This window comes from Pectinophora gossypiella, chromosome 8 (genome assembly GCF_024362695.1).
Source record: "Pectinophora gossypiella chromosome 8, ilPecGoss1.1, whole genome shotgun sequence".
Classification (NCBI taxonomy): domain Eukaryota; kingdom Metazoa; phylum Arthropoda; class Insecta; order Lepidoptera; family Gelechiidae; genus Pectinophora; species Pectinophora gossypiella.
The window spans coordinates 2,707,038-2,995,395 of NC_065411.1; the positions used below are offsets into that span (position 1 = coordinate 2,707,038).

A 288,358-nucleotide genomic window follows, 5' to 3' on the forward strand; every position below is an offset into this window, starting at 1 on the left:
TAATTATTTTCTGTCCCATACCTATTGTGTTTTAAGCTGCAATTAACCCAATGGAGATCATCGGATTTCGGCCCAGAAGTCAAAGTGCCGGCCAAAAAATAATTTTGCTATATTCCGTTAGATCTTATCCGTCTAAGCATTTATTATTACGTCAAAATAATGGTCAAAGAAGTTTGGCGCCATAGTAATAATTGTTCTAACCGTCCTTTGTAATACGCCTGTATCACTCTTTTCGCCAAGGGACATATTCTTTTTTTTACAAAATGTATGAAAAATCGAGATTTTTAAAATCCAATTAAAGCCAAACTATTGGTCATACACGTTCGGTGTCATAGTAAAAAATGTTCAAAGCAATCTACTCGAAAGGTTTGTCACATTTTTTTCTCTGGCCGGCACTTTCAAATTTGGGCCGGCCAAAGTATGGAAAGCCGATGATCTCCTTAATAAGTCATTCAGTCAGTCATTATCGTAAGGCATGTATGGAATGGACCGAACGTAACCTAAAACTACTTTCAAAGAACAACGTTTAACGTTTTTTTTTTATTATTATTATCAATCAAACATTTATTTACACCATAAACAAAACAGTTACTTTTTACAAGTATTTTACAAAAACAAATCTTACAGCTGAAATAATAATTTTACTAATAATAATAATAGGGAAAAACACAGCACAATAAAAATAATAATAAAGGAAACAATATACTTACAAAATATATTCAAACAATCCTCCTCACAGTTGACCCCTGTACAAAAGTAAACTAGTTTGATATTTTTCTTTGATGTCAAGAGTTCGACGTTGACGGCTCTTCCACGAACTAGCTGTACTGAACAGCTGATATACTTTATACTTGTAGCACCCTAGCTCCATCGCTGGGTTGGCAGACGAAGAAAGTTGGATTCCCCTTGTATTGTGCCAGAATTCTTCTCTTCAAGTTTTCTACCTCGTCTTTCTTCACCTGTGAAGCAACAATTTAATAGCAAGACAATTTTTTAAGATTCACGCACATTACATTTTTTTTTTTGACTAGTCTTATTGTAGATTTGCCGCAGATGGCATTAACTACTTGGCCGCACAAATAGGGAGCGCTAAAGGCTCTCACCCGGTACAACGTTACAGACAACAGGCCTGAGGATGCCCAGTTGGGCGCGAACATCGGCTCAGAGCGTCGTCTGAGAGAAAGTACACGCACATTACACATACTACATTAGATTTATTAATGCCGGTCATCCCGTGACTACGCACTGCAACCATAGAATAAAAACAGAACGGACACCCTCCGCCTCTCACTAATGTCTATGTAAGTAAGTATATCGGCTATAGAAGTCCCAACCTTAAACGTGTTAATCTCCAGGCAAGTAGTTAGCGCACCAACACAAACACACACAAACTATACATGGAATAAAATCTCATATTTCATACATACATGCCTCACCTATTCAGGATGTTAGTGACATCGTAACGAAAACTTTGAAGGATGATTCAGGCCAAGATTCTGAGTTGATATCAAGTGGATTTTTTTGTCGCAAAAGTATAGAATTGAAAATAATTTACAAAAAATATAACACAAAAAATGCATGAATTTTGCGACGGAAAATTCCACTTAATATTGACACAGAATCATGTTCGGAATCACCCCCTCAGTATTCGTTACAACGTCACTAACACTCTGTATATTTGGGAAGAGCGAAGTTTTCCTGACACTTTGTTGCTTTAAAGAAAACTCCAGTAAACATTTGTAAAAAACTAATTATGAACAAACATTTTTGTATTTGTATATGCAGAAAATCTCTAATAAGTCGTTTCAAAAAATGAAAGAAGCAGAAGCTGTTTTGCTTACCAAAGCAACGACACAGCCCCCAAAACCGCCGCCAGTCATCCTAGCCCCATATACTCCTGGTGCGCCTCGCAGGATGTCCACCAGCTGGTCCAGCTCTGGGCATGATATCTCCATTAGATGGCTAGAGGACTCGTGGGACTCGTACAGCAACTTGCCCACCTGTGGGGAGAAGATAAGAGCTTAAATTGACAACCTCAACACACATACACAGACACAAGATCACGTCGGGGTAGACAGACCATGGAATTTCGCTTACTACGATTATTTGAAACCTCATAACTAATTTAAGGGTCACGCTCTTGTCGGTGTAGCATTCTCCATTCTTGTCTATCTAAGACCAATTCCTTCACTTCTTTATAAGACACGACGTTCGCCTTCTCTTTAAACTGTTCCATGTAAGCACTTCTTGGTCTTCCCCTTCCTCTCTTTCCTTACAGCTTCCCTTCTATGATGTTTTTAATAAATTCGTCGTGTCTTATTAAGTGTCCAATCATCTTGCCTCTTCTGTCCACAATAACTCTCAATATTTGCCTTTTTTCCCTTACTCTTACTAGCATCCTCATTAGTAACTCTTTCAGTCGAACTTATTCTTTCCATCCTCCTCCAACACCACATTTCAAAAGCGTCGAGTCTCTCTCTGTCTTTCTGAGTCAGCGTCCACGTTTCACACCCTACCTATTATCGACTATTTACAAAACGTAACAACGAAAATTTTCTATAGGATTTGTTTAGAATACTTGATGTGACGTCATAAACAAATCAAATAGAAAAATTAGAAAGATTTGATCATATTTACACTAGCTACCTATTTTTTTTATATCAGCGTCCGCCACGAAACAAAATTGTTGAAATCCAAAGTCGTTTTCCCGTACACCCAACTTATAACCAGCTAAATAGTAAGAATAATACCATTCGTTTTAAGTATATGTACCAGACATATTATTCTGTCACTTGCATATTCGCAGGTACAAAATAAATTATTCCCAATCACTAAAACTAAAATAAAAATAACTTTTGGTTTTTTGTTTTTTCTTGTAAGTAACTGGGGGGTTAAAATGGCTACATCGAAGCAATTCATGTAAGAAAGCAATGTTGCAATTTGCGCTTATAAAACTAAGTGCGCAATGTAAACAAATGTCAAATAGCAATATTGCTTTCTTAGATGAATTGCTTCGATATGGCCATTTTTAACCCACCAGGACGCATAATGAACCACCTTAAAGTGTAAATGCGAAAAACTGTGCCCACTATCATAACATAAAGCTCAATTCTTATTGAAAAGTAGAATTCAGATTTTGCACCACGACTATTCTACAAATCAATCACTTACTACTGCTTCAGAGAAACGGAGCCCAAATATACGATCTAATACGATCTTGACGACCCGATTACCCGATCTTGACGACCCGATTACCCTAGTCACATAGAGGCGACAATCAGCTCGCGACAACAAACACTTCAGGACCCCGACATCAACCACCATGGTCGACGATTTCCCTCGTTCAATGCTTATCACTATCGGCCTAATATAATATTTCTTTCTTAAATGAATTGCTTCAATGTGGCCATTTTAACCCCCCTGTTCTGTGTTTATTTGTTTTTTCATTCAAATATTTCAATAATCATAAGCACCTACGTGACCACACATATTGTTTACTTTTATAATGTTGTCGGGTACTTATTGTTATTTAGATGTTTATCGAATACTGTATTAGGCAGCCGAATTACAATGGTATTACATTTTTACTTATTCTGTTATATTTTTAATGTGTAGTCTATTTTTAGTGCCTTATGCTAAAGTTTTTCTCTGTAGCTATACGTACTTTTCCTTGTCTACACAGATTTAAAAGCTGCAGTAATAGGCGGATAATACGTTCGATAAATAATATTTTATTTAATAATTGACGATTAAAATTGTAACTACATATGAATAATTATAGCTACTGAATAGGTAATTATATTTTGAATACTGAATAGTGTTTCGACATACGCAAATCTCTCGGGCATACTAACTATGTATATTATAAGTTGCGCCTTTGTCTAACTATCTTCTTGTTATCAAGTTGCAATTAGGTTTGTCCTGGGTACAGTAAACTATTAAATTAATAAATTGATTCATCATTTATAGTCCCTCAGGCCTAATTGAAGTTTCTGTTCTTCTTAGGGTTGTGAGATCAATAACCGGTTTTATCGACCTTGGTGTTATGGTTCTTATAGTAGGATTTTAAAATTTCACGAAACGAATGTATACCTGAAGAAAGAGGTCTATGATTTTTTTTGTCTATGGCAATATTCTTGACTTTCACTTTTTTTCCGGTTAACGATTATAATTGTGAATGTGACAAAAAATAATGAACTGTGTGGAACTGATTTGCCAAGCTTTTAATTCAGTCCCACATTATTGAGCCACTAAACGCACCTGTTTGTCATGTAACGAATACTAATTTACATCAGTAAGTAATAACCGGGACCTACGGCTTAACGTGCCTTCCGACGCACCGATCATCTTACTTTCGGACAATTAGGTAATCAGCCTGTAATGTCCTAACCAAACCAGGGATCGCAAAGTGATTTTTGTGATATGTCCCCACCGAAACTTGAACCTGGGACCTAACGCTCAAACCACTGGACCACACAAGCCGTACACAACAGATTGTACTTACTTTATGTAGATCTTTTTGCGGTAGTAGCAGCGCCACCTCCTCAGTCCTCTGGATTTCTCTGATCACGTGTTCAGCTCGCATCACCACCAGCTTGTCGCACTTCTGATTTCTCAGCTCTGTACAAAAGAAGATTTCATATAAATATTAACAGTATAACACAACTTAAGCTTACGAATTTCGAATTTGTTTTCGAATTCATATTTGGATCATAAATGACTATCACGTGCTCAGCGGTGAAGGAAAACATCGTGAGGAAACCCACATTCCCGAGAAATGCATTTCGGTGTATGTGACCTAACCTGTATTGGGCTGGTTTTCCCTTCGCGGATTAGAAGGTTAGACAGGCAGTCGCTTCTGTAAAAAAACGGTCCTGTTAAATCATCAGGTTAGGTTAGCGGACCCTGTGAAAAACGAAATAACGCTAGGGAGATAACGATGCCAATGAGTCAAGTAATAAGTACCCACACCTCACCGAGCTTTCTGTTGGAGCAACGTGATAGATGGTGAGCCGTATTGCCGTCTAAAATATTTTTTTCATAATTTATGTATACTGATGCATCGATATACGGCGCATATTCTGTTCTTTGCTAAAACTGTTTACATTTATAATTGTATGTGGAAGTTTGTAATGGCCTTCCAATTTATATACTTAAGTTTTATTAATACTATTAAGACGCTGTAAATTTCCCAAATAAATAAAATAAAAAAAAATAAAAAATAAAAATGGTCGAGCCAAAACTACAGAACACTTAAGAGAAATTAATTTATCTTATCGGAGCAAATCAGGTAGGTACCTTGGAGGAAAGTAAGTGTTTATTTAACACTAGCTTTTGCCCGCGACTTCGTCCGCGTGGCGTGTTATATAAGAGAGAGATCTTTGTGTGTGTGGGAGTGCATACTTATGCAGTTTAGATTTTTTCATACAATTTTTTTCCCAATAACTCCCATTTTTCAAAATACAGCCAAAAATAAACTTTATATTTACTAAGGTATGCATGCATGCTAGATTGAATTGATTTTTTTTTAATTGATTGTTCATTGAGTTTTAATTTTAATACACACTTCCTCTCTTCCCTTCAACGTTGCTGTGCCCTACAGGGTCCATGTTTTAGTTCCTATGCCTATGTAACACCCCATTGTACTACATGGAATGCAATAAATAATTTAATTGAATTGAATTGAAAACATCTATCTTACGCGGTTTCGATTTTTTCATACAAATGTTTTTTTCCCGCTAACTCCCGTTTCCGTGGGAATTTTGCAATATCCTGTTGCAACTAAGCTTTAAGTTAACTAAGGTACCTGCATGCCAAATTTCAAGCGTCTAACTTAAGCGGTTTAGATTTTTCATACAAAAGGATTTTCCCGCTAATTTCCGTTCCCGTGGGAATTCCGGGAATTCCTTTCTTAGTGCACCTCTACGGTACCTAAGCTGTGTCCCTTCCAAATTTCAAATGCCTACGTTTAGCCGTTCAGGCTATGCGTTGATATGTCAGTCACTGAGTCAGTCAGTTTCTCCTTTTATTTAGATTTGATTTTTTCATACAAATGTTTTTTTCCCGCTAACTACCGTTCCCGTGGGAATTTAGTAATATTCTGTTGCAACTAAGCTTTAAGTTTATTAAAGTACCTGCATGCCAAATTTCACACGTCTAACTTGAGTGGTTTAGATTTTTCATACAAAAGGATTTTCCCGCTAATTCCCGTTCCCGTGGGAATTTCGGGAATTCCTTTCTTAGTGCACCTCTACGGTACCTAAGGTACCTGCATGCCAAATTTCAAACGTCTAACTTGAGTGGTTTAGATTTTTCATACAAAAGGATTTTCCCGCTAATTCCCGTTCCCGTGGGAATTTCGGAAAGTACTTTCTTAGTACACCTCTACGGTATCTAAGGTACCTGCATGACAAATTTCAAACATCTAACTTGAATGGTTTAAATTTTTCATACATAAGGATTTTCCCGCTAATTCCCGTTCCCGTGAGAATTTTGGGAATTCCTTTCTTAGTGCACCTCTACGGTACCTATGGTACCTGCATGCCAAATTTCAAACGTCTAACTTGAGTGGTTTAGATTTTTCATACAAAAGGATTTTCCCGCTAATTCCCGTTCCCGTGGGAATTTCGGGAATTCCTTTCTTAGTACACCTCTACGGTATTTAAGGTACCTGCTTGACAAATTTCAAACATCTAACTTGAATGGTTTAGATTTTTCATACAAAAGGATTTTCCCGCTAATTCCCGTTCTCGTGGGAATTTCGGGAATTCCTTTCTTAATGCACCTCTACGGTACCAAAGGTACCTGCATGACAAATTTCAAACGTCTTACTTGAGTGGTTTAGATTTTTCATACAAAAGGATTTTCCCGCTAATTCCCATTTTCGTGGGAATTTCGGGAATTCCTTTCTTAGTGCACCTCTACGGTACCTAAGGTATCTGCATGCCAAATTTCAAACGTCTAACTTGAGTGGTTTAGATTTTTCATACAAAAGGATTTTCCCGCTAATTCCCGTTCCCGTAGGAATTTCGGGAATTCCTTTCTTAGTGCACCTCTACGGTATCTAAGGTACCTGCATGCCAAATTTCAAACGTCTAACTTGAGTGGTTTAGATTTTTCATACAAAAGGATTTCCCTTCACTACTCTGCTCCTATTGATTGTAGCGTGATGAAAAGTATACTATAACCTGTCCAGGAGTGTGAAGAATAATTGTACCAAGTTTCATTAAAATCCGTCCAGTAGTTTTTGTTTCTATAAGGAACATACAGACAGACAGACAGACAGACAGACAGACAAAAATTTTACTGATTGCATTTTTGGCATCAGTATCGACCACTTATCACCCCCTGATAGTTATTTTGAAAAAATATTTAATGTACAGAATTGACCTCTCTACAGATTTATTATAAGTATAGATTACAGGTAATTCGAATTCTTTTTGACGTGAATTATTGGAATTGTAGCGTTGACAGCGACTTTCCGAACGGCGACCCGCGCTACGGCGACTCTCTTTACGGCGAGTGGCCTTATTTTCCCTTTACGTCGAGCGAGTTTTGACGTTATTGTACAGTTATGGTAAAAACTGTTTTGCTGTTTTCTTATACTTTTCAGTTCGTTGTTTTTATATAAGTAGTAGTATTAGACCTATTCTTTTTATTTATGATTTGGTTTAAATAGACAAATACTTACAATTAATTTTCCTCTTATTATTTTCCTAGCTACTTACCTTTTAAGAAACATAATAATTATAGGAAACTCCATTTTGATATAACAATATATTTTTATAAACATTGTTTTAAAAAGACCTATACCTTCTTTATATTGTGAAATAATACAATAGTTCTACGGTAGAACTGATCAGTTAGAACTACAGGGAATAAAGGACATAACATAGCATCACGTCTGTATCCTCGAAGGGGTAGAATATTGAAAAAAAAAATTAAGTACATTTATCATGTAAATACAGGCTGGCGCAAACATAGGCCTCGTTAAGTTAAATTCTGCTTTAAAAATCTTGCAATGGATATTTCGAAGGATGAAACTTCCTGCGTAGCCTCTGTGTGGGGATGAGCCCACCCTACCTCTAGGACGCCGTCGGCAGGGCATTGAGAAAGGGTTGGTCCCAGGGCATAGGTGTTAGTTGCCGAACTCAGAGAATAAAAGGGATCTTAATAGAGTGCAAAAAAATAGAGAGTAGCAAAGCAAAGGGGATGGAATTAAAAATTTCACTTTTAAAAAATGTATATTAACATTACTTCTTCTTATACAGCAAAGAGTTTAGCATGTCTAGGTTATTTCATGATAACACAAATTTAGGAATAATCCTGTTATTACAATCAAGCAAAGCTTAGTCAAACCACTTAAACGCTAAAGTTTCACCCAAAAAGTGATATATTAAGTGCCTGGACGGCAGGTCTTAGGCAAAATCATGAAGCAAACCGCTGGATAGCAGGTTCTATACGAAAAGCATGATGTAGATGTAGAAGACAATTACTCCGAGTGTAAGCACAACATTATCTTAATGGGGAACTCCCCAGGTAGCCCTTGAAGATAGACATCCAAGTTGGACTTTGAACCCTGCAACAAAACGACATATTACAGGTCTGCCTACCCCGTTAAGACGCGGAAACATAGGTAAACCACATTACGTGTGACGGTATAACAGCATAATCGATAGTCAATGTACTAAGCCAATGATTTTTAGGTGGTTTTACAGTTATTATTATTCTGAGGGTTTTACACTGAAAGAAAGATAGTGAGATTAAGCCACATGTGGAACTTATTTTAGCCAAAGTTCAGAGATAATAATCACAAAAAAACTCACCAAAAGATTTTAACATCATTTCAACATCATTGACGTGGCACACCACTTTAAAAATAAGGCATGCAAAGGGAGCTTAACCCATACAGCCTAGTCTTTGGTCATCTTAATCTTTTTTAAGTTGCCATCGTCATTCGATAAATGTTAATTTGACACAACTTTTTCCAAGCGCGGAGGCACACACTCGCATGCGATTACCGGGTGAGAGCCTTCAGCGCTCCCCATTTGTCCGGCCAAGTAGTTAATGCCATCTGCGGCAAATCTACAATAAGTCACGTCAAAAAAAAAAACTCGCATGCGATTCAGCCTTGTCGGAAGTCTAAAAACAGGTGTTACAAGAATACCAAACATAACTATTATGTTTAAGTAGGTACCATGATTATAATCATTAAACCCGTTGCCTGAATAATATAATATGAATTTTGATTTAGATAAGTAATACCTAATAAGTACCTAAAATATTTGTCCCTGGCTCCAAACGCGTGGAGAGTGTTTTCTATAGGTAGTACTATTTTATTAGTTATTGCTGTGCTGTAACGTAACACACAATCAAACTCACATTCGAATTTATTCTGTTCTATTTATTAGTTAGGATCAAATAAAATTTAACAATTTTAATAAATTATCATAGCATGTAATCTTCTTTCAATCTAATTTACAGTTTTTGGTATGTATGTTTTGACTGTTTAGTATATTATAAGTAATAAAATTACAAATAATAAATAATGTTCCTGTCATGTCAAGCATTTGTCATGTCTATTGTTATTTTTATAGAATAAATTTCAATTTCATTGTAAAAATTCAATAAAAGTATCAAAAAATTGTGAAACAAGGATGAAACAAAGTACTCCTATTGTGTGGTTATCAGTGTTTGGAATTATTCGTTGATAAATTGTGCCAAATAATCAAGAAAAAGAATGGTCGATACTGGACTGGTCGAGTTACCTATATGCTAAGGTTGGACGAAATTCATTGAACGTTACTCTCTGATGTGAAAGTCACCAGATTTTCAAAAAGTTGGAAGACAACGAATGCATCCGTTTACCAATTTCAGAGTTGAAGGAAAGGTTTGTCAATAAGGTAATTCGGCTATACTTACCTTTGCTATTAAAATATATGTAAATACCTAGGTATCCACTTTATTTATTTTTACATAAAAATACTCGAATAATCGAAATAATCGAATCATTGCTGCTTATCATCGTTATGTATCATAAAGAGTGTCACTCTTCCCTGGGAACAGAAGTTGCTATTGATCTGTTAAAAGCCACCAAGATTGCTCATGATCCAACTGAGTGCGAACTTACTTGTATGCTGAGGTGATGAGGTGAAAAGTCTTAGTCTGGGATAAGAATTTAGGCAATGCCTGAGAGTAACCACGTGGGCGCAGGATGATGTTGAAGCGATAGCAGGCCGGAGTGGACCTATAGCAGCAAGCGCCTAACAAGTACGGTAAAGCTACGGCTGCTTGAAAGTACATCAGGTGGGATTCATCTATTTTTACGTTTATAAGTAATTGACGAGGTGATGCTCTCCCAGCGAACCCGCTGCAGAGTTCATAGGTTCTTCGAGTACTAGAGAGATAATGAGAATACGCCACACAGTGTACGAGAAGAACACGAAAGGACGTCGAAGCTTATGTGTGTGCGCCTGTTCTAGAATTATTAAAAATATAAACGTTATATATATAAATAAGAGTCTATTGATGACAATGTGTTTTATTAATTTAAACCTCTCCACATCGGTTCTTAAAAGTTATCACATCATCATCCATCATTGCTGCTACTAAAACTATCATTTATATATTAATTGATAAACTTAATTATATCCTATACCTAACAGCATAAAGTTCTAGCTACGCAATAAGGCCGCTTTTGTAACAACTATTACTCTGAGATTGTTTAAATAATGTGTTTCTTCAGTATCCAATAAGCACTTTGTATTGTATTGATGACAGACTTAAATGAGGTTGGGCCGGACATGCTTGTCGCATGCACGCTGAGCGGTACGCACGGATCGTCACGCGTTGTGTCTTATGATGGCGCAACGACATGGACGCTTGCCGGAGGGACTGGCTGGAATGCGCTCAGGATCGCGATGATGGGAAGAGGAAGAGGAGGCCTTTGCTCAGCAGTCGGATCTTGTAGGCTAGATTAGACAAGATTGTATTGATAATTGAGAGTAGGTGCCAGTAACCAGCCATCCGAAAAGATATAAGTATATATTAAAAAAAATATCGAGATAAGATGTAAGTATATATACCTAGTAGCTTTGTATCACATATTTAATCCCATAAGATTACTGCATTTATAAAACAGGCTGGAAGGTTTTCAATATTATGAAACAAAAATGAACCAAAAATGCAATTATTTCAGTGGAAAAAAAATATTGTATGTAGCGTGATTAAAATTGTGTTTTGAACTGTACATGTAAATGACAGATGTGATGTCAAGCAGTCGCCGTTCCGGGAATCGCTGTCCACGCTACAATTCAATTATTGTAGATTTGCCGCAAATGGCATTAACTACTAGGACGGACAAATTGGCTAAGGACTCTCACCCGATGCAAAATTTAAGACAACAGGCCTGAGGGTGCCCAGTTGGGCGCGAACCTCGGCTCTGAGCGTCGTCTGAGAGGCTAATATTGAAAAGAATTAATCGACCAAAGAGGATTTTGAAAATTTGAAAAGACCTAACCCAAGCCAAGTAGATCTTACTCTAGACAATAACCTAGGGTTGGACAAAGTAGAGACCGTTTTTGCTCAAATGGCTATTTAATGATGCGTATCCAAGGATATCTATTTGTGTCGCCAACTCCTCGGACGGTTCAGACCTTCGAAAGAAACTAACACTTTTTTGTAAAGTACCTACTATCTAGGTACATTAAGTACATAATTCATGTAGAAATATAAAAGTTAGGTTACAATACATAACAGACTTAGAACGCAGCTTAGCAACGCAACTTAGATAAAGCACGTCTTATGTTTTACGAAAATGGTACCTACTCACAATAATTGTGTTTTTTTCTCAATCAATCAATAATACTTTATTGCACGACGACATATAAAAAGGACATAAACATATCAATAAAAACATAAGCACAATAGGCGGCCTTATTGCTAAACAGCACTTTTTGCCAGGTAACCTTAGGGTGAAAAAAGTTTATGCATTGGAGCATTGTTTTTGTATACCGGGTGAGAGCCTTCAGCGCTCCCCATTGGTCCGGCCAAGTAGTTAATGCCATCTGCAGCAAATCTATAATAAATCACGTCAAAAAAGGAGTTTTTTTTTTGTAATTAGCAATTTTCGTAGTTTTCTTCGACAACATTTGCATTTTGTGTATTTACTTCTGTTTTTTTTTTTCCAAAAAAGTGATTATCTAAATATCCGGCAATATTATATCAATGTCCGCGTACCTAACCTAAAAATTGGCAGGTCCACTTTTTCACAGAAGCGACTGCCGTCTGACCTGCTAACCTACGAAGAAGTTTTCCCTTATAGGTTAGGTCCCAGCCCAATACAGTTTACGTCACATACCTCCGAAACACGTTTCTCGAGAATATGGATTTCCTTGCGATGTACATATACACATATAATCCAAATATGAATTTTAAAATTATTGGTTTAGGCCCATGCTGGAATCCAATATGGGACCTCAAAATGAGAAACAATAATAGAAATAAATACATCTTATAAAAAATAAAAAAAATGTTTATTTTCAGACAACTTAAGTCCATAGAGTGTTAGTAACAATACCCTTAAAACTATGTTAGCAATTATCATTATACTAGGTAGGCAAGAATTATACCTATAAAACAAACAAACATAAATCTATAAATCTTGATGAGCTCGATGACGCAGCGGTAAACGCGCTCGGTCTGCGATTGTTGAAGTTAAGCAACTTCGTAAAGGCCGGTCATAGGATGGGTGACCACAAAAAAAAATTCATCTCCAGCTCCTCCGTGCTTCGGAAGGCACGTTAAGCCGTTGGTCCCGGCTGCATTAGCAATCGTTAATAACCACCAAACCGCACTGGGCCCGCGTGCTGGTTGAAGGCCCGATCTCCCTATCCATCCATAGGGAAGGCCCGTGCCCCAGCAGTGGGGACGTTAATGGGCTGGTGATGATGACATCTTATAAAAGTAAGCCTGCTCTCTATTATAATCGGGCTAATTGCGTCTTTTTATCTTATTGTTTTTATTTATAAAAATAGATACGCCCTCCTACAAGTATTAGATCCAATTTTCAGATAAGGATTAGTTATTAACTTTGCAAATGATTCCTCTGTCTAGCCTCGCCGACGCTTTGTCTGATCCATCATAATCTCTATTTAAAATAAGTAATAAATAATACATTTATTGCCGAAAAGAATTTGTTAGAAATCAGAATTTATTGATATTTTAAACAACAAATTATGTAAGGTACTTACAAGTTTCGTAGACGCCTTCAATGCACGAAACGGTATCTCCCTACCCTCGTATGACTTTATATATTATTGGATTATGTTATTACGGCCTCCGTGGTGCAGTGGTTTGAGCGTTGGGCTCATGATCCGGAGATCCCAGGTTCAATTCCCGGTGGGGACACATCACAAAAATCACTTCGTGATCCCTAGTTTGGATAGGACATTATAGGCTGATCACCTGATTGTCCGAAAGTAAGATGATTCGTGCTTCAGAAGGCACGTTAAGCCGTTGGTCCCGTTACCACTTACTTTGGCGGCGCAATAGTAACCCTGACACCAGGGTTGATGGGTTTGATGATTAATGAAATGATGAAAGGCGATGACGATGAATGATGAAACCTAAGCCCCCACACGCGGAACAGACTTCTACTCCGAACCCCAAACGAATTAACGCAAAAGTCCGCATTAACTTTCGAGTTATGAAGCGGCTTGTTGGCACGAAGGGAACATAGATAGGTACACTTTGTTTATTGAATATTCCAATATAATAACACTGTCGCGAATGTTTTCCGACTAACTTACTGCGATCATTAACCACAAAACATCACTTCGTATTGATTATTTAGGTTATTCAATGAAGAAAGCAAGTGGAATTATATTGCTACCTATGTTGCTTCTCTTTATTTTGATCAGAATAATAATGGGTAGAAGATGTATTGTGCCTGGGTGTTATAAAAATGATCATCATTTATACCCAAAGCACCCCGGGTGAGAGCCTTCAGCGCTCCCCATTTGTCCGGCCAAGTAGTTAATAACCGGCAAAGCCATCTGCGGCAAATCTACAATAAGTCAAGTCAAAAAAAAAAAAAAAAAAAAAAAAAAAAAAAAAAAAATACCCAAAGCATAGATAAAAGATGCATATGTCTGTTATCCACGAAATTAGGTGTGATGCTCTGTCGTGGACCCCCACTTCCAATTGAGTTGAAAACGATATAGTTTAATGTACGTATCTACTACGTACATAGTATCCGTGAAAAGATTTTATATATGCGTGCTAGTAATAAAGAAAACGACGAATTTAAGCGGCCCCGCTGCAGAACATAAGCACTCCCCAGCGAAGCCACTCAGTATACACACTTCTACATGTTTTCTTTCCCTATTTTTAAGGTTTTCTACGTTTCCCTAAAATATTTTTTTTTGGGAAACGTAGCCTAAAAAGTCCCTCGTTATACGTCAATAAACTATATCTAAAAAAAATCTATTCAAAATTGACTTCTGACAATTATTTTTTGATAAGAAATCTACGGAACATTAAAATTAAGCGTGTTTGACAGTGCCGCTGTGTAGTGTAGTGATATAACTTATACCTACTTTGTATAAGGTACAAACTGATTATCCGAAAGAAAAATGATCTGTGCTTCGGAAGGCACGTTAAGCCGTTGGTCCCGGTTACTACTTACTTTGGCGGCGCAATAGTAACCCTGATTACCCTGTGTGTGCTAATAAAATAAATATTATATTTAATTGAGCTAGCTCTTAATCTTTTTTTTATTGTCTGTAACTTTGCATGTGCAGAGTGTAGCTTGTAAGTTGTCCATAATAAATAAATAAATAATAAAAAAAAAACACTGTAATCTTTTATACTTAATAACAAATATATGATCAGTCTTAAACTAGCATTCACTGGTTTCACTCATCTCCTCGATCAGTCCGATAGTACATGGCTAGAAAAAAATAGTTGAGCTCTATGTTTGAGTTGAACTACATCGTGTGCAGAAAATCTAATTGCAACCCTACACGTACAGGTACACGTAATGACGTGGAGAACACGTGTTTGAGTTTACAACTCGTGCGTGTCATGAACCACTACTTATATAAGTACTTAGTATAAGGTAAGTAAGTAGATTTTTATTAAGTTTTTTTTAATCTTGTTATTAAGTTTTACACGTGTGGTATTCTAAACAGCTGTATTATATAATTTTGTACCTAATTAATATTTAGTAAGATATTATAATATTATTACAATAAGGCACCTAGTGTCGCCTCTTTTATATTGCCGTGCCCTTGCAGGGCGTCACATGTACCTTGTTACTGTCTCTCTCTATTTAAGAGCTGCGCTCTTGTCGGTGGAGTAATCGCCATTCCTCTCTTCTTCCCGCCAAAACCTTCAGCTCCCGATACGACACGACCTGCACCTTCTCTTTTATTTGTTTCATAAATGTTATCCTAGGTCTACCCCATCCTCTCTTCCCTAAAATTTTTCCTTCTATAATGTTTGTTATAAACCCTTTTTACTATGTTCCACCTTAATTTATGTTTGTGACGTGCAATAAATGAATAAGGAAGTCTGCCCGGTGTATAATCGGGCTTACCTCCAGAACATCCAGAAGACCAAATGGATTGGAATGCGGTTTTAAAACTAAGATTTAAATTCAAATATATTTATTCAGTAACATAGTTACACTTTGAACCGTCTTTTTTTTAGACGTGACTTATTGTAAATTTGCCGCAGATGGCATTAACTACTTGGCCGGACAAATGGGGAGCGCTGAGGGCTCTCACCCGGTACAAAATTTTAGATAACAGGCCTGAGGGTGCCCAGTTGGGCGCGAACCTCGATGCAGAGCGTCGTCTGAGAGGAAGAATATTTTAAAGAATTAATCGACCCTGGTGGGTCGATAGCGATAAGCGCTGAATGAGGGAAACTTTATATCGTATTTTTTTTATATATCGAACGTCTAAAACTACTGCAGATAGGGTAGCTGCATAGCTGGCGAGGAGTGTGTGTATATACTGTACACTACCTACCCCATCGCGGATACAGGCGTGATGCTATGTGTTATGTTAAGATAGGGTAAAAATTAACGAGGGCCGATATGCGATTCCCAGACAGCGACATGTTAAAACTCAGTAAAACTTACACCAATTACGTACCTTTATTTGTTATGAACACTATGTCCGATATAAATTATATATTTCCACTCAATGCTATTAAAAACTGAACACTGTCTTTCAAGATACAGGTCCTCTAGTTTGAGAGACAGGGTTACCCTCTGCTTTTAAATAGCCAATATCAAAATTATATATTATGAACTGTCAATGTGGTTGAGGAGCTCGGGGGCGCAGCGGTAAACGCGCTCGGTCTGCGATTGTTGTTGAAGTTAAGCAACTTTCGCAAAGGCCGGTCATAGGATGGGTGACCACAAAAAAAAAAGTTTTCATCTCGAGCTCCTCCGTGCTTCGGAAGGCACGTTAAGCCGTTGGTCCCGGCTGCATTAGCAGTCGTTAATAACCATCAATCCGCACTGGGCCCGCGTGATGGTTTAAGGCCCGCTCTCCCTATCCATCCATAGGGAAGGCCCGTGCCCCAGCAGTGGGGACGTTAATGGGCTGATGATGATGAACTGTCAATGTAATTTGTCAATAATATGTAAATTGTTGTGTGTGGTAATAAAATAAATATTATATTTTTTTTTTATTTTGATTAAGCCATTGAAGAATGGAAACACTTTTTTGACGAAAAATGTTATAATTCCGTACTTTCCGTGCGGCCTCGCTATGCACGCTAAAGCCATTGGTCCCGGCTCCTATTTGTTGAAAAAGTACATAGTTGCTACATAGGCCTTTGGGTACAACCCTGACACAAGAATTCCCTATTAGACTGTAATTTTTTTTTTTTATTTAGTTTTGCATCATACCGCGCTGCAATGCATAAACTTCTTTCTGTTGCAGAAATTGCTGTTTAACAATAAGGCCGCCTATTGTGCTTATGTTATTCGTCTGTACATGTCCTGTGTTTATGATTTTGTGCAATAAAAAAATATTGATGTATTGAATGATTGAAGAGTTGATTAGGCACAAGCACAACGTACATGAAATAAAAAACTTCATCCTACCTTCCAAGTCAGTCAACTTGGCCCCTCTAAGCGAGGTCAAGCCCAGCCTGTCGGCAGCCTCCTGGCACTGCGCACGTCGCTGCGGATACTCGCTGCCAGTTAGCTGGTGCTTGACGTTGGAGTTCGTCACCAGGATCACAGCATCGCCAAGATCTACTGGGATCTGACGGGATTCTAATGATCTGAAACAAAAAATGAGTTTATATCACCTACCCTCCACCAAAATTATCATCATCTCCTAGCACTGTCCCATTTTTCACAGGGTCCGCTTACCTAACCTGAAGATTTGGCAGGACCGATTTTTCACAGAAGCGACTGCCTGTCTTACCTTTAACCCGCAAATGAAAAACCAGCCCAATATAGGTGTTAGGTCACATACCTCCGAAAATGCATTTCTCGGGATGTTTTCCTTTACCGCTGAGCAGGTGATATTCATTTATGATCCAAACATGAATTCGAAAACAAATTCGACATACATTGGTTTAGGCCTGTGCTGGGATTCGAACCTGCAACCCCAAAATGAGAAGCAAGCGTTCTACCATCTGGGCTACCGCGACTCCCTCCCTTCACCAAAATAGCAATAAGAAAGCAGGTGTGATTGCTTGGCACTCCCGTGTCCCGCAAATTGTTGCTGGCAGGAACACCGTGTGGTTTTAGAGAGTATACCGGGGGTCTCAACCCGGGGAGTCCCGCATAACCACGTCGTGCCCCTGGGCGGCGGGGTATGCGTAACGCATTTCCCAACGATAAAAATTTGGGGGGTGGGGACTGACAGGGGATTGTGGTGGGGAAGAACATAACATAACAAAATATTATTATGATTAGCCAGTCCATCATGTTAATAGCTTAAGTCCCCATAAGATACATGTCCCTGTTAGGACTCAAATACCTTATCATCATCAGCCCATTAACGTCCCCACTGCTGGGGCACGGGCCTTCCCTATGGATGGATAGGGAGATCGGGCCTTAAACCATCACGCAGGCCCAGTGCAGATTGATGGACCAACGGTTTAACGTGCCTACCGAAGCACGGAGGAGCTCAAGATGAAAACTTTTTTATTGTGGTCACCCATCCTATGACCGGCCTTTTGCGAGGGTTGCTTAACTTCAACAATCGCAGATCGAACGCGTTTACCGCTGCGCCACCGAGCTCCTCAAATACGTTATATGATACGCAAAATAACTGCTAAAATATCCCGAACTCGTACATACAGAATACGAAGGACTATCGGCCCACTAGGGTCGATTAATTAACGACGTCCTGAGCCGAGGTTCGCACCCAACTAGCCAACCTCAGCCCTGTTCTTAAAGTACCGGGTGAGTGCCCACAAAACAGCGTGTGTCATCATTCTTAATGTTAATTGTTCTCAAACGTTTAAATTATGCAAACTTGGAAATCTCCGTCACGCACGATTTCATTTGCCGTATATCTTTCGGCGTAAGCTTTTGGCAATTCCTAAGTAAATACCCGGTTACTTGGCAGGAACGTTAGGGTGTGGACTAAGAAGGCACCTGGAATTCTTTACGTCGTCTGAATATTTATTTAGTTGAGTGTACTGAACTATCTTTTAAAAATCCTTCGGCCTCAAAACAGTAAATAACAGTGACTTATACGGACCAGATATACTATTCGATTGCGACGTGTGTTATTGTTTTTTTACTAGCCTGAATTGTCCCTCTGCGTAAAGGCCTTCAAGGCAAAAGGTTTGTTACTGTAATATCAAAAAAAATCCGTATCCGCCCTGTTCGGAGAACGCATGACTTATACCGTAGTGACCCTCGGTCTCTAAACCCAGTTTGAATTCATGTTTGGATAAATAATTGATATAAAGTAGTTTCCACGATCTGTGCCTAGTTAATGGCGATAGGCTCGACCCCTTTCTTGGGACTTAAACCGCACCCCGGACACTTCATACAAACAACCTCGTTTTTGCACAGACATCACACAATGACGGTATCGTACACGCGCATCTGTGTGTGACGTCTGACGCCATACGATTCAAGTCTCAACTGTGTTCGAGGGGCAGTGAGGGGCGGATAGTTGCCGTTCTATGCGTAGTATTATTCCTTATTCTATGCTTAAACATAGCTGACGAGGAGTGGGTGTACTTTACACTTCTACCTACTCCTTCGGGGATACAGGCTGTTGAAGTTTTGCCGAATACAAACTAAAATAATTAAGGCATCAGAATTTGCCAATAATACTTCGTATAGAAGGGACACTCCCCGCCCTGCGCCAATTTACCAGTCAATAGACTGTTTCTGACGTTTTGTTATGATTTCGTCAAACTGTCATGGCGCAACAAAGGACCTCACCGTGTGACGAGCGTACACTATAAAATTCGAAAATATAGTAAATTATGACGCGGTGAAAAAGAAATGATCAAGTGACAACAGTGGTGCCACTCTTAAAAAAAATAAAAAAAATAAAAATTGTTACCTGTAAGCGCACTTTACTTCTAAAGGAATCACGCCATTATGACTTTGCCAGGAGCAAAGAATAAGGCATCGGCCGACCACAGATAATGTCATTTGCCATTACCAATGAGTACGCACCTTTATAGCTAAGCGGAACACAAAACTTATGGCTCGCTTCAGATAAGAGCCTTAAAGCAAACATAAACTCAACACCCGGCACAAGGTCGGGTTAAGGGGAATATGATTTAGCACATTTCGTAATTATCACGCGCAAAATGACAAAATAAATTTCCGCTTCAACAATTTGAAATAGAACATTCACAACGTCTAAAATTGCCATTTATCATTTGATAAAGTCCGGCGTAATTACGCATTCTGTGACGAGCCAATAAGGCGATTCGTGCACAACACCGTGAACCGTCGCGGTTGCCGGTAAAGCGGTTTGTAAGTCGCATTCACTTGTATGTAATCCGTTGATTCCAAGTACCAGACTACTCTAGGCGTTCAGTCGGCCAATCAGCACGCGACAACAAACGCTTCAGGACCTTGATACCGACTTCGCCGGCGTGATCGACGACCGGCCCTTCGCGCGGAAAACGCGCGGTTCCCACGGTGTATGGCATACATAGACTTACTACTACCGTAGATTAAACATCAGCGCTCAAAAAGTGACGTCGACAGTACTTTACCTCAGTGCGCGATTAGGCGCCGAACTGGCAACACGGGGAAGTGCGTAATAAAAACTTGCTAAAATAAAAGCTCAAAGCGAAAAAGGAAGGATGGAATATCATATTTCTAATAAGTAATAACATTGTGCATGTTATCATAGTATAAACATTTTAATTTTCGCAGTTTAATTCACCAAAATTATTATTTTAGTTTAAAATACACTAATACAAGTACTCCAGGTCAATCCGAATCGCAGTATAACCCGACCGCGTTACGAAGCACCACGCGCTAATATACGTAATAAGACGATACGTACTTTCTTAATTCCACACTATTATATTGAATGTATATACCGCTGCGAATGTATAGCTAAACAAGCGCCAAGTTTTCGCCGCATTTTTGTCTCAAGCGCTGTATCTACGGTAGTGGTAAATCAATGATGGCATACGACGAATCGCCTAAGCTGGCGATCAGTAGTTGAAAGAAAGTAGTTAATTTTAAAAAGAATTAATAATCCGAGCGAATTAAATAGGCATCTCGCTCTTATGCAATCCGTTTGACGTGTGCTGTCAGCTTAATTCTGTCGGGTTATTGGCCAATATACAATTTTAGAAGGATTTTGGAAACTTCCGCCTAAAATTGACATGTGTTCCGTAAATATGCCTGACGATTACCCGTCCCTTTCCTTCTCGGCGGATAAGAAAAACACAGGTAAGTATAACTTAAAATAAAGTTAGTGTAAAGTGTACTGGAATCAGTACTATTATTTCTGTTCCGGGTTGGAAGTGATAAGGTGTAAAATTATTTAGGGTGCTTATCATCACGAAGTGTCGTAAGTATAGCCCGACCAAGGCTGTGTCGTCTACAGCGTTGCTAAGCGTATCGTAAAAAGGCAACCAAGGGGTTAAAGTACTGCAAGGACTCAAGGGCAAATAGAATGCCTCCTTTGTAACAAGTATTAGGGTATAAACCCGGTAAATTCGGGTATTTCTCATAGATAGAAGACAATGGTGCTAATTTCAGTAATCAGCTCGCGACACAAAACACTTCAGGACCTGCGTGGTCGACGACTTCCCTCAATCAGCGCTTATCGCTATCGACCCTCTAGGGTCGATTAATTCTTTCAAATATTTTTCCTTTCAGACGACGCCCTGAGCCGAGGTACGAGCTCAACTGAGCACCCTCAGGCCTGTTGTCTTAAACGTTGTATCGGGTGAGAGCCTTCAGCGCTCCCCATTTGTCCGGCCAAGTAGTTAATGCCATCTGCGGCAAATCGACAATAAGTCATGTCAAAAAAAAAGTCATTTCTGTACATTTGTTATCCGCCGAAAAGGAAAGGTGTTGTACAGTTCAGTAATTTGGTCGCCTAATAGTGGTTCCCAGACAGTTATTCCAAAGTACCCCAGTTAGACTACGTATGACTAATTTTAAGTATGATTACTTATTTGGTTATTTTCACTGACATAATTGGTTCGACCATTATACACGGCGATACGGCTCACCAACTACCACGTTGTTCTAACAGAAAGCTCTATGAAGCGTGGGTGTTCAGTTCATCTCATTCTTCTGAATAGCGCAATTGAGAATAGTCCTGACCTTATGTTTTTGTGATTATTTGGTTAAATCCCAATTATCTGCATTATCAGATTTAATTTCTGAATACAACACCCACGCAAAATCAGTAGCCATGATGAGATTAAGGTCTGAAAACAGCCGAACATCTAAAATGGATTATGATATTACATTATTCATAATTTATCAGAATAAATGTCAGCGTGGAAACGAACCTATTATTCATAAATGTTGATTCTGTTTACATACATAAACTCACGCCTATTTCCCACCAAGGTAAGCAGAGAATTCCATATTCCATTTGCTTCGATCCTGACACACTTCTCTTGCTTCCTCCACATTCATCAATCGTTTCATACATGCACGCCGGTTCAGAGTAGATGGTACAATACAATACAATACAAATACACTTTATTGCACCAAAATTAAAATAAATAATTACAAAAAGACTCTTAACTAAGTAAATGGCAAATGGCGGCCTTATCGCTTAAAGCGATTTCTTCCAGACAACCATAAGGTGAGGAAAAATGTACTAAAAAAAATCGTAAGATTGCGGGTACAAACTATAAGTACAACTTACCAATAAATACATGCAAATAAATCGTACTGAACCTTTTCTAAAGACATCTCCAATTTGGTCAATGTACGTCCTTCTAGGTCTTCCTCTGCCAGCCCTACCACCGACCAGTGGCAGCCCTAGCAAAATATTTAGTTGGTGCGAGACAACTCAAAGTGGCTCCCCTCAGCCCCTTAAAATACAACTCATGTAACGTACATGACTCATGTAACGATTATACGTACTTACATCAGTAAGTAGTAACCGGGACCAACGTGCCTTCCGAAGCACGGCTTATTTTATTTTCGGACATTCATCTCATTTGCGGTGATCAGCTTGCAATGTCCTAACTAAACTAGGGCGGACAAAGTGATTTTTGTGATATGTACCCATCGGCACTCGAACCCGAGACATCCGGATCGTGAGCCCAACGCTCAACCACTGGGCCACCGAGGCCATAGTACAATAATGCAATTATTATATTAGTTATAGTTACGCCATTAGAAATTTTCCACGAGAACACTAACAAAGAACAGAGAAAATTCCATAAAGTATATTTAGATGCTGTTTCTACCTCCCTTATCGACCATACGACCTCTAGACTCCTAATAAGAGACGAACGCATCATGTCAACATCGGACTAGTAGACCAAACATAAGATGCAACGGGACAACATTCGACAAATGGTGACCACAACGTGGCGTGGCCAATCGACGTGTTCTGGATATTAATTAGCCAATCAGAACAACGTTCATTATTTCCTTTCTTCCTTACTTACCCCTCTATAACCAGTTTTCTCATGTTAGGTTACGGGGGGGCAGAATTAATTATTATATATTTATTTCTCCAAAAGAATACAATTCACTTAACTAGAGATAGAGTGATTCAAGAGGAAGGTTTATACGTATAATAACATCCATTAAAAAGTGGTGAAATACTGTTATTTTTGAGGTTTTTAATGTGATGTAAATAATTTCATTTTCCTCAGCACTGCACCCGAACGAAGCCGGGGCGAGTCGCTAGTATATAATATAAATATAATATGCTAGGCGTCTATTTAGTTCTATCGTCGATGAACTACACAAACAATTTGACATCTTCAACATCACACCTTTCTTTACGTTTTTAATTAAATTATTAGATACTTACTTACCCTTCAAACAATTCCTTTTAAATTCAACCTTACCTATTTTATTTCAATGTGAAATTATAATTGTTCTGTATTTTTACAGTAGTTATGTAATTAAATAGATGCTTTTGTACATTGTTTTAAGTTTACGCGGTTATTATCATAATTAATAACGGGTTCTTACCGCGTTTAAAATAAGGATATGAGACTCCCGATATTTCGACACTGTTGCAAATGCCATGATGAGTGCGGTGCCACAGTGAGTGCGGTTTGTCGTAGTGAGTTTGGTTCGAGTTCAGATGGTTCTTAACATCCCGATATTAAATACATAAACAAGCGGCAAAGAAAGAGGGTAGACAGATATGTCTGCCCGTAGAAAATTATGGATCTATCTACTCCACTCCAATCACATCAGTCATCCCATGATCATGGCACTTGCAACAGTGTCGAAATATCGGGAGTCTCATATCTCTATTTTAAACGCGGTAAGAACCCGTTATTATGTGTTTTAATGATGCTTTTGTGTCTTCTCTTACATTACTTAATTTTGAAGACAACGTATTTTATAAGTACTCGTACTTACGAGCAAAATCCTTTAGATAATAATAATAGTGTCACCACACACCCCCGCCCCCTCCCCTCTTAAGATAAGGGATCAAGCTACAGGGGCTGCAAAAGACCGCGAGGAGTGGAAACCTGTTATTCGAGCCCTACACTCCAACAGGGGATAAATGGGTCTCTACGTGTTAGCTTCGGCCTCACGCGTGCCCTCAAAAAGTCTCGTTCTTTTTTTGAAAATGGAGCAGAAAATACGGCATTATTGGTTAGCAAAAATTTTGTTCCGCCATCGACTCGCAAAGAAGAAGATTGTCATGCAAATATGCGAGAAGAAAAAGTGTACGAAAATAAATTACTTTTTTTTCGTACCATCTCTAAGTACTCTAATTATCACATGTTAGGCTGCTCTCAGCGCTATTTGTCCGTCCAAGTAGTCAATGCCATTTGCGACATAACTACAATAAATAAAGTTGAAAAGGTGTTCATCATCAATTTAAGAGCCACGCTCTTGTCGGTGTAGCATTTTCCATTCCAGTCTATCAAAGGCCAATTCGTTGACTTCCCTATAAGACACGATGTGAACCTTTTCTTTAATCTGTTCCATGCAAGCTCTTCTTGGTCTTCCCCTTCCTCTCTTTCCTTCTAGCTTTCCTTCTATGTTTTTAAAAGGTATTACCTGCAGTCAATGAGCAGGGCGTGGTGTCTGCGAGCCATGGTGGCGATGTACTGGTCCATAATGCCGCACGGCATCCCGGGGAACTCGTGCTCAGCCTTCTGACACAGTCTCGCCTTCTGCACGGGGCTGGGGACAATAATGGCATTGTTATCCTTCTTTTCTCGTGTGGGCTGTGAAGTGGATTACCAACGTCATCAACCCTGGTGTCAAGGTTACTATTGAGCCGCCAAAGGCCCCTGACATGACTCATGTAACGACTACTTACTTACATCAGTAAGTAGTAACCGGGACCAACGGATCATCTTACTTACTTTCGGACAATCTGGTGATCAGCCTGTAATGTCCTAACCAAACTAGGGATCACAAAGTATTTTTTGTGATATTTCCCCACTGGGATTCGAAACCAGGGCCTCCGGATCGTGAGCCCAACGCTCAACCACTAGACCACGGAGGCCGTTGAAAGCAGTGGGGCTACGTTACGTTATCGGCCTAGAAGTAAATATACGCAACTTATTTATAATTATGGACTTACCTTCCCTAGTATATCTCCTATATGTTTGTATTAAAAAAAAGTTTATTTCAGGATATGCCGATAAAAGTGTTAATTACATACAGAGACGAGTTGTAACGTTATGTATGTTTATGTAAAACAGGGCACGGAAACCGACCCGATGACACGTGTTCTAAGCTTACCGCAACACATGCCAAGGGTTGTGTCCACAGATTATAGAAACAAGGAAGATATGCCGTCGGCACAAAATTACTCGTGTCATTACACGAGTCCGCATTTCGCCAAACTCACGTCGGCGTGTGACGCGGCCGTCAAGACATTTTGGCTAGACCGCTACATCGATTTATCAGCCATTCTTTGCGTAGTAGGTACCTGACTCAAGCGCTAGTTGTACTTATTAAAGAAGCAATGAATTACGTAGAAACTTTCATAATACAATCGTTGCTTCTTATATCGTATGATCGTTTTGAATGTACTTACGCATTTTATTGATTACCAAAATTGCCCTTCTGGGGTCAACCACAGGTTAAGCGACGGATAAAAGGATTAGGGGCAAATTATCGCTCGGCATTTATTGAGATAAATATTCAACACAGGTAGACCGAAATTTTACGTGTTCAGTCGGAAGAACGATTGACTCTCACTGTGAAGTCGCATGTTTATGTTCAAAAAACTGCTTTACAGCATAGGCTGTAAAGGGATGATTTTTAGAATTCATGTTTGAATCATAATCCTATTATCACGTGCTATAACGGGAGGCTGGACGGCCTTCGTGGTCCAGTGGTTGAGCGTTGTCCTCACGATCCGGAGGTCCCGGGTTCGAATCCCGGTGGGGACAAATCACAAAAATCACTTTGTGATCCCTAGTTGGGTTAGGACATTACAGGCTGATCACCTGATTGTCCAAAAGTAAGATGATCCATGCTTTGGAAGGCACGTTAAGCCGTTGGTCCCGGTTACTATTTACTGATGTAAGTTAGTAGGTAGTCGTTACATGAGCCATGTCAGGGGTCTATGGCGGCTCAGTAATAAACCTGACATCAGGGTTGATGGGGTTGGTAATCCACCTCACAACCTACACGATAGAAGAAGAAGATCACGTGCTCAGTGGTGAAAGAAAACATTGTGAGGAAATCCATTCCCGAGAAATGCGTTCCAGAAGTATAATGACCTAACCAAGTGGTTTTCTGTGGTGGATGAGTGGGTCTATGAGTAAGAATATTTATAGATTCCTAGGTCTATAGGTAAGAATCTAAAAAAAGAAAATATTTTTTACGATGCAAAACAAACCATTTACTTTCCTACCAAAATATCGGCGCACTAAGAAAGGTCTAGATATACCACATAGTATAAACTTGCTGTAACAAGACTAACAAAAATGTGCCTAATAAATAAATAAAAATAAAAATAAAATAAAACAAAAAATAAACTATAATCCTTAATTAATACCTTTAACAAAGAAACGGTTCTAATCGTTTGTTCGAAAAAAATCATAACCCTCAAATTTTTATTGTTTAAAAATAACAACACTACGATGGAAAAAGTTTTGATTACCTACGTTTAAATAAATGAGTGCATTTTATAAAACGCTGATTAGTTTTCCTTTATTAATTAGAAAAAGAAACTAAACTTTTTAATAATAAATGAAGAATGACTTTAATTAAAGTTGTAAAACCAAATATAAAATTAAATAATAATATTTTTTATATATTTTTTGTTTATATTTTTATGTATATTTTTATATATTAATATTAAGAATATATTAGTTGTATGTATGAATGTCTTTTAATGACTTTTATATATACATAGGCCTAAGATTTTTGCGGTTGTAAAAAAATAAAATAAAGATTTAAACATCATCTCCATTCTTTTTATGGATTCAGAACGTTAAATGGAATTCAATAAATATTTCCTGTATTACCTTCCTTTCTAAACGTACTTAAGTATAATATATATTATTATTATGTTTTATTCTCTTGACAATTCCCTTTTCCGGCCTCTCTTAGGGCTTGCGGTAATAATGTCTTATTCATCAAGCAGATTTCACATTGGTATAGATTTAATACGCTATAATACGAAAACATGAGAGCTTACACAGGATTTATTTAAATTATTCATATTTGAAATTAGTATGATTGATTAGTCAGAATTCCGAGAATTGGTTCGAATAAAAATTCAAAATACGTTATACATACGACTTTCGTATATCTGTCGAGTCTAATACAATAAAGCAAATTTAATCTCCTTAATCACCTTTTTGTAAAAAAATGTTGTACATATATAGGCTAGTTTCCACCTAGTCTTTTTTACTAAACGTCAAAACACGAAATGTCTATGGAATTTGTATGAAAAAGCACACTGTGACGTCATAGAAGAACGTGATAAAATGTCGGACTTATTATTACATTTTTCTTGAAAAAAATTCATAAATAAGTAAGTTAATAAATAGAAAAAAAAAATGTTTTTCATTAGTTTTAGATCTGTCTTTATTTAGTAATCAAAATTTCATTATTAATCTTGAACCTAATACAAGACCCTATTTAAAACCGAGGTAAGCAGACACTATGGACTTCCTTCTACATGGACTTCTTTCTAAATATATTTTTTCTCTTCAACATTAATAAATCGTTCCAGACACTAAGTAGGACCTCGTTTTGAGGTAGATAATTCTCAATTCGATCAAAGTTAGGTATGTCTTTCTAGATAGATAGATAAAATACATTATTGAGCACAATGGACACAAAATACAGAGATAAGGACAACATATACAGAAAAGCACAACAGGTGGCCTTATTGCTCATGCAGCAATTTCTTCCAGGCAACCTTTGGGTACAGGAACATTTTGCTTTTTTTCTAGGCTTTAAAACACAACAAAACTTTTTCGAGATGGTAGAGAGGCTCGAACTCAAGTTTGAATAATGAATACTTCATATCACGTGGTTTCCAGGATTAGTGCCCGGTAAATAACAAAAGGCTGGCTCTCAACGGTACGAAACCCTTAGAGTGCTACTCGCACTCGGTTTTTTGGTTTGTAAAAAAAGCAGACTTACTCCACTTTAGTGCCGGTGAGAGCCTCCAGGAAGGTGAAGGTGGCGACCTCGATGGAGGCGCTGCTGGACAGCCCAGCGCCCATTGGCACGTCCGACACCACCACGGCGTCGAAGCCTGTCACCACACCTGACAACAAAATAAACGTTTCTACGTTTCACTCAAACTTTCAATAAAGATAATTGGAAATGAATCCGTGATAGCCCTGTTTGGAGTACAGTACAGTCAGTATGCTTGCCTCTTTCATAAAAAAATAAATAAACCGTAAGTAAACTATTGTAACATCAAAAAGTTGACTTGCTAACTGTACCAAATGCGAGCATGCCGTATTGTGTTTTTCGCTCTCCTCTCATCCGTCACTGAACAAATTCAAATTCAAATTCAAAAATATCTTTATTCAATAGGTAACATAGTTACACTTTGAAACGTCAATTTTACATAACGAACGTCTCATCCGCCTAAAACTACTGCAGCTTCTCACAACCTGTATAGCCGGGAAAAAGAAGCTGCAAGAAAAACCTCGGCACAGGGCCCTAGACGTTCTTTAAAAAAAAACATAAAATATTGGTATACAATTGAGTAATTTTGCTGCCTAATATCAGTGATGGTAACTCGATAATACATGGTCGACGGTACATAGTCAATGGTACAGTCATGAGCAATATAATGTACCCACTTTAGGACTCTGTCGCACTAACATATTTGACATTTAGTGAGACTTACAGCTCAATTTGTCAAAAAAGTTAATGTGACATGGTACCAAAGTGTATACAACTATACATATTAATGCTCGTGACCGTCGTAGTGTCACAGGTTCCCGAATCCCAGCATGAATCCCGGCTCGGGCTATAAAACACTGAATTCGACTTTATGTCTTTTGTGTTTATGTGTTTAAATGCAACATGGTTCAGATAGATAGATAGATAATTGATATCACGTGGTTTCTAAGATTTGTGCCCAGTTAATGGCAAGAAGTTCGCCCGTACCTGTACGTACTTATACGGGATGTAAGTGACATCGCAACGAATAGTAAAGTATAGAATTGCCATTAATTACAAAAAAAAAATTAATACTACTTTTATGTATGATGTATTTTATTTATTTCAATACTTGTTTTGTATGTGTGTGTGTGATGCGGTGGGTAGCGGTTCGAAATGAAAGGCCCAAGTGCAGATTAAATACTGAATTTATTTGAATAAATGCACCCTATTTATAATGGGTTGTATGACTAACATTTTAATGATAAATTTATATTGGGTTACAATGTTATGTTAAGGATCAAGTTTAAGGTATCTTATAACTAATCTCATTATCCGTAAATGGTCATAGAATATGGTCATATAATATTTCTTTCCTCTTGTTACGATCAAAACAAACCTTATATGGTATACACGTGTACCGTCTCTTCTTTCTTTGTTTTTCTTATATATCTACCTACTCCTACACCACAGTGTGTATAGTCTATTATTTATTATTATAGTTTTCTTAGATTATGGTTAGGTATATTTTTAGTATACATATATGAATTATATTATATTGAGTATTTATTAATATAGTATGTACGTATAGTATTAAGTATTTATTATGTTTACTGTAGTTTTACTTTTAGGTATTTTTTTTGTTGCACCATCCCGCATCCAAGTTTGTAAATGTTTATTTCCTTTTGGTGGTTGCCTGGAAGAAATTGCTCTAGAGCAATAAGGCCGCCCAAATTGTACTGTATTCATGTGTTAATGTCTGATTGTTTAAATATAGTTCTGTGCAATAAAGTATATTTGATTTGATTTGATTTGATTAATTAAAAAAATCCACTTGATATCAATTCACAATCATGAGCTGAATCATCCCCCTCAGTATTCGTTACGATATCACTAACAACCTCTAGAAAAAATAAATAAATTAAGTAAGAAAAAGTTACCAACATACCAGGGAAATTAGCTACGACTCCTTTGACGTAGTTGGCCCAGGCCGGCTCGCCTGGTGTCAAGGGCGCCGAGGAAGGTGCAGGGAACGAAGCCTTCAACTCCTGGCCACTGGCGAGGATTGACAGCACGTTGCAAGTTGAGCTGCTGTTGGGACCTCCCACTACTACCGTCAGGAATGGCAACGCCTGAGAACAAAGGATAAAGCATAAACAGCCTAATTATTATTATTATTATTTGTATGTCAATTGTATACCAATATTTTATGTTTATTTTTATATTTTTAAAGAACGTCTAGGGCCCTGTGCCGAGGTTTTTCTTGCAGCTTCTTTTCCCCGGCTATACAGGTTGTGAGAAGCTGCAGTAGTTTTAGGAGGATGAGACGTTCGTTATGTAAAAATTGACGATTCAAAGTGTAACTATGTTACCTACTGAATAAAGATATTTTTGAATTTGAATTTGAATTTGTCGTTTCCATATCTCGGGCCTACGGAGTCCCGGACTTTTGGAAGGCGTGCGTGGGGCCGAAGCCAACATTATTATTATTATTAGCCTGTATCATCCCACTGCTGGCCTCCCCCATGTCTTTCCAAGTATCCCGGCTCTGTCGAGCTCTATCCAGTCTTTTCGATAACCGCCTAATTAAGTTAGTTCATTAATTAACATAGTTCAGGCATCACAAACAACTCTTAAGTCTATTTTTTATATATTTATAGAGGCCTATGGCGGCTGAACAAACACCAGGATTAATAAGGTCGATCATTGTTATAACAATAAGCTACTTATTAAATTAATAAAGGATCTTACTTTTTAATCTGAGTTTGAAACGATTATCTTTCAGGCCATCATTAAAAATAATCGTTCATCAGCGTAATATTAAAGTGGGACAATTTTACAACCACTTCCCTAATGTATTTCAGAGAATAAAATAAAAAAAATGTTCGAGAATGTTCACCGCTACATAATATTTTTTTTTCCTTTTGCCCATTTGAGGGTCAGGCTCAGATCGTAAGACCATGCTGCCTAGTCTTCAATACAAACGCCAGATGACAATACCGACCAGTATATATTTTTTTAATTGTAACCTTGTGCAAGTTTTGAGTGTTATGTTTTTTTTTATATTGTTCCTGTTGTAACGAAGCATTTCGGACCAACGAGCCTTGTAGCGACATCTTGTGGTTTCTGGCGATATATCGTTGTTTTATATTTTACCCGCAGGAAATCACAGATGGCGCTGCAGGGTTATCGATGGGCCCGAACATTTTAATAATTTTCTTTTGTTCTAAATTATTATATTAAAATTATCTGCAACATTTATTTTTGATATATTATAATTATATTGTTTAAATTTTGGGATCAAACAAGTCGATCGATTGTTGTCGTTGATTCGGCGAATTTATGGTTTGGTAGATTTTTTCTAGTTTGGCAACTTTGTTCGTGGTTCTTGTGTCAGACTGACAGCTGGCTGAGCTGAGAGACAGGTTATGGAAAGTGGGGACGTCGCGAGAGCGCCGGAGACTCCACTGCCGTAACTATAATGTGGGCAAATTAAAAGCCACGATTTATCGGCGACATCAAGAGCCGATGTCTCAATTTAAATAAACAACTTAACCGAGATGGTGAGTCCTCGCAATTCTTCGTGCATATTTTTGCACCAACTTTGTGATAACCTCGAGGTCCTTGTTTTCAGCAACATCACTGAAATCCCATCGCCTAAGGTCCAGTGGGTGGGATTAGGTTTCATCCGAGCGATGCCCAACTATCCCGGATGAACCTGTAAGTTATTTTCTTTGTTTTACACTCGTGAGTTGCCTTGCCACGCTGTCAGCTGAACCACATGCTAATCATTGCCATTCCTTGTTGCAGATGGGGTTTTTCTTTAAGTTTTTAACGTTTTAAAGTTTTAACGTTTTTGCAAGTTTTTTTAACGTCTAACGTTTTGCTAGTTTAATGTAAGAAGAAGTTTATGATTGGATCAGATGATTTCAACAATGTTTTGTGAATGAAGATTCCTACTGTTTTCTTCTGCGTTTGCAAGTTATTTCAAGCTTCTTTACGGCGGAGCTTGCCTTGGTTGTTTGCACGTCGAAGCTTTTCTTTGTGCGGCGCGCATGTGGATGTGCCGCGCCTCTCCTTTTGTCAACACTCCGGATAAGGCCCGGTGAAGGACTGCGAGGTTGACCGGTGGACGTGCAGCCCGCCAGCTGCGTAACAGTTGGCCCGCTGCGCCGCCATCGTCCAGCACGCCCTGGCCTGAGCCGGCCTCAACGCATCCCCTGTACGGTATACCGGGACGCCTCAGGTAGGCCTGATAGTCAGAGGTCCTCGAGTAAGTGAGGTGCCTACAGGTGTACGGACAGTGTTTTTAAACATAGTGATATCCCATGGTTGTTACGGAGTGACAATTAACCTGACGGACCAAAGCGCGACCTGTCTCCCTCCATAGGGTGTTCACCTACCTATGGTTGTACTTGTTAATTAAATGTTATAAGAATATACATTGTACGGATTCAAAGGGAGTTTTCTTTGTCTCATGCTCACCGGTCTATAACATCTAGCTGTGCCCTTCAGGTAAACACCACTTTATAAATTTTCTGAAACATATCAGTATTATCATAACACCATTTCCTATTACACCTACCTTTTATATAGGTAAGCAAAAATCATCTGTTTCACTGTGTCAGGCGTCCTTTTATAACATCTTATTTATTTCTTTAAAATACCTGTGGAAGACTATGCTAGCCCATCGCTCATATATCATATTCCACCAAAATTCTAATTCTAAATTCAAAAATATCTTTAACAATAAACATTCCAAACATACACAGTTAACATAGTTACACTTTGAATCGTAAATGTCTACATAACGAACTTCGCATTGGCTTACTGCAGCTTCTCACAACCCGTATAGCCGAGGAAAAAAAACTGCAAAAAATACCTTCGTGCCTAGACGGTCGTAAAAAATAACAAAATGTTATACAATTCAGTCCATATGCTATTTATTATTCATTCGCTGTATTGACTACGCCGTAGCAGCTTCGGTAATCGTAGCAAGAACATGCGTAACGGTAGCTTTTAACTAAATACACGCGAAATTATGAATATAAGGGAGACTATTCAAGATTAAATGGTTCAATGATTTTTCTGATTTTTATATTTTAATTATAAATTACAAAGATTTTATGTTAAAAAAACTCAAATCGTCGTTAAGCAATGCAGAAGATAAGTTTGTCATAGGTCAATAAGAAAAGTTTCATTTTGTATAATCATGAACATTCCACTGCTGGGCACAGACCTGCCCTCAATCAACCGGAGGGGATGCTGCTTCAGACAATCAGGTGATTCAAGCCTGGAAAGTAATATACCTCTAGTGCGTATAATCACCATCTTCTTCTATCGTGTGGGTTGTAAGGTGGATTACCAACCTCATCAACCCTGGTGTCAGGGTTACTATTAAGCCGCCAAAGGCCCCTGATATGACTCATGTAACGACTACTTACTTACATCAGTAAGTCATCAGGAAGCCCGGATCGTCTTACTTTCGGACAATCAGGTGATCAGCCTGTAATGTCCTAACCAAACTAGCCCAGGAATTCGAACCCAGGACCTCCGGATCGTGAGACCAACGCTCAACTACTGGACCAGCGCCGTTACCACCATTAATTAATTAATAACCACCACCACTATTAATTAAGTTTGTCAATTAAGAATTCGGTCCCGGCTACCATTTACCTAAGTAAGTATGTAGTCGTTACACGAGCTTAGGGGCCTATGGCGGCTCAGTAGTCACCCTCACGTGGTTGATGATGTCGGTCATTGAACTTACAACTCACTCGAGAGAAGAAATAAAACAATGACCCCAATTAAATAGAAAGCCAGGAAGAAAAGAGAGATCTACTGATACCTTGTACGAGTCTACCGACTAGCTTATTCGGGACAATGACTATTTAACCTAATTTCTAATTGCAGAGAATCATTTTTGTTTTAACAAGTAATCGCAGCTTAACACATTAATATCCTGACCCACTTTAAATCCGAAAGAAACATAATTTAAGGTATCTTTACACAGAGGCGGCTTGTAGCTACTGTGATAATGTGTCCTTTTTAGTATAAACTCTTTATTGGACTTACATATTATTAAAATGAGGGATTTTCCAAACTATTCACCAAAAATAATATAAATGGCGTTGTACAGCTTTCACGTGGTAATATTGGCTATTTTCTCATTACTCGGGTACATAATTATTCAAAAATACAATGTGATGGCAGAAGCATACATAAAAATGATTGTGCTTGATAGTTGAACCACGTTAAGAATTATGTTGCTACCTATATTGCTTCTCTTTATACCCATACGTTAATATACTTATATACATCATATACTATACATCATCATTAACACCCAAAAACAAAGATAAAAGGTGCATATGTCTGTTATCCATGAAATTACAATGCTAAAAGAAGAAAAATCTTTACAGCGCCATCTATATTGTTTTTGAGGAACGTATCCTGGTAAGACCCTCATTAAGAATGACAAAAAAGATATATACAAAAGGTGGGCTTATCTCTAAAAGAGATCTCTTCTTCTTTTTGGTTGGCAGGTGCGTTATGCTTAAAGTTAGTTTAGTTTTTTAAGTAAGTAGATGTCTTATGACAGAAAGTGCCTACGTCATCGTGCGCTCACGACATGGGTTTCCAGCGGTGACGTGAAGTTCCTGTATTTTTTTCCATTTTGGAAATGTTCCTAGCAGTGAAAACTTATGTGAGTATATAGAGCTTTGTTTGTGAAGACCAGAAAGAAAGAACAATTTGAATTTCACAACGGGAACAGGAAAATGACACGTCACTTTTTTTTGACGTGACTTATTGTAGATTTGGCGCAGATGGCATTAACTACTTGGCTGGACAAATGGGTAGCGCTGAAGGCTCTCACCCGGTACAACGTTTAAGACAACAGGCCTGAGGGTGCCCAGATGGGCGCGAACCTCTGCTCAGGGCGTCGTCTGAGAGGAAAAATATTTGAAAGAATTAATCGACCCTAGTGGGTCGATAGCGATAAGCGCTGAATGAGAGAAATCGTCGACCACGCCGGCGGGGTCGGTATCGGGGTCCTGAAGTGTTTGGTGTCGCGAGCTGATTGGCTGCCTCTATGGCTAGAGTAATCGAGTCGTCGGGATCGTATATTACGTCCTTCGGACGCCGATACTTTTCAGTACCGTCCCTAAGCGGAATGTATTTGGAAGCCACAACTACCTATTATATATACCTTCTATAGGGATTTGGGTGGTGCAAAGCAGAATCGAAAAAACGTTTTGAAGCTAATTTGAACCATTGGGCAATGGCTGGCAAAAGACACGTCACTATTTTCTACATACGTACTTATTTCAAAAGTGTTCCTCTTTTAACCCAGATTTTGTTTTATATCTTCTTTGCGAGTCGATGGCGATCGATATTAACTTTTTGCTGACCAATAATTGGCCACGCTTACGGCATTGTCAGTCGCTTCGTAAAGGTCTTTAATAATGCAGATGTTAGAGCACTTAGGACAGCACAAAAGGTGAGTCATAGTTTGTGGTGATACTCAGCGGTATTTGTGTTTTATATTAAGAAGAAAATATTATAAACGCGATGAGATTTCTCTGCCGGTTTGTTATTTCTAATTTCGATACTTACTGTAAAAAGCTTTACGTTGAATTAACTTTTAGAATATCCCGCCTGCCAGGCAGGATGATCCCAAATAAGTTACTTTAATACAAGGCTCTTTAACAAATTGACATAATATAAACGTATATTTTTTTATTAAAAAAAACTGGTGATTCTCTCTTGTTATTTTTTTTGGCGCCAATTGTGAAAAACTAATATTTATAGCGAAATTCACGACAAAAACCATTCAGCTTCTATTTTGCACTTATGCCTTATGTATATCTAGTCTTAATATTTTTTACGAGCTCATTCGCTAAACTGAAAGTAATATAATCTTTCAAGAAGGTCGCATTAAAAGTTAATTTTTAATCTCTCAGAGTGACATTAATCTTCATTTCGAATTATTGAATTTGTTTACAATAGGACTTTGGCGACCATATTTGATTAGACAACGTTACGACCTCTGTGGTGTAAAACTACTATTTGACTACCACACCAGATGTCCCGGGTTCAATTCCCGATCAGAATAAAAAGAAACAAACCTTATGGCTGGAAGAGTTATACTCATACAAACATAAGTACATACACTCACGCCCGTTATCCACAATGGAGAGGGCAGAGACACGAGTAAGAAGAAAAAACTGCTGCAACGAAAGAGATTTCTACGACATGTAAGTTGAAACTGTAATCTAATAAAAGAATCAGAATAATTTATAGAAACGTAACAGGCTAGTCTCCAACTAGTCAAATCAGTTACTTTTTACTAAAAGCCAAAACGCAAAATTACTATGGAATTTGTATGAAATAGCACAGTATGAGGTCATAGAAAAATATTACAAAAAATGTGAAAAAATGTCGAACTTATTATTGCGTTTTTCTTGATTAAAATTCAATAATAAGTTATTAAATAGAAAATTCCACTTGATATTAACTCAGAATACTGAGCTAAATCAGCCCCCTCAGTATTCGTTACGATGTCACTTACACCCCTTACCAGTACTACAGGTAGCCATACAAGTAGGTATGGGTGTTAGTGCCACCGTAACGAATACTGAGGGGCATGATTCAGACCATGATTCTGAGTTGATATTAAGTGGAATTTCCTGTTAGAAAATTTATGATTTTTTTTATGTTTTTTTTTTTAATTATTTTCCGTTCCATACTTTTGCGACGGAAAAATCCACTTGATATCAACTCAGAATCATGGCCTGAATCATCCCACAAAGTTTTCGTTACGATGTCACTAACACCCTGTATAACTATTATAGTATAATAAGCAGAGCAGTGTGATGGAGAATTCTCTGTAAGTACATTAATTATTTCTGATAATACGAGAACAAGCGTAAAATACATAAGAAATATATTTTATTTTTGCCCCTGCCTTAAATAAACAAGGCGTTCGCACGCTATGTCAACTCTACACAAACTGGAATCAAAGCACTAATAAATTATGGAATTCGCAACTCGTATATACTACTTCCCTAAAAGCAGCTGATGACCTTGGGAGGGTCAATGTCCTTTGCTTTGTTAAGTCTATAGACTTCCTAAACACCATCAATTGTAATTAGTTTTCAATACCATTACAATTACGCAAGGAAATGTATAACGGTCAATGCCAACGACACTTCCTAATGGAATTTTAATTGAATTCTGTGATTTTGCCAATGAAAATTATATCATAAATATCGCTTCGAAAATTCACGATAAATATATATACAATTGGAGCTCGGTGGCGCAGCGGTAAACGCGCTCGGTCAGCGATTGTTGAAGTTAAGCAAATTTCGCAAAGGCCGGCCATAGGATGGGTGACCAAAAAAAAAGTTTTCTTCTCGAGCTCCTCCGTACTTCGGAAGGCACGTTAAGCCGTTGGTCCCGGCTGCATTAGCAGTCGTTAATATCCGCCAATCCGCATTGGGCCCGTGTGGTGGTTTAAGGCCCGATCTCCCTATCCATCCATAGGGAAGGCCCGTGCCCCATTGTGAGAGCCTTCAGCGCTCCCCATTTGCCCGGCCAAGTAGTTAATGCCATGTGCGGCAAATCTACAAAAAAGAAAAAGCCCGTGTCCCAGCAGTGGGGACGTTAATGGGCTAGTGATGATGGTGATAATGATGTATATACAATTAAAAAAATATATTAAATTACATTATTAAATTATTTTATTATTATTATTTTATATATAATTCCTTTGTATACTGGCACGTCATCTTCTCTGGGAAAATTATGAAATCTAATTAATATTCCAATAAATTTGATTTTCGCTTGAAGTAAAATTCGGTTATAAATTAGTTAGCTTCAATAATCGTGTTTGTTCAGAATACCCATTATCACTAACTCTTTGTTTCTAAAACATACAGCGATAATAATGGAAAAAAAACAAAGATATCCATGACTTTTCCGACTGGAAATTCCACTTGATGAAATTCAACTCAGAATCATGGTCTGAATCTCCCCCCAAAGTTTTCGTTAAGATACAGGTATTTATAAAGATTATCATTGACACCGTAACGAAAATTTTGGAGGATGATTTAGACTATTATTCTGAGATGATATCAAGTGGAATTTCCAGTCGAAAAATTCATGTTTTGTTTTGTTTTGTAATTAATTTCACATCCACACTTTTATGACGGAATATTCCACTTGATATCTACTCAAAATCAGGGTCTGACTCATCCCTCAAACTTTTCGTTATGGCACCTAACACCTTGTATATTATTTATTTATGATGGCCTGTGTCTAGTAGTGGGACGTATATAGGCTGTTTATGTTATGTTAAGATGTATGTAAAGCGCACCCCTGATGACGGGCAGCAGCGGTATCGGTACTGGCTGGAGGCCGAGGAAATGGATTCAAGACATCACCGATTGAGAAATTGGTCGGTGTACTGCGGAACGGAAGGCGATTGGGGCAACCACCGTTCTACACGCCCTATTTATGGAGTAATGGCGATTACTACACCGACAAGAGCGCAGAATAAAGAAAGATGATGTATGTATGTCACAGACCAGCGGCAAGACGTATCCCTCGCAGTAGTCGACGTGGTCGCCGATAAAGTTGACGCGGCCGGGCGCTGCGCCCGCGGCTGTCGCGCCGCGGTTGTACGTCGCTACGAACTTGTCGCGCGCCGCTTGTAACAGCACATCTGCACCTTTTGCTACAGCTTCTTTTGCCATCTGAAAAAAAAATAGGATATTATTATAATATTCATAATTAAGACGAATCGACCAACCCTATAAGATTCCCACGTGTAACGTATATGGGCGTACTTGCTCGATTACTTTTTTTTTGACGTGACTTATTGTAGATTTGCCGCAGATAGCATTAACTACTTGGCCGGACAAATGTGGAGCGCTGAAGGCTATCACCCGCTCGATTACTTGTTTTAAGCGTTAAGTATAATTTTTATTAAGAAATATGAGTAAATAAAATAGATTTAGTACCTATGGAAAAAACTTGTTTTCTGGTACCGTAATTACTCTGCGAGTTCCTAGAATTGCTAGTCTCATATGGACAACATAATACCGTGATACAAAGCCGCATCTTGCCATCGTGATTCACTCAGATAAACACACCCTGAGCCGAGTTTCTCACCCATCTAAACACTCTCAGACATGTTATTTTAAAACGATTATCGAGTGAGAACCTGCGATACCCCTTATTATCCGGCTTGTTAGTTACTGAATAACCATTTGATTGAATAATTCTACAATTAGTACGTTATAATAACTCATTTAACAAGCACAGTACTCGTATTGACAATGAATACCGTTGTTTTGTAATGCCAACAACACGCGTGATACGTACCTACCTGTAGGTACTTTTGTAAACGATTTCCACACATCTGTAAGAAGTAAATCCGCCACTGCCACCAATCAGGATTGAAAAAATCCTTTCCAAACACTAGACAAAATTTTCCTAAGCTTTCTTTATAAGTAAGGAAACGTTTTATTTTTTTTCTTCTTTATTTTGTAAAAAAATAAGTATGAAACAATGTATACAGATCCTTCAGCGCATAAAAAGGTTAGAAATAGATTCGTAAGGAAAATACCGAATACAATACTGACAATGGAACCTTTCAGTTTTTTACGCTTTCATTGAACAAAAAATATAAAGTAAATACTTTAAAAAGTAATTTAATGTAAGAGATCTAATAATATTTATACTTGAAGCAATCTATTAGAGCGTGTAAGTCGGCTAACTCATTCTTAATTATTAGTCAGTTTACTATTAGTTACCTAACATCACTCGTATATTATGAGAAATAATGTAAATAAATACATAAATGCGTAACATTATGGAAATATTATAATAATAAAAAAAATATATAATGTTTTCACATTGAAATTAAAACATATTCGTTTGTATTAACAAAACATTGTACTTTCACTTCAATATTTAATGTCATTAGGTTACAATTGCTTTTGTATCGTGGTGGTTTAGAAATATCACAGAAAATTCTTACCACACCCCGTAGTGTCCGGACAATACATACAAAAAAAACCTCGTTTTACACAAACACTACACATTGACGTTATCGTACACGAGTATCTGTGTGTGTAACGTCATTGAAGACTAAAGTAAGATTGGCGGGGGTGAGGCAAACCTAGCTCTGCCGCTGGTGGGGAGCGGGGAGTCGCTGTACTATAGTAAGGTTGCCGTACGTACGGCAACTCTCTCTCGGCTTAGTATTTATCCTTATTCTATGTTTATAATTAAAAATAGGTCAAAGATAAATCATAAAATATTAATCAAGAAATAGAAGCCTCAGTCTGCCAGTCAGACTGAGATGACCAAGAAGACTTAAGTATTTTCTAATTTAATTAGGAATTAAGGTAACAATTAGTACGACATTTGACTCACAGGTTACAAGCCCGTACACTGATTTTTCTTTTCGTCCTTAACCATAGGTCACCTACCCAAGGAGAAACCATGTCTGACTTTACTTAATATTTTTATTTTGCTAAGTGCCTTAATTTTCTTATAAAAAACTAATTAATCCCTAAGCGACTATTAACTCGAGATAGATTTTCGTAAACACCCTTTGAGGTCTAGACCGTTGGCTCAAGCACTCGATAAAATTCGTACCGCGCGCGACACGATTGCTGTGTCGCGGCGGTAGGAAGTCTTAAGAAGGAATACTTATGATAAGTAATCTTAGTATTGTGACGTAACATTGAAGACAAATGCTTTAACAATTTAAAAAGTTATCCACATTGTTTGAATGAACTTCATACAACTTGAGTTTCTTCAAGTTTGAATACTGTATTTCTTCCAAAATTCTTCCAGAGCTTCAGTCTGGGTTTCGATCAAAACGTAGTACCACGACAGCCCTCCTTGATGTAGTCGATAACCTGTTGCATCACCTGGACTCAGGAAAAAGTTCGATCTTGGTACTCCTCGATTTTTCGAGGGCGTTTGATTCAATTAACACGTCGTTATTGATATCGAAACTGGCTTACTATGGTTTCGAGTCCACATCACTCAGGTGGTTTAGCAGCTATTTAGACGAACGTTATCAAAAAGTTGTGGTACGAAAGCCCGATGGTAACTCGTTAACGTCTGTCTCTCAAATCGTTAAACGTGGAGTTCCGCAGGGATCTATTTTGGACCCGTTACTCTTTATTATTTATAGTTCTGACATTACAGATTGTATTAAAAATAGTAAATACCACATTTACGCGGATGATCTACAAGTTTACATCCCGGTTGGAAGTGATAACGTTGATGGAGCCATTGAATCTCTTAATCAGGATCTGGACAGAATATTTAGTTGGAGCCAAAAAAACTGCCTGGTTTTAAATGCCACCAAGTCCAAATTTATGATTATAGGAACAAAGCAACAAACTAGTATTATAGAAGCTGCAAAGCCTAATGTATCAATAAAGGGTACATCTCTTGATCACGTATCCGAGGCACGCAATCTCGGTTTAAATTTCGATTCACAGTTGAGATTTCATAGTCATGTGGTCGAAGTGGCACGAAATTGTTTTTATAGGCTAAAAGTTTTGTACCAAATCAGACCATTTGTCAACACGGATATAAGAATTATGCTCTGTGAAACACTGATTTTGTCAAAGTTGAACTTCGGTTTCACTGTATACGGGCCTTGTTTATATGGAAAATCTGAAAAAATCATTCAGCGTGTTCAGAATGCCTGTGCACGTTTTTGTTTTCCGATTCCTCCTCGTACTCATATAACGCCTTTTCTCAACAATTCTAATTTGCTAAATATGCATCATCGTTTAAGTTTATATTTTGCTTGTCAACTGCACGATATTATTAAGTTTCAAGAACCTCAATACCTCTTTAAAAAACTCTTGTGGCGCAAATCTGCGAGGTCTTGCTCAATAGTGATGCATCTGCCGCGACATAGGACTGCCGCTTTTCGTGGAGGCTTCAGTTACCGATCTAATAAATGTTGGAACGATATTCCACCGCCCCTTCGGAAGCTTACTTCCAAAATTACTTTTAAGGTGAAATATAAGGAATATCTTCTTAATATTCAGAAAAACGTCGGTAACTGAACTTTATACTTATTTCATAATTATGTTATACACATCTACTTGTCATATATTGTTAATGAATCTCTCTCGTTATCTGTTTATCTGTGGCTTTTATTTTACACATCTGTTTATTTGTCGTATCTATTATGTATACTTTAACCCCTTGGCATACTATCTACCTTTGACTAATACTTTCATATTTTTCGTAATCCCTTAATTCATATATTTTCTTCATAATTATATTTGCTTATTTTCTTATTTATTGTAAGTAAATCCCGACACTTTTTGTTGGCACGATAGTTCAAAGTATTTATAAGCGTAACTTAGGTACTGGCAGAATATCAGTGTTGCTAAGAGTGGTATTTCTACTATTCTTCGCAACAACATGCTGAGTCAGTCCCTTTTCCCTGGCAGTGTATTTTTGATTTGTATACTTATCTTTATCTTCTCTACTATTGTACTGCACTGTTTTGGGAATAAAGTTATTCTATTCTATTCTATTCTAATAGGCATCTTCTGGGTAAGCTTGTTACAGACTTTCTTAACCTCTTAGTGCTAAAGCCTCTACTTCAATTAAAATTAAAAAAAAACACTTAGTGCACTTGCAGATCAGCGTCGACGTCTTCACACCATCCTCGTTGGTCTGTAAGCGCCCTTAGGAGGAAGGATAGAGTCAAGACCAACCCATTCGAGTTTAGGTTGGGTTTAGGGTTAGGAATGGAAATATTGGAATAAATCAATCAATAATACTTTATTGCACAACGACATATACAAAGGACATAAACATACGAATAAAAACATAAGCACAATAAAATTTATTTATTGCTAGCCTTATTGCTAAACAGCAATAAAAAATATAATACGTATATATTCATCATCAGCCCATTAATGTCCCCACTGCTGGGGCACGGGCCTTCCCTGTGGATGTATAAGGAGATCGGGCCTTAAACCACCACGCGGGCCCAGTGCGGATTAACGACTGCTAATGCAGCCGGGACCAACGGCTTAACGTGCCTTCCGAAGCACGGAGGAGCTCGAGATGAAAACTTTTTTTTTGTGGTCACCCATCCTATGACCTGCCTTTGCGGAAGTTGCTTAACTTCAACAATCGCAGACCGAGCGCGTTTACCGCTGCGCCACCGAGCTCCTTATCATATGAATAGTCAGAAGAATAGTCATTGCGGTCCTGTGGTTCACTTGCTTACTTGTCAAACGGGGAGCACCGGTTCGAACCTCGGTAACGGACTTGCACCAATGAGTTATTAATGTATTTTAAGTACAGTTTTCACTAACACAGTTCGCTCGACCATTATAGACGGCAATACGGCTCACAACAGCCTCCGTGGTCTAACAGCCTCCGTGGTCTAGTGGTTAGAGCGTTAGGCTTCGATCTGGAGGTCCGGGTTCGATTACCGATGGGGACATTGTCGAAATCACTTTGTGAGACTGTCCTTTGTTTGGTAAGGACTTTTCAGGCTTGAATCACCTGATTGTCCGAAAAAGTAAGATGATTCCGTGCTTCGGAGGGCACGTTAAGCCGTTGGTCCCGGCTATTAGCCGTAAAAACACCCCCACCAACCCGCATTGGAGCAGTGTGGTGGAGTATGCTCCATACTCCCTCCGGTTGATTGAGGGGAGGCTTGTGCCCAGCAGTGGAATGTATACGTATAGACTGTTTATGTATGTATGTATGTAGGGCTCACCATATCACATTGGTCTAACAGAAAGCTCGGTGAGGTGCGGGTACACAGTTCATCTTGCGTTGGACGTCCTCTGACTACCTCAATTGGTATATACCTCTAGTCGTGACCTTATGTTTATCCTCCATTTATTTTAAGTTGTTAATTTAGTAAATTCAATGAAGGTAAAGCCCGAACGTGACTACGCATTTCTCTTTGCTATTAATGACACTTATTATGTATTTGCGACGTAGTAATACTCAATATTATGTAATACCTCTAAATAACCTCTAAAAGTCATTGCTCGTTAGCCAGGATCATAGAATAAGGAATCTTCTTCTATCGTGTAGGTTGTGAGGTGGAGTACCAACCCCAACCTCATCAACCCTAGTGTCAGGGTTACTATTGAGCCGCCAAAGGCCCCTGACATGGCTCATGTAACAACTTCTTACTTACATCAGCAAGTAGTAACCGGGACCAACGACATAACATGGCTTCCGAAGCACGGATCATCTTACTTTCGGACAATCAGGTGACCAGCCTGTAATGTCCTAACCAAACTAGGGATCACAGTCAGCTAGTGATATTTCCCCACCAGGATTCGAACCCGGGACCTCCGGATCGTGAGCCTAACGCTCAACCACAGGACCACGGTGGCCGTTAGCATGGGGGTCGTAAGCTTATGTTATGTGTGTTAAGTTCTCCATCGATCCGGACTAGTGGAAATTTTGGGGGTCATGATGACGATCGTTGACTAGTTGTTTACGCGGGTGGAATATTGATGCTCAGTCACGATTCGTACCGAATCGTGCCAAATCCAAGATAATCCCGATACAAAGACTCTGATGAGGTAAGTGGGGCGCGTCCCAGTGGCAGCGGTTACCGTACAAGTTAAAGGATTTTCCCATTGCGTTTCGTTCCTTTCGACCGCCATCGCAACTACGTTTTACAACCAATTGCAAAGGAAGAGTTTTGCTCTTTTGTTGGCACCTAGTTTTGAATGAAGAATGTTTTTATTTATTTATTTCAAATTTGGAAACAAACAGCCTAAATAACAATTTTTAAAATGCAAATAGTTTGTACATTAGCCAACTCCACTTACAACTAATACATGCATCACTGAGAAGTAGACAATTAATACACAACCAGTTGCCAACTAAGAATATTATTAACAGCATAGTTGCTACAAAATATTTTTCATTCTTAATACGCAACTACTTGAATACTTCATTTACCGCTAATAAGGCCAATTAGACGATGCCTACTCTATTTCGCAAAAACAAAACTTGGCAAAAATTTTTGCTATATTTACATAAGTATAGATAAATTATAAAATAATTAGGAATTTGTTTAATATCATTATTTAATTAATTTTTAACCATGAAGAGGTTTCGTTACATAATAAAGAGAGATCATACGATTGAAGACGTAATTTACGGCAATTGTCTGTACGGTCACGAGTACTAATATGTATACACTTTGAAACCATGTAACATTAACTTTTTTGACAAATTAAACCGTAAGTCTCATTAAATGTAAAATATAATAGTGCGACAGGGTTCTAAAGTGGGTACATGATATTGCTCATGACTGTACGGAATGGGACTTTTCACAGTTTTCAAAGTAGGAACCTAAAATTTGGTACATTTATTGGTACATTAGGAAAGGAGAACCGTGTCATCCTGAATTTAACGCGAAGGAAGCCGCGGCAAAATCTCGTACAATCTCATTATAATAAACTCACGCGAATTTCACATCGGGGTAAGCAGAGGCTATGGACTTTAATTTGCTTCGATTCTGACATACTTCTCATGTTTATTTTATAATATTATTTCAATTTGACAGTTCTATAAAACTAACGCTATCTCTCATGAACTAAGGAAAGACGAAACTAATTTTAGAGCTAAAATACCTTACGTACACATAGAAATATAACTAACATAGATTAAGGATACGTACTAACGAATTATGAATTCTGTATCTTGAAATAAATAAATGATTAAAAACAACTAGTCAACGATCGTCATCATGACCCCCAAAATCACTAATTTAAGAGCCACGCTCTTTTTTAGGGAAAAATAGGACAGTGGTTTCCCTCTTGCCTTCCGCCCCGCAGTACTCTGTCTGACGCAAGTGGGATGGCGCCCAGAGTAGTCTATTACAAAACCATACTAGGACTCCTGTCCTCCGCCTCTGAACAGTACTGACAGTTACTGCTGCCCTTTGTCAGGTTCCAGGTTACAGTCCCTATGACGCGCCCCTTCCGTCCTGCATTGCCGTACCAAATAAATAAATTAAAAAATATTTAAGGTTTCTGCGCAGTTACAAATTCAATAAACTGGTGAACGCAGCTAAAGGGATAGAGAAACAAGTAATAATATTTTCTCTTCCGACTGTAAACCAATCATGTCTAACTTCTAACAAGGTTAGGTTTAAGCCGGGGAGTTTAGAAGATATAGTGGAAATTCGATTGCGTTGGTCTAACAGAAAGCTCGGTGAGGTGTGGGTACTTAGTTCATCTTGCGATGGATGTAGCTCTGACTACTAATAAGGGAAGTCCAGGCTACGTTCCCCAAAAAAAATAGATGGCGCTGTACAGCGTTACGTTCGTTTAACCTTCTAATTTCAAAGATAACAGACATATTCATCTTTTATCTTTTTTTTGGGTATAAATGATGGCTTTGTCTTCACTTATCACTATGTAACATATACGTATAAATGCTGTATTATGATTTATGACTGTCTGTTGTCCAAAATAAAATAAAAACAAACAGGCACACATCTTCGACCCATTATTCTTCTTCTCCTATCGTGTGGGTTGTGAGGTGGATTACCAACCCCATCAACCCTGGTGTCAGGGTTATTATTGATCCGTCAAAGGATCTATTATTATTCTGATCAAAATAAAGAGAAGCAATATAGGTAGCAACATAATTCTATACCAAATCTAATCCAAATATCAAGTGACAATTATTTTTATAGATGTCTCTGTCATTATATTATATTTTTGAATAATTATGTAACCGTGTAATGAGAAAATAGGTAATTATCACGTTAAATCTGTACAATTGGAGATGTCCTTAGAGAATGTTTAGTACGATCTACTCTGAACCGGCGCGTGTGAAGCGATTGATGAATGTGGAGGAAGCAAGAGAAGTGTGTAAGGATCGAAGCAAATGGAATTCTATAGTCTCTGCTTACCCCTTTGGGAAATATAGTAAGTAAGTATATGTACATATGGTGGCGCGATGTCCGTACTTCACTCAATACTCAGGTCTCACAGAATACCAGCGTCGCGGCTCACGCCGCGGCATAAGCTGAGTGAGGACCTTTTATACGGGACACCATCCACTACACATGGGTAAGCCGACATGACGTCACATTTTAATTTAGGTATAAGTTTCTGTGTTCGTTTTCCATGTTTCTATATAGAAAATATTTCGTGTGTGCGTTGACTTCTGATGTGATGTCATTATAATGTATATATGTCACCGTAAAATTGTAAATAACGTTCTCGTGTAACTATCTCGTGAGATTGGTAACTGTCGAAAGATTATGAATCATAACATATTGCATACAATTTAACGCATTATTTTTCGGTAGATTATAATTTATCGAACTGAAACCGTCAAATTGTGAAACGAAACGCACCTCGCGCGCTGATTGGTTGAACGGCATGTGCTTCGCGCCGCCATGTTTGTTTCTTAATTCGTTTGTTGTCGACTGTAACGGTCTACTGTAAGGCCGACCAATCAGAGACAGCCTTCGGACAGTTAACAATTTGACAATTGTAAGATTGTGATTTAACAGTTTCACTTCGATAGATTATGATCTGACGAATAATAATACGTTAAATTGTAAGCAGTATGTTACGGTTCACAATTTTTCGACAGTTCACAATCTCGCGAGATAAATTATAATCTAACGTTATTTACAATTTTACGGTGATATATGTGATCCGTGTCTGTGGTGTCCTAAATAATAAATGTTTCTTTCTTTCTCTTTCTTTCTTAAATAGGCGTGAGTTTATGTATGTATGTATCTAAATATGTATAACGCCGTCTGTATTGTTCTTGGGGAACGTACTCTGGAAAATCCCCCATTGGGATACAGTCGTGAGCTTGTACATACATACATAAACTGCCTATATACGTCCCACTGCTGGGCACAGGCCTCCCCTCAATCAACCGGAGGGGGTATGGAGCATACTCCACCACGCTGCTCCACTGCGGGTTGGTAAAGGTGTTTTTACGGCTAATAGCCGGGACCAACGGCTTAACGTGCCCTCCGAAGCACGGAATCATCTTACTTTTTCGGACATTCAGGTGATTCAAGCCTGAAAAGTCCTTACCAAACAAAGGACAGTCTCACAAAGTGATTTCGACTACGTCCCCATCGGGAATCGAACCCGGACCTCCAGATCGTGAGCCTAACGCTCTAACCACTAGACCACGGAGGCTGTTGTAAGCTTGTAATGTGTGTTATGTTATGACATTGTGCAGTACCTATTGCACTTATAGTGTTTTATTAAAATAGCACCACGCCTGTATCTTCAAAGAGGTAGGCAGAGGTGTATAGTATAAACACCCACTCCTCACCAGCTATGATTAAAGCCCATGTAATTGGAGGCGAGCCTATTGCCATATAGTGTATAATGTACATGTGTATGTAGTGTAGTGTATAGTATGTGTGTGTGTGTGTGTGTATGTGTAGTGTCTGTGTGTGGGTATTTAATTTGACTATGTTATATATTTTATTAACATTGTAACTATATTTAAAATTAATCCATGAAAATAAATAAACTTAAAGCACTATAAAGGGTGTTAGTGACATCGTAACGAAAACTTTGAGGGATGATTCAGACCATGATTCTGAGTCGATATCAAGTGGATTTTTCCGTCGCAAAAATCATGTATTTTTTAGTTTTTTTAAATTATTTTCAATTCTATACTTTTGCGATGGAAAATTCCACTTGATATCAACTAAGAATCATGGTCTGAATCATCCCTCAAAGTTTTCGTTACGATGTCACTAACACCCTGTATAGTGTGTAATAATTATAAATATATTATCAACAAATAAGATAGATAATAAGATAAGATAAGCTGACGAGGAGTGACTGTGTATACTATTGTATACTTCTGCCTACCCCTTTTAGGGATATAAGCGTAATGCTATATTTTATATATAGAGACACATACACATATATATTACCTAGTGTAGTATATATATACTAGGTAATTTTCTTTAAGCGCGAAAGTGCGATTTATCTTAATCCCAACTTTGGAAAAGTTGAGAACAATCAGCGAACGTAATCGCTTGCAATCACTTGGTAGACTTTAATAAAATGTGTAGAATAATTTTAAACGTAATTCAATTTAAGTTAAAATCTTCATCATCTCCCTAGCGTTTTCTCGATTTTGTGGAGTCCGCTTACCACTAAGTATTAGGTATTTAAGTTTATTGAATAGCGATGGAAAGTTACTACCACGGAGTTCTTAAAGATATTTTTTAAAGATAATATAATATATTATTTATCTAACACTAAAATCTTGCATATAAACTAATCGAAATCCTAATTATTGAATTAGAATTTTCTATCATAGAGATTATATTTTAATGATAATTATATCATGAATATGTCATTAATATCAAAAAGTTTCATTTAGGTTGGCATTATAGATTTCTCTAATGATTACTTTTGTAATGGTTAATGTCTAGATTCTATATGTGCCCAAATTTTCTGACTTCTATGTAGATTCTCTTCCGAATTTCTCCATGTTTTTTAATGATTCCTATCTTTTTATTTTCTCCCAGCCTGTCATTGAAGCAACACGTTTTTATAAGTACGTGATATTTATATAATGTCTTTTATGAGGACTTTACGAATCTCAATATGGTAACCCTACTAGCAATTCGCAGAAAGTCTAATAAAGTAATACTTAGGTTATTTTATTTATTTAGTTTAGGAAAGTTTATTTGTTGTATTTAAAAGGAAAAAATCTCAAACGATCTCAGTTAGCACCCATGAGAGTGGGCTTTCTAATTACAAACACGTCCTCTCTATATTTAGAACTACAACTGCAAATTGCTCCCCCCTTTCTATTAAGTAGCGTCCTCAGATGTTCTCTTTAAGGACTAGGAGATATGCGTTTGAAGTGTGGGTGTTTGTGTGTGCTATCGAATTGCCAATGTGGCGCCCAACATAGGGTAGATACTCTACGTGGGTGAAGTCCAAATTCAATAGACTAGTTTCCAACTAGACAAATCAGTCCTTATTTAGTTATCAGAATTTCATCATTTTATCTTTGACCAAGGAAACTTCCCAATTCAAGATAATCCACCGAGGATTCCAAATGTCAGAACTTCAAAAGTAGAACTTGGAATAATTTGAATGCCTACAATATTTGAATCTTATTTTTAAGAGCCACGCTCTTGTCGGTGTAGCATTCTTCATTCTCGTCGATCAAACGCCAATTGTTTGACTTCCTCATAAGACAAGAAAAAAACAAAAAAAATCCAATAATGCAGTGCTCCAATGCATTAACTTCTTTCACCCTAAGGTTGCCTGGCAGAAATTGCTATTTAGCAATAAGGCCGCCTATTGTACTTGTGTTTTTATTCGTATGTTTATGTCCTTTGTATATGTCGTTGTGCAATAAAGTATTATTGATTGATTGTTTTGATTGACAAGACGTTCACCTTCTCTTTAATTTGTTCCTTCTAACCTCTCCATGATCTTTCCCTTCCCCTCTTTCCTTCTAGCTTCCCTTTTTTGTTTTTTTTTTTTTAATAAATTTGTCGTGTCTTTTTAAGTGTGTTTGTGTTATTATTTTAATCTGAGTTATTTACTTCGGAAAGGAACTCTCACTTCTTAAAGTACTCAGAACTTATTGCTGTCGAGTTTCAAAACTCCTTGGCAATATAAATTCCGAACTGTACTAAATCAATAACATAAAAAAACAATCGTAAATTCGGGGTCCATTGTGTATATTTTTAAATATTCATGAATTGGTTTTGTCAAAGCATTTGTAGAATAGGTTCTTTATCTGAATTTCTTATAGCGTTGACCGCGACTCCTCGAACGACGATTCCCGCTATGGCGAGTCTCTTTACGGCGAGTGGCTTGAAGTCGCGCGATTTTTTTTTTGTATAGTACAGTCATGGTAAAAACTGTTTGGAAATCAGCTTTTCAACAATTCTGAAATATCTTAGATGTTTTTGTTTCGGTACCTACATAGAATCGTGCGCACGTGTATCAAAAGATTGATGAATAAGGAAGAATTCCATGTCCAGTAGATATAAGTTATGTAGATACGTTTTCACTTCACTTTCACATCTCGAATAAAGTCTTTAATAAACAATTTAATATTTTATAATGTAAAGGCGAGAGATAACCGGTTAAGTAGCAATGGAGAAGGTGCAAGGTATACTTTACCGATATACCTTTTCAAATTTTAATGAAAAATTGGCATGAACGATAAAAAAAAATAAGAAAAGGACAATATTTACTTACATTTAGAAATGGAATTAAAAGTCAATTTTGGTTTTAATTCACATGTTTAACTGCACACTAACCAGGAACCATACACGGTACAAAAAGTAACATTATTATTATTTAAAAATAATATAAACATCTATTGTTATAGATCTTTTTTATCACATGTTTTTTTAAATGCTACTTGTGAACGCACTATAAATTGTAATTATTCTTTTTTTATTTAATAATAAAATTTACTCAGTTTTAAATATACATAGCTACACTTTGCACGTAATGCACACCTTTTTGTTTTGTTATTTATTTTATAGTTTTTTTCACGACTTTTTTCTTTTTTTTTTTTTAATTATGAAATGGAGGAGGTGTGTTGGCATTACAATGGCCGCCACTACTGAAGTAATGTTAACAAGTTTATTGCCTGATACGAAACACTGATAAGGGTAACTCGTAAACTAACACACTTACCTACTTAATACAGGTTAGAATTTAGATGAATGTCTATGTTCATTTAGTATAGATATTTTATCTTAAGTGCAGATTACTTTCGAAAGTCTGCTACAATGGGAATTTTATCATAAGTTATTATATAGTTTAACACGTTGAACGCCAGACTAAAATTCATGGTCTAGCCAGTGAGTTGCGGGACAGATGTCAAATGGTAGTCACTGGTGTTTGGCATCTTGGAAAATAATGAGTAAGTAAATCGCGTTTTCCTTAAGCGGCCTATTATTTTTTAGTTATATCCAGATAATATCCACAAAAAACAAAAAAAAATATTTTTTTGGCGTGGCCCCAGGGGCAAGACCGTCGCCGGGCATATGGTATCCGTCGTGGCGTTCAACGTGTTAAGCCTATTTAGGTAACACAAAGGGTTATTGATTACGCCTTCTTATCATCTCCAATGTACATCGATAACTGTTTATTCTCTGTTTGAATAACATAACATAAGCCCACGACTATATCCCAACTGGTGTAGTCAGACACATCCATTACAAGATGAAGTAGGTACCCACGCCTCACCGAGCTTTCTGTTAGTTCAACGTGAAAGGTTTTCTGTTCAGCGTCGTCACTCCACCATTGAGTGTCCGAAACCTGGAGCAAATGACAATCAACGGAGAAGACCTAAAGCATGTACACAAGAGAGTTTTAGGACTGTTTTCGCGAGTAAGCAGTATAAATGTATCAGTTCATATTTATACAACAAATTAGACCAAGAAATTCAAATATCATCTTTAAATAAATTCGAACTAAAAAGAAAACTAAAAGCATTTCTTGAGAGATTAGATTACGACGAAACGGAAATACTGTTACATAGAGGCGAGTAGTAGCCTTTGATTTACTTCATTGTATACTAAATCTACACGTCATTAAAACTGGCACTAACTAACACGCAACACAAGCAGTCTCATATACAAACCAATTTTTATATAGTATAGTAATTCGCAGGCAGTGGCTGTCTTGTCGCTGACAGACTTCCGAACCCAAGACTATGTCGTAGGGCTGCCCCAAGCGCATGTACACATTCCTACTCACACACACGCACACACACACACACACACACACACACACACACACACACACACACACACACACACGCAAACCCACACACTTACACATACACACAACACACTCAAACACACACATATATATTCACATATCTCACACAGGCATAAATTCTTTTGTTAATTTTAATTTTCTCTTTCATTTATTCAAATTGCTAATCTTGTAGGCAATTGCTCTTAGTTACAACAGAATCCTTGTAATGGTTGTATATTGTTATAATTACTCGGACGGATGAACACTGACTCCCATAATACAGATTCACTCTAGTTTGGGAGTTCAGAGGTCATTGTCTCGTGTAAAATTGAAACAGCCACACATTGTAAAATTTATTTTTTAGCTACCTGTGTATTAGGCTATTTGAAATAAATAAATATTATTATTATTATTAAAGGTGGCCGTATCGCCGTCTATAATGCTCGAGCCAACTGCGTTCGTGAAAACTGCACCGAGATTCGAACCGACGCTCCTCTATTGAGCAACAAGCCGGAGAACCACAGGGCCACAGTGACAACAAGTTCACAAGTATGTTTGTTCACACTTGAATAACAGAATTTTCTTTATACCTACAAGGGAAATGTAAACTGAAAGTAAGTTAGTCTAAGCAATATTAGTACCCAATATTCTAGATTGATGGCGCCGGAGTCGGCTTATTGACGGTACATAGATCGAAATGTACTCACATCGACCTATTTACGTGTTCGTTGACGGAATTCACGGAGTTATTAAATTCTTTAGTTAATCAGAAATCAGAATCATTTATTCAACGTAATTATCATGGATAAACTTGTTGAAGGTCAATGTAAAATTTTTGAATTTACGTCATTTCGCAAGGTGTTATTATGGCTGAGGAGAAGAAATGACAAGAAACTCCAACAGCAACACATCTTTTAAAAACCAATGAGGATATACATTACAAATTATTTAATAACTAGAGGAACACATTCAATACCAGACATTTTTATCATTTAGGTAGTCATTAATCTTATAATAAGCTTTTTTACATAAAGTAAGCTTCACATGAGCTTTAAATTTATTTTCTGACAAATTTAAAATATTATCTGGTATTTTATTGTAAAAATGTATACATAACCGCAAAAAAGATGAATTTAATTTACTTAATCTAGAATTTTGAACAACTGTGGTTAGGTTAGGTTAGTTTGGAATTGGGACTGCCTGTAATGTCTATGTAATTTGTGTTAATAAATAAATAAATAATTTCGCATGGATAGGAGGACAATTGTAAATTACAATGACAATTTGAAGTACATTGTGGAGTGTGTGATCACAAATATTTTGCAGTTTCGTATTAGCCACGTAATGAACAACAAATTGTCATTAATTTACAATTGTAAGTTTTATGAAACAAGCCCCCGGTGGTGTAATGATTAACATGGTCGTCTCGGTTTGGCAAGAGCTGCCGGTTCAAGTCCCGTCCGAGTCAGATTTTTTTTCTCTCTATGTAGGTAATAATATATGATGTTATAATATTGTCATTCTATAAATAAATTTCTGCGTAATAAAGTGTAATTCTGTTCTCTAAAACAAAAATAGAACCTAGCATGTCACAATAATTACGGTAGGATATTAAGCGTTTATTACACCTAATTAAAACACATAATAACGGGTTCTTACCGCGTTTAAATGGGGATATGAGACTCCCGATATTTCGACACTGTTGCAAGTGCCATGATCACGGGATGACACCCGCGCGGTAAGAACCCGTTATTATGTGTTTTAATTATGATAATAACCGCGTAAACTTAAAACAATGTTTATTACACCTCCTAATTAAGTGAGAAATTTGAGAGAAAACAGACAACTTTAATAGCAAGTACTTAGCTAAATATAAACAGCTTGATTGGGTGCTATATTAATTACTTGTTTGTTTGCTGGCTCAGGATAAAAAAATATTACATAGAATCCGTCTAGGTACACTGGCAATGTCCTAAAAAATTGCCTAAAAAGGGCCCCAGTCCGTACACACATTTTGTTCTTACCGTGTGCTGCCTTGCCTCGTGCGAGCGAGTGAGACAGATAATGAAGGCGCTCTTTACTCTTTAACGGCTTAATAGGCCTAAGTAACCTATAGATGTAAGGCCAGTTTAAAACCATTAAACCAATCCGTTAAAAAAGGAAAAAAACCGTTTAAAACCGAAATCAACCATTTCAGATTTTAAAAATTACAATTGATTATTTTATACCTCTTAAAACTCTTAAAATATATTATTTTCTCGAAAAATCTTTATACATATACATAGTAGTAAAAAACACATTTGTCTTCAATTACTTATTTTAAATTTCGCGCAAAAACGATTGGTTACGTGACATTTTGCACTTTACATTTCACGGGACGTCACATTTCAGCAAACAAGGAAACTGTCAAGCAGTATAACGTTAGCCCTACTGACAGATGTTTATTGTTTATTTTATGAAATGTGACGTCACAAGAAACTCAATCATGACCGAGACTTGACTAGTTGTAAACTAGCCTATTTTCACTAACACAATTGGCTCGAACATCGTAGGTTTAACTTTTATATTTTGGAGGCCTGGGAGACACTGTGTCCAGATTACGACCGTCCTTCTAACCCTGCCAGCCAGCAAGCTTGGGACGAAACCGTATCCAAGCATTTCTCATCCGGGCTCATTGAGGAGGCCGTGGGTGCGGATGAAGCCAGGTTGCGCGCTGCTGCCAGTCCGGAGTCAGGACTCTGGCTGAGTGCTTTACCCTCTCCACATATGGGCACTCTGCTAGATAATGACTCCATACGGATCGCAGCGGCGCTGCGGCTGGGGTGCAACATATGCGAGCCTCATCGATGTGTTTGTGGCAGCATGGTCGAGGCGAATGGACACCATGGCTTGGCATGCAATAAATGCGCAGGTAGAATGTCTCGTCACCAGACAATCAATGCCATATTAAAACGAGCCGTGGCGTCAGCGGGTGTGCCGTGCGTTCTGGAGCCGCCAGGTTTGTCCCGTTCTGACGGTAAGCGGCCGGACGGTCTCACGTTGATTCCGTGGAAAAAAGGGCGATGTCTTGTGTGGGACGCCACATGCGTTAGCACGTATGCGGCTTCTCATATAAGAGGAACCAAACGTGCTGCTGGCTCAGCAGCCGAGGCAGCGGCCGGTCTCAAGCACGGTAAGTACGCCAACCTGGAATCGACGTATGACTTTGTGCCGTTTGCCGTCGAAACGGCGGGGACTTGGGGTTCTGAAGCGAAGCGCTTTATCATAGAGGTGGGTAAGCGGCTAAGGGAGCAGGGGGGCGACTCCCGGTCCGGGCATTACTTAGCGCAGCATATTTCTCTCGCCATCCAACGGGGCAACGCTGCGAGCGTGATGGGCACATTCGGTCGAGAGGTGATAAAAGGGAGCATTTTTAATTGAGCTTTTTAATTTAGTTTTAGTAGTATAGTTTTAATCCTTATTTTTGCGTTTATTACCTATTCTTATTTTTTGTAAACTTGTTTATTACTGTTTTTTATTATTGTTTCTATTATGAGTAAATAAAATTTTAAAAAAATATATTTTATATTTATATTTACTTAAATTTATTTTAGCAATTCAAAATAGGCAATGTATTTATTTTTCCAATGTGTGGGTAGCATTTTTTACCTGAATAAAGAAATATTATTATTATAACATGAAATATTTTACAGTACAAAATACTGTAGATTTTTCGTTTTGCGTTGAGAGTTCTAAGAGAAGAATTGTGAAAATACGATTGATTGAAGTGTGTATGACTAGGTACCCAATTCAGGGTTAGATCGCTCGAGCACATCTGTCTGGGTCACTTGATGGCACAAACTGGGTCGGTTACGTCATATGAGAACTCCCACAGCCATATCGTATTTTTTTTTTCTTTTTTTTTTTTGACGTGACTTATTGTTGATTTGCCGCAGATGGCATTAAATACTTAAATATTATAGGTAAGTATGAAATTTGCATTTTCTAGATACTTAGTGCGTCTCTGGAAACTGTATTCTAAATTCATAATTATTATATTTAATTTTATTCATTGACTGCCCAAAAACACATTTTTTTCTTAGAATCTTGTCTGGCTTGGCTATTAGGTACCTATATAAAGTAGATTCAATTTTCATTTCTGCTAATTTTAATTTCACTATTTCGGTTATTATGAGACATTCGACATTTCTAAGAAAATTCGTTACCATACTCTCTTTATTTTGATCAGAATAATAATAGGTCGAATTAATCATAATAGGAGGATATCCGAATTATCATAGGAAATTACTTTTTACACCCAGGCACAATTCTATCTTCCACCCAATATTATTCTGATCAATATAAAAATGATAAAAGATGCATATACGTCTGTTATCCATGAAATTAGAAGGGAAAGGGTAAGGTGTATAGCGCCATACATACATACATAAACTCACGCCCGTAATGGGGTGGGCAGAGCCACAAGCAATCAAAGACAACTTGCAACCACTGTTGATATGATGTCGTAAGCTGGATATGATGAACCATATGGTGATAAAGGATCAGCCTATCGCCCATAACATTAGTCCATCATGTTAGAGGACACAATCCCTCTGTCGGTTTTTACGACATGCCCGGGAAGACAAGCAGCTGAACGTGTTCTAACTAACTAACTAAACTGCCTATATACGTCCCACTGCTGGGCACAGGCCTCCCCTCAATCAACCGGAGGGGGTATGGAGTATACTCCATCACGCTGCTCCACTGCGGGTTGGTGGAGGTGGTTTTACGGCTAATAGCCGGGACCAACGGCTTAACGTACCTTCCGAAGCACGGAATCATCTTACTTTTTCGGACAATCAGGTGATTCAAGCCTGAAAAGTCCTTACCAAATAAAGGACAGTCTCAGAAAGTGATTTCGACAATGTCCCCATCGGGAATCGAACCCGGACCTCCAGATCTTGAGCCTAACGCTCTAACCACTAGACAATAGAGGCATAGAACGTGTTCTATGTTTTTTATTTGTACAGCGCCATCTATATTGTTTTTGAGGAACTTAAACTGGAAAGTCCCTCATTTTTTTATGTATTTTTTGCATTGAGAGTAGATAACATGTACTTATTTACTCCCTTTAATCTTATTTATGTCGGGATAAAGGTTTATCCCTTGACTGCCAGAGAGCATCGAGATAAGAATCGCGATCAGATTACATACATAAGTTTATGATTTATCCTTACTCCGATTTACACCCAAACGTAATCCACACTAATAGATCCACACGAAATACCTATCTAAAATATGATAAATGCGAAAGTAACTCTGTCTGTCTGTCTGTTACCTTTAACCCGTAAGCAAGTTAGATCAAATTTGGTACGGAGACACTTCGTTGGATACTTGGAGAAAAACGTTTGCCAGTTTTTATCCCACATTCCCGAGAAATGCATTTTTCGATGGTGAATGACCTAACCTGTATTGAGCTGGTTTTCCCTTCGCGAGTTGGAAGGTCAGACAGGTAGTCGCTTCTGTAAAACACCGGACCTGTCAAATCTTCACGTTAGGTGAGCGTACCCTGTGAAAAACAGGATAATGCTAGGGAGATGATGAGTTTTTATACCGGAAATCATCTCCTAAGGCGAGCTAGCTTCTAGCCTTCGGAAAGATAATTATTGTGTTAATTATCAAATGAAAGGGCTTAATTTGTACATTTCAAATATGTACATATTACTAGCCTTTACTTGCAGGTGTTCTTGTATTTACTCGATAAATAAAATTCAAAATTCAGAAATATCTTTATTCAGTAGGTGACATAGTTACACTTTGAATCGTCAATTTTTACATAACGAACGTCTCATCCGCCTAAAACTACTGCAGCTTCTCACAACCTGTATAGCCGGGGAAAAGAAGCTGCAAGAAAAACCTCGGCACAGGGCCCTAGACGTACTTTAAAAAAATAAAATAAACATAAAATACGTTAAATTGATAATGGTCAGACATGTTCCGGATACGTTTTATCTCCAAAGCTTGCATAAAACACGTGTTGGGAGCACGTTATCTTAAGAAATAAGACCCCAAAATAATGTACTCAAACAAAAAATCAATTTTAAAAACTAAAACCAGGCTACGGAAAATTGCGCTCTAAAAGGTACGAAACAAGAAATTATGTATACTTATTTCTCTGAAATTCTTCCGACTAGTGATGTTTAAAAGTGGTCGTATGCCAATGTGTCCTAAGATTTTGCTTACCATGGCATAAGACCACGGCTATATCTATTTCAGAGAAAATATTCTATTTTCTTGTTTCAAAGTTTTTTAGTTTTATTTTTTAAACTTGCTATTTTCATTGAAATCGATCCAGCTGTTATGCCATGAAAAGGTAACAGACAGCCACCTTCTTTCCATATTGATAACTAATTCGTATTTTCTATTACATGATTGGTGATTTTATAAAAGGATCAGCTGCAAGGAATCTTAATTGGCTAATTAAAATATTTTATTACTGCTCAGCAACAACAAATACTTCAGGATCCCGAAACCGGCGTGGTCGGCGATCTTACTAATTCGGCGATTACCGCTATCGACCCTCTATGGTCGATTAATAAATTCTTTCAAATATGATCCCCTCAGTCGACGCTCTGAGCCGACGTTCGCGCCCAACTGCACCCTCAGGCCTGTTGTCTTAATTTTTTACCGGGTGAGAGCTCTCAGTTGATGCCATCTGCGGCAAATTTGCAATGCGTAAGTCACGTCAAAAAAAATATCCATTGCAAGGTTTTGTCAACAAAAATCATATCCGAATATGATTTTTTTCTAAACGGCGGCGCTTACGAGGTTTTCTCTATAAGGCGACGAAATAAATATGTGGAAGTACCCTACCTTTAAACACAATTCCTTCTCGACCGATGCACTTCACAACACAATTCACACTTCGAAGTAATTAATAGAATTACTACAATAGAACTGTAGTTTTACTAACTTGTTCTCTGTTACAGAGCGATGGACCGTTCACTTACTTGTCAGAATGAAATAACAACCGTTCATTCGTTTCAATTATTACTGTATGTGCATTAGGGCATGCACACACGTACGATGTGATTGACGATTCGAAGAACATACCTCACCTTACCATTCATATCAGGGCCTGGGCAGATCCATAGTCTCCAAAAGACAAACCTAAATTGCATTGATTGATTGAATGATAATTAAAATAAATAAAAAAGCCTATATACAGGTTAGTGACATCTTAACGAAAAATTTGAGGAATGATTCTAGACCGTGATTCCGAGATGATATCAAGTGAAATTTTCCGTCACAAAATTAATGTTTTTTTTTTGTATTTTTAAATTATTTTCAATTCTATACGTTTGCGATTGACATATAGGTAGCCATACAAGTAGGTATGAGTGTTAGTGACACCGTAACGAATACTGAGGGGGATGATTCAAACCATGATTCTGAGTTGATATCGAGTGGAATTTCCTCTCGGAAAATTCATGAAGATTTTTGTGCTTTTTTCCATACTTTTGCAGTTCCATACTTTTCTTTAAATTCCATTTGATATCAATTGAGAATCATGGTTTGAATCATCCCTCAAAGTTACGATGTCACTAACACTAAAACAAACACAAACACACACTAAACACTTTATATATCCCACAGGCCTCTTCTCAATCAAGGGATATGGGTAGGTAACCAAGCTGATACAGTGCGACGAAATCTCAGTCAATTTCTACGGGGCAGATCAAAAGCAGCTGTCCCTGTGATGCTGTCACGTTCGAATTTTATGTGTGTAGATAGTATTTGCTGCGGCTATCACTGAGCCCCGCGTTTCTTATCGCGTAGCGCGCGATAGCGTAATCCATACACCGAGTCCCAATATAATAGAAAAAAAATAAGCTCACGACTATATCCCAATTGGGGTAGTTAGAGGTACACCCATCGCAAGATAAACGTACTATTCTCAACGAGTTTTCGGTTAGACCAATGTGATAGGTGAACCGTATCGCCGCCTATAATGGTCGAGCCAACTGTGTTAGCGGAAACTGCACGTACGATAAATTAATACTCATTGATGCAAGTCCCGATACCGGGGTTAGATCCGGCGCCCCTCGTTTGAGAAGCAAGCCGGACCAAACCAAACCACAGGACCACACACACAGTGACCTATCCACGAGACCACAGTGTCCTAATGCAGTAGAGGATATATATTGTTTTTTTTTACAAGTGAGTACCTACATTATATTCTTCACAGTATACAATCGCCCTAACCGTGTCGGTGTTATCAGTCTGTGTTTATTGCCCCTCTGATCTCCGATACTCTATCTCTAACAGCACCATAAAACATACGACAGCTGTATAGACTGTATTTATTAGATAATTAATGTATTTTTTAGTCTTTATTATATGGTCAATGTTCAGGAAAATACAAGATAGAATAGGTATTGTATTGTTCTCTGTAGATGTAGGAAATACTTAGATATTTGTTTACTTTATTCCAATTATTTGAATGAAGGAAGGTACCTACGTTATAAATTTTCCCGATTTACACTGAATAAACCAAAGTAAGTAGATTAAAGTACTTACTCCAATCACGCGCGACCTCCATCACGTGAAGGATGTCTTAAAGTCAAGTCGAAGTACAGTCTATAAGGGCTAAAACTGTAAACAAACACATAAAGAGTAGTTTTGTATGTGTTATCAAACATATTTTAATATTTATAAAACAGTACCGACCCAGAAACACACACACATACACACACAGGGGATCATGGAAATAAAAAACAGCGGTCTCATAAAAAAAAATGTGTTTTCAAAATTAATTGTTGTTCACTACTCAATCAATCTTTAGAATTAAACAAACACAGAAACATCTTAGAATAAATTAAAATAATAATCAGTAAAAGTTAGAGCCCATCAGCGTAGATTTGACATTTATCTCAACATCCCTTGGGTGACTGTTATCCAAAGTTACAAATTCCGCTTATCATAGCGCCTGGCTATATTTCCGTAGCAACAAAGTTAAAACACAAATTAGGCCAGACGTTAGTTACTTCATGCATGACGGCTCGACGACTCGACGACAGACGTTGGCATAAGCGTATATAGTATTATGGTTTATTCTGTGGTCATAAGGGCCCCAGGCTAGCACTTTGTAGGCGCCCCTCGATTTTATGATTACCACCAGACGGGTACAGATGATTTTTCCTTTTTCTTCTCTTCTTTTTCTATCGATGTCGCGCAACATTGCAATTTTAGAGAGTACAAATAGGGAGTATTATAGTATGTAGGAGTGATCAAGTGGAAAGGGCGCATAAATAAAATACAGAAATTTTTCGTTTACTAGGTTTTATACGAGCATGCGCCCCTAGGCGCAGGTTACCAAATAGTAACTACTTACCCCTAGGCACGTGTCAAGATAATCCGTTACTGGGCTGTCTACTTCCTTAACCACATTCAAAATTAAAGGTCCCAGATTTAATTCCAGGTCGGATCAAATTACAAATACTTTTCCAAATTGATTCCGGTCTAGTATTTCCGTCGCTAATCCGTATAAAAGGGGTCTTATTAGTTTAAATCAATTTGCAACATTAATCAATTACATCATTTCAAGTTGTAGTACAATATTATGTAAAAATAACCATAGAATTCTTAACTTTTACCGGCCCTCCCACCTACGTGGGCCATGCCTGTAGTTATTTTTAAACCCTCGATATGAGAACCTTACGTAATTAATGACTGGTTGATTAATGGCTTTATTTTATTTATATTACTGGGTATTAATGGTTTTATTTTTGAGCTCACGATTCGTAGGTCCTAGGTTCGATTCTCGGTGGGGACATATCACAAAAATTACTTTATGGTTCCTAGTTTGGTTAGGACATTACAGGCTGATCACCTGATTGTCCGAAAGTAAGATGATCCGTCCTGCGGAAAGCACGCTAAGCCGTTGGTCCCGGTTACTACTAACTGATGTTAGTAAGTAGTCGTTATATGAGCCATGTCAGGGGCCTTGGGCGGCTCAATAGTAACCCTGACACCAGATAGAAGAACATACATACATACATACATAAACTCACGCTTATTTCCCACCGGGGTAAGCAGAGACTATAGAATTCCATTTGCTTCGATCCTGACACACTTCCACCAGATAGAAGAAGAATGGCCTTATCCTAGGGACACATATCGTTAAAACTAAAACAATCTAGAGCTTTTTTGTTAGTATGTAGTACCTACTTAAATATCTTAAAATGAATACACGTGCAGCCATTTGCAAAGACGCCACCATCATTTTGTCAAGACTGTGGGCAATGATGATAAAGATAAATTCTGTCAGGGTTAGCAGCGCAAGCGGTTTAGCGTTGAGGTTGCAGAGAAATAAAAAATCACCACATCACATTCCACTGTTGGGCAAAGGCCTCCCCCTCTTCTTTCGTACCCTCCCTGTATCGGGCATCGTTCCGCCACAAATACAATACAATACACAACAAATACACAAATACACACACAAATACAATATATACAAATACAATAGTTATAATATAGAAGAGAAAATTAGTATACACGTTAGTCAATGGAAAAATAGTAAGTGAAAATAGAACATGCCACTGTCATACACAGCAATTTAAATAAATAAAACAGCCAGCAAGAAACCTTGCTTTTGATATAAACCTCAATAAATTCTGTTATGACGAATAGAAGTATGAAGGCATAGTGATAGGTACTGATAGGTCAATGACTTCAATCCAACCATTGTTTCGTATTTATGATGATACAATACGAGTAGGTACAAGTTGTCTTCGGCTATAAAAGGTAGTTTATTCTAAGGCTGCACGCTGCATCTGAAATAAACAATAACAGGACAACGACAATATGGAACCCTGCTTTGTTATACAATAACCCAGTTTAAAGGGGTGACCCAGATGTCTGTTGTCTACCTAGAAACACATTTCTCACCTCGGCAGCTGAAAGCTCACATAATATTTTAAATTAACTTAGGGGATTCTCACACGATGCGGATTTTGTAGCAACGCACCGCGCGACTTCGCTACATGTTCATAGTCACCATGAAGCAGTCAATAATAAACGTAAATCATGTTAATTACCTAAACAGCCAACCAAAACTACCAAAAAGTTTTCTTCGTTTCAAATAATAACATCATCAAAACGTAATTTGGAATAACAAACTCCAGTCCAGACGAATTAACTCCGCGAGAAGTGTACGGTTCATTACAAGCATCGCTTTTTATTAAGCATGCACCATTGCGCTGTATTCAGTATCGGATTTACTCTCTAAGCATTTTCTAAGGGCAACAAGTCCTATGAGCACGAAGTCCATAACCCCTTTCTGATATCTACCTTTACCCCCTTTCTGACTAGGCAAAATGAAATTCTACCATCCTCCATACCGAGTGCAAACAAAATGAAATTATTTAAATGCGATATGAAAAAAAAACGAAACCTTTTATAAAATACTTCCATACAAAAACTCACGCCGATAATTCCTAAATGAGTACGTAAAGCCACAAATGAGTACTAAACAGGATACAATTTGCTCCCACTTTTCATATAACCTTATATGGATACGACGTAGATAAAATCAATCACCCATAAATGTTGGAATATCCACCACGTTCAAATGCACGCAATCCTTCAATCTGTGTTTACAGTATGCCAATAACGACATACTTACTGCTGAAAAAACGCAATATCCATACATACATTATTTATATTTATATAAGTATATATATACGCTGGAAGAAATGTCTTTGTTTAGAGATAAGCTTGCCTGTACTATCTGTTTTCTTTGTATGTTTCTTGTGTCCGTTTTATTGTGTACAAATAAATAAATAATAATAATATCTACAAAAAAACTTAGGACACTCAAAACTTAATCCGCCACTGGTTATAACTAAGTATTAAATACACATACGGCGGTAATAACCTTAAAACTAACCATAGTATAAGTAACCATAGACGAGGTTGTTTCGGATTGGAATGAACTCTTGCCAGCCCAAATGGAAAAGTGTATATAAAAGGATAAAATTATGAGATACCTAACGTACATGCTCATATTTTTTTTTCGGTGCTACTAACCTTTTTGAATAGAAACCTAAGGCAATAACCGATTTAGTCATGCTTTCAATATAATAGGTACTTAGGACTTAACATCATTAATATAGTTTATTAGTATGTATTACCTACATCATCATCATCATGTCGTCCAAGCCGTATCCGGCGACGGCGACTCCTAAATAATTAGCTACAATTAAGTAGTCGGATGCTTTTTAAATTATAGCTTTCAGTTTCAGCTAGTAGCTATATTATGTCATGGCCAGCTCTTAGAATTGATCATTTCATACTTAACATGTCGTAGGTACCTATGTACCTACATGCCTAATATATAAAGAGATTGATGAATACATTTTTTAGTATCTTTTAGTATATTTTTTGGTACATACTTAGATAAGATTTTTCTACAGCAAATATAAATCACGAGTTTATTTGCAAAATCGCGTCAATAAGTAAATATTTTTTATTTATTTAGGGAGGAACGTTTCTATAAACATTGCGTTTCGAGGACAGGGTGGAGTAGGTACCTACATAATTTTGATTTCTTTATTGAATTTAGGTGAAGTTTTCTAAGAGCAAAGTAAGGTCAAAGTAGGTAGATACCTACTTACTTTATTTATCAGTGAAGTCGAGAACAAACGATAACGTATCCTAAATAATTTGATTTCATTTCTATCTTGCAATCTTCTTCGATGATATTAATTTTATTTCTCAAACCTTACATAATCGTCATTGCTAAAATTCCACAAGTTTGGTTTCGTTTGTAAGTAGGTACCTAATTATTTGTAATTCACGTAATTCAGTTTTCCCGCCCACGGTCAACTTTTTAAAACGTTTCATTTCACGTACCCATTAAAAATAATACATATACGTTTCATTACACCCAAAATATAAAATGACGTACCGTGTTTTTTATACATCATCACAACGTTATCAAATATTGAAAGTAACACCATGGTATAAGAAAACAAATACTTGGTCCTTGTAAGAAAACCAGGGCAGGGGGGTTAAAAGGTCACATCGAAACAATTCATCTAAAAGAGCAAAATTGCCATTTGGCATTTTTTTGCATTGCGCACTTAATTTTATATATGAATATACGATATTGCTTTTCTATATGAATTGCTTCGATGTGGCCTTTTTAACCCCCGCTCTACTTTACACTTCTACCAACGCTTGAAACAAATTAAAAAATAGCATTTTCAATCAGCTTGTCAAAAATTCTGTAACTTTTCATTATTTTGTTATTTCTCAGTACCTAAATAGACTATAAATATTAAAATCTTTGTTTATTCAATGGCGTTTACGACTAAAGACGTGATCCTCTCGGCGGATCATCCGAAATCTTTGCTGCTGCAGAAGCATTCCGATTATTTAGCTAGCTATGGTCTGAACAAAGATGACTATGAATATTGTATGACTGAATATCTTCGAATGTCTGGGATTTATTGGAGTTTGACCGCTATGGAACTCATGGGGCAGTCTTCAAGGTAAGCTGTCCATTATGTTATTCATACCCCATATAATATTTTCTCAAAAAACATTAGTTGACTAACCTAATGTTACTTTGAAATCATAAGTGTGATGAAATTTTTGTATGTATGTTTACCCAGGATGCCGAAAGAAGATATCATAGAATTCATCAAGTCATGTCAGGACAGTGAGAGTGGAGGCATATCTGCCAGTATTGGTCACGATCCTCACATGTTGTATACCTTGAGCGCTGTACAGGTTTGTACATTAATAATAATTATCATTATCAATTCACTAAATGATGGCAATTTATTTAGTAAATGTATGAACTTTATTAAAATGTCTTTTTTTTGGTAGGTATTGGCCATGTATGACAGACTAGATGCGATAGATGTGGATGGTGTAGTCAGATTTGTAGCTTCAATGCAACAAGAAGACGGCAGCTTTTTTGGTAAACAATCAACTAGTTCATGTTTGATTGGTTTATATTATTCCTTTATTATCTCCAAAAATGACACATGCATACATAGGAACTCAAAGACATAAAGAAAGAAATCTGTTGTCTGTAAGTTCAGTCTAACCTCGAGCATCACTGAATTAATTTGCATGCAGTTACTTTATTATTATGCTCTACATTTCTCGAAGAAGATTAAGAGTGATAACTCAACCCAAGGGAAGCAGATAAGAGAGCAGTTGGATCAGTTATTTATAAAAAAAGTATTTTCTTTTATAATTATTTATATTTTCATATTTTTTGGGTATGGCTACACATAATTGTTTTTATGTATAAAAAGTCTATTATAATTATGTTTCTTTCTCTACTACCTTATTAGCTCACAGCTAGCCTTAGGCACTGCTTAACCCTATTTCAAACTTAAAATAAAAAATACTTCTCTATTCATTCAGGTGATAAATGGGGTGAAGTGGACACAAGGTTTTCATTCTGCGCTGTAAACTGTCTCTCATTGCTCCAGAGACTTGATGCAATCAATGTCAACAAGGCTGTTGATTTTGTACTCAGTTGTATGAATTTTGATGGCGGCTTTGGATCCAAACCTGGCTCGGAAAGTCATGCTGGTAAGGATAAATAGTCTAAACTTTACAAATAATTTATTTATAGTCACAGCTGTTCAAACCCGATATAAAAATAAATAAAAAATAAGTTATTAAGGTGTTCATTCTAATTTGAAATAGAAATACAACACTTTGGCACTGGCAAATATGGTTGTAAGATTAGGCAAACCAATGTCATAAGCTAAAAGAAAAGATTTTGAAAATGAATTGCATTACAAATAGTATTTGTGGAGTGTTGTACTTTATTGGCGTTTTCTTATTTTCCCTAGGTTTAATATACTGCTGTGTGGGAACCTTGTCAATATGTAAGCGACTGGACGCGTTACACGCCGACGAATTGGCGTGGTGGCTGTGTGAGCGGCAGTTGCCTAGCGGTGGGCTCAACGGCCGCCCTGAGAAACTACCTGACTTGTGTTACTCTTGGTAAGTCTCAAATAAGATGCACCATTGTCTAAGCAGCATTGGCAGTTGCTGAAATCGCCAACTGTGACAGATAGGCGAACACAGTCGCACCCTTAGGTCACCACACGCTGCCCCGCGTTTCCCCGTTCATGGAGAAGCGGCGTGTTAAGTGCTTAATGTAATGTAATGTATACGTTATGTAACTACATAGCGGTTCTTGGCGCGTCACCCGGCGTGCTCTGCGCCGCTTGTCGCCGTGTGTATCCCTGAACGCGGCCTAAGCGGTCCTTCCTTATTAATAATACTTTAGTATAGTAATAATGATCCCACTGCAATGGGTAAAACCTCCCTTGGAAAGCAAAGCCTCATTTACTAAATATGTATTATGTATGCGAACTATGCGATGTCAAATTAATACATAGGGTTGCCATGATTTGTTTCTTCATCACTTTAAGATATTTTTATTCATCTCTTATTTTAGTGAATAATTATGAAAAATAATTAAAGTATTACTGACAAAATGATTTTGAAATGTTATGAATTATATAAAAACAAAGCTACTAATTATTTTTTTCTTTCCAGGTGGGTGATGTCATCACTGTCTATACTGAACAGGATACACTGGGTAGATAAGAAGAGTCTAGAACAATTCATCTTAGCATGTCAAGATGCTGAAACTGGAGGCTTTAGTGACAGGCCTGGGGACATGCCCGATCCATTCCACACACTCTTCGGTCTAGCAGGCTTATCGCTCTTAGGAAATACTAGCATTAAACCAGTCAATCCTATCTACTGTATGCCACAAGAAACAATAGACAGACTAAAGTTAGAACCACAAATCCTTCACATATAATTTAAGAAAAAATGTGATTTTTCAATCTATGTTTTTATTGAAAACACTACAATATATTTATTTCAATCATGTGCTTGTTTCAATACTAAATGTTATCTGGGTTGTTCTTCTTTTTTATCGACAATGATCTGTCCTTCGTTCTGCTTCTGATAAGTTATGTTTTAGAATTTTATTTCATGTTTTGATTGTCCAAAACTATAGTTATCTTATTATACTCAAAATACAAGCAAAATACTAATCGATTCCTCAATTAGTTATTAACGTAGCTTGATCGTTTTTCACAAAATTATGTGACAGAGTGGTAAATTGAAATGCTGTCTCCGATGAAAAGGGCCACTCTGTCACAATATTTTTTGAAATGCGCCTGCAAAGAAAAGTATGTTACCAAGATAAAGAGAACCACTAAATAGTCCTCTACAGACACATCTTTATATGATGTTTTAAAATATTTATTGCCGTTATAATTTTAAAGATGTTAAATCCGATAAATCGAGAAAATGTCTTTTTATTGTCGATAAAAAAGAAGAACGACCCATCTACTTTATTTAGTTAAATAAATAAAAAAAAAGGACCTGTTGCTAAATAACCCTTCATTTGCAGTTGAATCGGGTAAATAATGAAAAAATATTCAGGAAATGGCAACACTAATTTCTAGCTGTCAACAAAATGTAAACAAAACAAATACTAGGTCGTGAAGTGTATTTCTTCACTTCACCAAAATATAATAAAAATCAATTCATAACGTTAACACACTATTAAAAGGATTATGTCGCCTTTATTTATGTTCCAATTTGTACTGTACAGTTTTTGTATTCAGTTATTTACATTGTTTACCTATGTAGTTTACTACAGCGACTTTCTTTCTGTTCAATTTCGTGATGAATTGCTGCCTGAGTACGATTATATTATTGGTAAGTATATTTTTAGATTAATTTAAGTGTAAAGACAATAAATTGTCGAGTTATAGAAAAAAAAATAACCAAGCAGAAAATAACCTAACCTAAATTTTACTTTACCAAGTATTTTAAAAATCATCAGTGTTTATTTTTAATATAAAAAAACAATTGCACTGCTTATTTTTCATTTTGTTTATTCTTCCTAGTATTTGTAGTCAGTCAGCCAGTCATATTAAGGTTCAAAAAGTTTTTCTATGTTCTCTATTTATATTGAAATATTGTTTTTATTTTTTCTTGCAGTTGGATCAGGCACCGCGGGCTCCGTGATAGCCCACAGATTGGCTACAGAAACCAACTATTCCTTTATAGTGCTTGAAGCAGGCAGTAGAAGTCACTTTCTACTCGACATCCCAATAGTGGGCCCTGCTATACACAGGTCTCTTTTTGATTGGCTCTATGAGACTGTACCACAGGATAATGCTTGCTTTGCTATGGAGAATAAGGTTAGCATTTTAAAATTATTTTAAGTACATTAAACTAGAAAGACCTTTCTTTTAAGTTTGGTATGTTATTTCTGAGTTGAATAACAAAATATCTTAGTATTGAAACTGCATACTTAAATAAAAGTACATAGTAATACAAAGTACATTTAGATTTTAGACACATGTGTGCAAAATTTTCCTACTAACTTAGGAAATCACCTGTAATTAACATGAAGTGTCAGGGTGGACTTAATTCTAAATTGTCTCATGTTAGTTTAACGTTTATTTTAAATTATATAACAAATTACATACTTACCAAGAAACATAAACAAACACTAAAATAAATATACAAAAATTAATACTTGCTTTAATTACCTTTGCAGCAATGCCGGCTTCCTCAAGGCAAGATCTTAGGAGGTTCCTCAAAACTGAACAACATGATACACTTTCGAGGTAACACATCACATTATGTCCAATGGTTCCACGGCAAACACACAGAAGTATACATCACAGAACAATTTGACTTCTTAGAGAATAACTTGTTACACCTAGATAGTCTTCAACATGAAAGTGATATTGCCAACGCTATATTAAATGCAAGTAAAGAAATAGGTTTTAATCAGTTAAAGAAGTCTAGTATAGGGTTTTCCAAAAGCAAATTGTCCCAAAAAGATGGTAAAAGATGGTCAATGTCTGACAATTTAGTTGTGTCTGAACATATAGCAACTAATGCTTTAGTAAAAAAAGTAATAATTAAAGACAAACAAGCGTGTGGAGTAGAGTTGCTCCTAGGTAATAATAATAAAAAGATTGTAGCTAAGAAAGGAGTCATCTTGTCCGCAGGTGCTTTTAATAGTCCATCAATTTTACAACGATCTGGTATAGGGCCTTCAAAACTGTTACAATCTCTAAGTATTCCTGTTGTCAAAGATTTGCCTGTAGGTGAAAATTTACAGGACCATATTGGAACCGGTTTAGATTTGGTTTTGCTGCACAAATTCCCGAAAATAGGGGCCCATGATGTTGTAAATCCTGTTAACAGCATCCAATACTTTTTACAAGGCAAAGGTCCTCTAACTACTCCAGGATGTGAAGTCGTAGGTTTTGTTTCCACTAAAAACGAGTCAATGCCTGATTTACAATTCATGGTTCTACCAACAGGCATATCTTCCGACAGAGGAAGTCGTCTTAGAAAAAGTTTAGGAATAATTGACAGTGTATGGAATGAATATTTTGTAAAGATATTTGATAAGTACACTGCGTCCATTGTGCCTATAATACTGCATCCGAAGAGCAAAGGGACAGTTTTTATAAGTAACAAAGACCCGAAAATAGCACCTATTATAGATCCCAAATACTTAAATAAGAAAGAAGACAGAAAGATTCTTATAGAAGGCCTAAAAATGGTCAGGAAATTAGTCGAAACGAAGTCAATGAAAAACATTGAAGCATACATGAATCCTCTTCCATTCCCTGGCTGTGTAGAACACAAAATTTTCTCAGATGATTATTGGGAATGTTACATTAAACATTTGACTTTATCCAGCTACCATCCAGTGGGAACATGCTCTATGGGGTTGCCAGGTAATGCAGTGGTGGACACGAATTTTAAAGTTTTCGGGATAACCAATTTGTATGTAGCGGACGCATCAGTGTTGCCAACTTTACCTAGTGGAAATATCAACGCTGCGGTTGCCATGATGGCTAGCGTATTTTTTGATGAGAATATTAAAACTAGATATGTAGGTGTTTGCCTTAAAAATGATAACTTTAATGAATACTTGTTTAATTTATGTGTTAAAGGTATTAGTGAGTTATGATTAAAGAAATTGAGAGAAAGAGGGTGTCATCTGTGATATTTGAGGCCACAAAATGAAAGGGACAATATTTTTCTAACACTTTATTGAAAGTACATAGTAAGGACACTTCTAAACATGAAATATTTATTGCATGTAGATAGGATATTTTGAGCCTTATGTTTAAAACAACCATTCCATGTTATGACTACAAAAGTTGTAATATTATTGTGATCTTTTAAAGCTCTATTTGAGCTAATACAGATTGATTACTTGAAATATAGATACAAATTAGCAAATGGTATTATTAACTTTATGTAAATAATATGGTAAACACAACATTCCTTGAAATTGGTTTCCTGAATGCCAAAAACCAGTGGAACACAGGGTGTTAAAAACCACATCAAAGCAACACATCTACTACAGCAATATTTGCTATTTGACATTTCTGGACATTGCGCACTTACTTTCATATGCGCAAAGGTCAAATTGCAATATTGTATTTTTTAGATGAATTGCTTCGATGTGGCCTACATAACGTACATCCGAACAGACGTCTGTTCTTAATATGTCCTGGAGCAGGACCGATAGCTAACGCTTATCTAACAAACTTATTTTGTAGGTACAGTCATGAGCAATATAATGTACCCACTTGAGGACTCTGTCGCACTAACATATTTGACATTTAGTGAGACCTACAGTTCAATTTGTCAAAAAAGTTAATGTGACATGGTACCAAAGTGTATACATATTAATGCTCGTGACCGTACCTCCTTACATGATAATAAATATCTCACATCCTCTCCGCTCCGCTTTTGCGCTAGTTCCATTTTTCGTTCCGCTGTACGTATTTTCAATAAAGCTAAGCGGAGCAGAGAGAAGCTTGATTATTTTTTCATGAAGTCTTAATTATGTCTGCTCATTTCGTTTCCGCTCCACTCCTCTTTACCTATCTGGAAACGTCTCTCATATCGTATGGTAAAAGTAGGTATTTCAATTGTTATTGTTACGTTTAAAAAACACTAAGTGCGTTTTCACACTACATCCGATTCCGAGAATGACGGATAGTAGGAAATTACTATGAGATATCGGATGGATGTAGGGCGCAAGCTACCATACAAATAGATCCCTAGTTCTACGATCACTTCGGATACGTCATTTGACGGACTCGGAACGGATAAGAATCGGAGTAGTGTGAAAACGCACTTAGCTCTTATAAAATGTAAGTACCTACATTTGGGTTGTTACATGCCTACTTATACAGGTGTTAATGACATCATAACGAATACTGAGGGGGATGATTCAGACCATGATTCTGAGTTGATATCAAGTGGATTTTCCTGTCGGAAAATTCATGAAAATTTTAGTGTTTTTTTTAATTGTTTAGTCTCATAGTTTTGCGACGGAAAATTCTACTTGATATCAACTTAGAATCATAGTATGAACAATCCCTCAAAGTTTTCTTTACGATGTCACTAACACCCTATATGTTGTTAAATAATTCCTATAGTAGTAAAAATACTTTACGGTACTAGTACTTATTGAAATCATAATTATTAGGTATGTAATAATTGGTGCCATAGAAAACCTTTCTTGTTATTTATTACAAGTTACAGATATTTCCTATTGTTATAGAAAACTGCTAAAAATAAAATGTAGTATTGTTTTAAATGTTTCGTTTCACGTATCTAATAGTTTCCTAACACTAACATAAAAACATTAAAATGACTAGACGCTAAACGTACAAAGATAAACAAACGTAAAATACGATTCACACTAGCTAACTCTGCATTATTAGGTAAGTACATGTGCAATGGAGCCTTAATAATTACCCAGGAGCATTAATAATATATTTATGCATACACTTTAATACCACATCACATTATTTTTTTACAAATTAAACTGTAATTCTCATTAAATGACAAATATGTTAATGCGACAAGGTTCTGAAGTGGGCGGTACATAATATTCCTCATGACTCATGACTACACATTATAAGTGATTAATAATATTGATCAAGAAATGTGGTGGTTGTGTGCCTAGCTGTCGTGTGAAATTTTTGACTTTGGTATCTCCTTAAGCTTGGTGCACACAGAGCCGCAAAAGCGGGATGACCCGAGCGCCAGGTTTTGTATGAAATCGCAAACAAAACCCGACACCCAGGTCAGGTTTTCACGCTTACCGGTTCTGTGTGGAGAAAGCATTACTGATTGAAATTGAAACATTATTTAATTTTATTACAACGGTCACGAGTATTAATATGTACACTTTGAAACCATGCCACATTAACGTTTTTGGCAAATTAAACCGTAAGTCTTATTAAATGTCAAATATGATAGTGCGACAAGGTTCTAAAGTGGGTACAAGATATTGCTCATGACTGTACATACATAAACTCACGAACTCTTCAGGTCTAGATAAGCGGACCCTGTGAAAAAACAGGCTAATACTAAAAAAAAAAAATTGTAAAAATGTTTATTTTTTCATAAGAAATACAGAAAATATGGGTACAATAAAAACCCCACAAAACCTCGGTTTGTGTAGGGAGATGATGATACATAAACTCACGCCTATTTCCCACTGGAGCAGACACGGGGAAAGCAGACTATGAGAATTCCATTTGCTTCGACCCTGACATATTTATTAATTTGTGCTTAAATACACTCGGTCATATACCTACTTGAACTCAATGATAGCGTGTGTATTAAGTCAACTAACTATGTGTGCTCCTATAACATACATACATACATAAACTCACGCCCGTAATCCCTAATGGGGTGGGCAGAGCCACAAGTAATCAAAGACAACTTGCAGCCACTGTTGATACGAAGTCCAAAGATGGATATGATGAACCTTATGGTGATAAGGGATCAGCCTATCGCCCATAACATTAGTCCATCATGTTAGAGGACACAATCCCTCTGTCGGTTTTTACGACATGCCCGGGAAGAGAAGCAGCTGAACGTGTTCTATGTTTTTTATATGCTCCCAGAACAGCATAGAAGCAATAGGAGAATGCTCCTATAAAGCACGTATTAATCAATGTAGACATCGATTGTTCAAACTGGAAGTGTGGAAATCCACTTATTTGACGCTGAAAGGAAAAATGCCATTGAACCAGGTGTTAAGGTTCAAGGTTCTACTTTCGCTTAAGAAGTAACTTAGATATTTTATTTTACTTCGTTAGGTACAATATTACTCAAAATATTTGTTCGATAATTCACGAACTTGCTTTCTAACGAAATAAGGGTTTAAGGCGAGAATGTATGTGTGTATGTACCACATGTATATAACACGTGTATGTATGTATCACGTAGTATATATATATCATGTGTAGGTATGTATCACTTGTGTGTATGTATTACTTGTGGATACGTATCACGTATGTATACATATATCACGTGTACGTATATTATATATCACTTGTGTGTGTGTATCGTGTAAGTATGTATCACGTAGTATATATCACGTGTAAGTATGTATCACGTATGTATATATCACGTGTAGGTACATTATATATCACTCGTGTGATACATACTTACACGAGATACATCTCGTGTAAGTATACATATATCACTTGTGTGTATGTGTCACGTATATATGTATCACTTGTATGAATCGCGTTTTACGACGTAAGACACTCATGGACGGAAGAGATACATCTATTCATCACTAATAGGTATTAGGTACAATTAATACTAATTTTACATGTTCACCAATTCTCTACATTATATCGAAAATTGTGCAATATGAAAAATATATTTATGACAATATTTGTATACATTTAAATATAGTTTTAAACAATCTAGCACTAATTATATGATACTTAATAAATGGGATACTTAATAAATAAAGTATACGCCGTCAAACAACTCTATTTTTAGTTTCGGTGTGAAAAGTAACCGAGGGCAAACTAGTCTCGTTTTTACAAAATTGCAAGTCATATGGTGAATTAGAGGAAATGCCCTTTATAAATAACATGACATAAGCTCACGACTATATCCCAATTGGGGTAGTCAGAGGTACATCCATCTCAAGATGAACTACCCACGCCTCGCCGAGGTTTCTTTACACCAACGTGACAGGTGGTGAGCCATATCGCTTTATAAATAGTTATTTAAAAATAAGAAATATTCGTCCAAAAAGTACGAGACGCCTTCAGCAGCATTCAGAGAATGTATGTACCCAATCGGCTAAAATCGATGTAAGAAATGCAAACTGTATAAGTTGTTCCAAATGTCCACAAATCTTGTCATTATCCTTATGACAATAAGACTAAAATTTTCAATAAATATTAATAATAAATACAATAATTTTGTGCTGAGCAATGCTTACCCAAACGCAGTAACTGCATTCAATAATACTGGACGGAGTGTCTGATAACCCTTTGGTAAATACTTAAAATATTGCCACACAACACATTAAATACATTCTACTAAGTAATTAACATAGTACATTGTACATTTTAATACTGAGCGGTAAAGGTTCATCACGTTCATTTTTACATTTTATTTTTATTAATAACTTACTTAAATTGATTTTGATTTAAACATCGCTTTTAAACTTTCGAAAAGTTTTTAATTTTTTACCCGAGTGCAAGGACAGGGTTATTTAGTGAGCCGTTTTTGAGCAAAAGAAATTACGTAATTGAGACAATAAGTAGGCTTTAAAAGTGTTTTACACAATTCTCATTTTTTTATGTAAATAAATAAGTATTTCAACTACAAAATATCTGTGCAATCTATCTACATTGATTATGTCTTCCAAACATAATTAATTGGACGAAGTTCACAATATTAACAACTTAAAACTCTACAGTATAAAATCTATTCTTTCGCGTAAGCCTTCTGACTAGACTAAAACTCCCCTACTGACCATAATCCCATTGATTCATTATACAAAAATCCCTCCTCTTTCTCAGGACTAATTCCTACTAGAAAAGTAGCTCAGGCCCTTTTATTCAGCTAAAAACTATCGGGTTTTCTATTTCGACGAATATCTACAAAAATATTTTTTCAAAATCTTTCTAAATTCCAAACTCTTCAAATTACCAATCGTGTAACTAAACGCTTACATACAGAGCCGGAAATACGGGACAACAAGGTCAGGATTTTACGTACCGGGATTTTAGGTATAAATCCGCAGCAGCGGACTTGCAGTTTTGGCCAGCCTTAGGCCCCAAACCATGCAACAAGAAGGTATGAGCTGTCTCATTTACTATATTGACAACTTTTATCGTCATCATCACTAATTTAAGAGCCACGCCCTTGGCGCTGTAGCATTCTCCATGCCACTTTTTTAGGGAAACGTAGGGCAGTGGTTTCCCTCTTGCCTTCCGCCCCGGAGTACTATGTCAGACGCGAGTGGGATGGCGCCCAGAGTAGTCTATTTCAAAGCCGTACTAGGACTCCTGTCCTCCGCACCACTTAACTTTTATCGTAATCGAATCAAATCGTTATTATGATCCCGTGTTTCGGTGTTACTTGTCCCGCTTTCCAGGTTCTGTGTACGATAAGAACAATACATTTTTTAAAGCATCGAACCGAAACGCACCGCGCCCGAACGCATGTTATAATTGCCGATACGAATCCGAGCGGCCGAGATAGAGAAGGGTGATAAAATGTTCCTTGAAATTAATTTACAAAGAAACCCTTTTCGTATTATTGCTAATACATATAATATTAAGCATCATGCCTGTATCCTCGAAGCTAGGCAGAGGTGTATAGCATACTACCTATACATTACTCTCGTCGCCAGCTCTATTGCCATTAACCGGGCACTACAAGAAAACCACGTGATATCAATTATCTATGATCCAAACATGAATTCGAACTCATAAATTCGAATTTTGGGATTCGAACCCGATGAATTTTTCGAATACAATTAAGTCACGCGTTGTCAGAACAGGGCAATGACGGTTTCCTGCAGAGCTAACATTGCCCACGTGATAAAATTATCGACCAAAAAATTTTGTTCTATTTGAATGTTTCAATAGTTTGCTTTCTTCCCTAACATGCGTGTCACGTGATTTTGTTCATATTTTGACAGAAGGACATGACTTATTTGGGTATATTAGCACCAATCGACAATTATATCGTCAGAATCGATAAAATGACTGTGACAAAATTTTATCACGATGCGCATTTAGCTCTACTGGTGTATATTTACATTACGTCCTTTACTTAGTCCTAAATGCTAAGGATCGATTACACGCCTCATGGCCCGCATAATGGCAACTACACAAGTCCTATAAAGATCCAACACGAAAAAATCTTACTTGAAACATGAGTCCAGATAGTTGTCCAGCATATCCAGTTGCAGGTCGTCCCAGTCAGTAGGATTCAGCAGGAGATTCGACAGGTCATCCTCCACTATCAGCGGTGGAGGGACTACTGGTTCCACGATCACATTTGCCCCGATATTAGTATCCAATCCCATATCATTAAGGTTGAATTCTGGTAGGTGAAGCGTCACGGCTTGCTCCATATCCGTGTTGTCCATTATTATATTTTGAGGTATGTTTGCTACTGCGATTTTTTCTTCAGATAGTTTTACTTCTACCGGCTTGGCTCCACTCTTCTTCTTCTTATGAGGGCGGTTGGATATGCGCTTATTGCCTTCCAGGTGTGCCAAATCAAGCTTCCAGAAACCTCCCTTCCCTGGTTCATGTTTCGAACGAGCCACTTTGACGAATACCTTGTTCAGAGACAGATTGTGGCGTATGGAGTTCTGTAAGAGACGTTTAGTTAAAAAAAAGTATTCGAATGCACTGCACACGTTGCAAGATTCAAAATTTAATTTGAAAATGTTAAACAGCTGTTAACTTATCTCTTATGTACTACTTAATCGTCGTAAGTTAGTATTTATATGTTCTTCTATCGTGTGGGTTATGAGGTGAATTAATGTGCCTTCCGAAGCACGGATCATCTTACTTCTAGAACAATCAGGTGATCAGCCTGTAATGTCCTAGCCATACTAGGGATCACAAAGTGGTTTTTTTTTTGGGATATGTCCCCACCGGGATTCAAGTATTTGTAGTAATAAATTAAAATTAAAAATGGCTACAACTTGTTTCCACTGTTTCTGAATCTGTCTGCTTCTATAGGGCTATGCCTAAAAGGCATGACGTGTGATTGTCTTTTTTTAAATAAAACCCTGACTACAAAATAATAATTCATATATATTTTTTTATCAATACATCTTAAATAATTCACTTCACAAAACAAGTTTATCTACCTTATCAGTTTACAGAGTTTACCCTTATTAAAACACATAATAACGGGTTCTTACCGCGTTTAAAGCAGGGATATGAGACTCCCGATATTTCGACACTGTTGCAAGTGCCATGATCACTACTAAAATTATGGATGATCTACCTACTCCACTCGAATCTCATCAGTCATCCCGTGATCATGGCACTTGCAACTGTGTCGAAATATCAGGAGTTTCATATCCCTGCTTTAAACGCGGTAAGAACCTGTTTTTATGTGTTTTAATTATGATAATAACCGCGTAAAATTAACACCCCAAGGTGTCATACTGTCTATTATGAACCGTCAATGTCCCATGGTCTCGGTCCTTGAACGGATTAAAACATTGTTTACCCTATTTTTAGTCACTCGTATCCGAACTAAAACGCAATTAAGCCGCAACTAAACCACTCGAGTGTCCGAATCCCACCGCGACACTCCCCATCCCGTAGGCACTTCAGTAATCTATTTAATAATTCCAATTTAGTCCTAATCTTATCACTGCAGATTTACCGTTTATTAGATCAGAGGGTAACTACCTACCTACTACCGAATGTTATCAACTCGCACGCTATGTGTGACTCACATATTTAACTATCATACAATAGCTAGGTAGCTATGTGAAAAAGTATTATTATGTATTCGAACTAGCTCATTGTCAGCATTGAAAATCGATATTAAGTATTAGAATTGGGTAGTAATCCTGGGACGATAAATTATGATTAGATTACTAATTAAAGACAGATCTAAAGGTGACTAAAAAAGAAAAATGTAATAATAAATGCGTCATTTTGCCACGTTTTTCTATGACGTCACAGGTTGCTTTTCATACAAATTTCATAGTAATTTCGTGTTTTAACGTTAAGTAAAAAGTAAATGATTTGACTAGTTGGAAACTACCCAATTGCATATCTAAATTTATTTATAAGTTATTACGCCTTTAAAGCGAAAAGGACTCAAAGATTAATTTTAGTTAGTTTCCGTTTATACCAAATGACAAAATGTGACAAAGTCTATTTTCAATTTTCACTATACTCACGCAATAACCTTTAAAATATCCGTTATCGTTTTCACTGATCAAATTCGACAAGTATTTAAGCACACAGAAAAAAAAACACTAGTAAAATAATAATAGAACATGAGAAGCTCACCTGCCACGTCGGATCGGCGTTCCTGTAGTACTTGAAGTTGTCACGAATCCACGAGTAAATGGCCGACAACGTCATCTTGTCGTTGTTATACCTCATCGCCATGCAGATGAGCGTACTGTACGAGTACGGAGGCTTCTTCTCACTGTCCCTCTGATACTCCTCCTTATTCTCCATAAAGTCCTTCTGGCATTTCGAGATAGTCTGATTAAACTTCTGCAGTCTTGTATTGGCTGGCGGAGACTTCACAGGAGGGTTCGGAGACATTGGCAAGATAGGAAACTGGGGTACTGACATTATATTCGTAATATTCTGCAGCCATGTTAGATTCGTCAAGTCCGTCTCTGGCTCTTCGTCGACCGCCATCTTCTCGGGCTTGTGTTTCGCACGAATCTTCTTTTCCTCCGCTTTCGATTTTGATGCTTCAGATCCATTAGAATCTTGAGTGTGAACCTCTTGTTCGTAAACATACTCGATCTCGACTGTGTGCGAGGATTCGGGAACGGCGTGGTCTACGGCGAAATAGGTACAGTGCTCCGCTTCGCCGTAGAAGTTGATGGAGGTATCCAGCATCTCGCCGGACGCAGGAGACAGACCCGATGTTATGTGCATGGCGAACTACATCTGGAATGACAAAGAAATCTGATGAGTCATTCGTGAATCAGCGCAGTTTCACCACTTCCGCGATATTTTGGTTTAAACCCGCCGTTTGTTCAAAGTAGGTTGTTATTAACTGTTTTGAGTTCGAATGGGATACGAAAGGACCGATTTCTTGAAAGGGGAGTGTGAAATTTACCTGAGAGAGTATGGGATGCGGTGGTCAAGATTCAAGATGCCGGACGGCGATCGATCGTGTGGGGCGCGCGGGCGGGCTGACGTCGCGGCGGTCAGTGCCGCCCCGCGCGCCGCTGGCGGGCGGTGGTGGCGGCGTGGTGGTGGTGGCGTCGGTGGCGTGGTGACGTGGGTGGTGGTGGCGTGGTGCGTAGGTCCGCGCAGAACGGCGGCGCGCTCGCTTATGGGCATAAACGAGCGGCAGGTGCGCGAACCCCAAACCCCATTGTTCACCATTCACCAAACAGGTGTGTGTCGATCGATATTTTTCCGCCCGCAGGCGGCCCGCATGCTAGATAGCTTCGGACAATTAGTCACGGATATCTTTGCAGCTCTTATCGTCACGGCTGTTGGAGTTGAAGACGTCTGACGGTGCGGGTACTTCCGTCTGATGCGTAATGGTGGTTTCCGCAAACGTACCTACCACGGGAATGACTAGACGAATTTGTGAAGGTTGTACTTCGATTGAAACTGACCTGGCTATCCTTGAGCATACCTAAGTGAGTACTACACTATCCAACATTATATATTACTTATAATAAGGACTTATATATCTATCTACATTTGCTCGGCTAGGGCCTTGAATCCAGTGCAAACACGATGACAGACACGAGGCTCTCAATTTACCGGTAGTGTTTCTCCACTGTCATTGGCAAGTGTTTTCACAAGCGCCCCTGTTTACTCCGTCAGGGTAAGACAACATTTCAAGGTGATGTCGCGGTTTCCCTTCGATTAATGAAAATGTTTAATCGCGGATGAAAGGTTTTCCATGGGTGCAAAGGCGCCGGAAAGTAAACGGTGGGAAAAGTTTATATTAAAGCATTGCGTTTGAAGAAACAGTAACCTTATGGCTTATGAGTCTTTTGCACGGTGACATTATTCTTTTTTATATTCTTCCGAAGGTAGGTAGGTACCTACACATAGGAATACTGTTTAGGTATGAAATCATTGCTAAAGAATGCTCTTAAATTACTTCACTAAGTTGTTCGACTGGGCAAATAACCCCGAGAATTGGCTTTTGGTTTTAAGTGAATTTAGAACGACTTCATCAACCCTTATTTCTTAATAATATATTTTTAATAGAGATCATAACTTGACTGATTAAGTTTGGATACGTAATACGTAATGTTAGAAAGGAAACCTCTGTCGGTTTTTACGACATTCTCGGTAAGAAAAGCGGCTGAACGCTTTACATAGTTAAGTAAGTACTTATTATTTATTCACTCCTAGTCCAACGTGGAAGGAATTTCACTCTCACTTATAACTCGACTAGCGGCAATATACCATGCCTTCCAAAGCACAGCACGACGCTACTTTAAACAATACAAATGACTGCGCAGTTAAAAAGCCCATCATCAAGACAGGAGAACAATGGAAGAGACAAATCACCATGGGTATATTGGAAGCTTAACCAGTAAATTAATGATGGAAAGGTCATTCACCCGGGGTGGAAGGTCTTTGACCGTCTTAACCCGGTAAGTTCTTCGTTTATACCGAAATTTGACACATTTTGTGTCATAAAGATTATGTTATTGTTATTATAGTAAGTTAAGTAGATTATTTTTGTACAGTTCATTTTATAGGAATGGCTGGTTTTTTAATAATGTAAAAAATCGCGGGTTCAAAGTTAGTGTACCTACCTAGGTAAGTATGAAAGAAATCTCAACAATAAAGTAGGCATATTCTAATTAAATACCTACGTAACATCACTAAAAGGAATTTAGCCTACTTCGAATAGGTAGATAGGTAGGTACTCTAAAACATTTAATACTTGAATCTTCAAAAGTAGCTGCATTACGTTACTTACAACATCAATAACCAAATTACAAGCAACTTACATTCTCAGAATATCGAAAGCATATCGTGACGTCATTCAACCCTTCATTCGAGTTTCGACTCAAACGATTGCTCGCTATGTTTTATTTTTTATAGGGACAGCTGTACTGCAATTTGGTAATAAGCATTGCAATAGGGATAGCTAGAAATCGGGACCACCATGCGCCTGGTACGGGAGTCACGAGACGTTCCGCTTCGGTGCGTGTAGTGGACACCTTTATATTTATTTATCGTTGGGGTAAAAATGTAAAATGGCGGGAAACCGAGGCGGGAAACGTGCTTTACGCATTGTTTTCGTTTTTATGCAAAGACTGGCCGAAAAGGGCCTTGTCATTGGCACGCTCCACTCATATTATAAAGAAATATAAAGTATTAAAAAGTGTGTGCTCATTAAAATGTAAAACAAAATAAAAAATGTGCAATTTAAATAGGTAGGGTAGGTAAATTTTGCACATAAATAAATTGATTCACGGTTACCTTCGCAAACCCGGAGCTCAACTGAATTCACCCCTATTGAAGAAGGATAATAAGTATCTAAGTATGTGGATTTGTAGGTACGTTTGTACGTACTTAAAACATTGAATAATGAACTTTATTATCATTATCCCCGGTAGCGGACTTACCATGAGGTATTAATTTATGTAAGTAGATTTCACTACCACAGTTGCCTCGACCATTATAGACGGCGATACGGCTCACCACCGATGGGTGGTGAGCAACAACGTGAACAACGTGATGACGTTGTTCTACCAGGTAAGGTGTAGGTACATATTTTATCTTGGGATCATGAGCTTATGTTATGTAATACCCAACACAGAAAGCCACAAGTTATCAGAAGATAACTTTGTACACCGGCTTGCTTCTCAATCGAGGAGCGCCGCCGCCGGTTCGAACTTGCCTCAATGAGGTATTATAGAGAATTTATCTTAAGTGCAGTGTTCACTAACACAGTTTGCGCGACCATTATACTGTAGTCGACGGTACGGCTCACCACCCATCAAGTTGGTCTAACAGAAGCTCGGTGAGGTGCTCAGTTCATCTTGTGATTGATGTTCCTCTGACTACCCCGGTTGGGATATAGTAGTGAGCATATACATATACATGTTATTATCATTATAAGGGTGCCTCTTCTCCCTACACAATACCACCGCTTCCGCCTCGAGCCGGCGTGAGCAATTTGTCGTCTAACAACATTCAACATTCATTCATTTTCTCTCTTAGTTTTTATCTCTTTCCCGGTCTACTGGAAGAGATTTCTACTAGAAATAAGTTGAAACGTTTGTCTGTCTCGTGTTAATGTAATTGTTTTTATAACCTGTTCTGTGTACGGTCACGAGAAGCAACATGCATACACTTTGGTAAGTACCATGTCATATGATGTTTTTTCACAAATTGCACTGTAAGTCTCACTAAATGTCAAATATGTTAGTGCGACAGAGTCCTAAAGTGGGACCATTATATTGCTCATGACAGTACAATAAACTAACAAGTAAAATAAATAACATTGCGCTTAATGAGAATAGTAATAAAGTTAATTTATCTGTGATATCAGAAAATGTTCGCCTCTTGGTTTGCGCTGCCTAATGCTATTAATTTGCCAAAGTGCACTTGATTGCACTCAAATTAATTATGTTACCTCACGTTTCTATACGTCAATATAACTTGACACCTCCAAGTAGGTACCTATACCGTACAAGGTTATTTTCCCACTAAATACAGGGTGTTAGACATCGTGCTGAATACTGAGGGGGATGATTAAGACTATGATTCTGACTTAATATCAAAAATCAAGATTTTTTGTTTTTTTTTTTTAATTATTTTCAATCCAATACATTTGCGATAGAAAATTCCACTTGATATCAACTCGGAATCATGGTCTGAATCGCCCATCAAAGTTTCCGTTACGATGTCACTAACACCCTGTATAAGTCCACTCAATTTGATGAACCCTCCCTAGTAGACATATTGTACCACTTGTGTAACGGTAATAATAAAACACATGTCGGTGAAACACCTGCTTTAAGGTGGGTGGTTTATTCGCGTTCTAACGACTAGGGGTGGGTTGAGATACGCAATATACCATGGTATTATACTATGCACATAGGAGCTCTTTTTCCACTCCAACCAACTAAACGGATCAACTAGAAACTGTACAACTATTTTTCTTCCGATCGGAACAACTAGTTTTTTCCGTTTAGTTGTTCGGAGTGGAAAAAGGGATAGGAGGTATTGCAAGTGTAACTACGCTAGTTAAAGTTGTGTAACGGCTCAGTATTAGGTATATTCTTCTTTCGTTTGGGTTGTGATGTGAATAACCAACCCCATCAAACGTGGTATCAGGGTTATTATTGAGCCGCCATAGGCCCCTAACATGACTCATGTAACGACTGCGTTCTTACATTAGTAAGTAGTAACCAGGACCAACGGCTTCACGTGCCTTCCGAAACACGGGTCATATCTTACTTTCGGACAATCGGATGATCAGTATGGACTGTCGTAAGCAAACTAGGGATTCATACTCATAAACAGCTTATATACGTCCCACTGCTGGGCACAGGCCTCCCCACAATCAACCGGAGGGGGTTACAAACTAGGGATTACAAAGTGATTTTTGTCACATGTCCCTGTTGCCAGGATTCGGACCCGGGACCTCCAGGGGCCTGTTTCATAAAACTTACAATTGTAAATTACAAAGACAATTTGATGTACATTGCGGAGTGTGTGATCACAAGTATTTTGCAGTTTTATATTAGCTATGTAATGAACACCAAATTGTCGTTGTAATTTACAATTGTAAGTATTATGAAACAGGCCCCCGATCATGAGCCCAACGCTCAACCACTAGACCACGGAGGTAAACAAGTTTGAGTTTCCACTCGATTTCGACCAACAATCCAACAGATAAAAAGAATACTAGCGAATCTGGTAGTCGGGAAAAAAAACAAAAATAATTTATGATCCGAAGTAATAATTATTGCAGTAGTAACGGGAATGAACCTGGTCACCCTATCAAGCCTGCTAGATAGCCGTGTAATTTGGCTGCCGCTTTATTGCCAGTAACTGTGTGCTTAACTACTTTTATTCACAAGCCATACGAGTGCTGGCAAACGCTCAAAAATATACTCAATATAATGCACTAAATGTGACTAAAACTTTTGTCTCGCAAACACACATCGCACTCGTAAACAATACTAAAAAAATATTGAACCTATAAATGCGAAAGTAACACTGTCTGCCTGTTACCTTTTCACCCTCATACCGCTGAACTAATTTAATTGAAAATTAACAAAAGACAATAAAGAATCTGCCATAAGCAGAATCTGTTCGTAACGAAGGGATAGTTGGACTAGTACTTGCACAAAATGAACATAAGTATAACACAAGAAAACAAATTAAATGCTGTCCGAGTGGCAAAATACTGGGCTGAAAAAATCTAAATGCCATCGAAACGACAAGAAGAAGAACGTACAAAAGGCGGCCTTTGCTAAGGTAGCAATTTCTTCCAGTCAACTTCCAGTTAACTTTCTTCCAGTTACTAAGTACTACACTAGTGGTACTTTCCAAGAACGGACTTAATTGGGTAGTTTCCTAGGTTAAAGACAAATTATGACATTCTGATTTCTAAATAGAGACAGATCTAAAGCTGAAAAAAAAACCGTTTTCTTTGAAGTCATTTTTTCTATGACGTCACAGGTTGCGTTTTCATATAAATTCCATAGTACAGTCAGAAGCAAATAGTGACAGTCACGGTATACATTATAGTTAGCAACATCCAGAATGTCCAATAATTAGGGACGTTCAAGGCGGCCAAAGTAACACTAAGTGACCAAAATATCGGCACAACCTGCGTGTTCAAAAAGTTGGCAGATCAGCGAGACGCTTACAGTGTCAAATAGTTCGACTCAATTATGTCGTCGTAAATATGACAACACTCACTGCGCCAATGGTATCCAAGCAGTCCAGATGTTCAAAAATATGTGGACGATTAGGTTGCTGCCAACATTTTGAACACGCAGGATGTGCCGATGTTTTTGGTCACTTAAAGTGTTACCACCTATACGGCCACCTTGAACGTCCCTAATTATTGGACATTCTGGATGTTGCTAACTATACAGGGTGTTAGTGACATCGTAACGAATACTGAGGGGGATGATTCAGACCATGATTCTGAGTTGATATCAAGTGGAATTTTCCGTCGCAAATTCATGATTTTTTTTAGTTTTTTAAAATTATTTTCAATTCTATACTTTTGCGATGAAAAATTCCACTTGATATCAACTCAGAATCATGGTCTGAATCATCCCCCTCAGTATTCGTTACGATGTCACTAACACCCTGTATAGTTAGCAACATCCAGAATGTCAAGTCACTTACACCCCGCACAAGTACATACTGTACCCATACAAGTAGGTATGGGTGTTAGTGACACCGTAACGAATACTGAGGGGGATGATTCAGACCATGATTCTGAGTTGATATCAAGTGGAATTTTCAGTCGGAAAATTCATGAAAATTTTTGTTTTTCTTTTTATTATTTTCTGTTCCATACTTTTGCGACGGAAAATTCCACTTCATATCATCTCAGAATCATGGTCTCAATCATCCCTCAAAGTTTTCGTTACGACGTCACTAACACCCTGTATGTAAAAGTACCTTGACTGTCACCGACTATTTGATTCTGACTGTACCATTTCATGTTTTGACGTTTATTAAAAAGTAACTGATTTGACTAGTTGGAAACTACCCTATTATCGCGGTAACCGAAATCGGGGAAAGGGAAAGCTTGTTCTAAATAAGTCTGGTAGACATACATACATAATACATGAACTCACGCCCTTAACCCTTAATGGGGTGGTGGAAACATGCAACCACGGTCCTAAGATAAAATAGGTAATTCATGTTCGTTACGTAATATAATTCTACTACACACACAAACATACGCGCAGTCGATAGGTTTTATACAAACAACATTTTACTACTGCTAAAAATGTATTAAAAATACAAAAAAAAAATAGCCTTTGATTCTGTACTAAATTGGAAACCCGTTAACCGCGTTCGTAACCAGTTACGGAAAATAATTTTCTTCACTATTTACCGTAACTGGTTATAGAACAGATTTGGTAATGGTTGCACGTAGGTTGTAAGATCAAGAACCGAGGTTCTCTAGGAACCAGTTGGCGCCGTTGATGAGGTTGTCCATCTCTGCCGGCAGGGTAGATAGCGAGTGGTTGTCATCGTACATGTAGATTCTGAAATAACAAACATAATATAGCATCACGCCTGTATCCCCGAAGGGGTAGGCAGATAGTATATTTGTGTGTTATGTAGCTGTATTGTTTTTGTGTGTGGCATCGTTTTATAATAAACTATTTCTATTCTATTTTTATAATTCTCGTAAAAAAAGAGGAAACCGATTATTTATTTATTTATTTATTTTAAGGAAGACTTACGGCCATATACATTTTCTAACATAATAACCAGACAATAACTAAAGGCTAATTACAAGTCTCCACCTAATAGTGGCTAAGTTATTTACCCTTTTACAATTATAAAAATCAAGAATTAAGTAAGTAGTTTAAAGCAGGTTAAGTAAGGTACTGCGAGGACGTGGTGGCGCAGAAGGAGGCAGCGGAGCGGACAAGAGAGGACAACCCCCTCTCTGCTCCTATCCGACGCAGAAGAACTGGGCGGAGAAGGGGGGTATTTGCTCGCCAACTCTTGCCCGGTTAGCCCTTGGGCGACGGGAGCGGGGAAATCCCGTCGCTCAATCCATCAAGGGCTGTGGAGGCTGTGATCTGCCGTGTGTTCCCGGCAGATCACATAATATCGGAGATCAGGATGGACTGCTCCTCCCATCCTGAACCCAGGGAGAGTCCACCCGCCAATTGGCGAAGGTAGTGGAACACCGAGGAGTTTTAGTGAGTAGGAGTCTCACATAACCCAGTCGCTTTCCCCGGGCGGCTGGGTATCCATGATGGATTTCTCCTCGTAAAAAAAAGGGCTAATAAGTCACTTGTGTCTCAAAGAAAGTTTTCGCAATTTTTTGTTGCATCATGGATACTTAAATTTTTACAGTTGTTATTACATTGTTACACTACAACCCTTTGCGCAGCGTTTAACTGCAAAATCATAGTGTTACATTTATTTATTCCCTAAAGATCGGAAAGAAGAAAATTTTGAAGATCTTATTTTCAATCAAAAAGCCTTTTTCCAACTGGTTGCTTTTCGTAACTCATCCTTCAGACGGGAATCGAGATACACTGCTTGACATTTTATAACAATTTATCATGAATTTTAACTGGAAAGTATGGAGAACTGTCAAAATTTAGGAACACTTGCTGCCGCTTACTTTTGAGCTTCTAAGTTTTATCCTCATTATGAGCAGAATCATCCCCCTCAGTATTCGATACGATGTTACTAGCGCCCTAGTATATGTATGAAATACGTACCTCGTCTTGACTCCATTAGCCTTCAACCTCCGAGCGTACTCCAATCCCTGATAATGCGGGACCCTTTTGTCCCCGGAGCCAAGCATCAGGCAAGTGGGTGCCTTGACTTTATGCACGTGGGCAAGCGGCGAGCACCGCCGCATGGCCAGCAATTGCTCCTCAGACACCGGCCCTCGCTCTGTGAACTCGAAACCAGCTTCTACTGCGCACCTGATAAACGGAAGACGGATTAATACGATGTTACATCCGTTAGGATACTTTTTGTTAATTCTTAATACTTTCAGAAATCAATGTTTTGTTGAAGAAAATCGTCACTCTTAAATAATAATAATAAACGATAATAGGGTATTAGACTGGGCCAAAGATAAATTATAAAATGTTAATCTATAAATACGCAATAGGCGATAGGCTGATCCCTTATCACCATAAGGTTCATCATATCCAGCTTACGACATCGTATCAACAGTGGCTGCAAGTTTTGATTACTTATAGCTCTGCCCACCCCATTAGGGATTACGGGCGTGAGTTTATGTATGTATGTATGTAATCTAGAAATAGAAACCAGTCTAAGATAATCAAAATCGATTTTTCTTTCTGACTTATATTACGACGTAACAATGAGTACGATGTTTAGATCGCTTTTCTTAGTGTCCTCATGCGAGACACGACAGTATTTCCATACAAATTCAATAGGAAAAAGTCGTAATTGACGTTTAATACATACATACATAAACTCACGCCTATTTCCCACCGGGTAAGCAGAGACTATAGAATTCCATTTGCTTCGATCCTGACACACTTCTCTTGCTTCCTCCACATTCATCAATCGCTTCATACACGCACGCCGGTTCAGAGTAGATCGACAATCGGTTCGATGATCGGTTCAGGGTAGGTAGTGGGTGGGTGGAGATGTAGTAGTAGATGACGTTTAATATACTTGAATATATTGAGAATGAATATAAAGTTAAAGTAACTCAGTATTAGTAGACAGTTAGGAGTTACGTACCTATATAATTACCTGCGCATCAAAGCAGATATTATTATAAGTAATATAATTTAGAGAAAAATAGTTGTTTTTTTACAGTTACTTTAGTCAGCTGCACTGATTCCGTATTAACTTGTTGAAGCAGTAAATGAACGTTTGGATATTTCTTTTCATTACCACAATACCGTGACGATATTCTTATGATGTTACGATATTCAAAGAAATTACAAACGGGAGTTGCCTTTGGGCTAACTGGAGTGTCAAGACATGACAAAGCCTAGCTGGACAAGTTGATGAAGGAAAAGGCTTCGGTTTCAGACCACTGTTCCACCTGACCCACGTTTCATTTGTGTGAAATGCGGCAAAAGATTCCGTCCTACTTCTTTCTTGTAACGACAAGAGGGAACGCCCTCAGGCTGAGGATAGTGATTGTATGTGATCTTCCTCCATTGGGTTCGGTCCTGTGCCATATGTAGTCATGAGCAATCCTTTATTTCCATCTGCCCCCTTTAGGCTTGCCACCGGGGTGGTGGTTGGCACTAATTAGGTGCCGTTTAAATTTTAAATTAATAGTGCTAAATTTACATTTTTTTATTGAATGTCCAGTACGACATGAGAATGAACCCCCGTACTATAACTGTAAAGCACCTAATTAGTGCCAACCACCACCCCGGTGGCAAGCCTAAAGGGGGCAGATGGGAATAAAGGTGAGCAATATCATATACCCACTTTAGAAACCTGTCGCACTAACATAAAAAATGGTTAATGCCTCTCAATGTGATTTGTTTAGCAGTAGTATTAATTCGCTGAAGAGTCAGCTTATTAGAGGTAAGTAATTGGTAATAGTTGTTAATTATTGTTAGTGTTTTAATGTGTATTCTTGCTAAATTGCGCATTCAATCACTTTTTTTTTCTTATATTTTTTCTATATCTCCGCTCTCTTGTCTTGTTGTATAACTCTTTTTCATTTATTTGTGGTAGCTTGTAATTGGCCTTTATTTACTACTAAGTGTAACATTGTGTGAATTAAGCTGTAAGCTCCACAAACAAAATAAAATAAATAAACATATTTGACATTTAATGTGACTTCGGGTCAATTTGACAAAAAAGTTAATGTGACATGGTATCAAAGTGTAGTGTGTGTGTGTATATTAGTACTCGTGACCGTACACGTACAGCTCTTTGTATAAGGCCCCCTAGTACTACTATTGGCTTGATAAGCCACAAGAGATCCTGCAGAAAAACGTGACAGCTACACAGCCACTGCTACCATCATTTGTCAAGATGTTCTCGCCAATAATTAATTATATATATTTTTTAACATACTTATATCTTAGTACTATCTGTTGTTAGTTTTACATAAGTATTTCATGTGTGTGCGCTTTGTCTTGTGATTTCTAGTACAACATCGTTATCAGCCGTACGACGCCCACTGCTGGGCATAGGCCTCCCCAAGGATCTCCACGACGATCGGCCCTGGGCTGCCCACATCCAGCGGCTTCCCGCGACCTTCACCAGATCGTCGGTCCACCTTGTAGCGGACCTGCCCATTGAGCGTCGTCCGACACGTGGTCGCCATTCGAGAACCTTTCCTCGCTATGTGTCCTGCCCACTGCCACTTCAGCTTGGCAATTCTCCGAGCTATGTCGGTGACTTTAGTTCTCCTGCGGATCTCCTCATTTCTGATTACTATTACTTGTCACATACAATATAAAAACAATTAAAACTTTAAGTAGCTCTTTTACTACATGTTTAAAATTTCCTTGCAAAGTAAATATAAAAACAATGGTCGTGGGTAATTTATTTTTTACGAAATGGCAACCCAGGGTGGGATGACGTCAGCTGGGCTAACCTTGAAATGTTAGCTGTCACTTTTGAGCATACTTGGTCTTCTTACACCATGGTTCATGTAATTTCACATAGAGGGGAACGCATGCGCTTGGCAACTCCTGTCTATAACTTTTTCTGAGTTACGATAGCACTCACCCGTCAGAATTATCAGCATAATGACCCTTAGTAGCGAGATCTATCAACGGATTCCGCATCACCATAGCTTTGAACATATCAGGATATCTTCCCGCCAAATGTGCGACAGTAAACCCTCCGAAGCTACCCCCGTATAGGAGAACATTCCCTTCGTGTCTTTTGTCTCTCTCTAACGCGGTGGATAGAGCGAGAAGGCAGTCGCTGACGTCATAGTCGCCGACGTGAGCGATGAGGCAACGAACGCTCGCGTCGCCCGCACCCGTCGAACCTCGATAGTTCACTCTGACAGAGGCGAAACCTAGAGAAATAATTACTTGATGGGATATTGTGAAAATATTGTTCACGTTTGTATCCCCGAAGGGGTAGGCAGAGGTGTATAGATTGTTGTATATTTTTAGCGATGGGATAGAAATCACTTTATAAAGTAGTAATTTTGGCAGACGGATGAAAGTGGAAGAAGCGAAAGTGATGGCAGGATCGTAGTAAATGGAATTCCGTGATCTCTGCCTACCCCAAAGGGAAATAGGCGTGAGCTAAGTGCTGTTAGATAGAACATAATCGATCGGCTTAATCTCGACTGATTTACTATGCTAATGAACGTCACAACACTGGCGTCTGTACTTTGACAGATCTAACTCGTGCGCGCATTGGTTAAAACATTATATTGAAATATAGTCACTAATTGTGCGGAATTGTTTGTATGAATTCAATAAAGCCACATTTTTTAAATATTACGTATATAACTAGAAAACAAAGACAGGGCAGGCCTCAATAAATATTGTTTATAAATAATCGTTCATTTACTGCGACAACTTATCACAGACGCTTAGTCCTTCGAGCCGGATATAAACTACGGGAACATGCAAGCTGACACATACAACACTGAAAAAAATATATGCAGTAACTAATAACAATAAAAGAAGTAAAAGTCTAAGTAAAATTTTAAAGGAAAGGTATATACCTCATTGAAAATAGCTTGACTAGAATGACAGCTGACAGAAGAGCACCTTTTCCCGATACATCCCTTTCGCACTAGGCTATATTACATCTTTCTATCCTGCTGTCATTCGATAATCAAGCTTATATAATGAAGTATAAATATTTTCATTTCTTGCACGACAAAAATGAAACAGTGGTGCATTGCAAAAAAAAGTCCTATTGCCATATAACAAGCGCGGAATATTTTTATAAGTATTCGTAATTTAAAATTGGAACCCAAAACCGTTCAAATATCTTTGCAACTTACAAACAACGATCGCCCAGGCACTCACCAATCAGGAATATCCGAGGAATTGATCATAGACGCGACATCTGTCACCGGGTTTCTGCTTACGACCACTTTATACAGATCCGGGTATTGCCCACTCAGATGCGTCACTAGGAAGCCTCCGTGAGAACCTCCCATTAGGCATAATCTGTTCTCGTCTATGGGGAATGTTTTCAGTGCGTAGTCTGTGGCCAGCTTGCAGTCTTTAACGTCGGCGTCGCCTACACGTTTGAGCAGGAAGTCTACTGAGGCCTGCCCCGTCCCTGACGACCCTCTGTAGTTTATTTGGAGGGAGGCGAAACCTGCAAATTAACTGGCAGTTTCAAAAGCTTTTCTTTTTAATGAAATGTGTTTTAAATTCACCTATTACTGGTTTGCTCCAAACGAATAGAATAAAGAATAATACCCAGCTTCAATTTGTACCTGATACATAGTTTTTTTTTATATTCTACCCACATAATATCTTTCAAATTCTATACTTTTTAATTTAAGCACTAGATGTACGAATAGGTAATTTAAGTGAAATTATAGTCGTAAATAGGTTAATTTTTATTATTTTAGTGTAAAAGTTACAAAAGAATGTCATTGAGAGAAAAAGTCCGCTGACTGGAGGTTTCATTGAAGCTTGATTGTAGCTGAAGTAAGGATGTCAGAAGTATTTTTTTTGTTTTGTTGAACAGAATAAATACAGATCTAAAAGTTAATACCAATTTATACTTCATCAGACTTAACTTGGGTAAATATCCCGCTGGCTGGAGGTCGGTTAGAAAACTTTATATTTCCGTTTTTTTAACGGAACAAATTCTGTTTTCAGCATAATTCAGTAGAACAAATCCAGATCTAATTCTCTGCATCACTCTTATGTCTCCCAGACAGGGGATCCCGCTGAGTGTAGACACATAATAAGTTAAATAGAAAACAGAAAACGTTTTTTGTCACCTTTAGATCTGTCTTTATTTCATAATTTATCTTTTAGGCAATTAAGACAGTCTCTACTTTCCGCTTTGAAATCCCATACCAATACGTCACGCGACGTTGACGAGTAGAATGATGGTTTCTAGCACATTTTAACGCATATTAGCTTAGAAATTTTACACCAGTTAGTCACCGTCTGGGACGTATTAGAGTAGGGGTTGAGCGCGTTTATCGCTTGGAAATCCTACTCCCCTTCGTCTCGGCCGGCGGGGACGTGTTGAACAAGTATTTCTAAATACGCGACCCGGCTTGACAAGAGAGTTGAAGTCCCGTCCGAAACAGTCTTATTCAATTTATTTTTTCTTTGTATGGAGTCTTTAGTGTGCCAATAAGTGTTCATCATTACCATTCCGATACAGAGAATATAGCCTTTCGTGGCTGAATCATCATCAGCCCATTAACGTCCCCACTGCTGGGCCACGGGCCTTCCCTATGGATGGATAGGGAAATCGGGCCTTAAACCACCACGCGGGCCCAGTGCGGATTGGTGGTTATTAACGACTGCTAATGCAGCCGGGACCAATGGCTTAACGTGCCTTCCGAAGCACGGAGGAGCTCGAGATGAAAACTTTTTTTTTGTGGTCACCCATCCTATGACCGGCCTTTGCGAAAGTTGCTTAACTTCAACAATCGCAGACCGAGCGCGTTAACCGCTGCGCCACCGGGTTAGGACCCTACGTTGTGGAGTGTGAACACGCCAATAAAATTTGTGTGGTACCTAGCATGGCAAAGAGTGCTGCTTCAAGCGAGTACCCGTTGATGAAACTGGAGTGCGGTCCGCCGTGAGGCCACACCACCAGCGGCAACTTGGAGCCCTCCGCGTTAGGAGACATGTATAGCGCCGTCAACGATTCTGAAAAACAATAGACCAATTTACTTAGGCATTTGGAGATTCTTTTTATGAAAAACAAAATAATACGAAAATATGACATGATATGTCACTCAACCTCACTGGAGTAAACCCGAGGAAAGGTTAAAGCGACGACTAAGAATACCGATTTTGAGCGGAGGTCTTTAAGGTCGCCAACTGAGGATGGCGTCGAGAAAGGATCAAGTTAAATATCTTAGAATACAGGTATGAATAAAATATAATATTCACCCACTGCTCGCCAGCTATGTTTAAGTCCCGTGTAATCTTTGCCTATAGCCTTTATACATACATAAACAGCCTATATACGTCTCAATGCTGGGCACAGGCCTCACCTAAATCAACCGGAGGGGGTATGGAGCGTACTCCACCACGCCGCTCCAATGCGGGTTCGCCATTACCCATAGCCTTTAACCGGGCACAAATTCAGGAAACCACGTGACATCAATTATCTAAACAAGAATTCAAAGTCATAAGTCGACTTCAGTGATTATACTTTTTAGAATAAGGAATAATAATAGGAATAGAATGGTAACTCTCGGCTCTCCACCAGTCTTACTTTAGTCTTCAATCGTATGAGCGTCACACACAAAGATGCGCGTATACGATAACTTCTATGCATAGTGTCAGTGTAAAACGACGTGTTTTGTATGAAGTGTCTGGGTCTGGTTTTGGCGTACTTACTGACTGTATCAGTGGAGTCATGCTGCAACTGCAGATACTGCACGGTAGAGCTGCTGACCGCGGCAGGCACGTCTATGGGCTTGCTAAGGCGCACCCAGCTGATTTCCGCCTCCTTGCCGGCCGCTGGGAGGCGCGCTACATACAGCTGCAGGCGGAGAACATCAGTAACAGGATATAAAATTAATGAGGGACTCTTCAGGCTATGTTCCTCAAAAACAATATAGATAGCGCTGTAAAGATTTTCCTTTGTTTAACCCTAATTTCATGGATAACAGGCATGCATCTTTTGAGGTACACCCAGGCACAATTACATCTTTCGTGTATTGGGAATCGTAGTCCTGATGTTCTGGATAGTATTCTCGGAGGTATTGAGTGATGATGGTGTAAAGTAATTATATTTTCTTTAAATTGTTAGATAAAAACAAAAGTTATGGTCAAGCGGACAAGTTACGACATGTTGCGTGCGCGTTCAAAAGTCGCTCTATCTATTATATTGTCAAACAAAACACGTTCAGAAAATGACATTTTAAAATGAACGTTCGGAAATGAACTAAATAATATTATGTTATGAATATTAAAAAGAACTTAATAATAATTAATACTTATATTACGATAGATAAATATCTAAATAGATCGTGAGCGTAATTCGCCACACATCTACCACCCATTATTATTCTGATCAAAATAAAGAGAAACAAAAAATGCTGAATTGCTTGAGAATTGCTGTTTAGCAATAAGGCCGCCTATTGTGCTTATTTTTATTCGTATGTTTATGTCCTTTGTATATGTCGTTGTGCAATAAAGTATTATTGATTGATTGAGAAGCAATATAGGTAGCAACATAATCCAAATATCAAGCAACAAATATATTTATATATGCTTCTGCCATTACATTATATTTTTGAATAATTATGTACCCGAGTAATGAGAATATAGACAATTATCATGATAGATCTCCACAACGCCATCTGTATTATTTCTAAGGAACGTAGCCCAAAAAATCCCTCATTAATGATTTAATTTTAATGCAACTTTCCAGGCCGTATACTCCAAAAAAAGATATAGATCGTACGGTTGGTTCTGTACACTTTTAACGTCATAATTACCTATATACTTACCTATTTTCTCATTGCTCGGGTACATAATTATTCAAAAATATAATGTAATAGACAGAGGCATAATATAAAAATAATTGTTGCTTGATATTCTAGAATTATTGTTTAGTCTATGGTTTCAGTCCAGTAGAGTATTCATATTCATTTATTGCATGTCACAAACATAAAGTGGAACATAGTAAAAAGGTACATGTGACGCCCTGCAAGGGCACGGCAATATAAAAGAGGCGACACTGGGTGCCTTATTATAATAATATTATAACATCTAACTAAATATTATTATTAAGTAATTAGGTAGGTATTAGGTAGGTAGGAGTAGTGTGGTTGTAATGGTTCTATACCTGTCCAGGAGTCATCATGTTGGAGCAGACCGCAAGTATGACGTCATTCCTCACGTCCAGTATACTGGTGCTCTGTGGCCTGATCTTGTTTGATATGTCCACTATCTTGCCACTCTCTGTAATAGAACAAGATTTAAAAAATAAATATTATTAACACTTCCAGTTACACTTCGAATCGTCATTTTTACATAAGGAATGTCTAATTAGTCTAAAACTACTGCAGCTTCTCACAACCTATAAAAAAAAACATACATACATACATAAACTCACGCCTATTTCCCACCGGGGTAAGCTATTCCATTTGCTTCGATCCTGACACACTTCTCTTGCTTCCTCCACATTCATCAATCGCTTTAGACACGCAAAAAAAGACAATAAAAGGTGCAAGAAAAACCTCGGAAGGGCCCTAGACGTTCTTTTAAAATATAGAAGCAGCAAACAGCTTACCAATGTGAACGGCGTAGCTCTTGACTTCGTTCTGCTGCGGTGTGCTGAACATCAGTCGCTTGCCGTCGACACTGAAGCACTTTCTCGGCAGGTTTTGACTGTACATGCCGAAGAAACTCTCCCCTCCCTCTATCTTGGTTTCCGTTTGCACAATGTCTACTATTGGAGTCACTTCTGTCTGAAAACACGAAATTTTTATTTTACTAAACAATAATCTAGGCACACGGAAGTGTGTCAGCCAAGTTCGCGGAGAGTACAAAGGGGTTAAAAAGGACACATCGAAGCAATTCATCTAAAATGCAATATTGTTACGTGACATGTAAAAAAATAAGTACGCAATGTCAACGAACGTCAAATAGCAATATAGCTTTATAGAAAAAAATCTTTGCTGTGACCTTTTTAGCCTCCCACCAGGTGATATACCCGAAGTAAATTATATAACTAGAAGTATTTTTGGCTACTTTACTAAAAAGATCATCCGGTATAGGGTGTTTATATATGTGCAATGTGTATACTTACAGAGTCCTTCTTCTTGATAACGAGTGCGTGGCAGGTGTGGTGCGGCCCGTCAGCCGCGCGTTGCAGCCACACCAAGTGGCCGTCAGGAGTGAGACGTGGGGAGCGCACTGACATTCCGTCTAAGGATAACTTTTCTGCAAAACGCAAGCGCTCAGTGTCAAAAGTCAATCATATTATCGTCTTAAGGTGATCGAAGGTGGCATTAATTACTTACTTAGCCAATCAAAAGCCAAGTGCATCGAATTGTGTACATACAAGGTCTTGTACAGAAATCGCATATAAAAAAACCTAGAGCGCTAAAGTTAAAGTCTTAAAATCTATAAAACATTTACAAAAATTCTCACATTTAGTATTCGATACATGTGGGCTGATAGAACCAATGACCGAAACTTATTTTAATATACCACGACTACATTTTTGTACGCATAGCCTCTTCACATTTCTTTGTTACAGAATATAATGAATTATTAATGAATTTAAATGTAAAATCTTACTGAAAGCGCCGTCCATCGTGAGTTGGAAGATGAATGAAGGTCGGTTGGTGCAGAAGATGAGTCCCAGTCGGCGGGGCTCTGTCTCCCACGCGACGCCCACCACACTTTTACCATCCGGAGCGAAACGCACCTACAACATCCAATATCATTCATCTCTTCAGACTAACTTTAATTAGGGGCTTCAATCCAAAAGACTTCAATCTCACGTTTTAAAAATAATAAATGCCTGCTAAGCTCAACGTAATGACGGTACCTTGTCTTGTTATTAGGTTATGAGACAATTAATAGGTTCGATAGATTAGTTTTTGGGTTATCTGAAGGAAGCCTCTGGAAGCTTCTGGTGAGGACAACCATCGGCGAATGATGTGAAGACCAATAAAACGGTAAGCTATAACTTATAAGTAAAATTATTCTAGTTTTATTATGATTATTTTATTCATCTATTCTAAAAAACATAGAACACGTTCAGCTGCTTGTCTTCCCGGGCATGTCGTAAAAACCGACAGAGGGATAGCGTCCTCTAACATGATGGACTAATGTTATGGACGATAGGCTGATCCCTTATCACCATAAGGTTCATCATATCCATCTTAGGACTTCGTATCAACAGTGGCTGCAAGTTGTCTTTGATTACTTGTGGCTCTGCCCACCCCATTTGGGATTATGGGCGTGAGTTTATGTATGTATGTATCTATTCTAAGATATTTATTAACAAGTGTCACCTGTCCGGGGCACAATGTCTCGGGCAGCCCCTCTAGCACGGTGAAACTCTCGGTGTCTATGCGACACACCACCACCACTGATAGCACTTTGCCTACTAGTTGCTCGCCCCAGTCCTGTTTGTATACGAACTCCTCGCCCTGAAATATTCAAAAATAAATTTTATTGCCATTTTTAGATCACTAAACATTCCGTAGTATTATAAATTTCGCGCAAATCTAGACGCATTACAGGTCCATGTCGTTCTTCACGTAAGATTTTCATCTAATTTCAAAAACTAGATTGGAATCAACAGTTTTCTGTAAAATGCCTAACTTAAGATAAAACTGTTACTGTTATTGAACTTGATCAGTTTTTCCATATTTATTACCTTCTTAGGTAATGCTTCGCCGCTGCCATCGGGTTTATTCTTCTCCTCTCCTTTCCTCTTAATGTACGGCTCAGATTTCTTCACCTTTTTCTCGGCTACATACACTACCGAGCTCTCGTCTTGAGACCAATCCAGGTTTCCAAATTCCCCTAGAATAACAATCGCCAATAAACAACGAAATGGTACTACTTCGTAGATTTTTATTTAAAACCCGTTTGAGATAATAATGCTATTCAACACGCAGCTACATTAAATTCCGTATAGCTAAGCAGCAAGTCACAACTCACAACACTAATTTATCTAGGTATGTATAAAATGCGAGAGTGCTAACATTTTGAATGGATGTTTCTTTGTTATTTTATTAATTTAGCCTTCGTTCAAACGTTCGAGTGACCTACTAAACGAAAATTAGGAAAAATGTACTAACATTTATAAACAAAATTAAAATGTTACCGTCAGCATAAACATCGCCATGGATGTCCAAAGCCGTCAGATCCACGGCATGCGCAAGAGTGGACTTGGACCATATCTCCAGGTATTGCTTCTTCACATCTTTGCTATCTTTCTCCTCTCTGATGACCGCTTTGAGCTTCTCTTGTGGCGACACGGATGATAGAAGTCTAGAACAATAATGAACGAATTCTCGGATGAGCAGCCCATATCCTAGTAGCTGATGAAATTAGGTAAGCGAACAATAAAGTTAAGCGCGATAAAAACAATCAGCCATGGGATGGGTGACCGTTTAGAACCTTTCATATCGGGTTCTCAAGTGCTTCCGAGGGCACGCAAAATCGTTGACTTCAGGTATTGACATATATAGGCTGTTTGTATTATGTCTACTCACTCATTGCTAACATCCACACCAAAATCGCTCTCAGTGACTACTCTCAAGTTATCATCGAGAACGTAGTCACACATATACTTGGTGGTCTTAGCCTTGTCCAGGTTCCTCACCGACCACTTGGACGACACTTTGGTTCCATTGTTGTTCAGCTTCCCCCCTATGATGGAGGGGATCTTTGACAAGGTCTTGTAGGCATTTACTATATTTTCAATCTGAAAATGAACAGTGAAATTGATTTGATTATTGCTTCAGATTCTAATAATGATACCTGCATATCCATACAGGTATTTTATTAACTTCTACAATAAACTTCTAGAACAATTATTTCTGTTTCTAATTTAGTTTTCAGTTGTTACGTATATTTAATATTATCAACTAATTTAAACGAATAATAAAATATTATCAACTTACTTGCGACATCTTGAGCATTACCAATGAATCGCACAGGCAATAAAAGAATGAGCTACTGCAACTGCAATCAAATGATATGAAGTCAGAGTGATAACATTATGTATATATAGAGTGGGGTAGTACCCCACCGCTACTCTATCCACACTGCACGGTGCACATTATCTTCGCGGATGTGACAAATATCGCGGACGTCGCCCAAGGGACGCATTACATTCTGAATACTTAATAAACACCTACTATTCGTCGCCAAAGCGTGCGATTTTTATCGCAACTAAGATAAGATGTGGGTAGATTGTCAAATCAACCCAAAAACATTACTTACACACATTAAGAGCCCCCGCAAACCACAGACTTTCTATCGGCCGATAGTTTGGTCGGGCTTATAATCAGTATGAAGAAGTATGCAAGTCCGCATACTACAACGACCGATACCAAATCGTTCACGGCGGTAACAGCCGATAGAAAGTCTGTGGTTTGCGGGGGCTCTTACTCAGGCCCGTGATCCCTAATACGGTAAGCAAAGCAATAAGTAATTACACAATTATATGCCGATCCTGGGAACGTTCCCATTATAAAAAATCCTTAATAGTAAGAACACTGGCTGCTTTTTAATGCCGGAGACGTTTCCAAAGTGGGAACATTCTTGGGAACGGTACATCACTGAACTTGCATCCACAAAGCCCAAGATAAACACATTTATGTATCTTTAATAATGTAAGAAGTTCTTAAAATATTTACTATTGAAATAATTATGATTGTTTACCCATAGTCATTGTTTTTTTCTCATAATACATTATAATACAATTATTTTAACTTCTAGGCCAGACTAATGTTGTTTGTGTGCCACATTTTAGCACCTTATTGCTTTAGACATTAAGGTATGCTTGGTTGGTATTAGCTATGTACTAAAATGCTTATTTATTGTAAAGTAGGGATGATAAACTATGTAGGTACAATATTTATTTGTTTATTTATATACCCATTGTAGTCTACTCCTTACTGTACACCACATCTACTGATAACAGTGTTGTGGTTTATTTATTTTTGAATTGTCTGTCGTGGTCGTGACTAGCTTATCATTGTGAGAAAGTGATAAGAGTACCTACCTACCTAGGTAATTTCATGGAAGTCTATAAAACAACTTATTATCATAGTATGAAGGACGATTTTCATAAAACATACGGCAGAATAGGTTTTTTTGCAATTTAAATGACTATGCAAAAACTGACAACATAATAAATGAACCTACGTCGTTTTAAATTACAAAATACGAGCTGAGGTCACAACTACTCGTCTACAAGAGATCAAGAACTCGAAATGTACAGCTTTTAGAGAACTTGTCCTGTACACTCCCGTGTGCATACATTATTAAAAATCATTCAATCATTAAAATATATATGTGAGAATTTAAACTTTTGGTATATGATACGAAATCAGTATCATTATGCTATTCCTACCACTAGTACAAAACCACAACTCGAGTTTACTCAGACTTACCGGCTGAAAATTCACAGCTGCTGCCTGGCCTGCTGATTAGCACAAAAATCAAAACGTAAACAAATCAAACCATAGACACTTGTTTTTTTTTTCTATTTCCGTCAGAGTTAGGGGGCAAAGAGTGTACGATTCTAATCAATCTAATACTTGGTATTTGGTGTACGATAGACTATTTCCGTCCTCACAAAAGCTATTATTACATTACAATCCATCCATCCAGCTTATGACAATGGCTATGCATCGTCCATGACATGTCCACGACCCGGCTGGAATGGTGCAATTGTAATAGTCCTAAAGTTGGGCAGTGAATAGCCAGCTTTAGAATCAGTGGTACCAATGTAATAATCTCTTTTGTCTTTGGCTTTGTTAATCTGAGGCTTTTTAGCGGGAAACGGGAACGGGACAGTTGCTTTCTTCATTGAATAATCTAAATAATTAATACGAAGTGGTGTTTTGTGGTTAATGATCGCATTAAGTTAGTCGGAAGACATTCGCGAGTGTTATTACATTGGAGTATTCAATAAACAAAGTGTATCTGCCTATTTTCGCTTCGTGCTAGGAAGCCGCTTCATAGCTCAAAAGTTTATGCGGACTTTTGAGTTAATTCGTTTGGGGTTCGGAGTAGGAGTCTACTCCGAGGGTGGGGGCTTAGGTTTCATCATCATCATTCATCACCTTTCACCATTTCATTAATCATCAAGAAAAAAAAATACGTCAGACATGGCTGTATGGGCATAGTTCCCTTTGCCTTACCCTTCGGGGAAAACCAAACCAAAAAAAAAAAAATGTTAATCTGACGTACGGGTGACGTTTTCTGTCATTTTTACCAAAATCAAAACATACAGACTAGTTTTCTTGAGTTTTCTTGGAGTTTTCTCATTTGCGTGCGGTACAGAATGAATGTAATCACTACGTGTGCGGTATTGCATAAATTTATATAAACAAATTATATAAAATATAATTATACGGATTTCTAAAGCCGTTAAGTGACAATGAAATGCTTATTCCAAAGTGGCGTATAAGACAGAAATGGCTGTAATTTATTTAAAGATTTTGTTATACTTTAACCATGTAAGTTTCGTAGTCGTATTCAGTGTTTAATCGAGTAATTAAGTCCTTATGACATAATAATTCTAACCATAAGATATGTCTCTGAACTACGCCTTTGGATTCTCTCTATTTCTCCTAATTCTTGTAGGACTGAATATATATTTCTTCTACACTTTAAACACTGTAGGAAGAAGACCTTCCAATTTTAACGTTCCCAGTATTAAACTTGATTACGCGCCAAGTGTCTTCAAAGATATATATGAGTATCTCAACTATTTACCTATTCAGTATAAGAACAAGAATCAAAAATTTACAAGTATACAGAAAAATCTTATTAGTTCGTTTAATTCGTCACAAAATGTTAACACAAAAAATATTTGGCGGGACACGGAAATGGTAAGGAAAGTTAAATTTATTTTTATTGGCAATGTGCAGTGTATAACCCTGACTGTCTAGCATCTGTTAGTTAATTTATTACTTGCCAATTTGTGCTATTTTTAGCTTTATTTAGCAAGTACAAGCTTTCATATGTAATAATATTATGTTTTCAGTGGGCCAGTGACGAATCTTTGTTCCCGGTTGAAAATGGTGCACTGGGACCTCTCTTACATGCAATACGCACCTCACAGATAGCACTCGTGGATAATGCGCCGAAAGGAACGCAACTGAAATTGTTATTTCTCCTAGAGGTATATAAATGCATATGAAATATGTCGTATTTTGTCTATGTTAACGAAAACAAATAATTGGTTTAACTTCTTCATTAATCATAGTATTTGGATTCTTACATGGGGTGGATTACAATAGAACAGGAAGATATCTTCACTTAAGCCTAGTATTTCATATACGTACATCTTCGACTTTAATGCATTGCCGAATTTTTATGTTTGGGATACAATGTCTCAAAAAAATATTCTGGCAAAATCATGTGTATAATAAAATTTTATACCAGAGAAAACATAGATACTTACATGATATCATTATTTCAGGGTAAACAAAAACTATATTTCAAGCCCAAACGGTATCAGATGACCGATGTTATAAGAGGCAACATATATGCGGGCTTTGACCGTCACAACTCTGAAGTCTTCGCATACTATCTCGCCATGGTACTGAACTTCAAGTGGATAGCGCCCTCTGTTATTAGACGGATACATGTTGATAGAGAAATTGTACCTGTGGCTACTATGGGGCTGAAAAGGACTATGGTGAAAAATGGTATGAGTATAACAGATGTCATGTTTTTCAGACTTCAAAAAAGAAAGAGGTTCTCAATTTGACCCCTATGTATGTAAAATTGTTGGAATTGCACAATTTTTGTAGAATACAATCTTTTTCATGTTTTCTATTATTTGTTGCATCTTTTGCATAGCCATATAATATTAAAAAAAAAATGCCTCATGCACACTGCAAACCGTTTGCAATAGACCAAATAAATAAAATCAAAGCCTTTGATGATAATAATATTTTGTATTTATTGTGTCTCCAGTTACATTATGTTTAAGCAATAAAATTATTGATTTCAGAAAGCGGTTCATTATGTATATACGGAAAGTGCTTTTACTGCAAAATAAATGAGACTGTATGCCCAAATGATAAAGGTGAAATTGAAGGAGCAGCAATATTATACCTGGATAAGCAGTTTAGAGTTCACAAGTCACCCTGGAGACGTTCGTATAGCAGCAGGAAGATGGACTGGGAGACGGACAATGACTTTTGTAAGTAAGTAATCGACTAATCAATTACCTACTATTTTTTTGGTATAAATTAAATTATAAAACACTAGAATACACAATACCAACAAACACTACGCGTAAGTATATGTACCTATGTGTATGTGTATAAAACAGTAATCTAGAAATAGAAGCCAGTCTAAGATGATTAAAAATCAATCCCTTGTTTCTTTTGATTTGTTTTAAGTAAAAATTGCACAACAATGATGTCTATTGATGATTTCGTAATGATTGCAAATCAATTCTTTGGCCAATGGCTTTGGTCACGTATTTCTATACAAATTCCATAGAAATGTCTAGACTTTTCGTTAGGTTCTCTCATCTATTAACATTTTGTTTACCCACCACATATAGCGACACTTTTACACCATATTAGTTTTTGGTGCAACATTGAAATAACATGTAAAATATTAATTTATTTCCTTAAATCAGGTCACAATTTAAAAACAAAAAAAAATTAAAAAAGAATTTAAAAATAATTACACGTTTGGAATATTGTAAACTATGATTTATTAGTGCCCGAAACTTTCGGTTTCGGCCTGGAATCGATCAAAAGTTTCGGCCGAATCTAAGGCCGTAGCCGAAATTCGGCTTCGGTCCTAAAACCTACTTTCTGTCGCACACTAATTATTTAAACTTTGCGATTACCTTTTCTCCAAACTATTTAATTTCATGTGCAATATTAAAAAGAATTTCAAATTTTCATGTTTGTTTACCCGCAGTGTAGCAGCGTGGTGGAGTATGCTCCGTACTCGTATGCTCCAGTTGATTGTGAGACGTATATAGGCTGTTTATGTTTACGAAATATTCATAAATTTCCAGAAAGATCTCCGGGTCTCTTAGTCAGAAAAGGATACTAAACCTTGTGGACATTGCCATATTCGACTTTCTGATACAAAATGGCGATCGGCATCGATATGAAATATATAAGGACAAAATAGTACTGTTAGACAATGGGAAAGGACTCGGGAATCCGGCCGTTGATGAGTTGGATATATTAGCGCCGTTGTATCAATGTTGCATGTAAGTTATTGATATTTTTAAACATAGGTGTTAGTGATGATTCAAGCCATGATTATAAGTTGATATCAAGTGGAATTTTCCGTCGCAAAAGTATAGAACGGAAAATTATTTAAAAAAACACAAAAATGTTCATGAATCCGATTAGAAATTTCGAAAAAAAATCCGATAGGAAAATTCCACTTGATATTAACTCAGAAACCATACTTACTTTGCCACCCCTTTTTACCCCTTTGAGAGCTGAATTTCATAAAATCCCGTCTTAAAAACCTACGTGCTAAAAGAAACCCCTTCAAAATTGCAGACTTCTAGCACTTGTATATTCTGAGATTTTGTGATGAGTGATTCAGTCAGTGAGTGAGTGACCTTTCGCTTTTATTGATACAGAATGTTAGTGACATTGTAACAAATATTGAGGGGGATGATTCTGAGTTGATATCAAAAGAATTTTCCTGCCGGAAAATTCGTAAAAGCTTTACTGTTTTATTAAATTATTTTCTGTTACATTTGCGAAGGAAAAAATCACATAATATCAACTCAGAATCATGGCCTAAATCATCTCTCAAAGTTTTCGTTACGATGTCACTAACACCCTGTATAAATTATTGAATCTTTTAACATTTCTCCTTCAGATTATCCCAATCAACGTGGCAACGTTTGGAGCTGGTCTCTGGAGGAGTTCTGACTGACACAATCAAATTGATGTCAGTTCTACAAGGAGAGGTGTTAGCCACTGAAGAACATTATAAAGCGGTCGAACGGAGGCTGCTCAAAGTATATGCTACCATACAGTATTGCATAGGGAAATACGGAAGTGCCAAAGTTTTTAAGGATTTATACTAAATATAACACCTATTCGATTTTGGCAGGCAAAACTTAATTTTATTTTAGTCTGATAGCTCTAAAAATATTGTCGTCCTTCACTTACGACGAGTGTAAGACAGAGATGAAGCTAGTCTTAGAACTGTCAAACTAAATTAAAATTAAGTTGGTGTCTGCAGGAATCGGCACCAATAGGTATTAGGTTAGGGGGGTTAAATCACTAACCGGTAATAGGTAACCTTTTGTACAAAGTTCTGTTTAATTACGGTCTTAACACGTTAAACGTCATGACGGACACAATTTGCCCGGCGATGGATGCCCCTGGGGCCACAGCAAAAATGTGAGAATTGTCCAAAAATCGTAGAGACTTTTATGTGAATATTGTCTGGAAATAACTAAAAAATAATAGGCCGCTTAAGAAAACGCGACGCGACAAACACCAGTGTCTACCATTTGACATCTCTCCCGCAACACACTCGGCTAGACCATGAAGTCTGGCGTTCAACGTGTTAAAACTGTTTTAAGGTAAATTCTAAATGTCAAATGTAGTTTTTGGTGCAACATTGAAATAATTATGCACTTGGAAAACTCTAAACTATGATTATTAGAGCCCGGAACTTTCGGTTTCGGTCTGGTGTCGACCAAAAGTTTCGGCCGAATATAAGGTCGTGGCCGAAAATGGGTTCGGTCCTAAACCTACTGACTGTCGCACACAATTATTTGAACATTGCGATTATAACCTTTTCTCGAAACTATTGAATTTCACGTGCAATATTGAAAAGAATTTAAATTTTTCGTGTTTGTTTACCCGCAGTGGAGCAGCGTGGTGGAGTATGCTCCATACTCGTATGCTCCGGTTGATTATGGGACAATAGAAATCTTGTTGTAAAAAGTCCGGGCGCGCTCCTTGCGTCTTATTGATTTAGTAGCCCATACACGGGGCGAGGTTCGCATCAGTGCGGGGCGGGGAGTGTCCCTTCTACACGTTTTATTTTTTTATTCTATGCCAATGTATTAAGACAAAAATGTGATATGAACAATGAAAAACATAATGTTTCATTCCTTCAAACGATAATCGGTTGAAAGCTAAGTATTTAAAATTCAATTCCTTTTGTTAGCACGACTTGGCGTACAGTGTAGTGATGAAACAGATACAGCTTTTTGCACTGTGAAGTGATGGGCTTATTGGTCTTCACGCATGCGTTATTCGTTTCTATAACATTCACAGAAAAAGGCTATTTTGTAATTAGTATTATGTGTCATAGTATTATTCGAATGTGATTAAATATGAAATCTTATTTTTCAACACGATGACAAAATGTTTTAATTATAAGTGAAAGGCAAAATGGCAAGTTTATTAAAGTTTTATACTATATGGCCCAGCTTTGTACTATATGTGCTTAGCGGTGAAGGAAAACATCGCGAGGAAACCCACATTCCCGAGAAATGCATTTTCGGAGGTATGTGACTTAACCTGTATTGGGCTGGTTTCCCTTCGCGGGTTGTAAAGTCAGACAGGCAGTCGTTTCTGTAAAAAACCGGACCTGTCAAATCTTCAGGTTAGGTAAGGTGACCCTGGAACTACCCATTAGTGAAGAGACATCCTAATCAGTTCGCAGAGATAATAATAGTTTTAAGTTTTAAAGTGCTAATGTTCACTTAATTGATATTTCAATCAACATCTCTAAAATGAACACAATATGTATAAGTTAGTTAATCAATGTGATGGCTGGTTGCCATTCTGCATAACAAACGTATTCATCATCATCATCTAATGATGATAAGGATTCCTTGCTGCACACTGAAGAATGTAACGAACATCATCTCCGTTATTCCGTATCACAGGGTCCGCTTATTAAAGAAGATTTGACAGGTCCGGTTTTTTTACAGACGCGACTGCCTGTCTGGCCTTCCAACCCGCGAAGGGAAAACCAGCCCAATACAGGTTAGGTCACATTTCTCCGAAAAGCACTTGTCTGGAATGTACGATGGGCTTATTTCCAAAATACAGTATTCAATAAAATCTATCTATATAGGTCTATATCGGACCTCTAGCCATAGAGGCAGCCAATCAGCTCGCGACACCAAACACTTCAGGTCCCCGATACCGACCCCGCCGGCGTGGTCGACGATTTCCCTCATTCAGCGCTTATCGCTATCGACCCACTAGGGTCGATTAATTCTTTCAAATATTTTTCCTCTCAGACGACGCCCTGAGCCGAGGTTCGCGCCCAACTGGGCACCCTCAGGCCTGTTGTCTTAAACGTTGTACCGGGTGAGAGCCTTCAGCGCTCCCCATTTGTCCGGCCAAGTAGTTAATGCCATCTGCGGCAAATCTACAATAAGTCACGTCAAAAAAAAAAAAGGTCTATATCGGACGGGCCCTTTCGTTGTATGTCACAATACAATACAACGTTAATACGTGTTGTGGGTATGGTGTCGGGAGAAACCCTCTTAGGGTTAAACGACGTTATATTATTAATGTTTGTAACAATGTTTAGTGACAATAAATGTGTAAATAAAAATAAATTAATAAATAAATATTTCAAATGTTATGCCCTTAGAAAAGGTTCAGTACGATATACTCCGAACCGGCGTGCGTGTATGAAACGGTTGATGAATGTGCAGGAAGCAAGAGAAGTATGTCAGGATCGAAGCAAATGGAATTCCGTAGTCTCTGCTTACCCCGGTGGGAAATAGCCGTGAGTTTATATATGTATAAATATTCAATGTGAGATCTTCCACTTTTATGTTTTGATCTAAGATTAATACTTATCTATTTTTGTTATAATGTTTATACACTCAAATACATGGTCTAAAAAGGCCACATTTAAGCAATTCATCTAAAAAGCAATATTGCAGCGGAGCAATAGAGCAATGTCAGCAAATGCGAAATGACAATATCCCAAACAATATTGCTTTTTTAAATGAACTGCTTCAATGTGGCATTTTAACCTTCTAGTACGTTTATATACAGGGTGTTAGTGACACCGTAACGAATAAGTACTGAAGGGGATTCTCGGAATGATTCAGACCATGATTCTGAGTTGATTTCAAGTGGATTTTCCTGTCGGAAAATTCATGATTTTTTTTAAATTGTTTTCAATACTTTTGCGATGGAAAATTCCACTTGATATCAATTCAGAATGATGACCTGAATCATCCCTCAGTTTTCGATACGATGTCACTAACACCCTGTATATTAAGTTCACTGCCATAAGAAAGTTCCGAGAGATATACTTAGACTTACCTATTGATGATAATTTTAGATGGTGTTATACATTTTGAGAATTGGACAGTTTACTCGTAGGAGGTTTTATGTTATAAAATTTATTTTTTCAAGTACAAAAGTATTTTATTACCTGTATTGACTTTTATTATCTATTGATACTACTGACGTAAAATTAGTAGGCACAGTCATGCATGAGCAATATTATGTACCCACTTTAGGACTCTGTCGCACTAACAGACACTTCTCATCAAAAAAATCGAAACACTTCCGTTTTCATTGTTTCTGTCCGAATTTAACACAAAAAAGAATTCATACGATGAAAAAAAATACATAAATGTATAGCTGGCAGTTTGGCCATTACAGTAATAAGCGAAAATTCTAAATTCAAAATTAGAATTTCATTTGTTTATCTTATAAACGAAATGAATCACTGTTTTGAGACAAATGTGTGTTTAGGGTTGGAGTACATTTAGCGTTTAAAAACTAAAAATTGGCGCCTATCCTTAAACTTTTTGTTTTTTATTTCAATACTGTGACTTTGGGACGTCTGAAAAAAGGTTTTTTTTCTAAAACGTATGGATACTTCGCCCACAGAAGCCGCCCAAGTTGTGGCATTGCTGGATTCTGGCCTTAGTCAGCGTGTTGTGGCTGCAAGACTGCATCTAAGCCTGTCATCTGTTCATAGAGTCTATAAACGTTATCGGGAGACTGGTTTGTTCACGCGCCGTTCAGGATCTGGCAGGAATCGGGTCACTTCTGAGCGAGATGATCGATTTATTGTAACAACTTCTTTAAGAAATCGACGCCTTAACGCTTTTCAACTGCAGCAGCGGCTTCGTGTTGTACGAAGGGTGGCTGTAAGTGACTCTACAATTAGAAGAAGGTTGAAGGATCGTGGACTGGTACCGCATAAGCCAGCAAATGGGCCGAAATTAACTGCAGACCATCGAAGAGCGCGCCTTAACTTTGCACGTGAGCACCTAAATTGGTCATACCTACAGTGGAGCAAAGTTCTCTTTTCTGATGAGTGTAAAATTATGCTGTATGGTAACGACGGAAGGAACAAGGTCTACAGAAGAGACGGAGAACGCTATGCACAATGCTGCATTGAAGAAAAGGTCAGCTATGGTGGCGGTTCGTGGACGGTTTGGGGAGGAATCAGCGCCGACGGTAAGACAGAGCTTGCTTTCGTGTCTGGGCCACGTCTGCCTGCACTAAACTGTCATCGGTACGTCGAAGAGTGTCTCGAGCCTCATGTGATGCCCTATGCACATTTTATTGGCAACGGCTTCATATTCATGCACGACAATGCTAGGGCTCACACCGCGGGCGTCGTACGAGATTATCTTAACGAAGTCGATATCTCTATTATGGAATGGCCAGCAAGAAGCCCGGACATGAATCCCATTGAACATCTGTGGGATGAATTAAAGAGACGAATTCGAGCAAGAGATCCTGCCCCAGAAACACTTAGCCAGCTGCAAGATGCAGTCCAAGAGGAATGGGACAATATACCACAGCATGTGATCGTGACTCTCATCCGATCGATGAAGAACCGCATAACCGCGTATGGAAGCAGTAATTAGAGCTCGGGGAGGGAATACAAGTTATTAAATAAACGTTTTTTAGCTTTTGTTTTCATTTACGTGTGTTGTTTTATCCATTTCCTTTATACTCCATACGGAATAAAAATGACTCATTTAACAAAATACGAAACCTATGAAAAATTCATTTAAATTTAGAACATTAACATTAAGATTTGATAAGCTCATATTACTCACTATTAAACGACATTTAACATTTATTCCTAAATGTACACATTTTTCTGATAATCCTGACAAAACGTAAACTTGCAAGGTGTTTCGATTTTTTTGATGAGAAGTGTATTTGACATTTAGTGAAACTTACAGTTCAATTTGTCAAAAAAGTTAATGTGACATGGTACCAAAGTGTATACATATTAATGCTTGTGACCGTACCCACATAAGTAAATCGTAAAGTTCTCGAATTACCTAGAAAAGTAACTGCTAAACACCTATTTCTTACCTATCCCACTTGACCATGGTCATGGAACCTAGATCTATAGCTGACGAGGTGTAGATGTGTAGGTATAACTCTGCCTACTCCTTCTGGAACACACGCGTGATGTATCTATCACACACCTTCATTTTAGCTATAAGTAAACTTAGTACAGAAGTACCAACCAGAGCAACCTTGGTGTCAGAGTTATTACTGAGCCGCCAAAGGCCCCTGACATGGCTCATGTACTTCTAACGAGTACATACTTTCATCAGTAAGTAGTAACCGTGACCAATGGCTTAACGTGCCTTCCGAAGCACGGGTCATCTTACTTTCGGACAATCACGTGATCAACCTGTAATGTCCTAACCAAACTATCACAAAGTGATTTTTTTGTGATATGTCCCCATCGGGATTCGAACCCGGGACCTCCGGATCGTGGGCCCAACGCTCAACCACTGCACCACGGAGGCCGTTAGAAGAGTACTGAAAAGTTCCATTGAATTAAACTTGTAACACGCTCATTATAATACCACGGCTATAACGCATGCCATTAATTACCATTAAAAAAGAATATCTAAACTCCCTGTCTAACTTACAGGTGCAGGTACAGGCTACGTGAAGAAAGGAAACATTAAAAAAGATGAAAGCACGTTTCAAATTATAATAATACTATCACTAATCGTCAATCTGTACCCTTGTTTTAAATTAATTCATTGATTGGGGGTGACGTATTAACGAGGGGAAGTTTATAAGGGTCCATTCACAATGGTGCTGCTCGGCTTAAAATTGTGTGGAGTGACAAAGTATAGTAAATGCTTTGTTGTGCCTTTCGGTTAGCTCGCGTGTAGGTACTTAGGGTTTTGTATGGTCTGACTTGAATCAGGGATGTTTGGGAGCTCCGTAACAGTAACCGACACTATCGGATATCCGATATAAAAATCCGTAAACGTAACCGAATCCGAAATAAAAAATTCGTACACCAGAAGCCGCGCGCAGGGTTGTTTTTTTCTTCTTTTTTCGTCATAACATAGGTATATAACTTGTTGTTATAAATAGGTAAAACCACTTTATCACCTATTTGTATTTTAGTTTTAAAATTCCTTAAAAAAATAGTATCAGTAGGTAACCGTAATTATCCGATACTAACGGATAATCTGAAATATTTTATTATCCGTATCCGAAACAGTATCCGGTAAAATAATAATTCTTAAAATGTGTATCCAATCCGTAACCGAAAGTTCATATCCATAACATCCCTGACTTGAATCATCACTAATTTAAGGGCCACGCTCTTGTCGGTGTAGCATCCTCCATGCTACTTTTTAGGAAAAAATAGATAGTGGTTTCCCTCTTACCTTCTACCCCGCAGTACTCTGTCTCACGCGACACTCGCGCGGTATGCTGACTTGAATGCACACCCAAATTACCTACTATTAAAAATGCGAAAATTACCCATTATCTTTTCCCGCCTAAACCACGGCTAATTTGGATGATAATTGACGCATACATAGATCAAAACGAAACCCAGAGACGGACATTGTATAGGTAGTATGGTACCTACTTACTGGATAATACCAAGGATGGATGTAATTAGAGTATTTACGATAGGGACGGACTTAGTGCTTGTTGCGATGTGTACAAGTACGTACGCGGACGAAGTCGCCAGTGAAAAACTAAGTAGTTTTATTATGAATTAGGTACAAAAGTGTAAGTGTAATGTAAAGAATACTTATATCAATCTGTATGCGAGTAAACTCGGCAGCACTCAACATAACACCGCAAACATGACTAGCGTGAGTGTGTATGAGGGTTAACCCTCTCCAGGCGCGGGGCGCGTTGCCGTGCGCCGCCGCGCCGCGCCGGCCGCGTCGCTCGATACGCGCGGCCCGCACGGCACCCTTCAGTACCAAGCCGGACGCACGCACCCCCGGTTTCTAACCCCGCTGCTCTAACGTCTAAACTAAACAGTAATAAATTTGCTAGCAGAAAGAAACAAAATAAAAACACTTTTTCGAGAAAAAGATCGACTTTTTAGTGTTAAGGAATGAGCGCGTTTCACTCGTGTAAACACTTTCGTTCGAAATACAAATTCTAAATTCGGGAAGATTTGTTTTACGGTGACTTGGCGAAAAGACTCGTTTGTTTCTTATTAACTTATCAATTTGCTTTTGTTGACACTCGGTGTTCTAAATCTATTTAAACATTATTTTTCGCGGTAAATGCTTAAGTATTTGGGATTTGGTAAAAAAAAGTTCTGCAACTATGGTGTTGCTAAGGTGGAAAAATATCGCAATATATTATTTTTAGACCGCTTAGTATAATTTAGCTTAATATCCCTGCGCTCCTGGAAACTCCTGGAAGAGACAACGTCAAAGTTTCAATAGGTAGTTAAATATAAATAGTCGAAAATAAATCTTTAGACAATGAATGAGATAGACCTTATTAAGGAGGTGGAGAAACGGCCAATTCTGTATGACAAGTCAGTCAGCGGCTTTAATAAGACGAAACTTCGTGACGAAGCTTGGAAGGACGTACAAGAGGCGCTCAATGTCTCCGGTGAGTTCATCACTTTGTTTACCTTTTAAAGTTGTAAAGATTAACGGTATTTATTCTTAATTGCCTTTAAATCGGAACAACGTAGTATATACCCCCTCTGGCTGATTGAAGGTCTGTGCCCAGCAGTGAGACGTATATAGGCTGTTTATGTTATGGACATAGTTTGTTTAACAAAAAGGTTTTAAATTTATTCCTAAAAACATTTGATTTGATGGTTTGATTGTATGTGTTACTTTTATACCAGAAAATGTATGAAAAAGCAGATATTGTAACTTAATAATTATTTAGGTAATGTGGTTACCACAGAAGCGGAGTGTAAGAAACGGTGGCGGTCACTCAGAGACTCCTTCATTAAGTTGCAGAGGACTCACGGGGGGCGGACGAGGTGGCCATACCACTATGCCATGAGGTTCCTTCTGCCCCATGTCGAACCAAAGAGCGAAGTCACGTATGTATTGATATTAGAGATGCACCGTATAGACGCCGACTAGTAGACGTAGACTAATATGCGTTAAATAAAATAGCTTCAAAATGTAGAAAATGGATACTTGAAATAAAACTCAATGAATAACAAACTAATAACTAACGAATAAACAAATAACTAACTAAAATATTGACATAAATTAGACCACCATCTCCCTCTATCGTTATCCCTTTATCACAGGGTCCGCTAACCCAATCTGAAGATTTCACAGGTCCGGTTATTTACAGAAGATATGACCTTCCAACCCGAAAGGTAAAATCCCAATACAGGTTAGATCGTATTACTTCCAAAACGCATTTCACGTGAGTGTGGGTTTCCACGCGATGTTTTCCTTTACAGCTGAGCAAACATGAATTCGAAAACAAATTCAAAAATCATTGGTTTAGGCCCGGAATTTGAACCTGCAACCACACGGTGAGAGTCAAACGCAATTTTCACGAAAGAATAAGGAATATATATCTCCGTGGCCGCGAATGCAAATAAATATTTGTTCGAATTCAGTAGACTATAAATTTTGTTGGTACTTACCTGTCAAACGAAGGTGAGGTGCATTTCCTTTCTCTCCAAATAAGGTTATTACTTATTAGGTCGACGAGTATCCAGGAACGACAATTATAAGCACAATGCCTGGTACTTATTGGGGAGTAGTCAATTCCATCCCACGCGATATATATCGCGGGCTGAGAGTTCCACGTCAGACCTCTATCGAGAAGTCATCGGACTGACCTCTTTAGCCATCCGAGGGTAATTGTCTGCGGCTCGCGATTGGTTCGGTACACACATTCAAGATAAGAATGAGGGTAGGTTAGGAGGCACCAACATTGAAAATATAAGCAATACCGGGTGTTAGTGACATCGTAAGGAAAACTTTGAGGGATAATTCATAGTTGATATCAAGTGGAATTTTCCGTCGCAAATGTAAGGAACTGAAAATAATTTAAAAAAAATCACAAAAATAATCATGAATTTTCCGTTAGGAAAATCCACTTGATATCAACTCAGACTCATGGTCTGAATTATCCCCCTCAGTATTCGTTACGATTTTACTAACATTCTGTATATTTGGCGTAACCACTCCGCATGTACCTAGGTTATAATATACGTTATTGCTATGAGTGACGAACACCATTTTGATGGTTGTCAACCATTTTTGTTAATGACAATATTAATTGGTGTCCTTCATAGCAATCACGTGTTCAGCGGTGAAGAAAAACATCGTGAGGAAACCGTTCCCGAGAAATGCGTTTTCGGAGGTATGTGACCTAACCTGTATGGGCTGGTTTTCCCTTCGCGGGTTGGAAGGTCCGACAGGCTTGCTTCTGTAAAACCGGACCTGTCAAATCTTCAGGTTAGGTAAGCGGAGCCTGTGAAAAACGGGGTAATGCTAGGGAGATAATGGTGTTCTTCATAACAATAGAATCTGTTTCTAGTTTTAAGTACAATCTGGGCCTCTTCAAGGCAAGAGTGAAGCAAGCAAAGGCATTTTAAGCATGTCCCACACTCGACCCATCATCAATCAGTCAGTCATGCAAGAAAAAGTACTTTAACAAAAGGCGTAAAAATAGACCTGAGGATGCCCAGGTGGACATGAACCTCCGCTCAGGGCGTCGTACTCATACGACGCCCTGTATCCTCTCAAGGACTATTGCAAAAACGAGGAACATAGGTAACAACATAACAAATACTTTATTACACAAACAGGAAATACATAACAAAAGAGAAATAGAAAGAGTACAATTATATGCTAGAAAAAAGAAGTACGTACGACCGATGACCTAACAGCCAATCAGCGTTTGTCAAATTAATTTAGAAAGACCAACGCTCCTAAATTGTATCGCCTCTAGAAAGAAGTAGAAGTCTAATGGGCCAAAATTCAAAGCTACGATCATCAACCAGAAAAGTTAAAGGAAGAATGATAAGAGTTATTTGTTTTTTTATTCATAACTCATGGTGTGGTGGTGTTCAGTGGTTATCAAATATGAACATAACTGTACTATAGCACCATTAGGTGAGTAGGATCAACACGTTTATATGCCAGACTGTATTTTTTTTTTATAAAAAATGTTGTCTATCCATCCTTTGGATTTTTTTATTTTTATTTATTTTCTTATATTTCTTATTTGATTGTTGCGAATCAAGGGTCTACTTATTTTACCAAGTAACGAAAAACGAGAAAAAAATATAAATATCCGCCTTTATTGTGAAGTCTGTTAAAAGGCGTCGATAGCATTATATTGATGATGATAATGATGCATTATATTATTAAATTGGCAAACAGTTCTAATGATGTTTCTTTCTGTATTCTGTTTAACTGACTTCATAAAAGAAGGAGGTTCTCAATTTGATGCGAATGTATTAGTTTTAAGGCCTTCCCTTCCAGGATAGGGACAAAATAGGCTAGAAAAAAAAATACAAGCCCTGGACTTTTACATTCTCCTGATTAGATAGTTTTACTCATTATTAGGTGCTTGTTTATTTCTTTATTGCCCAGAAACAAAGTACTTACAAATAAATGATGTGATCCAGCCGATTTCGGCTACGGCGACTGCTTCAACTCCGACGTTCATGTGCTCGCATGAAGCCAATCGTGTTGGGAAAGATCCTCACACATAGCGGGCATGTGAGCACACCATTTAAATATGTTCTTATGTATAATTGATCGCCGCAGATGTTCGGGCTTTCAATTCATCGCGCTTGGCATCAAGCTCTAAGCGCCATTGACGTTCAAAGTCATAACCAAAGTCATAATAATCCAACATGTACAAAGGCGAGCTTAACTCAGCTTTTTTCGACGTGACCTATTGTAGATTGGCCTCGGATAGCATCCACTACATAGCCGGCCTAACTAGTACCGTTCATGGTTGCAGCGAGCACCAACCAAGCAGTGAAGGCGCAACCAAACACGGGGACCGAGACATAAACTATCGTCTGTTCTCACACTGTCTCGCCTCGCCGGAAACCCACCTTGAGGATTCCAATAACCCCTGTGCGGAAGGCAAGTCCGAAACTGCGTATGTATCTTATTACATGTCTTCTGTCGTATCGTATCATCATTATCATTGCATCAGCTTCTCAACGGAAAAATCCTGATAATCCAATCGAATACAGTTCTGGACTTATGCGCAAGCGAGGCAGAACAGACAAAGACGCATCGCGGACGCGTACAGAAGAGGCGCAGGCACAGTCGCGTCCCCCTCCCCCTCCCCCCAATCTACCTGGGTAGATCTTTGAACACCGGTGGCCAATCTTATTTCCATTAACGCAATAATATCCTTATCTTTCTCTTGGCCTTTTTGCAAATATCCAGTTGAAAGTTTACTTAAGTTGGCGATATACATAAGTTCTAACTGGATATTTGCAAAAAGACAAAAGATTCTAGGATATTTTTGCGTTTACAGTAATGATAATGACTTCCGATGTTGGAAGAATTAACCACTTGTAATGTTTTGGGCTTTTGGGTCCCGAGACGCTTTTATAAAAGGGCGCATATGGGCGACGCGTCTACTTACGTCTCTTCTGTCTGTATTGTGCCTTACGTGGCTGGTACCCTTCATATTATTGCTATCATAAACACCTTCGTCCACCACCATATCATGAGATCCTAATTCATTCATATCAATAGCCAAATTCTAACACTATGCACGAACATTAACAGCACCATGAAATATACTTGTCGTCATTGGACAGTGAGATTATAAAGTACTGCTTTGTACTAATTGAGTTGTAGTACCTAATTGGGTAGTTTCCTAGGTCAAAGATAAATTATGATAATTTCTGATTAAGTACTAAATAAAGACAGATCTAAAAAACGTTTTCTTTTTTTCTATTTAACCATAAAGAAAAATGTTATAATAAGTGCGACATTTTGTCACATTTTCTATGACGTCACAGGTTGCTTTTTCATACAAACTCCACAGTAATTTGTTGTTTTGACGTTTAGTAAAAAGTAACCGATTTGACTAGTTGGAAACTACCCTATTTATTGTCAACCGTTCTCCCGAAAAAAAACTTGTAGTTTCAGACAGGCCAGGCCATTGGAAAAGATGCAGTTGATAAAGTACCTAACCATAAGTTTTTTTTTTTACAAACTACAGTCTAGGTAGATCTACTTCACTTGCTGAGAGTTCTCCGTTCCCATTTCATTGTTTTCCTTTTCATGATCATATAACTGTCATTTTTTGATCTGACTGTCAATCCTATCTTGGTTACCATTATCATGACATCAGCAATAATGCAATTTGACATTTGCGCATATAAAAGTTAGTCCGCAATGTCACAAGTGTCAAATAGCAAAATTGCTTTATTGGATGATTGCTTCAATGTGTCCTTTTTAACCCCCTGTTCATTTGTTTTCAGTATCAAAAGAGAAATCGACGACTCGGACGCCGAAGAGGAGTTACGGCAGCGACAGATCCAAGCGCTGCCCGACCTCTCTTTCCCCGACACCAAGTACGAGGAAGACGACGAATCACAACCCTCGCCGAAAAAAGCGCGCCTCAACTCCGTCGACGAAGAAAACCCTTGCCTCTGCAACAGAACCGACCCCGACGAACTGTTTCTCCTCAGCTGTGCACCAATCATGAAACGGCTCAACTCTAAACAAAATGCCGTAGCCCGACTAAAGATCCAACAGGTCCTGTACGAAGCCGAATTCGGCCATCAAATGGAGTTACCTTACGTGACTCCCGCTAGCGAATGTAGCTTCGATAATATCGAGGGTAGTGTAGGGTAACTAACTTAAATTTAAATAAAATATAAATACTTACTTATATAAGAATACACCGCCAAAACCTTGCCAGGATTCAGGAGATGATTAGTCTAATTACGAATTAATTTATTTAGAGTCCAAATGAGAATTGCTATGGTAATATTTTTGGACGTGGCTAGAAAATGTACGGAGAGTGGAATAGGGATATGGCTGGTTGAAACCAAGGCAAGCTATTTGTTAAATGAGCAACAATTGAAACAGCAGATACGTCATAAATTGCAGCTATCCAGAGTTGATGAGGTCGGTAATCTACTGCACAACCCACACGATGGAAAAGAGAAGCAGCTATCCTACCCGCAATTGCCAATAGTGCTGTAAGAAAGTATAGTACTTGAACGAAACGTAATTCCAGTCAAGTTTATTAATAAATCAAACGAAATAGTCCACAAATCAATATTTTAATTATTTCAGATTCGCTAACTTGCACACGCCATTGTATCATAAGCATTGCCGAATTTAATAAAATTTTATTCCGATGACGTTTTTTTTGTTTTATTTTAGAGAAAAACGGATCATCACTAATTTAAGAGCCACGCTCTTGTCGGTATAGCGTTCTTGTCTAAAACACTCTCCATGCTACTTTTTTTTAGGGAAAAATAGCAGTACTGTTAGTAATATTCAGAAGCGGAGGACAGGAGTCCTAGTACGGCTTTGAAATAGACTATTCTGGGCGCCATCTTGGCATCCAGGCAAGAGGGAAACCATTGCCCTGGTTTAACAGTACTGCTGCCCTCTGTCAGGTTCCAGGTTACAATCCCTGTGACTTACCACTTCCGTCTCACATTGCCGTACCGATGGCTCCTATCTCCGCCTCGGCAACCGTTGAGGTCTTCACCCGTATCCCTGGGGAAGGATTGAAATTTATACCCCGTAGGTCTGGGTCCCTATCCGAATTCAGCCACCATCTCACTCCGGCCCGGCCTACTGAAGTCAGAGGCGCCCACTCCCGCGGCAAGGACGGGTTTTTGGTAAGGAAATGTTTGTGGGAAGCAATGGGTTGTGACGGATTTTCTATTTTTCTCGTGGCTTATTCTAGGTGTGTACCTAAGCTGGTATCAACTACTTTACCGGAGATTATAACGGGTTGTTTGTTTGTATACTCCTTATTGCTTTAAAATACAAAGGAAAACACATAATTTATCCTTACATAAAGCATAGGCGACCTTATCCCAAAGAAAGATACTCAGTGGGCCGGTGTTAACACGCAATAAATAATTGCTAACTATGAGTTACAAGTAAATTGAATGTATACTTATTACTAATATATAATATATATTATTATATACGTACATAGACTACTTATTATTTATTTATTACATAAAAACTTGTATTACAAGATGTAAACATTATATTGTAGATATATATAGTACTACACCCCAGCTCAAAGTCGATGTCCTATAAAATACTTCTTCAGTAAGTAGAGCTTTGTTACTGTACAATGGTATGCAACGATTGTATATTATGCAGTATAGTCACGTGAGTATTTCTAATTCAATTACTTGTTTTAGTCGCGGTGTTCAGGTCCTAACAAACTATTCGTTAAATCTTAAATCATCATCATCATATATCATCCAAGCCGTGTGCGGCGACGGCGACTCCTAAATGTCTATCCCAGGTCGACGATGACATTAAATACCACATTCCTTAGTTATTTCCTTAAAATACAGTGATGGCTCATATAATGTATTGCTGACTATGCCGCAAATTCTGACCGCTGCTGTGAAATACGTACCAACAGAAATGTCTACTGCATAATTAACAAATTGCAATATTAAGTACTTACTTAGTAATAATAATAGACAACTATTCATGAAGACGTTACACAATTAATTAATTGACGCGCCAATAAATATACAGGGTGTTGGTTCATCTTACTTTTTGGACAATCAGGTGATCTTTTTGGACAATCAGGTGTAATATCCTAAACAAACTAGGGATCACAAAGTGATTTTTGTGATATGTCCCAACCGGGATTCGAACCCGGGACCTCCGGATCGTGAGCCCAACGCTCCACCACCGGGCCACGGAGGCCGTTACTAGATAAATCAAAAACATAAACAGATGCCTATACGTCCCACTGCTGGGGACAGGCGTCCCCTCAATCAACCGGAGAAACTGGATTAGATAAAACAGGACAGTAAGAACAAATGTGTTAAAGGTTGTGATATACAGGTTTTAGTGACATTGTAACTGTAACCAAAACTTTGAGGGATGATTCAGACTACGATTCTGAGCTGATATCAAGTGGAATTTTCCGTCGCAAAAGTATACGTATAGAACTGAAAATAATTTAAACTCAGAATCATGGTCACTAACACCGTGTATGTAAAATTCCATAGTACAGCGTGTCTGGTGCCTCGTGTTTCATGTAGTTACCTACCGCTTCTATGAAATCCCTTATCTTATCACAGATGACTACAAATACAGGTCAATCAATACTGGAACTCGATGTAACGTGGGCGTAGTAAACTGTAACGTAACGTGGGTGATGAAAATGTCGATTACTCTTATAAAACCTTAGAGACAAGTAATATAGTACGAGAGCGGACCGTAGCAAACCCTACGTCATGGACTACCACGATGGAAACAGTTTATAGTTGTCACTGCTTGAATAGGCTTTCTAAAAAATAGGGTTGCCTCACCTAATCCTGGAGCGTTTTGTGTAGGAGTCAGTTAAAAATTGTCATCTTTTCAGTGAAATTTACCTCATCGGATAACACCTGGAGACCTGGCCCATTAGTGTATTTATTAACTCGCACGATCCGGAGGCCCCGGGTTCGAATCCCGGTGGGAACATATCACATTATCACAGTTACGACATACGAAAGTAAGATGATCCGTGGAAGGCACGTTAATCCGTTGGTCCCGATAACTATTTACTGATGTAAGTGAGTAATCGTTACATGAGCTATGTTAAAGGCCATGACACTAGGGTTGATGAGGCTGGTATTCCACCTCACAACCCACACGATAAGAAGAACAGAAGATAAGTGTTTTTATTGCTTCACTTTGTTTTGATGAATTGTACCTGGGTGTAACAACAAGGGTCATCATTTATACTTACCCATAAACTAAAATAAAAGATCCATATATTATGTCTGTTATTCATGAAATTAGAAGGTTAAACGAAGGCAACTCTGTACAGTGCTATCTATATTTTTTGGGTAACGTAACCTGAAATGTCCGTAATTGTCCCTAATTGAGTGTCCCTTTTTAATTCGATATGTGATATTTGAATAAAATGTGCAACATTGACAACTATTATAAGTATTAGTGCAGTTTCCTTTGGCAAACTATGCGCCAACATCACATAGGTATAGGTAACCACTTTTTCCCAAGTTTCACGGTTTCCCAAGATACAGGCTCCGCCTAGTTTGGGAACCTCTGTTCATTTGGATATATTTTTAATATAAGTAAGTACCCATCCTATTTTATGTGCCTCATTGTATTGTTTTCTGGTAATAAAAACATTTTTCATTCATTTCACGTGTTAAATAATACATGATTTTACAATGTAGGTAACTGACACGTAACTGACAAGTATATGGTGTGTTGTGACAAGGTTGTGAAATGACTTTCTCCTTTCATTTGAAAAGGAAATGAATCGACCCGTGGCCCCTTCGAATATACATATACTTAAGGTATCTGCAATACCGTTTTTACCATAAGGGCAGTCGTAGGTCGTGCCCATCCTCAGGAGGCCTCGAAAGACCGATAATTTCTTACTTACAGATCTAATTCTCAAAAAAGTCGGGCATATAATATTTTTTGCAAGTACGATATGAAATAATTTCTAACCTTACGTAAGATACTTCGTATTTTTACGGTTGAATAATGAACCAAGAAACCAACAGCAAACTAATATGATTAATGAAATAAAGAATATATTGATTATAAAAATGTTTGTAAAGTTTGTTTTGTTTACTTTCCAAAAGGGCCCCAAATTCTTGTGTACCCCAGCACCCCAGCATAATTTAAGACGACGGGTGTCTGTCATTATTCAACAGATTTAAGACACAAGGAAATTCCACTTGATATTACATAAACTGCCTATATACGTCCCACTGCTGGGCACAGGCCTCCCCTCAATCAACCGGAGGGGGTATGGAGCATACTCCACCACGCTGCTCCAATGCGCTTGCACTTGATATTAACTCACAATAATGAGCTGAATCATCCCTCTCAGTATTCGTTACGACGTCACTTACTCCCTGTACAAGTAAAAGGTAGCAAGACAAATAGGTATAGTGACACCGTAACGAATACTGAGAGGGATCATTCAGACCGGAATGATTGACATGACATTTGTCGGAAAATTCATGAAAATTTTAGTGTGTTTTTAATCAATTTCAGTTCCATACTTTTGCGACTGAAAATTCCACATGATATCAACTCAGAATCATGGTCTGAATCATCCCTCAAAGTTTTCGTTACGATGTCACTAACACCCTGTATAGCCATTCTTAAGTGATGCGCTTAGGAACAAACATAATTTATTTAATTACCCAGATCTAGGCAACGTGCTTACCTACTATCCTACTTACTATGTCAGTAAGTAAATAAAATATTGATTTGCTAATGCGATATCAGCATTATTTAAGTACCTACAACCTATTAAGCATTACATTTTAATTGTCTAAAAACATTTGTGGTATGTCTATTACAGCGTTAATGTACAGGGTTGGATTTCATTGACAACAATTTTAATTAATTAAGGTTGAGGACAGAAGAGTCAAGATGATTAGACACTTAATAAGACACAATTAATTTATTAAAAAGGGAAAATAGAGGGAAAGAGAGGAAGGGGAAGACCAAGGAGAGCTTACAAGGAATGAATTAAAGAGAAGGCGAACAAGCCCAGTTGGACGCGAACTTCGGCTCAGAGCGTCATCTGAATAGATGATAATTTGAAAGAATTAATCGACCCTGGTTTGTCGATAGCGATAAGCGCTGAATGATAATGAATGAATGGTAATCGTCGACCACGCCGATGGGGTCAGTATCAAGGTTTGGAAGGTTGTCACGAGCTGGTTGGCCGCCTCTATGGCTATATGAATAGAGTCGTAAAGATCGCAAAAACTAGTTTAGAAACGCAATCCTGAGGGCCCTGAGGCCGACCCTGTCTCATATTAAATATCTCTCAGGTGCTGTTAGCACATCTGATAATAATATAATCTTTATGTGATATCAGATACAATCCGCTTCACATTTCAATACCTGCTTCTTATACAAATACCGTCATTTATAAATACCTTGCGAGTTTTGTATCGACTGTTGTATACGCCCACTGTATGTCCCAAGCGATGTATGTGAAACTGAGAATACCGTATGTGTTTGCGAAATATTTAATAAAAAGATTAAAAAATAATAATACTTAATTTATTCGCATAGACATGTGAGCGCAGGTCTTCTCTTAGGGTTTAAATATCATTTATCTACAAGCATTGATAATTCAACAGGGGGGTTAAAATGGCCACATCGAAGCAATTCATCTAAAAAGCAATATTGCAATTTGACATTTGCGCATAATAAAACTAAGTGCGCAATGCAAACAAATTTCAAATATTTAGCAATATTGCTTTCTTAGATGAATTGCTTCGATGTGGCCATTTTAACCCTGTACTTACTCGTAAGAACAGCTGTGGTACACCAGCGCCTGGGCGAGAGCCTTCAGCTCTCCCCATTTGTCCGGCCAACGCCAAAAAAAGAAGTACACCAGATTGTTACGTACTAATTATATTTAATTACAATACATTATTTTTTCACTAATACACTATTATAGATGGCGATACGGCTTACCACCTATCAGCTCGGTGAAGTGTGGCTACTTAGTTCATCTTACGATGGATGTACAGTCATGAGCAATATCATGTACCCACTTTAGAACCCTGTCGCACTATCATATTTGACATTTAATGATACTTACGGTTTCATTTGTCAAAAAAGTTAATATGACATGGTTTCAAAGTGTATACATATTAGTGCTCGTGATCATACCTCTGACTACCTCGATTGAGATATAGGTAGATGTGAGCTTATGTTATGTTAAGTTAACAAATCGTAATTTCCGCATTACTGTCTGGCATTATCTTATCTTTCTCGCGTTGTTTTTATTTATGCCTACTATAGTGATAATAAAAGCACGCGTAAGAAACTAATCTATTTATATTTTACGACTGTGAGAGATAATATTTAAATATACGTAAGTAAGCATCCTCCGTAATCTTTATCCCTGTCAAACCTTCAGGTTAGGCAAGCGGACTCTGGGAAAATGGGATAACGCTAGGGGATAATGGTGCTGATTCCTGTACTGTAGCTAATTATATTTTAAGTTATACCTGTCATTTTCCTATCCGCCGAAAAGGAAAGGGACGGATAATCGACAGGCATAACATTTATGAAACACACGTCAATTTTAGGCAGGAATTTTAAAAACCCTGAGTTAAGTTGACAGCACACGTGAATCGGGTTGCATAACAGCGAGATGCCTACACAATTCGCTCGAGTTATTAATTTTAAAAATAATAGTTGTCAATCTCCCGTCCCTTTCCTTTTCGGCTTGTTTTCGGTGGATAAGAAAATGACGAGTGTAAGTACTTAAAATAAAATTAGGTGTCTGCAAGAATCGGGGCCAGTCTCTGTGAGAGATATTAAACATAGCGTTTAGCGGCTATCTTCCCGGGAAAGTCGTTACTACCGACAGAGATTCCCTGATGGGTTATTCGACATGCCCGGGAAGCCAGGCAGCTAAATGTGTTGTTTTTTTTTGCTCCCAGAACAGCATAGACTATGGTAGCGAATATATGCATGTATTTATGTACATATTTAACATTTCGCCGTAAACTTGGTTTCGCTGAGTTATTCGGCCATTTCTATCGCTATTATTATTATTGAATAATAATAATAAAGTACACTGACATCAATTATTACTATTACACACTCATGTATTACTGCGGACATTGATAACATACTTCCTCCTATTAATTAAATAAGAGACAAATAACTAAAGTTATATTAACGATTTGATCTGTGATGTGAAATAATTTTATGTATTTTCGTATTTTGTTTTTATAGGGTAGGGTTTTTGGCCTAATTATTTGACTTGTAGAGTACCTATTTGTATTTCCAATAATCTTCTACGATAACTGCAAAAAGTAGTTACGTAGATAGATGTTTATATTGCTAAAACGTTTTCTTTTTAGTAGGTACAATTTTGAAAATCTTGTCAGGAAAATTTGATTTGTTTTTATAAGGGTAGAGTGTGTAAAAGTACGAACATTTTATCACTATTAGTTAGCGTAGTTTTCACATTAGATGAGTGTGTTCTCTTTAAAAAGGTTGTAAATAATCAATAACATTATTTCCATTCAACTTAATTTATGTAAGTATTTATTATTCTTACTACTTTGTAGAATACTCTACAATGTCAGCACATGACATCAAATATCACATATTTAGCTTAACACTTATACATATTGAATACTTCACTGTACAAGTTTTTACACTTACACTAATCTTACAACTAATTAATAATTTATACAGATTTTAAGTAGGACAACATAATAATTACTTTTTAACGGTCTTTTGTCTTCAATATTCACACGATTTGTTCCACGAAAGGTATAGATTTTGGTTGTGCATCTAAATGAACGTCGTTTCCATATCTTTGCAACAGTTCGAGAACTACTCCGTTGGTCCATCCGAAGCCATCTTGCACCATGTACTCCCCGCCACCGCCCTGGTGTCCCGGCTGCACCGCACTATACTTCTCAAACATCTTCTGAAACGTCGTATAACCGATGTAGTTCGCGCGGATCCAGTGCGTCGCCAGTTCTTTCGCAAGTTTCTTCGCCTCTTCGTAGCCGGACATATCCAACCCCAGTATTATGATGCTCTGCAGGGGCGGCCACGCGTTAGGGTAATCCCACTGCTCCCCCGAGTGTATGATGGACGTCGGCACGCCACCGGGGAAGTCGAACGCTCCAGAAGACATGAGGTACCTGACCAGGCGTGACGCGTACTTCGGGCTGTCGTAGTTCTCAACAGCTCCCGCCCACAGCGGAGTGACGCAGCTCGGGTAGAAGTGCTTCCTCAACGCCCGCGCCTGCGCGTCGTAGTCATACCATACCCCGTCACTCTCGTCCCACATCACCTGCTCTATCGCAGTCCTCCAGTACTTGGCCAGGCCGTACCACTTTAGCGCCTCGCGTCTGTCGTTCAATTTGCTCCGGAAATCACCAACCAGTTGGAGAGCTCCAGCGAATATGGCGTTGAGATCGACTGGCAGGATGCGACTGACGTGCACATCGGTGAGGTTGCCCATCACGTCCTTGCCGGCGGTGACGAACCACCGCGACGAAAAGTCCCACCCGCTCTCCGCTCCACTCTTCATCTCGTTATAGAACAGGTTTCGCTCTGCTTCCGTCTTCAACTTCTGAGCCACAGTGTAGTCCTCGTAGTACGATTCCGGTCGTGGGCCTTTACTTTTAGGATTGTTATAATAACGAAGCAGCATGTATTTCTTTCCTTTAACTTCGACAGTAACTTTCTTTCTGCTTAGCCAAAATTCAAGTTCTTTTTCTACAGTGGGGAGATGCCGCTTGAGCCAGGCGACATCTCTAGTCGCTGAGAAGTAGCTGGAGACCATCGCCGCGAGCAGCGGCGGCTGACTGCGACCCAGGTAGTATATTCGACTTCCATTGGGCACGTATCCAATCGTGTCAACCAGATGCAGCAAGTTCTCAACCATGGCTCTCGCCGTGTCCAACATGTTACAAATGATAAGTCCCTTTAATATCCAAAAAGAATCCCAGTAATACAGTTCCTTGAATCGTCCTCCGGGAACAATAAATCCATTTGGCACAGGAATAAAACTGTAGAGATCCGGATTTTTTAAAACATCAGGGTTGACTTTTCTGCCCAGCCTAGCCCATATACTGATCACTGCTTTCGCAAATTGTCGCAGTTGGGGATCCACAATATTGTTCAACATCGGCGGGTCAGGATTAAAATCGGGCGGGTTCCAATCTTCAAGTTCTTTTCCTTCCAAGAAGTGTGCGTTGACGAATGCAGTGAGTTCCGCTCGGGATGGATTCTGGTTCGTATTACGCATAAACGCGGCGAAGTCGGCTAGGGTTTCTTGTTCGGTTTTAACTAGTTTCATGTCGACGAATGTTTTAGAGTCGGGGAATACGCGGGCTAGTTGGACTCTGTGTAAGAGATCGCCGCGGCAGTAGATGGAGGAGTTGCACGCGGGAACGACGATGATGGCATGCGCGTACGCCCCAAGCAGGCCCAACACAGGATACACGCGCGGCAGCAACAGCCGCGCCATCATCGCTGTCACTTGCGAGCTTTTAGTCGAACACTATACGCGCCGTGTCGAGCGCGCGGGGAACATAGGTGGGGCGTGGGAGCAGCGCCGGCGTTGCGGGGCGAGTGGCCGCGCGTGCGGCCTGCGACCGCTAATAAGCTACCAGCCATGGCGAAGTGTGTCGCTCATCGCGCGAGTCCCGCGCATCCCATCACTGATACACTCAACCACAACAAATGAACGGACGCAGCGCTTTCACTGGGATAAAGTATTATGTCGAATGGGAGACAATCGATTTAGGTCACGCTCAAGGCCGTTAAGATTGTAACAACGGGAGCTCGTGGCAAATAGATACGACTAGTACTAGTAAAGACACGTGCCTCGGCCGAGCCGAGCTGTCAAACTGACGGTTGGCGTGTACAAAAGTAAACAGATTATCTATGCCGCACAGCTGAGCGCGACGCATGCGTACTACGTAACGTTGCGTCACTGATACAACACACACAACACAACTGAAGATAATTAATTATTTTGAAACCCAACCGCTTCGATTATGATTCGATTATGAATTTTGTATGATTATGATACAACATGAAACAAGTTATCGATTATTTTCTGGAAATAATGCAATGGTCATTGATAAATCATTGTTGGAATAAAAAATCTGATTCACGAAAGTGTAAGTAAGTACTTACTTAAAGTGTATTTTTTAGACTTCGACATTCGCGACTTGGGCCGGGATATTTTAATTGAATAATTAGTATGCTATTCGCAACTTAACGGTTTTTGTACAGTTCTTAACCGTAACCAGCTCGATTTAGTACAATGACATACACTAAAACAGTGTTAATTTAATTAATAATACGCAAATATTCACAAAACAATGCATATGATATGCATTTGGCTTTCAGAGTACCTTCATACAAAAACATCAACGCGTTTGCTGTTTTTGATATTAATTCTCAAAGATGAGAAATGTAGGGTATATGATTGCAATAAAACATATACATATGTATACTAAAAGTAACTAACTACCCACAACACAATTATATATGTAAACTAGCTTTTGCCCGGGACTTCGTCCGCGTGGCGTGTTATAAAAGAGAGATCTTTGTGTGTGTGGGAGTGCATATCAAATTTCAAGCATCAACTTATGCAGTTTAGACTTTTTCATACAATTTTTTTTCCCCGTTAACTCCCATTTTTCAAAATACAGCCATAACTAAACTTTATATTTACTAAGGTATGCATGCATGCTAGATTGAAAACATCTATCTTACGCGGTTTCGATTTTTCCATACAAATGTTTTTTCCCGCTAACTCCCGTTTCCGTGGGAATTTTGCAATATCCTGTTGCAACTAAGCTTTAAGTTAACTAAGGTACCTGCATGCCAAATTTCAAGCGTCTAACTAAAGCGGTTTAGATTTTCCATACAAAAGGATTTTCCCGCTAATTCCCGTTCCCGTAGGAATTCCGGGAATTCCTTTCTTAGTGCATCTCTACGGTACCTAAGCTACGTCCCTTCCAAATTTCAAGTGCCTACGTTTAGCCATTTAGGCTGTGCGTTGATATGTCAGTCAGTCAGTTTCTCCTTTTATATATTTAGATTGTAAAGTAAATACATAAATTTATCGTTAGATGGCGTAGTTTAAATTCATATCATAGTTCATTCATATACCTAGGTTCCGGAAAACTTCTTGATCATCGACCTTGACTTCGCACAACCGAATTTTAGATCTCTTTGGTGGTGCGGTACGGGGCGCGGGGGCGGGTGAGTCCCGCATCGACCGGCTATGGGTAGATCAGTGGATACTTCCCCCGCGCACTCTTGTCTTCGTCCCTTTGACTCCCGAATACACTTGCGTGCAGTGAAACTATCACTTTTTGTTATTGCTCTTTTGTTAGTTTCTTTTTGTTATTACTCATTTGTTTAAGTTTAAGAATTAGTTACTAGCACGAGGTCTATGTCTACAGATCCAAAACCTAGCACTAGCTCTGGTATTGCTGGTTTCAACCTCATGGAAGGAATATCATACTTAACTGACGATTAGTTTTTTATTAAATATAATAATATAATATTTTTTATTCAATGAAGTAAATAACTATTCCATTTATTGTCATAAATAAATAAGTATTACAAAAAACACATGTCATTGCTTAAAAAATATAATATAAGTTTTAATAAACTATAATAATATAAGTTTAGTTTTATTTACATAATTAAATAATATAATAATTGTTTTTTTTTTTTAATGAAGTTAAGAAAATAATCAAAAGTTCGTTTTTTTTTGCACGGAAGTGTACGTGCGCGAACTTTCCCCCACTACGACACTCGATGCTCAAGAAGTTTGCCGGGAGTTATACGATGGAAGCATAGACAAAAATAAAGGGACGCTAACCCCCGCATGTCCTCGCGCAGGCGGCAGTCGCTTCCTAACCCACAACACCGGTGTACGTTCTTCGCTACGAGTACAATCGCGTACAAAGTTGTTTGTTAAACTTGTATAGTGTGCCCATTTAATTTTGTTAAGAACATGCCGCGTTCACAACCTACTTTAAAGGGACAAGAGAGAAGAATGTTATTCGACGTTTTTAACTATTTTTTAAAACAAAATAATATAACCGATTCTCATAAAAAAACAGCGGAAGCTACAAATAAATCCGTGTCCACCGTCAGAAGAATTATAAAAGAAAGTAAAAAATCAGATGGTGTCGTTGCATTTAGGACTCCCGGTAAGAAAAGAAACAGTGTGAGACCAGTGACAGGAATCAACAGTTTTGACAAGGGGGTGATTAAACGGTGTATACATAATTTTCTCATTGAAAACGAATTGCCGACCCTTGCTAAATTGCGTGCAAAATTTCGTTCCGACATAAATTTTCAAGGTTCTGAGAAAAGTCTACGGCGGATCATAAAGGAACTAGGCTTTAAATGGAAAACCACCGAGAATAATAAAAAAGTTTTAATAGAAAAATCAGCCATCCGACTATTAAGAATAAATTATTTACAAAAACTACGTCAATACCGTCAACAAAACAGACCAATTATATATACAGATGAGTCATACGTTCACGCCACTCATATATCAGAGACAGATGGGACCACCAAAGGTTTAAAAAAGCCAGTATCAAAGACGCAGCGTGCTGTCATTGTACATGCGGGATCAGAAGCTGGTTTCGTGCCTAACGCCTTGTTGACGTTCAAATCAGGGACAGAGTCCGGTGACAATCGCGGCGTTATGAACTTTGAAACTTACGAGAAGTGGATCCGGACTCAATTACTACCAAATCTCCCCCCAAAATCAATTCTGGTTCTAGACAATGCCACATATCATAACAAAGAATATGATGTAGCACCAAACGAGAATACGAAGAAAACTGATATGCAGACTTGGCTTTCAAAACATGGAATACCATTTACGCCTGATATGTTAAAACCTCAATTATATCAATTAATAAAAAGTAACAAAGACCGCTTCAAAACATATAGCATTGACAAGATTCTTAACGAACATGGTCACGATGTACTTCGCCTGCCACCCAATCATTTAGATTTGAATCCCATAGAAATGGTATGGGCAGCTATAAAGGCTTACGTAAGCAGCAACAATATACGATGTAATGCACCTTATGTCGTAGAGTTGATAAAGGAAAAAGTAACCGCGATCAGGCCGTGTGATTGGAAAAGGCTGTGCGACAAAGTCAGGGCAATTGAAGAAGCTTATATCAAAAGCGACCACGTTATCGACGAAATGACGGATGAACTGGGGATTCGAAGTGGAGATTCTGACAGCAGTGATTCCGAAGCGGATTCGTCAACTGATACAGAAGGTGATGTCGCACCTCCTAGTTCAAGTTCTGGTCTCATACCTCTCGGAGATCATATGGAAGTGGAATTTGTCAAAGTAGAGTCAATAAAGCAGGAGCCTGCTAATTAACGTCTGTATTTTTTTTACATTATTTATCAATATCATCAAGCCAATGAGTGAAAATGACTGCACTGATCTGATTTTATTTAGGTTTATTTAATTCAATTATTTCTTATTTTTTCTAATAACTGTTGGTTTTCCTTAAATAAAATAAAATAAATAAATAAAATATCGTGTTTAATTTATCCCATACCACAATTAACGTTTTTTTTTAATAATCCGATGTACGTTGCGCGATGGTAATTATGTACATCAAAGATTTTTTAATTTTGCGGGCAACCGCGGAATATACACTTTTGACTCTAATTGTACCTGACGACCGCCATTTTTGTTCAACATATACGCCATCTTTTTTAAATACTTATTTGATTGCGTCTGTTCTAATGGGCGGGCGATAACACGATTCATCTTCCTCATAGCACAGAGAAAAATAAATCTAGACATATTAAGGTTCGTTGCAAGTTTTCATGTGATTTTTTGTAGCTTTGCCCATACGACTATTTATTTTTCTCTGTGCAGTCTCAGTTTCAGGACTTGCACTGCCATCTAGTAAACGACGGCGGAACAAATACTACAACTGAGTAAATAATACGCCATCTAAACGACAATGCTGTGTGTAAACATATTGTTACATAGATTTATCGCTAGATGGCGTAATTTAAATTCGTACGATGGAAGCGTAGAAAAAACTACTTACGTAAAGAGGAACCACACAAGTTCATACTCTACGTTGATTATGATAATATCCATTATTACATCTACTTATTTAATAAGTTGTCTTGTAAAACTTGCGGTTACCAGCTCACAACCCACACACTAGAAGAAGACTAGGCATAAAGGCAATTTTAAAACTTCACCCTGCTCTCCTATGCAGCGCTTATCGTAGCGTGAGCGTGAAGAAAATAAATAAATAGTGCAAAGTTCATGATTATATTCAAATCGATTGTCCCCACTACACACAGAAGTCAGTGCGAAGATGATTTGCTAAAATTAAACGAAACGAGTGACTTGTAATACTAATAAAACTGTAACGTCATATAAGGCTAACCTAGGCTCAGGACGTCGTGTGAGAGAATTGTATTTAAACGATTTAGTTGACACTAGTGGGTCGATAGCGGTAAATGCAGAATGAGGAAAATCGTCGACCACGCCGGCGGGGTGGGTAACTGGGTTCTGAAGTGTTTGTTGTCGCAAGTTCACCAATTCATAGAAGGCTAAAACCAAGTCTGGCGTATTTTTACAAAATTAAGACCGAAGTCAAGTCTCAGGTTGTTTTCAAAATTAAGGCCGAAGCCAAGTCTTAGCTTTTTTTTCGAAATTAAGGCCGAAACCATGTCTTAATGGGATTCCATTTGTTTCAATCCTGACACACGTCCTTTCTCTTCATTTATCTATCGCTTCATACACGCCCGCCGGGAAAATAAACCTAGATAATTTTATCTACGTATTTCGGTACTTTGTTCAATTTCAAGTCACCTTGTACAACATTCACAGGAAGAGTTTGAAGTGGTAGTATTTTATTCCGCTACAGCACGGGAAACACAATTACCTGCAATTGTTCTTACCTAACATACAGAAATGAATGACATAATAGTTAACGACAGTTTCCTTAAGATATTCGCTCAACTTAACACCGACAGGTAATCCCCAAAGGTTACTAGGATGTTGCTAAGTAATGCAGCTGTTAGCTATAGATTAAGTAAATTAAATTCATCTTTTTACCGACTTCAAAAAAGGAGGAGGTTCTCAATTCGACCGTATATATACAGGGTGTTAGTGACATTGTAACGAAAACTTTGAGGGGTGATTGAGGCAGTGAATTTTCCGTCGCAAAAGTATGGAACTGAAAATAATTTAAAAAAAGCACAAAATTTCTTGAATATTCAGACTGAAAATTCCACTTGATATCAACTCAGAATCATGGTCTGAATCATCCCCCTCAGTATTCGTTACGGTGTCACTAACATCCATACCTACTTGTATGGCTACTGTATGTACTTGTGCGGGGTGTAAGTGACATCGTAACGAATACTGAGGGGGACGATGCAGCTGATTATCCTGAGTTAATGTCAAGTGGTATTTCCATCGCAAAAGTATAAAATTGAAAATAATTAAAGAAAATTAAAAAAAGTCATGAATTTTGCGACGAAAAATTCACTCCACTTGATATTAACTCAGAATCATGGTCTGAATCATTCTCCTGAGAATTCGTTACGATGTCACTAACACCCTGTAAATTTATTTTTTTTAAGGTAACGCACACCTTTTTTACAATAAAATACCATATAATATTTTGAATTTATTAGAAAATAAATTTAAAGCTCATGTGAAGCTTACCTTCTGTAAAAAAGCTTATTATAAGATTAATGATCACTTAAATGATAAAAATGCCCGGTATTAAATGTGTTCCTTTAGTTATTAAATAACTTGTAATGTATAGGTATACATTACCTATACATTACAAGTATGCATTGATTTAAAAGATATGTTGCTGTTGCAGTTTCTTGTCATTTCTTCTTCTCAGCTATAACACCTTGCGAAATGATGTAGATAGAAATTGACCTTCAACAAGTTTACCTATTATAATTACATTGATTAAAAGATTCTCATTTCTGTTTTCTATTATGGATGTGGAACAGAAAAAAGACCTTTTTTTTCATAATTATCTTGTACCTAGTACACGGTCAATTCCATTAAGCATCAAATAGTTGCAAATTCTGTTTTGACGGTGAACAGTGTTTTGTTTATTTGCGGAAATCTTATTCTTCTTCTTCTATCGTGTGGATTGTGAGGTGGATTACCAACCCCATCAACCCTGGTGTCAGGGTTATTACTCCATAGGCTCCTGACATGACTCATGTAACGACTACGTATTTACATCAGTAAGTTATAACCGGGACCAGCGGCTTAACGTGCCATCCGATGCACGGATCATCTTACTTTTTGGACAATCAGGTGATCAGCCTGTAATGTCCTAACCAAACTAGGGATCACAAAGTGATTTTTGTGATTTGTCCCCACCGGGATTCGTACCCGGGACCTCCGGATCGTGAGCATAACGCTCAACCACTGGACCATGGAGCTGAGGTCGAAATCTTGTGGAAATATTATATTAAATTTGGGAGCGAATCAAATGAAAATTACCAAACTTACTTTGTAATTTTAGTATCTCTAATTGAAGTGATTTCTAGAGGTATGTGGGTACATTTTTACGCTCCTAATAGTTTCAGTAACATATTGCTTACGGAGAGCTATTTTATCAGCGTGGCGAATATCATGTCGCGTTTTATTAAATAAAACGTTGAAAGTAAAGCAATTTTAGTCCTATTCTCAAATAAAAAAGTATTTTAAGGCTTCGTATCAAAAGTCGCTGCAAGTTGTTGAGTTACTTGTGACTGTGCAACCTGTTTTGTAGGGATCAACCAGTTTTCAATATTGTAGGTTGTAGCTAAGTATATAAGTAAGTAAGTATTGTTAAAAAAAATCTCCTGAACCATAAGTTTCCTCTTAGGAAAATTGCAAGAAATAAAATAACGTACCCACTACCTTTTTAAAAAAGTAGTAGGTAGGTACTTAAAATAAGGAAAAAGAATACTTTTACAATATCACTTACCTCTTAAAACATCGGGAAGGACGGGTTATTTTGACGTGGTAGTTAATAATTATATTATTTTGTTTAAAAACCAGTCAGCCCGCAGGGGCGGCAGCCGAAGCAGCAGCTGTCCTAAAGCATGCCAAGTACTCCTTGCTACAGGGGGGCTACATTTTTGTTCCATTTGCGGTGGAGACGTGTGGTTGTTGGAGGGAGGAGGCGAAGCAATTCCTTAAGGACGTGGGCCGTAGCTTTAGAGAGCAGGGCTTTGACCCCCGCTCCGGGTCTTACTTGGCTCAGAGGTTGTCCGTGGCAATCCAGCGCGATAACGCTGCTAGTGTCATGGGCACTTTTGGGTCGGGTTTGACACGGAGTGGGTTCTAGGTTAAATAATTTTAAGTTAGTTAGTTTTTTTGTAATACTTGATATTTGGACTATTTTATGAATTTTGTTTAATATTTGAATTTGCATAGGTATTTATTATTCAAATATAAGTTTAAAAACTAAAACCCGACTACAGAATAATCGCGCACTAAAAAGTATGAAACAAGAAAATATTTCTCTGAAATAAATTCTTCCGAAATTTGCATAAAACATAATATCCAAAAAACTGCACAAGGCACAACAAAGGCCACATTGTAGCAATTCACCTAAAAAGCAATATTACTTACAATTTGACATTTGTTGACATTGCGATCTAATCGTTTCATGCGGAAAGCCACGGGAGCTCCGTGGTTCCTTCGCAATGAAAGTCTGTACATTGACCTAGGTCTGCCAACCATTGCCCAATGGCTCAAATTAGCTTCCAAACGTTTTTTCGATTGTGCTCCGCACCTCCCAAATCCCCTGGTAGTTGCGGCTTCCAAATACATCCCGCTTAGGGACGGTACTGAAAAGTATCGGCGTCCGAAGGACGTAATATAGTAATATACGATCCCGACGACCCGATTACTCTAGCCATAGAGGCAGCCAATCAGCTCGCGACACCAAACACTTCAGGACCCCGATACCGACCCCGCCGGCGTGGTCGACGATTTCCTTCATTCAGCGCTTATCGCTATCGACCCACTAGGGTTGATTAATTCTTTCAAATATTTTTCCTCTCAGACGACGCCCTGAGCCGAGGTTCGCGCCCAACTGGGCACCCTCAGGCCTGTTGTCTTAAACGTTGTACCGGGTGAGAGCCTTCAGCGCTCCCCATTTGTCCGGCCAAGTAGTTAATGCCATCTGCGGCAAATCTACAATAAGTCACGTCAAAAAAAAAAAACATTGCGAACTTACTTTTATTTGCGTAAAAGTTAAATAGCATTACTTATTACTTTTTTAATGATTAATTGCGTCAATGTGACCTTTTTAGTCCCCCAAGTCTGTCCCACAGACGTCCGGTCTACCAGCAGGTAGACTTCTTCGGTAGACCGTAGCGTGTACAGTCATGTCATGACATGAGCAATATAATGTACCCACTTTAGGACTCTGTCGCACTAACATATTTGACATTTAGTGAGGCACACAGTTCAATTTGTCAAAAAAGTTAATGTGACATGGTGCCAAAGTGTATACATTTAAAAAAAAAACAACTCATTGATACACAGCCTTTTATTAATTAGACAATCTAAACTAATCTACAATAGAGGTAACACGTAATAGTAAAACAATTAACTGTTAAAATTATACACATAAATAATTAAGTACATCGGTAAATCATAAATTATTATAACAATACGTTGGACCTTTAAATAAATAAACTTTGTTTTAATATAATTTAGAAATAACAAATTACTTACCTATTTAATTATTTTATTGCCACAAGCATAATTATTGTAAGTGCTTCTCTGTTATTAACAAGAGGACTTATCTACGCTGCGCGCTGCCTAGTGTTTTAATAAAAGTTATTATTTTTATTAATAAAGTGTTATTAATAATGGTAATAATAATATTTATCAAATACCTTATTCTGAAGTGTTCCGAGACCAATCCGAGTGAGAAAATTACGTAAATATGTTTATATTTTCCATTGTCGTGGTTTTGAAGGAACTTTGAAGTTAGTTTTACGCTACAATGAGTTTGGGATACTCATTATGCGTACACTCGTTTAAGTTTACTACGTTTTCAGGAACAATGAACGTGCAAAGAATTTAGGCACTTATGCCTTTAGGAGCGAGGCGAGGCATACAAAATTTTGGCGACATAAATTGAATCAAATGTTTAAAATCGCCAAAATTACAACCCTAGCTGCAGTAATGTTGGTTGGAACACCCCTTATCGTCATACTGTATAGTATAGGGCACCCTTGTATAATATATAACATTATTATTTTATTCCTACTATAAATTATTATTAACAGTACAACGAATATTTGCCGGTACCGATGTATGTATTACTACTTATCAATATTCAAGTAGGTATTTGTACAAGCATCTTAAAATTGAATAAAAACAAAATATTTTCCTTAATAAATTATTTATAACAGCGCTTTTTGTGCACAAAAATATTATTCTAAATCTTTTCCTATCATAGATTGACCCATGCAAAATTGTAATAAATATCGATTCGATTTTGGCATCAATCTTAAAATAACAATTATGATTTGCATTTCCAAAAGCGATTTCTCGATTCTAATCACTTAAGATTGAGTTATTTTTTATTTTTATTAGGTACCTATCTCATATAAATGATCATTATTATTTTATTACTGATTATTAAAATTTCTATATATGATTATGGCACTTCTGTTGCATATCTTAATCTAGAATTTCTACTAACATAATTATTATAATGGTCACAACCTTGTGTAGTGTACTTATTTATATAATTATTAATTATATCATCTTGTACTTAGTTACTATGTAACTATAGTGTATATTTATAACAAATGCAAGTCGCACTTATCAATAAAATTATTATGGTGGACGCAACCAGTCGTCGTCATATTAAATTCGTTATTCAATAGCAATACTGATTCTTCGAATCACTTTCGAATAGTAATAATACCTTATAATATAAGTAATCGAATAGTAATAGTACCTCTTATTTCTGTAATCGAAAATTCGTTCAATTCTGTCTGTGTTTAGAATTACGTCAAACTTTGATACGTACTTACGCATTTTTAACGATTGATTAACAATTGTATATTAATCTAAAAATATTTAAGTATCTATGTACCACGTTTGTCTTCACTACGCTTATTAATCACTATTAACTCTTTTTTAAATGGATCGGAATTAAATTGATTTGGAATTGCTATCATCTGCAGACGGATTATAAATACTTTCGGCGGCGGCAAAATATGGATGGATCTTGTATTTAGCACTGAGCGGCTCGGCTGCCTTGCTGTCATCGGGGTCATCGCTCACCGTCATCGACTGACCGTACTTGGCGAGGAACTCCAGCACCACACCGTTAGACCAGCCGAACCCAGACTGCACATTGTATTCTCCGCCACCCCCATAGTTGCCAGGCACGACCGCATCGTACTTTTCATACATACTCTTAGTTGAATTGTAACCTATGAAACAAGCCCGTACCCACGTCTGGGCAACTTCGAAGGCCATCTGGTACCCCTCGTCAGTGTCCAACGCTTCAGCCGCGTTCACAACCATGCTGACTAGCGGAGGCCACGCGTTAGGGAAATCCCACTGCTCGCCGCTCTGGATCAAGGAGGCGGGCACTCCACCTGGATAGTCAAGGCCATGCGACAGACGCAAGTATTCTAACACCTGAGTGGCATGTTTCTTCACATGATCCTTATCGACAGCTCCCATCCACAGCGGAGCCACATTGGTCGGGTAAAAATCTCGTCTGTGATGCTTGTTCACGTAATCATAGTCATACCAAACCCCGTCTTTCTCATGGAACAATGCTTGTTCTATGTCAGTTCTCCATTGCTTAGCCAGCTTTCTGTAATAATTCGCCTTGAACCTATTACCCAGCAAAGCTTCGAAGTGTGCGGCGTTAGCGAGGGAGTTTGCGAAAATAGCATTTAGATCAACTGGAATGATGTACCGTGTGTGGGCTTCAGTCAAGTTACTGGATAGATTCCCTGCGTTGTCTACAAACCATCTAGTAGAGAAGTCCCAGCCGCTTTCAGCTGCACTTTTGATATCTTCGTAGAACTCCTGTTTACGTTCCTCAGATGTGAAAACTTGTGCACTCTTATAATCTTCATAATAAGACTCAGGACGTGGTCCGAGGCTAGGAGCATAATATCTGAGCAGCGTAAATGCACGATCACCGACACTGAAAGTAATACGCTGCGTATCAAGCCAGTACTGGATCTCAGTTTCTAAATGCTTCATGTTTTCTTTCAAAAACGCGATGTCTCCGGTGTGTCGGATGTATATGGACATCATTGCGGCTAGCAGCGGCGGCTGGCTGCGCTCCTGATAGTACCACCTGCTACCGTTGGGTACATGACCAATTTTGTTCAGCACTTCGATAAGATTCTCAATCATACCTCTTACAGTCTCGTCCATACCACTTATAAGCAGCCCTTCGATGATCCAGTAAGTGTCCCAATAGTAAAGTTCTTTGAAACGGCCTCCAGGGATGATGAATCCGTGAGTCACTGGGATCAAGCTGAAACGGTCAGGATTATCGAGGACTTCTTGCTTGACTTGCCTACCCAGGGTCGGCCAAATGGAGTTAATGTCTTTGGCAAACTGGCGAAGAGTTGGGTCGCGGATCGATGCGAGGAATATCGGGTCAGGATTGTAGTCTGGTGGCGACCAGTCATGGAGTTCGCTACCATTTGCAAAGTGGTTTGAAACGAAATCTGTGACTTGTTCTTTGGTGGGATTATCGTTGGTTTCGTTGAGGAGAGCGTCGAATTCTGCAAGGGTTGTATCGGGGTCTTGTGTAAGGCGGAGGTCGACGAAGGTTTTGGAGTCGGGGAAGATGCGCTGGAGCATGACATGGTGGAGCAGTTTGCTGTCGCAGTAGACTGGGCGCTCGCAGGAGGGCCTGAGGGGCTCGGACGCCGATGACACGGCCAGCGCCGCAACCAGCAGCAACAGGTATTTCATCTAGAACAACGAGAACATATTGTTATCAATGCTTCGACAAATCATGCGAAGGTATTCGAAGAGGACGAATAACAAAACATAACAAATACTTTATTGCATACACAAGAAATATAAAGTTACAGATATAAAAGTACTTTTTTCCAGACATTATTGGGTAGATGACTGGGTCTTACATAACAAACTGAAACCAGTCGAATATGATCAAAAAACAATTCCATATTTCTTTTTATTGCCCCCTCTGGTTTAATTGAGGGGAGGTCTGTGCCCAGCAGTGAGACGTAGACGTATATATGCTGTTTATGTGATTTTGTGTGGTGTTACTTTTTGACTTATTTAAGTTTGACTTACTTATTTAGTTTTCACTAAAAATGTGTCCTTTTGACATTTCGTATCTCACTTAAATACAAGTGTGAGGTACAAAATACATATCAAGTTGATCTAGAATTTATTTAGCGTTGGTATAAATGAATGTAGGATTTTTAAACATTCAATTAGATGTCGATATGCTGACTGGTTGTCCTTGACCTAATGGTGGTTGCGGGAACCTCGCAACCTTCTAGAAAATGTAGCTGTTTCTTTACGCATTAGGTAAAAGTCTAGATAGCAAGACAACCCTGTCTTCATCTCGATTAACCCGTATAGTTGTTGAACACGCGCCTTATAACTATGAAGGTCTTAGGTTCCAAGTAGGTAGGGTAATGTATGAATAGAATGACAAAGAGACGACGAAAAATAAAATTAAATAAGTATTAAGTAAACACCAAGTTACGTTCCTCAGAAACAATATGGATGGCTCTGTACAGATTTTCCTTCGTTTAACCTTCTAATTTAATGGATAACAGATATGTGCATCTTTTATCTTTGTCTTTCGGTATAAACGATAGCCCTTTTTATCACATCGTGTGACGTGTTCCATAAATTTTATGCCCGTCCCTTTCCTTTTCGGCGGATAAGAAAATGACAGGTATATCTTTAAATACACTTAGATGGTGTGTACCTACTGAATTCAGCATGGTGATAGGGATAGGATGTTAATAGGTATTGTTCTTGTTAATTAACTAAAAGCACAGAATAAATAATAGAAAATCAAATTGTTTTAAGTTTACGCCAGTCCACACCAATCTCATCAGTCATCCCGTGATCATGGCACTTGCAACAGTGTCGAAATATCGGGAGTCTCATATCCCCATTTAAACGCGGTAAGAACCCGTTATTATGTGCTTTAAAATAAAATTCTTTGAATATGACTAGAAAAACACCCAAACATTTAATCGGGTCAAATCAGTTACTTTTTATATATGTCTTTGATTTTTTTTTTGACATGACTTTCTGTAGATTTGCCGCAGATGGCATTAACTACTTAGCCGGATAATAACGTCAAAACAAGAAATCACTGGATTTTCTAACGAAACAAATACCATGACTTCATAGAAAATCGTGATAAAGATTGAACTAATTGTTGCGTATTTCTTAATTGTAGCTAATTAGCAAATAAATGTTATAAGTAGAAAAAAGAAACATATTTTTATTAGTATAAGAGTAAGACTTGTAGTAATTTAGTAGGTAAGTAATCGTTCATAATTTATTTTATACCATATAATCACAGGCTTGCATTTTTCTTTTTTGTGTTTATTTATTCTATTTACTTTTAGATCTTAGGGTGGCTTGCGTAAGGGTCTTTAAACATGTTTAAAGACCCTTACGCAAGCCACCCTTAGTGTACGTTACCCTACATTATTCGTAAGCAAGATGCACCTTATCTAGGATGTTGCACATTGTTGAGTGTGTGTCGCCTATACATGATAATCACCGCTCTAAGGAAAGATGCAGGATTTGGCCATTATTATTCTGATCAAAATAAAGAGAAGCAATATAGGTAGCAACATAACTATAATATAGGTACATTTATTTTTATACGGGGTGTAAGTGACATCGTAACGAATACTGAGGGGGATGATTCAGACCATGATTCTGAGTTGATATCAAGTGGAATTTTCCGTCGCAAAATTCATGATTTTTTTTTAGTTTTTTAAAAATATTTTCAATTCTATACTTTTGCGATGAAAAATTCCACTTGATATTAACTCAGAATAATCAGCTGTTTCATCCCCCTCAGTATTCGTTACGATATCACTTACACCCCGCACAAGTACATACTGTACCCATACAAGTAGGGATGGGTGTTAGTGACACCGTAACAAATACTGAGGGGGATGATTCAGACCATGATTCTGAGTTGATATCAAGTGGAATTTTCCGTCCCAAAATTCATGAAAATTTTTGTTTTTCTTTTTATTATTTTCTGTTTCATACTTTTGCGACGGAAAATTCTACTTAATATCATCTCAGAATCATGGTCTCAATCATCCCTCAAAGTTTTCGTTACGACGTCACTAACACCCTGTATATACTTCTGCCATTACGTTCTATTTCGGAATAATTATGTACCTGCATAATGAGAAAATACGTAATTATCACGTTACTGCTGTACAGCGCCATCTATATTTTGTTTGGGGAACTGTTAGACTAACACGATACTATACCAACTCTTTAAAAGCTGCAGGACATTTCTAAATGCAGTTTACATTGTTGGAATCATGATAAATGCATAATTGACAATATTTTTATTAAGTTGCCATTATTGTTCGTAGTTTCTGAGAATTAAATTTTCAGTTCCGCTTAACGACGACGGTTCAGTTGAGTTTTTATTTTCCTGACCCTGAGCAATGCAAAGACAACGTTTGCAAACAGCCAGTAATTTAATATTAATTACGATTAGCGCGCGCTACCATAGTATACTTACCTATCTTTTTTATGTTTTTTTGCGCTGCCTTGACCTACCTGTGACTTTTTGCTCACACTTAATATAAATATCGATACCTATAGCTTGAAACAGGCTAGATTTAATTAGTCTTCGTCGAATTTATTTAAGTATATTATGCTCTTAAAAAATCAGCAAAACCTATTTGAATTTTAAATATTTGAAAAAAAAAAAGAGTTGATGAGTATTTTTTTTTAATTTTATTTTATTAACCTCTTCGTCGCGATAAAAATAACAAGAAACATTTAATCAACATAAATAAATGACCTCTCCTTAAACGTTTCATTGGTTTTATTTTGTGTTTTTATATACAACACGCCATTCAAGTTTTTTATTCGGGTTATGCATATTTTTTGTAATGTAAGTATCCTTCTTTACATATTAGGTATACATTTGCGAATGCGATATTTTGTTTATAAAATTAAATATAAACTTCTTTCTTTAGAAAAGTGATGTCACTTCGTAGTCGTGCTCGCTTCGTAGATAGAATGCAGGTACCTACAATCTACATAATATATGCAATTATGAAATCTATGGGTTGTTTACAATTAATTACAATATTGATACTTGACATAACGTATCATAGCAATCTATCTGTATCTCCGCAGAGGTAGGCAGAGGTCTGTAACACCCTGTATAGATAGGTAATTTACTTTCTATCGATCTACTCTTCTATCGTGTGGGTTGTGAGGTGGAGTACGAACCTCATCAACCCTGGTGTCAGGGTTACTATTGAGCCGCCAAACGCCGCTGACATGGCTCATGTAACGACTACTTACTTACATGAGTAAGTAGTAACCGGGACCAACGGCTTAACGTGCGACAATCAGGTAGCCTGTAATGTCCTAACCAAACTAGGGGTCACAAAGTAATTTTTGTGATATGTCCCCACCGGGAATCGAACCCAGGACCTCCGGATCGTGAGCCCAATGCTCAACCTGTGGACCACGGAGGCCGTTATTTACTTTAATATAACGACGAGAAGAAGTGCGGACTGCGGAAATGGTTATAACTAGTTAGTAATCAAATCAGTTATAACCAGATGATATGATTGATTATCCAGTGATCGAGGTTTCCAGGATTTGTGCCCGGTTAATAGCTATAGGCTCGCCCCCTATTACGAGTACATGGGACACAAACAGATGGCGAGGAGTGGGTATATACCACACACACTCACACTCACTCTCACACCACACACACTCTCACTTTCTCTTTTTTCTTCTCTTTTCTTCTTTCCTTTTTCTTTTCTTTCTTTTTTTCTTTTCTTTTTTTCTTCTTCTTATTTTTTTTTCGTCTGCCAAACACCACTGAGCAATGTTTACAGTGATCGAGATTTCTTATCATCTCTCGATATTGAACAATCCTTGGTAATCCGGAGAACGCGTGACTTACATCGTAGTGTCACGGGTTCAAATCCCGGCTCGGGCTCTAAACCATTGAATTAAAGAAAAAAAGAAAGAAAATATTTATTTCCATATTGGACGCCAACAATAAAAAAACAATATAACAATATTTATTATAAATAAAACAAAACACAATATTTATTTCGATATTGAATTCAACTTCATTTGAATTTTGAATAGCAATAGGCTCACCCTCTATTAGGTTAGGACTTACACATAGCTGGCGAGGACTGACTGTATGTTATAATTATATACCAAACACCTCTGCCTACCTCTTCGGGGAAACAGGCGTGATGCTTTGTTATGTTATGCTACAAAATTATGAAAGAAGAGTGTCCAAAAATTTGTTCTTGTTTAAAATCAAAATCAAATCATTTATTCGCATAGGATTCATGGTTTTGTAAACAGTTGGTAGGTTTTATGTTCCAAGTATCACATGATCCGCTAGATATAAGCATGCGAATATTTTGGAGGTAACTAGGTCTAACTTAATTAAACTACTTAATATAAATTTACTTACTAACTTAACTAACCTAATATAAATTTAATAAAATTTTTTTTTTTAAAGAAAATCCGCATTATCCCGAGTACCTACCATAGAGTCTGTAGTTTTCAGAATATTTTGCCGTCACAGTTTTAATCTAAGTAAAGGCTTAATAAATGTTGTTATCGATCAATCACAAGGGCATCCTCACAATTACGGTACTGAGCTTCACCGCAAATCGTCTCTAACCGCGACAGATTAGGACGATTTTACATTTAATTCTTAAGGCCCTATTATCGGCCAGTTACCTGGTTTCCAAGTGCGTAAAAGCATCATTTAATGAGGTACTTTCTAGGCTTCGTTCCTCCAAAACAATATAGGTGTCGCTATACAGATTTTCCTTCGTTTAACCTTCATCGATAACAGACATATTATGCATCTTTTATCTTTGTTTTTGGATATAAATGATAATAACCCTTTTCATTACAACCAGACATAATGACATCACCCATTATTATTCTGATCAAAATAAAGAGAAGCGATAAAGGTAGCAACATATTTCTATACATAATATGATCCCAATATCAAGCAATAATTATATTTATGTATGCTTCTGCAATTATACTCGTATTATATTTTAGAATAATTATGTGCCTGAGTAATGGGAAAATAGGTAATTATAACGTTAAATCTGAACAAGCGCCATATATATATATATATATATATAATGTTTTTAGATCTAATTATATAAAATCCATTGTCACGTATTTATAAACAATTAAGAAGCGACTGAAATCATTCACATCATCACAAATAATAGCTCTATTTGCTGGTAGTTGAACGGGTAAATTATTTAAGTACTTATATACAACTTTACGCTTCGTAGATAAGAGACAAAAAAATTAAATCCCCACTTTGTTACACTTCTTGCTTCAATGAATGGGTTTTAACGATTACAAAGTACTTTGTAAAGTAAATTGACAAATGTCCGTCACGGACTTTTAGTCGCGCAACAAAGTTGTTGAGAAAATCAACAATGAGTAACATAAAGCGCTTTACGAATAATTTTGACGATAATTTGAATAGCATTCAACTAGGTGCGAAAAAAGAACAAATTTGAAAATACTAGCCTTTCTTAATATTTTAAAAATAGTATTGCTTAGTTACACCCAAAATCAATAATATACCTAGCATCAGTAGAGTCTGAAACAACAAAATAGGTACCTATCTGTTACGAATATTTTAGTCAACTACTTACTGGTAATCGTGGTGATTTATTGAAGGCTAGTGAGTTAATTTCATGACTTATTCGAAAAAAAATTAGGTAAGTTGCATTAGAAAACGGCGCTGACGACAAACATTAAATAATCTTAAATATAGTTTATGTTTACTGTAGGATCATCAGGGAAAGTCGAAATAATAATTCTACTGTAATCTACTTATTTAGTTTGGTTTCATAAATACTACTACGTATTTAATAAAAAAAAATGGAAAATTTATTTCTCAATACAACTTAATACTCGTAATACCGACCGCAGATGACTGCGGCAAAAAGTACGTAACATGAATTACGTAGGTACTTTAGTATTTTATTTCGATATAAATGTTTTGTGAACATATTTTTTCATTGTGCATTGGCATGGCTTTGAGTTATGGACCCCGATACCGACCCCGCCGGCGTGGTCGACGATTTCCCTCATTCAGCGCTTATCGCTATCGACCCACTAGGGTCGATTAATTCTTTCAAATATTTTTCCTCTCAGACGACGCCCTGAGCCGAGGTTCGCGCCCAACTGGGCACCCTCAGGCCTGTTGTCTTAAACGTTGTACCGGGTGAGAGCCTTCCGCGCTCCCCATTTTTCCGGCCAAGTAGTTAATGCCATCTGCGGAAAATCTACAATAAGTCACGTCAAAAAAAAATTGTGTTATTATATCGCATGAATTTGGCCAAGGATCCTAGTACAAGTTGAGTGCTCAACGCTCCCCATTTGTCTGGCCTGGCCTAATAGCGAATGCCGTCAAATAAATCTGGAATAAGTCACCTCAAAGAAAAAAAAATGTCCATGAGTCGAAGCAGCAAATGAGATAAGTAATTGGTATTGAAGTACTAAGTAAGTATTACGTCGTGGTTACTTGAAATAACTTGTTTTAAGTGATAAGACCGACTTTTTTGTTTATATTAAATATCTATACTTATACCACCAATCCGCACTAAACGTTTTGCCTCTTTCTTTTTGATGCGAACAGCAAAGGATTATAACGAATTAGAAGAGCTGTCGTCAGTTTTTCTAATTCGTTATAATCTGGGAATCTTCAAGGCTAGTGTGACATTTGCTAGGTAAGCGTTATCCACCCTAGACCACATCATTACTTACCATCAGATGACATTGTGGTCAAACCGCAAAAAATATATATTAGTAACTCGGTTAAAATTAGATAGCTACCATGTTTCTATAACCTATTTCAAAAATCAGCGTATCTCAGCATTTGTTTACGAATAACGCGTATGAACCTTCCTATTTATAGATGTAATCAGCAAATTATATAGTTAGCTACCACCTCCAATCGACCAAGAAGTCATTAGATACTAACAAAACAAATTATTAGGATCAACCTGTTTTACACAACAAGTTATATTTTATAGGTAGGTAATGGCCCCGATTCCTACAGACCCTTAATTTTATTTTAAGTTATACTTATCGTCGTCTTATCCATCGAAAAGGAAAAGGACGGATTATTGACAGCTGTTAATTTTAAAATAAATGAATATCCCAGGCGAATCAAATAGGCATCTCGCTGATATGCAGCTCAGCTGTCAACTTAATTCTGCCGGTTTATTAGTCAAGCAAAATTTTGAGAGGGTTGTTTTAATTTTCGCCTAAAATTGACGCGTGTTCTAAACATTTTATGCCTGTTTATTATCCGTCTCATTCCTTTTCGGCGGATAGGAAAGTGACAGGTATAACTTAAAATAAATTTAGATGGTGCGTACTGGAAACAGCACCATTAAACCATCAATCTTCAACACAGGTGATGCAGATACGTCATATACCAATAAACGGCCTATATACGTCCCGTTGCTGCGTGCAAGCCTCCTTAATCAACCTTAATAAAGGCAGAGAGGGTTGGTGAAGGTGATTTTTACGGCTAATAGCCGGGACTGATAGCGGTATGAAAAGACATAGGCCTTTAGTTTTAAACCTACAAATACAACCCTAAAATAATTATAAAGTTATAAACAAACAATAAATAAATATAGGCCCCTATAGTTATTATTGATAATTAGTTTGACCTCTCCGAGATACAATAAAACACAGCGACTAGATTGTAAAATAAAACTTAAGTTACTTAATTGGCTACTTACTGTCCTTGAATGTTAAGTACATAAATTGGAAACGACGAAAAGTTATTTTTGTGTGTATGATGAATGTAGAGGAAGCAAGAGAAATGTCAGGTTTGAAGCACATGGAATCCATAATCTGTACTGTCCCGGGTGGAATATAGGTGTGAGTTTCTGTATGTAACGAAAAGTGTTTAAAATCTGGAGATAAGTAAATGGTTTTTAATACCTACTGCTCTAAGGCCGGAAGCTAAACACATGTAATAAGTGCCTTTCCAGGCGAAGTTCCCCAATAAGAATACAGATGGCGCTGTACAGATTTCCCTTAGTTTAACCTTCTATTTTCATGCATAACAGAAATATGCATCTTTACAAATGATGACCCTTGTTATTAAAGCCAGGCACAATTACATCTTCCACCCATTATTATTCTGATCAAAATAAAGAGAAGTAATATAAGTAGGTAGCACCATAATTCTATACATAACGTGATCCAAATATCAATCAACAATTATTTGTTATAATTATGCTTCTGCCATTGCATTGTATTTTTAAATAAGTAATTATGAAATGAATCGAAATATATTTATTCGTTCTAGAGTGGTAAATACAGATGTTATTAAATAATGCCCGAGAAATGAGAATATGTACCTCTATATGTTTTTTAGGGTTCGCAGCCAGGAAAGTTCCTGTAACCTATAATTACAGTCGAATCGGATTCTATTTTCTCCAACATACGATACTTTCTTATAAAAAAAAGTATTGCCCTATCTCCACTAATGATGTGCGATTGATCCAAAAATAAACAACCGAATTATTCGAATGGCATTGAAAGATCGTTCGAATGAAAATTAATCATTCGAATATTTCAACATCCGAATGCCTTTGACGAAATAATTAATTTGAATGAAAATATAGATAGAATGAATCACCCGATTGATTTAGTTTACTTAAATGTCCATCGTAACATTAGGTAATCCCTTTTTTCTTGCTTTATTTAATTAGCACAGGTAAGTATTAGTCTGCTCAACCTGGGGGTTCAAAAGGCCACATAGAAGCAATTCAACTAAAAAAGCCATATTGCAATTTGTCATTTGCGCATATAAAAGTAAGTGCGCAATGCAAACAAATGGCCGTTTTTCACTTTGACTTGATTTATGACTGCATAATCTAGATGTCTGTCATTTGATTTATAATTTTAATTTTTTGTCACCGAATCCCATAAAACGAACGCAACAAAAGGCAATGTTATTTTTTTTTAATAATTTATAATACTTATTTACTTTTTCTACAGAAGTATGGTTAGTATGGTTGGTTACCTTGCGTGTTGGTTTTTATCAGCAAAGTTTCCAATGCCATGATCAGGGTCTCTGCCTTCAAATCTGTCAACTTTATTTACGAGTACATTTTTTAATCAAAATACCAGTAAATCTATCAACCTTATCTTAATTTCCAGTGTTCATACATTTGTGAAGTCAAGTGTTATGGTAGTAGTTCATTATCAGGAAATATACCAGTGTAAAATAGATTTATAGATACTTACATACTATTAAACAGAAATATAAAAGTAAGTGCGCAATGCAAACAAATATCAAAATGCAATATTGCTTTTTTAGATGAATTTCTTCGATGTGGCCATTTTAATCCCCCGTTCAGTACAATTAGTGATTATCGCATTTCGCAATGCGCGGGCTGAATTAAGTAGGTCTGTCAAAGTACGTAAGCTAGTGTTGTGACGTTCATTAGCATGCATCATAATTAGTGTGCCTGGATTTTACCATTAAAAAACACGCAAAAAATCGTGAATTTTACGATGGAAAATTTCACACAAATATACATTCATAATAGTATATCAATGTATGAAAGAAAGAAAGGAAGAAAGAAATATATATTACTTCCGGACACCACAGACACAGACACACACACACACACACACACACACACAGGACAGAAACCACACGGAAATCAATAAGTACACAGAAAAAAAATCCATCATAAAAACAATAATAATAAAACAAAAAAAAATGTCTATGAGCTATCTCTGTCTATGAGTCTATGGTATGATCTTATGTATAATAATAATATATAATCTCTTTTGCGTGTATTAAGGTAGGTACATCCCTGTACACCCCCTTACTGATAGAAGTGTTGATGGATGGCCACACGGACTTACTTAGTATAGCAGTAAAAGCCATTAATATGTTTCATATAGAGTACACAATGGAGTGTAAGTACCTATTGTATGTTTCAAATACAGAATTGACGCGGAGTATTAAGATCGGCAAAAGACGGTAATACGATATAGAGAACCAGTTTATCGCCCGCGACTTTGTCCGCATGGATTTTTCTATCCCTTTTTCATCCCCTTGGAGTGTGATTTCCAGGATCGAAACGTATGTCCTTTCCTATGTATAAAAATATCTCCATACCAAATGAATTCAACGGTTTAAGTGTGAACAGACAACAGACAGACAGACAAGAGTTAACTATATAAATAGTGGAGCCAATGTAAGGGTTTCTCTTCTCATTTGCCAGAGACAAGTCCGTTGTTTATGCTTTTTTTTTCTTTTGTAGGGGCAGTTTAAATATTATTTAAAATCAGAAACATCTAGAGTGGCGCAAATAAAAGTTGTTTTTTTGTTTCACCAAAAAATGGATTTAAAGTACTTTCTGGTTGTGTACATAGACGGAGCAACTACGACTAGGTAATCAAAACGTAAAAGAACTTCTGATTAAAACTTAAATGTACTACAGCACTTGTGAATACCTTAATCATACTGATGTTACAATTTGAAAAGCTTCCCTCTTTCTTTTAAACTTCTACTTTGTTGTGCCCAAAAATGGTCTGTGATGTGAAACTCATAAATTACCAACTTGTACAGCATCATAGTATGCAATTAAAGAATAGAGAATATTGAATGAATTACAATTAAACAATTAAGTAAATTGTTTCCTCAAGGAAGTCCATTTCACCTTTATCACTATCACTATTATCAGGGAAATTAAAAGAATGATTAAGTTCTTTAATTACCTACACTACGATAGAGAACTAGACAACAGAAGGTTTTACCGTGCCATTGTTAAAGTTTTTTTTTTACAGAAACTGACACTGTGTTCTTGCAATTGAAATAAAAAAACCAACAAAGCATTCTTTCATACTTCGCACACACGAAGAAAAACTGATCCTGGTTGGGAATACTTTTTCCTGTCTCATCTTCTTTAGGTACTTACATTAGTAAGTACGTAGTCGTTACATAAGCCATGTCAGGGGCCTATGGCGGTTCAGTAATAACCCTGAAACCCGGGTTCATGGGGTTGGTAATCCACCTCAAAATCCACACGATAGAAGAATAGAAGAAGTATAACTAATAGATCATAAGTAGTATCAAAGTGGATTGCTCAACTTTATTGCTATTGTTTTGCAAGCCTTCAATCTTTCAATGACATGAGAAGTGCTTGCTTATCACTCCAGCTGGCAAGTTTATCAAGTACGCAACGTGATGTAGGGAAAGTACCTTGTTTTATTATAACTATCAGTTTAACATTATTTTTGAATATTGTATTCTTGTTGAACATGACAAACATTGTCTGTATTATTAACAGAAAGACGTCGTAAGGCAATCTTAGCTCAGCCACTGGTGGGGAGCAGAGAGTTGCCGTTCTATACGTAGTATCATTATTTCTAATTCTATGATAGTAGGTAGGTAACATTTATATAATTTTACATCAATGGCTTTTATGTATACCTGCTATAGAAGCCTGTCACATTAACATATTTGACACTTAGTGAGACTTTAGGTTCAACTTGACATAAGTTTAATGTGACATGGTACTAAAGTGTTAATGTTAATGTTCGTTATGTGAGCGTGCAGTAAATAGTACCTACCTAATAAAAACCTAGTAAGTAATATTAGTCATGATCATGCGTCAGAAATTTTGTATCAGGCACTTACTATATTCGAGGTATTCGAACACACCTTTTATTTGCTTACGAAATTCACTGGAATAACATGTCCGGAGAGGAAATATGATTGGCCACCTGATACGACACGATTCATTTATAACAAACATTATAGAAGGAAAAATTGAAGGGAAGAGAGGAAGGGGTAGACCTAGGATAACATTTATGAAACAAATAAAAGAGAAGGTGCAGGTCGTGTCGTATCGGGAGGTGAAGGTTTTGGCGGGAAGAAGAGAGGAATGGCGGTTACTCCACCGACAAGAGCGCAGCTCTTAAATAGAGAGAGAGAACATGTTCAAACAATTTGATTAACTTATTATTAATTCTACGAGAGCTAGACTGATAACGAAATAGAAAGCTAGCCGATTTTAATGACTACTTCCTTATGTAGAGTAAGAGCCGTAGTAGTCCAGTTGGAAGAACGATTTATTTTATTTTTTATTTATTTATTTATAAGAAGCAAAGTTGTACAAATTAATTGTTGAACTCTGATAAACCAAACTAAGCACACAGGCCTGTGACTTGGTAATCAGGGTTCGGCCACATAAGTTGAGCTATAAGAGTAAACTTATATAATGTAAATTAAGAACCAATACTGTAAAATGACAAAAGTAGTGGAAAACAAAAATGAGCGATTTCATTAGAGACAGCATGCAGTAGTATCTTATATATGGAGTTAAAAATAAAAAGCTAGAAATAATTAAAATGAAACAAGTAATTAAGTATGAATATAAAAATAGATTCGGAAACGGTTGCAGTGTGTGTGTGTGAGAGTGTGTGTATGTGTGAGTGAGTGTGTGCGTGTGCGTGTGCGTGTGCGTGTGCGTGTGCGAGCGCGTGCGCGTGCGCGTGCGTGCGTGCGTGCGTGCGTGCGTGCGTGCGTGCGTGCGTGCGTGCGTGCGTGCGTGCGTGTGTGTGTGTGTGTGTGTGAATTGACTCTGAATTGTTTCCTTTTAGATGGGTCCGGGAGTGGTACCTGTGAGTGTAAACGCAAAGTTGCACGGAGAACAAAGAGTTTCCTCACAGTTAAGACTTTTGCGGTTGAGTACAGTTCCTCGGTAGGGAATCTGTAGGGTTTAAAATGCATAACTTTGAGGATGGCTCTCTGCGCTCTCTCTATCTTAATGAAATAGGACTTGGCGGCGCCACCCCAGACCGGTATGCAGTAAGTAAGCACTGATTCTCAGAGAGCGGCATATACTGTACTTAAGGTTACTTTGTCAGCAGACCTACGAAGGGTTTTAAAAATGTGTATTAGTCTTCTAGTTCTAGAAGCGAGCTTGTCTATTTGGAAGGACCAATTTAGATTACGGTCGAGATGAATACCGAGGTATTTAGTGTTAGTGGTTCGAGTCAAGGGAAGGCATGATGATTCCGCATTAAGGTTAGATGTCGAGTGAATAAACAGATCATAATTTTTGGGTGGTTGAGAACTATTTGTAATAGAAAAGGGGATATAGTTACTTTTAGTTATATTTAATGTTAAGCGGTTTTGCGTAAGCCAATTTTTAATGGTCATAAGGTTATTCTCTGCTGTGGTCTTTATATCCTCCCAAGTCAAACCATGTACAACCACCGCAGTGTCATCAGCATAGGTAAATATTTCAGAGTTCGGCAGCTTTAGCTCACAAAGTTGATTGATATAAAGTAAAAAGAGTGATGGCCCGAGAATGGACCCCTGAGGGACGCCGTATTCCATGAGGGATTCATCACTCACTAGTCCATTGATCATAACCCTTTGACGTCGGTCAGATAGGTAGTCTGAAAAGATATCGTAGGCTAAGCCTCTGATACCAACCTTTTGAAGTTTGGAGAGGAGAGCAGGTATATATACGGAATCGAAAGCTTTTTGTAAGTCAAGGAAGATTCCCACACATTTTAGGCCCTGGTCTAGTTTAGTAGAAATGTGATCGACAAGGTGTGAAACAGCATCCTCTGTGGAGAAGCCACATCGAAAGCCATATTGGTGGTTAGACAAAATACTATACTGATTGAGATATTGAATGAGGCGTTTGTTTAGGAGTTTTTCTAGGATTTTGGATAAAGAGGTTAGAATCGAAATAGGCCTATAGTTAGAAATATTCCTTTTGTCGCCACTCTTATGAATGGGGTGAATAATTGCTTTCTTAAGGGCTCTGGGGAAGACACCAGTGGTAAAAGAGATATTGCAAATGTGAGTGATAATAGGGATAAGAAATTCAGAGTTAGATTTTAAAATAGATGGAGATATTCCATCGCATCCGGTTGCAGAGTTAGAGCGCAGGGAGATTATGATTGCTTCGACTTCAGTTTCATCAGTGTCAAGAATAACCATCGAGTTTGATATACTTGGGTTACTGGAGTATTGGAAAATGTTTGAATCTATATTGTGGGAAATTTTTGTTGCAAGATTTTTACCTATCTCAACAAAATAATTATTGACTAAATTCAGTGACGTCTGAGTATCAGGCGCAATTTTAAGTAGTTCATGTGGTTGGCTTCGTGATTTTTCAGTGTTCGTTATTCTTTTAACAGTATTCCATGTCGCTTTAGGATTAGTTTTAGATTTTAGAAGCTCATGCTTTTCGTAAGATGTTTTAAGTTTACGCAGAAGGCAATTACAAAAATTACGGTATCGTTTATACGTGGTTGTTATAATTTGGTTATGTGGGGAGTTTCTAGATTCTTTATGAAGCCGATCCCTTTTCCTGATACAGCGTAGCAATCCTGAAGTGATCCAGGGTTTGAGTATTATGTTCTTTCGAGATATACGAGGGGAGGTCAAAAAGTTCGCGGAATGAGGGGGAAGGGGGTCGAAATTAAACACGAAACTATTTTTCCTTTTCAATATATTCTCCCTTAACCTTAACACATTTTCCGGATCTATCAAATAATTTGTTTATTCCATCATAAAAAAAGATTTCTCTTTGCTGTCAAAATAGGCCGAAATTGCAGACTTGACTTCTTCATCATCGCCAAATTTTCGTCCACGCAGTTCCTTTTTCATTTTTGGGAACAAATAATAATCGCTGGGGGCCAAGTCTGGACTGTAAGGCGGGTGGTTTAATTTTTCGAACCCGCATCGGTGAATGGCAGCCGTCGCAACATGGCACGTGTGGACGGGTGCGTTGTCGTGCAAAAGGAGCACACCTCTTGACAGCTTTCCTCTTTTTTTTTCCTTGATAGCCTCTTTCAATCTATCCAGTAAAGAAGTGTAGTAATGTCCCGTTATAGTCACACCACGATCTTTATAATCAATCAGCAAAATACCTTCTGTATCCCAAAAAATAGTGGCCATGATCTTTCCGGCCGATTGTGACACCTTAAACTTCTTTGGAGGAGGTGTGCCTTATTTATGCCACTGCATCGACTCTTGCTTCGACCAGATTCATAGTGGTGAACCCAGGTTTCATCTCCAGTAACAATCCGGGCCATAACTTCTTCCTTATTCTCTCCACAGAGCTCTAAGAACTTGCGAGAACACTCGACACGCTCGCTTTTTTGAAGTGGCGTGAGCATTCTTGGAACCCATCTTGCGCTGACCTTAGTCATCCCAAGATGTTGATGTAGGATATTTAAAATACTTGTTTCGGATACACCGACCATTGCTGCAAGCTGCTTCTTCTTCAAGCGGGTATCTTCTAATACAAGTTTCTCTACTTTTTCGATGATTTCCGGTGTGGTGGCCTCAATGGGCCGTCCGGAGCGGGGGTCATCTTCAATCGACTCTCTTCCTTGCTTGAAAAGACTATGCCACTTGTAAACCATGGTTTTACCAGGGGCAGAGTCCGCGTAAACTGCTAACAGCTCTTGAAAAATCGTCTGAGCGGATTTTCCTTGCTTGGTGAGGAACTTAATGACGGCGCGGTGTTCAATTTTCTCCATATTCGCTGAGTTCTTCCCGATTCACTTGTTTGCTGGTCGATAGTTCAAACGTTAATGACCCGATTTGCTTCAAACTTGGTACATATACTGTTAATGAGGTGTGCAACTAGCGGCTACCTGTACGAGCAAACCAACCCCCTCCAACCCCTCCATTCCGCGAACTTTTTGACCTCCCCTCGTAGTGACAGATTTGGATTTAACAACGTTAGAAAGTAGCAGCTACATTGTATGAGAATGTCAAATTTTCCTTCAAATCTGTCTGTCTTGCAATCTTTGAGGGCTAATTACTTAGTTTTTTGCCCGTATTAAGGGTACTTTTTATTAATGTTTCTAAAAGCCTATTAAATGGAGCAGTTTTTAGAAATACTTTTAGTGTCCATGACAATCTCATGTGTTTATTATTCTTCGGCGAAGTTTTAACAACTGTAACAATTTTGGTCGAATTCTCACTTTGACTTCCGATAACTTTTTTTTTATCTTTGATTTCACTTTGATTTATCTTTGATTGAGCGGTACACAGACTTAGGCATAGTTGTGAAGTAAAATAAAATAATTATTAAGAAAGGGATAGCGACAAAATGATTATTTCTGAAGTAAGGTAGAAAATCTAGAAAAAGGTACAAAATGGGTCATATCTCCTAAACCGTAAATAATTGCTGAACATACATGGGGGTGTTTCTGGTAGCTAATGAGCCCCTCTTTCTGATTTTTCATTTTGAACCTGAACTTCTGGGCCACCCTGTATACTGAGTGAGATTAGATGAGGTCTCACGCTCAGAAGCAGGTACGTTACGTATCTCGATGGAGGAAGAACGTGAACTCTGTTGCATATCAGTTATCTTGTTTTCTAGAATGTTAATAGTATGTATATATTCTTTCCTCTCCTTTTGTAAATTTTCTATCAGTTTAGACACATCCTCATATTTTTGGTTCATAAAAGCCATTGATTTTTCTATCTCATAGTTAGACTTCTGTATTGTGAGATTCTGCATCTTAAGTTCATCGATGTCGGATGTTAGTTTCGATATAAGAACACTTTGCTTAGAAAGGATACGATCCAAGTTTGCGTCTTGCTCGGTTTTCCAATTAGAGAGAATGTCTTTGATGTCGTCCCTCAGTTCACGCATTTCACCGCCCGGTGAAAAGGCAGGGCAAGGCCTTTTCGAATTTCGGCTTATAGTGTTTACATTTTTTGAATCGGAGTTCAATGAGAGGTCCGGTTCCGACTGAGCTTGGAATAGCGGACTATTTTGAGTAGAAGGTGATTTATGTTGAAGGGACATTATGCTTCGAAAACAAAATTTGATATATCTGTCTCGCTCTAAAACCCGCTAGGGGAGCACCTTATAACCTTCGACCGTAGGTGTAATAAGGAGGATCCGATGTAGGCACAAAACAATACTTTTGTATGCAGATAAACCACTCGTGCGAGACACCGATCGCCTGTGTAATGGTCCGTATAGCAGGGGTCTATAGTAGTGGTCGCTAATAACCAGCGAACGTAGACACGATAGGCGCACGTAAATCTCACTGTGAGGTCGCAGGTTCCAATCCCAATACGGGGCTTAACCAATGATTTTCGAATTCATGTTTAGATCTTCAATATTTATCGCATGCGCAAAGTTGAAGGAAAACCTCGTGAGGAAACCAATACACTTAAGAAATAACCTAACCTAACCTACATTGGGCTGGTTTTCCCTTCGGGTTGGAAGGTCAGACAGGCATTCGCATCTGTATAAAACCGGACCTGTTAAATCTTGGGGTTCGGTAAACAGACCCTGTGAGGAACGGAATAACGCTAGGGAGTCAGAATTACATAAGTCATCATCATCACTAATTTAAGAGCCACGCTCTTGTCGGCCTAGCATTCTCAATGCTAGTTTTTTAGGGAAAAATAGGGCAGTGATTTCCCTCTTGCCTTCCGACCCTAGGCACATACACACTTACTTAAGTAGAGTATGATAAATGTATCTACTTTCAAGAAAAAAATAAATTATAAAATAATAATATATATATATTCATTTATTTAATAATTTATTAATTTCATATTTTAAGGACGGGCATGAACGATAGGGTCATCGTCTGGAAACGGTCAGTTTTCCGGAAGTGACGTGTCCGAACGCTACGTGTCGTCACGTCCGACTTTGCCTGCCATCAGCTGTGGTTGGCTGTCCTCGACATTGTGCCTTTGCCTTACTTCCACGAGGAAAAAAGACAATACTACAAACTTGTTTGTTGCGTGAGAAGTTCCTTCGATTATTGCCAGATGAAATAATGACTTTTTAGTGTTTGTGATTTATAGTTACTCAACTTTTAATTTTCTTACCATTGTTCTTGATATTTTATAATTGTTTCCGTTTTATAATTAGAACCGAATTAATTATCAGAGTTGTTCCGCTCTTTTTATTGTATCAATCCCATTCATGTTCATTTTATTTTTTTAATTTACAGGATGACATTAGTTAGTTTTGTTCGCGCGGGAAAAACAAAACATTAATAAAATACTTAGTTCCGAATTCAAATCGACCATTTTTGATCACTCTCAAGCTTTGTCATTGGCGCATCGCTAGCCGCGGAAGCCAGAAGAAAACAAAATGTGACCATTTTGCCTCCTATTTGTTTTTTTTTTTTGGAATTACAAAAAATGACTATTACCTAATCTCTGTTACTTAAAATTAAACTCAATGATAAATAAAATTAACGATGAAAATTCGAAGTTTGATAACAGGCAATAATCTATGTATCTCAAAATAAAATCGATAACATACAAAACGTACAAAGAAAATATCATTGGAACAAAAAGATGCGCTAGTACTTTATCTTATCAGTCCATTATAACGCATAAATAGATCATGTCCTGTTTGAAGTGATGGATTATTTTGAGCGACAGACAGAGGGGTCTAGGGTTAATCACGCTCACCAAGCAAATGCTTATTCACTCTAGCGTTGAAGACTCTCTGATTATAACAAGTTGAAAAACGAGTTGAAACGACGGCGGGGAATATTAATTATTATCATATTATTTATATTAACGGCCTCCGTGATCCAGTGGTTTGAGCTTTCGGCTCACGATCCGGAGGTCTCGGGTTCAAATCCCGGTGGGGAAATATCACAAAAATTACTTTGTGATCCCTAGTTTGGTTTGGACATTACAGGCTGATCACCTGATTGTCCGAAAGCACGTTAAGCCGTTGGTCTCGGTTACTACTTACTAATGTAATTAAGTAGTCGTTACATGAGTTATGTCAGGGGCCTTTGGCGGCTCAATAGTAACCCTGACTTCAGGGATGATGAGGTAATCCACCTCTCAATCCACACGAGAGAAGAAGACAAGATTTATATTACACAGGTCATCTCACCTCCTATGGATTCGGTTATGATTATGAACTATTACGTAGCCATTAAATGGTAACCACGCAAGATAAATAGGTCAGTTCAAAGAATAAACAAATTCATCACAAATAAAAACAAATGACAGCTTGTTTAGATAGATGCTATCAGTGTAGTAACGCTATCTGATAAGCATCACTTAACTGGAAAAACAAAAGACACTTGAAGCCATTTAACTGTACTCTTGCAGATAATCTACGTACCTTCAGAATGTAGGTACTTACAAGTTGTATTAGATATGCTATAAGGATATATTTTGTTGTCACTTATTGTAGATTTGCCTCATATGGCATTAACAGTTGGTGGACAAACGGGGATCTCTCATGCGGTACAAAATTTAAGACAACAGGCCTGAGGCTGCCACGTTGGCCGCGAACCTCAGCTCAGGGCGTCTTCTAAGAGGGTTATATTTGAGAAAAGAATTAATCGACCCTAGTGGGCGCAAATAGCATAAAAAACATGCAAAAAATAAACAAAAGCAAAGGAAGTAGCTCTGTACGGTTTACAAACATAATTGACAAAAAAATTAAGAAAAAAAAGGAAGGTATAAGTTGTGAGAAGCTGCAGTAGTTTTAGGCGGATAAGACGTTCGTTATATATAAAATTACAATTAAAAGAGTAGGTAACATAGTTACTGAATAAAGATATTTTCGAAGTTGCAATTTGAGTTACATAACTTGTAATAACTACTTACTGTTAACAATAAACTAAGTGTTATAGTTACCACAAAGGGATGGAGGAGACATTACTAATTGTAAAAATTTTATTCTCTGGCTTCTTGGCTGTACCTACGTAGTGTAAAACTACGAAGTGTAATGCTTCATATTTTCCTGTTAAATATAGATATAGGGTTATCACGTCTTTTCTTTTAAAGGTTATAAATAGTTTTAATGTAATTTTCCAACAATATTTTAACATCAGAATCACCTGAGCAAATAATGAGGTGTATTCTTTTAACAACAAGATTATTTACTAGCACTTTTTAAAGTAAATAGAATAGTTTTGCAGTAGACCGCAATCCCGTTCAAACAGTATAAATCGAATAAAATGTATGGGATTGATGTAAGTTATCACGTAAATCCCATACAATGTAGGAAAGTGAGTAGAACGGAACGTAAGATTGATTTATAAGAAAAGTAAGAGAGAATACTATGGAAGAGTAATAGGCTAGTTTCCAACTAGTCAAATCAGTTACTTTTTACTAAACGTCAAAACACAAAATTACTACGGAATTTGTATGAAATAGCACACTGTGACGTCAAAGAAAAACATGATAAAATGTCGGACTTATTATTACGTTTTTCTTGATTAAAATTAAAAAATAAGTGAAATAGAAAAAAAATATATATTTTTCGTTAGTTCTAGATCTGTCTTTATTTTTAGTATTAATCAGAATTTCATAATTTATCTTGAACCTAGTACACGAACCAATTAATGGGGATTTGGTTTTTTATGGTTTGAATTTAGAATGGTTAAAGAATGGAACGGAAGGAAGTTTTTGTTTTAAAAATAAAAAGGGTTGTGATTATTGTGGTCGGAGTGTAAAGGTGCATTCGTTTGTTTGTAAATAAGGAGAAAATAAAAGGAGTGAAGATAAATAAAATATAACTGTTAATTATATATCCCACATACTTACATTTTAATCGACTGTACATTCGCTTTTCCCAAAGACGAGTAGGGTTTCCTGGCATTTTTCGCATGGAAAAAATCCTACGCCAGTTCGTCTCCGCCGGCGCGGGCGGGGACGTATTGAACTGGCATTTCTAAATACTTACGCGTCCAGTAGGGCTAACATGCGCCACGTGATAAAATTTTGTCACGGTCATTTTAACGATTCCGACGATATAATTATCATTATGTCGATTGATGCCAATATGGGAAAAAACAAAGTTATCGACTTCGACAAAATTTATTGAATCGATCGATAATTTTATCACGTTGCGCATGTTAGCCCTGCAGGAGAATGACACACCAATAAAATAAATTATTGCAGAGTAATGAGAAAGGTCATTGACCCTGCTAAGTTATTTTTAACGATGTTTAAAATTCGGAAGTACAGGACATGCATAAAATGTCATTATCGTTAAATATATGTAGGCCGTGATTTTGGGATTAACATACACTTCGTGACTTTGAGATGAGTAGATACGTATCTAGGTCGATCACAAATGAATGTCAGTCAGGATTTATGATTTAAGTCTGAACCATAGACTAGAACTACCTACTTTTTACTTGCCTAGCTACTGTAGCTATGGCACTTTCATTCGATGTTATTCTTAATCTATTTAAACCGTTAGCCGTTAAAGAGCAAGGGGCGCACGAGGACGATCTGTCTCGCTCGCATGCATTTTGAAGTCTGTTAAAAAATAAAGACCTACTCACAGTAATCGTAAGAAGATTTCAATTTTATATTTTAGAATTTTTTATTAAGTATTTTTTTTTTTAGATTTTTCTTTCAATTTCTTTTTCCCTTTTTTCCTCACCTTATGGTTGTCTGGAAGAATAAAGCCGCCATTTGCCATGCACTTAGTTAAGAGACTTTTTGTAATTATGTATTTTTATTTTGGTGCAATAAAGTGTATTTGTATTTGTATTGTATTGTATTGAAGATTTTTGTATGCAGTAGGTATCTACGCTGTGGTTAAATAGAATAAAAGTCAAGCCAACCGTCCATCATGGCCACAAGGGCACGAAGCGCGCAGATATGATCAAATATTATGTTTTTATCATCATTTGTAATTAGTTACTGGCAGAAATCCGGTGTCAGACATCTTTGTTTTATTATTCTCACAATGCATGGTTTAAGCCCGAGCTAAATATGGGAGTTCCCAAAAACGAATTAAAAGTAAAATTAGACAAGTCACTAAGTTCCGTGTTGAGTTGCAAAGGGATTTGAACATGTTAAAAAACCTTTTAATCTTCTTCTATCGTGTGGATTGTGATATGGATTACCAACCCCATCAACCCTGGTGTCAGGGTTATTACTGAGCCGCCATAGGCCCCTGACATGACTCATGTAACGACTACTAACTTACATCAGTAAGTAATAACCGGGACCTGTTTGGACTATCAGGTGATCAGCCTGTAATGTCCTAACCAAACTAGGGATCACAAAGTGATATTTCGAACCCGGGACCTCCGAATCGTGAGCATAACGCTCAACTACTGGACCACGGAGGCCGTTATCGTACCTTTTAATAGTAGATTAGATTCACTTAACTTGGAGACTTCATGTCTTCATAAACTAAAATGGCATCGGAAGCATTCGGGGCGTATGGAATGGCGCCTACCTATGAGCTTACTCAGCCTTTTGTCACACCCCGGACACTTCATATAAAAAACCACTCACATTGACGTTATCGTACACGCGCATCTGTGTGTGGGACGTCTGACGCCATACGATTGAAGACTAAAGTAAGACCGAGGGGAGGTGGGGTAAACCTATTTATTTCAGACGCTAGTAGATAGCCATTCTATACGTACGAGTAGTATTAGGTATTCTGTCTTGTTGCAGCGTCATGGTACCAAAAATTCTTCCACATTCTTACCTACCTACTGGAATCTCCCTACTGGGCCGTATCAAATGTTAATAAAATATACTAAATGCTTTAAAAGACGTGTAAATTTGTATCCTGTAATATTTTTAGGAACGAACTTAGTACACAGCACTAAAAAGTAAGTTTGATTCTGTTATCTCTTCTATGTGCATGCATTGAGAACATTTAATAGTCGTTATAACCTATCATACTCCAGTACCCACATTTCACTGTGGGTATAAAAGTAAGTGCGCAATGTTAAAAACTATAAAGCAATAATGCTTTTTTATTTTTGATCAAAATCACCTTTAACATTTGTACTTCTGTTGTCATTTATGTTGTGTTTATGTGAAATGAAGCATTTTGTATTGTATTGTATCAATCAATATTTGATGAATTAAATAATGAGTTTAAAGGCTATCGCTAAAAATGTGCAACGTTTTAGAAGACCTTCGTGCAGCACGCATCACAAAATTGGAAAGTCAAGAGTGATGGAAATTTTATAAGAAATCAATTGTTAAAAGCAAAACGTACAAACACACTTACCATAGTATTGATATCAATAGCAGCTTTCAGTTTATTTACAAAAGTTCGTAAATTGTTTCACAGTACGCGACGGGACCGAAATTATAACAAATAAATAGGTAAATCGAAAACTCGCGAATGATAACAAATATCTATACTGCGGAAAAAACTTTATCTGCTCGAATTATATCGTTATCTCGGCATTGTTTTAATTAGGTTTCATTTACGTTCGAGTAAAGAGACGACCGACCCGTATGGGTGCCGGCGAGTGACTGAAGGAAGGCGTGCACTACGGTTGTTTTCATTCCTGCGCACGCGCCGCCTTATATACCGCACTGATAACAACGTAAAAGCCTGAAACTCTAAGCTCGGTACAGGATACTTGTGATGACGCTGGAAATCAATACGTCACGGTGTTTAGTAAGTATGTAAATGTGTTATTCGTACGAATACCTTATACAGGGTGTTAGTGACGCCGCAACGAAGACTTTGAGGGATGATTCAGACCATGATTCTGAGTTGATATCAAGTGGTTCCTTTTTAAAATTCCTTTATAATATTCAGAGGAATTCAAATATATGAATTTTGCGACGTAAAAATCTACTTGATATTAACACAGAATCATGAGCTGAATCATCCCCCTCAGTGTTCGTTACGATGTCACTAACACCCTGTATAACTATCAATTACATACGATTTGGAGATAAAGATTCTTGTGGTTTAAGTATTTATCAAAAGCTACCGCAGATAAGTAACAATTACTAAACCAATTAGTATATCTCTATTCATTTAGTACGGTGAAGATTGTGAGCTGGACAGGCAGCAAAAAAAAAAAACATACGTCGCGCTCAGCTACTTCACTTGTTTATCTTCCTTTCTTCTTCTTCTATCGTGTGGATTGTGAGGAGAATTACCAACCCCATCAACCCTGGCATCAGGCTTATTACACAGCCGCCATAGGCCCCTGACATAACTCATGCAACGACTACATACTTACATTAGTAAGTAATAACCGGGACCAACGGCTTAACGTGCCTTCCGAAGCATGGATCATCTTATTTTCGGACAATCAGGTGATCAGCCTGTAATGTCCTAACCAAACTAGGGATCACAAAGTGATTTTTGTGTTTTTTCCCCACCGGGATTCGAACCCGGGACCTCCGGATCGTGAGCACAACGCTCAACCACTGGACCACGGAGGCCGTTCCTCCTTTTGTGTGTGTTTTTGTGTTTTGGGTCTTCCTTTTGTGTCCTGGGAATCATCAGTGTGTATTTGATAGTGTACCTTTAGGCACGTTAAGCTGTTGGTCCCGGTTACTTCTTACTGATCTAAGTACGTGGTCGTTATTTAAGTCATGTCAGGGGCCTTTGGCGGCTCAATAATAACCCTGACGTCAGAGTTCAAGAGGTTGGTAATTCACTTGACAACCCCGGAACAAAAGAAAGAAGTTGAAAGAGCTCAGTGAGCGCGAAACGCGGGCCATAGGTACAAGTATGTGCAAATAGTTCATACTTCAACGTTCTAAGGGTGGTATTAATAAACTAATCTCAGCTGCGAGACTGCCCTCAAGATCATGTCAATGTGACAGTTCTTACATAAAAACAGGGACTTGAGCATCATCTTGAGGGCAGTCTCAACGGACAATACCACCCATAATTCGCACGGAGCTCCGCGATAGTATATTAAAAGGTCGTCTTGCGCATTATAATCTGTAGGTCAAAAAAACAAATATCGACTATCATGCAAGAAGATCCCTTATTATCACAGGAACGCTAAAAATCTTAGTATGATCGGCTATTTATCAAAATTCTACTTTTGTATGCAGTATCTTATGAATAAATGGCAGCTTGAAACATAAAAATATACGGTCGAATTTAGAACCTCCTCCTTTTTTGAAGTCGGTAAAAATATATATTGCCAGTAAAGTGGCTACGGAATTCGAGAAGCAGTAGAGTTATCGTAGTTATCTGTCTGCAGGAGTAGTGAGTGGGGTTGAATCAGCGTCAGCAGTTCTCATACAAACCCGAGTTAGGGCTTTTCTAACCTCTTTCTCCTATTCCGTGCTCACAACCCACACGATAGAAGAAGTGTCCTTTTAGTCTCCGGGACGCCTTGTCGGTTATTTCACCCCGGACAAAAACTTGTAGGATGTTTCGCCGATCTGTATCGTGAAAAATATTTTATTTATTTATTCTTTATTGTACATATAAACAAGGAAAAACGGAACAATGAAAACATATAATTTTTAGATATAATAGGTATACTTATTATATCTAAAAATTAGTTGTTGTTATAAGATGTTTTCATTGTTCCGTTTTTTGTCATCGTAAAGTTCATCATATCCATCAAAAGCGCTGCAAATTTCAGTACAAGACTTCTGTCTTTTGATTATGTAGGGTAGGCGTTTATGTCTATATATAAGTAAGTAATGTGGTTAACTATAATTGGTTTCACAAAAATTGTAACCCATTAATTATACATATAATAATGAACAGTTGTTAACCCGAATATAAAAAATATTAAAAAATGTAAGTAGTTACACGTATAGGAGGAGACAGAATTATATAAGGTTGTCTGGAAGAAATTGCTGTTTAGGAGTAAGGCCGTCTACTGTGGTTCTTTTCTCCGTATGTAACCGTTATATTGATATGTTGTGTGCAATAAAGACTTTGATTAATTATGCACTTAGCAACAATGTGCCTTACAGTTAATGTTATTGAATCATCACTAATTTAAGAGACACTCTCTTGTCGGTGTAGCATTCTCCATGCTACTTGTTTAGGGAAAAATAGAGCAGTGATTTCGGATCTTTCCTTCCGCCCCGCAGTACTTTATCTGACGCGAGTGGGGTGGCGCCCAGAGTAGACTATTTCAAAGCCGTACTAGATCTCCTATAGGAGTCCTGTCCTCCGCATCTGAAAGTTACTTCTACCCTCTGTCAGGTTCTAGTATCTATTATAGTTATAGGTATATAAAATAATAATGAATTAGTTGTTTTTTAGGGCTCCGAACCTCAAAAGGGAAAATGGAACCCTTATAAGATCACATTGTTGTCCGTCGGTCTGTCCTTCAAGACCTTTTTCTTGGAAACGCGCAGAGGTTGATACCTCTGCTTGCAACTTGATAGTTGAAATTAACTTATGTCTGCGATCTTATAAAGATGTATAAAAATCGAGCTTCTAAATCAATGCTAACCAAATATATGCCGGGGGGGTTAAAAAGGTCAAATATCTAAAAAAGCAATATTGCCATTTGACATTTGCGCATATAAAAGTAAGTGCGCAATGCAAACAAATGTCAAATAGCAATATTGCTTTCTTAGATGACTTGTATCGATGTGGCGTTTTATGCCCCCTATTTTTTATTCAAGTATCTGTCTGGGTACAGTCATGAGCAATATAATGTACCCACTTTAGGACTCTGTCGCACTAACATATTTGACATTTAGTGAGACTTACAGTTCAATTTCTCAAAAAAGTTAATGTGACATGGTACCAAAGTGTATACATATTAATGCTCGTCGCCGTACTAAGAGTTTCCTTCCTCAAAAATTAGGTACCTATTATAAAATTTTGTTGACATAATAATGGATGGAGCAAGATATAAAAGACGGGGTTTCCCGCCTGTCGGATAGGTATTTACATAAGTAACACACTTACTACTTTGTTATATCTCTGTGTAGGTACTACGAGTATTATGTATTTTGTGCCTCTGTTGTGTAACACTAGATGCCTAGACCACCAAACCTGACCCCGGGTACAAATTCCGATCCGATCAATTTAGAAATGATCAAAGATAAATTCAAATTAGGTTTATGTTAATCTAGAAATAGAAGCCCGACTAAGATAATCAAAAAGCTACCAAAATTTTCGTCTTATTTACGAATTTTAATTTAAAATTGGGTAACAATAAATTCGACGTTAGATTATATTTATTAATGACGTCATAATGAGCGAGATCCATCTAATCCGTCCGTCTGTCTGTGGAAGATACGTGGAGGCTGGAGTGGAACATATTCGACGGCACAAATTCGGACCTTATTCAGGATCCCTCGCGGAGGGTCCCTGGCTTTGACTCCAAGCGAAAAATCTGGACACGACTGAACCGGTGTAGGACCGACTATGCAAAGTCAAACCATCACCTATGTAAATGGGGCTTAAAGGAGTCACCATACTGTGAATGTGGACACCCGGACCAAACCATATCTCACATAGTGAACGAATGCCCTCTGCACCGGTTCCCAGGTGGCATAGCCGAGCTGCATTGTGTGACGGATGCAGCAGAGACTTGGTTAAGGGAGCTTAAGCTGGATATTTGATCCAAACAGGATATTTGTCTGCCATACGCAATAATAATAATGACGTCATAATTGTTATAAATCTTAATTTTTCATTCTGTTGATTCGTAAAAAGAATCTTCATTTGACGTCACAATAATACCTATTGTAGTACGGTTTCCCAATATGTACTAAATCTCTTCATTCAATCATTGTAGAAAAATCAATTACTTTACTTTCTGACTATCCGTACATCAAATTAAATCAAAATCATTTATTAAACGTATAATTATCAAAGATCGATTTACTTAATATATTTTGATGTTTATCTGCTTTATACGGTTCTACATCATTTGAGATGGTCAGGAAATAGTCAAAAGCAAGAAACTCACTTAATTATTTTATTATGTTTCATTTCATTTTACAATTACAATATTACACTGGAAATTTTTAACTTCTCTCGGGTGGGTTGTAAAGTAATAGACCGACCTCATCAACCCTGGTGTCAGGATCACTAGTCGAACGCCCGCCATAGAATCACCATAGGCCTCTGATCTGACATGGCTCATATAACGACTACACACTTTAATAGCATCCAAGATCGACTGCTTAACGGGCCCTCCGAAGCACGGGTCAACTAACTAAACTAAAAACACGCTTCTCGGATTGAAAGAAACTTACTTAACATTACGTTTATTTTTAAAAGAACGTCTAGAGCTGTGTGCCTAGATTTTTCTTGCAGCTTCTTTTCTTCGGCTACACGGGTTGTCAGAAGCAGTAGTTTTAGGCAGATGAGCCCATCGTATATTATGTAAAAATGACGATTCAAAATTTAACTATGTTACCTATTGAATAAAGATATTTTTGAATTTGTATAGTGGAATATACGCTTCATCAATATAAAAAAGTATACATGTTTGTGCATATTTATTTATAAAAAACTGTAAAATTTACCAAGTGATAGGAATGCAAAAAAAAATCAATTAGGAGAATTAATTGAAATGATGATTATTTATTATTGTAGACGACGATACGGCTTATCACCTATCACGTTGGTCTAACAGAAAGCTCGGCGACGTGTGGGTGCTTAGTTCATCTTGCAATGGATTTACAGTCATGAGCAATATAATGTACCCACTTTTGGACTCTGTCGCACTAACATATTTGACATTTAGTGAGACTTACAGTTCAATTTGTCAAAAAAGTTAATGTGACATGGTACCAAAGTGTATACATGTTAATGCTCGTGACCGTACCTCTGATATAGTAGTGAGGTTATGTATGTTATGCTAAATTGAAATTTCAAGTAGGTACTACAAGATTTCCTTCAGACTTTGTCATTAGACTTAATAGCTTCGTTACGAGGAAAATGTATAAGGAAACTGACGTCTCATATTGTTTACATCTATTGACACACCTACTGCGGGTGTGTAACATACTTAATACGAGTATAAATGAAACGTGCATACGTGACACTGCTGGGCACAGGCTTCCCCTCAATCAACCGGAGGGGTACCACGCTGTTCCAGTGCGGGTAGGTGAAAGCATTTGGGCTAGCAACCAAACCAAAGACCTCTAACTCACGAGCACTGACGTACCTACGCTTTGGTACCATGTCACATTAACTTTTTTGACTAATACTTATTGTAGTCTTACTAAATGACAAATATGTTAGTGCGACAGGGTTTTAATGTTGCGCGATCAGAAGCAGGATGTTTTAAAGAAATCTGGTGGTACTCTAAACCAGCGAGCGTGCATGAAGTCTTTGATGAGAGTGGAATACCCCCGACACTGACCCCGCCAGCGTGGCCGACGATTTTCCCCATTCAGCGCTTATCGCTATCGACCTGCTAGAGTCGATTAATACTTTCAAATATTCTTCCTCTCAGACGACGCCCTGAGCCGAGGTTCGCGCCCAACTGGGCACCCTCAGGCCTAAATTTTGTACCGGGTGAGAGCCCTTAGCGCTCCTCATTTGTCGGGCCAAGTAGTTAATGCCATCTGTTGCAAAACTACAATAAGCCACGTCAAAAATAGTTGAGAGTGGAAGGAGCGAAAGTTTGTGTCAGAAACGTAAGTGGAACTCCGTGGTCTTTGCCTATCCCAAGGGGAAACGTGATCTTATGTATGTTTGTACATCTTCTTCTTCTTTGCGAGTCGATGGCAATCGAAGCTAAATTTTTGCTGACCAATAATTGGCCACGCTTACGGCATTGTCAGTGGCTTCGTACAGGTCTTCAATATTGCAGGTGTTAGGGCACTTAGGACAGCACAAAAGGTGAGCCATAGTTTGTGGTGATACTCCACACTCGCAATTATCGCAACCATCAACCAGGTATCCCTGCAGAGATTATCCTTGCAGCGGCCAACCTGTGTCCGGAGCCTATTTAAAGACTTCCATGTGGGCCACGCTAGATTACTTCCAGGCGGGAGACCCTCCGATGGCGCGATAAAAGGGGTAGGAGAACACTTCCGCCGCCAAAGATTTAAGCGGGCTTAGCTAGGTTCGGAATATGTTTGTACATGATATTGCTCATACCTAGACTGTACGTGCCAGTGCTCACATATGCCTCTCAGCTGTCATCATTCGCAAGTGATACAAAAAGCTACTGCAATTTGGATAATCTGTGGCGCTGGTGACCTTTCTACACCATTAAACATTCGTGGCTGACTTTGCAAACTGACGTTTCTGCATTTTTATGCTAAAATAATTTGGGTCTTATTGACAGTCGTAAAAGGTGTAAATCTCATTTTACTTTTCGACTTATTTTCGAATTTTATTTATGAATTACGTTACAAAGAGTACGACATTTGACCACTTTCATAGATGACGTCACAAGACAGTATTTCCGTACAAACTCCAAAGAAAACTTTCGTTTTGACGTTTCGTAAAAAGTATCTCATTTGACTAGGTTGTCAAGTAGCCTATTATGTACATCTATAAAACCACAATGAGTTGGCGGTGGTTATGATGCAGACTGTATCATCGGAGGTAAGTTACAGCCCCCTCGTCACAGCAACTGCGCCACAGCAAACGCGCCGCGCGCGTCACGAATTATATCGAGGATGTTGACAAATAGCCGTACGAATGAATGATCTGCCAGATTGCATCAGATGATATGCGTAGATTGCATTAGCTATGTGTATTGGGCGGCGCGTGATTTTTAATCAAAACATAAATGAATATAAAAATGTGCCAAGTCAGAACCCAATTTTTCACGAAAAAATAATAAAAGTAATAAAATAGTAAAAGTAAAAGTTCGCCACCAAACTTGACATTTTGATATTCACCCAAAACCTGGGGGGACATTGTCGAAATCACTTTGTGAGACTATTCTTTGTTTGGTAAGGCCTTTTCAGGCGTGAATCACCTGATTGTCTGAAAAAGTAAGATGATTCCGTGTTTCATAGGGTACGTTAAGATGTTGGTCCCGGCTATTAGCTTATTTACTAAAACACCTCCACCAACACCAACCCGCTGTGGAGGAGCGTGGTGGAGTAGCTCCATACCCCGTCCGGTTGATTGAGGGAGGCCCAGCAGTGGGACGTATATAGGCTGTTTATGTTATGTTCTTCTTCTTTGCGAGTCGATGGCGATCGATACTAAATTTTTGCTGACCAATAATTGGCTACGCTTACGGCATTATCAGTGGCTTCGTGAAGGTCTTTAGTTGTTAGGGCACTTAGGACAGCACAAAAGGTGAACCATAGTTTGTGGTGATACTCCACACTTGCAATCATCGCAACCATCAACCAGGTATCCCCACCTGCAGGGATTATCCTTGCAGAGGCCAACCTGTGTCCGGTGTTATGTAATTACATATATTGTATTATTCTTAGGTTAAGGTGTATATTGTATGGGCCTTAGTTGCCTGAATTAATTAAATAAAAAACATCACGCCTGTATCCCCGAAGAGGTAAGCAGAGGTGTACAGGTACAAAATATACACCCACTCCTCGTTAGCTATGTTTAAGTTCCGTGTAATATGGGAAGCGCCAAATGCACGAGTCCTGGAAACCATGTTCAAATTCAAATTAAAAAATATCTTTATTCAGTAGGTAACATAGTTACACTTTGAATCGTCAATTTTACATAACGAACGTCTCTTCCGCCTAAAACTACTGCAGCTTCTCACAACCTGTATAGCCGGGGAAAAGAAGCTGCAAGAAAAACCTCGGCAGAGGGCCCTAGACGTTCTTTAAAAAAAATAAAAATAAACATAAAATATTGGTATACAATTGAGTAATTTAGCTGCCTAATATCAGTTCTCAGACAGTTAATCCCATGCATTCATATCTTCTAAATAATCACTAACTTTATAATAACCTTTTTTGTAAAGTTATGTGATACCAATCACCTTCTTCTATCGTGTGGGTTGTGAGGTGAAATATCAACCTCATCCACCCTGGTGTCAGGGCTACTATTTAGCCGCCAAAGGCCCCTGAGATGGCTCATGTAACGACTACTTACTTACACCCTAATAATTAATTACCTGTTTAAAACATTAATTGAAACTCAAAAGTCGAACAATTTATCGCAATGGTGAATAATGATGACTATGGCACTTTCATTCTTGTGATATTATATCGTCATGCTGTCAAAGATACATCAGATAAGATTATTTATTAGATAGTATTTTGAAATACCTTACTAAAAATATAGTAGGGCTGTCAGAGGAAGACCTAGAAGGACGTACATTGACCGAATTAGAAATGTCCTTAGAAAAGGATCAGTACGATCTATTCTGAACCGGCGTGCGTGTATGAAACGATGCATGTGGAGGAAGCAAGAGAAGTGTGTCAGGATCGAAGTAAATGGAATTCCATAGTCTCTGCTTACCCCGGTGGGAAATAGGCGCAAGTTTATGTATGTATGTGTTATTGAAATAATACAAGTAGGTTCAAGTGGTGTCTTTGTCAAGAGGCTTAGCCAAAGTGCAGGCTTAACCAAACTTTACAACACAATATGGCATCACACTTATAAGTGTATACCCCCGAAGGGAAAGGCAGAGGTGTATACGGTCACGAGCATTAATATGTGTACACTTTGGTACCATGTCACATTAACTTTTTTGACAAATTGAACTGTAAGTCTCACTAAATGTCAAATATGTTAGTGCGACAGAGTCCTCAAGTGGGTACATTATATTGCTCATGACTGTACACACCTACTCCTCGCCAGTTTTAGTCCCATGTAATTTACAATACTTAGCGTCCTCTAGAGGGCGCCACATTGAATTTAGCGTGACGTCACATAGCCAATAACCACCAGACAATCAAGACGCTTCTAGTGACACCTCATTTGTTAAAATCTGACAGGTGGTTTAGAAGTTAGGTTGGAACAGACGTGCATACACACATACATACATAGCGGTCAAACACATAACCTTACTTTTTGCTTCGCCGTAGTCGGGTAAAATATTTCTCTCTTTACGAATGAAAGTAGGTACGTTGTGGCTTTGTCATACTTAAGTTAATAAAATGTAACGTAATCCGCTTCTAAATTAATCTCATAGATTTTTATTTATTTTCAATTCGCGAATGAATCTACGCCCTGGTTTACGTCTTCAAAGTAACTAAAGGGACTGTCTATGTGTAATTCTACCTACCCTGTTACGGATTACGGGCATGAGTTTATGTATGTTCTGCTTACAGTCCCACCCGCAGGATGATGTCGTCAACAAAACCAGAAACAATTAAATCACATCTAAACCAGTCTAAGACGTGAGAGGAATAAAAACATTTAAAAAGTTATCCTGTTTGTCACCACTGATGTAGGTTGACGTGACTCGGTGGTATCCTCACGTCCTCGGGGGATTGCCAGGCTGGCGTCACGATGACGTCACGATACGATGCACGTCCTATCGTAGGTACTCAGTTTGAAGGGTGTTTCCGCACTGCTCCGATCCGAAGTTGCCGTAGTAACTATTTGTGTAGGTACCTGTAACTCGCATTCTACATCCGATATTTCTAAGCAATTTTCTACTGTCCGTCATTCTTGGACTCGGATGAGATAAGAATCGGATGTAGTGCGGTAACCTCCTAATTGATTTTTGTTTTTACAGCACTTACATGTGAATAAAGTAACAAAGAGGAAATTAAATCGAGAAGATTCTGACTCGGACCCGATTTGAAGCCCGCAGCGCCCGAGCTGGGTTGAACGAGTTGGAACCTTTTAGATTTTTATTTGTCAAATAATATTCTTTCAATGTTATAATTTGAATTGGGTATCTATCTACGCCTGTATCCACCCACTGCTGGGTACTGGCCTCCATTCATTCACGCCATCCTTTCTGGTCCTGGGACCTACCGGGTTATTGAACATCGATTCTGTCGTACAGCGTAAGCAGCCAATATTGCGATCCCCGATTCGTGATATCACAGGAACTTCGGCACAGTTTTCTAATTCAGGTGTTATAAGATTTTTTTTTACCTTTGATGGGTTTGCAGCTGCAGACTTGCCCGAAGGCATTGACGGGGCCTAAGATGGAGCTCTCCCAGAAGGTGCCTGTTCACTCTGGCCTTGAAAACACCCGGGTTATATGCATTCGGAAATAAAGAAGACGGCAAAGAATTCCACTCCCTAGCAGTTCGCATTATGAAAGACGATGCGAAGCGCTTTGTGCGAATAGTTGGGATATCCACCGAATAGGGATGGAACCCGGCCGGTATAAAAGGGGGATGTAGAATACACACTCCCCGAAGTGCAGTCTGTAGAACACCGACATACTGGCGACTTTTCGCCGATGTGCTAAGATTTCACCAGCTTCTTAATTTAAGCAATGTATAGTATCAGTTGCCGCAGCCGAACACGGCATGGAGGATTAATTTTATGGCTTAGTTAATAAAACGCCCTTGCAAACGAGACAAAACAATAACGCGACCTACATTCCCTTCCTTCCGCCATAAACCAACTAATCTTATTTGAACGACATGACATTGAAAACTGTCTTTTCGTGTAAAAATGAGATAGTAGAAAACTACTCGTAGTGATCGTACAAAACAAGTACAAGGCCTGTTAATGCGAATATAGTACCTGTGGATTATCTTATTAACGATAAGCTGTGTCCACCCCGTTAAGGTTTACGGGCATACATATGCCTAGCTAGGGGAGCGGAAAGTGTTCAGTCATAGAATGTAGAATAATACTTCGTATAGATCGGTAACTCTTCGCCCCGCACCAATTCTTATAGTACACACACACAGTAATACAGTAAGTATTACTTAGATCATTTTTAACTACAAGTACAAGTCATAGTCTAACCTAAGGTTCGAACCCACACCCTTCGACATTGAACTTGTCTTCACTTTCCCTCTTCACCGCTAGACCATGATAAATGCCAATATAAAGTATTCAAATTCAAAAATATCTTTATTCAGTAGGTAACATAGTTACACTTTGATTGTAATTTTTTACCTACATAACGAACATCTTACATTGGCCCCGATGGGTAATCGACAGGCATCATATTTATGGAAACGGACACGTCTATTTTAGGCAAAAAATGACGGATTTTAGAATAAAATTAGGATATGTCTGCAGGAATCGGGGCCAAATATCCGCCTAAAACTACTGAAGCAAACAAGACAAGTGTAGAGACAACCTGTAGAGCCGAGGAAAAGTACTCGTAGCTGCAAGAAATATCTCAGCACGGGGCCTTGATATTCTTAAAAAAAAAAACATGAAAATAAATAAACTAAGTAGTACACCAATGGCATCAAGCATCAACTAACGGAAAGCTGTACATCGAAGTTTATAGCATCATTTATCGCTGTTTCCGACAATGGTGCTAATTCCTGTAAATACCATCTAATTTTATTTTAGGTTATATCTGTCATTTTCTTATCCGCCGAAAAGGAAAGGGACGGGTAATCGACAAGCATAAAATTTATGGAACACACGTCAATTTTAAGCACAAATCTAAAACAACCGTCTAAAAATTCGCCCGGGTTATTCATTTATTTACTCATTCTTCCTAAAATTAAGAGCTGTCAATCATCCGTCCCTTTCCTTTTCGGCGGATAAGAAAATGACAGGTATAACTTAAAGTAAAATTAAGAGATGTCTGCAGGAATCGGGGCCATTATCAGTTGCTAATTGAATAATGCAAGCCGCAAGCTGTGTTCCGCTTACTGTTATAAGTACTTACAAATATATATACACTTACAGACAGTGTTACAGTAGTGTTGTCATATAAAGCAACACTTTTTAAATCAATGTAGGTGTACAAGTTATTTTTAATAACTAGAGAAACACATTTAATAACTTAGTTGACTAACGACACACATATTTTAGCTAAGTATCGTTAGTCAACTAAGTTATTAAAATTGTTCCTCTAGTTATTAAAAATAACTTGTGCACCTACATAGAATTAAAAAGTGTTACTGTTCCATTTTATTGTCGTTTCTTCTCCTCAACCATAACTGCTTGCGAAATGACGTAGATTGAAAAATTAAAAACCATCAACAAGGTTATCTATGATAATTGCGTTGAATAAATGATTCTAATTTCTGATTCATGTTTGGTTCATAGATCAAATAATGAATATCATGGTTTCCAGGATTTATACCCGATTAATGGCAATAGGCTTATAACCTATTACATGGGACTTAAAGCATGACAATAATGTTTAAATATAGCTGGCGAGGAATGGGTGTACACCATAGACCTCTGCCTACCCCTTCAGACATATAGGCCTGATCTGCGCTCTTGTCGGTGGAGTAATCGCCATTCCTCTCTTCTTCCCGCCAAATCCTTCACCTCCCGATACGACACGACCTGCACCTTCTCTTTTATTTGTTTCATAAATGTTCTCCTAGGTCTACCCCTTCCTCTCTTCCCTTCAATTTTTCGCATAAGCATGATGCTATGTTATAATTAATCCACAAACGGCCTCCATGGCCTAGTGGTTGAGCGTTGGGCTCACGATCCGATGGTCCCGGGTTCGAATCCTAGTGGGAATATACTTATCACTCGTGAACTAACTTTAACTCTAACTTTATGATTCCTAGTTTGGTTAGGACATTGCAGGCTGATCACTGACACGGACGTATCGTGAATGCAGCCTCCGTGAACGCGTCCATAGTCGCCCGCGGTTTCGAGCTGTCATCCTGACTTTCCTCTCTCTCTTGTTTTGTGTACTTGTGTAGACGCTCGATCTCTATATTGTAATTGAATAGCGTGATTATTAAAGTTAAGAATAATACAGAGCATGTAACAAGATACAATCTTTTATTAATTACATGACAATCACCCATCTCTTGTTGATAAGGGACTGATAGTAAATATATCTAGTACCTACTAATCCGGCAAATATTAGTGCTACTATAAACTTGAGCTTCAGTCACTGTGGTCCGGCGGGCGGTTCAATCCCCGGTACCGGATTTGCATCATTTATACACAGAGTTATTACCTACTTTTATCTTAAATGCAATCAAAATTAAAAAACTTTTTACTAAACGTCAAAACACGAAATTATTATGGAATTTGTATGAAAAAGCACAATGTGACGTCATAGAAAAACGTGATAAAATGTCGGACTTATTATTACGTTGTTCTTGATTAAGATTCATAAATAAGTAAAAGGAATATGTTTTTCGTTAGTTTTAGATTTGTGTTTAGTGATCAAAATTTCATAATTAATCTTGATCCTAGTACACGACCCAATTTCCACTAACACAGTTGGCTTGACCATTAAGGCGAATATGGCTCTCGACTTATCAGATTCGTCTAACAGAAAGCTCGGTGAGGTGTCGTAGTTATGTTATGTAAGGTGAGAACCGATTACCTTGACCCTTCTTATTATGAGGGCAGATAATTATATCAACACATTCTAATTACGTCAATAACGATTCGATTTCAAGAGCATCGCCCGTATTGGTACGATTTTTTTACAGTAACTTGCTGTGGCCAACTTGAACATTAAAATAAATATTGCTACGTGCGGATTTTTAACAAAAGAGCACTACTTATTAGGTATGTTTGGGTAGTTTCCTAGGTCAACGATAAATTACGAAATGCTGTTTAAATATAAAGACAGATCAAAAAGTGACGAAAACATTTTTTTTTCTATAACGTATGAATTTTATTCAAAAAAAAACGTAATAATAAAATTACATAATAATAAAAAAACACGGTTTTCTATGACGTCACAGTGTACATTTTCATACAAATTCCAGTCTTTTTGTGTTTTGACGTTTAGTAAAAAGTAACTGATTTCACTAGCCTGCTCTGTCTGCCTATATGATAAACGCTTGAATACTCTTTCCAATTGACAACATTTCAAATTTTTAAGCCGTGGTTTTTTTGTGCTATTTCGAAAGTACTTGTTTAAATAGAAGACACGTATTTTTTCTTTTCAAGATTTTTCCACTAGAAGTTACAAAAAATATTTTTTGAAAATTGGATTCTGCCATTGATAGAATGAAGGCAGTATAATGTAATGTACCTTTGCATGCGTATTTAAAACAAGTCGCAAACAAAGTGTCATGTTATGTATGACATTTACTTTTTTTATAATTTTTATGTAAAGGTCTGAACTTATTATGCCTTCCTCTTCTGACCTCGTGGATTTTTCAATATATTTCTATTATTACTGAATTAAAAAATCTGAAAAAATGTGTTTTGTGTAAATCATAGAAATATCTCGAAATGGTTTTCGATTTAAGGCACCTTAGTAAAAATGAAATGTTGTCAATTCCAATTTTAAAATTCTAATATTTTTTAGCTGTGCATGCTTAGATTTACAAAACCATAGACTTAGAATTTACGGTTACATTTGGCCATTTAACGCCAAAAAACAAAGCCAAAAAACGTTTTCTATAGCTTTTTTTTATATATAATTTTGACAAATAAATACTAAATATTTTTTTTAATTTATGATGACACAGACAATGCTTTGTAGTAATCCTTTTATGTGATTTTTATTTATGTGTAGGCACGTTTTATGATTTTTTTTTATATAGGGAGATGTAAGGTTTTAGTTCAACTATTAAATTGACCCGAATAAATTAATAAGCCATGCATTGAGTAATCAATAAAAACACAATGTGAGGATACAAGACACATAGATTTACGTACTTATATTGTAATTTTATTTTTTCATTTTATTTATGAATGAATAAATCGTATGACTTCCATTGTAGTGTCACGGGTTCAAATCCTGGCTGAGGCTCTAAACCACTGAATTCGATTTATGTTTGAATCATAGATAACTAAAGACAAGTAATTGATTGAATTCAAGCGTTTGCGCCCGGTTAATGGCGATAGGCTCGCCGCGTACCTATTAGTGTCTAATTTAAGACCCATGTCTTAAATATAGTTGGCGAGTGGGTGTATTATGCACTATAGTATATCTCGCCCTGCCTTCGGGAATACAAGAGTGACAATATGTTACGTTACATTGATAACATCATCATCAGCCGTACGACGCCCACTGCTGGGTATAGGCCTCCCCCAAGGATCTCCACGACGATAATAAAATCTAATTCTATTAAAGTAAATTGGTTTTATATTATAATTTATTAACACATATTCTTCTTATCGTGTCGATGGCAAACGTCCACCGTGTCCACGTATCTCAGGACGTCCACCACCACATTATGATCATTTCGACGAACATCCGTCTTGCTTTTTTGTAATTGTTTTGTGGAGATATGATGTTATTGTCTTGTTTTTGTGTGTGACGCCCTTTTATAATAAACTATTTCTATTCTACTTATTCTTTTATTATCGTATTTATTCAATGAGGCAAAGTCACATACCTAAAAAGGAAATTCCGATACACATTCGTAATCTACATGCTACTCGCGGGAAACACACGGGGTTCCCAATAAACATAACATTGTTAAATCAATATACTTTCGGGGTAGGCAGACCCACAAGTTACGAAAACAACTTTCAGCCATTTTTATTTTTAAAGTCCCGACGCTTTCGGCACTTATATCAATACGGGTACGTGTATATAAACGCACAGCGTCCTAAGCGTGTTTGCAAATAGGTTTGACTGTCAGTACATGCGCCATTGTTGTAAGATGCATTTACTGACTAACAAAAACTACTGATATAATGATCTGACATAATTAATTTGTAATACCACGTCCCCCGAAAAGCCTCAGTATCAAAGGAACTGGGACTACCTTCGGGCCAAATCAGCTGTTGCGGACCTTATGGAGTTGTCGTCAGGGGCGGACTTGGCCAGATTGCGTGCGGCCCTCTGTCCCGAGTCCGGAGCTTGGCTTCACGCCCTGCCTTCGCCGCACGTGGGCACGCTCTTGGACGATAACACCCTGAGGATAGAAGTTGCCCTTCGGCTGGGGTGTAGAATGTGTGAGCCACATACATGCCGCTGTGGTAAGCCGGTTGGCTCTGATGGGCGGCACGGCCTCGCTTGCCTAAAGTGCGCGGGAAGACACCCCCGGCATCATGCGCTGAATGATGTCATCCGCCGTGCACTGGTTTCGATCGACGTACCATGCAAATTGGAACCGCCGGGTCTAAGCCTTACAGACGGTAAGAGGCCCGATGGGCTCACGCTCATACCCTGGGAGAGGGGGCGCGCTTTATTGTGGGACGCCACCTGTGCTTGCACGTTTGCAGCAACGCACCTGCTTCGTACTACTCGAACCGCAGGGGCAGCTGCCGAGTGGGCCGCTAGCCAAAAGCTGGCGAAATACGGGGACTTAACGCGGACCCACGATTTTGTCCCTTTTGCCGTCGAGACTTCGGGTGTGTGGTGCTCGGCGGCCAAGGATTTTATTCGTGTTTTGGGGAGGCGCTTGAGGGACCGCGGTAGTGACCCCCGCGCCAGCTCGTTCCTGGTTCAATAGGTTTCCTTGGCAATAGTGCGCGGTAACGCGGCCAGCATAATGGGCACCTTTGAACCGGGTACGAGATACCGGGGGCGGTATTTTAGACTGACTAGTATTTGTGTAATAATTTGAAATATCAATAGGTACGTCCCGCAAGTTGCCTAACTTTGTGTTTTGTCTAACTTTTTCTCCTCGTTAAAAATGAATGCAACATAAATCGTACTTTGGTCACTATTCCCTGAACCCTCTACACCTATTGAACTCAATTACACACATCAACACGCGATACCTACCTTATTAGGTTCTGTTATTCGTTCAAAACAGGGTCGCGCTTGGCCATAATTAGATCATTATAAAGATGGTAAGTGAGGAAGCCGTTTAGGAAGTAACGCTTATCTATCTAGCAAATGTCCATTCATTGTAGCTAAATTGTACTCAATCAAATAAATGTTCTCTAGTGTTGAGTTCCCTACTAAGGCACGACCTTCGAAGCTTGACTTGTTATGAAAGCCTTTAGGTATAAGAGTTAATTAGTAACACTTTACTCTTACAAATGTTAAGATTTTGTTGATTGCCCCCTCTTTTATTTGGTCTAGTTTTCTTCACTTCCGTAATTTCAAGTAAAGAACACAAATATCACGAGGACACACTGTCAGCAAGTTGGTTACTCAATGTAGTACTTTTCTCAAAGACAATATATAGATAATGTTGAAATTTAACGTCTCTTCTTCTATCGTGTGGGTTGTGAGGTAGATGACCAACTTCATCAACCCTGTTCCAAATCAGGGTTAGGTATTATTGAACCGCCAAAGGCCCCTGACGTAACTCCGGGACCGACGGCTTAACGTGCCCTCCGAAGCACGGAATCATCTTACTTTTTCGGACAATCAGGTGATTCAAGCCTGAAAAGTCCTTACCAAACAAAGGACAGTCTCACAAAGTGATTTCGACAATGTCCCCATCGGGTCCCCATTGTGTGTCCTATAAAGTTTGTATCTACTTATGCGCAATGTAGCGAATGGAAAACTCTATTTTACAAAAAGAAACGTATTATTCGTAAAAAAACTTTAATCAATCAAAATGTATACTTATCGTAATTACACTTAAAACACTTTAAATGGTAGGTACCTCCTAATACAAAAATATCTTTAGAATCTTTGGGAATAGGGCAGACATGCCAAAACTTTTTGAAGACACGGCGTGTATTATCACCTAAGTAAGTATATGACAACACTTGACTTTGTATGTAGGCAGTTCGATACAATTTTTATACACTTTTTTCGTATTATTAAGTCATTAAAGGTTATAAAGTCGAAATCAAACTCTAGTTATTGGTATTGAAATCGGAACGCTGCACAAATGCCGCGCCGCCGCCGCCCTGCGCGATCTATTTAAATTACAAAATTTCCTATAAATTCGAGTAAAACCTACTTCTCACTTTCATTTAATTTACTTTCCTCATCTTCTTTAAATATTAAAACATTACACGCCACGCACGATAATAGTTTACTTCGGCGATTTCAATGACGACCGCTGCGTGCTAAAACTAAACGCTCAAGCATACAGTTATCGCATTGCGCGGCCTCACAGGGCCGCAGACGGTCCGACGCTGCTATGAGCGTGCTCATACGAACGGAAGTAGGTAAATAACGCGCACAAGTATATGAAGTGACGGAGCACTGTTTTGGCTTCCAATTTTTTTACCCAGCCAGTTCAATAAATTAACAGTCAATAAACATATCTCGACCGATATTGCTTGGTAACCATAATGCCAATAGGTAACCAATAGACGCAGCGAAAGCTATCTAGTAGGACTATTGAGAATTTTGTTTTACTGGGAAGTCTACTGGGTACAAAATTCCCAGTGGTCTTACTAGTAAGTCTATCGGGAAATTCCCAGTAGTTCAACTGGTAAGACTACTCGGTAAGACTACTCGTTAAGACTACTGGGAATAGGGGGACAGATGTCGAACAGCTATCAGTCGAAGCCGATATAACTCGATAGCTCGATATAATTCGCGCGGGTTCTGTGCCGCGAGGGAAGGATCAAGTATGCATGACAGATCGGCAAGCAGGCTGATTGTCGTAGCCTAGCTTCCTCATATCCTTGGATACCATCGACAGCTGCAGTGTGATGCTGCCGTACGACTCCGTTCTTAGTACTGAAACAAATAGAAGCTAATCAAATAAGACCAATTTCAAAAACAACACTCTAAAATCACGCACTAGATTTGCTGCTTAGCAATAATGCCGCCAGATTGTACTGTGTCTTTCGTGTATATTTTGTGTAAATCTTGTTTTGTATATTGTGTGCAATAAAGTATATTTGTATTGTATTGTATTGTAGATTTGGATGTACTAAAACGACCCCACTCAGCATAGGCGAAGCAGGACACGACGGAGGGTCTAGACAATTAGCAAATATTCAATACAATACAATACAAAAACTATTTATTGCATAAAACATATTAAAAATACATTATTATAATTAGATAGGTAGTACAACAGGCGGCCTTATTGCTAAGGTAGCAATCTCTTCCAGGCAACCTTTAAGTATAGGCAATAAATTTAATAAAAAAACGTAGCGGGATAGACAGTGTGAAATAAAAAGTGTATAGTGTGTGTGTTAGTGTAGTGTATTTTTACAATCGTAATGACCCCGTGACCCCGTAGACCCCGTGAAAAACGGAATAACACTAGAGCGATGCAGCAGCTGAACGTGGACTATGTTTTTTATGCGTTCAGAGTCCATAGAAGCTATACATTTTTTTACTTAATTCTGACCGGTTTAACGGGTTACCTATCCATTCGTCATCTCCCTAGAGTTATCCCGTTTTCACAGGGTCCGGTTACCTAACCTGGAGATTTGACAAGTCCTGTTTTTTACAGAAGCGACTGCCTGCCTGACCTTGCAACCAGCGAAGAGGAAAGCAGCCCAATAGGCTAGGTCACGTACCTCCGAAACGCACTACTCGCGTGGGTTTCCTCACGATGTTGTTCTTCACCTTCGTTCGGTTTCGTTGTGGTATGACATGTACGATTTATGTCAAGATATGGTTCATATCAGATCACAAGGAGGTATGATATGATGCACTGCACATAGTGATGTGCTCTGTGCATCGTGACAGGACATTATCTTGTCGATATGACCGATTCGATAAGATGAAGTTTATCGCATCTTATTGTTAAAATTATATTTGCTTTATATGCTTTATATTTTATCAGGAATTTATTTTGTAGACTGTCTATATCGGTAATGTTCAAATCACTTGCTGTCATCATACAGTTCATCGTATTCATCTTCGGACTTTGTATTAAAAGAGGCTGATGTTCATTTATTCACATTTCTTGAGCATATACCGTACGTATATGTGTGCATTATGTACTCACTCACTCACTCACATACACTCTCGCAAAAGCACAAGCACACATGCATTCTATATTATTGTACAACATTCGCACACGTTTAAATTAAATTACTACTAATGACAAAAATTGCGGAGGAACATCATCGATTCCTATTGTACAGGTTTACACCTAGTTTAGGAATTGACCGATGGTCCAACTTTATGTTAGAATTAAGTACAACCTGTAATAAAATGCCATGTCAAAAATTTGTAACTGTTGTACATAAATAAATTATTTATTTATTTAAGAGAACAAATTGACGATGTCCTTAGAAAAGGTTTAACGCGATCTACTTTGAACAGGCGTGTGTGTATGAAACGATTGATGAAAAGGAGGAAGCAAGAGAAGTGTGTCAGGATCGAAGCAACTGGAATTCTATAGGCTCTGTTTACCCCGGTGGGAAAAAGGCGTGAATTTATGTATGTATAATCTACGTACTTAAAATGAAAATTCTTCAAAGTTTGTTTACTCATTATACCATTGCATGTAGGTATTGAAGTAGAACACTTAATTTGCATGTTAGATAGTCTAAACGACTGAATGAAAGCCTGTTTTTATCACAGACTCACGGCTAACCTCTGATAAACAACGCAATTTTTACGAGACTCTATTTGAATAGTTGTAAAGTTGTAATTAAGACTAATGAGCTCAGACCTCCCATAAATCAACTGGAGGATATTATTTACAATTACAGTTAGACATTTATAATTTTTGTATACAAAATGTTACCCATTACCTTTTTTTTTAACGTGACTTATTGTAGATTTGCCGCAGATGGCATTAACTACTTGGCCGGACAAATGGGGAGCGCTGAAGGCTCTCACCCGGTACAACGTTTAAGACAACAGGCCTGAGGGTGCCCAGTTGGGCGCGAACCTCGGCTCAGGGCGTCGTCTGAGAGGAAAAATATTTGAAAGAATTAATCGACCCTAGTGGGTCGATAGCGATAAGCGCTGAATGAGGGAAATCGTCGACCACGCCGGCGGGGTCGGTATCGGGGTCCTGAAGTGTTTGGTGTCGCGAGCTGATTAGCTGCCTCTATGGCTAGAGTAATCGGGTCGTCGGGATTGTATATTACGTCCTTCGGACGATGATACTTTTCAGTACCGTCCCTAAGCGAAATGTATTCGGAAGCCACAACAACCAGGGGCTTTAGGTTGTGCGGAGCAGAATCGAAAAAACGTTTGGAAGCTAATTTGAGCCATTGGGCAATAGTTGGCACACCTCAATACCCATTACCTCACCCCAGACAATCCATAGAAAAATCACATTCTTACTGTGTACCTTAGTTTTATTTCCGCGTAAATCTCGCCATCTGGACAACATACGTGGCACGCGACGCTACAAAACCGCGGGTTTTAAGCATTCCACGTTTATCTGTGGTCTATTAGTCGAGAGCCGTGTTTTTCGCGTGGCATAAATAAGACAACATACACTCACAACTTCCTAATTTGAGTAGTTAGAGGTACATCCATCGCAAGATGAAACAAGTACCGACACTTCATGGTGATTTAGTCTCCTAAATACATAAATAGAAACAAAATATACTCACAATAGTTCTCTTTCCCGCTAGCCAACATCTTAGGGTCAGCCAGTTCTGGGTGTCTGCCAGTGAGCCACGCTAGCCACTGGCCCAGCAGTGTAGCTGCTTGTGGACGGACCAGTGGGGCAGTTACTACCCTACTGCCTGTTGTGGGAGGCAGCAGAACTAAGGCATAGCCTCGCAGTGAGTCCCCACTGAGAGTGTTCTGTGCCCGCACTGTTATAACTACTTGAGGCCCTGTCAGATTGGAAATAACAATGATAAAGGAATACCCAAACACACACACATATGTACATCTGTTTTTTGTCTTTTTGTTATGGCATCTATCATAGAAATCATATTGGTTTCTTTTTTACTTTTCTAGACAATCTATTCCTGTATTTTAGTGTCAGCCTAGGAAGAACATGTGGTCTGGACAACTTAAACAACAGTTGCAATGAGTATTAAAGTCTTAGGATGGCTATTATGAGCTATATACAGGATACCAGCTACTAGGCAAGGCAATTTGTCCCTTTGGAAAGGACACAAAAAATAATTACTATGTGAAGTAGTAAAATCTTTTAATATAGGTAGAGGTTAAATATTAAATTATGCAAGAATGGATTAGTTTGAGCTTATATGATGATGATGATGTATATTCGTCTATACCGCTTTACGTAGTAATTGTTAAGTTTAGAAATGGTGAAACAAAGATAATATTTACTTACAACCTGATACATTGGTGGTGCCGAATACCATATCCAGGGGCATATTGAAAACTACTCTTTCGGGATCCTTTCCAGACTGCGCCATTTGACTAGTGCCTGATGTAAGTCCAGATATAGGATCCCAATCAGGTCCCCATACTGTTTCATACTGAATATACAACTTCTCATCAAATATCCCCGCTGGAAAAATCACATATTCTATCTGACCAGTGAAGGACACTAAAAACTTAGTTATTTCACTGTCTTTCATTGATAAATGCAAAAAATTAAATTAAAATCGCCACAAAAGATAACCGGTTACTTGACAGCAACAATCAAAACAAACGTCGTCATAGTAACAAGTATTGCCATATCAAAAAAGGAATAACCGTAACTTACTCGAAAAAAATAAAGAAATAAAAGTAAAAAGCGATAAAATTTTAAATAAAATATCAAAAATAATCAATACTTAGAGGCTACAAATTATATTGCAATAAATGGATTTTTTTAGTAAAGTCATAACATTGCATTATAACTAAAGTACGGTTATTATAACCAAAGACAATAGAATACAAGCTTCCGTCGTTCTACTTTATCGACATAGTACCAAATACCGTCAAAAGATGGCGCTTTACGTGCTTTCAAATCGCAATCGGCCACCATTGTTGGAGGTGAATTTGCTATAAGTTTGATGAAATTTACATTTTTTGTGATCGTTTTCGGCGAATAACTAAGTTTTCCTCTATAACGCGTGATAAACAGGATCCTGTGAACAATATACCGACCTCTGTTCGACGAAAAAGTGTATATTTTTGAAAAATAAATGTGTTCAAAATGTCACGCGAAGTGAGCATCAGATTCGTGAACAGCATAGCATACTGGAAATAAACTCTGTTTTCTTCAGAATAAGTGACAGTGGACTGCTGAAGATTGTCGTTCCAAGTTGTGAAAACTTGTGGTATGCGGTGGATAGTTAATTTTTCGGAGTGCGCTCATGAAAAGGTTTCAGAAGTATCTGTACACGTCGTAAGGCAGCGCAGTTACGCGGGCGAAGCTTAGAACTCGCCGGTATCATTATGGTGGACTGAGGGCAGGTCTACGGTCGCTGTAGCGTGCTCGGTGTGCTAGTGCAGGACGCACGCCATGTCCGGAGGCTCGCAGCACAACCCCAACGGGCGGCAGGCGCCGCTCGGCGCGGGATGGAGCCCCCTGCAGGTGCTACTCACTTCCCATTACCCTTGTTTTGTTGCACTACACATTCATAACCTATATTTATATTCAATATTGCAATACCTCCACAACTTTTTAGTATTTGTCCTTTACCTCTATACATTTTTAACACAATACGAAATAATGTGCGAGAATTAGTCGCAATTTGTATGTGAGCTGGGGTATAAAATTGATGTTACAAATAAGTGTGAAAGTGGGTGCAGCCTAATCAGCTGTTTTCATTGATAAACTTGTTATTGTGTGTCACCTGGTGTGCACAGTAAACACTCACTACTGACATTACATTGGATATATAGAATAGTTTCTATAACCTTGCTTAAAGTTTCAGACATTTTGTTTTACAACAAAGTAGGTTGCACAAACCTAGTACCCAAAAATTATGAAAGCCATGTCAAGTTACTAAATCTGAATAAAAAGAACTACTTTAAGTTTTCCTTTTTATATTTTTCACAATAAAACATTGAAAGAAAGCTAAATACCTAAAAACCATTATCCAAGGCACATTTGGTCATTCCTGTTATAATACCTAATATTTACACAGGGGGTAGATATTCCATGTAGGTATCTCTATTAGAAGTACAAGTGTCCAAACAAATATTTATTTCTATAAATTAGTTGTTTATGTATTTAAATGGACTTGCATACATTTGTACATACAAAAACACCATATCTCACCAACTGTCAAACAATCAAGGTAAACATTAAAATTCATTAGGTTACATACCTACTACATTAAAATTGTTTTGTACTGGGAAAAATAACATTAATGAAATTGACTACATTTTGTACTTGTACTTAACTTCCAATTAACATTGCCGACTGTCAAACAGACAGAAGCTTACAGGACAATAGGATAGACAGATATGTGACTTCTAAATCAAATATCTGAACAAAAGCTTATAGGTAATGTTTACTTTCACTGGGAAAGCAGTTATTGATCTTCTTTCTTGTTGTTCCCTCACTGCTGAGGATTGAGATTGTATGTAATCTTCCTCCACTGCGTTCGGTCCTGAGCCATATGTCAGCCATGAGCATGAGCAATATCATGTACCCACTTTAGAACCCTGTTGCACTATCATATTTGACATGTAATGAGACTTACGGTTTAATTTGTCAAAAAAGTTAATGTGATGGTTTCACAGTGTATACATATTACTATACTCGTGACCATACAGCTCTTTGTATAGGGCCCCCTGCCACCTGTTTGACCCACATAGTCTGTGCTCTTACTCTATCATGCTTACTCTCAATCTGGCCCAGAATAATGTGTATCTCTAGACAATGCCTTGGTGGGTTAATGGTAAGCACCCTTACCATTACCTTACCAGGGTTCTTACCATTAACCCACCAAGGCATTGTCTAGAGAAGGTTTTATGAAGTGTCATAGAACTTGGGGTTTCCCTACAATAGTAAACATTGTATTCTGCTGCTATTCAATGGAATGCCATCATAATATTTTATGAAATTATGCCATTTTATATGTTATTATTATTATTTAAGTACAGTAGCGGCATAAGCTGATGCATGTATGTCACTGCACTTGTGTTTTTGTTTTTTTATAGACACAAAATTTTGGAACACAAAAATATTGCCTCTAATAGAAAGCTTGAAATAGCCTTAGAGCTACAGAATGACACAACTTTTTTTTTAAGTTCTCATGCCAACACATGAGTTTTTTATAATTTTAAATAACATTGAAAATATAAATATACGTTGCTTTGTTCTGTTGTCTTTATTTTTGTGTATATGAGTGAGTGTATAAGAAAGTGTGAGACAGACACAATTCCTATTGCGAAGGGCAGATCTGCAAATGACCTCTAGACAGGTAAACACAATGAACCATAATGGTGATTGAATACTAGGCCAAATACCCCATATTTAGGTAAATTAGTCTATTTCATTAGACAGTATATATGCCGTTATTTGACTCTTACAAGCACCTAGAATGATAGGAAGCTGCCTGAACACATGCTATACTATCTCATGAAACTCTGGATATAATAGTATAGTATATGTATGTATAGCATGTGTTCAGCTCACTATAATTCCAGGCATGTGAATGAGTCAAAAATAAAGGATATGCACTATTATGTCCCAGAGTTCCAATATATCTATGCCTTAATCAGTTAAGCTGTTTCATCATGAAACAGTAACAGTTTCATATTTTAACATTCCATTTTGTTAGTTGCCAGAAATGGCAGACACCAAATAAGATTGATATAATATTATGCTCACAACTGTACATTTTACATTATAATATCACTATACACCATACTTACTATGCACCCATAGGACAGCTGTCAGAATAGTACATTTTCTCGGTCTGTCTCTTTGATACTAGGCCTTTTGACGTGGCTCTGCCCATATCAATATGAATTACAGGCGGTCTAAAAAGGCTACATAGTTGCAAAAAGCAATTTGACATTTGCACATTTAAAAGCAGGTTCGCCAATAAATGTCAAATAGCAATATTGCTTTTCTAGGTGAATTGATAAAATGTAGCCTTTGTAACCCCCCATTTGTCTATGGATACTTGACAGGGGTTGTTCTCAGTTACAGGTGGCGAACTTCCTGGCGCGCGCGCCGCAAGCGCACATGGCGGCGGAGCGCGGCGTCACGTGGCACACGCCCACCCCCCCGCCGCACCTCTACCACGTGCCGGCACCCTCACCCCCCGACCCCTTACAGGTAATACTGCCGCTTAGCTTCAAAGACTAATTAAGCGACCTGTCACATGATTTCAAAGAACCCTAAGTGTCCTGTTATAAGATTTGAAGACTAAGGGTCCCGTGAGTAACAGTATTGCATAAATAGGGATCACTCCAGCCCTACGCGCAGGGTCTTTGAAATCGAATCATGTAATAGGTCTTTTAGGTGATGTCTGCACTTGCAGGTGGCTATTTATTCAAAGAAACAACCGGCAATACTACGCGGCTTCGTTTTAGGGGCTAAAGTCGGTCGCACTTTGGATATGAATGTCCATTAGTCCAACTAACATGCACCTAGTCTGTACTTGAAACCCATAATACTTGAAAGATTGGGATTGATTCTGCTTGTTTGCATGTGACGACTTCATACGTAAAACTTCCAAAGTCTGTCCGAACCTAGCTAATCAAGCCACCTCACAGTGCGGGCGTTTAGAATAAAGAATACTTCGTGTAGAATAGTAACTTTACCCTGCATCAATTTGTATCGAACGCCGACTTCACCCCCTCTTACTTTAGTCTTAAACAGCCGTGAGTAAGGGGGAGAGCGAACCGAATATTTCTCGCTCGCACAGAGTTTTATAACTGCCATACTACATACAGTCATGAGCAATATAATGTACCCACTTTAGGACCCTGTCGCACTAACATATTTGACATTTAGTGATACTTACAGTTCAATTTGTCAAAAAAGTTAATGTGACATGGTACCAAAGTGTATACACATTAATGCTCGTGACCGTACATAAACTCACGCCCGCCGGGGTACCGCGGGGAATTCCATTTGCTTCGATCCTGACACACTTCTCTTGCTGCCTCCACATTTATCAATCGTTTCATACACGCATGCCGGTTCAGAGTAAATGTTGCTGAACCTTTTCTAAGGACATATTCCGTCCTTCTAGATCTTCCTCTGCCAGCCCTACCAACAACCTTCGCTTTATATACTGCTTTCGTAGTCCAATTATCCTTCAGCTCTACATGTCCAAACCAACTTAACATTCCCTTCTCAGTCTTAGTCACTATATTGTCTTTTACACCACATCTTTTATCACACTGTTTCTCACTCTATCACTTAATTTAACACCGCAGATGCTACGCACGACCACACTAAACACAACAAACTTGAATTAATTTTGTGTGCACTATCTAATCAGCACTATCAATTAGCTTGACTGAAACATATCATGAAAATGCTCTTACCAATCACCTCATCACAGTTGATGACGCCCTAATCACCTCAAAATCTGTTTGTTTTGAACTGAAATACATGAAGCCATTTTATCTCATTTGACAAACATTAGAAGTAGTGTTTTTAAATGTCATGAATAAATACATTATTTATGAAGTACCTACCTTTTATGTATGAGATAGAAAACATCGGCGCCGATCCGGCCGACCACCAAATTTTATTTAACATTACTTAAATACACTACCACTAACACTACTTAAAACTAGCTCCATCTCTTTCATGCATGTATTGTAAGTGAAGGACGGCATTAGTTTTTGTCTAACTAAAATTGGGAAAGTTTGTATCTGCCCGAATAGGCACCATTATCTCACTTGTGTAAATAAAACATGTTATATCGTGTCAGTACTCCACTGTCGCCACCTGCTCCCACCACATTCCTCGCTGTTGTCGACTTCGCGGCCTTAGATGAGTAATGAATGGCCCTGACTCTTGTAAACACCGCCTAATTTCATTTTGAGTTATATCTGTCATTTTCTTATCCGCCGAAAGGGAAAGGGACGCATGATAGGCACCTGTTAATTTTAAAATGAATGAGTGAATGAATGAATTACCAGGGCGAATCACATAGGCATCTCGCTAGTATGCAACCCGTTTTTCGTGTGTTATGAACTTAATTTTATCGGATTATTTGCTTATGTATAATTTAGAGATGGTTGTTTACATTCTGCCTAAAAAATACGCATGTTTCATAAGTTTTATGCATGTCGATTACCCTCCCTTTTCTTTTCGGTGGATAAGAAAATGAAAGATATAACTTAAAATAAATTTAGATGATGTATACTGGAATTAACACCAAAGAGGGAGTTTCCAGGGCACGTTCCCTAATAAAAGTAAAGATGGCGCTGTATAACATAACAAATAAAAGTATAAATGTGAATTTCAGACGAATGCGTCTTTTATCTTTGTTCTTGGGTTTATACCCAATAGGTACCCATTTTTTAAATAATGACCCTTTTTATTACACCCAGTGACAACACATCTTCCAACCATTATTATTCTGTATAAAGAGAACCAATTCAGGTAATGACATAAGTCCATACAAATCTGATCCAAATATCAAGGTACATTTATTTTTATATAGCGTCTGCCATTACGTTATATATTTGAATAATTATGTTACCGAACAATAAAAAAATAGGTAAAATTATCACATTAGAGTTGGACAGCGCCATCCATTTTTTTTTTTTGGGGAACTTGGCCTGGATAGTCCTTCAATACGAATCAACTTCACATCTCGCCTGAATGCAGCGAGTACACTCGCTGTAGATGTGAGCTCGGTGTTCTTATTTTTGAATCGCTCGTCTTCATCTCACGTTCGAAAATATATCCATTTCACGTAGCACATCAGAACTTGTCATTTGCAAGATGAGACAGTTATACGTTTTCGCACGCGAGTTGAACGCGAGCGATTCAAAAATAAGCCCTCTGTACCACGCACGCACGCAGTACGGTCACGAGCATTAATATGTATACATTTTGGTACCATGTCACATTAACTTTTTCGACAAATTGTACTGTAAGTCTCACTAAATGTCAAATATTAATATGTTAGTGCGACAGAGTCCTAAAGTGGGTACATGATATTGCTCATGACTGTACGTGACGTCATTAGCGCTTGCAATGTCTGCACGGATTGCACTATCACGCGCGGTCAATAAATATCACAACGCAACGGTCACCGTGCTCGAGTGGTTGAGAGTTGAGCTCATGATCTGGAAGTTCCGGGTTCGAATCTCAGTGGGGACATATCACAATACGCACTCTGTGATCCCTACTAGTTTGGTTGGGTTATTACAGGGTGATTATCCGAAAGTAAGATGATCCGCGCGGAAGGCACGTTAAGCCGTTGGTCCCGGTTAGTTAGTAACTACGTTTCATGAGCGATATCAGGGGCCTTTGATGGCTCAATAATAATCCTGATACTAATGTTGCTGAGTTTGGTTTTGACATCGCAGCCCACACGAGAAAGAATAAAATATGGTGGGTTCCTACATCATTATCATCATCATCATACGATTACTAAGATCTCTTGAGATATCTCGATTATAGCCATTAGTAATTACTGATGACTTATGGCTAATTTATAGCCTTGCACATGGACGCAAAATTAGAAATGGTAACAGAAATTCGTAATAACATTTCATCATTCCATTAGGAAAACAAATTAGTTACTATTTTTATAATCGATTATCGGTATTAGTGATTACTAATTAGTGTATTTATCTCGATTTTATAAATTAGTACGTATAGTACGGATATTCGTCATAACTCGCGGCACGAGCGATATCGTATCTGTGCAGACCAGGACCAGGGGAGTTAAAATGGCCACAACGAAGCAATTCTTCTAAGAAAGCAAAATTAACATTTGCGCATATAAAAGTAAGTGCGCAATGCAAACAAATGTCAAATAGCAATATTGCTTTCTTTGATGAATTGCTTCGATGTGGCCATTTTAACCCCCCAGGTCTCAAATTGACTAGTACTAATTATATTGTTTAATCGGTAAACGGAAATTAACAGGGAAGCATTCTTGTGGCTCAAAAAAGTCGCAACTAAAATCATACCGCGGCAGGCGGGGCTTCATAATACCTTTTTTTTCTTTTTTTTTTGACGTGACTTAGTGTAGATTTGCCGCAGATGGCATTAACTACTTGGCTGGACAAATGGGGAGCGTTGAAGGCTCTCACCCGGTGTCATAATCATACTGTCCTCATCATCTCCCTAGCATTATCCCGTTTTTTCACAGGGTCCGCTTACCTAGCCTGAAGATTCCACGGGACCAGTTTTACCCGGTTTTGACCGGGTTCGGTTTTTATAATCATATCTGTAGGGCTAACATGCGCAAGGTGATAAAATGATATCACGGTTATTTTATCGATTCTGACTATATAATTATGTCGATTTGTGCTAATATGTAAACCCAAATATGTCATGTCGTTCTGTCAAAATCACGTGGGAGACATTTTAGGGAAAAAACAAACTTATCGGTTTCGACAAAATTTCTTGAATCGATCGATAATTTTAAAGGCCTGCAGCTTTATTGCTGCGGTATAAAGGTATAAATCCGTGCGCGTTATATTAGTTACCGATCAACTTATGTACGAAACGGCGTAAGTGGCTAAGCACAGACAAATAGCGACATAAAATCAATAACATTAAAGTGATTTAAAAAAAAATGCGTCTTGGTGCAAGTGCAGCCAGGGACTAAGAATAGGACTGGGATATCCTCACATATTCTTACAAGTATAGCATTTTTGGTCAGCTTAGACCTTAAATTTTCGTCTACGATTATTTTCTGTTGTGAGTTTTGGAGTGAATGGTCAACTGCAGCGAGTATGAAGAGACTGCTTTCATGTTTATTTCCGTTCACCATGTTTGTTTTAAACCCCTCATTTCATAAGCATGTGACATATATTATAACTAACGGCTCTCCACGCGACTACGGCAGGGTCTGTTGCAATTGCAGGCGATGAAGGGAGGCGGCAACTCCGTGTTTCGACACACCGCCACGCCGCCGGAGTTGTACAGACACACGCCCACCCCGCCTGATAAACATTTACTGAGGTACGTATCGTATATACAGGGTGTTAGTGACATAACATAAACTGCCTATATACTTCCCACTGCTGGGCACAGGCCTCCTCTCAATCAACCGGAGAGGGTATGGAGCATACTCTACCACGCTGCTCCACTGTGTTAGTGACATCGTAACGAATACTTTGAGGGATGAATCAGACCATGATTCTGGGTTAAAAGTGGATTTTTCCGTCGCAACAGTACGGAACTGAAAATAACTTTAAAAAATCAATGCATTTTTAATGAATTTCCCGACATGAAAGTCCACTTGATATCAACTCTGAATCAGGGTCTGAATCATCCCCCTTAGTATTCGTTACGGTGTCACACCGTACGTACTTGTTCGGCTACCTGAACGTACTTGTACAGGGTGTAAGTGACATCGTAACGAATACTGAGGGGAATGATTCAGCTCATTATTCCGAGTTGATATCAAGTGGAATTTTCCGTCGTCGATGTCACTAACACCCTGTGGTCTGGCCAAATGGCAACAGCGCTAAAGGCAAGCCTTTTAAGGACTGAAATATTAATAGATTACGAAGGTTATGAAGTCACAAAACAAAACGCAATATTTCCAAATCCAAAATTAAACTTGCGACATTCCGATACTTGGCGCTAATTAAATGCTAACTTAGTGTACAACATTGTAATTCGTATTTTTTTATAATTAATGTAAGCCGTATGTCAAAAGTCCTTGAATGCTCGACGCTATGACGACATTCTGTCTGGCTTCTTTTTTATGTGAAACGTAAATCATCGATGGGAAAATCCTTCCCTCATTCAGCGCTTATCGCTATTGACCCACTAGGGTCGATTAATTCTTTCAAATATTTTTCCTCTCAGACGACGCCCTGAGCCGAGGTTCGCGCCCAACTAGGCACCCTCAGGCCTGTTGTCTTAAACGTTGTATCGGGTGAGAGCCTTCAGCGCTCCCCATTTGTCCGGCCAAGTAGTTAATGCCATCTGCAGCAAATCCACAATAAGTCACGATTTTACATTTTGAAGCCCGGAACTGTGAAAATGTCCGCTTAAAGTGCTTTATAGAAGTACAAAATGAAATATCATTAAAATTAGGTTTCTGTTTGATCTAAATCTCACCTGATGATAAGTGAAGATAATTTAAAGCTCATGTGCAAAGGCTTATTATAAGATTAATGATTACATAACTGATAAAAACACCTGTTCCTCTAGTTATTAAATAGCTCGTAATGTATACCTACATTAATTTAAAAAATGTGTTGCTATTGCAGTTTCTTCTCCTCAGCCATAAAATAACACTTTACGAAATGACGTAGATCCAAAAATGTTAAATCGACCTTCAACAAGTTTAACCCTAATAATTACGTTGAATAAATGATTCTGATTTTTGATTTCTTATGGCTGTAGGTAAACACTTGCTTAGTAAATGCCTATTCATCCTATTCCTAAGTCCTATTTTTCCTCGGCTATACAGGTTTAGGAAATTCCACTTGATATATAAGTCCGCCAGACTCAAGTGGGACTGGGCCGGACACGTTTGTCGGATGCATCCGGAGCGGTGGGCACGAGTCGTTACTCACTGGATACCTTAGGGCGGGCTTAGAAGTCGAGGCAGACCGCGTAAAAGATGGTGTGACGACCTCAATGCTTATCGCAAGGATTGGCCGGAGATCGCGCAAAGTCGAGAGGAGTGGAAAAATCAAGGGGAGGCCTTTGCCCAGCAGTGGGATCGTATAGGCTAAATAAGATAAGATAAGATATAACTCAGTGTATTAACTCAGTATCATTGTCTCAGTATTAGTTACGCTGTCACTGACACCCTGTATAATGTATTTTACAATGACGAGTACGTTTTTTTTTTCAGGCACACTCCTTCTCCAGGCGATGTGAAGCCAGCGAGCGCGGCTATTCCCCCCGCCGAGTTGTACCCACATTTGGGACCAGGCAGAGGTATGTACAGTCATGAGCAATATCATGTACCCACTTTAGAACCCTGTCGCACTAACATATTTGACATTTAATGAGACTTACGGTTTAATTTGTCAAAAATATTAAATGTGACATGGTTTTAAAGTGTACATATTAGTACTCGTGACCGTACTTTCATGTTTTAATAAGCCTAATTCCACCCATATACTCAATCCACGCCAGCTAATTAGGACCCGTGTAATAGTGGGCTAGTTTATCGCCTTTAACATACACACATACATACATAAACTCACGCCTATTTCCCACCGGGGTAAGCACTAAGGGATTCGAATTGCTTCGAGCCTGACACACTTCTCTTGCTTCCTCTACATTCATCAATAGTTTCATACACGCATGCCTTTTCTAAGGACATCTCCAATTTGGTCAATGTACATCCTCCACCCTCGCTTTTAACCTTGCACAAATCCTGAAGACCATGTGATATTAATTATTATTTATGATTCAAACGTGAGTTCGATCTCATAAAGTACAATTTAACCACTAAATTGTACTTTATGAGATCGAACTCACGAGCGAACTCAAAAGCGCAAGCCGGAATTGAACTCCGTCATACTTACGTGTTCTCTGAACAGGAGTAGGACAAGAGTTCATGGCAGTTGGAAATCATTTTAAATAACACACAAAATAAATCATTAATTATGCGACGGAAAATTCCACTTGATATCAACTCTGAATCATGGTCTGAAGCCCCCTCAGTATTCGTTAAGATGTCACTAACACTCTTTAGAATTTGAAGAATGACTTGTTATATCTGTCAGTCTGTTATCTCTTCTGCTATCGTGTAGGTTGTGAGGTGAGTTACCAACCTCATAAACCTAGGTGTCGAGGTTATTATTGAGCCGCCAAAGGAAAGAAAGAAAGAAAGAAACATTTATTACTTCCGGACACCACAGATACAGACAGACAGGTACATTACATTTAACACAGGACAGAAACCACACGGAAATCAATAAGTACATAGACAAAAAAAATATACCAAAACAAAAAGAAAAACAAACCAAAATCATAAAAACAATAATAATAAAACTAAGTATTCTAAATGCAACGCACTTACGGCCCGATCATCTGCGGTGGAGTCCGGAATAAAAGGACCTCAAGCGCTGGACCACAGAGGCCGTTTAACACTTTCTGTTATACACTTGTATTTTAAGCAAGTAAACATTTATATACCTTTCCAGACAAGCTAGTGCGTCCCGAGGAGTTACTAGCGTACGCGCGCGGCGTGGACCTGTCGGTGGGCGCTCGCAGCGCCAACGGCGCCGCGGCCGCCGCGCCCGCCGCGCCTGCGCTGTCCGTCAGGGACGCGCCCACCATCAACAGCCTCATCGCGCGCGCGCAGCCCAGGTAATTAACTTCCTTTGCCTTTCTTGCGGCTAGTTTTCTTTTCTTTCTTATTTCCGTTGGTTTCACGTTTTGTAAAAAGTAGGTTGAGTTTCGTTGGAGTAGGTTGTCAATGAGCCTGTTGAATGTATCAATTGATGTACCCCGCAGGCCGGGCCACGCGCGCGTGGACGCGTTGCTGGAGCGGCTGTCGTCGTCGCCGGCGTCGCCGCACTCCGTCATCGTGCACCCCCGCGCCGCGCACACGCCCTCGCCGCCGCCGCACGACTCCAACGAGGTCACATAACAAATACTTATACCTTATTATTTATGTGTATGTACACAAATAACCTCCGTGGTCTAGTGGTGAGAGCGTTAGGCTCATGATCTGGAGGTTCGGGTTCGATTCCCAAAGGGCACGTTGTTGATATCATTGTGAGACTGTCCTTTGTTTGGTAAGGGCATTGCAGGCTTGAATCACCCGAAGAAGTAAGATGATTCCGTGCTTCGGAGGGCACGTGAAGCCATGGTATCATTTTAAGTTATACCTGTCATTCATAAATGGGTAATCGATAGGTAATATTTATGCAACACACGTCAATTTTAGGCAGAAATTTAAAACAATTCCCAAAATTTTATGTTGGCCAATAACCCGACAGACAAGTTGACAGCACACGTCAAACGGTCACTCGTCGCTGTCCTACTTGTATACTGCTTTTTTCTTGAGTAATTGTGCAATAAAGAATTTTATATTGTATTTTCTCCACGCCAAATAAACCCGACTGTCAAATGTTACAGGACTCAGCGGACTCCTGCGGAGCGCCACCCGGCTCGAAACGTAAACGGAAACCGGAACGCACCATCCGCGTCTCAGCCCCTCCACCGCCCATTCCACCAGCTACAAGCAGCCCTGCCCCGGTGGAAAATGGCGACACTGGCCATGCAAACGGACCCGAGCACGAGGCTAGAGAGCCTCCCAGAGAGCCTAGGGAGGCTAGAGAGCCTAGGGATACTGGAGAGCACAGGGAGCAAACAGAGCACAGGGAGCAAAGAGAGCCCCGGGAGAATCAACCTCAACAGGTGATTATAACTATAATACACGCTGTTGGCTTGACCATTACAGACGGCGATATGGCTCAACACCTATCAGGTTGGTCTAACAGAAAGCTCTGTGAAATGTGGGTACCTACTTCATCTTGCCATGGATACACCTTTGTCTACCCCATTGGGTTATAGCAGGGATATAGGTTTTTATTTTAGCTTATTATACGGTCTCGAGTACTAATATGTATGCACTTTGATACCATGTCACATTAACTTTTTTGAGGTATTTAACCGTAAGTCTCATTAAAATAATTTCTTTTCACCAGCCTCTACAGCCCTCCGAGGCGCGTGAACCGCAGGAGCCGCCGCCAGTGGCCACTGTGCGGCCGCCATCCCCCAGCCCAGTCCCCACGGAGCCGCCAGCGCGAAGAAAAGCCCGCGCCAACTCCGCCGAGACCATAGACGATATTGCCGCAATGATCGCTAGCGACCGGCCTGTAGAGCCCGAAAGCGAGAAGCCACCAGAACCTGACGCCCCTGTTACCATCGACAAACTTAAGAGCGTCCTAGCCAGCACTGACGACGTCGAAAAGACTGACGACGTCAAAAATTCCCCCCCGAAGACGGAGGAAAATAAAGTCGAGACGATAGCGGAAGCCGCCGCCGCCGCCGCCCCCAAAAGACGAAGCGCGCGGACCCCAAACTCCGAATCTACCAACGTACCTGTCGAATCTCCTTCCGAAGCGAAACCCGCGGAGCCCGAAGCGAGCGAAGCACGAAGCGCGGAACCAACCGCAGCCAGCTTCGTCGAAGTCGAGAACCAGCTGGAGAAAATGTTCGCTGGTATCGAAGAAGAAGCGCCTAAGGAAAGTAAAGAGGATGAGACCCCTAAGCCTAAGAAGCGGAGAAAATCTGCGCCTACTAAGGGTGAGGCTAAGGCTGGTAGACGGGCAGTGCGTGCGGCTACTATTGACGGCAGAAGGAAGGGTGGGAAGAAGAAGAATGCGGGGAAGGTGAAGAAGACTAAAGAATCCGTGAAAGACGCGTATGACTCCGGCAGCAACGCCAGCTCGAGCCGGTCGAGAGGGCCCTATATACAGGTGAGTTGTATCAGAAAGTCACATGTCACGGTACAGCGAATGACAATGTTAAAGCATTCACAAATTACATAATACACCAATCGCATCGCTGAAATCTCGCCAACTTATGTTACATGTAATAGGGGGCGAGTCTATTGCCTTTAACCGGGCACAAATCCTGGAAATCACGTGATATCAATTATTTATCATCCAAAGATGAATTCAAATTTAAACTCATAAAGTTTAATTCAGTAATTTAGAGTATTTGAACCCGTAACACCCCAATGTAAGTCGCGCGTTCTCCCGAATGTTAATTATTCCAGCAGACTAAATGTATACAGCTTAGTACGGAAGAGATGAAATGTATGTCATTCTAATCATGTATCGTTATATAGGGTATAATTTCTTAACGATTTGTTTTTTCTCTATTACCGTCAAAAAGAAGATATATAAATATATGTGTTGATAGCTCCTCGGTGAGGTGTGGGTACTTAGTTCATCTTCCGATGCGTCATCATGTACCTTTGACTACCTCAATTGGGATATAGTGGTGACCTTATGCTGTGTGTTATAAATGTTTAATTTCAAAATTATTTTATCTTCTATCGTCAACAGATCCGCGGGCCACGCGATTCGCCAGTATCAGTGTCGGTGATAAACGCGTGGACGGGCGAGGAGGAGGGCGAGGCGGGGGGGCGCCGCAAGCCCGACGAGTTCCGCAACGGCATGCGCGTGCGCGGCCTGCACGCCAGCACGCTGGGCCTGCGCTACGACGCCGTGACGCCCGACGCCACCTGGCTGTGCGCCTTCTGCATGCGCGGCCCGCACGCCGACGGGCTCGGGGACCTGTTCGGCCCCTACACGCTCGATAACGACTGCGAGGAGTACAGGTTCGTTGTAATTCTCAACTTCTTAGGTTCTCACTCAGGCCGAAACCGATGTTTTTCGAGCCCGTTTCCGAATTCATATTCATATCATAAATAATGATCGCGTACTCAGGGGTGAAGGAATACATCATGGATTTATAAAGTCAGTCCGTTAGACGGCCCAAACTGGAGTCATCACTTTGAAGTTATACTACATCGCGCACACTTCATACAAACAACCTCGTTTTACACAGACAGTACACATTGATATTATCGTACACGCGCATCTGTGTTTGACGTCTAACTGCCGCTCTATCATTCCTTATTGTATGGTATACGTAACGTCCACAGGGCCCTGGACGAGGCGACGCGCAAGCGGTACGACGCGATGCCGTGCGCCGGCGAGGTGTGGTTCCACGCGGGCTGCGGCGTGTGGGCGCCGGGGCTGGTGGCGGCGGGCGCGCGGCTGTGGGGGCTGGCGGGCGCCGTGTGGGCGGCGCGCGGCCAGCGCTGCGCCGCGTGCGGGCGGCCCGGCGCCGCGCTGGCGTGCGGCGCGCGCGCCTGCCGCCTGCGCTGCCACGTGCCGTGCGCCGCGGCCGCCGCCTGGCGCCTGCACGACCACGACCTGCGCGCCGCCTGCCCGCGCCACGCCTAGCGCGCAATCGACACCCCTCCTGGGAGGTGTTAACGTTCATTTTTACGCTTGTGACATTTTTGTATTTCGCTTTTTATCTGTACATTTGAAAGTAATATACTCTAAGCCGGAATCTCGTTTCCGAAGGGTGGACTCGGACGTTGTGGGATGAACTCTCGCGTAGATTCGCGCTGAGCCGTAGTGTGTATGGTCGCCCGCCCCGGCGTCGATGTTGGTGTTCCTGTCACTCGGCCGATGCTCTTATGAAGTGTACATAGCAATAATACAGTACAAGATGAAGATTTATTTTTGTAGTGCTGACGATGTGCCTGCTTCTGTGTGGTGCCTGTTGGATGTCGAAAGATAATATAGAGTCGTAGAGGACGATCGACTCCTCGTCCGGAGCGATCTCACCCACCCCATGTGCCACTGTATACTCGGAGACGTTTATAATTTGTAGGATACATGATTAATATAATATTGTGTAACAGTTTTACAAGCTCTAATGTGTAAAACTTCGCCTCGACGTAATAAGCGCCTTTTTGAAATATAATGTATTATCGGCTCAAGATTCATCGGATGAATCCGTTGTGACTGACAGGAATTACAACAACGCGCTCTTATGAACGGTGGAGTCTATTTGAGAGTACATATTTCGCCGTAGTTTTAACGGTTTACTATATTGGTAGTATCGGGGTGTTCTGATGCTGAAGAAGCCGACAAGACGCAGAACGCAATTTGGCTAACAGCGTTACCGTGGCAACGGACCCTATGATTCCCTTCTGTTACGTCACTAGTTGTGTACTTAGAAGAGAACTGCTTAAAAAACAGAATTTTATTCCTTAAATATACCTCAAAGCGCAAACGGGCTTGTATTTTAAATAGTTCTCTTTTATAACAAGATGTGACTTTACCATTTCTTAGCATTCGCTATAATATTTCGCTATTTTAGATGTTTTAAAATGTAATATAGAGAAATTGTAGATAAACTCGATTGTTTAATGTTTAGCGCTAATTTATTCACATCACAACATCAGAAACAAATGGGCGACAACATAATTATATATGTACAGAATATTTTACAATATACAATTAGTGATTACATGAATAATCTGAATTTTAGATATTTTGTAAATATAGTGTTAATGTAAATATCAGGTTATGCATCAGAACACCGAATACAGAATGTATCATAATACAGACAGGCACAAGACAGTATCGGAATGAATTCAGTATTTTATAGCATTACATACTGTTGGCTATAAATAGAGTTACAATGTTTATACATATGTGCAAGTTGGAGCGAGCATTTGTCTCGTGAAACATAGTTTTAATGTGTAACAATGACAAAACATAATTACATACCTAGCTGTATGTTCCCACTTTCGTATGTTCCTTAGTGCGCAAAAACTTAGCAAGTAGTTGTCACAATATTTGTATTTAAAGCCTATACTTTCGTTTAGTCTACCAATTAATAAGCCAATTTAGGTCAAAAAGAAATATGTTTCAATTACAACTCAAATGATGTCAAATTCTAGTATTTGTAAAAATTTTACCAATATTTTGAAACATTGTAACTCATTTTAGAATGAATGAAGTGAATACAAGTGTGTATGGAACAATGCAGTGATATTAAAAAGTAATAATAACAAGGTTAAATGGATGTAATAAATATTATAAATATAAATCAACTGTTTAGTTGCCATTTTAGCGTCAAAACTAGTCTAATGAATAGTGTCTTGTGATTTTAAAAAAATATTTAAATTCGTTTTGGGGTCTATTAAAATTTACAATTTTTGGTGCCCACTGGTAACTAGCATTGCCATTGGAAATATGTATGAAAGTTTACAATGTGTGAGATACTTGTATTAGACTTAATTTTCTATTAGGCATTTACATTAGGAAAAGGGGATAAACAAAGACTTGTGTCATTTGTGGTGATTTCTTTTTCGTAAATGCAAAAAAATATATTTGTATATAAATATAAACTTTTTTTTGAGCTTACACGGAACGCCAATAAAGAAAGGCGGGAAATTGAACGTGAAAATGGCGCGAAATCTTTCTTTTTCACAATGGCGGCGCTAGTGTCACTGGGAAACCTCGTAAAATATTAGCTTGGTATAATGTATGTCGACCATTGCATTGTTATTATGATAAAAAAGTGTACTAGTGATGTAACGAATATTCGCATTTTTTTGGACATTCGCATTCGCAAAATTCGTGCGAATATAAATAAAAAAAAAATATTCAATTTTTCGGAAATAATTCCAGGTTTGAATTGTTTTAAGGTAAAGAAACAGCACGCGTATGTACTGGTTTTTTTTTGTTAGTGTCAGGATATTAGACACCAATAGTGTAACACCAAGTTTGCAGCTACGAAAAACCTTTTCCAACGTGATGCTTGGAAAATCGTGGTATTTTCGACGTATTTCAGGTCTTGTCACAATATTTTTCACTGCATTTTATTATAATTGAAGTGACAGATATTCACATTCGCGAATGTTGAAAAATGGACATTCGTTACATTCCTATAGTGTATACTATCGAGTGTAGATCTATACTTAAAGTTATTTATACCGTCGACTATACGCTTATTGTAACCGAGTGCTATGGTTGTCTTATGAGAACACATCTAGGGAATGTTAATTTGTAATGTACCAGAGCAATAAAAGTACAATCAATGTAGGAGAGGGCTACTTCAGGGGTCACGGGAGGTATTTACTTATGTACACGGAAAAATCATATCTTTCGTCTTAAGCGATTAATAATATAGCTATCTCCTCATGAATAAAGAAGTGATTCTGAATTATCTGTCAAAAAGACACCGATTATATAAAAAAAGTTATAATCGCTAGAAGCGCCATCTACAAAAGTTACTTTATTTCGCTCGGACAAGTTCTCTTACCGAGTCGAATATTTTTGCGGCGTAGTTTGGACGAGAAGAATATATTTGTATATTTGTTACTACGCCTGCATTTTCTAATAGGGAGCAGTTTTCCCATAACACAACCAAAGCATTCCGTATTTCGGGGACTAAGGACTATCGAGGAAGCAGCGAAGAGTAAAATAATCGCGTACTTTAATTCCAGTGAATAGAAAATAGACTGTATTTAGAACATGTTAAGGTACAAATTTATAGTAGGTCAGGCCAGTGCAGTGTGTTTTTGAATCGGACTTTTAATCTAAAATAACATTTTGACGATCACACAGAACATCCCAAAGCCTTGTAAATGGTGTAAGATTTTTTTATTCACTTACGGCAAATGATTACTTTATTAAGTATGTAATTGTTATAAATTATATTTATCATGACATTATAAGCAAATTGAAATACAACATGTTTAAAATGACATTGGGACGTTTTATTGGATCACTGGTAACATATATTATACGTCAATGGTCTTAGCTAAGTTGCATTACAAAAACCGACAGAGTAAAAATAGAGAAGAATACAGGGTGTTAGTAACACCCTGTACCGAATACTAATTGAGATGATTCACCTCATGATTTTGAGATCAAGTGGAATTTCCTGTCGGAAAATTAATATGTTTCTGTTTTATTAATCTTCAAAATTCCACTTGATATTAACTCAGAATCATGAGTTGAACTTCAGTAGGTATTCGGTACGGTGTCACTAATACCCTGTATAATTTACTGTACAAAGTGTAAGTAACCAGTAAAATGTATGGGATTGTCATAAGGCGACAAGTATTTTTTTTTCTTGAATGGCAAGGCGACAAGTATGCCAAACTTGTCACAAGTCTATTGGAGGTCCGTGTTGCTCTATGGTCTATTTTTACTTTTAAGTTTCGAACAAATCTATTTCGAATTTAATACAAAAAAAAAAAAACATTCCTAATATAGAAATTCTTTATTTAAAACAACATTATGTAATATGCATTTCTCAAAGATATTTTTCAAACTTAATAATATCTACAAAACAATTTCATAAGAGCTAACATGCAGTTTGCAATCATAGAACGAGCATGTTGCCACCAGAGGGAGCTGTTTATCAAACCTCCAATCGGCTCCATATGCAATACTCTCATGTTCCATATACTCATTAACTACCCTCAATTCTCCATCTAGGTTCAACGTTCGGAAGCCCCCATACATACAGGCAGCTAAGATGATGCTACTGTGGTAGGGATGCCACTTCAAACGCCATACTCCACCGTTGACATTAGTTTCCGTGATGCAACGTTTTAGAGACCTCGCGTCCCAAAGACGGATTCTGTCGTCATAGCTGGAAAACACCGTTATATAGGTACATAGATTGCATACATTGTTTTTAAATATAAAATATAAAACTTGACTTCATCATTACAGATATGTTATTTATATTTTATTGGAATTCAATCTTTTTTTTAATTTGAGTGTTAACTTCGTCGGGTTAGCACTGGACTAAGAGGGGGCCTGTGCCTAGCAGTGGGACATATACAGGTGTTAGTGCCGGAAAATTCTGCTTGATATTAACTCAGAATCACAGTGTGAATCGTCCCCCTCAGTATTCGGTACGGTGTCTCTTACACCCTGTATAGGCTGTTTATATTATGAATGTTGGGCCTCGTATCCACTAGGCAACAAGTAACGCGCAACACATAACGCTCAACGTATACGACATCGATGCACAACAGCGCGCGACGTTGCCAGCTGAAGCGCAACAACGCGCAACACGTAACGCTCAACATGTACGGCAACGTTGCACAACAGCGCGCGACGTTGCCAGCTGAAGCGCAACACGTAACGCTCAACATGTACGGCAACGTTGCACAACAGCGCGCGACGTTGCCAGCTGAAGCGCAACACGTAACGCTCAACATGTACGGCAACGTTGCACAACAGCGCGCGACGTTGCCAGCTGAAGCGCAACACGTAACGCTCAACATGTACGGCAACGTTGCACAACAGCGCGCGACGTTGCCAGCTGAAGCGCAACACGTAACGCTCAACATGTACGGCAACGTTGCACAACAGCGCGCGACGTTGCCAGCTGAAGCGCAACACGTAACGCTCAACATGTACGGCAACGTTGCACAACAGCGCGCGACGTTGCCAGCTGAAGCGCAACACGTAACGCTCAACATGTACGGCAACGTTGCACAACAGCGCGCGACGTTGCCAGCTGAAGCGTAACACCTAACGCTCAACATGTACGGCAACGTTGCACAACAGCGCGCGACGTTGCCAGCTGAAGCGCAACATGTCGCGCGCCTTGTTGTTTGTTTCGAGAGCATCAAATGTTGTTGAGTGGAGACGTGACGAGCAACAACACTAGTTCCTCTGGCGACAACGTCGAGCGCTGTTGTGCTACGTTGTCGTAAATGTTGAGCGTTACGTGTTACGCGTTAATCGTTGCCTAGCGTATTCGAGGCTTAACTCTTACATAAGGCACAGAAGATCGCCATTTTCGTTCAACTTATGTAAAAAAGCTTATTATAAGATTAATGACTACCTAAATGATAAAAATGTCTGGTATTGAATGTGTTCCTCTAGTTATTAAATAACTTGTAATGTATATCCTCATTGGTTTTTAAAAGATGTGTTGCTGTTGCAGTTTCTTGTCATTTCTTCTCCTCAGCCATAACACCTTGCGAAATGACGTAAATTCAAAAATGTTACATTGACCTTCAACGAGTTTATCCATGATAATTACGTTGAATAAATGATTCTGATTTCTGACTTACGTGCCAGTACTTAAACCCTGCAGTGAGCCAGACTGTCATTGTAACGTTATATTCAAACATCACCCACCTCCCAGTAAGCAGCTGGTGCTCGACATCAACATGACTCCTAACTGACGTGACCCCCGCCTCGTGGCTCCTGTTGGACATAACAGCTGTCTCGGGAACTCGCGTGTCGTAGCTCTTGAATACGCAGTCATCACCCCCTGATCAATAAAACAAAACTGATCATTGAATATTGTATACACTTCTATCGTGGGTTGTGAGGTGGATGACCAACCTCATCGACTCTGGTGTCAGGGTTACTATTGAGTCGCCAAAGGCCCCTGACATGTATCATGTAACGACTACTTCCTTACATCAGTAAATAGTAACCGGGACCAACAGCTTAACGTGCTTTCCAAAGTATAATCATCTTACTTTCGGACAATCAGGCGATCAGCTTGTAATGTCCTAACTAAACTAGGGATTACAAAGTGAATTTTGTGATATATTCCCACCCGGATTCGAACCCGGGACCTCCGGATCGTAAGTGAAAAAGGACCTCAGGATAGTTAGATAATAGTTGGTAATAGAAATGAAATATGACATAATATGTTGCACCCGCATCATTTCTTTTTTCGAAAGTCATTCATGTAATTGAAATATTATAATTTAAGCGTTCTCGTAAATGATGACTCCAACTAATCAAATTGAAGTGTAGGTTTCACCAGGGAGGTTAAAAAGGCCACATCGAAGCAATTCATCTAAAAAAGAAATATTGCTATTTGACATTAGCGCACACAAAAGTAAAAACAAATTTCAAATAGCAATATTGCTTTTCTATATGAATTGCTTCGATGTGGCCTTTTCAACTCCCCTGTACTTTGCTCTAGTGAGAATTGACAACTTTGTAAAGAGTGTTCCTATATACTAGTACAATAACCAATTAGAACTTATGTAAATAGTTTACTATTTACTACGGTTACCTGAGTAAAACACATCGCCATTCCAGTAGTTAAACGCACCGATCCACGCTTCAAAGCCATGACTCTTCCACATTCCTAACTTCTCTACACCTCCATCACCCACTTTAAAAACGGTCACATTACCCAAAGAATCACTAACCACTATTCTGTGTTCAGATTCAGTTTTATTCGTCGACCAATCCAGAGACAGAGCCAAGACATCTTGACCAATAGAATAGTCAATCCATAGTTCTAAATTCAAAAAACCTTGGTTGTCGACCAAACGGTAAAGTTGCAGACTGCCTTCAGAAGTCACGACGCCTAGAACTGGGTGGTTTTGTATCGTGTGGTAGCACCATTTTTGGTCCAGGACTCCTGATGTATCAATGGTCTGTACGGGAAACAAGTCTGTGGTGGTGTCGTCTATGGTGAAGAGGTAGATTCTTCCTAGGCGCTTCTGCTTCGTTGCTTGTTCTGAAAAATTAAACATAAGTATACATAAATTACAAAGGTTATCTACTATTGAGGTATTTCCACTACTTAATCACCCCCCCCCCCCAGCATTATCCCGTATTTCACAGGATCCGCTTACCTAACCTGAAGATTTGACAGATCCTGTTTTCTACAGAAGCGATTGCCTGTCTGACCTCTCAACCCGCGAAGGGAAAACCACCCCAATACAGGTTAGGTCACATACTTCCGAAAATGCATTTCTTGGGAATGTGGGTCTCCCCACGATGTTTGCCTTGACCACTGAGCACATGATAATCATTTATGGTCCAAACATGAATTCGAAAACAAATTCGACAATCATTGGTTTAGGCCTGTGCTGGATTCGAACCTGCGACCTCAAAGTGAGAGGCAAGCATTCTACCAACTGGCCACCACGGTTCTTCCGCTACTTTAATACTTATTTGAAATATAGAACGCGTTGAACTCCTTTCTGGTATGATGTACCACATATGGGCGAGGGACTGATCAGTTTCACGATAAGGTATTCATCATCCACACTTCGTGTCAAAAGTGGCTGCAAGTCATCTGATTATTTGTAGCTCTTTGGTAGCTCTAAGCACGTATTACATTTTTGACGTGACTTATTGTAGATCTTCCGCAAATGGCATTAACTACTTGGCCGGACAAATGGGGACCGCTGAGGGCTCTCTCCCGGTACAAAATTTAAGACAACAGGCCTGATGGTGCCCAGTTGGGCGCGAACGTTGGCTCAGGGCGTCATCTGAGAGGAAAATAATTGAAATAATTAATCGATAGCGACAAGTGCTGAATGAGGGAAATCGTCGACCACGCCAGCGAGGTCGGTATTGGGGTTCTCAACTGTTTGTTGTCGCGAGCTGATTGGCCGTCTCTAAATATGGCTAGAGTAATCGGGTCGTCGGGATCGTATATTACGTCCTTCAGACGCCAATACTTTTCAGTATCGTCCTTAAGCGGGATGTATTCGGAAGCCGCAACTACCAGGGGATTTGGGTGGTGCGGAGCAGAATCGAAAAAACGTTTTACAAGAGTTGGTCTTATGTATGTAAAAAAGTAGCAATGCTATAAAATTACCTGCGTCGTTCTTATCGAGCTGGTAAGTGCCGCAGACCAGCACACGTCGGTATCCCTCCACGGGACACCATTCCACTGAGTCAGCACTGAACCCCGTGTTCCACCACCACTTCGTCGACCATGATACCGCCATCACACTGAAATCAACAAGTCGGGTGATGGTTGCAACCTAAATATAAACATCGCTATATTTTTGCAGCCCGATTGAATTATTTCCGTCGCCAATTCCAGATTTAAAATCTGTTAAATGACATGTGGATAACAAAAAAGAATGTAGAGAAATGGGGGAGGCCTTTGCCCGAAGGCACACAGATTGGTTATTGTAGATCGTAAGTAGATTAAGGAAAAACTTTAAAGTGTAACTTCTATGTCTGAAAAAGGCTAAGCTTATAAATAAAAAAATGACGATTTTTTAAGTCCGATTTTTTATGAAGGCCGATTTTACTAACCGATTTATACAGTACATATTTCTAACTATGCACAAGTTTTGAATTAAGTAGATTGTACCATTCGAAGCAATCACGCGTAATGAGCAGTGAATACGTTCTAAATAACTTACATCGGAAATGTCTATCATACTTGTTAGTGTAATTTGTGCCTACCCATCTTTGGTTAATGAGGGACTCTAGGCTTCGTTCCTCAAAAACAATATAGATGGCGCTGTACAGATTTTTCTTTGTTTTTGGGTATAAATATAAATGATGACCCTTTTTATTACACTCTGGTACAATTACATCTTTTTATCTTATTATTCTGATCAAAATTAAGAGAAGCAATATAGGTATAAGAGAAGCAAAATAGGTATAAGAGAAGCAATATAGGTATAAGAGAAGCAATATAGGTATAAGAGAAGCAATATAGGTATAAGAGAAGCAATATAGGTATAAGAGAAGCAATATAGGTATAAGAGAAGCAATATAGGTATAAGAGAAGCAATATAGGTATAAGAGAAGCAATAAGAGAAGCAATATAGGTATAAGAGAAGCAATATAGGTATATAAAGCAACAATTATTTTTATAAACATATATTATGCTTCTGCCATTAAATTGTATTTTGGAATAATTATGTGCCCGAGTAATGAGAAAATAGTTTATTATCACGTTAAAGCTGTACAACGCCTATATAGTTTTTTGATGAATATAGCCTGGAGAGTCTCTCGTTGAATATTAGAATTGGAATTGCGATTGATACATCTATACCTTCATGCGAGCGATACGACGATATCTCTGTTAACAAAAACGTTCACAAAATAAAACTCACATTATATCTATTTTAGACCCATTTATTAATTCAATAATAAAAATATACATGAATAAATACAGCCGACTAACGCTATATCTCGTATTGCGAGGCCCGACCGCCACAAGGTGGGGCGCCACATCTTTACACGTAAATACGTAATAATTTGCTAAAATTTGTACTGTCTTATGGTTCATTCATTACTTACAATTACAATAGGGTCTGGTTACTAGGGGAAAACAACGTCTGCACTTCTTATGAGTTGGCCAAAAGCAATGCTAAAGACTTGACAAGTTTACACAAACACTCGAGAAAGCAGTGGCTTATTTTTTGCCTTATTATTATTATGCATGATCGAATTATCGTCACTGACGAATATTTTCCTTTATTCTCCAGTTTAGCTTTTCATGATATCAACAACCATTGTGTACACAACGGTATGAATAAGAAGGCAGACTTACATAATGCATAACTTGACAATGACAAAACTCTTAAATTCTTGCAAATACAAAACGCAAATAAAAATTATATAAATATGTGGAATAAACTATTATATATAAAAATATCGAATTGGACTTCTGGAATTACATTAGTATAACATTTATGTAAGTACATTATCTTTTAGTGGTAACTTATTTTGTAAAGTTAAAATCTATTTCGTAATTTCTTCTTACAGCTAACTACATTACAAGTATACTTCAACGGCAGTTGGACCAGATTTATATAATATTGTATAGGATAAAGATATTTTTTATGATATTTGAACATTACGAGTATAATCTTTGTATTGGTAAAGCCAGCGCCGCTAGCAACTCAATATCAACAAAGTAATAATTTTACAGAAACCAGCCTTTCCTGGCAACATTTGATTGTAATTTGCAGTAAATATTGCTATTTAAGCCTTGTAAAATTAGACATTTACTAAAAGATACATCTATGAACAACAGTGCCTCACAGACACTGTTTTGTTTGTAATAGACAATGACCTCATTGTCATCAGATTCTGATGATACTGATAATCGGATGACTAATAAGTAACATTCCTCTGTTCCGCTTTCGATCAGTTGGAACATCGTCATAGAATACCAATTCACTTAGTAGGCACAAACATACACGTTCCACGTGGTTTCGTATACAGAGCTGAAGCGATTCGGCGCCAATTCCACGATCAACAATCACTCGTTTTTCCCGCCCATTCTGATCTAAGTTACAAAGTTATCATTTCAATAGCGACCCTAGCTTTACATGTTCGTATCTGATAATATTGTCGTACAATAGAAATTTCGTATGGAATTATGAAAATAATTGTTCTAAAATGATATTAAAAACTAAATTATATACAACTTAGGGCTACAAATGTTAAAATTATCGAAATCAATGAGCACTTTCTTACACACTAAGTCATACACTATGTTGAGGTCACAATATTGGCTTGATTTAGTTCCTAACAAACATCATCTTGAGAAAACCACAAATAATATCAATTTCATATTGCTTTCACTTTGTCTTGTAATATTTATAAAATACTGTGCAACTTAGGCTTTATTTATAGGATTTTTTAAAGTCATTTCATTTGATAAATAGGTGCTTTGTTTTGTATATGTATAATGCATTTTAAAAGACCTTTATAAACATTTTTTAAACACACTGTCCATACAAAAATAGTGAAATAAAATAGGATTTAGTAACTGTAGTATAAAAAAAGTATTACAATTATTCTTTTAACTAGTTATTTAAGTGGTAATATACTATATATTATCTGGATTCTGGTAGACTGAAGAACTTTCATGATATGAAGAGAAGGTATCTATCAGTATATACTTATGAACAACATGTAGATAACACTTACATAGTCTCTAGTGCAGGTAAATCCCATTCTATTTCATAGTTACATTGACTTGAAAACATTAAATATGACGTCACAGCTTAAACATACGACAACGACATATAAACATTAGAAATATTAATATTTTGTTTGCGTCTGAGGTAGATGTTCACAATAAATGTTGCGTTCACAGCCTGTGTTCATGCGGACACATTCCTGCTCACCAAACTCTGTCTGATATCCTTCTCAACTGCCAGATCACTTAATTTAACACTTATATCTACCAAAATAAGGTATTGTTCTGTTCAAAAACAATTATGAAATGTTCCATGATCCTTGCCATGATTCTTTGGAATCCTGTCATCATTTTAAAAATATTTTTTCATATTATAAGACTCAATATAAAACAAAGGTACATCACAATAATGTAATAAAAAATTGAAATTTCTTATCTATGTCTAAGTACCCTGAATTATATATTTAACACTAACAAATTAGACGCTAAGCTTTTGTTAAAGAACTTTCATGTAAATAATTTGTTACACAATAACTGTTAAATTATTAAAATATTCCATCACTAAACTTGTCTCATGATTGGGTGGATGACCTTATCAAGGTCCTCAGTAAAAATAATAATTGCGTATAAATTGCAGTTGAGACAAATGGACTATTTGAGGCAGCAATGTATATTAATTATTACTATGACAGATTGAATTGGACATTTGTCCTGCCCCATTCTAACATCCACTAACTTTTTAAGGATATTCATAAATGGTTAACATTATGTGCAAAGAGATAAGAGTAAATAGATACATCTTAAAAATGTTTTAGGAAAAAATATGCATGCATGAGCACACCATTACAAAAACCTGTAGGTAGTGAGATTGTTTCAGACTGGCAGTTCGTAACTTTGTACCTTTGTCAAGCAATATCAAACCTGAGGTACACTAATAAATTGACTGTGGCAGTGGTGCATGCCGGGCCTACTGCCGCGCCGAGCGTTCAGTCTCGATGAGGCACTCCCGCACGAGGATGCGAGCGTGCACGATGCCGCGCTTCAGCCGCTCAGCGGAGCTGCGGCTGCCCGAGTAGCTCGGCCTCACCTCCTTGCCCATTTCCTCAATCACAGCCAGCAGTTGCGCGTACTTGGAGGTGCCGTCCTTATCTTTACCGACGGAAGACGGCGATGAAGCGGGCACCGTCGATATAGTCGCGTGGCTGTTCCCACCTTGACCTAAATCCTTGTGCACGTTCTTCCCGCTCATGGGTATCGCAGTCACCGTCACATCGCTCAGTTTCGACTCTACAGCCTGGATGTCCATAGCTTCCATATCTGCAAACGAAAGTGGCGCGTTACACAAACAAAAGAAGCCGAAAGAATCGATCAAAGAAACGAAAAACTTACCCAGCTACAACTAATAAAGGTACTTGCGGGATAAATTTGAAGAAACACGTTTTAAACACGCGGCTAAAATGATAACACACATATTCTACTCTAAAACGTACGTAGGTAATGTAGGACATACCTAATCCCAGCGCCTTCAGACTCCAAGACAACGAGAGGACGTAATTTGTCTTCCGAAATTATACTTATTAGCGGTCACAACAAAAATCACTGGAATGTGTTATGTTTTCTGTGATTGTACAGGGTTTTGCTAAATAAAACACGTATTTTCTATTTTACTGTAATAACAAACAACTTCACAAATTACCACACTGACAGACAGACTACAAGACAAAATGTTTTTTTTTTTTATTTCCGTCCATTGCCTTTGAGGTCCATTAGTCGGCCATGAAAACATCAATCCCTAGCTAGAGCGTCAATCCCATATCCGAACAATCGTGTTTGCACTCTACATCGCATCCGATTCTTATCCGAAACGAGTCCGAGAATGATTTGGTCCTTGTGATGGACCTCAGTTAGTTATTGTTCTGAGTGATGGATAGACAGTAGAGTTGCCTATAGATATCGGATCAGCCATTTCTGTTTCTTCTTACCTATGCTTCTTACGGACTCGTAGTGATATAATTATATCTCTTACGTAGTCAGTGTGAAAACACCTTCACTAGAGTTGCTAAGGATAGGGAGAAACACCCTTTTTTGATTCGGCGCAGTCGGGTAAAAAAAAATATTAGTGATGTACGCAGATGAGTCAATCAATCAATAGCCGATTCGTTATTAGTCGATTCAGGCTTCCGAATTCGGAACACATAGAGATAGGAAATTATATGGAGGCGCCCTGTTCTACTATATAAACATCATCTTATACAAATATGAGTAGTTTATGAAACAGGTCGTCAATAATCGTTTTGTCTCTTACTAGTACAAAATTTCATTTGGTGAAAGAGATAAATATATATTTGTTATTTCTAGTTATGGCAACATTTTGTGATGACGTCACAACAGCTGTAGGTACGTGCCATTTTTCGCCATTTTATGCGCTGTGTTTTGTGGTACTTCTGCTGTCAAGTAGCTGTTTATGAGATCGTATTTTGTCTTTTGCGGATAAATTACGAGGATTTGATTTGCTAAATCGAAGTTGAAGTTGAAAAAAGTGATATTCAACATGTCCGTGTATTGTATTGTACAGTGTGGTGCCAGAAAGGACAGAAATCAACCGTATTTGTCACTTCATAGGTTAGTACCCCGTATTCATTGAATAATACAAACAATCCTATAGATTTTGATGTTACAACGCAACTGAGCCATGAATTTGCATTAAACCTTTATATATTTTGAGTAATTGTCATACTACAAACCGTATTTTTCTTTGTTTTCCAATATCTTTATTCGTCATAGTCAAATTAGTGTTGCGCCAATAATACTGGCTAAGAATACTAGTTATTATTTTTACGTTAACAGGTTTCCAAGAAATAAAAGCTTGAGAAGACGATGGTTAGAGAGAGGCTGTTGGTGTTTAAATTTATATTTAAATTTCAGCCTAGCTTGCATCATCTCACTACTGGCTAGATAGATAACATATTTGTATCATGTTATCACAACATGTTTATACTATCTATCATTCAACTACATATTATTATGTACTTAATATACTTAGTCTGTAACTATTATAATTATGTCGAAACAATTATGAGTTGTACAAATTTTATATAAATAAATGAATGTTATCTTTCATTTCAGGCCATCTTTCAATCCAAAATTGTCGACTGGATTTACTGAAACAGGTGATATTGGAAAACTAATCCACAGCTGCAACGTCGTCTGTGCTGCTATTGCCCGTAGGTCTGTCTCATAAGTCAGTACATGAAAAGGTATTTATCAAATAATTTTATATTTTTAACATGATATAGTATAATTCAACCAGGTACACAATGCACTTAAATCAGATATATTTTAGTACATACACTGTTTTAACATTATTATTAAACTTTATTTCAGTCTGTTCAAGAAGACGCGATGAAAAAATTAAAAGATAGCCAATTTGAAGAATATTATGGAAGATCTGCAGAATAAAAATCAAATAATAAAGGGCAAAGTGTATTGATGGAAGAATTGGCAGGACCGCAAGACTTTTTGAAAAGGCAGGTAAACAAATTTCAAGGTTTACCTTTGCCAAAGAAGTATTCCCAAGAAATAAGAAAGTTTGCTTTAACTTTACATTTTCTTTCTCCGAAAGCGTATAATAATTATATATGCAATGTGACAGGGTGTCACAAAGACAATTTCTAAACAAATTGACACTGTTTAGATTTGTATTTATTGTAAATATAATGTAGTTACATAATAAATAATGTGTGAAATGAATACTTGCTAATAAACAGATTTACGTTATAATTTATGTTTCATTATACACTCCAGGTGGATTCGAATTGTGTGCAATAAAGAATGTAATCAGTGTTATAGAGTTGTTAAGGAAACTACTTAGATAAATCTTGACTAAACCCTTTACAAATATGTACAAATATACTTTATTGCACACAGCATACCAAAAAGAACAAGTTTTACACAAAACATACACGAAAAATACAGTACACCACCTAATTACCCTTTACCTTCCCTTTCTGTTCTCTTATGAATACTTATTATTATAATGCTATACCTATTATGGGTCAGCAAAAATTTAGTATCGACTCGCAAAGAAGAAGATGCTATACCTAGTAGGTACGAGTATGGTAATCCTAGTATTGAAACAGCTTGCAGCCCTAGTAAAGGCCGCCATTTTATGCGACGAAGTGGCACGTTTTTTTTGTAGGTATTTCCAGTCCATACTCTTATATGTCTATGGGAACACTACTCGACGACAGACAGGCAGTCGGCTGAGTGTGCACATATTTGTTTCTACTCTGTGGTCGTGTGCGACGGAGGACGATTGGACGATATGTGTGATTGACAAACTTGTTTTTCTGTTTGTGTTTGCACTTTCATATTTCTTGAAAGTCAGTGATTAGATAATTTATATTAATAATTGGTACAAAATTTGCGTGTAAACTGCAACATTCCTAGAAATGGAGAGTGTTCAGTGAATTGTTGCATTTAAATAAACTCATTTTTGGTTTTGTATTGAAAAAATGGCTACCGTTTTTGATAGTCCGTTCATCAGACAACGTTTGCATCGGCTGCGGCATCGTGATTTTGACTTCGATGAAGATCAGAGATTTGGTCGCTGTGACTGCACGAGTTATTCGTACTTCGTGCTATCAATGGTGTTATTTTCTGTGGGAACTGTCATAACTGTCCTTGCCTTGGGAGATGCCGATGGTTATATTCTGAGCAACTTGGGGCACATGTGGCTAGTTGGGCCGATATTTATATGTTCTGGCATGATGGTTGCCGTTAAAAGTATGCTATATTTGCGAAGGAAAAGCGTGATTCAAATGTTACTGCATCAGCGTGCGATTATCAGGGTGAGTTTGGTTCACTGCTAATCCCTTCCTTCTTTTATTTTACTCGCGGACTTCTCTACTGAACTGGGAGCGAATAAAAAACATAAGAGAAAGTGTTTCAACTGCTTATCTTTCTGGGCATATTGTAAAAACCAATTTTACATGCCCAGATTGTGTCCTTTCTCACATGATGGACAATGATCTGGTCTCCAGTCCACATAGTTCATTGCAAACTTGGGTACAAGTTGTCTTGTGATTATTCATAACTCTGTATATTACATGTGTTGTGTGTTTTCTAAAGCTATTGTCAAGAAGTTAATTTATAAAAATAAAAGCCTATTTTCAAAATTTGTTTAGAAAATATCAGTGTGTGAAAAGTTTAAAAACAAAACAAAACTTTAGTTGCATTAGTCAACAGAACTTGCTGCTACTTTTAGTGCCTTTGACTATTTATATTTCTTACATTTCTTTGACTCGCTATGTTTTGTTCATTCAAACATAACATAAATAACCTACATACATATATGCCACAGTCCTTCTCATGGACACAGCTCCCCTCAATCAACCGGAGGGGGTATGGAGCACAAAACATACCTGCACCTCCTCTGCCTAGACAAGAAACAACTATAAACTGTGTAATACATTTCAGGACATGGCAGCAGTACAGGAACAGGCTTACAGTGGCCAAGTGCCTCGGACAGCATCCAGTGCAACCCTGCCTCCCTCCTACGATGCCTTATTAGCTGGTGCTGCACAGACCAAACCACAACCGTCCTGCTCAGACCCACCACCTCCAACATATGACGAAGCCATGCATCTCATTGGTGATGATAAATTCCAGAATGACAACAAAAATGATGATAGTGCCAAACAAGAAACTAGTGACCAAACATCTGACACTAATCCTGACGGTAAACCCTAACAATTACTTATGAATTTGTTTATAATATTTAGTCATGTAAGAAAACTTAATTCTTCCTTTTTGTACTTATAATTTTTACATATAATAGTCATTACTATTAATATTTGCGAATGTGCCTAAACGATTGACTTGTTAGCAATATTGTTGTGTTATCTCAGTAGAGGAGATATATATTTAATGTTTCATAAGTTAACAATGTGAAGTAAGCTTTGGCATTTTAGTAAATGTGCAAACTTGTTTAGCAGCTCTGTTTGAAACCAGATATGTATCACTATTAGAGCAGAAATTAACTGGTTTTTTGTACCAGAATGAGCAAAATGTGTTCAAGGGTGCTAGCACAACTGGTTAGATAGAGAGGCTAAATTATATTATGCTGTTATAGGGCTTCCTCTTACAATGAAATTAGAAAATAGCTCAGTGGGTATTGTTTGTACATATATAATTACTTAACTAGTTTGTAATGCACATAATAGCATTTGATCAACATTTGATGTTGCTTTTACCACCTACCATAATAACATGATTATAACTTTAAAACAAAGGAAGGTAATGAAACTTGTATTTATTCATATTTAGAATTGAATAGTGATGTATTTGTTTTCACACATATCTGATTTAGCTTTCTACAAAGCATTTCGAATCTTAATTTTAAAAGTTGTTTTATGAAGTTTTATAATGATCAACTATAAGAACAGTTTGTCCCAGTGTCATGGGGTACTTAAGGATAACCTTAGTTGTAACGTTTGACTCCACTATCATTGTTATTGTTTACATTTAAATGTTACTTGCAATTATATGATGTCAAGACTGATGCATTTAAATTTAAATTGTTACACATTACAAGCTGAACAATTAAGTCTATTTGAATTGTCTTTGATCTGATGCTGTGTTTTAAACATGTAAGTAAATCATTGCTGACGCTTCACAGAATATTTGTTTAAGTTTGACTTTAATAATTTTCTCATACAGCTAGGTGTAATAGTTCTGTGAGATACTTTTATTGTTGATTTTTTTTCTGGTAGTCTTAATATAAACCTTACAAAGTACTTAGCAGAGGATAGAATATTTTCGAGGCCTTAAAATTTTCCTTTAAGTAAACATGCTAAGTGCCTAAATGTATATTCATTGTTTTTACGCATAAAAGAAATGAGACACCAAATTGGCTGTAAGACATTTATTTTATGTCAGTAATATAAGCAAGCAAGGTAAACAAGTCTTATTAGGATGATAACACACTGAGAGCTGTCATTTTATGATTCAGGTGAACTACCTAAATACATTAATTAAACTTTTGCTTGTATTACTGCATTCAATTTGTCTAGTCAAAACATGTTTATAATTAAACCATTGAAATATAATAACTATAAAAGAAAAACTATAAAATAAAAAGAAATTACTACTAAGGGTCTAAAATGGCCACATTGAAGCAATTTATATGTATAAAATACTATACTAACACATAAATCAATGTTACAAATATGACATTTGTGCATATAAAAGTTTGCAATGTCACAAATGCCAAGTAGAAATATTGTTTTTAGGGTTCTGAATCTCAAAAGGTATAACAGAACCCTTATAGGATCATCTTGTCTATCCCTCTCTCTGACAACCTCTTTTTTTTTATAATGATGAATTATTGCAATGTGGCCATTATAGACCCCATGTACTCTATATGTGGTCTTCTTCTATCATGTGGGTTGTGAGGTGGTTTTCAATGGGTAATTTCTAATTTTAGATTATTCATCCGTGTTGGAATGGTATGTGAGGATGGGAAACCAAAGTAAACTATCTGGCCATTTCGACACAATACACTTTTATATTTAGTATATTTTAATGGATGGAATATTGTATTTACTGTCTTATACATTACTCCAAATGTTGCCAAGTTTGTATTTTACTGATACTGATAAAAGTCTACCTGAACCTAGGGTATAAGCTGTAAGTTATTAGTTACTATCTCTTGTGAAAACCAGAATTTACCTCCAAAGGCAGAGATTTTGAGACACAATAGTTAAACAATAGGGCTTGGATTTTAAAAGGATATTCATTCTTATGACTTTAAAGCAAAAAGTTTTTATTATTGTTGATACTACATAGTGAAGGAAGTAAAGTATGCTCACTGTGATACTAAGTAGTGCTACTGTACTATGTTAACTTTGCCAATGCAACATTTGGGCTAGTGTATGACTTCTAGATTAAGAAAATTAGTATAAAGATCTCCCCTTAGAACTATTGATTATACACTTTTTCAGAGTTGCATAATATGTTTTATTACTATAAACATAAATCCTATGTTAGTCTACCAAAGTATTTAGCTCTAAAACAAACATCTCTCAACTGTGGCCATTGTACAACAATAACATCAGCAAAATATTGCAATATTTTTCCTGTTAGAGACAATGTTCTTACTCTACAGATGCTTTCCACAAACACAATTCTACAATCTAGAATAAAAACACATCTTAACAAAAAAGCTACAACACACACTGGAACACAGGTGCCTGGTCCATTACAAAATATGATATTTGGCTTGAAGTTATAGACAACAGGAACAGTGTGTAAGGTAGCATTTAATGTACTGAAAACTGAACTTATATAGGACTGTTGCACATTTCTGCTTCTTGGTATCCTACTGAGAGCATATTTAGTTTGACCCTCTTCAGCTTTATGAACTTTAACTTCACTGCTAACGTCGTTATCTGCTACAATATACAGTCGGGGCTGATATTTTTTTGGTTCTAAGTTCTTCATAATTCTTAGCAGTTCTGTGGTATGTCCTCCTGAACCGATGCAGAGAATAGTTCGTAGAGAACTTTCAGAACTTCCCAATGTATTGTTGCTTGTTAATATTTGGCAAATCAAGTACAATGCTCTGATAACAAAAACTGCGATTAACGCACCTAAACCCACGATTACTATAATAAATGCCATTGTAATTTGTTGACCGTATTAAATGGGCCAAATAAATAAAAACATTGTTCAAAGAAGGGACGAAATGCAAACGTAAATATAACCTAATTTTTACGTCACATCTGTCAATTTTTTTTTCAATTTGCCCATTCAGGCAGGCAAAGGGATCGTCCATCAAAATCTATTTTTTTTTTTCACTAGTGACTGCCACACAACCTACGAACTTTTAATTGACTCACTCATCTGAATCGTTCAAATATAAATGTGGAAGTGGAAATTACATGCTAACGATACCATAGAACAAGGAATACTTAACTATACTGTAATATTAAATAATTCTGCTGATAGAGGAAAGTAATCTCTAAATCAACTACAGAATAAAATAACGTCATTTATCAAATCTCACTTGTATTTGTTTCGATTTGATTATTTATAGATTTCTCGATACTGTTTATTATTTATTACGATTGTGACATTTGCTTGACTGACAGACAGCTGTTCACCTGACTCAAACCTTGAAATCTCGTACTTGCTGTGTGTGAGCTTGTGGCGCTTGTTCTGTTCAGTTTTATCTATTTTGTGTAATGATTTAACTAATAATCAGTTATAATTAGTTCCAATGAATATTCGTTTACACCTTAATATACGTAACGATACGTAAATAATTAGAGATGACACGATGAGGTTCTTAACTTTTGTTGGTTCGAGTATCTTTCAGATTCTTTCGTTTATTTTTGTTTTGGGCTATCTTCTCGGAATACTAAATATTCATTTTAGCGACAAAAATGAATATTGTGCTATGACTTATATGTTTGAATATCCACAATTTGTGGTAAGTAATTACTACACGATTGCTACTGGTAGTATTTAAAATGAGAAAGTTATTCATAACGAACGCTCTTTTTTAGCGTGTTTCGGTTCCTGAAAATAGTATTTACCCGCAATATGGATTATACGCGTATAGTGAAGGCAGGTTCACTGAGAGAGCCAGGAAAATGTGGTATGTATTATACAATGCACTAGTATTCCATCTAAAAGGTGTTTTTTACTGCCTATAACTACTATATTCTATTCATTTTCACTTCAGAAAATAAATGATCAGTAGTTTGAGTTCCACATGTTACAAGTGATAAAAGACTTTAGTATTATATTAATAAGTACATTTTTGAATATTACTATAAATGTTAATGTTTGTACTAGGTTTGATGGAGTACCCGTTTTGTTTCTGCCGGGTAATTCAGGAAGTCATATGCAGGCCCGCTCTTTGGCATCTGTGGCCTTGCGGAAAGCGCTCACTGGTGGATTTGAATACCATTTTGACTTCTTCACAAGTAAGTAGAAATTTAAATACATCTTTGTATTATTTATTTTCTAAATTTATTTATAGGCACATCAATAATACAAGCACAATATATTATAAATCTTAAAATATCTAATGACTTGATCTAGTGCTTATACCTATTACAGGTGTGCACATCATTTGCAGTTAATATGCATACAGTTCAGATACTAACAATACTTTGAATAATTAGGTAACAACTAGTAAAATTTATAATAGAAAAAAATAAAACAAGTAATATACTTATACAAGTGATATTTGTATAATATGTATATAATAAGTATACATATACAAACACATCCAATATGGATATATATTATTATTATTGCACAGTCACAAAAATGAAAGAAGTCATTCTTATATCACAAAGACAAGTTTAACTAATCTTAAATAAAAACAGCAAAAGCTATGCTTATTTTTTTTGCCCCTTTAAAGTAATATTGTATTAGAGAAAAAAATGTATATATGTATACTTTTGTATAATATACATATACATAAAAAATATTTATTTATTTACTATCAATAATAATAAAAAACAGAATGTAAATCCACCACAGCTTCGTCAGTACCAACATTCATATTATTATTATACATTGTGGTAAATATGTGGACACGAGTGAAAGGCACGGTAGCTCTGCTTGCACTGTTTTATTAATCAAGTACAAATGTATGTGTGTGTACCCACACACATACATAACATCTCCTCCCTTTAGTGTAAACTATACATAACAAACAAAGACACCCTTAAAAGTATTTTCTAAAGTCTATATTATAACGTCTACGTGTTGATCGCGCAGAAGTATAGTATGGTGACGGAGCCTGAGCTTCAATTTCCGAATTAGGTAACGGGTCAGTACATTGTCGGTCATTATCTGAGTCATCCTTATCAGAGGAGGTGTCTGGCTCGTATATCTCCTCTCTCCTCCCTCTGGCCTCACTCTGCGGCTGTGTCTCCTCCGACACCGATGGTGCCAGCTGCTGCGTCTGCGACACACAAGTAGGTGACAACGGTGACTGCGGTGGCGCTGACGGAGATTTCGAATGTGGTAAACATGTCTCTGGTATATCTATATTTAGGTCGTGATAGGTATCTCCATGATTTGTTCTTTCTGTTGTCCCTTTATACAAAATAATTTGATTTTTATGTCTTCTTACAACTTCCAAATTGCAGCTGTCTTTGACCAAGTACATGACCTTTCCAATCCTTTTTATAATTATTCCTTTGTTCCAAGTGTAATTTTTCTTTGTTATGTATTTCTTATATAAAACTAGTTCGTTATCATTAAACGCGTTTATGTCCTTTTCATATTGCGAGCACTGTGGTTTTAATTTTATATTATTGGGTGTTGATGAGGGCCGAGTTGACTGGTTTTTATTTAACAAATCTAAACGTGACCTTATTTTATGACCGTAAACCATTTGGGCTGGTGAAAATCCTGTGGTAGTATTTATTGAATTTCTGTAATCCATTAAGTATCGGAGTAACTTTAATTTCGCCTCTTTATTAGTTCTGCAAGACAATAAACACGATTTGATTCCTTTTTTTACGACTTTCACAAAAATTTCAACCTGCCCATTGCTTGCTGGATGATATACCGGTGACGTCACGTGTGAAATTCCATTGCTGTTACAATACAAATCAAATTCATGTGAGCAAAATGCTGTGCCATTATCACTAACTATCGTTTCGGGTACTCCAAATCTAGATATAAAATCACATATTCTTTCTATTACGGCGCTGGTCGATGTGGAAGTGTTCATATTGTACACCTCAACCCACTTGGTTTGTGCGTCCACTATAACCAAATAAGTGTTACCATTTATTGGCCCTAGAAAGTCGATATGTAATCTGACGAATGGCTGAGATGGGCTACCCCAGGAGCACAGCGGCGCGCGCGGTGGGGAAGGACGCAATTGTATACATACTTCACAGCTATTTATCATTTTCTCAATCGCATTATCTATGCCCGGAAACCAAAACCTAGCCCTTGCTTCGGCTTTTGTTTTAACGATACCCAAATGCGATTGATGTAATTCTGAAAGTATATTCTCATATAAACTTACCGGTATCACTACTTTGTGTCCTCTCATAAGGCATCCACTCTCATATGACAACTGCGATCTACAATGAAAATAAGGCCTTAGTTCCATATCGCTAACTTTGTGTGGCCAGCCATTCACTGTTAAATATGGCAACCCTTTACCATAGTGTCAAACTAGGTGACGTTTTACTTCTCTCTATTATCTCTCTGCAATTATGTCTGCCGTTCATACATCGATAATCAATTTATATTCTCTCTCAATGTAATCGACCTCAGTACAATTCCTTTTATATTTGTGACGTATTAACAACAAGTGTTTACAAAGACAATATAGTGTTCGTCTGTGAAGCCCTGCTGTTTTAATGCTTACACCCTCTGTCTCCATCAACCAGCTTTTATAGGTTATGGAACCAGGCAACGTTATCAAACTGCACTCATATTTCTGTGGACATAAGCTGGTGTTTTTTATTTTGTTGTGAACATTATTCGTGAAGATTGAAGAAAAGGATTTGATACGCCTTAGCGGCGGTGCCGTGAGTACACGTAAGCCGGCACGTGACTCGTCGGCGTGCTCGCCGTGTTGCGTCATCCTAACCTCAACGTACAACTACATCGTGCATGATGTCTGACGAAGGTGTTCGCGCTTACAGCTTTGAGAAACTGGAAGGGGCTTCTAATTTTCACACTTGGAAGTTTTATATTAAACACGCGCTTGTACTTGAAGGCTTATGGCCGCATATTTTGAACACTGTGGAAGGAGAAGCAGCAAAGGACGCTAAAGCGCTTGCCAGAATTTGTTTGTCTGTGCGTCCTGCTTGTTTGCAATACATACGCAATGCGAAGAATGCAAAAGAAGCTTGGGAAGCTTTGAGTAAAGTCTTTGAGGACCGCGGCTTCTATCGCCGGGTGGTTTTGCTTCGTCGCCTTCACAAGATCCAGTACAGTGAATTCTCAGATATGGCTAAATATATTGAAGCGGTCATGTCATTGGTTGAGCAATTGCACGAGATTGGGAGAGTTATCGAGGATGAAGAGGTGGCAGAATTGTTACTAAGCGGACTACCCCAGGAGTTTGACGTCATTGTTGCCGGTTTGGAAACAGCCACATTATCAAATAAATTGACGAGCGAGCTAGTTAGAACCAGGTTACTTCAAGAAGATATGAGAAGGTCGTCTTCTGACAATGTGACTATGGACACTGCTCTGGCTGTGAAGAAGAAGAAGATTGTGTGCCATTATTGTAAGAAGGATGGACATATCAAGAGTAAATGTTATAAATGGCAAAGAGATAAGAAGGCTAAGAATAATAATAGCAATAGCAATAATAATGTATTGTTAGCATTAAGTGCAAATAGTTTTAAAGGCAATGACTGGTTGGTTGACTCAGGGGCTACCGCTCACATGTGTAACAATGTTGGCATAATGGATAATTTTAAGGTTTGTAATAAAAATAATGTAACTGTAGCTAATAATGAAACTTTGCCCTGTGTTGGTATAGGTGATGTGAGGTTCCAATTGAGGAATGGCTATGTAACACTATCAGACGTTTTATGTATACCAGACCTCTCAACTAATTTAATTTCAGTTAGTAAATTGTGTGAGAAGGACTTGTCTGTCAAGTTTTTTGGTAATAAGTGCCTTATTCTTCGGGGTGACAATCTCATTATGTGTGCCAATAAGGTTAAAATGATTTTTAAACTTGACTTCGAGAACATTGTTTCTGTGAATAGGTCGGGTGTTAGGTGTGCTTCTATGTTGCAGTCGGAGCGGGCTGACTGTGTGGTGCAGCAGGATGGTTCTCCAGCAACTGAAGATATGACTCCAGGTGGTGTTACTGAAGAGGCTGCTTTAACGGTGTCAACAGATGTGTGGCACAAGAGGCTGGGACACTTAAGTTATCGTGGTATGTATGCTCTTAAAAATCTAGTGTCTGGTGTTCAGTTCCTAAGTGATGTGCCATGCAGTGCATGTACATCATGTGTTGAGGGAAAATTGGCTGTGTCAAAGTTTCCTAAGGGGGAGGCTAAACGTTCCGCGCTGATTTTAGAGTTGGTTCATTCGGATGTCTGTGGGCCCATGCCTGTCAGCACTCTTGGAGGAGCTAGATATTTACTTACCTTCACCGATGATTTTAGTAGAAAGTCTTTTGGTTATTTATTGAAAAATAAATCTGAAGTTATGACAAAGTTTAAATTATTTAAGGCTACAGTGGAGAAACAAACCGGTTTTATGATAAAGAGATTAAGAACAGATAATGGTGGGGAATATTGTAGCAAAATTTTTGAAAGTTATTTACAACAGGAGGGTATAGTTCATGAAAAAACTGTGCCTTATAGCCCACAACAGAATGGGGTATCGGAGAGGCTCAACCGAACGCTTATGGAGAAGACAAGGTGCATGCTTCGGGAGGCTAACCTTGGCAAGGAGTACTGGGGCGAGGCAGTATCTACTGCTATTTATTTAAAGAACAGGTCCCCTACTACCGCTGTGCCCGGCAGGACTCCTGAGCAGGTTTGGACAGGTCAGGATGTGGACCTTAGTCATTTGCGAGTCTTCGGCTGCAGGGCATTGACTCTGTTAGATGCTAGTAAGCGGGATAAACTAGATTCAAAAGCATTGTCTTGTATTCTAGTGGGATATAGTGAGCAATCCAAAGGTTATAGGCTCATTGACCCTTCTCATCCTAATAATATAATAATTTCTAGGAATGTTGTATTTTTTGAAAATGAATTTATTAACAGTATTAAACCGAAGGTTAGTTTTAATTGCAATGACAAGTCTGTTCAATCTGTTCCCCCCATAATTTTAAATAAAGACAATGATATGAATAACTGTGATATTGATAATAATGAATGTAATGTCAATAATTATTTGAATAATATTTCAAATGATAATTTATCAAGTAATAATATGAATAATATTTCAAGTGATAATTTAAATAATATTTTGGATAATAATTGTATTGAATCGAATAATATTTCGAATTCAAATTCAAATGACAGTGAGTATGATGACTCTAATGATGATTTATTTATGTCTCCAGATAATGGGTCTCCATTGGCTATAGAGTCGCCGTCGTGCAAGGAGGCGCAGCTGCCGCTGCCGGATGTTTCGACGTCACCCGAGTTGGTAGCTAGAAGTAGCAGACCAGTACGTAGCACACGTTCAAAGAAGCCGGCGAGGTATGATGACTACGATCTATCTGATTCTTCTTTGCTCGTGCGTCAGTCTGTCGTCGAACCGTTGACTTATCAAGAGGCTATGTCTAGTGCTCAAAAAGATGAGTGGCAAGCTGCCATGCAAGCTGAATATAATGCTTTAATTAAAAATAATACTTGGACTTTGGTGGATAGGCCCTCTGACCAAAATATAATAAAATGTAAGTGGGTGTATAAACTTAAAAATAATTTTTCAGGTCCATCGAAGTATAAGGCGAGATTAGTAGCGCGCGGGTTTTCTCAAATATATGGCGTTGATTATGACGAGACCTTCTCACCCGTAGTACGTCACTCCACCTTACGGTTATTATTTACATTAGCTTGCGAATTGGATTTAAATATTGAACATGTTGACGTCACGACTGCTTTTTTACATGGAGAACTTAAGGAAAGTATTTTTATGGAGCAGCCACTAGGTTTTAGTAATGATAACAGTAAAGTTTGCTTGTTAAATAAGAGTTTATATGGTCTGAAGCAGGCAAGTAGGGTTTGGAATACTAAAGTTAATAACTTTTTATGTAATAATGGTTACAAACAAAGCAAATGTGAACCCTGCATATATACTAAAAAATGTGACAATAGCTTTACTGTAGTGGCTCTTTATGTAGATGACTTCTATATATTTTGGAATTGTCAAAAGGAAAAGGATACCTTATGTAACTTACTTAAATCAGAATTTAATTCTAAAGAATTGGGTACTTTAGAAAATTGTTTAGGAATTAAAGTTACTAGAGATGTAAAGCGAGGTATTATAACTTTGAATCAGTCTGATTATATTAGAAAATTACTGTGTCGCTTTGGTATGTCAAATTGTAAAAGTGTAACTAGTCCTATGTTAAATAATTGTAAGTTAGAGAAACCAAAGAATAGAAGTGAATGTTTATCAGATGATGTGTATCCTTATAGAGAGCTGCTAGGTAGCCTTATGTATCTTTCTGTGTGTACAAGGCCCGATTTATTTTTTCCTTTGTCTCAGTTAAGTCAGTTTAGTACTTGTTTTACGAGGGATCATTGGCTTGCTGCAAAACGAATTCTACGCTATTTGAGCGGTACTATTAATTATAGTCTTGTATTCGTTAAGAGTGGAAATTTGGATATTTCTGTGTACGCGGATGCGGACTGGGCCAATGATGTCTCCGACCGTAGGTCTTACAGTGGCTTTGTTGTGAAAATAGGTAACTCCATTGTTAACTGGGAGTCACGCAAACAAAAGTGTGTAGCACTTTCAAGTTGTGAAGCTGAATACCTTGCTATAGGTGATTCTTGTAGAGAATTATGTTTTGTTAGGAATTTCATGAACGAAATTTTTGATAAACATGTTAATTGTACGTTATATAACGACAATCAAAGTGCTCTTAAGTTATTAGATTTGCGTGAGTATTGTCATAGAAAAACAAAACACATAGACCTTAGGTATCATTTTGTTAAGGATGTTATTAAGAATAGTAATGTTGTAACTAAGTATTTGCCAACGGAGCGGATGGTAGCAGATGTTTTAACTAAGCCTCTGAGTGGTCCTAAGCTTATGGGATTTCTTAAAGATCTTTGTATAAGAATGGTAACGCAATGAACCTTGTTTATTATGTTTGGTTTGGAAGATCTTTTTAAATAATATAGAGTTGTAAATCTGTGTATTTCAGTATTTAGTTTGGAACTAAATGTCTAATACTCTATTGTATATGTATCAAACATTGTGTAAAGGTTTGAGGAGGGGTGTTAAATATGGCAACCCTTTACCATAGTGTCAAACTAGGTGACGTTTTACTTCTCTCTATTATCTCTCTGCAATTATGTCTGCCGTTCATACATCGATAATCAATTTATATTCTCTCTCAATGTAATCGACCTCAGTACAATTCCTTTTATATTTGTGACGTATTAACAACAAGTGTTTACAAAGACAATATAGTGTTCGTCTGTGAAGCCCTGCTGTTTTAATGCTTACACCCTCTGTCTCCATCAACCAGCTTTTATATTCACTACATATTCCACTACGCGTTTCAATACGATGTCTTTGTCCGTTGCTTCGCGTAATTTAGATAAAGTAATAGGCTCGCTTCCGTCAATAACAAAACAAACATAGCTCGCGCGATCAACAGCGAGTTCCTCACTACACTGTTCGGTGCACGTGCACTCGCCGCGAGCGGTGCAGGACGGCGCGGGCGCCGATGGAATGGGTAGCGGTAGGCTCGCGCGCGAGAGATAATCCGCGCTGTTATCGGCACTGCGAATGTATTCTATTGAATAATTATACCCAGCCAGAAACATTGCATATCTTTGCAATCTATTGGCGGAAACCTCTGGAATGCCTTTGTGTGGTCCGAAAATTGAAATGAGTGGCTTGTGGTCGGTTCTTAAAACAAATGGTTCTGATCGGCCGTATAAATATTGATGGAAACGCCTTACACCGTAAATTATCGCAGTTGCTTCCTTCTGGATCTGAGCATAATGCTTTTCCGCAGCATTTAGTGTCCGCGATGCAAATGATATTGGTCTTTCGACCCCATCGCTATCAATTTGTGAGATTATCGCGCCTAACCCATTCGGTGACGCATCTACAGTCAATACTATTTTAGCTTTAGGATTAAAATGCGTCAGCGTTTGATCAGAACATAATATTTTTTTAATTGTTGTGAATGCGTTTTCATGTTCCGCGGTCCATTCCCACCTTTTACTCTTTTTTAACAAATTATACAATGGACTGAGAATGCATGATGCGTTCGGTACAAAATTCCTATAATAATTTACAAGGCCCAGAAATGATTGTAGTTGACTGACGTTTTGTGGAGTAGGCGCTTCCACCATGGCTTTTACCTTTTCTGGAGACTTTTTTAATCCATCTTTTGTGACTACATACCCTAGATACGTGATTTCATTTTTGAAAAACTCGCATTTTTCTTGTTGCAGGGTAAGCCCCGCGTCGGTTAACCTTTTAAGAACCGCATGCAACCTTTCTAAATGTTCTGCCTTGTCTTTGCCTGTGATTAGAACGTCATCTAACAAACATAGCACACCGTCCATTCCCGATAAAATGCATTCCATAGCGCGTTGGAAAATTGCCGGCGCACTGGCCAGCCCAAACACCAAACGCGTGTATTTATACAGGCCACGATGTGTATTTATACATGTTAACCATTGTGACTCGTCGTCTAACACAAACTGATTATAGGCCATAGATAAGTCCAGTTTTGTAAATTGTTGTCCTCCGTGTAACTTTGCAAATAACTCACTTACCGTCGGTAAAGGATATTGTTCGACGATTAGTTGCTTATTGAGGCTTACCGAATAATCTGCGCATATTCTTACAGATCCATTTCGCTTCAGCACCGGTACAATTGGTGACGCTTGTTCTGAAAATTCAACCGGTTTCAGAATACCTAAATTAACCATTCTTTCGATTTCCTTTTCCACCTTCTCACGCAACGCAAACGCAATGGGTCGTGCTTTATAGAAAACCGGTTTCGTGTCGTCCTTTACTGGTAATTTAATTTTGTATTTGTTAAATGTTCCTAATTTATTTGAAAACAAGTCTAAATATTGTTTTTGTAACAGTTTTAATAAGGTAACAGTTTCGCTTTCTTGACAATAATTAACTGGTACCAGTTGTAAGTTAAACCTTGAAATAAAATCTCTGCCCAAAAGCGGTGGGCCGCCGTCGCGAACGACATAAAAGTGTACGTTATGCGTTCGACCGGAATAAGTTATAGGTAAACAAACACTACCTATGCAACAGATGTTTTTACCGTTGTAAGTCATCAGCTGTTTACGCGTTACTGATAATGGCACTTCTTTGAAATGTAACTTATAGTATTTTTCTGATATTACAGTCACCGCGGATCCACTATCTATTTCGAATTCGAAATTTAGGTTATTTATAGACACTCGCTCCATCATCGGCTCACCCCGCAATGAACGAATATAAAAAACCTTACCGTCATCATCATCCTCGCTCTCATCACCACCCTGCATTTTCACAAAATTCACTTTCGTGCACACTCTTTTTAAATGCCCTTTTTCATGACATTTTTTACACACATAATTTGCGAATTTGCATTCGGACGTAGGATGATTTGTATAACCGCATACACTACACTTGACTTTAGCCGTTTTGACACTACCTCCTTTTTTAATTTTAAACAACTGCTTATCTGGCGCGATGTGGAGCGCACTGTCGGCGCTTGATGAACTGGCCACGGCCGCGGCACGTGCACAACGTAAATTCTCCGCCAGTTCAACTGCTTTTGTCAACGACAGTACCGTCAGATCTTGCGAGTACATTTTCTCCTTCTCAGGTCCCGGCAGCATTCCCATAACAAACTTATCTCGTAATGCTTCTTCGACGTTAAGAAAAGCGCAATGCGCTGTTAATCCACGCAATCGCGCTGCCCACTGTGAATGCGTTTCACCATGTAGTTGGACCGCCGCATAGAAGTTGTGTCTCTCACCAAAACCGAGACGTTTAGGAGTAAAGTGCACATCTAATATGTTTAGAATGTCTTCATACGGTACTTCTTCAATTCTCTTTGGCAAGACTAAGTCCGCCACTAGCTTATAAGTACCCTCTGCGAGTGCACTGAGCAGAATCGCTTTCCTCTTTTTGCCCACCACATCAGTTTGGCTGTCGATGTCGTTTGCCACAAAATATTGTTGAATTCGACTCTTGTACGTCTGCCAATCTTGATTATTGTGATCAAACGTAGTCAAAATTCCAAACTGTGATCCAGCCATTTTTAACAGTGTAGGGTAGATCGTCGCCACTGGTAAATATGTGGACACGAGTGAAAGGCACGGTAGCTCTGCTTGCACTGTTTTATTAATCAAGTACAAATGTATGTGTGTGTACCCACACACATACATAACACATTGTATAATATATTCAATGAAAAAATTTATGATGCGGGTGGAAGTGTCAGTGGGGGGGGGGGGGGGGGGTTTGGTCAAGAGTACTCTAACCCAGTGAGTATGCATGAAGTCTTTCATGAGAGTGGAAGAACTAAAAGTGGTGTGTCAGGATCGTGTCAAATGAAATTCCGTGGTCTGCCTACCCCAACGGGAAATGCGCGGTGATTATATATATGTATGTATGAGTCTTATTATTTCTGTTTAGTTGCCTACAATGAAGAATTATCGGGATTGTATGGTGGTGTTCTTCAAAGCCAAACAAACTTTGCAGCTGCATGTTTGTCAAGGATACTGAGTCTTTATAAAAGCAATAGGTATACAAAATCTGTGCCTACAACTGTTATCCTCATTGGCCATTCCATGGTAAGTTATTTTATACACTTCTCATTAAAAAATCTAAACACTTCTCAAGTTTATGTTTCGTAAGAATTATTCGAAACAAAAGGTATTTTAAAATTAAATATCACTTTTCTGTGGTTATTTAATGTTGATGTTCCAAATTTAAATTTAAAATTAAATTGAACTTGTGTGTTGTATTTAAAAACTAATATGTTATTTGGTAAATAACATAAACATAAACTGCCTATATACGTCCCACTGCTGGGCACAGGCCTCCCCTCAATCAACCGGAGGGGGTATTTGGTAAATAAATAGGTTTTATTCTGTATGTTATGGAAAAATATAATACTGTTTTGTCAACTGATATATACCTATATATACAGGGTGTTAGTGACATCGTAACGACGAATTACGTTACTTGTGACGTTGACAAACTGTTGAATTATTGTAATTGTTTTATATATTTATGATTCACTTTATTTATATTTTTCCAATATTATTTCTTTATATATTTTTTAGGGAGGAGTAATAGCAAAAAGACTATTAGCATATCCTCCAACAATGAATTCCACATCTGTTGCAATAACTCTGGCAGCCCCTCTGGAAGCTCCAGTTATGAACTTTGACATTGCAATAAATGATTACTACAAATTCATGAGTGCGGAATGGGACGATGTTGCCAGCAGTAATAATTGGAGCCAGAAAATCCTACTTAGCTTCGGGAATGGACCAAGGGATTTTCTCATGCCATCTAGTTTGACATCTTCAAAAGAAAGCTACATCAGTGCCTTGGTAAGTTTATCATTTTAAGGAGCTAACTACTTGGCCGGACAAATGGGGAGCGCTGAGGGCTCTCACTACATTTATTAAGGAGCTAGCTGCTAGCACATTACAAATCGTCATTAGCAAAAAAAAAAAAACGTTTGAAATATGACCTATAAGATTCATTTAAAAATTTAGGTAACAACATAACGATTGGGGTAGTCAAAGGTCCATCCATCACAAGATAAACTAAGTACCCGTGCGTCACCAAGATTTCTGTTAGATACACTCACACACGTGATAGGCGGTGGTCATAAAGGTCTATAAAATAATACGCGCAAACATAATTACATAAACTCACACCCGTATTCCTATGATTATATTATTAGTAGTGACTGACTGAATATTGAAAAAAGAATTAAAAAATGAAAATGTAATATAATTATTTAAATGTAATATAATTATTTCATCTTTGTTTAAATATTTTTAATTTAATTTCAATTTTACTATTTTACTGATTTTGGAATTTTAATTTTATAATTGCTAATGTAAATATGGGTTACATGCCTGAAATAAATTGATTTTATTTTATTTTTATGAGAATTTGCAGCCACTGTTGATACAAAGTTAATAATCTGCTTAATACTCTATGCTATCTAGTTAGTCACTTATTTACAAAGAGAAATTTAAATCGAAAAAGAATCTGACTCGGACGGGACTTGAACCCGCAGCTCTTGTAGTCACTTAGGTATTTATTTATAGAATAGAAATAAGTGGCATTATTCGTTTCTTTGTGTCCATTACGGCATTTTCTTGGCAATCATATCAACTTTTCCATTGAATGCGCATTAGTTGTCGCGTAACGTGAACATATTCGTAGTTGAACGAGTACGAAAATTAGGGCAAGAATTACTTTTACTTACAAATATAATTATCAATCTGATAATAATCTATACCTAGAGTATATTACAAATATAAGTCAAATTAGTTTGATAACGTTAATCATTAGGCCTATCAGCCAATCGTTTGCGATTCGTAACGATAGTACCTAAGAAATTTTGGTTGCAAAGAATCGCGACAATATCAAGGCATTCGTATCTGTAATTGGGTAGTTTCCTAGGTCAAAGATAACTTATGAAATTCTGATGCTTAATAAGGACAGATCCAAAGCTGACAAAAACATTTTCTTTTTTCTATTTAACTTATTTATGAATTTTACTGAAGAAAAATGTAATAACAAGTGCGACAATTTGTCACGTTTTTTTATGACGTCACATGTTGCTTATTCATACAAATTCCATAGTAATTTCGTGTTTTGACGTTTAGTAAAAGTAACTGATTTGACTAGTTGGAAACTAGCCTGTTAATCCTAGTGGAATATTTCTTCTTCAACCTCTTAGAGAAGTAACTAGGTTGGTAATCCACTTCACAACCCTAGAAGAACTTCTTGGATTTTTTTATTCTCCATCATTCAATCAGTCTCTACCGACTTACTATTAAGGACTGAAGAAAATAGCACTTTTAAAATGTAGCGCGGAGTATATTATGTTAAAACTTAGGGGTCAAAAAGGCCATATCGAAGAAATTCATCTAATATTGCTGTTTGACATTGCGCATTTACTTTTATTGCTATATAGCTTTTTAGATGAATTGTTTCAGGTTATTATCTTATTTAGTCTTCGTTTTTTAAGAAAGAATTTGGGAATCGACCCCGGCACTTCAGATTATGAGCTGAACGCTCTAAGCACTAGATCACATTACATAAACTGCCTATATACGTCCCACTGCTGGGCACAGGCCTCCCCTCAATCAACCGGAGGGGGTATGGAGCATACTACACCACGCTGCTCCAATGCGGGTTGGTGGAGGTGTTTTTACGGCTAATAGCCGGGACCAACGGCTTAACGTGCCCTCCGAAGCACGGAATCATCTTACTTTTTCGGACAATCAGGTGATTCAAGCCTGAAAAGTCCTTACCAAACAAAGGACAGTCTCACAAAGTGATTTCGACAATGTCCCCATCGGGAATCGAACCCGGACCTCCAGATCGTGAGCCTAACGCTCTAACCACTAGACCACGGAGGCTGTCACATACATTACTGTCTACTTAAGAACAACTACTTTAATCGTTACATAAATAATAACCCTGACACTAGGTTTGGATCGCTGTGGTTAGTCATCTACTCACGAGAGAGAAGAAAAACCAGACCTATTTCTTTTCTTTTTTTACCATTGATGGGTTAGCTCTTGGCCCCAGACTTGCCCGAGGGCATTGACGAAGCCTAAGATGGAGCGAGCTCGCCCAGAAGGTGCCTGTTCACTCTGGCCTTGAAAGCACCCGGGTTATATGCATTCGGAAATACAGAAGACGGCAAAGAATTCCACTCCCCATATCCACTTCCTCATTCCATTTCTTCTTTTTTGAAGAAAAGAAGTATGAATTGCTGAATGTTTAATCGAATCATAACTTTTTCTTGTAGACTACAGCTATCCCAGGAGTGTGGGTATCACCAGACCACGTTGGCATAGTGTGGTGTAAGCAATTAGTAATGGCCATCAACAAATATCTCTTCGATATCATCGACCCACAGACTGAACAGGTCTCCGAAAACTATCAACTTTTAACAGTGAAAGCTAAACAATATTTCCAGGTAAGATTAGATAGATGACAGACATAGATTAGTTAGCGATTAATGAAGGCGTGTGTTCAAAAGTTGAAGAAATAATTTAATTATAAATGTCATTTATAAGATAGTATACAGGCTGTTAGTGATATCGTAACGAAAACTTATAGGGATTATTCAGACCATCATTCTGAGATGATATCAAGTGGAATTTTCCGTCGGAAAAGTATGGAACTGAAAATATAAAAAAAAACACTAATACTTTCATGAATTTTCCGACCGGAAGTTCAAGTTGATACCAACTCAAAATCATGGTCTGAATCACCCCCTCAGTATTCGTTACGACGTCACTAACACCCTGTATAGGTAATTTGGGCAACTTACGCTCCCTTGTCATTTAAAAACTATGTTAGTGAAAAATTAAAAAAAAATCACTTCATAGTGGGGCAGCACTAACCACGCGGCGCGATTAGGGTATTCGACTGGGTCAAAGATAAATTATAAAATATTAATCTAGAAATAGAAACCAGTCTAAGACGATCAAAAATCGATGTCATTTTACTTTTCGACTTATTTTCGAATTTTATTTATGATTTAAGTAACAATGAGTACAACATTTGACGGCTTATATTGATGACGTCGCAGGACAGTATTTCCAAACTCCAAAGAAAACTTTTTTTTCGACGTTTCGTTAAAAGTGTCTCATTTGACTAAGTAGTCAACTAGCCTATTATATCGAAAGCTCCGACCAATAGACGTACGTCGTCTGTCTACTGTAGACAGCATTCACTACGTCTATTGGTCGAAGTTGGGTTGCGCGGCCCGGTTGCCGTGCAGACGGCATACAATGCAAAATCTATATTCACAAGGGATAAAGAATCAAGAAGAAGGGAAGAAGAAGAAGGTGCTTTCCAGACTACGTTCCCCAAAAATAATATGGATGCTGCCTGTAAAAGTTTATATGTATTCCTGTATGTGTACCTAAATAAATCGTAACAACTTTCGCAGATAGTTCAAGAGACGATCACTTTTCTTTCAGGCCAATCGTTCGATGACACTCAGCTCGACGATAAACCGCCCAACTGTCGCGATGGTTGCTGACGCGTTCTGGTACGAAGACAACAGGAGGGCTTATAGGGTTGCCAGACCCGACATTGACAAGTAAGTGTGTTTATGTTATAATTTTTCACCTATAAATGAGGCAGGTAATGGTGCTGATCCCAGTGGTGTGTATTGGAATCTATCTAATTTTAAATTATACCCGCTATTTTCCTATCCGCCGAAAATGAAAGGACGTTTAATCCACAGGCATTGGAGCACACGTCAACTTTAGGCAGAACTTTAAACAACCCTCTTCAATTCTGTTATAGAATTTAGGGCATTCTTTCAAGTTTAGGTAATATTAAATAAGCGCCTACGCAAATAGCCTAATAGCTCTATGGTGTGACCTTGTTTTTAGTTTAAATAAGTTAAATTGTTCTGTTTAAATATGTAATAGATTGTAGTACTTGTTAAGGTTCGATGGAGCTGGCATGTTTTTGAGAACAAAAGTTCCTAAAGAATAAAGACAGAAAAAAATCGTATAAAATTAGTGTTTTCATGATATCATGACGTGGCCATTGAAACTACACGTGTGTGTTGGCGTTTCTCCAGATTTATGGTGAAAGATATTTCGAGTCTACGCCATTGCGTCATGAGACATACCTACCTGCTATCGAGATTTCCACCATAAAAATAACATTTGCGTAATATTTATATCTATATTATTATGTGATATTTGTTTATTTTTGTTTCTGTTTATTTTGAAATTTCTGTGAAATGCGGGTAATATGTTCATCACACAATGGCTGTAGGTACCTCTGATTACTCCAGTTGGGAATATAGTCGTTAGCGTATATTTTATATGAGGGAGTCAAAAGTGGCTCCAAATGGTTTGTGTAATATTACACACGGTACTGTAAGTACCTTTAATTGTATAAGTAATAATTGGTGTTGTTGGTAATTCACCTCACAACCCACACGATAAGAAGAAGATTGTATAAGTTATGTACGCCGCAATTGTCATATATATTAGTCACAATACCGTAACCTTATAAATGTAAAATGTTTAAATATATGTGATGTGGTTGTACTTTATAAATAAATAAAAATAAATACTGCTCGCCAGTACTGTTACTTGAACTTGGCTTCACACGCTCCCGCATGTTTAGATACTAGCTTTTCGCCCGCGACTTATCCGCGTGGATTTCGGTTATCGCACGCAGCACGTTTCCATCCCCTCTTCATCCCCAGTGTGATTTCCGGGATAGACACTACCCTATTATTCACTATGTCTCAAACTATGTCAATATCAAATTTTATCTAAGTTGGTTCAACTGTTTAGGCGTGAAAATGTTGTTACCAGACAGAGTTACTTTCGCACTTATAATATTTAACATAACAAATACTGTATTGCACAAACAGGAAAAAACAAAATACAAAACAAAAGAGAAATAGAATTAGTACAATAGGCGGCCTTATTGCTAAGTAGCAATCTCTTACAGGCAACCTTAGTGCAGTGTAGTCTATTTATTGGTGTTGATACTGTGGATTGATTGAATTATCATACAATAAAAAGACGATATCGTCAATAATTTAAGAGCTACGCTCTTGTCGGTGTAGTATTCTCCATGCTACTTTTCTACAGAAAAATAGAGCAGTGGTTTCCCTCTTGCCTTCCGCCCCGCAGTACTCTGTCTGACGTGAGTGGGATGGCGCCCAGAGTAGTCTATTTCAAAGCCGTACTAGGTCTCCTGTCCTCCGAAAAAAAAGCGATATGGGTAGCTAACATAACAAATACTTTATTGCACAAACAGTACAAAACAAAATAAAAGAGCAGTAGAAAAAGTACATTAGTATGTATTATGATATTTAATTGCCAATATTGTGCAATTCCAACAGTATTAACATTCACACGGGTCAAATTGACAACCTCCTTTTTTTAAAGTCGGATAACGAACGTACTTGTATAATTCTGTCTGTACAAATATACAATTATTAGCAATGTCCTTGCGTAAATGTTAGATAAGATAATGTGAGAAGTTAGTTATACACACTTGAGTAAAAGTACTGAAGTATGTACCTAAGTGTGAACTCGAAAAGTACTTAAGTGTGTTTATTTTATCGAGAGATAAACTAATACGTTCACTAATTTCTCCCGTGTGGGTTGTGACCTCAATGACTGACCTCATCAACCCTGGTGTCAGGTTTATTATTGAGCCGCCAAATACCCCTGATGTAGTTCATGTAACGATTACTATATACGTAGTAGTGGTTTCCCTCTTGCCTTTCGCCCCGCAGTAGGTACTCTGTCTGACGCGAGTGTGATTGCGCCCAGAGTAGTCTATTTCAAAGCCGTACTAGGACTCCTGTCCTCCGCCTCTGAATAGTACATAGATACACATAATATATCTATACTACGTACCACTGTTCAATTTTAGAGTGGAGTATGCTCCACAACGCTACTCCACTGCGGATTGGTGGAGATGTTTGGGCTTGTACACCGAGACCAACACCTTAACGTTTCTTCCGAAGCACGGGGTCATGTTACTTTTCCGGACTATAGGGTGATTCAAGCCTGCAATGTCCTAGCCAAACAAAGGACAGTCTCACACAGTGATTTCGACAATGTACCCATCGGGAATCGAGCCACTAGACTATGGAGGCTGTTCATTCATGAATAACATTTCTTTTTATTATTTGTTCCAGGACAACGTACTTGATGATAAGGCTATTGAATTATCCACAGAACCGTTTCGTTGCCGTGGAAACGGTCAATGTTACCGATAAGGACTGGATATTCGGGTGCAATGCTATGTATACGTATAATACTTATAGATACTGGTAAGTACTATCACTTTATCACCGGGAAATCTGCTCCAAATGTGATTATATCCTTTCTGTTGCAACATAAACTCTTTTTGCCCTTGCGCTTCTATCTCAGACTAAGTATTTAATCGTTCCAGCCTTCGTTTTGGGTATAAATGATGACCCTTGTTAGTACACCCACACCCATCCACTGGACAACGGCCTCTGTCGTCCAGTGGTTTGAGTGTTCGGCTCACAATCCGCAGGTCCCGGGTTCAAATCCCGGTAGGGACATATCACAAAAATCACTTTGTGATCCCTTGTTTGGTTAGGACATTACATGATTGCTGATCACCTGATTGTCCGAAAGTAAGATGATCCATGCTTCGGAAGGTACGTTTAGCAGTTGGTCCCGGTTACTACTTACTGATGTAAGTAAGTAGTCGTTACATGAGCCATGACAGGGGCCTTTGGCGGCTCAATAGTAACCCTGACACCAGGGTTGTTGGGGTTGGTAATCCCACCCACATGATAGAAGAGAAGATTACACCCAAGCACAACACATATTCCAACCATTATTATTCTGATCAAAATCATCATCATCATCATCGTCAGCCGTACGACGCCCACTGCTGGGCATAGGCCTCCCCCAAGGATCTCCACGACGATCGGTCCCGCGCTACCCGCACCCAACGGCTTCCCGCGACCTTTACCAGATCGTCGGTCCACCTTGTAGCGGGCCTACCCACTGAGCGTCGTCCGACACGTGGTCGCCATTCCAGAACCCTTCCGCCCCAGCGGCCATCGGTTCTCCTCGCCAAAATATGAAGCAACAATTATTTTTATGTATACCTCTGCCATTACATAATACACATTACTTTTGAATAATTCCGTACCCGAGCAATGAGAAAATAGGTAATTATCACGTTAAATCTGAACAACGCCATCTGTACTGTTTTTGGAGAACGCAGCCTGGAAAGTCCCTCGTTAATGAAATGTAATGTTTTCAGTAAGCAAGGTATGTCTTTGACGGAGTTGAGCCGCTGGACCGGCGCCGCTGTTAATTTTGGCAAGAGGAAACTGGCTACGATCAACCTTCACAGCATAAAACAGCAATACCCTGATTGGTCCCACGTGGTACTCAAAGTATCTCCTACTAGAAAACCGGTTAGTATAATAGGCCATGGTATAAGAAAACCAGGTATGCTCAAAACTGACAGCTGACAGCTAATATTTCAAGATTAGCCCAGCTGACGTCCACCCTGTATTGCCATTTTGTAATAAATAAATTACCCACGGCCAATGTTTTTATATTTAATTTGCAAGGAAATTTTGAACTTTTTTTTAGTAAAAGATTTAAATACAGTTTTAATAAATTTTATATCTGTGTGTATGAGAATTAATAGTAATTAAATACATTAGCCAGTAATTCACTTAATTTCCAATAATAAAATTTACGTCCTTGGAATGTTGGAGATACCAATTTAATGGTAACACTTAGGTCATCAATGGGATAGCAATGGCGGCTTGTCGTAGGTAGGATAGAGCATACCTGGTCTTCTTATACCATGTAATAGGCTAGTTTCCAACTAGTCAAATCAGTTACTTTTTACTAAACGTCAAAATACGAAATTACTATGGAATTTGTATGATAAAGCAACCTGTGACGTCATAGAAAAACGTGACACAATGTCGCACTTATTACTACATTTTTCTTTATTAAAATTCATAAATAAGTTAAATATTAGTACGCGACCCAATTGGTGCGTGTGAATTAACGTTTTCCACGTATATTCTTTATTCTATGCTTACAGGTAATACTAGACGTTGATATAAACGACTACGCTTCAAGACAGATCACAGTGAACCTCCCTTCGATGTTATCTTTCGGGACCGCCCTTATTAAACAAGAAACCGAACTCAATAGTTTATATTACGAACTGCTACTACCAGAGTTCAATATTGTACATCAGGCGTATTTACTGTTTGTCGAGCCCACGGCCAGTTGTAAGGCGAGCCAGTATCACGTGTCTGCCGAGCTACATGTCCCATGGGCGAAGAATAATGAATACTATCATTATTTCACGTGAGTATCCTATTAGTAAGAGAAGTGGGCGTATATACTATACTATACTGTACTGCACTGCACTGCACTGTACTGTACTACACTACACTATTACTATACCATACTATTCTACACTATACTACATTACACTATACTATACTACACTTTAGGTATACTATACTCCGCCAACCCCTTCGGGGATACAGGTATGATGCTATGTTGTGTTAAAAATATTATGAAAAACCAGCCCAATTAAAGGTTTGGTTAATTTATCTCCAAAAACACATTTCTCGGGTATGTTGTCTCACGTTGTTTTCCTTCACCGCTGAGCAAATGATAATCAGAGCAAAAAATATTTAATATCCGAACATGAATTTGAAACTTAAGGCCGGTGACCTACGGCTCTCGGCTTAATGTATGCGCTTATGTAAGTTATATCCCCAATATGGATACGGGTGTGATATTATGCATGTATATTTTTTTTATTAGTAAACACAACACACACACACAGCACAGCATAGTGTGTTTTTTTTTCATGTATAAATGGATATGTATTTAGTTGATTATTTAATTTCAGTCATATAAAACGGTCGCCCATGAAGCTACGCATCTACAAAAGCAATCCGAATATAACTTACGGAATAGAAGCTACAGAACATGTTAAAATTACGCTGTTATTGGATCCACAGTGTACATTTACTATCAGGTAACATTTGTAAATTTTTCAGTCTAATTGAAAGTGTGTGTGTGTTCGTATCAACAGTGGCTGCAAGTTGTCTTTGATTACTTGTGGCTCTGCCCACCCCATTAGGGATTACGGGCGTGAGTTTATGTATGTATGTATGTAATTGAAAGTGTATTTAAGTTAGTTAATATTAAAGTCAGATATCAAACAGTTTTGATTCCATTACCATGTCAGAACTCCTTTTATAATTCCATGTTAAAGCTAATTTAGAAAAGTAGCTAATTTTAAGAATTAGAATACATTACATTTACATTTAATGCGAATAAAAAAACTGAATTTACGAAATTCAAATCTTTTTTGAATTTATTTATTTACTGTCACTAAGTTTGAACAGTATTCTACCAAATCAAAAGACTGCTCTAAAATAATAGTATCCTTTACTTGTGATAAGCTAAAAAAGATAGATTTCGGTTACAGAAATGTCGCAGCAAACGAAAATTACAAATAACTATTAGTATCCAATGTACTATTTGCGCTCTGGCATAGTGCGCATGAGACCAGGACAGAAAGATAGTGTATAGCTTAGAGCGACAGAGACAAAACTATTCAATGAAATTCACTGGTTTACAATAGCTTTCTCTTTCGCTGTAAACTAAACACTATCTCATCATCATGGTATGAATCATCCCCTTAGTATTCGTTACGATGTCACTAACACATTGTATAATTTAAACTCCACAGTATCGCGTCATCGTGGTACCACCGACTCGCGCAAATCGCTCGGAACTACACTCCAGTACTGACGCCATACGTTGCTGCTATAGTACTCTTGGCTGCCAGGAGTAACATACTCCACCTCAAGGACAGAGGGCGCTGTATGACGATACATAGCGCTCTGATGAGTGAAGGCGTCAAACCGTATTACGCGTTAGTCGCCGCGAGATTGTTCTTCACGTTTGTGACGTAAGTTTTAATCAAGCATAAGCACATCCCACTTCATACAAAACACCTCGTTTTACACAGACCCTACACATGGACGTTATCACATAGTGTACACGCGTATCTGACATTCCAACCCGCGAAGGGAAAACCAGCCCAATACAAATTAGGTCACATACTTCCGAAAATGCAGTTCTCGGGAATGTGGGTTTCCTCACGATGTTTTCCTTCGCCGCTGTGCACGTGATAATTATTTATGATCCAAACATGATTTCGAAAACAAATTCGACAATCATTGGTTTAGGTCTGTGCTGGATTCGAACCTGCGATCTCAAAGTGAGAGGCAAGCGTTCTACCAACTGGGCTACCACGGCTCGGTACTGGACTTGTACCAATGAGTTATTAATTTATATAAAGTGCAGTTTTCACTAACACAGTAGTCTCGACCGTTATAGACGGCAATGCTCACCACCTATCACGTTGTAAACATTATTTTCTTTCACAGATCAGTGCCACTACTAGCGTACCTTCTAGAAAACGCAAGTTGGCATAACATAGAGCTGATGCAGTTCTCGCGGTCCCTGCTAGTGCTACCGGCGTACATGGCGGCGCTGGGCGCGCTGCATATAGCTGCGGCGGCCGCCCTGGCTATTATGGTGTTTTCGTCTCAACTGGCGCATCGGCTTTTGTTCAGGTGAGAGAGAGAGAGAGAGATAAAGATTGTTTTGTTTTTACAGCACTAGACACTACACTACACATTAGCACTAATACACTACCACTACACATACTACACTACACTACACACTACTAGCACTAGTTATTATTATATTTTTTCTATAAGTCATCATCATCAGCCCAATAACGTCCCCACTGCTGGGGCACGGGCCTTCCCTATGGATGGATAGGAAGATTTCTACGTATAAGTAATAAACAATAAATAGTAAAGCGACTCCGTGACGTCTATGTTCACCCGCGTCGGTTGACAATTCTCTGATTTTGACAGAATGCTCAAGGTCATTGGCGGCTATAGAGGCCTTATGAATGAATGATAGTAAGAAACATATATTATTTCTTACCCGTGTTTCTATCTGTGTGAGAGGTAGCATTCATATTTATGTTTAAGACATCACATAAATAGCCTATATACGTTCTACTGCTGGAGACAGGCCTCCCTTCAATCAACAGTAGCAGACAGAGTTCCGATCTTCTTCTTCTAATCCTTGTATCCCCTGTTAGATATAGGGCTCGAATAACAGACTTCCACTCCTCGCGATCTTTTGCAGCCTCTGTGGCTTGCTCCCATGACATGCCGAGAGTTTTCAACTCTTGGTCAACCGAGCTTTGCCAGGTCTCTTTTCCACGCGCACACGGTCAGAGCTCAATCGGGACGGGTGTTCCACAGGTCTCCTAAGGACATGACGCAGAACTATTTTATCTATTTACCAGTTTATTGTATACACTGCACAGGGAACACCAAACAATTTTGATATACATCAAGATTGCTTTGAAATGTTCTTTAATATTGCAGGATAATGTGGCGCGGCAGCTCCAACTTAGCAGAGAAGGTGGCGTCGAGCCTGCAGCGGATACCGCTGATCGTGAGCGTGTCCTTGATGGCTGGGGTGCCTCTGTCTTGCGGCGCCGCCTCCTTGCTGGCTGGGGCCGCCTTCTACGCCTTTATGGTATAGATACCTCATACATACATACATCATCCCCCTAGCATTATCCCGTTTTTCACAGGGTCCGCTTACCTAACCTGAAGATTTGCCAGGTCCGGTTTTTTACAGAAGCGACTGCCTATCCGAACTTCCAACCCGCGAAGGGAAAACCAGCCCAATACAGGTTAGGTCACATACCTCCGAAAATGTATTTCTCGGGAATGTGGGTTTCCTCACGATGTTTTCCTTCGCCGCTGAGCACGTGATCCTTTATGAACCAAAACAAATTCGACAATCGTTTAGGCATATACAGACAGGCAAGCGTTCTACCAACTGGGCTACCACGGTTCGACTTTCCAGGCTACATTCCACAAATAAATATTAGATGGTGCTGTAAAAATTGTTATCAAAAAGAAAAACTACCATTTATAATGGCAAAAATGTGGGAGGGAGCAGGAAAATAAACACTGAAACGTCTTCATAACCCACTATATTATCTTAAAATGTTTTAACAACACAGAATATAATATACTAATTAGAGAAAATGAAAAAAGCCATCAGCGACGCGCACCACTTCGTCCTCCATTCCTCTTCTGTCCCTTTCATTCTCATACCTCTTACTCTGCCGCTCTATTCAACCGAATACATCTTCACTCGTATCTTTTCCCTTTCTCACACGTATTTTGCATCTCTGTCTCACGTACATGTCTCTCTCTTACTCGTTCATCTTATATTGTCTTACTCTTTCACCTACACTTTCATACATCCCACATACATAAACAGCCTATATACGTCCCACTGCTGGGCACAGGCCTCCCTTCAATTAATCGGAGGGGTACGGAGTAAAAAAAAATACGATTCAAAGTGTAACTATGTTACCTACTGAATAAAGATATTTTTAAATTTGAATATACTCCACCACGCTACTCCACTGCGGGTTGGTGGTGGTGTTTTTGCACAATGGCAATTATTAATTACATAATTATTTTCTTCATTTCAGTTATCGAAAATGTACGAAGAATATTTAGAAGATTACGTGTATAAAATTATGGCTAAAGTTGCATCTAGAATGTGTCTCTGGTTCACAAAGAAGAAGAAGGAAGAAAAATCCACGGCATTAGTTAGCCAAGAAATAGAAGAATCGATTCCGACAGAAACTCAAGCTATTGATAACAAAATTGATAGTATTGGTGACAATAGCAAAGAGAAAGATACTAAAGGTAATACTACAGAAACTAGTAAAGTAACAGATATTAAAGCTAATACTACAGAGACTGGTAAAGTAACAGATACTAAAGCAAATACTGTGGAAAGTAGTAAAGTAAAAGAAGATAATAGTTGTAAAGAAATCATTGCTAAAGAAAGTACTTCAGTAGAAACCTCTCAAGGTACTATTTCTAAACAAATCGTACCAGTTGACAGAGAAAGTTTACGTCAACGAATTTTTAGAAGGCATTCTAAGCCTGTAGTTGATAAAAATGAAACTCAAAATCAAGAAAATGTGAATAGAAGAAAGACAAATGAAGATTTAGATGAAGAATTGAACAATTTGAATTTTCATATGACGCTTTTCTTCATGTGGATGAGCGTTACTTTAGTCAATGTCCCCGCGCTCCTTACGTGGGCCAGGAATTTCAAGTAAGTACTATTAGAGAGAGCTAGGTCATTAATATTAGTGATTATATTTCAATCATCATCATCAGCCGTACGACGCCCACTGCTGGGCATAGAGGCCTCTCCCAAGGATGTCCACGACGATCGGTCCTGCGCTGCCCGCATCCAGCGGCTTCCCACGACCTTCACCAGATCGTCGGTCCACCTTGTAGCGGGCCTACCCACTGAGCGTTGCCCGACACGTGGTCGCCATTCTAGAACCTTTCCGCCCCAGCGGCCATCGGTTCTGCTTTGCAATTCTCCGAGTTATGTCGGTGACTTTAGTTCTCCTGCGGATCTCTTCATTTCTGATTCGATCGAGCAGGGAAATACCGAACATAGCTCTCTCCATTGCCCGCTGAGCGACACCGAGCATCCTCACGAGACCCATAGTAAGCGGCCACGTCTCACTGCCGTAGGTCATTACTGGCAACACGCGTATATTTCAATAAAGATAATGTTTTTACAATAGCTTCAATGCGCTGTACGAATTAGATCTATCAAAATACGGAAGCCAGTGTTGGGATGTGCATTTGCATAGTAATGTTAGGTAGCATTATGCTTTTACGATCTTAGCCTGTCCCTTAAAAGGAAAAAAAAGCATAGTGATGTATCGGTCGAGTTTGGGCCGATCGATTATTTTCTATCTACGTAACAGTTGTATAGCTTTTTTCCTAAATTAAGTATTCAAGCATATTTTTTTATTTAAAAAAAAATTGAAAGAATAACCCGGCCTCGCTTATATGCAATCCGTTTGACGTGTCAGTCGATTACCCGTCCTTTTGACACCGGAAACAGCACCGTTATATGGTTAAAATAACATAAGATCATGACTAAATCCCCTATATGTGGTAGAACCATAAACCATCCATCGCAAGATGAACTAAGTACCCACAGCTCACCGAGCTTTCCGTTACACCAATGTGATAGGTGGTGAGCCGTATCGCCGTCTATAATGGTTGAGCTAACTGTGTTTGTGAAATTGCGATTCAAGTTTGCGATGTGATTATGATAAAATATTTATACAATTTCAGATACAGTATGGTGCTGAAGCCTGACACGTCCTACCACGTGGGCATGGTAATGTCAGCTTGTTCATCGTGCTTGTGGCAAATGGACGGACCACGTAGAAATCTGTAAGTATCAATTGATATTTTTTTACTACAGTATACGTATTTTCCGAGTGACCAACTTGACGGATACCAACGAAAATACCTACTTAAGTTACATTCTGCTAAATGGTGAAATCTTAACAACCAAAATAACTATAAGTAACACTCCGTTGGTCCCCGCTTGCGATACTTTCATCAACATAACGTGCCTTCGAAGCACGGATTGTCTTACTTTCGGACAATCATGTGATTAGCCTGTAATGTCCTAACCAAACTAGGGTTCACAAAGTGATCTTGTGGCGTTCTGGAACGCACGCCTTTATTTCAATTATAAAAGTTATAATAAATAATATCATAAATTTTAGTTATAACGTAACGCTATAATAATTATAATGATAGTTATAATGGTTTTTGAACGAATTTTATTATTATTATGGCAACACTGCCTGGTTGCGAATGGGACTGTCATTCGGCTCTCTGGACTTTTCTGTAACGAAGTTCAAAATTACAACTTTTTGTCGGACACTGACTGCTGTTTTAATTATTCTCCATATGTCCCCGCCGGATTCGCACCCAGGACCTCCGAATCGTGAGCCCAACGCTCAACCACTGGACCACGGAGGCCGTTATCAACATTTATAAATTATGATTTAGTTGTATTTAGTAATTTTTTATTTATTTAACTATCGATTACGAATACATTTCGTAGTGCATTTTATATTGTTTAAACAATATTCTTGTGGGGCTTGTTTTCTTTCGTCTTTTTTTTAGTTTTTTTTTATAAGTAATATATTTTTAAAGATTCGTTTTTGTTACAGGAAATATTACGACGCTGTAGCAGCGTTATTATTCACTATGGCAGTGTGTATAATAGTCTTAGGTCCGTTCTCACTGGCCACAGTGAGCTATGGCGTCACATTCATGTATGTCGTCATCACAGTTCAACAGCTGTTCGATCGGGAGGTCGTTGACCCGGAGACAACAACTACAAAAGACAATAAGCAGTCAGAAAATAGTGATAATGTCAAAGATGACGTAAATAATGAAACAAATAAGTCTGAAAATGTATCCAGTGAACCCAAGAATGAGCCACCAGGCTCAAGGACACAGAATGATTCAAATGAGTCAACTAAATCGGAAGCGAACTCTTCTAATCCAGAACAAAGTAGTGAAGTAAATGGTGAAACAAGTGAGGACTGCGTGTGCAACGAAAATAGAATTTATACAATGTTTAAAAATCTCAGAGATAAATTTAGTTTTAGCGAAGATTGAATAGTTGTTTCCTAATGTATTTTTATTCATGCTGCATTGCAAGAGGGCAGAGAGGATTGATCGAACTTAGTCTAGGTAGCACAAAGTTAAACAATTCTGCCAACTTGGAGACATGTGTATTGTCGCCAAACACGCCAATTCTTGGTCATTAAACAATATTAATAATAATATAATAATTCTTTTTAAAAGTCAATAGGACTCACACACAATGTAAGAGAATAATATTTGTTTTGTTGAGTATCGATTTATAAGATTATATTATTGCATATTGACATACATTTTGGTCCCTGGAAATAACGAAAATAGCTTATATTATTTGCATCTGTAGCTGATTGACTGAGAAAGAAAAGATTTAACTAGGTACTTTTATTGTGAACATACTTAAGTATTTATTTATTTTTGCTTTTAAATTTGCTATTACAGATCTGTGGTAGGTACTAATTATTGATTTTATTACTAAGTGTTCAGTGTCCTGTCCAGCGCAGGCCTAAATTTTGTTTTCGAATTCATATTTGGATCATAAATGAAAATCACATGCTCAGCAGTCAAGGAAAACATAGTGAGGAAACCAGTACTGGGCTGGTTTTCCCTTCACAGGTTGGAAGGTCAGACAGGCAGTTGCCTCTATAAAAGACCGGACCTATCAAATTTTCAGGTAAGTGGACCCTGAGAAAAACGGGATAACGGTAGGGAGATGACGATGATTAAATGTTCATTGTGAACTAGTTACGAGTTCTGTAACGGGCATCTATGGGACAACATCTATCCCATTGATATAATTATAATATGTTACTATGTAATGATCTATCCCAATGTTGCCAAATTATTTAAGTTTGTATATTACGTAAAACCATGATTGAGAGTTTATTACGAATACACAATACAAGTCAATACAAATTTGGTTTACAATAAACTCTACAAATTATTCCCAGTTATTTTGCTAGTTGTATATTTAACATTTTATTTAAGTCTGTATAAAATAAGCAAAACCAAATTACTGAGAACTGTATCAGCTGAACCACCAAAGATAATGCACAACTGAAATAGTTATAAAATATTTCATAACACTGTGATTTTACCTATGCAGCAGCCAACATATTTACTAAAGAAATGTTTTATCTTTTTTGTCACAATTTGTACCACAAGGTATTCATTTTCAATGACCACAAATAAAAGAAAATATGAATCTTAAAAACTATGTTTTATTTGAGAAATGCGTATATTACAGGACAGCAAGAAACATGAACAATATCACAAACTATTTCTTTCCTTTCTTATTGGTTGACGCCTTTTCTTCCGAGTTCTTTGGGTTCTGCCAGTTGAGTGGGTTGCGACGGTACATGGGCCATGGGGGAACAGTCAGGATTGCTGCCAGAAGGAACCCGGCACCCAGAATGTACACGGATTGCGAGAACTGTTGCACTATGTAGCCCCAAACGAAACCAACGATGCTGAATAGAGTAATAATAGCTCTGTATAATTTCTCCGCTTTCGCTTGACCCACGTAATCGATATGGGTTGGAATTGACGAAAAGAAATCCATTTTCGCGTTAATAAATTAACTTGCGGAATGTAAAGATATTTCACAAAATGCTAACGTGACGTGCCACCAAGCTGACAGTGGAGTGGACACGTCAGCGGTGGTACCTTTGCACTTGTTATCTTGTTTCTCGAATATTTTTCACTTTTGTATATTACCTTTCTCTTTCTTTACAGAGTGATGAGATAGAGATACAATAAGCTACTAATTTGCATATTGTTCGAAAAGCAATAGTACCACTTCAAATGACAGTATGGTTTATTGAAAAAAAATGCACGCTTTCAACGCTAGAAATATTTATAAAAGAGATGCGTGCAATTCTATTTATACTTATTTCTACGAAAAACTGAAGGTTGTCTGTTAACAAAGTATATTTAACTACAACCTTTTAGTATAACAAATTACCGCAAAGTAACGTCATATAATTCTTTCTATATTATTGATTAACTTTCTTTCTATAATTGTCACTCATATTGAAAAATAAAACGCAAAACAGTTAAGAGTTGCTATATTAAAACGCATTTCTGTTATTTTCTAAAAAAAAATTGCTTATTTAACGCATTTATTTTATTCTTATAATCATTGTCCTATATAGAACAAATCTTTATAATTTTGACAATAATTTTATTAAACGTATTTTTATTAATTCATTTTCTACCTGGTACACTCTACAATACGTTTTTGCTGTTTATTTGGGAAATAAGTAGTAAATGTGCTTTGTATATAGCAATACATTGTAGCACTCTGCCGTCAGTCGATTGTCAACATTCAGAACGATCAGACTCATTAGGTTAATTTTAGATAAAACAAAGGTATTAGTTTTATTTTCCAAAAGTACAATATACAAAATTATACAAATAAGATGACAACTATCAAGCAAGTTCCTCTCACGTGTGGTGGACATACTAGACCAGTCGTGCATTTGGATTTTAGTGACGTTACAAAAGATGGATATTATTTGATTTCTGCCTGTAAAGGTGAGTTTTCACGACTTATTTGCGGTCGGGGTGCCCTTTCGCCTTGGCCTAGTTGAAGGTGGAAGACTTGCAAGTGTGTTTTGGTGTATTTGTTTGTGGTTTCGCGCGACAGATGTTGGGCGTCGAGATGGTAAGAAGACCTTCACTTTTCCTATTCATGAGACCGGTTAGCTGGCGTGCACTCTATGTATGTGACGACCTTCTAGTTCCGGATATGCAGGAAGCACCTTGAGGGCTCTCGTGAGTTTCCTCGCAGTCACTCGCCTTGGTCGCGATATCGTGCTTTTATTCACAATATAAGTTGACAAGCTTTCTGTCTTTATGTGCTTATGAGTCTGTGCGCTGCGGAACTGTACTTCCATGGTGACAATTTTTATTGTGGGTCACCTTGTACCCTGCTCAAGGTTCATTGGAGTACTTGACATTAATATTTACAAAGTATTAAACATGTCACTGGTGTTACTTTCATTATTTGACCTTATAAGGAAAATGAGTCAATAATATCAAGTTGTTGCAGGCTGTATTGTTTCCCATGTCTAAATAATTGCATGTTGATACAGTAGTTATCTTGTCACACTGTGACTTCCTGTTCTATTTCAAAACACATGCCCTTCCTTCTGTATTGTGTAAACAAGTACCCACATTAAGTCACCCTCTGATAAAGATAAAGATAATACAAACATTTGTTTACCTTGAAATGTAACTTTATATGCTTGTAACAAACATCCCGTTAACAGCATAGAGAAGTGCAGCTTAAATTTTAACAATAAATTGACCATTATAAAATGAAATTATTTGAAGAATCTTATTGGAATTAATATTCTGAGCATACATCAGTGACCTTTACTTACACATTTTTATGATAAAAATATCCCTCAAGGTGAAAAAAAGTATTTATTTGCTTTTTTAAACATTTTTCCTGCAGAAACTTTAAAGTTGAGGTCAATTCATTCTGTTATTTGCATTGTAATTAAATGTGGGTAGATACAATAGCCTATCTGTTATAGACATAATTATATTCAGCTAACCTATGCAATGTTCAATAGATCTATTATTATCCTTGTCTATAGAATGAGTATTAACTCAATACCTATATGGCACTAGTCTTCATTCAATAAAATGCATGTCTATATAAGGTTAAGACTTCTATATATACAACTTTGTATATAATTTGTAACAATAGAGATGGCCATGTAAAATCTCTAAGCATTTAAAGATTGCATAATATATTTTTTAATGAAATATATTTATTATTAACAAAGTTTATTGTATTATTTTATTTGTATTAAAATGAGTTGTATTAAAAATGGAAGCCGTGTTATCAAAATAGTTACTTTCATTAAAATTTTTGAATCCATCTGTAAAATCAATAATTTTAAAAGGAATGACTGGGGAAAAAATACATTATAGTTGACTCTTCTATTTAAATATTTAATCAAAAAAATTAAAGATATATAAATAAGTAAATATTATAAATATATTAGTTTTAAATTATTCAATTTTATTATTCTTTTTTCTTTTTTGGTGACATTTTGAAGCCTTTATGGCTTCCTCAGTAGTCTAGTGAACAAGGAGTCTAAATAACTAACCAATTTTTTTAGGGAGATGGTGTATTTATATACCTAACCTAAATTGTAGGCCACTTAATGTGCTCTCATTTCTATGTATTATACAATAAAGTAGTTTTATACTGTAATAGAATAACAACATAGGTTCACGCCTGTATCCTCCAAGTAGGTAGGCAGAGGTTATGGTACATGTAGACACACTACACTGTACGGTCACGAGTACTAATATGTATACATTGAAACCATGTCACATTAACATTTTTGACAAATTAAACCGTAAGTCTCATTAAATGTCAAATATGATAGTGCGACAGGGTTCTACAGTGGGTACATGATATTGCTCATGATTGTACACAATTGTTGTTTTATGCTATGCTTTATATCTATTATTTTATATTCCAGATGGCAAGCCCATGTTGCGGCAAGGTGAGACGGGAGACTGGATCGGAACTTTCGAGGGTCACAAGGGAGCCGTGTGGGGAGTTGCTCTGACACAAAATGCCAATTTAGCTGCTAGTGGAGCGGCAGATTTTTCAGGTAAGAATACAAAATATAATATATCAGAAATATGCAGGCTCTGTAACGGCAACCGGGCGGCACGCCGCGCCTATTTTATCGAGGGCTTCGACCAATGGATACTCCGAATGCTATCTACGTGGATAGACATCGTACGGCTATTGGTCCTTTGATAGGTAATTCGCGCCGCGCGCGGCTAGGTTGCTGTGCCGCGAGAGCTGAAACTAAAGAAAAAAAAAGATTTCATGTCATTTATTTCTTTGCATATGTACATTACATAAAAAGGTCTTAAATTCAATAATAGTAACCCTATACTATAGGGCTTCGCAAATTCATTATGTTATTATTGTCATAATAAATATAATTACATACATACATACATAAACTCACGCCCGTAATCCCTAATGGGGTGGGCAGAGCCACAAGTAATCAAAGACAACTTGCAGCCACTTCCCCCCCTTCCCTTCCCACCACCATAAGGTTCATCATATCCATCTTTGGAATTCGTATCAACAGTGGCTGCAATAAATATAATTCCCATCAAAAAAATTTAAACATCCGAATTTTTGTGCAACAAAACACTTTATAGTTATGTTTTTAATTTATTTGCTCATATTGAATATTTTTAGTAAGGATCGCAGGCGTGATTTATGTACGGTCACGAGCATTAATATGTATACACTTTGGTACCATGTCACATTAACTTTTTTGACAAATTGAAATGTAAGTCTCACTAAATGACAAATATGTTAGTGCGACAGAGTCCTAAAGTGGGTACATTATATTGCTCTTGACTGTATGTATTAAGGAAAGTTTTTATTTTAATTTATTTGGGATAACAGACAGTTAATTTACATTTGTTCCATAAAATCATGTAATGACAAAAGCACCATATTTTTTCTGTTTTTATTGGTTTTATTAAGTTTTATAACACAAAAACAAATAGCTGTCTATGGCAATGCGAATAGATTACAGAGGCGTAAGTTCACGCTAATATATCTACCTACCTACCTATATGTTTAATTCATATGATTATAATACCATTTGATAAAGGATATACGATCACTTCCGCTATATCTCCTATAATAGACATAATTAAATATAAGTAACATAAAGTTGTAAACTGAGTAATTCTATTAGTTCCTATAACCTTGGTAACTCGTCATATATATAACTGAGATGTAGTACGAAGTACGTACATACCTTTAAGTTAAATAAATAACGTACAGTCATGAGCAATATAATGTACCCACTTTAGGACTCTGTCGCACTAACATATTTGACATTTAGTGAGACTTACAGTTCAATTTGTCAAAAAAGTTAATGTGACATGGTACCAAAGTGTATACATATTAATGCTCGTGACCGTACTTAATAGTGCTGATTCCTGTACACACCATCTAATTTTATTTTAAGTTATACCTGTCATTTTCTTATCCATTGAAAAGGAAAGGGACGGGTAATCGACAGGCCTAAAATTTATGGAACACACGGCAATTTTTTTACTATGAGCCGCCAAAGGCCCCTGACATGACTCGTGTAACGACTACTTACTTACATCCTAATAATTATCTTATTATTTATTCGTAGCTTACATCAGTAAGTAGTAACCGGGACCAACGGTTTAACGTGCCTTCCGAAGCACGGATCATCTTACTTTCGGACAATCAAGTGATCAGCCTGTAATGTCCTTACCAAGCTACACAAAACACACAAAGACAGCAAAGTATTTTTTGTGATATTTCCCCACTGGGATTCAAACCCGGGCCCTCCGGTTCGTAAACCTATCGCTCAACCGCTGGACCACCGAGGCCGTTATAATTGCATTAATTTGTGTGTGTATGCGAAAGTTGCTTAACTTCAACAATCGCAGACCGAGCGCGTTTACCGCTGCGGCACCGAGCTCCTCCGGCTGCATTAGCAGTCGTTAATAACCATCAATCCGCACTGGGCCCGCGTGATGGTTTAAGGCCCGATCTCCCTGTCCATCCATAGGGAAGGTCCGTGCCCCAGCAGTGGGGACGTTAATGGGCTGATGATGATGATGATGATGTGTGTGTATAACCAAATGTATAACCCCAACAGCGAAGCTATGGGACGCGCGGTATGGTGACGTGGCGCACACGTTCGACCACGAGCACATAGTGAAGAGCGTCAACTTCAACGCTGACGACACGCTGCTGTTGACAGCCAGCAACGAGAAGCTCATACGAGTGTTCGACCTCAACAAACCTGATGCTGGAGGTGAGTTGAACACTTTATTATCCCCTGCTGTACAGGTTGTTAGAAGCTGTAACCTACTATACAGAGTTTTAAGTTTACGCGGCTATTATCATAATTAAAACACATAATAACGGGTTCTTACCGCGTTTAAAATAGGGATATGAGACTCCCGATATTTCGACACTGTTGCAAGTGCCATGATCATGGGATGACTGATGAGATTGGAGTGGAGTAGGTAGATCCATAATTTTCTACGGGAAGATATATCTGTCTACCCTCTTTCTTTGCCGCTTGTTTATGTTATTGATATCGGAACCATCTGAACTCGCACCAAACTCACTACGACAAACCGCACTCACTGTGTCCTCACGTTTTGTCACCACATTAGGCCGTTTCAAACTTTTTAAAACACCTACATGGCACTTGCAACAGTGTCGAAATATCGGGAGTCTCATATCCCTATTTTAAACGCGGTAAGAACCCGTTATTATGTGTTTTAATTACTATACAGAGTGTTAGTGACATCGTAACGAAAACTTTGAGGGATGATTTAGACCATGATTCTGAGTTGATATCAAGTGGCGTTTTCTGTCGCAAAAGTATATAAGAATCATCTTACTTTTTCGGACAATCAGGTGATTCAAGCCTGAAAAGTCCTTACCAAACAAAGGACAGTCTCACAAAGTGATTTCGACAATGTCCCCATCGGGAATCGAACCCGGACCTCCAGATCGTGAGCCTAACGCTCTAACCACTAGACCACGGAGGCTGTTATGTGTATATATTACATGTAATTAAATTACGGCTGCAAGTTGTCTTTGATTACTTGTGGCTCTGCCCACCCCATTAGGGATTACGGGCGTGAGTTTATGTATGTATGTATGTAAATTACGGCTTGCTTCTCAATCAGGGAACCACCGGTTCGAACCCCGGTACCGGACTTACGGTCACGAGCATTAATATGTATACACTTTGGTACCATGTCACGTAAACTTTTTTGACAAATTGAACTGTAAGTCTCACTAAATGTCAAATATGTTAGTGCGACAGAGTCCTAAAGTGGGTACATTATATTGCTCATGATTGTACACCGATGAGTTATTCATTTCTCTTAAGTGCATTTATCACTAACACAGTTGGGACACAATGGGAGTACCTACGTTAGGATTCCGGCAGTAGTGTATGTCATCATACCAAGTATTGTTTAAATCAGTCCCGGGATTCGAGAAAAAACGGTGGTTTTATTTATTTATTTTTTATTACTTAAAACTTGGTGGGGCGTGGGTACTCAGTTCATCTTGCGATGGTTGTACCTTCCTCTGACTACCCCCTTGCTTCTCAAACGGGGAGATACCAGACTTGCACCAATGAGTTAGTCACTAACACATTTGGCTCGACCATTATAAACGGCGATACAGCTCACACCACCTATCACGTTGGTCTTGTAGTGTGACCGTACCTACGTCACACCAATACAGCGTCGAATTAAGTAGTTAGTAAGCATTTTATAATATTGTATTGAAATATCATTCATTGGGCCTCCGGAAATATACGCGTACACATGTACTTGCTGTGTATTGATTTCTACCGTGTCTCCGATCACTCCAATCACCCTTCCCAGTGACATCTACTGAACATTACAACATTACAGTCTAACAGAATGCTCGGTGAGGTGTGGGTACTTAGTTTATCTTGCGATGGATGTGCCTCTGACTACCCCAATTGGGATATAGTCGTGAGCTGTGTCTTTGTTTAGTTTATACAGGGAGCTAGTGACATCGCAACGAAAACATTGAGGGATGATTCAGACCATGATTCTAAGTTGATATCGCGTGGAATTTTCCGTCGCAAAACTATATAGCTAAACAAAAATAATTTTAAAAACTACTAAAATTTTCATGGGTTTGAATCATCCCCTACAGTATTCGTTACGGTGTCACTAACACCAACAACATTAACAAATACTGAGAGGGGTGATTCAAGTGATTATTCTGAGTTAATATCAAGTGGAATTAACCATCGCAAAAGTATAGAATTGAAAATAATTTAAAAAATATAAAAAAGAATCGTGAATTTTGCGCCGGAAATTTCCACTTAATATTAAGTCAGAATCATGGTCTGAATCATCAATCAAGTATCAAGAATCGAGTATGCACTGATTGGCTTATAATGGTTGTTTCCAGCTATCGAGAAGATCAGCGCACACACGAGCAGCATCCGGCACGCGGTGTTCCTGCACGACTCGCGGATCGTGAGCGTTAGCGACGACCTCACTATGCGCGTCTGGGATCGCAATAGTGGACAGGTGAAAATGTTTTTTTTTTATGATAACACTTTCACTGACATTGCTCACCGGTCATTGAGCGTTCGACGGCCACCGTGGTACAGTGGTTCTCTCTCCGAAAATGTGTTTCTTGGGAGCACGTGATAATCATTAATGATCCAAACTTGAATTCGAAAACAAAATCGACAATCATTGGTTTAGCCCCGTGCTTGGTTCGAACCTCCACTCCACTTCCACTTGTCAGTAGTTTTAATAATGAAATATTTTTATTTTGAATTTCAGGAGGTGCACAAAGTAGAATTCCCAACCATTCCAAACAGCCTAGAACTATCGAGAGACGGAGCGATACTGACTGTAGCGCACGGTGAGTTAAAACACCTACTTATAACACAAGGCCAATCTAGTTTGGGAGTATGTTCTAACACTAGCTCTCTCTCTTTCTTGCACTTAGTTAGAGAAGGATAGCGGTATATTGCGTACTGTCGAATTAAGACTTAGGTTGCATCTGCCAAACTGTTTGTCAAAAGATTGACGACAAACCACCGACAGAATAAATGCCGACAGAGTTTAGAAAAAATGAACTTATTTTTACTGCACTATGATCTTAATTTGAATGGGACAATTCTGTTTGATAAAATTTATGGTCTGTGTTCAAACTTTTGTCAATATATTGTGTCTGGTAATTCTGGTATCGCAGTGGATGAGAGGTTAATAATAAGGTCGACTTTGAAGATTCAAAGACGTCATTGACGTATGATTGAAAGATGTAATATCGCTCTAACTTAATGCATTTTTGTTGTCATAATTTCCAGGTACGAACGTGTCGTTCTACTCGTCGGACACTATCCGCAAGATGCGGGAGTACTCCGTCCCCACCAAGTGTTACTCGGCGTCGCTGGCGCCCAGCCGAGCCACCTTCGTGTGCGGCGGCGAGGACCTCAAGGTCTACAAATTTGACTACAACACTGGCACTGAACTCGGTAAGGAAGGTTTGATATGGGTTTGGATGTTATGTGGTTTCGAATGTATGTGAGCGGAAACTCTCCGTCCCCCACCAATTCGTATCGGGCGCACTTCACCCCCTCTGGGCCTTAGAAGGTGGTAAGCTAGTAAGAAGTAAGGGCGAGAGATTAAGCTAGCTGGAAAGTTAGCTTTGGGACTTGGTACTAAATAAAATAGTCAGTTCAACTGCGTCTAGTCACATCGTAAAATCCGTCTAAAGGATTGTGTTCTTTTTAGCATTATACGGGTGATAGGAAGATTCTCGGTTCACCATCTCCTTTTTAGTATCAAAAGTGGCTGAAGGTTTTATGGGGTATGACGTAACACATTACCTACTCCGTCCGCCATCTGTCTTCTATCTCGCTCACACCTATACGTATTTCATTTTATTCAGTCTACTATTTCTACATGCATGTAATGAATAAATATTAAAACAAAATGCGATATTGTGATATTACATCTTGCAAACACGCATCGACAACATTTTGCCGATTATTTATAGGGACATATGCTGTTTGTCAGATTAGTAATAATAAGATCGATTTTTGTTTGAATCCTAAGTCATGTTTGAGGAATGATTGAAATGTGTAATATACTCATGTGTATATGCTCGTGGTGAATATGTATGAAAATGTCCGTTGCAGATTTTTTTTCTTTGACGTGACTTATTGTAGATTCGCTGCAGATGGCATTAACTACTTGGCCGGACAAATGGGGAGCGCTGAAGGCTCTCACCCGGTACAACGTTTAAGACAACAGGTCTGAGGGTGCCCAGTTGGGCGCGAACCTCGGCTCAGGGCGTCGTCTGAGAGGAAAAATATTTGAAAGAATTAATCGACCCTAGTGCGTCGATAGCGATAAGCGCTGAATGAGGGAAGTCGTCGCCGGCGAGGTCGGTATCGGGGTCCTGAAGTGTTTAATCCGTTGCAGAGTCAAACAAGGGTCACTTCGGGCCGGTGCACTGCGTGCGGTGGTCCCCGGACGGCGAGCTGTACGCCAGCGGCTCGGAGGACGGCACGGTGCGGCTGTGGCAGTGCGTGCCGGGCCGCGTGTACGGGCTGTGGCGCCGCGCCAACGACCACGCCATCGCCAACGGGTTCAAGGAGGTCGCGGCCAACTGACGCCAGGACTCTCCTCATCAGCTCGACGTTCGTACATTTATCATGTTATGGCATTCATTTACCACTACCGTAGATAAAGCGCTTCATACAAAAATGCAGCGAAAACTTGGCCCTTGTTCAATCGTACACAGCGGTATATACATTCAATAAAATCGTGTCTTATTACGTATATTAGCGCGTGGTTCTTCGTAACGCGGTCGGGTTATACTGTGACTCGGGTTGACCGCGAGTACTTGTTTTAGTGTATTTTAAACTAAAAGCATATAGGAACAAAGTAGCAGAAATGGAATAGGCTAGTTTCTAACTAGTTAAATCAGTTACTGCTTACTAAACGTTAAAACACGAAATTACTAAGGAATTTGTATGTAAAACCACACTGTGACTGTAGGGAGCGCTGGTAATTTTAATAAAACCCCACACAAACAATAGAATGAACTGTATTACTTAGGATATTAATTTAATTACAAGATCCAAACATTGAGACGCGTTGGCTTGCTCGCGCTAGAGATGTGACTGACCATAAATGGTAGACTATTAGGTATGTCCCATACAGTGACGTCATAGAAAAACGTGATAAAATGTCGGACTTATTGTCGTTTTTCTTGATAAAATTCGTTTTGCGTAAGTGAAAGACGCCATTATTTTAAGAGCTGTCAAACTAAATTAAAATTGAATTGACACCAATGCTCGACCACCCTATGCATATATTGCAATGTTGCCAGTAAAGAGAAAAATTTTAACTTTTCTGTCTACTTTATCTAACCTAGCCCTTTTTACCTAACCTAACCCTTTTTCTGGCAATAAAATGTATTTCGTTTGTTGCAGGATACAGAAGAGCAGTGAGAGTGCAATCAAAATTGTTCCCTGGTACAGACTATAAAGTAGTGAAAACCAGGTGTCGTGCATATGGACTTACGTGAGAGTTAGCCAGATAAATCAAGACTTTACAAAATGTCAAACTATATTTTGTGTTGTTTATTTTTTTTTTGCAACACCGATTTTTATACTCAAACGCGATTGTATTTATTGTAAAAAGAAACTAAATAGACTTGATATTTGCAACAAAATAAAGAAGCGATTTGTAAATAACTCTTTTGTTTCGATTCAGGACGATTTTGCAGTAACGGTTTGTTTAGATAAAAAAATAGATCAATAAAGGGTTAGGTTAGATCACCATAGGGTTAAGTTAGTTAAAGGGTTTGGTTAGATAAAAAAGGGTTTATACAATGCTATTTGTATGACGCTCGACTACAAACAGATGACCAAGTTTAATTAGTAGAAAGGAGAGAAGACAAGTATCTACTCCATACTGGTTGTCGATAACTGGAGAGGAATAATCGCAATGCTCGTAATTGTCCACTCCCCGGTGACAAGTGTGAAGAAAATTCCCAGTTGTTACGCCGGGGGACAGCACTAGATAGATAGATAAAAATACTTTATTGAACACAATGGACATAAGATAGAGAAATAAGGACAACAGATACAGAAAGGCACAACAGGTGGCCTTATTGCTCATGCAGCAACCTTCGGGTACAGGAAAATTTTGTACAAATATAATAGTAGTAGCGGGTTAGCACATTCGCGAGTTCTCTAGCTAGGAACACTAATCTAAGAATTGGAATAATCCAATGCGAGTACCTTTACCACTTGATTTCAGATTTCAGAAATGTTTCTCAATAAAACAACGATGTGAAACAAAAATTCATTTGTATATTGAATTTATTTCACTAGGTGAGATTTGTATTTTTACAAAACTAAACTATAACTAGATTCTTATATAAAAATATAAAATTATGCCAATATTTTACAAAATAATTTATACAAATTAAATTCTAAGTAAATAACTAGGCAGTGAACATCCAGACTGCTCAAACCACAAAGTTGAATTATTTAAATGACTTTGTAACTTTATAAATTGCACTTTCACTATGTTTATAATGAAATGGTAACTTGATATGATGAAGCATGGTCGTTTATGTACTGGAAAAGGAAAAATGAAATGCCAACAGCATTTCTAAATAGTATCTTAGGTTACATTTATCAAACTTAAATTATATTTGCTTCCTCGTCAATTAAAGCTAAAAATGGCCGTAAATGCTTATAAAAGTTAATTTGAGTCGTAAAAAATAGTACGTTATCTTCCTATACTGCGTAGATTAATTGGAATATAAAAGTACTTATAAAATAATAATTTACAATTATATCTATAGGTTTAGCACCTTTGCTATTATAGTAAGCCGATTTAATAAATCACATTTGACGCTTCTTTAACCTTCTAGTTTTAAGGTTTAATTCTACATGCTGGCTCCCATTTATCATGAGTCACACTATCAAATGTGTTTTATTCAATTGACCCTATTAACTACAAGTAGATTGTTCTAAATTCGATTTTAAATAGCAGTATGACGACGTACTATTAATGAATTCTGGAGTATTTTCTCTCGTGATTAGTTATCACAATATGAGTTTAAAACGAGCCACCATAGGCCATACGGAATTTTCTTTCGTCAGCTTACTTCTAAAAAACATTACCAAACATTTAACTCTATTTCTGTACTAAGTCATTTATGTACAAAGAACAACGTAAGGCTTCAGTTTTATTTAGATACAATGTCGGTTTCAAAAAACTACAATATTTTTAAGTCGATGGCAACATTGGTCACACGATCCAATCACAATGTTAAATTACTACCAATGTTGCCAGTTATTGCGTAAAAATACCAAGTTTGTAGTTTTATGAAACGGTTTTGGCTCGATCTTAGCCACTATAAAGTACACTGGTACACAAAAGTCTTTAACCGTGGGCGTACAGTATTGGACCAAATTATGCTCGACCGCTACTAGATGCGAGACCATAGTAAGTAACGTCTTGTTTTTGACGCAACTTTTACTAAGTTGGTATTTGAGGATTTAAATGAAGAGCGCTGCGGCCTTTCTGCTAAAATTCAAGATAACATGCTTAGTGGAGTTTTGGATTATCGCAAGCGCTGCGATAGCTAGAGCTACTGCGCGTTTCGATCAATAGACACAGTGTCTACGTATTAAGGATCGGCGCAATAGCGTAACTGTGAAGACTCGGCAGTTGAGTTTCGTGTCTCAGTTTCCACCGTAGTAAAATAAGTGACGATAAAAATTTTGTCTAGTAGCGGCCCAGTGGTATTTGCCATTCAATCCGTACTGTTGAGTTGAGCCACAGTTCACTTGGCGACAAAGGGCGACAGGTCCGGGAACTTGAAGTTGAGGTGCGGGCGGCGCGGCGCGCGGTTGGGCGCGGGCTGCGCGGCGCCGCCGCACTGCGCCGTGCACACGTCGTCGCGCAGCACGGCCTCGCGCGGCCACTCGCGCAGCAGCTGCGCGCAGTCCGTGATGCGCAGGGACGCGCACTGCGCCTGCAATGGAAAACCTCATATGAGTATAAACATTCCTTACTTTTCTGGAATGTTTGTAAAGAATGCACACGTTTCATTCAAACTCCTTTACATAAATTATACTTGGTCAATTTGCCACTTCTTTTTGAAACGTTTCTTTTTTAACCTGGCTTATAGAAACCTCTGCCCTATTTTCCCCTAAAAAAGTAGCATGGAGAGTATTTTAAATGCTACACCGACAAGAGCGTGGCTCTTAAATTGATGATGATGATGTTATGATAGATGTCATTTTTTTATGTGAAGTGGTTTTTGAGAGCTCTCACGCTACGTTGAAGGGTCGATTTTTTTCTCATAAGTTCATACACATAAACGCATACACAAAACACAGTTGGCTCGATCATTATAAATGGCGATACGGCTCACCATCCATCACGTTGGTCTAACAAAAAGCTCAGTGAAGTGGAGGTAAGATGAACTATCTTCCTATGGATATATCTATAACTACCCCAATTGGGGTATAAGTTTATACACATACCCCTTCATTAGTACATATGCAGGAAGTGCACGGCGAAGGGAAGGCAGAGTCTCCGACGGCGACGTTCCTGCCGGCTATGAGGCAGCCCTGCGCCGAGCTCTCGCGCCACGCCGACAGGTCGATCTGAGGCAGCGACGAGCACGGCACGCGGGGGTTCCTGAAATTCATTGTTATTTGTAAGCTTAAATATACATCAAAAATTGCCACTGCAAATCTTATATAGCAGGACAGAGATATAGTAAATCGCCTAGCGCAAAAGAGATGGGAGATTTGTCTTTCAAACAAAAAAAAATAGATTATATTAAAAAAGGGTTAGGCCAGATAAAAAAGGGTTAGGTTAGATAAAAGAAAGGATTGAGTAAGATAAAAAAAGGGTTAGTAAGATAAAAAAAGGGTTATAGGTGTAGGGGTTCCCCGCTTTGTGGAAAACAGGTCTGTTGTCTTGTAATTTTTAATGGTTAAATCGGTTAATCGAGTGGAGGTAATTAGTTCATCATGGAATGAATGTAACTAACTAGCCTAATTGGGTATATACAGGGTGTTAGTGACATCGTAACGAAGACTTTGAGGGCTGATTCAGACCATGATTCTGAGTTGATATCAAGTGGAATTTTCCATCACAAAAAGTATGGAACTGAAAATAATTAAAAAAGACACTAATATTTTCATGAATTTTCCGACCGGAAATTCCATTCACGTCACGAGCACTGAAGGGGATGATTCCGCTCATTATTCCGAGTTAATATCAAATGGAATTTTCCATCGCATAAGTATAGAATTTAAAGTAATTTAAAAAACACAAAAAAACAACATGAATTTTGCGACCGACGATTCCACTTGATATCAACTCAGAATCATTCCCATTACAGTATTCGTTACGATGTCACTAACATCCTGTATAGTGGTGAGCTTATGTAAAAATACTTTATTTATTTATTCACATTAAATTACAAAAACAACAACACGAGCTAATTATAAATAGAAAACCTCCTCCGGCGCGCCACACTGAGGCAGAGCGCCCAAAACGCTGGCAGCATTTCCCTTCTGAACTGCCAGGCCTATTCTCTGCGCAAAATAACTGCCAGCTCTCGTATCGCCAGTAGCCTCAATGAGACGCGCCGAAATGTCATTGAGCTTATGTTATGTTAGTTACATACAAGAAGTTGCTGGGCAGGTCGAAGGCGGCGCGCTGGATGTCGGTGGTGACGTCGAAGTTCTCGCACAGCAACTTGGACAGCGTCATCTTGCGGATCTCGGACAGCTGCCGCTCCGTGAACCGGGCCGCTGTGTTGTCGTTCTCGTACCTTTAACACAATTTTTTTATTTCATTTTTATTGGAAGACCAACAGCGCTAACGATATTAAATTAAAAATAAATAAATTAAATTAAATATTAATTTAAATTGTTTTATTTAATAACAATAAACTAATGTTTATGCAACCTTTTATACAGGTCTCCATCTGTAGACACAACTTTTTTTTTTAAATATAATGGCCTGATTGCAGGACCTTTGACTAAAGAGGCTATATTAAGCTCTTACAAAAAAAAGTAATATCGCTTATTACATTAGAAACTGACTTAAAATACGCCTTTTCAAACGTTTCTTTTTAATTTAAATATGTATGCTTACCAAAATCGGTCGCACTTTCTGAGTTGCCGGAACTGTATGGCGATGATGCAAGCGAATGTGGGCCCTACCAGCCCACCCTGCAAGGGACGCTCGCTCATACCGCCCGGGAACAGGTCGATGTCGTCTACCGTCGGGTAGATGCGCTTCAACCTGGAAGTAATGGTGCAGTTAGCAGACAATACAATACAATACAATACAAATACACTTTATTGCATCAAACTAAAAATAAATAATTACAAAAAGTCTCTTAATTAAGTACATGGCAAATGGCGGCCTTATCGCTTAAAGCGATTTCTTCCAGGCAACCATAAGGTGAGGTAGAATGTAAAAAATAATAATTGAAAGATTGCGGGTACAAACTATAAGTACAACTAAAGTACAATTTCACCAACAAAATACATGCAAATAAATATATATAACATACTTACAAATATAATATATACCTAACCTATATACATAACCTAACATATATACCTACTTATATAAATAGTACACACAAAATAATAATTTATGAGTAACCACACTGACGTTCATAATAATAACGAAGAAGATTCTGAAAAATATGCAAGGATTTGGCTTGTCTAATAGAGGGTGGCAGAGAATTCCACAGTCTCACAGCGTACACGGAAAAAGATTTGGTGTAAAAATTCGTAGAGTGAACCGGACAATCGAGAATCATCTGCGTGTTGGACCTGGGTTGGCGACCATGCACTGAGGTACGCAACTGAAACCTTTCTTTTAGATAGTGAGGAGCCGTAGGATGATAAAGAACCTTATAGAGCATACCTACACAGAATATGCGTGTTACGCCTCAATCGAATTGGTAGCCATTTCAATTTAGCACGATATTCAGACACATGGTCATATTTTCGTAAACCATAAATAAAACGCAAACACACATTCTGCATACGCTCCAATTTATTTAATAAATCCTCCGAAAGGTCCAGATAACAGACGTCCCCATAGTCTATAATTGGTAACAACAGAGCTTGAGCAAGCGTGACTTTTGTTGCAGTTGGTAAGAAGTTACGTAAACGATTAAGTGATCTCAGTGAGGCAAAGATCTTCCTACATACCTCACCAACCTGTCGAGACCAAGAGAAATTTTGATCAAAATAAATTCCAAGATTTTTCACTGTGGCACAATATGGTATAACACAGTTATTGTATACCACGGAAGGCAAAGAAGACGAGTCAATCTTAGCTAACTGCCGGACATTCAAAAAGAAAATTCAAAAAATTAATTAATTTAATTTAGAACGTTCTAAATAATTAATCTATCTACATTATATAAACGACGAGACAAAAAAACCCACTGTGACGTCATAGAAAAACGTGATAAAAAGTCGGACTTATTATTACGTTTTTCTTGACTAAAATTCACAAATAAGTTAAATAGAAAAAAGAAAATGGTTTTCGTTAGTTTTAGACTTGTCTTTATTTAGTAATCAGAACTTTATAATTTATCTTGAGCCTAGTACACGACCTAATTCACATAGAAAGTACTATTGCTATTTGTCATTTGTTCACATTGCGCACTTACGTTCATAATGCGGAAATGCCAAATTGCAACATTGGTGCACTTTGGCATTGATTTTAGACTATTTTAGATGAATTGTTACTACGTGGCTTTTCTAACTCCCCTGGTAACGAAAAAACGAAACTTACCTAAATGATATTTATTTGCGAAGAAAATACAGTCATACATGTGTTAATATTTTAAGTCATACATGGTGTTAATGTATTTTTAAGGTACAGCATTTTCAGTCACTCATCGTAACATGCTAAATGTCAGTAATAAATTATTTATTAAATACTTAATAAAATCTTAAACACTTAAATATTATCTTGAAGTAACAATCAGGTGTCAAGAAATTCTTTAACTGGATAAAATAGTCGATTTAGCAGCCATTTATAGGGGACAGATTTAAACTTACCTGGCGATGACTTCATCAGGGATCTCTCTGGAAAGATCTTCGAAGGTGGCAGCTCGCTTCAGGTTACACAGCGCTCTGTAGTTGTTATAGCTCGGCACTCCGTGGTCCCGGCCTCTTTGGATGTTGAGGGCGATGAGGTCCACGCCAGAGAACGGCACACGGCGGTCCTCGAACAAGTGGTTGGTGACTTCCCCGGTGATGAACTGGTCCAGGGTTTCCATTGGAGTGGAGGCTAGGCCGCGCATCAGCTCGTCTACCATTGCTGGGTGCTGGACACGAGATAGAAAAAAATATATTTACACACATGCGTATAAAAAAGTAAAAGATTTGATACAGATAAGGTACCAAATTGGAAAGAAAGCTTTCGGAATTTTCAGGGTAAAAAGGAACCTTTATGGTGAAAAAAGTGTCCCCCCCATTAGCTCCAAAGTGAACGGAAATGTCTGTTTTTGCATGTGATAGAGGAGGTGGCCTACTTTTGTTATTAACTTACATTGATGAACATGTCAGGCTTGAAGAAGCCGTCTCTGAGCAGGATGGGGGGCTCGACGGGCTGGAAGGTGGGGGAGAGTCGCGGCAGGTGCGGCCTGAGCAGCGAGTGCCCGATACGGAACGCGGCTGCGGCGAACTCGGTCACGATGGCAGGGTTGCACGTCGGTGAGTACTCCTTGTAGTAACCTGGAAGATTTATGACAGTTGGTATAAAGTAAGTGGAGATGGATGACCAGGGTCTACATAATACCAGCGTCGTGGTTCACGCCGCGACTTGTGCTGAGTGAGGCCCTTTTATCTCAGGACGTCCACCACCACCTTATAATCATTTCGACAAACATCCGTCTTGCTTTTTTTAAATTGTTTTAGCGGAAATTTGATATGATGTTGTTGTCTTTTTTATGTGTGGCGTCCTAAACTATTTCTATTCTATTCTAGATGGCGCAAGTCAAAAAAATCCTAGAACCTTGTCTTTTTCCAATATCCACTTGGAACTGTATGTCGCCAACATACGTAAGTTCTAACTGGATATTTGCAAAAAGCAAAAAGAATCTAGGATATTTTTGGGCACCAGTCTTCGAAGATCCGCCAGCCGCCACAGGAACCTTGTCGATCTAGAATTTCGGCATGCATTGCCAGTTACACAAATTGCATTTTGGCGTACGCTAAAACTAGTGGGTCAGACCAACTTAAGCTGGATAATTCTACAAACTTGTTCATCGCGCAGCGTATAATACTGTCAATATAATGTCAGTCAATGTACTAAGGAGTAGATTCAACGGGTCCTAGATCTCTACGTATGCGAATTTGATTGATATTATTTGAATTTTATCACACAGTAATCATAGTAGTAAGTACAGTAGTAATCGTATCGTATCGTAGTATAGTATTTATCTTAAGTGCAGATTTCACTAACACAGTAGGTGTGGTCATTATAGATGGCGAATCGGCTCACCATCTATCATGCTGGTCTAACCAGAGCTGGGTATGGTGTGGGTACTTAGTTCATCTGGCAATGGATGTGCCTTTGACTACCCCAATTGGGATATTAGTCGTAAGTTATGTTATGTTGTGTTTAGGGAATGCAATCCCGATCTCGTCCAATTAGGAGATCCCTTTGAGATTGGGTGAATCTCCATAGGAAAACTGAAATATTTAATTAGTAATATTAAAGAATAAAGGTTTTTTTGTCTCAAAAAAAAATTAGTTTTAATTAACCTCACTACCACAAAGAAGTTACTTAGATTGTTTTATGAAAAATATCCCGGGATCTCGAATTTGCGATGTCGAGTCGGGATTGCATTCCCTAGTTGTATCACAATAGTGTATTTTACCTGAAGGCAGCAGCTTCAATCCATATAGATTGACAGCGTTCCACGACAGCAATCGTGGCAGGAACTCGTTATAGATGATGTGTGTGAAGGAGGCGGCGACGATGCGGCGCGTGTGTTCGAAGAGCAAGTCCGCGTCCCAATGTGGGTTGACGCCGCGCAGGCCTTCCACTATGCGGTTGTGTTCGCGGAGGAAGATCGTGTGGATCGCCGTCAGACCTGGTTGTTCTGATGCTCGACCATCGCCTGGAACGGATTCAAATGCTGATCACAAAAAACGGCCGAACAAGCATAATAAATAAGACAGGTTTCAGTAACAAGCAAACCAAAAAAAAAAACCCAAGGAAACAACAGAACCAGAGCCATGACAAGGGCCTTTGGCAGATCTATATTAACTCTGACATCAGGGTTGCTGAGGTTATCCACCTCACAACCCACGCTATGGAAGATGAACAAAAACGACAGAAAATTGCTGCAAACAAAGGCTCGCACGTCTCTTCTGTCGAGTCCAGAAAGGGAGATTTTGGTTTGCCCTTGAGTGTGGACGCTGGCGTTGAATTTGCCATTGTTATTACCTTTATGTATATATAATAGAGAGTGTAATGATAATCTTACCAGCAATGAAACAGTATCCACTAGGAGCCTTGCACTCAGGGTGGTTGTCGGAGCGCGGTAAGAGATCTTTGCCGTTGAGAGGGTGGTCCGTTGCGTTGAGTCTACCGTTGAAGCCGCGCAATTTGCGCACGATGCACGGATTCTCGCCATAGATCACTGACGCGTCGATGTATGCTGTGTTCTGGTTCACTTGCTCTCTGGGACCTGGAAGTAAGGAAATGTCTATCACGAATCACGCTTTGGCGGCGAGAGTATGCTACCGAACAGAGCATAGTACCCCGTTACGTTAGCCACAAGTTGGTAGTGTGACTAGGGAGAGACGATCCAGCGATGTTATATTAGAAGTTGTATTTGTCCGTCGCGTTATGTAAACTTCGCTAGCGCGGTCTAGGCCTGTCATGAATGCAGTGCGCGCCATCTGTTGGTTATGGGCGGAACTAGCTGGTCAGGTCCGCCACAACGCCATTTATTAACTGACCATAAAAAGGCATCGTAGGTAGCTTACATAAAATACTAATACCTGCAATATTTTTATAAAATGTACTACAAAAATAATATTCGTAGATTAAGAAATGACAGTCATTTTGAGTTCTGAAAGATAGGTTAGAAGTTTTAATTAATTTTATTACCAAGTTGCTGTTGTCCCGGCAAACTCCTCATGAAGGGGAAGCAGAGTCGTTCCCCGGAAGTGACGTTGACCTCGGGGTAGTAGTGGTCTCCGCGCGGCACCGGGAACGGGTTGCATTCCGGGTGCACAGTGCGCGGCGAGTCGCACGAACGACAGTCCGGGATGGACTCGTGGAAACCTGGGGGACACATATTTAGTTTTATGGCATAGGTAATAGGCTAGTTTCCAACTAGTCAAATCAGTTACTTTTGACTAGTTACTTTAGGCTAGTTTTCAACTAGTCAAATCAGTTACTTTTGACTAGTTACTTTAGGCTAGTTTCCAACTAGTCAAATCAGGTACTAAACGTCAAAACACGCAATTACTGTGGAGTTTGTATGAAAAAGCAACCTGTGACGTCATAGAAAAAAAGTGGCACATTGTCGCACTTATTTTACATTTTCCTTTATTAAAATTCATACATGAGTTAGTAAATAGAAAAAGAAAGCGTTTTTTGTTACCTTTAGATCTGTCTTTAATTAGTAAATCAGAATTTTATAATTTATCTTTGACCTAGGAAACTACCCAATTGTTAAGTTAAGTAGGTACCTGAGGTCATCATCATCAGCCCATTAACGTCCCCACTGCTGGGGCACGGGCCTTCCCTATGGATGGATAGGGAGATCGGGCCTTAAACCACCACGCGGGCTCAGTGCGGATTGATGGTTATTAACGACTGCTAATGCAGCCGGGACCAACGGCTTTACGTGCCTTCCGAAGCACAGAGGAGCACGAGATGAAAACTTTTTTTTTGTGGTCACCCATCCTATGACCGGGCTTTGCGAAAGTTGCTTAACTTCAACAATCGCAGACCGAGCGCGTTTACCGCTGCGCCACCGAGCTCCTCGAGGTACCTAGAGGTATGTTATGATAAGTTTTATTCGTGGGGGAAGCTTTCTGTACCACTAAGGGGCCTGGGGTAAAAATTATCAGACATGTCAATAGTCGAAATAGTTAGAGTAAAATATGATTACATTGTATATGTATAGATATACCAATGATAGTCGTAAGAATACAGTAGATATAAGCAATTAGACCTAAGAGTAGCATAAGATACAAATTGTTAGAATTAAGATTTTGTTAGAATGTAAATTGTGTTTGTAAAATTAACAATAAAATGACGCTGTGTAACTTTTAATAAAGAAAACCCCACTAAGTATGTACGACTCCTAGAAAATAAGAAGTAGAATAGGGCCGTAGGTATGCAAAGAATGAAAGATGATGAATAAAAGTACGAGAGGGATAAATGATAGAACTGGAATGTTAATAGAGGCTCGGAATGAATGTGTGCAGAGCGTAGAGCCCTATTGCGGGCTGACTTTGGAAATAGTAACAAGTGAAAAATGTATGTAGTATATGTAAGGACCCTGCCTATCTTGTGCGGCAGGGGCATGAGAAAAAAAAAAGGGCCTGGGGGTCAACTGAGGGGGGGTGTATTGTCACTAGTGATTGCAGAAAGAGTTACCTTTGTGAATGGGCGTCATGGTAAGCTCGTGGTCCAGGAACTGCGCGAATTGCATGACCATGAGGGTGTACCGGGTGTGCAGGTTGGAGATGTCCGGGTGGATCACTGTGGACACTATGCGCGGTGAGGGGAGTGGAGTGCCCGTCACTGAGTTGATGCGCGGACGACTTACACCTGCAAGGAATGTTTGTTGTTACATAAACTGCCTATATACGTCCCACTGCTGGGCACAGGCCTCCCCTCAATCAACCGGAGGGGGTATGGAGCATACTCCACCACGCTGCTCCACTGCGGGTTGGTGGAGGTGTTTTTACGGCTAATAGCCGGGACCAACGGCTTAACGTGCCTTCCGAAGCACGGAATCATCTTACTTTTTCGGACAATCAGATGAGTCAAGCCTGAAAACCCTTACCAAACAAAGGACAGTCTCACAAAGTGATTTCGACAATGTCCCCATCGGGAATCGAACCCGGACCTCCAGATCTTGAGCCTAACGCTCTAACCACTAGACCACGGAGGCTGTTAATACATTGTTTTAAGTTTACGCGGTTATTATCATAATTAAAACACATAATAACAGGTTCTTACCGCGTTTAAATGGGGATACGATCATCCCGTGATCATGGCACTTGCAACAGTGTCGAAATATCGGGAGTCTCGTATCCCCATTTAAATGCGGTAAGAACCCGTTATTATGTGTTTTAATTATGTTTGTTGTTAGTTGGAAAAGTAGACATGGGAAACTGTGGATAAAACAATGTGGATTGTGTTGCTCATTTAAAGGCAAGATACACCCAATAAGTAATTAAAAAGTAATTAAGTTATTAGTTACTTTTGTTCAAGTAATTATTTTAAGTATAATCAGGTCAGACAGGCAGCCGCATCTGTAAGACACCGGATCTATCAAATCTTCAGATAAGGTAAGCGGACCCTTTGAAAACGGGGTAACGCTAGGGACACATAATGATTTTTTTTGTTTTTTTTTAATATATTATTTTTTATTATGAATCCCCCTTACCCCCCCCCCCCCTTCTCCCTTACGTATGTGACCTTAGGGGTTATTCAAGCCAAAGTACGTTTTTTATGAAAATCCATTTTTGTTGTCGTGGTGTCTATAATTAGCAGGCATACATATATAAATGGCGTAGTTTTATGATATACATATTTTTGTTTTTTATTGATTTATGATTAACTACTTTTCATGACTTTAACTAGTTACGTGTGCCAAACAAATAAATAAACTACAATTTGCTAAATTACAAACAAGTACCTACATTTTGAATGTGAACCAAGGATCTAAAATAATTTGTAGGTTTATAAATAAAACATTATAACTCACCATCTTCATACACGGGCGGCAGTAATCTCGCGAAGGTCGTCAAACTTTTACCCAAATTTGGGTTCCTCAAGTTATTGCAGTATCCAGTGTATGTTCTGAAGGGGCTATCAGGATCGCAGGAACCCATGTCGTCACACTGCGGCTCGATAGTCGGTCCCTGGTCTTGGCCGATGAAGCCGCTCACGTCAACAGATTGGAGGGAATCCACGAAATCGTTCGTGGTGCTGAAGCCTAGGGCGTCATCGAAGATTTGTCGTTTGCGCCGGTGGCTGTGAAGATAAAGTAAGTTGATGCTTAACGTAGTCTAAGGCAGAATGTATCGAGCCCTCAGATCGTTCTAATTAGAAAGATAGATACCACATAAACTCACGTCCTTAACGGGCCTAACCTAACCTAACCTAACTTGATGGACAGAGCCACAAGTAATCAAAGACAAACAAAGCACTGTTGATACGAAGTCTTAAGATGGTGAACCTTATGTTAATAAATAAATAAGTCCTCATCATCTTTAAGAGTCAGGCTCTAGTCAGTGTAGCATTCTCCGTTCTTGTCTGTCAAAAGCCACTTCTTTCACTTCCTTATAAGACACGAGGTTCGCCTGTGCTGGAAGGTTTTCTGGCCGTCTTTCCCTCTGCGATACAGCATTCCGATGTGGTAGTAGTTTTACAGCTAGTTACATAATATGTAATTTAATTTTTGACGTTCAAAAAGCGCTATGTAAGCCAATTTTGAGGAATAAATATTTTTGAATTTGACCTTCTCCTTAATTTGTTCCATGTAAGCAAATGCTTCTATGCTGTTCTGGGAGCATATAAAAAACATAGAACACGTTCAGCTGCTTCTCTTCCCGGGCATGTCGTAAAAACCGACAGAGGGATTGTGTCCTCTAACATGATGGACTAATGTTATGGGCGATAGGCTGATCCCTTATCACCACAAGGTTCATCATATCCATCTTTGGACTTCGTATCAACAGTGGCTGCAAGTTGTCTTTGATTACTTGTGGCTCTGCCCACCCCATTAGGGATTACGGGCGTGAGTTTATGTATGTATGTATGTATGTATGTAAGCAAATAGGCAATTAAATAGGTATCAAACACGATTTGCACATTCGTCTTCTGAAGCTCTGCCTCGGAACGTTTTTAGCACGTTTCATATTCAACTACATGTACCTAGATGGAAGTCTATAGCAGAATTAAAAAATAAAACTGTGACTCACCCAGCATTAAGAGAGTTGAGCAGTTCGTTGGTGGCGAACTCGAAGAAGAGCGAAGTGTTGGCGAGCTTCAATGCGTACTTATTGGCCTTCGAGAAGGACGCCGCTGTGCCCACGGGGGACTTGGGGTCCGCTCCACCACCTGATAAATGAATTTACACATATATACATAGTATCACGCCTGTATCTCCGAAGGGGTAGACAGAAGAGTACAGTGTATACATCAACTAGGTGCGAGCCTATTGCCATTAATCTGGAAACCACGTGATATCAATTATCTATGATCCAAACATGAATTCAAACACAGATACAAAAACCACATACACCCGAACAAACACAGTACACATGTGCGTGTGCTGTGCTGTCCCATAGCGTTAAATAACGACTTCCGTGGCCCAGATAACGACCTCCGTGGTCTAGTTAACGACCTCCGTGGTCCAGTTAACGACTTTCGTGCTCCAGTTAATGACTTCCCTGGTCCAGTTAACGGCCTCTGTGGTGGAGTTAACGGCCTCGGTGGTCCAGTTAACGGCCTCTGTGGTCCAGTTAACGGCCTCTGTGGTCCAGTTAACGGCCTCTGTGGTCCAGTTAACGGCCTCTGCGGTTCAGTGGTTAGGCGTTGAGCTCACGATTAGGCGGTCGCGGGTTCGAATTCCGGAGACGAATTGGTGCAGGGCGGAGAGTTATCGATGTTAACGCACGTCGTTTCTGAGGAATGTATTTGAAAGAATCAGTGAACCCTAATGGGCCGATAGTAATGACAAACAACTCACGTGCTTCCCACAGCATGTACTCGAGTCGCTTCCGTTCAGCCATCTCCTGTTTAGCCTTTTCCAGAGCGGCTGCGACCATGTCTTGGTTTAGGCGTTCTGCGGCCTTCGCGCCGCTTTCATCGCGCCACGCTGTTAGTTCCAACCGGTTGTGCTGCGAGCATTGTTGAGCGGCGTTCCTGAGAACATATTATGAATATCAGAGGGGTTAAAATGACAATATTGCTACTTACTTTTATATGCGCAAATGTCAAATTGCAATATTGCTTTCTTAGATGAATTGCTTCGATGTGGCCATTTTAACCCTCCAGTTATAATTTCTGGAATGTTCTTAAACCATTCCAGCTAACGTATGGTGTTGTATTCTCCAATTTTAATTTAAAGTGATTGAAACCACATCTCTGGCTTCCAGCTACTATAGGTAATGTAATATTTCGATAGGTAATATTAAGTCACTTCGAAAATTCCAAATGACATGAATAGGATGAGGATCCGGTAGTGTAGGAGTTTTTGTCATCCCCAACAAATATTTTTTATTTTTACTTAAGTAAGTACCTACTTTTGAAGTAAAGGCCCTTCTTTTTTGGACCTTCTTTATTTGCTTAGAATCAACACCGTGTGTATCGTGTGTCTTATAATTGAACTATAAATGAATGCAACAAAAGTCGTCAACACTGTCTAGATGTATTCAAACACGTAAGAAGATGAGTACTACCACCCAGACGGGAGTAAGTGTTGCTCCCGTTCGAGTCCTAAAGTTGGCAGTTGTCTTTGTAGTGAGCTTACAGATAAGGGTCCTCCTTGACGAAGGCGGCGGGCTGCACGGTGCTGAGGGCGTCGTCGGCGGCGCACAGCAGCCCCGCCAGCGAGACCTTCCTGATGGCCGCCAGCTTCTCCGGCAGGAACGAGGAAGGAGGTATGTCGTTCTCATACCAGAATCTGGAATATTCATTCATAACATAACATAAACAGCCCATATGTGTCAAACTCCTGGGCACAGGCCTCCCCTCAATCAACAGGAGGGGGTATGGAGCGTACTCCAGCACGCTGCTCCACTGCGGGTTGCAGGCAACACACACTTACCGCGCTTACACACTTTCCCAAAAAAATACACCGCGTAAGTGCCAGCGAAACAGACAGTCCGCTCCCTTAGGTACTCTTTATTGGCTTACAGCAATTTAGATTAAGGTAAGCAAGGCGAATGCAAAGACGAACGTTCGACGAAACGAAAAGAAATGCAAAGAAGTATGATTATAGTGTGGTGTTTTAAAGGGTCCGCGAATAACATGGCATGGTAGCGCTAAGGGCTCTAAAAAGGTGGAGGAGCCTTCCTCCAGCCTGTGAAGGCTTTAAAGCAAAACAGGAACATGTAGTTCTAGACATCTGACGCAGTTCACCTGTCACCCTTCTTCAAGTTGGCGAACTGCAGCGCGAGGACGCAAGCGAAGGTGTTCCCGACGACGGCACCAGACGCCGGCCTCTCCATAGCACCTCCAATCATCAGCTCCACATCTTCGACAGTTCTAAAATTAATGACAACAAAATTATTCGACATAATAATGGGGTACTCGAATGACTAAGCGCTGGATGAATGCCGTTTAAGATCTTTAACATAAGTACATAATGGTGCTATTTCCTGTACCTAAATACCATCTAATTTTATTTTAGGTTATATCTGTCATTTTCTTATCCGCCGAAAAGGAAAGGGACGGGTAATCGACAAGCATAAAATTTATGGAACACACGTCAATTTTAAGCACAAATCTAAAACAACCGTCTAAAAATTCGCCCGGGTTATTCATTTATTTACTCATTCTTCCTAAAATTAAGAGCTGTCAATCATCCGTCCCTTTCCTTTTCGGCGGATAAGAAAATGACAGGTATAACTTAAAGTAAAATTAAGAGATGTCTGCAGGAATCGGGGCCATTGACTGTAAACACCGTAGTGAGGTGAACAGCGTCATAAGTAAACAGTCAACCTGCAGCTTCTTTTGAAGTCTGATTAGTTTAAGACCCAAAGTCCTTTTAAAGTCCAAACCCTGGACTGGCTCCAGAAGGATTATCACTTTAGAAAGGGACTTTGATCTCTGACGGTTTTCAAATATCCAGGAAGGTAAGCAGCTGGATCCGTTCTGTTTTTATTCATTTTTTTTATTTATTTATTTCAAAAATTAAGTACAATCAGTGATTATGCTAACTAGCCCCGTTAAACCATGGTTTGTGTCGATGCTAGGTATCTACGATGTCCGTCTTACATTATACATAGATAAGTAGTTAACAAAAACTTGTGGGTAAGCAATAGGTAAACAAACATTTTGTGCAGTTTGTGTCTAGGCTACGCATCGCAGAGCGCAAGCAAGTGATATGATAACTAATAGTTACAATTGTACCTATAAAATTCCCAGTCCAGGGGCCAAGGTATCATTGTAACTGTTGCTTTTTGGAATCGTTTGCAACTTTGCTAATCCAGGGGGGAACTATGCAGGCGCATAGTTGCAAATAGCAAGTAGTAAGTAAATAGGGTATTTGAGGGTATTTGACTGGATCAAAGATAAATGATAATATGCTAACCTAGAAATAGAAGCCAGTCTAAGATGATAAAAAATCAATCTCATTTTACTTTAGACTTATTTTAGAACTTTATTTATGCTTCTATGCTGTTCTGGGAGCAAATAAAAACATAGAAAACGACAGAGGGATTGTGTCCTCTAACATGATGGACTAATGTTATGGGCGATAGGCTGATCCCTTATCACCATAAGGTTCATCATATCCAGCTTACGACATCGTATCAACAGTGGCTGCAAGTTGTCTTTGATTGCTTGTGGCTCTGCCCACCCCATTAGGGATTACGGGCGTGAGTTTATGTATGTATGTATGTATGTATTTATGAATTAAATAACAATGAGTACGACGTTTGACAGCTTTTATTGATGACGTCACAGGATAGTATTTCCATACTAACTCCGAAGAAAATTTTCGATATGACGTTTCGTAAAAAGTATCTTATTTGACTAGGTTGTCTAGCCTATTGGTTAGAACATCTTAACACGTTCACTGTGTATGAACTACATGAGGCAAATACATTTGAAACTCAAACGTGCAATGACGTGCATGTCCCATATGTGGGCCACTAGGGAAAAGAGGCTTTTCAGATTGTTTTTTTCTTGCCATACCGTGTCTATGTACATAAATTCCAATGTGTTTATCGAAAAATAACATTGCAAGGGGTCGATATCTAAATTTCAGTTATGTAGTGAACTTGTTAAGCCTCTGGATAACGCAAACATTCATCTTTTGTAGGTCGGTTGGGTGCCAAATAATTCCCTCACCTGTACATATCAGCCATCATCTCCTGCTGGTTCCTGTCAAATCCAAGCTTTTCTAAATCACCGTAAGACTTGACGTTCATTGTGGGTTCACACAGTCTTAAAGCTTTCAAGTAGGAAGCGACTCCGTGATCGCGGGCGCGGTTCAAGTCCCATTGCGCTGATGAGGGGAACCGGGATACTCGGTGAGCGCTAGTGTGGATCAGGTCGTAGAGAGTTGCGTTTTTCTACAAAGGAAATTATAAGTGTTTGTAGTGTGTAGATACCTACAGAGGTATAATGGAGGAGTAGGCAAGGAAGTGGACTGAGACGATTAGGTTGAGGAAGATTCTTGAGTTTACTTTCGGTCTCCGGAATAAATAGGTATCTACCTAGTCAATCATCAATATATTTATAGTACATTTTTTCTAATGGAGTGTAGAAGGTTCTTAACCAAAAATCAAATCAAAATCAATTTATTTGCGAGAACACATATAACACACGGAAACGGAACGGAAGAACAATTAAGAAAAATTGCGCTGCAAAAAGGATTTTTTTTTATATATTTTAACAGTTTTAGTCTACGCGAACGGAATCGGAAAAGCGAGTTACCTATAACACTTATTTACTGTACCCTCTTTAAGCTGAACAATAAAGTGTATTGTATTGTATATGCTTACCAGGTTCTCATTCATCATGGCTTTGAAGACCGGCGCGACGGCCACCAGCTCGGAGTAGGCTCCGGCGCGGTTGGCGCTGGAGTACCCGCGCCAGAAGCCCAGCGATGTCAGCTTCAGCTCCGCTTTCGCCATGCCCACCTGTGACATAAAACATCATGGACTTGGTAAGTTAACCTCACATCTGCCGAGATACCAGACACAGTAGACTTTACATTGTGTGGTTGAGATCTGCGTTCCGGTGTTCGAAAAGTTAAAGCATACAAGCGTGGGGTAGGCAGAGATGTATACTTAGTATATACACTCACAACACACGATGTATACACACTCGTCGTTAGCTATGTTTAAGTCTCATGTAATAGGGGACGAGCCTATTTCCATTAACCGGGCACAAATCCTGGAAACCACGTAATATCAATTATCTATAATCTAAGCCAGAAATGTGTGTAGTATATAGATACACACACTCCTCGCCAGCTATGATCAAGTCTCATGTAATAGGGGACGAGCCTATTCCCATTAACCGGGCACAAATCCTGGAAACCACGTGACTACAATTATCTATAATCCAAACTTGAAATCAAACTCATAAAGTCGAATTCAGTGGTTTTAGAAACAGCTATTACGGATTCCGGTAAGTTATCTGTACAGTCATGAGTAATATCATGTACCCACTTTAGAACCCTGTCGCACTATCATATTTGACATTTAATGAGACTTACGGTTTAATTTGTCAAAAAAGTTAATGTGACATGGTATCAAAGTGTATACATATTAGTACTCGTGACCGTACTTAATAAGAACAGTCTTCGTGGTTTGGTGTTTAGATCGTTTTGGCTCAATGTCGAAATCTCGTTATGAGACTGTCCTTTGTTTGGTTAGGTTAGACATTGCAGGCTATATCACCCGCTTGTCTGAAAAAGTAAGATGATATCGTATTTAGGAATGCACGTTAAGCCGTATGCTCCGGGTTCTAATTTACTTAAGTAAGTACGTAGTCGTTATTATCAGTCAGGACCTCTGGCTCAATAACAGTTTTGAAATGGGGATTGGTCTGGCTGTGTCCTCACAACGCATACTAGAGATCTCGTCCGCCACGCGGTTATATTCCGACACCAAAGCCTTTTACAGGGGCTCGTATGGGGGGTTTCGTAAGGGGGGGTTTCGTAAGGGGGGGTTTCGTAAGGGGGGGTTTCGTAAGGGGGGGTTTCGTAAGGGGGGGTTTCGTAAGGGGGGGTTGTATGAAGGTCGTATAGGGGGAGCATGGGTCGTATGGGGGGGGGTCGTGTAAGGGCTTCTATAGGGGGAAATAACTTGTGTTACATTACCTCTCCCAGCAGGACGGGCAGGAACTCATTGTAGGTGATATGCTGAATGATGGCGGCCATAGCGCGACGGGTTTCCAGGAACAGCGTGGTGTCATCCCAGAAGGGGTTGAGGGAGTATAGCTCGCCCGCCACGCGGTTGTGTTCCGAGAGGAGGGCCTTGTATAGAGGGGCGGTTGGACTGCCGTCGTTGCATCTGGGTTGGGTAAGTTTGTGGTTAGACATTGATAATTGATACTGGTTCATGGTAGTTGGTAAAACAATGTACCTACTAAATAACACCACAAAAGCTCACGACTGTAACATCCCCATTGTACTTCTAAGTACCCACACCTCATAAAGTTTACTGTCAATGTAGGTACTTACTAAATAATTACACAAAGTACAGGTATAATATGATATACCTAAGTATTACATATTAATGTGACGCCATTACAGTACCTACCTACAACTACTGTATACACATAACATGTATACAACTACCCAAGTATAATACCTATAATAAAAAAATGCCCGTGATCCTTAACCAAAAGTTTCATTTTCCCTCTTTCTTGAGAAATAATACGAGAACTTATTCCAAATCCAGGTAAAATTTAAATATAAACTTCGGGATGGCCAAAAAATCAAAATAAATATGCGACAGTCAAAACCACGAATTATAAGAAGACAAACTTACAGCCAATTTTAATACTAAGTCCTTAGAAAGTGCGGTCACCACCAGTTTTGTAAGCGCAAATATACTTACCTATATTAGTTGAAATAATACGGATGTACCGAAGATTCGTCACTATTAACATTTGCATACGACGCTCTTGAGATGGAAATCTCAAAGATGTGGAATGCAAATCATCACAAGGCTAGTTCGAATATCATTTGCATACAATCCGACGTGACGACACTTGGAATTCCTATGTCACCATCTCATTAACTGGTCCTGACATCCGCTTTATATGTTTGTTAAAGGAAAATCCAGGTACCTTCGCTTATTTACATGGTAAAATTAGTAATACTTATTGAGGGTTGTAAACGTAGGTTTTGACAATCGTGCAATTACAATATTGTACACAAGTACCTACTTATTGATTGATTTAACTACTTACCTATAAGATGATAGTTATATAATACACAAGAAATAATAAATCAATATCACGGAAATTCGACGCAAAAGCTACGAAAAGAAACTTATAATAAAATAATCAAAACAAAACTTAAAAATAGCGGGAAGACGATTATTTTTTTTTTTTTGGTTTGGTTTTCCCCGAAGGGTAAGGCAAAGGGAACTATGCCCATACAGCCATGTCTGACGTATTTTTTTTCTTGATGATTAATGAAATGATGAAAGGTGATGATGATGAAACCTAAGCCCCCACCCTCGGAGTAGACTCCTACTCCGAACCCCAAACGAATTAACTCAAAAGTCCGCATAAACTTTTGAGTTATGAAGCGGCTTCCTGACACGAAGCGAAAATAGGCAGATACACTTTGTTTATTGAATACTCCAATATAATAACACTCGCGAATGTCTTCCGACTAACTTAATGCGATCATTAACCACAAAACACCACTTCGTATTAATTATTTAGATTATTCAATGAAGAAAGCAACTGTCCCGTTCCCGCCTCCCGCCAAAAAGCCGGAAGACGATTATTTTTTTATAGAAATCTTGTAAAAAGTAGAATTTAAAAAAATATTTCTTTAATTTTTGTTTTTGGAATTTAATGGCCTGGTTGTAGGCCCCTTAAGCCAATTTATTTAATTTTAATTCTTTCTTACTTCAACATAGAACTGGCTGTTAAAGCCCGAAAAAATATTCTTAATCGCCAGATACGAAAAAGAAAATATTTATTTATTTTTAATATTCCGGTGTTTTAATGGCAAAGAACGATTTTTTAAACGTTTTTATGCCAGAAGGATTTTGTTTTTAGTAATTGTTTTCGTTTAATAACCGTATAAAATCTCCTTGTTAAGAGAAAAAGATATTTTTTTTTGTGTTTAAAGCAATTACCTACCAGTGGATGGAAAAATCACAATAAAAATTAAAAGTTTGAATATATTCTGACTTGAACGAGATTCGTAGCTTTTTTAATGCTTTGTGAATCCAGTCTCTCTCATACTTTTAAAATCGTTTCTCTGAAATGTAACTTACTTGCGACAAGATCCCACATCAAGTTTTCCAGCATCGTAGAGTCGAAGTGATCTCAATTCCTTCTCAGAACTGCCGTACAGAGCTGATCCGTCCAGGAACGATGTCGCCAAATTCATCTGCTCGCGGTGTTCTATGGATAAAGATACAAAACTATGGATAGACAAATCCTAATTACAAAATAATATATGGCAGGACAAACTTAATTTTAATTTGACTGTTCTAAAACTAGCTCCATCTCTGTCTTGCACTAGTCGTAAGAGAAGGACGGTATTATTTTCAGTCTTATCGAACTAAATCAAAATTAAGTATTTTTTTCCAGAACCGGTACCATTATTTAACTAAGTAGTGTCATACCTATACAACATCAACAGGTCGGACATCTGCCTAAATCTGATATGAACGTAGTACCTACCTAAATGCTATCTTTTTAAGATTGAGCCTTCTAGTAAACAAACAACCGACAGTTTATTAAGTTTGCGGTAAAATCACAGTGCAACATAAAATGGTTTAATATCAGTAAGTACTTAAACATTATAACATATAAGTACATGTATATTTGTATAAGTACATACATAAACTTACGCCTATTTTCCACCGGCGTAAGCAGAGACTATGGAATTCCATTTGCTTCAATCCTCATACACTTCTCTCGCTTCCTCCACATTCAACTTCTGCCAACCATTGCCCAATTGCTCAAATTAGCTTCAAAACGTTTTTTCGATTCTATTCCGCACCACCCAAATCCCCTGGTAGTTGCGTCTTCCGAATACATCCCGCTCAGGGACGGTACTGAAAAGTATCGGCTCGCGACAACAAACACTTCAGCGATACCGACCCCACCGGCGTGGTCGACGATTTCCCTCATTCAGCGCTTATCGCTATCGACCCTCTACAGTCGATTAATTCCTTCAAATATTCTTCCTCTCAGAAGACGTCCTGAGACGAGGTTCGCGCCCAACTGGGATGTTGTCTTATATTTTGTACCGGGTGAGAGCTCTCAGCGCTCCCCATTTGTCCGGTCAAGTAGTTATGCCATTTGCGGCAAATCTACAATAAGTCACGTTAAAAAAATAATCCACATTCAATATAAACATTATGAAGTGTTCATATTTTCAAATAATTACTTACTTCAACCCGCATCACTAATAACGGCCATGTTTGTTTACTAGAAGGTTCCTTACAACTATTTGTTCTAAGTATTCGGAACTGTCAAAGTCTCCAACTATCCAGTTATCGGTGAATGTTGAACTCTACCAGGAAACGCAAATTAAATTCGCAACAGGTTTTGTCGTGAATTTTGTAACGTTCACATAACATGTACACATGAGTGGGTAGCCATATTACGTGGCTAGGCGAGGCGACACTTTAGCACACTTGAAAACGGGTTCCTGCGGCCGATAGATCCGAAGTTAGGTATTACGCATATTATTATTGTAGGCAATTTAAAAAAAAAGAAACGTCACGTCTTTTTTTTAAGAAAAATAATGTTTTGGCGGGATTTTGGTCGGAGACTGAAGGAAGAGAAAAAAACAAGTGAAGACGGTTTTGGTC

General features: G+C 38.3%; 18 protein-coding genes across 27 annotated transcripts in view; 9 read left to right on the plus strand and 9 right to left on the minus strand.

The window, feature by feature from the left end:
* Positions 1-677: 677 nt before the first annotated feature.
* Positions 678-60,051, minus strand: LOC126368935 (galactokinase-like). 2 transcript variants are annotated; one of them, XM_050013182.1, is made up of 9 exons: positions 59,890-60,051; positions 38,827-38,994; positions 30,186-30,369; positions 28,262-28,388; positions 24,701-24,826; positions 17,123-17,304; positions 4,505-4,620; positions 1,842-2,000; positions 678-959 (listed from the first exon to the last, which is right to left on the minus strand). In XM_050013182.1, the coding sequence occupies exons 2-9, from the start codon at positions 38,992-38,994 to the stop codon at positions 846-848; spliced, it is 1,176 nt and encodes a 391-aa protein (XP_049869139.1). In that variant the 5' UTR covers positions 59,890-60,051; the 3' UTR covers positions 678-845. The 2 variants fall into 2 exon arrangements, with proteins under 2 accessions (XP_049869139.1, XP_049869140.1); XM_050013183.1 differs by lacking the exon at positions 59,890-60,051 and adding an exon at positions 51,520-51,656.
* A 6,240-nt stretch (positions 60,052-66,291) lies between these two features.
* On the plus strand, positions 66,292-68,953 carry LOC126368956 (geranylgeranyl transferase type-2 subunit beta). Its single transcript, XM_050013222.1, has 6 exons — positions 66,292-66,572; positions 66,696-66,813; positions 66,913-67,006; positions 67,462-67,632; positions 67,899-68,052; positions 68,614-68,953. Exons 1-6 carry the CDS (start codon positions 66,379-66,381, stop codon positions 68,882-68,884), a joined length of 1,002 nt encoding a protein of 333 aa, XP_049869179.1. The 5' UTR covers positions 66,292-66,378; the 3' UTR covers positions 68,885-68,953.
* A 603-nt stretch (positions 68,954-69,556) lies between these two features.
* On the plus strand, positions 69,557-73,729 carry LOC126368888 (alcohol dehydrogenase [acceptor]-like). Its single transcript, XM_050013099.1, has 3 exons — positions 69,557-69,795; positions 70,081-70,283; positions 70,646-73,729. The coding sequence occupies exons 1-3, from the start codon at positions 69,651-69,653 to the stop codon at positions 72,080-72,082; spliced, it is 1,785 nt and encodes a 594-aa protein (XP_049869056.1). The 5' UTR covers positions 69,557-69,650; the 3' UTR covers positions 72,083-73,729.
* Positions 72,148-81,394, minus strand: LOC126368947 (forkhead box protein J3-like). Its single transcript, XM_050013210.1, has 3 exons — positions 81,253-81,394; positions 80,460-81,080; positions 72,148-78,787 (listed from the first exon to the last, which is right to left on the minus strand). Exons 2-3 carry the CDS (start codon positions 81,066-81,068, stop codon positions 78,332-78,334), a joined length of 1,065 nt encoding a protein of 354 aa, XP_049869167.1. The 5' UTR covers positions 81,069-81,080; positions 81,253-81,394; the 3' UTR covers positions 72,148-78,331.
* A 6,725-nt stretch (positions 81,395-88,119) lies between these two features.
* Positions 88,120-103,145, minus strand: LOC126368876 (acylamino-acid-releasing enzyme-like). Of its 2 annotated transcripts, none has more exons than XM_050013080.1 (15): positions 103,096-103,145; positions 101,599-101,659; positions 101,188-101,399; positions 100,797-100,963; positions 100,344-100,492; positions 99,976-100,113; positions 99,254-99,383; positions 98,760-98,893; positions 98,241-98,418; positions 97,794-97,909; positions 96,338-96,482; positions 95,504-95,638; positions 92,544-92,841; positions 89,573-89,782; positions 88,120-88,372 (listed from the first exon to the last, which is right to left on the minus strand). In XM_050013080.1, exons 2-15 carry the CDS (start codon positions 101,614-101,616, stop codon positions 88,270-88,272), a joined length of 2,133 nt encoding a protein of 710 aa, XP_049869037.1. In that variant the 5' UTR covers positions 101,617-101,659; positions 103,096-103,145; the 3' UTR covers positions 88,120-88,269. The 2 variants fall into 2 exon arrangements, with proteins under 2 accessions (XP_049869037.1, XP_049869036.1); XM_050013079.1 differs by lacking the exon at positions 92,544-92,841 and adding an exon at positions 93,815-94,112.
* Positions 103,146-103,926: 781 nt separating this feature from the next.
* On the plus strand, positions 103,927-111,085 carry LOC126368931 (glycosaminoglycan xylosylkinase homolog). The gene is made up of 6 exons (XM_050013177.1): positions 103,927-104,541; positions 104,697-104,834; positions 105,135-105,363; positions 105,672-105,867; positions 106,701-106,901; positions 107,531-111,085. The coding sequence occupies exons 1-6, from the start codon at positions 104,242-104,244 to the stop codon at positions 107,739-107,741; spliced, it is 1,275 nt and encodes a 424-aa protein (XP_049869134.1). The 5' UTR covers positions 103,927-104,241; the 3' UTR covers positions 107,742-111,085.
* A 3,745-nt stretch (positions 111,086-114,830) lies between these two features.
* Positions 114,831-120,897, plus strand: LOC126368975 (transcription factor Adf-1-like). Of its 4 annotated transcripts, none has more exons than XM_050013248.1 (4): positions 114,831-115,530; positions 115,819-115,978; positions 118,882-119,025; positions 120,371-120,897. In XM_050013248.1, the coding sequence occupies exons 1-4, from the start codon at positions 115,398-115,400 to the stop codon at positions 120,744-120,746; spliced, it is 813 nt and encodes a 270-aa protein (XP_049869205.1). In that variant the 5' UTR covers positions 114,831-115,397; the 3' UTR covers positions 120,747-120,897. The 4 variants fall into 4 exon arrangements, with proteins under 4 accessions (XP_049869205.1, XP_049869206.1, XP_049869207.1 ...); XM_050013249.1 differs by having other exon boundaries at positions 115,837-115,978; XM_050013250.1 differs by lacking the exon at positions 118,882-119,025.
* Positions 120,898-128,148: 7,251 nt separating this feature from the next.
* LOC126369097 (uncharacterized) lies at positions 128,149-166,249 on the minus strand. Its single transcript, XM_050013389.1, has 3 exons — positions 165,984-166,249; positions 140,845-142,638; positions 128,149-130,149 (listed from the first exon to the last, which is right to left on the minus strand). Exons 1-3 carry the CDS (start codon positions 165,984-165,986, stop codon positions 128,380-128,382), a joined length of 3,567 nt encoding a protein of 1,188 aa, XP_049869346.1. The 5' UTR covers positions 165,987-166,249; the 3' UTR covers positions 128,149-128,379.
* LOC126368921 (uncharacterized) lies at positions 132,534-134,086 on the plus strand. The gene has a single exon (XM_050013165.1). It carries the CDS (start codon positions 132,631-132,633, stop codon positions 134,032-134,034), a length of 1,404 nt encoding a protein of 467 aa, XP_049869122.1. The 5' UTR covers positions 132,534-132,630; the 3' UTR covers positions 134,035-134,086.
* Positions 166,250-184,178: 17,929 nt separating the features above from the next.
* On the minus strand, positions 184,179-189,007 carry LOC126368987 (B9 domain-containing protein 1). Its single transcript, XM_050013267.1, has 3 exons — positions 188,708-189,007; positions 188,010-188,237; positions 184,179-185,211 (listed from the first exon to the last, which is right to left on the minus strand). Exons 1-3 carry the CDS (start codon positions 188,955-188,957, stop codon positions 185,096-185,098), a joined length of 594 nt encoding a protein of 197 aa, XP_049869224.1. The 5' UTR covers positions 188,958-189,007; the 3' UTR covers positions 184,179-185,095.
* A 302-nt stretch (positions 189,008-189,309) lies between these two features.
* On the plus strand, positions 189,310-207,712 carry LOC126368870 (uncharacterized protein CG5098-like). 3 transcript variants are annotated; one of them, XM_050013069.1, is made up of 10 exons: positions 189,310-189,901; positions 192,470-192,604; positions 197,322-197,437; positions 199,293-199,378; positions 200,596-200,761; positions 200,909-201,035; positions 201,536-201,817; positions 202,108-202,881; positions 203,476-203,750; positions 204,078-207,712. In XM_050013069.1, the coding sequence occupies exons 1-10, from the start codon at positions 189,830-189,832 to the stop codon at positions 204,379-204,381; spliced, it is 2,337 nt and encodes a 778-aa protein (XP_049869026.1). In that variant the 5' UTR covers positions 189,310-189,829; the 3' UTR covers positions 204,382-207,712. The 3 variants fall into 3 exon arrangements, with proteins under 3 accessions (XP_049869026.1, XP_049869028.1, XP_049869027.1); XM_050013071.1 differs by having other exon boundaries at positions 197,340-197,437; XM_050013070.1 differs by having other exon boundaries at positions 192,476-192,604.
* On the minus strand, positions 207,535-217,655 carry LOC126368954 (diphthine methyltransferase). Of its 2 annotated transcripts, XM_050013220.1 has the most exons (6): positions 217,149-217,654; positions 216,769-216,955; positions 212,558-212,694; positions 211,013-211,465; positions 210,115-210,250; positions 207,535-208,606 (listed from the first exon to the last, which is right to left on the minus strand). In XM_050013220.1, the coding sequence occupies exons 2-6, from the start codon at positions 216,951-216,953 to the stop codon at positions 208,294-208,296; spliced, it is 1,224 nt and encodes a 407-aa protein (XP_049869177.1). In that variant the 5' UTR covers positions 216,954-216,955; positions 217,149-217,654; the 3' UTR covers positions 207,535-208,293. The 2 variants fall into 2 exon arrangements, with proteins under 2 accessions (XP_049869177.1, XP_049869176.1); XM_050013219.1 differs by lacking the exon at positions 216,769-216,955 and having other exon boundaries at positions 217,149-217,655.
* Positions 217,656-219,938: 2,283 nt separating this feature from the next.
* On the plus strand, positions 219,939-223,651 carry LOC126368986 (uncharacterized). Its single transcript, XM_050013265.1, has 2 exons — positions 219,939-220,488; positions 221,117-223,651. The coding sequence occupies exons 1-2, from the start codon at positions 220,153-220,155 to the stop codon at positions 221,387-221,389; spliced, it is 609 nt and encodes a 202-aa protein (XP_049869222.1). The 5' UTR covers positions 219,939-220,152; the 3' UTR covers positions 221,390-223,651.
* Positions 222,549-224,489, minus strand: LOC126368977 (UDP-N-acetylglucosamine transferase subunit ALG14 homolog). Its single transcript, XM_050013252.1, has one exon. It carries the CDS (start codon positions 224,318-224,320, stop codon positions 223,679-223,681), a length of 642 nt encoding a protein of 213 aa, XP_049869209.1. The 5' UTR covers positions 224,321-224,489; the 3' UTR covers positions 222,549-223,678.
* A 283-nt stretch (positions 224,490-224,772) lies between these two features.
* LOC126368847 (GPI inositol-deacylase) lies at positions 224,773-253,652 on the plus strand. Its single transcript, XM_050013019.1, has 17 exons — positions 224,773-225,131; positions 225,208-225,299; positions 225,500-225,630; positions 236,006-236,163; positions 236,659-236,931; positions 239,382-239,552; positions 240,565-240,686; positions 243,273-243,407; positions 244,382-244,538; positions 245,186-245,457; positions 246,014-246,142; positions 246,863-247,084; positions 247,566-247,754; positions 248,589-248,742; positions 249,719-250,356; positions 251,406-251,507; positions 252,302-253,652. Exons 1-17 carry the CDS (start codon positions 224,979-224,981, stop codon positions 252,753-252,755), a joined length of 3,552 nt encoding a protein of 1,183 aa, XP_049868976.1. The 5' UTR covers positions 224,773-224,978; the 3' UTR covers positions 252,756-253,652.
* A 285-nt stretch (positions 253,653-253,937) lies between these two features.
* On the minus strand, positions 253,938-254,390 carry LOC126369007 (signal peptidase complex subunit 1). The gene has a single exon (XM_050013291.1). The coding sequence runs from the start codon at positions 254,296-254,298 to the stop codon at positions 254,014-254,016; it is 285 nt and encodes a 94-aa protein (XP_049869248.1). The 5' UTR covers positions 254,299-254,390; the 3' UTR covers positions 253,938-254,013.
* A 662-nt stretch (positions 254,391-255,052) lies between these two features.
* Positions 255,053-265,075, plus strand: LOC126368958 (serine-threonine kinase receptor-associated protein). The gene is made up of 8 exons (XM_050013224.1): positions 255,053-255,272; positions 257,243-257,377; positions 259,442-259,600; positions 261,763-261,884; positions 262,146-262,227; positions 262,676-262,843; positions 263,796-264,013; positions 264,812-265,075. The coding sequence occupies exons 1-7, from the start codon at positions 255,158-255,160 to the stop codon at positions 263,984-263,986; spliced, it is 972 nt and encodes a 323-aa protein (XP_049869181.1). The 5' UTR covers positions 255,053-255,157; the 3' UTR covers positions 263,987-264,013; positions 264,812-265,075.
* Positions 265,076-266,577: 1,502 nt separating this feature from the next.
* Positions 266,578-288,358, minus strand: part of LOC126368840 (heme peroxidase 2) — a 78,937-nt gene continuing 57,156 nt past the window's right edge. For both annotated transcript variants that reach the window (XM_050013004.1, XM_050013003.1), the window contains exons 6-24: positions 286,808-286,937; positions 284,665-284,857; positions 283,340-283,477; positions 282,684-282,907; positions 280,749-280,874; positions 280,138-280,290; positions 279,355-279,530; positions 278,585-278,723; positions 277,366-277,634; positions 276,027-276,200; positions 274,524-274,700; positions 273,895-274,098; positions 273,283-273,525; positions 271,950-272,134; positions 271,457-271,725; positions 269,520-269,669; positions 269,047-269,193; positions 267,890-268,046; positions 266,578-267,375 (exon numbers count right to left, since the gene is read on the minus strand). In XM_050013004.1, coding sequence (XP_049868961.1) covers positions 267,184-267,375; positions 267,890-268,046; positions 269,047-269,193; positions 269,520-269,669; positions 271,457-271,725; positions 271,950-272,134; positions 273,283-273,525; positions 273,895-274,098; positions 274,524-274,700; positions 276,027-276,200; positions 277,366-277,634; positions 278,585-278,723; positions 279,355-279,530; positions 280,138-280,290; positions 280,749-280,874; positions 282,684-282,907; positions 283,340-283,477; positions 284,665-284,857; positions 286,808-286,937 — 3,446 coding nt within the window. In that variant the 3' untranslated portion in view covers positions 266,578-267,183. The remainder of the gene's footprint in view (positions 267,376-267,889; positions 268,047-269,046; positions 269,194-269,519; positions 269,670-271,456; positions 271,726-271,949; positions 272,135-273,282; positions 273,526-273,894; positions 274,099-274,523; positions 274,701-276,026; positions 276,201-277,365; positions 277,635-278,584; positions 278,724-279,354; positions 279,531-280,137; positions 280,291-280,748; positions 280,875-282,683; positions 282,908-283,339; positions 283,478-284,664; positions 284,858-286,807; positions 286,938-288,358) is intronic.

What these genes read in the sequence shown, in the direction of transcription:
- LOC126368935 (XM_050013182.1), bottom strand. Translation starts at nt 38,994, where the DNA reads ATGGCAAAAGAAGCTGTAGCAAAAGGTGCAGATGTGCTGTTACAAGCG. An exon ending in GCCCTGCTCATTGACTGCAG is followed by an intron (nt 17,305 to 24,700) that starts GTAATACCTTTT and finishes TTTTTGTTTCAG; the next exon opens with ATCATTAGAATCCCGTCAGA. An exon ending in CAAGTTGACTGACTTGGAAG is followed by an intron (nt 4,621 to 17,122) that starts GTAGGATGAAGT and finishes TCTTTTGTACAG; the next exon opens with AGCTGAGAAATCAGAAGTGC.
- LOC126368956 (XM_050013222.1), top strand. Translation starts at nt 66,379, where the DNA reads ATGGCGTTTACGACTAAAGACGTGATCCTCTCGGCGGATCATCCGAAA. An exon ending in CTCATGGGGCAGTCTTCAAG is followed by an intron (nt 66,573 to 66,695) that starts GTAAGCTGTCCA and finishes ATGTTTACCCAG; the next exon opens with GATGCCGAAAGAAGATATCA. An exon ending in ATACCTTGAGCGCTGTACAG is followed by an intron (nt 66,814 to 66,912) that starts GTTTGTACATTA and finishes TTTTTTTGGTAG; the next exon opens with GTATTGGCCATGTATGACAG.
- LOC126368888 (XM_050013099.1), top strand. Translation starts at nt 69,651, where the DNA reads ATGTCGCCTTTATTTATGTTCCAATTTGTACTGTACAGTTTTTGTATT. An exon ending in TGAGTACGATTATATTATTG is followed by an intron (nt 69,796 to 70,080) that starts GTAAGTATATTT and finishes TTTTTCTTGCAG; the next exon opens with TTGGATCAGGCACCGCGGGC. An exon ending in GCTTTGCTATGGAGAATAAG is followed by an intron (nt 70,284 to 70,645) that starts GTTAGCATTTTA and finishes TTACCTTTGCAG; the next exon opens with CAATGCCGGCTTCCTCAAGG.
- LOC126368947 (XM_050013210.1), bottom strand. Translation starts at nt 81,068, where the DNA reads ATGCACATAACATCGGGTCTGTCTCCTGCGTCCGGCGAGATGCTGGAT. An exon ending in ACGCCGATCCGACGTGGCAG is followed by an intron (nt 78,788 to 80,459) that starts GTGAGCTTCTCA and finishes CGTCTCTTACAG; the next exon opens with AACTCCATACGCCACAATCT.
- LOC126368876 (XM_050013080.1), bottom strand. An exon ending in AGACATTGTGCCCCGGACAG is followed by an intron (nt 99,384 to 99,975) that starts GTGACACTTGTT and finishes TGGATGTTGTAG; the next exon opens with GTGCGTTTCGCTCCGGATGG. An exon ending in CACGATGGACGGCGCTTTCA is followed by an intron (nt 98,894 to 99,253) that starts GTAAGATTTTAC and finishes TGCGTTTTGCAG; the next exon opens with AAAAGTTATCCTTAGACGGA.
- LOC126368931 (XM_050013177.1), top strand. Translation starts at nt 104,242, where the DNA reads ATGTCTCTGAACTACGCCTTTGGATTCTCTCTATTTCTCCTAATTCTT. An exon ending in TTTGGCGGGACACGGAAATG is followed by an intron (nt 104,542 to 104,696) that starts GTAAGGAAAGTT and finishes TTATGTTTTCAG; the next exon opens with TGGGCCAGTGACGAATCTTT. An exon ending in ACGGACAATGACTTTTGTAA is followed by an intron (nt 105,868 to 106,700) that starts GTAAGTAATCGA and finishes ATAAATTTCCAG; the next exon opens with AAAGATCTCCGGGTCTCTTA.
- LOC126368975 (XM_050013248.1), top strand. Translation starts at nt 115,398, where the DNA reads ATGAATGAGATAGACCTTATTAAGGAGGTGGAGAAACGGCCAATTCTG. An exon ending in GAACCAAAGAGCGAAGTCAC is followed by an intron (nt 115,979 to 118,881) that starts GTATGTATTGAT and finishes TCATGGTTGCAG; the next exon opens with CGAGCACCAACCAAGCAGTG. An exon ending in GAAGGCAAGTCCGAAACTGC is followed by an intron (nt 119,026 to 120,370) that starts GTATGTATCTTA and finishes ATTTGTTTTCAG; the next exon opens with TATCAAAAGAGAAATCGACG.
- LOC126368921 (XM_050013165.1), top strand. Translation starts at nt 132,631, where the DNA reads ATGCCGCGTTCACAACCTACTTTAAAGGGACAAGAGAGAAGAATGTTA.
- LOC126369097 (XM_050013389.1), bottom strand. An exon ending in ATGATAGCAATTCCAAATCA is followed by an intron (nt 130,150 to 140,844) that starts ATTTAATTCCGA and finishes CGGCGCGTATAG; the next exon opens with TGTTCGACTAAAAGCTCGCA.
- LOC126368987 (XM_050013267.1), bottom strand. Translation starts at nt 188,957, where the DNA reads ATGAAAGACAGTGAAATAACTAAGTTTTTAGTGTCCTTCACTGGTCAG. An exon ending in CACCACCAATGTATCAGGTT is followed by an intron (nt 188,238 to 188,707) that starts GTAAGTAAATAT and finishes CCAATCTGACAG; the next exon opens with GGCCTCAAGTAGTTATAACA. An exon ending in TAGCGGGAAAGAGAACTATT is followed by an intron (nt 185,212 to 188,009) that starts GTGAGTATATTT and finishes TATTTGTTTCAG; the next exon opens with TACTAAGAACGGAGTCGTAC.
- LOC126368870 (XM_050013069.1), top strand. Translation starts at nt 189,830, where the DNA reads ATGTCCGGAGGCTCGCAGCACAACCCCAACGGGCGGCAGGCGCCGCTC. An exon ending in CGCCGCACGACTCCAACGAG is followed by an intron (nt 201,036 to 201,535) that starts GTCACATAACAA and finishes CAAATGTTACAG; the next exon opens with GACTCAGCGGACTCCTGCGG. An exon ending in AACGACTGCGAGGAGTACAG is followed by an intron (nt 203,751 to 204,077) that starts GTTCGTTGTAAT and finishes TAACGTCCACAG; the next exon opens with GGCCCTGGACGAGGCGACGC.
- LOC126368954 (XM_050013220.1), bottom strand. Translation starts at nt 216,953, where the DNA reads ATGGAAGCTATGGACATCCAGGCTGTAGAGTCGAAACTGAGCGATGTG. An exon ending in GATAAGGACGGCACCTCCAA is followed by an intron (nt 212,695 to 216,768) that starts GTACGCGCAACT and finishes TGTTGATTTCAG; the next exon opens with TGTGATGGCGGTATCATGGT. An exon ending in CACCAGCTGCTTACTGGGAG is followed by an intron (nt 208,607 to 210,114) that starts GTGGGTGATGTT and finishes GGTGTTTTCCAG; the next exon opens with CTATGACGACAGAATCCGTC.
- LOC126368986 (XM_050013265.1), top strand. Translation starts at nt 220,153, where the DNA reads ATGGCTACCGTTTTTGATAGTCCGTTCATCAGACAACGTTTGCATCGG. An exon ending in ATCAGCGTGCGATTATCAGG is followed by an intron (nt 220,489 to 221,116) that starts GTGAGTTTGGTT and finishes AATACATTTCAG; the next exon opens with GACATGGCAGCAGTACAGGA.
- LOC126368977 (XM_050013252.1), bottom strand. Translation starts at nt 224,320, where the DNA reads ATGGCATTTATTATAGTAATCGTGGGTTTAGGTGCGTTAATCGCAGTT.
- LOC126368847 (XM_050013019.1), top strand. Translation starts at nt 224,979, where the DNA reads ATGAGGTTCTTAACTTTTGTTGGTTCGAGTATCTTTCAGATTCTTTCG. An exon ending in GAATACTATCATTATTTCAC is followed by an intron (nt 245,458 to 246,013) that starts GTGAGTATCCTA and finishes ATTTAATTTCAG; the next exon opens with TCATATAAAACGGTCGCCCA. An exon ending in GCGCATCGGCTTTTGTTCAG is followed by an intron (nt 247,755 to 248,588) that starts GTGAGAGAGAGA and finishes TTAATATTGCAG; the next exon opens with GATAATGTGGCGCGGCAGCT.
- LOC126369007 (XM_050013291.1), bottom strand. Translation starts at nt 254,298, where the DNA reads ATGGATTTCTTTTCGTCAATTCCAACCCATATCGATTACGTGGGTCAA.
- LOC126368958 (XM_050013224.1), top strand. Translation starts at nt 255,158, where the DNA reads ATGACAACTATCAAGCAAGTTCCTCTCACGTGTGGTGGACATACTAGA. An exon ending in CAACAAACCTGATGCTGGAG is followed by an intron (nt 259,601 to 261,762) that starts GTGAGTTGAACA and finishes GGTTGTTTCCAG; the next exon opens with CTATCGAGAAGATCAGCGCA. An exon ending in GATACTGACTGTAGCGCACG is followed by an intron (nt 262,228 to 262,675) that starts GTGAGTTAAAAC and finishes CATAATTTCCAG; the next exon opens with GTACGAACGTGTCGTTCTAC.